The 232,114-nt window shown below is 34.0% G+C and overlaps 1 protein-coding gene and 1 non-coding gene across 2 annotated transcripts; one reads left to right on the plus strand and one right to left on the minus strand.

Annotated features, from left to right (window-relative positions):
* Positions 1–30,250: 30,250 nt before the first annotated feature.
* TRNAF-GAA (transfer RNA phenylalanine (anticodon GAA)) lies at positions 30,251–30,323 on the plus strand. The gene has a single exon. It is a non-coding gene; the product is annotated as a tRNA-Phe (tRNA).
* A 37,263-nt stretch (positions 30,324–67,586) lies between these two features.
* LOC149076263 (Kv channel-interacting protein 4-like) lies at positions 67,587–217,202 on the minus strand. Its single transcript, XM_089243831.1, has 6 exons — positions 216,635–217,202; positions 123,957–124,026; positions 98,697–98,767; positions 89,013–89,264; positions 75,830–75,892; positions 67,587–70,665 (listed from the first exon to the last, which is right to left on the minus strand). Exons 1-6 carry the CDS (start codon positions 216,776–216,778, stop codon positions 70,618–70,620), a joined length of 648 nt encoding a protein of 215 aa, XP_089099957.1. The 5' UTR covers positions 216,779–217,202; the 3' UTR covers positions 67,587–70,617.
* Positions 217,203–232,114: the final 14,912 nt, after the last annotated feature.

Raw genomic sequence — 232,114 nt, forward strand, 5'->3', positions numbered from 1 at the left:
GAAGGCTTCTTAACAGCTGGCTGATGCAAAGATATATTTAGAAAAAGAGAAAATTCAACTGCCTATGGCGAAACTTTCGTATGGATAGCGGAAAGTGACATCATCCTCGGATTAATAGGAATATACATCTCATAAAAATTTGTCATGTTCTTTATTTTTTGAGTTCTCGCTATTAATTTCTCAGGTCCCCACAGATTTATTGATCAGAAACTTTGTACAACGTTTTATAATGGGGAATCCTAAAAAACAGAGCAAAAACATTGACGAAATTTTCTCGCCTGCAAATCGACTGCTTCATTCACCCCCTCAGGCTACGGGTACCTTGGGAAAGCGTCAAAGGCACAGTTCAACTGATTCGCCTCCCGCCCATCGTGGAACTGACGCCAACACTGCTGACATGCTGATGGACCTCAAATCTATAATGCTGGCTAATTCTGAGACCCTTGCAGATCTTGCTGTCAGAATTGATGCTGTGGATGCGAAGCTATCGAAAATCACAGATGATCTCGAGAGAGCTAGCCGGGAAAGATCGGACCTCAGAGCAGCTAACGAAAAATTAAGATCTGATCTGATGACGATCCAGAGACGCCTAGACCGAGCTGAGGACTACAATAGAAGAAATAATCTAATCCTGGAGAACGTACAGATTCCACCCTCTGATGATGTCCAGGACTGGTGCTCCGTCGTACGTGATATTGTGAAAAAAAAGCTACAGATGTCTGGAGCCGACCGTCTGATGATCGACATTGCTCATCCACTCCGCCGCCGAAATGGAGATTCTGGTAATCTACAGTGTGTCACTATGATAGTGAAATTTGTTCGCCGTATTGATCGCGATGATGTGTTTAGTGCCTTTAAGAGTGTACGCCGTTCCAACTTCACCTTACTCGATGGTTTACGTGTGAGAGAAGATTTTTGTGCCACAACAAGGAGAATTAGATTTCACCTTCATTCACTCATGGATAGCAGCTTGAAGGCAAAAAAGAGGGTGAGACTGATACGGGACTGTCTATTTGTGGACGGTAAATGTTTTTCGGTTGATTTGAATGATAACTCGATCATCGAGGTCCCATCAAATACATCAAGTAATACCGATGTCTGATCCCGGTCAATCGTGCCGCAATCTGAAAATAACTCTCCTCAGGATAATCAAATTCCGGAAAACAATTGTTTGAATCATGTTAATCCCCTAGTTGATTGTCAGAATAATTATAATGCTTTAAAATGTTGTTTTTATAATATTTGTGGCTTACGGTCGAAACTTTCATCAAAACTTATCTCTGATCTTTCTGAATTCTTATTTTTCGGTTTAACAGAAACTTTTTATACAGACCAAGACCTGGAGGTGCGGGCATGGAGTGATTTCAATTTATTTATTTCACCGGCAAAAAAACCCATATTCGGCAGACCTACTGGCGGTATTATTCTTGCTATACATAAATCAATAACTATCTTGGAAATACTAATGATGTCTGAATTCGCAATATTTGTTAAGATCTCCCTATCTGATACTCTATTATTTCAAAATCTAATTATTGGAACTGTTTATATACCCCCAGAGAGCTCCAAAACGAAAAATTTTATTGAAATTTTAGATTTTTGTTACACTCTGGTCAGTAGAGGTCAATGGTTTTTGGTTGGTGGGGACTTGAACTGCCACTGCGGGGATCCCTCCGGTCGGGCACCTCCGGATCTTGCATCTGGAAATTTTAGCAGTAGGGGTTCTCTTGACCGTAAACGCGACAGAAGGGGCAATACCCTAATTGATTTCTGTGAAACTAATGCTATAGCTATCTTAAACGGTTCATACCCCGGGGATCAAGATGGAAATTATACCTATGTTTCATCATTTGGGAAATCAATTGTTGATTATATTTTTTGCCCATTACAGTTCGCAATAAATAACATAATAAACTTTGAGGTCGAGCAATTTTTTTATTCTGACCACTTTCCAATTGTTGCCTACTTCCTCTCGTCGTCATCTGCACATGTTTTCCCTAACAACAACATTGAATCTAAGCTACGGTGGCAGCCCCAATTTACCGAAATTTTCCAAAATAACTTTTCAGATTGCATAGCTGACACATCCACTCACCAAATCACCGACTCCCATGCTAATTTTGAATTTTTCAAAAATAGTGTTTTTCATGCAGCAACTCTTGCAAATATGCATCAACGGGTTAAAAAAAAACATCGTAAATATCTTAAACCTCCCTGGTTTGACTTGGAATGCCGCATTTTAAAGCGAGATGTGAGATATACTCTAAGAAAAGCCCGACAGAGAAATTGCCCCGAACTTTTCACAAAATATATTCAACTGAAAAAATCTTTCCGTGATTCATGTACCCGCAAAAAACACACATATTTCCAGGAAATCCACCATAAAATACAAAATGCAACTAATTCCTCAGAATTTTGGAAAGCTTTGAACATTTTTAGACGAAATACATATTTTAACCCCTCAATAATTTCTAAACAATGTTGGTTCGATTATTTCTCTAATCTCTTTGCTGCCCCCTCAACAGCTAACCTAACCCACTCCTTTGCCCACCCTCACTTTAATAACTCTTGCAGTTTTTTAGAAGCGTCCATCTCAGTTACCGAATATTTTTCAGTGCTTTCGTTACTGAAACGTAATAAAGCCCCAGGGAGCGATAGCATCTCCAATGAATTCTTGACGAATTTGCCTCCTGACGGACATACATTCCTCATTAATTTGTTTAATTTCATTCTGGAAAGCGGCGATATTCCTCGATCTTGGTCCGAAATAATAATCTCACCAATTATGAAAAAAGGCTCTCCGTTGGACCCGAGCAATTACAGAGCTATATCTCTCTTGAACTGCACCTCAAAATTTTTCTCCCTTATACTAACCAAAAGGCTATATCATTGGTCGGAACAGAACGGGATCCTCCCTGAATCTCAAGGCGCATTCCGTAAGAACAGGGGTTGCACTGATCACATTTTCACACTTAGCTCTATTGTTCAAATCCATCTTCGAAAACCCGCTCGCAAAGTTTTTGCGTGTTTTGTTGACCTAAGTCAAGCCTTCGATTCTGTTAATCGAAGCATTTTGTGGTGGAAGCTCTCTGACCTAGGAGTAAGCCATAAAATTATTAAAATTTACGATCTGCTTTTCAGTGATGCCCGTGCAAGAGTAAGAAGCACTAATGGGTTAACAAGTTCTTTCCCTGTAGCCAGAGGAATTTTGCAGGGCGAACCTGCCTCCCCCCTCCTCTTTTCCCTATTTTTAGCTGACATTGAAAAATCTTTTTGTCAGCCTCATGTCCATGGCATTTCAATTAATAACTCCACTGAACTCAACATCCTCCTGTACGCAGATGATATTGTAATACTGGGTGATTCAAAAATACAGTTGCAAAAAAAAAATCAATCTTCTTGACTCATACTTTACATCTAACCACCTTACTGTTAATTTAAACAAAACAAAAATTGTTGTATTTAGAAAGTCTGGCCGTCTCGCAAAAAATACTAACTTTTTTTGGGGTAACGTTAAACTCGAAATAGCCAGTAGCTATGTCTACCTTGGCCTCCCTTTTTCATCTTCAGGAAAATTTTCATTAGCAGCTAATTTCATGATTAAAAAGGCTTTCGCGGCCATGAACCAACTACTTGACTTACTGCGTAGCTCCAGAAACCCCTCGCTGTGTGTGGCATTCAAATTATTCGATAGCCTTGTACGATCTACTCTATGTTATGCTGCACCAGTTTGGGGTTTCTTCTATGCTGATATGCTGGAAAGAGTCCATACGAGTTTCCTGAAAAAGTTACTAAATCTGAGCAAATATTGTCCTGGTTATCTTGTTAGACTTGAGCTTGGTCGCCGCCCCATTGCCACTCAAATGTTTAACCAACTTATCTCGTACTGGCTTAGGCTTCAAAAAATGGACGAAAATCGTCTACCAAAAATTTGCTTTCTTGAACTCTGCCGGCACACAGATTCGGAAAACTGGGCAAATTCAGTCAAGACCCTTATGAATAACTGCGGTCGACCTGATATCTGGTGTACACCCACTCCTTACCTCACTCCAGTAGTTCTAACATCCCTTACTTATAATTTTATTGATATCTCTCTCCAAGAAGACAGATCTCGATTGTCTGCTTCTACATTATTTCATTTTGCCGATAATTTTGAATTTTCGCTATCCCTACAGTCTTACCTTCTCTTCAATCTCCCCTTGGCGGTTCGTAAGAATATGGCCAGGCTTCGCCTTTACCCTTTTATACTTTATACTAACAAAGGAATATTGCACAAATTTAACCCTGATGAACCTTGTCAGTATTGCAATCAACTAAATAGCTACAATGATCTTTTTCACCTTCTTAAGGAATGCACATTCTTTGCCCTTCAAAGACATACTCATATCTCTAAATACCTTCGCCATACCTACTCCCGATCAAACTTTTATCTAATGTTTAGCAACCCCTCTCCTTCTATGTGTCTACATTTTTTTAGATTTATCGAGGATATATCAAAAATTTTATTTTTCTTGGGGCAGTAGTTTCGACGCCCTTTCTGTTGTTGTTTGCTTCATATCTCTGCCCATGCGCTCAGGTAACATTCTATTTATTTGTTCTATTTATTTTATTTTATTTTTTTGTTTTTTTTTTATTTTTTAAATCTATCTGGATTCGAAACTATATTATGCATTTATACTTCTTGTGTTCAAACCTTATGCATTTGTTCCTGTCTTGTGTATCTCCAATAATTTAATCACTAATATTTGTACTTGCCATCCACTGGTGTACTGATAGGCACGATTGTGCAAATCATTAAAGGTTCAGTTCAGTTCATGTTCTTTATTTTTTAAGACAAGATTTTAAACGTTTTTGTTCCTCCCTTTAGATTTTTTTTGTTATCATCGTCTCGCAGTTAAAGCTAATCCACAGGATCCTGTGTTATGAGGCTTTTCGGATCACGTGATATTTCCCTCTTTCTTGAGGGACATAGAACCATACAAGGTAACCAATATGGTGACTTTCTGCTCGACTCATGAAAGAAACAAATCTAAGTTAAAGAAACGTGAAAATGAATCTTTTTTTTTTAAATTTTTGACGGGCTCTAGGTATTTCGAAAATTTTTTTGAAGTTCAAGTTATTGATTTGCCTGCTTTCGCTTCAAAAATGCTTGCATAAAGCTGCGAATTTCTTCAATGTAATTTATGAGCCCATAATTAATTTTAAATCATCCTAAACTATATATATTGATGCAGTTTATAAGACAATACGGAGACATTAATTTTCATTTTAGTGCTTGAAAAGACAAATAAACGGTTAAAATCAATGTTATTGCATGAATATCCAACTCAAAAGTAGGTCCGCTAATTATTTTATACTTAATTTTCAGGGCTCCGTATCTCTAAGCAAACTTAATATTTCGAAAATGCAGAATTCACTTCAAGTTTTAAAATTATTGATGTGGTGGAAAACTCCACTGAGTTTCCGCATTTCTACGGTAAAATCGCCAATTTTAACATTGATTTATATGGGGATCATTCTGTGCTTGTCCCTCAAAGTGATGCTGATGATGATTATGACAAGGCCTACCCATAGCTTCCACCCCCCCTCCTTTCAACTAGACCATATCTCTTAAAGTAACACTGTGTTAAACGTGATATAATTATAGAAATATATATATATAGAAAATAAATATGATATAATTATCATTATATAAATATATATAATTATTTATATAAAATAGCTTTTTTTTAGAATTTATTTTAATCCACTGCTGCGTTCCGTAAGGCAACCAGTTATTTTCAAGTTCCACAGTATAGTTGAACATATCGGGGAGAAATATTAGTTTTATCTATATTTCTCCCTAAGAGTTGAACAAGCATATGAATCTTATACAGACACGACGAAAATATTGATAAGCTTTATTGATATTCCAAAAAAACGAACAATAACGTTAGAGATACATAAACATCCAACACATTAAACCTTAAAAGTGACAGAGATTTCATCTTTCCAGCTTTTTGAACATTCACTCTGTGAGGAAATTGCCACCTCACACACACAAACTTTCGTATTTCTTGAGCAGTGGCATTTGCATCTGCTCTTGGCAGGTGCTCTAATGAAGTCATCCAAGAACCTGTAAAATTCCAACTGCCCACCGAAAAACAAAACTGGCAACGAAAACATTGCTTCTTACTTATTGCTCAGAGCCACAACAGAAAAGTTTAGATTTTATTGATTTGATTTTTCCAATGTTTGCTGTATGTTATTTTCTGGAAAACATTCTTAAACCGCGGAATAAAGAAAAGGATAACCAAAATTTAGACAGAAAATCTGAGGAAATAGAACTGTTGCTGATCAAACATCTAAATCAAACTTCGAATTATCCAAAACATGAGAAAAAAAGATCGAATTTAACAGGTAATTATAGTATTGAATAGCGAACTCATAGGGAATTCCTAAAATTCGAATTATCCATATAAATTCCAATTAATCAAATTCGCATTAGCCACAAGTTCACCTGCATATTGTGTGAAATTATTTTCAAAGAGTCCGTGGACTTCATATAATTATGATAAATAATTAATTGGGTTCGTAGACCACACACAAGGTTAAAAAGTTTAAGAACTCCTGATTTTATTCGTATTTCACTGAAAAAAAACGTTAAAAATGACAGAGATGTGTGCGATGAATATGAGTTAGTATTGGTTAGTAATAATTATCATGACATACTGAGAAATTGAATGTTCTGGATGTTATGCCGAAACGAATACTTGGAATGAAAAGGGATTTTTCTCCTCCGGGAAATGAACCCAGGTCCCGTTGCATACCGGGCGCACTTGCATTGGTACGTAAGGAGACCAGGGTTCGATTCCCGGAGGAGACAAATCACTTTTCTTTCCAAATATTAGTTTCGGCATAACATCCAGAAAATTCAATTTCCCAGTACATTTCAGGCTGAAAAAAATCTCTTAATATCATGACATAATTAATGAGTTACGAAAACTGTATACATTTATGATTTTCCTTACGATAACAATTAAATTTGTAAGCTTCGTTTGAAAAAATGGGACATTTTATTTAAATAAAAGTAGGACTGGTCCGATTAATCGGGTCGGTTAATCGATCCATTGTTAATCGCAGTTAAAAATTTTAGTTGAGTTAATCGACTCGATCAATTCGATTAAAAATTTCATTAAAAGTTTGTGAATTAATATGATTTTTTTTTTTAAAACCGATTAGATGTCTTATAAATCATGTTCTATACAGAAAATTTTTGATGTGACCATATTTAAAAATATTTGAATTAATATTTTCATCAAATTAGATTCAGCGAAAACTGATGATTTTGGTTTCGAATTGAGTATTACGCGAGTTTTAGAAGACGAACAAAATTTATTGTCTCCACTATGAACAGTAGTTTTTCATATTCTTGGAAGCACGAGCTCATCTCCTCATAAGTACCATTCGAGAGGAGTTTCTAGGAAAACAAGCAACACAGTATAATCGAAAGAAGTTTCGAAAATGAATAATAACCAAAAATAACCGATTTAAAAAAAACAACATAAAACGATAAGATCCAAGTGAAGAAATTACAAATTTTGGCAATTATGTTCAGCATATTAAATTGCGTGAAGCGAGCAGCCTTGATTTCTTAAATAAAATATATTTTTACATCATCAATTAATAGTATATGGTCACAAAAAATATATTCTATTAAAATTCGATTAATAGTTCAATTAATCGAATAAAATTTTTTGATTAACCAGTTAAAAATTTTAATCGATTCTCAGTCCTAATATTTTTATTTTAGGGCATAAAAAAATCAGAGCCCTAATATTATTACACTATTCTTCCCGTTCGAGGAACCTGTATCCGGTTATGCTTGGAACAAGGGAGAGAATATATGATCCAGATACCACAAACCGTGGGTATTTCTGATCCCAGAAATTTCTTTCGGAAGGGACCAAAAACTGATAATACAGTGAACATGAATGTAATTTTTTACACAGTATTATCAGTCGTTTTTCAACATTTCGAGGAAGGGGGGGGGGGAAATAAAGAATCTAAATCCTGGTTATGGTTGTAAGGCTAAGACTCCTTGCTAAGGAGAACGCGAGTATGTGCTAACTAGAGAAAGGGTGCCGCAGTTGTTAGAAGGTTGAGAAACACTACGTTATGTAAATGCAAAAGAAATAGAATGAATATACTCAACGAGAAATAGAATGAATTAGAATGAATATACTCAAAATGTAATAAATCTCAGAACAGAGGAACTTTGATTATGTGCATCCTGTACTTAGGGCCGCAACTAGGAGAGAGCAGGCGGGTCTGATGCCCAGGGCGCCAGACCGGAAGGGGGGTTGCAAATGTCACCCTTTAAGTTTAACCTCTCCTTCAACATTACAGGGGGACGCCAATATGGATGCTTGCCCGGCTGACCAAGCTTCTAGTTGCGGCCCTGCCTGTACTTAAAACCGATGCACAAAGAATGAGAATGTACGTGTGCCATATCTCTATCGTATCAGATTACATATTCCTTGTAGAGCACTTACATACTCCGCATAGTTGGAAAATAATCTCAAAGAAGCACTACAACTACAATGGCTGATATATGTATTCCGGTTTCTTTGACGGATGTACGTGTTCACATATATTCGGCTTTTCCTTCATTCAATGCATCCTTTTGATATTGCTTTCAAGATGACGGGCTTCAGAGAGAATTCTTATCTGTACTACGTCGAAACAGAAAGTAAAAAAAATGTGTATGTGAAGAAGAAGGAAAGCCTATTTGTGCGGAAGAAGCCACGCAGGGGGCTAAGAAAAACAGGTGGTTGATTGGGGGAAATGGAGGAAGCCGCATTAAAAGCTCCCTTGTTATCTTTTGCCGGCTTCTGGCCCCGATGGGACGACGTGTGGACTTGATAGAATGTTTTATGTTATGTAACCATCGGACTGATTAATCTGCAGAACGTGAGCTTTGGGAGAAGCAAAAGAAAATTGCCATTTGTAGCCGGAAAAAAAAAAGTGGTCCTTGGCTGTTTTCGATGGGGTTCTCGATTCATTAGTTCCTGATATCGTGTCTCTGCTGCTTGTTAGTTGTGAGCACGGTTGTAATTCTCACTGCAACAAAAATTTTTCTCATATTTGGGGGTAGAATAATATCGAAGTTAGTTTATCCTAAAGCTTTGATGTTAAATTTTTACTTCGTGGATTTTCTACTCCGATACAGTGCAAATTGGATCATTATCTTCAACGGAAAATGCTTTTCACGCATATGCTAAAAACTATTGTATACTGTTTCGGTCATTTATATCGTTTGTTGATCATTATCCTGTCTCAGCCTTTGAACCGCAGATTAATTTTTTTTTTCCATCATGAAAATGAAATTTTCTCTTTTAAGCTTATTCTACAAAATTGTTCGAACATTAGAATCGAATAATAAAATTTTTGATATTAGGGGTACCATTACAAAGCTTCTTAAACCGCGAGAGTCAGCATTTTCACAACATATTCACGAGAATAAAAAAAAAAAAAAAAAAAGAGTAAGAATAAAATAATTTATTTTTCTAGTTCAAAATGGAATCCAAGGTTTCAACCTAACTTCATCCAAAACACAGAAACGAAATTGAATTACATTACTGGGAATGAACAGATGCCACTCAAAATATGAATTTTCCCTCTCGAATAAATATATATATTTCACAATCAGAAAAATAATCACAAAAACAAAATAAATAAAATAAAGGAAAGAAATCAGTACACATACGTATATATATTTCGGATAACAAAACATGTCAAAAACAACCGAACAAAAGGATTTTATAAACAGACTTACTTATTCGCTTACTTTTTTTTTTCCTGAATTAAATTAAATTCAGCTCTGACAATGGTGGAATTTAATTCAATACGGATTATGGATTTCGGCGTCAACAGCAAAATTCAATCGGTGCCATAATTATAAGAAAATAAACGGGGGAAAAAAATAATAATCATAAAGAAGTCTGATTTATAAATATTGTAAAATCTCATCTCTATGTCATAATTAATTCATTTAATTCTTTTATTTAAACTCGCTCCAAGGCCTCGGAGGATAAGATTTAATAAAATTCGCTTTTGTTCGTGGAGTTTTGAAAACAACAACAACAAAGAAGGATTCCATTTTCGTTATTTTACTCATAAGCGCGTTGCCTTACATTCATTTCTTATTTATCCATCCAAGTTTAAAGAAGCCATATTTCGTCTGAGATTTATCGTGGTCGTAATAATTCAGAAGAGATTGCATATTAAATAGAAAATAAGCTTTTTTTATGAACAGGGTAGAAAAAAATTTTGAAGATACGGGGAAAAAAAAGATAATATTTGGGACGTTTTAAATGTAGTGTGTGGTCCATGGGATTTTTCTTTAATGCAACGAGGTAGTTTGAAATCACGTGTTTCTTGTGTCAACTAAGAAATAAGAAAATATGATAAAATACAGGGTGTTTCATAAAGATGGACTTAGCTTATCAAAACAGTGGAACAAAACAATTGAGATAACCATAATTTTTTATGAACAGTATATTTATATTTGATCATAATTATTGTTTTTTTATTGCTCTTATTGGGTTGTTGTATCTTTGGTATAGTTTAAACTAGTCATTCTCAACGTAGGCGTTCACGCCCCCTGGGGAGGGCTATGGAATGTTCCAGGGGGACGGTAGAAGCTACGGGTATAATATAGGATCCTATGGGTTAAATTGAGTTGGGGGCGATGGGAGAAAAAATTTCTGAAGAAGGGAGGTGATGATGGGACAAAGTAGGTTGGGAGAGAAACTATGGTTTAGACATATTCGATATCCATATTTTTCATGGGCATCTTTTTTCAGCCACCTCGTTGGGCATTTTGTCTATTGTGGCTTTTGTATTTGTAATAGTTTCAGAATGATGAAAATCTCCTAATTGCCCAGGAGAATTAAGACGTAGGATGCTTATGGAACAGGAATGTGTGCCTAGAATGAGCTAAAACATCTGGGTGTCCGAACATTGGCTGACTCGGACACTTGGACCATGACATGTGACGCAAACATGACATCGATTCGTCGTTGTACGGCCTACACGACTAGTGACATCCAACTAACGTTGACGGACCGCCACCAACGGAATTTGATTATCGAGTCCGGACGTGCCGAGGACGCTATAATATCAATTTAGATTTCGATTCTTAGATCACGATTTATCATAATTATTCCGTTGATTTATACTTCTGTAATTGGACTTGCTATTCTGTTATACAAATTTATATATATATATATATATACATATTTAATAAAATTCCGGATGCACCCATCTTTCGGGAACGCTTTGATATCTCCTTGAGATGGGAAGCGGGGTGCGTCCGGTCCTTCAATGTTCAATAGTTTCAGAATTTCATTTCCCCATTGTCGAAAACGAAACGTATAAATACTATAAATTATGGACAATCCCCTAGAATCTGGTTGTTGCCGCAGCCACTCGCAATATGTCCCGGACTCTGCTATGAAGCTGGGCTGTAAGAAATCTCGGCAACGGGATAAGTCCAGTGGCAAAGTTCTGGCGTTCATTCATTCAGCCGTTCGCAATATGTCTAGTGTGCTCCAGAATGTCCGCCAATCTGTCGTTGCGGTTGTGAAGCGCGTATTATGGCTGTTATTCATTTTTTCGGGACAAGTATTCAATCTAATTACTCATGGTTAAAGTAATTTTTTTTCGTGTGTCCCTCTTTTGTTTACAAACCTCTCCCTCGGTTTGTCCTTCAAGTGCTCTCTAGCTTGATTTATATATAATCAGATATTCTATAAAAAATATTTCTTCGGTGTTCACCTTTTTTCCAGCGTGACCCAGATCTTCTTCAATCATTATACTTCACTCATAATTCGAAAAATATATGGTATATGGCTGTAAAATAATAAGCATTACACACAAATGAACTTCGCGTTAGGTTCACAACACGTACACGCACAATTCCAACATGCATTAATTCGCTAGAAATACCGCAGAGGAATATGAAGAAGGTGTGTGCGTGGTTTAGTAGTAGATGATCAAAGATTTGTACCGTTGTGGGGCTTGATCTTTGATCACCTGCTTATATCTCTTCGATGAGACAGAGCGGCTAGTATATTGACTTTTTTACCCCTTTGAAACCGAGCACAACTCAGGTCTATCGCTATGGGAAATTTGCTACCTGGTGAGTTGTGCCGGAAGTGTGTGTGTATACCTAGTAGTCTGAGTGCGTATACAGTTTTGTGTCTGATTTTTCAGTGCTGCCATCTATATTTCCGAAGTGAAGTGAATGAAGTGTAATGATTGAATATTCGTACCGTTTGTAAGCCTGTTGCTCTCGGTGCTCTCTGTGGCTAGACTTTTTTAAAGGGGAGATCGGCTCTCATTCACACCTCGAAGATGGGAACCCTAGGAAACTAAGTTCAGCCGACCATTATTGTGATGACAGTGGGATTCGAATCATGACTATTCGACCACCGACCACTCGAGCAGCTGGTATGGATGCTGCATACTGGTTTTAAATCAACAAGCGATTTTACTTCCAGAATTACGACAGACAGTTTTGTTTTTACCTGATAGGTGGCAGCACGGGTCCCAGCTCAACTATGTTTCCGAATGTGTAATGATAGAATAAAAATATGAAGTGATGTATGAATGTATGATAAGTGTAATATGAATATAACTCACAAGGAAGGATTTTTAAGTATTTTCCCTCCTATTATTATAATTTTTTTCGCCGGTTCGAAAATTACTCCTCCCATTTATGCCTGGTCTACGAAACCTTCACTATATTTCCCTTAAGTATTAAAAAGTTGAAGAACACTGTACTATTGTATCTGTTGCTTAAAGCCAATTGCTAAAATCAGCTCTAGAATCTAAAGCAATAAAAGTGAATGTTGAAATGAATTCGTCACATGGAAGATCACCGAACACTTTTTTTCTTCTCTTTGTAATAAGGGTCGTTGCTGTCGGAGGATGAAGACCAAATTTTCTGAAGATAGTTGAAACAACTTTTACCAGAACTTTTCGAACATTAGTTATGCAAAACCAACGGTGGAAGATTATCTTATCCATGAAATCGACGAAGAAGCCACGCATGTGTGTCATGTCAGATACAGGAGGGGAACTTCTGGAAGTTTAGCTTATCTTTTAAGAACATTTCAGCTTTGGATAGAAAGTTTTTTATCCCTTATAAGGTATAGATTAAGAAGTTTATCGTAACAGAATTTAGAAACATATCACTTGTGAAAATATAATTGCGTGAAAGTCCGCATTAAATGAAACAATTAAAATAAATTAACGTCTGATGCTACTTTTTTTTTACTTACGGATCTGAAGCTCAAAGTTAGAAGATAGCTGATCAGAAAATAATTTTAAAAGAAAAATTAAGATAAAATTTTAATAAAACATATAGTACTTTGTGTCAAGTTATACAATTAATATCTTTATTCGTTACATAGAAAATTTTGTACACATGATTAGGCTGAACATCGAGATAAATATCAAACATCGACGTAACCAAAAAGTTTCTAACAATCGGCAAAATTGCCAATTAAGTTGAAATAGCTACTACTACAAGTATATATTACTTAACCGTACATGTACCTTCGTAAGAATTTTCCTGGGGGAATTGATAATGAAATTTGTGCATGCTGGAATATGTGTTCTGAGTGTATGCGAGGCCCTACCATATTTATGTTGTTAGAATTATTAGTGTTTCGTGTTCTGGTAGTGCTACCATTTGTCTCCCATATTTTGAAGTGGAAATGGCAGATGCCAGAATTTTAGTGTTACGTAAGTATCGTGTTGAAAGTCTGTCCATTCTCTGCGAAGAATACTTTTTTGAAAGAGAACCGGTTCACATTCTCGCGTAAAAGGTGAAAAAAACCACAGAAAACGGACTTCAGCCGACCACCACTGTGCTGTTAACTGGGTTAGAATGTGGTATTGCGGAAATAGGTGGAATTTTGAAAACGACAGGAAATAAAGGGCTACTCTAAAGCGCAATGAGTTAAAGTGTGTTTCACAAAAAAAAAAAGTTGAACACAATGAATATTTGTGAGATGAAAATTTATACATATTTAAAGTCACAGCAATTGTAATGCGATTTGTCAGTTGCAAAAATTGTCTCCACGTTTTCAGTAAATATTACAAATTGAAGTAAGCATCGTTAAAAAAAACCGGGAAATACCCCTCGCTCATTTTTGTTTAAAGAAAAAAGTCGACAGAGCCCAAAATACGAGAAACTACTGGTCATATGGCCAACCCACACATATCTATGTGATCATACGAGAATATTTTAAGAGCAGAGGTGGACGAAAAAGTGTTGTGTAATATTGGATGTGAGCGAAAAACAAAACAGCGTTGAAGGAGTGTACTTGGTGAGTAACGAAAAATTCGTCTGCAGTTGTTAGACGACTCGTAACACATTTTCTCCATGTTATGGAACATTCTTTAGCCGTAAAAACCTCTAAAGCCAAGCATCCGAAATTAAAATACTGTTTTAAATTGCTTTCGATTAGCGCGTATTTTATATCGGGTGTTATCACACTATATACATTGCACAACACGGTTTAACCACGGGCTATGGTTTAACACGCTCAAAAACAAAAAAGTACTGTCCGCAGCGAAAAGAAAAAAAACTTGTCTGATCCACATATTTCTCTGAAGTAATGAGTACAATTTTATTCTTCTCTTAACCACTGTACGAATTAAAAACAAAAAAAATTTCTTTGCTTCATAACGAGTTCACTTTAAGGCCAATTTCGTTTCGCTCGAATAAACGCCCATCTTTTCGTCTTAACACTTCTTACGAGGGGAAACATTAATGGTGGTTAGGCCCGGCTTACCTCGTCTAAACGAGCGTATTCTTTTGAAGCGGCCATATAAACACAATTCATTTAACACCACACCTCTTCACTTCTTTTTTTGTTTTTTTACTTCTCTTTAATGACATTTTCCTTCCTTTGCTTAAGTATTTCGGTAAGATTAAACGCTCTCGCTGCTCGTTATCAGGTTTCTAACGATTCTGCGGTATAGATATCGGGATAGACTGTTGTTATTTTTGTTTTAGATCCCAATGGCTCGTTTTGGTGAAGATGTTAAAATATAACAGTGGAGCAACTCTGAGAGATAGGAAGCTGCTTGCAACGCTTATTAGAAATGTACGAGATTCATCTGATTGTGCACAAATGAAGATTTGTAAAAAGAGAGAGAGAGAGAGAAAAAAAAAGAACCAAGCTTATATAATATACATTATATAAGATTGGCTAATGAGTTTATTTTAGCCCCGTTTACATGTGCAATAAAATATCCCGGGAAGGTACTCGTAACAGGGATTTTCGCGACAATCCGTTTGCATGTCGTTCAGTTTATGCCGGTATCCCCCCCCCCCCTCTTCTTTACGTTAAGTCGTCACTGGTTACGTGGGTTGAACGGAAGTGGTTGGTTCAAGATGGCTGACGAAGGAGCGTACAGTAGTTTTCGCGGTACAAAAGATTATGGGAGAGCAGGTCGAAATCACCCACCATTATTCCGCAATAAAGATGGGACTCTTTTGACGGATCTTCGGCCCTACTTTTTTCCCCCATGAGAAAAAAAGTTGCCATGCACCTGCATGGGAACTTTTAAGGTAATAATCACCGAAGCGACCCCCCAATTTTGCACATGTAAACGGGGCTATGGTGTCCGCAATGTTTGCACGCGCGTTTGTGTGAAAGGTTGAAGGCCCCTGGTATAGAGCATCTCCAGTATTTCGTAGCATGGTGTCGAGCACCACCAGAATTCATTATAAAATCTTCTGTAAAATAAGGTATCTTCTATTCAGGGTGTCCTGTAAGTGCTAATGCGGCCTTTCTCTCATCAACTGTTTGTCGTAGAGGTATGGTTTCAGTTTACAAAATGCTCAAAATGTGTTAAAAAATTGCTCTGTACTACATTCGAGAGTGAAAATACAGATAAAAAATCTCGCCACCGTGGTGATCGGCTGAAGTTTGTTTTCTGCGGTTCCCAACTTCAAGGTGCGAATGCGAGCCGATCTCCCCTTTAAAAAGTCTCGCCACAGAGAGCAACAGACCTACAAACAGTACAAATTGTAATTCAATCATAACACTTCATTCACTTCACTTCTGAAATATAGATGACAGCAATGAAAAATCGAACACGACACTACATACGCACTCAGACTAGACTGTTATGTGCACACAGGCAAAACTCACTAGGTAGTAAATCGCCAATAGATGGTCATAGACCTGAGTTGTGCTCGGTTTGAAAGAAAAGAAAAAAGAAGATAAAAGATCTTCATTTTTATACGGTCCCCCCGTGCTCTAACTTCCAGTTAAAAAGTTGCTGCGCTGTCTCTCCTGAGGCCAACAAAAAATGTTGCCAAGTTTTTAAATGCAATATTCGCTGAGATATTCGAATTCAAAAATTTGAGAAAAGTTGGGAAAGCAGCATTGTCCGTTAGGTTTGTGCTGTTCTTTCATGACTGTCTCCGATTTTTGAATTCAAATATCTTAGCAAATTTTGCACTTAGGAACATGATTGTTTTTTGTTGGCCTCAGGAAAGACAGTGCAACAACTTTTTAACGAAAAGTTAGCGGACGAGGGGACTCCTTCCTGTAGGTGGGTATGTTGTATTTGTGAGGCTTTCCCACCACTTCAATATAAAAATATAACTGTTGGAAATGCGGTCAAATTTTCAATTAAATATGGACCAAATATAAAGCATAGAGGCAAATATTAGGTCGTTCCACGATAAAAGTCGTTTCTTGGTAAATTCTAGTGCAACTTTTATCATCAGAGAAATATAATAGAGGGAAAAATATCTTTCCCAAAATATTACGCGAGCTGTTTCAAACGTTCATGATGTGATTTATTGCGTTCGTGTATCATAGCTCAAAAAGTTCAAACTAAGTTTGGATAAATTGCTGAATTATGGACACATTATCTGCATGAACATGAGGAAAATATATCACTTCGGAAATATTATACTCAGTAAAAGTGTTTTCGGAAGCAATGGGTATGAACGGAAAATAAGCTCACAAAAAACTAAATCAAATAACGAGGGAGGGGTAACAGCCGTTAAAAAGACTAGTTTCTTCGGAAATCGTTGGTAGAATGCTAGAATCTGTTCTTAGTTTCAATAACAGGAAAGAGTTCAGAGCTTCAGCCAGGAATCATAGTTAGGCTGCCGAAATCCTAAATTTCCGCGATATTATCGAAATTTCTGTATTTCTGTTTCGCCCAGGTATTTATAGAAATGAGAGATAGCGACTCGCCCGCGTTATTCCTCTTCAACAGGATGCGAAAAACTGTCCTCTACTTCAAGAGTTTCTTCTTCGATCAGTCTTCAGTGGTGCTGCTAATGATGATTTGCTTCAACATGGTAATAGTCGCCTGTCACTTTGCCCTGCTCGTCCTGGCCCTGGCGTACTTTTTGATCAGAACCGCGTGCGGTATCGGAGCGAAAGTTTTGAGCATCGTCGTCCCCAGTTATGCAGAAACCGGAGCCGCAACTGGACAGCGAACGAGTGTCTCTGTGATGATCGAAGGACAAGGCGACGCCAATGTGCCGAATAATGTCAAAGAGCCGAATATTCCGTGAAAGGAAAAACAAAAAACTTTGAGACTCTTCTAAATAGAGTGAAGAAGTTCCTTGTCTCCTCTTCTATCTATCGTCGATTGCAGAAACGGAATTTTTGGTGGATAATTTAGCTATGTTCTTCCAGACTTTCGAGTTTATATTGTGGTAAATTAAAGGCATTACAGGGAGAGAGAACTTCAGTGAATAGTTTGTGAATTTTTCGTACCATCACGTAACGCACAAATGCATATTTATGGGGAGGGAGGGCTTAGCAGGCTATAGACCAGGGCGGCAAATTTAAGGAATGAGTGCTCGAAAAAAATTGGTAAAATGGGGGAGAAGAGTGGAAATTTATTTATAGCGCACCAGGTGGTAAAACAAAAAACCAGCCTCTGCTTAGAGAGCAATGGACTAGGTCAGTGAGTGAAAACAAAAGAATGACCTAGAGAGCAATGGATCAGGTCAGTGTGACCAAAAAAAGTGACCAAGAGCAGCGGTCTTCAACGGCACGTCTGTTGGGAATTTCCTGCCGGTTCGTAAATTTCATGTGTAGACGCTACCTAATTTTATATTTAATAAATAAAATATCATATGTATTTTCATTTTTATTTGCATCATCCGTCAGCAGTTTCGCAAATTATCCATCCCATTTTTGCCGGTACGTGAAATTTTTCAACAATTTTTCTCGGTCCGCTGGTGGGGAAAAGGTTGAAGAACACCGACCTAGAGAGTATGGAAACGTGTGAGTAACCAAAACATTGTACAGGAATGTGAACGACCACAAGAGTGACTTAGAGAGTGTGTGCGCGCGTGGAAGTGACCAAAAGAATGACCTAGAGAGCGAGTGATTAGGTAAGTGAATGAACAAAAAAGTGCCTTAAAAGACATAAAAGTGCCTTAAAGACAAAAAAGTGCCTTAAAGACAAAAAAGTGCCTCAAAAGAGGCGTATTGACAGGATTAAGGGCTGCCGGCTATAGTCCAGGGTGGAACATTTGAAGAATGAATGGTCAAGAAAATTAAAGTAAAATGGGGAGAAGAGCGGAAAAATTCGTGCAACCCACAGTTGTCAAAACCGTAAATCCGCCTCTAATAGGAAATAAAAAATAATTCCTTATGTAATCTGACATCCGTATACGGAATTATTAGTTAATAAGCCAGAGTCAGGAACGCGTACCCTTTCTGACGAGTAAAAATCGGATCGATTCCAATCTCTGGGTCATTTTGATCTATCTTGGAATCTTTAATCCTATTGCGTTCCTTTGCTTGATAAGTCGGTTTTAAAGTTATGCTAATTATTCTCTCGTACGTAGCATGCAACTGCCGAATGCAAATGGTAGAAAGTTTGTTATCCCGTGGCTTTCATCCTTTGCCAGAAGAGTTCGCATGCCGACGCCGTTCTTGTATATTAGTTTCTGTGGGATGAAATCAACGGGAAAAGCACACGGGAGCGAACACGTGTTGAAATAATATGTGTTTCTACTGAAGCTTGTTTACAAGCATTTACCGACTTTGAATTCTGAAACGCTTGGGGAGAAAGAGGTTCGTTTATTTAAGGAGCAAGTTTGTCTCTCTCTTATGTCTTGTCTTATTATCGCGAAGACTTTCTTCGGCGAGAGAAAATGAAAGTTCAAGGTGAAAAGGAGGAAGAGGATGTTTGGGACTTTCTCTTTCTCTCTCTGTCTCTCCAGGGAAAAATAACATTGACAATTCCTGGGATTCAGACAAGTGTAGTTTTAGTGTTTTATTAGCCCTGACGATAAGGATGTGGGGCAAATTGTTTTAAGAAGGAATCCGTTCTTACTTTGCGTTCTTTACCAGGTTCTGTGTTACCACTTTGGTAGTTCGTTTCCGTTGTGGTTGCTGCGTAACATATAGTAGGTGGGGAGAGGGGATTTGTTTTAAAAGCTCATTTTTTGAGAAAACACTTTCCCCCCCCCCCCCCCAATTGAAGAAATAAATAGTTCCAATTACCAAATATATTAAACAATTTCTGAATTAAAAAGAAAAATGCGATATATTGATAATGCTATTGTTCTTGTAGTCAATGCTGTTGAAAGATACTTGTATCAAGGTTGTTTCGGCATCCCTAATCGTTTCATCATTTGTTAAGAGTGTGCCACACCCGCAAGGGCAAATAACCCAGTGCATCTCTATGTTTGGTGACGCTTTTGGGAAAACCGACGTGAGATTGTTCAAAAACCATTGCATTGACTATTAAAGTTTTGATAAATATTCGCTAAATGCCGGTAAATATTGACTATAAGAAAATTATTAAAATAATAATTATATACATATATAGAATTATTTTTTCAGTAATAAAATGCATGCATAAGAACATCACACATAAGAATTAAAATAACTAAAAATGCATATGCAAGCCATTGCACCCACAAGAGTGGGGCTGACGAGGTTCCAGGGCGGTAGCCCGGGACGATTCTCATCATTTCTTGATTTTTCATGCTATACATTCACAATATGGAGGGATCGGTGAAAAGTCTGAACCCTGCTGAAGGCCGATGGATGTGGGGCCATGATAAAAACGCATGCGACATATCAAGATTAATAATATATATACACGAACGACACAATTTTGAATTGTATAGGAATAAATGTATTAACAAGAAAAAATATTAATTATTATTAATTTTAAAAATTATTATTAATTAGTAAAAACTGTGTTTTTACAATGTTAAAAGCACTATATTAGAGTGATACCATATTTACTCAGACAGACACTCAATAAATTTTTCTAGTATTCTACAGACAGGAAATTCATTGGCCTTGGGTAAGATTTCTTGTCCTCTGAAGTGTATGAGTTGAGATATTTCTTAATAAACTCAGTAAATCAATTACTGAGAAATCTTGTCTAATAAAATGACTTTTATCTGTTTTTTTCATGAAATCGAACACAGATAGGTATCTTTTAAGTATATTTATTTAGGTCGACAATTTTGAAGGAGTTCTGGTAAATTTTCGTAGCACAAAGTTATGAAACTTTTGCAACTTGTTTGCTTTTTTGTGAGTATACCCAGGTTGGAACAACATACATCCTCACTGATCTAATAATTTGGATGGAGACATCAACATCTTATTTTTTAGTGATAAATGAGATTTAGGACAGCAAAATCTTAAAAGCTTTCCTACGAAAGTTTGTGCTCAAGGCTAATCTTTCATCAAAATGAATTACGAGAAACCTGGTGATATGACATCTGTATCTGTTGCTCTGTGATTGATCAATAAATATGAATTTATGGGAATTTTACGAATAGTTAACCACATAAAATAAAATGAGTCGATTGAATCTTGGGGGAAAAGATCCCTAAATTGAGATCGAAAATATACATTCTACTTACCATCAGTAGTGGATTAAAGTCGGCTGAAGCCCCGTGCGCAAAAGAAAATATTGAAGCCCCTTTTAGAAAAAAGTGTGGAGTTTTGGTTTTTCGGGGCCCCGGGCACGCGCCCGGTGCTCCCGCCGTTAAATCCGCCTCTGCTTACCATGTTGTTTTTATGAAACAAAATTGATTTTTAGTTCTATAACTTAAGAACAAAAGAATGTCACGTATGTAAATCGCGGAATTTATGCTTCAATAATGTTGAAATTATATATAAATTACAGTCGATCCCGCTTATATTAATCCCAACTAGAACGTTTTCCCGCTTAGTACGCTTTATTTTCGTGTTCCCAAATCTACTGATCCTTATTAGGATTTCGCATTTAAAACGTTTCCACGCTTACAATGATTTTTCATGACGGTTTTTGAAAAACTTTGTAAGCGGGATCCACTGTATTAGGAAGAACTTTCGGAATTAAGTTTTATAGAGGATTTTTTTAATACCTTCTTTAATTTCGCAGAAGCATCAGACATTCTGGAATTTTTTCAAAAAAAATCAAAATCTGAAATTTACATCAAATCATCATTTGCGGCTGTATACATATTTCAAATTGGAATGAACATCAACTAACCTTCTCGAGTTTTTATGATTTGGAAGCTGGCAAAAACACGTTACACTAGATTTATGCCTTATTGTTTCTGAATGCTAAATTCTATGCAAAAGGGTATACCATTCATTTCAGAGTGAATGCCCACCATAGTTTTTCAGCGAATCTTTATTTTATCGTTTTTGTTCGCGTCACGCAAGTCCTTTTGAAAATTATACCTCCCTTAAGAAAGGGTGGTGAAGTTTCGTATAAAAAAAGGATCCATTGCAAGAAATCTTTTTTTTTGGTTTTCTACCTTCCCACTAGCGCTTATTCCGCTTAGCCAAGCTGAACAACTGTTCTTTTGTAAGATATGAAGGGACAGGCTTTCCATTTTTCTCTATGGAGGAGAAAGATTCCAGCGATCTCTCTCTGACCGATTTTTTTTTTTTTGAAACGTTCGCTGGATGCTTCGCATCATGTCTGTTCTCATCCTCAAAGTCGATGAGAGACAGACAGACTGAGAGAGAGAGAGAGAGAGAGATCATACACATATGAGAAAGAAGAGAGTTTGAGAGAGAGAGAGAAGATGACTCCCTTGCAATACGTGCTCAAGGACCCATATTGGCTCTTCTCATCTTTGAAACTTTTCTGAAGCGTTATCACATTTTCCTCTTTCTTTTCAAAGTAGGTAGTAACCGTTATTAAGATAGCGGAAAACACAAAGTAGGTAAGACTCACGTCCCTTGCCGCAGGATTTGCGTGCGTACTTTTTTTTTAAACTTCAACAAAACAAGTAGTTTTCTGCATGTAGGGCTGTATATAAAAAAATGGGATTTTCCCATGGTCACGTCGAGTTTGGATTGAAAAATAATGCCATAAAGTTATAGACACTTGAAAACTTTCATTTCTGAAATTATTTTGACTACAGTAGACTCTCACCTGTCCTGTTCGCGACTGTCCGGCCTAGTTTAAAAATAATTATGATTCTCCGAAATAAAATGATGAATAATTTACTTCGCCGTGACGTTGCGAGTGTAATCAATTTGTGCAAACATATATCAATGAAATAAGTTGAACTAATTTTTGTAAGAATTAAGCTTACGTTTCACATTAGTATTTTACTTATTTTGAAACTTTTCACGGCATAATAAATGTCAATAGAGCCCTTGTAAAATTAAGCATCCTTTTTTAATGAAGTAGGCTTTCATCCGATTTTCAGCAGGTGCAGAGTAAGAGGAGTAGGGAAAAGTGGTCTTTTGAGAAATCACCCGTGTGTGTGTGTGTATGTGAGTAAATACAAAATAACTTGCCAATCTATATACTTACGAATATATATACTTGCCAATCTATATACTTACTAATCTAAATACAGGGTGCATAGCAAATGGGGGGTATGGCATTTTACTGGCGAACTGTTTATCCTAGAAGTATACTTCCAATTTGAAAAAGTTTCCAAATAACATGTAGTATTCAGAAATGTCATTCATAATGCAAGGGGTTGTACAGTTATTAAAATATAGAAATTAACTTTTTATACAGTTCCCGTGAGCTACAGAACCCAACAAGAAAGGTGTTGCCCTGTCTCTCCCGATGCCAATAAAATAAATTCCATGTTCCTAAGTACAATATTCACAGAAATATTCGAATTCGAAAAACGGAGGAAAGCTGGAAAAAAAACATCTCTGATCAACGGTTCGCCAGTAAAATGCCACACCCCCTGTTTGCTATGCACCCCGTATATAAAATAACAAGTCCTAACTGATTCACTGATTCATCATCCCAAAGTAAAAATTGCTGAAGCTATAAATATGATATTTTGATATTTGGTCAATAGTTTTATTTCGTAATGTAACTAAGGCTTACTAAGAAGGGGTTTTTTTTTTCAAAATTCGAACCCTAAGGGGTTTTAATGGAGAACGAAGAAGATAAAGGTTATATGGAGAACCGTTCAAGCTATAAATATGAAATTTGGCCAGTAGTTGTAAACTGAAGAGCCAAAAAAACTGGTACAGGCATGCATATGCAAATAGAAAGATATGGAACCAATCAGAGTACGGCGCTGCGGTCGGCAACGCCTATATAACACAACAAGTGTCTGGCATAGTTGTTAGATCGGTTACTGCTGCTACAATGGCAGGTTATCGAGATTTAAGTGAGTTTGAACGTGGTGTTATAGTCGGCGCACGAGAGATGGGACATAGCATCTCCGAGGTAGCGATGAAATTTGGATTTTCACGTACGACCATTTCACGAGTGTACCGTGAATATCGGGAATCCAGTAAAAAATTAAATCTACGACATCGCTGCGGCCGGAAAAAGATCATGCAAGAACGGGACCAACGACGACTGACGAGAATCATTAAACGTGACAGATGTGCAACCCTTCCGCAAATTGCTGCAGATTTCAATGTTGGGCCATCAACAAGTGTCAACGTGCGAACCATTCAACGAAACATCATCGATATGGGCTTTCGGAGCCGAAGGCCCACTCGTGTACCCTTGATGACTGCACGACACAAAGCTTTACGCCTCGCCTGGGCCCGACAGCACCGACATTGGACTGTTGAGGACTGGAAACACGTTGCCTGGTCTGACGAGTCTCGGTTCCAATTGCTTCGACTGATGGACGTGTATGGGTATGGAGACAACCTCATAAATCCATGGACCCTACATGTCAACAGGGGACTGTTCAAGCTGGTGGAGGCTCTGTGATGGTATGGGGCGTGTGCAGTTGGCGTGATATGGGACCCCTGATACGTCTAGATACGACTCTGACAGGTGACAGGTACGTAAGCATCCTGTTTGATCACCTGCACCCATTCATGTCCATTGTGCATTCCGACGGACTTGGACAATTTCAGCTGGACAATGTGACACCCCACACGTCCAGAATTGCTACAAAGTGGCTCCAGGAACACTCTTCTGACTTTAGACACTTCCGCTGGCCACCTAAATCCCCAGACATGAACATTATTGAACATATCTGGGATGCCTTGCAACGTGCTGTTCAGAAGAGATCTCCACCCCCTCTTATTCCTACATTATGGACAGCTCTGCAGGATTCATGGTGTCAATTACCTCCAGCACTACTTCAGACATTAGTCGAGTCCATGCCACGTTGTTGTTGCGACACTTCTGCGTGCTCGCGGGGGCCCTACACGATATTAGGCAGGTGGGCCAGTTTTTTTGGCTCTTCAGTGTAATATACTATAGAATAAAGAATTTCGTCTGCAAAATATAATATGACAAGTCCAATGTTAAAATTTTTCTTCATCTTCAACTCTTTTATGTCAGCTTCCAGGGGATCCATTTTGGATCTTATGGATAATTTCGGTAATGATCATATCAACAATATCATTCGTAATTGACGTATATACAGTCAAACCTCGTTAATAAGTCGCTCTTGGGAGACTTAAAATATGACCTCGTAAGCAGAGTGACTTGTTAAATAGAGAAAGCCATGGATAGCTTACTCCATAATGGATCATAATATACATCCATAAATGGATTAAGCTGATTAAGCGCTGATTTTCCTGTCCCCCTATTGATTATCTTCCTTATTATTCAACCGGGAAAGAAGTTGCTTCTTTGTGTACAGTCTTTTTTTGGGAATGTAATTGTTGAAAAAATATCAATTTTTTTTTTAGAAAATGCATGGCATTTAGTGAGTGTAATAAATGAGTTTCACTAGAACAATATTATTTTGTATTCAATAAACTAGCGTTACCTACATTAGTTGATATCATTTTGGTTCAGTGATGACTGTAAAATACGATCATGTATAACACGTTCTTTATACACGTACATGTAGAAGACTTATCCAGAGTGCGTGGCCTATATTTATAGCTCGAGTTTGTTCTTTATTTCTGTACAAGCTAACTAAAATCCACAATTTATTTTAATCTTAAAAAGGGTAGTAAAGCAAGAATAAAGGGAGATATAGGCAGAGATATCACTACATTTTATTTATTTATTTATTTATTTTCATCTCAGTGAACACACACACATCTTTCTCTCTCTCTCGATCCTTTGAGAGGCTGGTCAGGTGGTTGAGGACTCTGATGAGGTGCTTCAAGTCTTATGGCGACGTCTCGCAGCGAATGCTGATAATACTCAAGAGCCTTAATATATCAGCGATACCGCTTCCCTTGCGAAAACACCTCGTGAATATAATGAGGAATCGTATCGGTTTCGGCTTAAAAAGAGAAGAAAAGAAAACGTGCCTAACGCTAGATTTTGAACGTTCTTTAAAACTAGATATCATAAATTTCTTATCCCTCTCTCGCACTCACACAAATACACACTAGAAATTTTGCGTGAATTGCAGCAGGAACCATTCGTGGAATCTAGTCGCTTGTATAGAATAAGAATGGTGCTATAGTTAGACAAGCCGGAGATACACAAAATGGGTAATGGGTTCGAGGGTTCAGGATAACTTCCAAGTGCGGTACCTCCGTAAGCTTAAATGCATGATAAAATTACGAATTTCTTTCAAAAGAATAATACTGACAAGGAAACCTTTTGTGAAAGAATAAGTGTACAATCAATTACATGGTATAAGATACATATATAGAACGTTAACCCTTAAATGCACGATTTTTTTTCGAGGTGATAATTTTTTTCATAGCCACTGACACGAATAAAAAGTCGGCAAAATCATAAATTTTTTTTTTCTGAATTGTGCTGCTTATACAGGGCCTTATTGAAGGCGCGCACAGCTTCAAAAAAATTACACATTAAATAATTCTATCTAAGCAGTATTATTTTGCCAATATTTTACTACTTTCTTTGTGATTCAAATTATAGTAAGGAAAATCGAATTTTGCAAACATCTTAGTAAAAAAAAGAAAGATGTGCAAACAAAACATTCTTAGAAATCAATGAATGAATGAACGCCAGAACTTTGCCACTGGACTTATCCCGTTGCCGAGATCTCTTCCAGCCCAGCTTCGTGGCAGAGTATGGAACAATTTCACTGGAACAATTTTCTGGAACAATTCTTAGAAATCAGTGAAATCACTGCCACACATGCTGTGCAACAAAGATTTCTTGTCGTTAATGGAGACATGTACCAGCAATGGAGACATGTTGCCGCTGTGGTGGTCGAGTGGTTATAGTTACGGACTCGCGATGCGAGGATCCGGGTTCGAACCCCACAGTGGTGGTCGGCTGAAGTTGGTTTTCTGTGGTTCCCAACTTCAAGGCGCAAATGCGAGCCGATCTCCCCGTTAAAAAGTCTCGCCACAGAGAGCAACAGTCCTACAACGATAAATCATTCAATCATAACACTTCACTCATAGTTAGAAAAAAAACTGATGGCAGCACTACACATAACAAACATTACACAGAAACAAACTTTACGTCAGGTTGCACTACACGTACACGCACATTCCCGCATGTACCGATTCGTTGGGGGGTTCCGTGGGGTTGGGGGGTGCATTTGTGGGTGTAGCAGTAGTAGGTAGGGCCTCCAAAAAATGGCTCGGGGATCCATGATGTTCTCAAGTCAGCCACCTCGTTGGGCAATTTGCCTGTTGTGGCGTTGTATTTGTATTTGTATAAATATAAAATATGAAATGTAAAGAATGACAATGGTGGTTCTGAATTTTTATCTTCAAACTTTTTGTAGTAATGAACGTTTAAGGTACCCTTTGCACATATGCAAAGCTACGCATTTAAGGGTTAATTCGAAGCCCTAAGTAAATGTTAAAAAGTTCGAATTATCATTATCTATACTAGATCCGTAAAATGATTTCAAATTGCAACGTAATCACTAAAATTCAAATAGGATTAATACGTAATTTGATGTTAGCTTTCACATTATTTCCACTGTTCTGAAATCAGTATCAGTGTAGAATTTCTTGACGATGCTCAAAGTCCGATTTACAGAAGCGATCATATCATCAGTTACGAAACTATTTCCCGAATTTCACTTGTCACTCTTAAAGTATTGGGGGAAAAATGACGATAAAATTTTGCATATCTTGGTTCATAGCAAAAGCAACATAATTCATATCGAGTGGTGCACAATCTCCATATACTTCGGCTGAACAATGTTTAAATAGGCAAGCAATATAACAATGTTTAAATTACCAAACCTCAACCCCTTAAAATTAGCATTTTGAATTTTTCCCAACACTGAGGTTGAAATTATTACACATTATTTGAAATAGCTCACTCGTCATCTCTGCATTTTCGTTGAATTCAAGAAAAGTTAATTTAGGATTAGGATTATTAGGATTTCAGAAAGGTTAAGTTTTTTGCGAATTTAGAAGATAGTCGGCTATGCTGGTTATTGATCTCATCAACACAGCAAATTTTTTTCGAATCGAATTAATGAACAACAAATCCAATGCAATCAAATTTTGTCACAAGTCAATCAAATTTTTCCATACGTTTTGGAATGTGAAAGGTGCCGTTTTCAAAGAGAGAATCGCTCGTTTTTTTATTATTTTTTTTGGTCTATCACAAAACCCGATAGCAAGCAATATAACAATGACTCAAGACTATCTGAAAAACCCGACTATCTAAGTTCACAAAAAATTTAACTTTTCTGAAATCCTAATAATCCTAATCCTAAATTAACCTTTCTTGAATTCAACGAAAATGCAGAGATGACGAGTGAGCTATTTCAAATAATGAATTATCAGTTATATTATAAGTTTATCTTCACAACTGGCTTCACATTTCTTTAAGCGTTGCTCAACAAACAGAATGTTAGCATGATTTAATAAGTCAAGGTGGGGAAATACGCTTCCGTTGTAGCTGAAATCACGTCAGAATTTTCAAACTTTTATTTGTCTGACTACTTGCAGGATTTTTCCGAACTAAATTTGCTTCACAGATATCTTGATTTTTTCTTTTAGCTTCATATTATGAAAAACTTCAGAAAGAATGAATTAAACAAGCAGTTTTTTCACATCAAATCAGATAGGAAAGTCAAGGTAGAGATCAGGTATAAGTTCGAATTATTCAAAAAATGTAACTCTATCGTAGTTCCACTGAATCTGAAGAACCAAATGCACACCCAGGTTCCCATTACTTATACCAATGTTTCTCCAACTGTAAGTCACAGATCTTAGGGGCGTCGCCAACCTTTGTCAGAGGCGTCGCCGCGGTGAACTGGAGATATTGACTTGTGTGCCTATTTGTTTTGAAGTGTTTCTTTTGTAAGTGAAAATACCTACAAAACTATTCTGTGGAGCCATAGAGGAACCATGAATTGAACAAGGGATCCGCAGGTGAATAAAGTTTGAGAACCACCGACTTATACGATTTCAAACCTTCCCGAAGGATGGATGCAACTGAAAATCACAGTCTCAGAAACACTCCACTGTATATCATTATGAAACATGTTATTGTGCAAAATTGTATTGCTTTATTTTTTATTTAAAACAGTATAACAGCAGTAAGATTGTAAAAAACTGCACAGTAATAGCTGAGATAAAAAAATAAAATACCTTTCAAATACCTAAGGAAGCATTTCATGGTATATTAAAAAATGTAAGTGAATGCCGTGAAGAAAATAAGCTTCAGTAAACGTGGCATTTGCTATTTCTTTTTTTCCCCTCATAAAATATAGCCTTATATAGATACGATGCTTCTAAAAATTTATTTCTCCGGAATAAATATTTGTTGTTCAGAAGAAAATTTTTTGAGAAAAACCAATATATTCAAGAAAGATACGATGAAAGAAAAATTCTTGAAGAAGATTTTTTTATTTTTCCACTGTTAAATGTCACTCCTGTATATTTTTATCCGATTCAAATCCTCTAGAGTGGCATACCGCGTGTTTGCAGGAGACCTTGAGTAAACCGAGAATTTTGAATTTTTATTTATTTATTTTCGTGCAGGAATAATCAATTGTGAACAAATGGCGGTTTCAGCAGAAAATACTGACTGCAAAAGTGAAAAAATTGTTGACATTTGGATCGTTATCTCTCACGAAAATTTTGGGCATTACTAACCTAATTTTACAAGATATTCAAATTAGACCTTCTGGGCTTTTGAAGAATAAAAGAAATGATCGAAATATAATCACAAGCAATTATTTTCTCTTAATCATGAAACATTTCTCCAAAACATTCAATATTTTCGATGGAGATGTTAGATATAAATTTGATCCGTCAATACTTCTCTATTTTAATTTTTGAAACACATCTATTTGTTTCAAAGAAAAGCTGGAAGAAAAAACTAAACAGCTAATAAAATTAAGCTGTTTTTTATTAGGTTTCTTCGTTAATATCATCTACTACTACTACTAAATCACACATGCATCTCGTCCATATTCCTTTGCGGAACTTCTAACGAATTGGTACATGTTGGAATGTGCACTGTGCAGTATAGTGAACCTGAAGTTAGTTTGTGGATAAAAGCTTGCTACGTGTAGTGCTGCCATCTGCCATCAATTTCTCTAACTATGAGTGAAGTGTGATGATTGAATTATTGAATTTTCTTCCTAAAACCATATCTCCAAATATAACCAAAAACCCTCTTTGTTGGGGGGGGGGGGAGTACAGTATTAGTAATCGCAGCAGATTTATGAATTTTATTATTTTTACTTGTAATCTTTTAAGCGTAGATAAGAAAGACGGAAGAATGAAATTTTTTTACGTTTGAAATTTTCATTAACTCTAATAATCAACAGGCAATAGAAGGGAAGAGAGACCTAAGCACTTTAACACAAAAGTTATGAACGAATTAAAACAAATCATACCTATGCACATAACTGTTGTTGAGCGCCGAAATAGCTCAGTTGGGAGAGCGTTAGACTGAAGATCTAAAGGTCCCTGGTTCGATCCCGGGTTTCGGCAGAAGATAGCTTTTTAAGACAACCATAAGTATTCTTTATGGGCATTGTATATTTTTTATCACGTGTATATATTGTTTATAATTTTTATTAATTGCATTTTTAATTGGGTTGCTGTATTTTTGAAATTTATGACATCCATATTTTTATATGGGCATCTTTTTCTCAGCCACCTCGTTGGGCATTTTGCCTGTTGTGGCGTTGTATTTGTATTTGAAATACGAATTGATGTATGAATTAAAATATTATTACAGCATTCGAAACCATTGGTGGTTCACTTGCCCTAGACTACTGATCAAACGATCGGACCTCCGAGAAAAAAAAGTGTAGTGATCCGCGAGAGCCCAGTAGCTGAAATCCCCCCCCCCCCCGATAGATTAATCGCAGAAGAATCTCCTATAGGAAAATCGCCGATCCTCAGTCGTTTTATGTTGTCTCAGCCATTTAAATGTCGAGTGATAATAGTTTACTTGCTGTAAAAAATATTTAGAAATCTGCGTCTGCCGAAATTCATAGTTTTATAAGCGAAAATGATTTTGATATGCTGCGTGTATACACACAGTATATATACCCTCCGGTGTCTCAATCCTTTTGCATCCATTTGATGAATCAATATTTTCTCGGAATTTGCATGCTATACTAATCTCTTATGCTCCCATAAATTAAATTGAAATTTTATTGAATTTTTGCCTAAAAAAATAGCATTGAACTAGAATATAATTTTGATTTGTGAATATCAGCTGATTCTTAATCCTTTACACAATCTATTTAATTAATTTTTTGTCTTTTCCGTCTGACAAGAACGCAGGTGGTTCCTTTCACCCCTCATTCCAGAGGGTGCATAGACAGACAGCACATTCCAGAGTCCTTTTTCTGTCCGTCTCGACAGCTCTGACATCTGAAAATATATTATTCTTCGTGAATATGTTAAAAAAATGAAAATAAAGCATGTGAAATTGTGCATTTATGAAGGTATTTTGTTTTAACACTATTTCTTAATTAGTGCTGCCGTTTGAATCTTAGCAAACCATATAGTATATCATATTCTCCTTAGAAGAAAATATCTTTTGTAGAATGTTTTCTGAAAATATAATTTAAAAAAAGAATGTGCGTGTGTGTGTCTTTAAACCTCCACACGATGAAGCCACAAAATCAACAGTTGTGATATAAGTAATAAGGTGAAAATGTTTTGTATAGATTTTTGCACAGCTAAGTGATATCACTTTTTTAAATTATAATACATTTAGGGGACAAATTATCATTATTCAGAACGTATTTCGTTTATCGGACCGGTCATGATGAACCGTCTTAAACTATGAAGGTTATCATCAAGGTACATGGGTTCGAATCTGAGCATTGAACGTAAGAAGCAAGTTCTTTATCTGGGGCGATGGATGAAGCCTTCATTTCCCACCCAACTTCGCTGGTTGGAAATTGCCGTGTGACCGGCAATATATTGCGGTAAAGTAGTGGTCTAGTGACTTAATTTTTTAAATTCTAACCGCTTTATATCTATCTACACATAGTTTACACACAAAAACTTTGAATAGGACAAAAGAAATGTATATATGTTGCTTTCGTTTGAATATTTCAAATCTGAATATCTTGAACTATTTTTTAAAAAAAGCTTCGTTCAAAAGGGGCATTAAAAATATGGCAATAAAATAAAGCAAAGAAGAACCAAATCACCATTATAAAGATACACAGCAAAAAGAAAATGGAAAGTCGAAGAAAACATTATTTTTTGGTGAGAAGAAAAACACACCCAAGTGTTAACAATTTCACCTTGAAGGTAATGTAACTCGGGTCCATTCGGGTTTTTATGGTGGATATGGGATGCCATAAAAATACCTTGCTTTCTTCCTTGTTATTACGTGATGCCTCACGGCGATCGGATACCTTAATGACCATCGCAGTCCACACAGAATGAAACATCTTCAACTAGAATGTCCACAGCGAAAGAAAGAAAGAGACAGGAAAAAAAAATGAACAGAGAAACGGGCAAGAAAAGCACAGTACATTAGGAAAGAAAATTCCAGGCACTTAAAATGAAAACCTCTGAACGAATCGATATGTTGATTTGCGAAGAATTCAAAACGTGACGTTATCACCATTTCTGAATGATTCAATAGCGTTTCTAAGAGCGCAATCTGTATGTGAAACACATTCGCGTATTATAGTCACAACGATACGCAATGTGGTGAGAACTTTTCTTATGATGATTTATGTAAATTCAAAAGAAAATCTAACGGAATTATAAAACTTTAAAGTGGTAAGCATCAGCTCGTACGTCCAGAAATCTTGAATAAGAATGTTTACCATTAAAGCTACATATTTTTTGAATTTTAAGGTACAATGGAGTAAGTGAAACCCAACATGATTTGTAAAATTCAGTTACCTTCTGGAAATGGCCCCGGATGGAATTTTTCTTTCGTACTCTCACTCTATTGATTCCATTAAAAATGTGCTTGCTAGCTGCTTATAGACAGTTACAAGGAGATTTTACTTGGAGAGGTTAAGTTTGTGTGATCTCACGTTGATACCTGATGTGTTCTTTCCATTTCACCTATTCCTGCAAGTCCATCTTTCCTAGTTTTTCATGTGTATTACAATATAATTATGCTACTTGTGGAGGGAAAGTAGGAATAAATTTGGTTCTCCATTTCCCCCCACCTTTTTTCTTATAATGGGACAAGCACGGAACCGAAATGAACTTACATTTACCCCGTATCTATTTAAATTGGCTTTATCAACAGTGGTACGAAACTGAAGAAAATGATGAAGCTCCCAAGTCAGCTCTAGCTTCTTCTAGAGACATAAAAAATGAGTTTCGAGAAATAAGAAAACAATGAAATCTCATAGATTGAATGTCAAAATCCATTTCAGAAGCAGAGGTTCATGACTGAGTTCTTGCCAAGCTCATAAATAAAAAAACAGTTAAGATGTCTACTGGGCACCTAACCAAAGTTGAGATCCATTGTTTGGAAGCATTACTGCTACATATATCTTTCGATGGCCCAATATTGAAGACAAACTACCATTACAACTGATTAACAAATGAAGTTTCGTCATTTTTGTAATCTCCCAAATTCACATTTTCATATAATGTTTGGGGGGGGGGGAGAGACGTTACAGTGTGTTAGTTTTCGACATACTGTATTCAAGTTGTTAATTATATTTCGAAAATAATAAATATTTTTTACTTTTGTGATTCAAATGAGCCTTTTTTTCCCGTATTTATACTTTCATTTATGGTAGTAACTTTATGAATGATTTTAAAGTATAATCAGCCATAGGTTACATTTGCCCCACTTATAGAGGCACGCGTCCAACCGAAACAGAAAAATTAAAAGAGGACACTGAAGAAAATAAGTTTAAAACATCAGCCCTAAACAATGAATTATTAAACAAATTTGCTTACATACTTTCGCGAAATTATGTCGATTTCTCCAACGTATATATTATGATGAATTTGAGTTAATTAAATTCCACTGAGAGAGACCCCGGTGTATCTTAACGTGGAAACGTTAAGTTGAAGTTTAATTACAACGTTTTTATTGTCTATTTCAGTGATAAAATGTTTGAAAATTTTGTAAATGTTTTAAAAAAATTAAAATTAATTTTGCTTCCTTATTTTATGTATGAAAACGATTACGTTTTATAACGTTCAAAGCAAATTGCAGCGTTTCTCACCCTTTCTGAACCCAAGGACCAATAAAATGTTTGAAATAATTCGACGGACCACTTGTGTCCCGTATTTCTAGTCGTTCCGCATTGTTTTATACATCTGTCCCGTTTTTTTCAACGATGCTAATGTTTGTAATGTTTATTGAAATCGTGAATAAACGGCGTTTTCATAACTCATTATGATAATTTATAGCTGTTAAATATAAATATTCACCTCACATATTTGTCAGGTTCAACGTTTTTTCCTCAATTTTTCAGCGATTTATCTACATTAGGCGATTTTTTCGACTTACAGCAACGATTTTGATGGCAATTGGTGACGTCCTGTATATTACCGCATTTAACAAATTTAAGTTCCTCTTATTTTTTTCAATGAAATATGGTCATCTAGTCATTTGGAAGTTTTCTTTCGTCAAATAAATTTCTGTTTATTGTGATTTATAGCACCCGTTTATTACCCCTTCCTTCTCTCAACCATTTTTGCACTTACTAGCAAACTTATCGTAAATTGCATCTTTTGATTACAATTAGTGATATCCGATCCAATATATTAGTATTTAGGATCGCAATTCCCAACATTTTATTAGATGATGCATGGTGAATCTTAAAATGAAGGTACACTTTTTATTTAAACCCATATGGATATTATTAATATCAATTATAACAAATAAATAATTTTTTTTATTCGGTTAGAATCGAATTATCAATTTTAACCGCGGACAATCTATGCCATCGTCACGGACCAGAGGTTGAAAAACGCTGGTAAAATGCAAAAACAGGTGAACATTTCATATTTACACGGTTGCCGATAAATTAAAGGAAAATGCAATATAATGTCAAGAATATTCTTGAATTTCTTCCTATATTACTTTTAAACAAAACAATAGCTTCCTACTTTTTTTTTCCAATTTTGAATAGCAGTAAGAGCAGCTGTCTCCTTCGGAAAAACGACGAAGCGTTATTCTTGTATCAGATGCGCGGCTGTACAGATGTTACATGAGCTGGAGAAAGAAAATTTTCAAGGAAAAATATCCGTTTTCTTTCACGACATTCAAGTTTCCAAAGAGCAAGCTGCAAATCGAATTCCATATAAAGAATTAATTTGAATATATTTTTCCTGCTAACGTTTTTTTTCAAAGCACGAGCATCCGATTCTTCAGTTTAATTTATATTTTTTTGGTATCCAACTAATTTCTTACGATAGCACTCGAAACAATAAAATAAAATTTCTTCTCTCCATGGTTTGATTCTCATCTTAATTACAGGCAAAATTTCTTTCAAGTAATTCACTCGGGTGCAATTTGAACTCATTTAATTTAAGGAGAGATGTACTATTTTTTCCATGTTTCCGAAATCGAATTTTTTAGAAATTCCTTTCAAAACATTTGCGGATCTGCCTTGAAGTTTCATTTCATCAATGCCTTATTACTTCAACGGAAAGATTTTTTTTTAATCGCGAGCGAGTTACATGAATGCGAAAACAATAATCAATTATTAAAAAGCACGGAAAAAAATAAATAATGAAGTTACGAGATGGTGGAGATTATTGCAATGATCAAGATTTTGTGTGCAGATATTTTTGGAATTTTCACTTCAACAGTTGGAGCAACGTATCAGTTTTAAGCTGTAGTTTTAATCATTATACATAAAATTGATTTTCTGTGTGTGTGTATGTTCCCCATACAAATCTACAATTTTAGATCTATCGTCGCCAAATTTTGCATATATACCAAACAGGTCCCAACTTGAACGATAGACTACTTTAAAAATTTGTCAGAGAAGGCACCGGGTATTATAGCTAGTATATAGCTAGTATAATATGAAATATTCACAAAACTACTCAACATTTCATAGTACATTTTTTTCATTTTTATGTTAAGTAATCATTAATAGTATATATATATATATATATATATATAAAAGTGCAAAAAAATGATTATCACCTTCCCAAAAAAATATTATAGTTATACAAATAAATTTTAATACCAGAGAAGGAATTTCTAGAAATTATGATGGATTAAAAATCCCTATATCACTTTAGAGAGAGAGTCCATGGATTTTCTTCCTATAATTTAAATTTCATTGATGATTCGGCATTTGTTTTTATAATTTTAGCAATTTCAAATTAAGTATTTTCCGAAGTTTTAAAAAAAAAAAAAATTCTGTGAGATATTGGGGGCACCAGTTACTATTATAATTAAAGTGAAAGCCATTTGCAATCTATAGCACTGTCAAAAATTTTAAACAATAATATCAGTAAAATATTTTTCATGTTCTTTTTCAGAAGGAATTGTCTATAATAGTAAATTTAAATTTTCTATTGAACAAATCTCTTCCGACTCTTCCCATTAAATTTCCTCCATTTTCTTTAACGGCGAAAAAATTCAACATCGCACTCGGCTTTCTGTAAGTCTTTTCATATGAAATCCAATCAGATTCGGAGAAATAGGATTTAAAAAATATATATAATCCATTTTAACGATCATCATTTCATATTATGAATGTCTAAAATCAGGAATGAAAAAAAAACTTTTTTCCCCTGGTTCGTAGATGTTATTTATACGAAAAAAAATCGATTCGAATCATTTCTTTGAGGATATACCTAAATCCATTTGAAAATCTCGTTTGAGCAAGAGTTAAAAAAAAAATCATGTCGATATCTAGACTTGATTTGCATCACTTTTGTAAAATCGAAATTGAGCCGAAATTTCATGGATTCAAGTAAATTACAGATATTTAACGTTCTTTTTTCTTGTAATAGCCATAGCCTTCTAATATCCGAATTTTCCAGATCCGAGTTCAAAGTCATTAAATTGAGTTATTAAAAGCTTTACTTGCATTCAGTTATCTGATATCGTATATATGAAAAGTTTCACTCATTTTTTTTGAGTAAATGAAGAAACGTGAGAAAGTCCTTTTATTTAGGTTGTAATTTGGTTTTTATATATATATTAGGTTAAGTATGATTTGGTTGACAAGAAAACGGGAAGAATGAAATTTATTATCCAAAAATTAAATCTCCTCATTCAAATCAACTTTTACTTTGATGATCCTTGAGTAAACCAATTCATGATGGAATCACTCTTCTAAGAAGTAAGTAATTTTAAACAGAAACATGATTAAGAAAAAACATTCTATTCCAGAGTAAAATATTTTATGGTGGAAAAAATTTGAATTTCAAACGATTCCGTATCGATTACTATTAATACGGAAAAGAAAGAAAAAAAGAGAAATTACCTTATTTATAAAGAGAAAAAACTAGCAAAATATTTTTTGCTGCGTTATTGAATTTTAAAAACCACGAATTCATTTTATTTATAAATTTATTGTAAGACATCTACCGAAGGAATTTCCTGCTTTTCATTGAAATGAATGGAAAACTGTCATGAACTATAAAAGATTTCGTTGTGCCCGAGGAAATTCATTTTTTTTTAAATTTTTATAATTTTTTGAATAATTCATGTTTCAGGTTCCGCCTTATAAGTTTTTTAGAAAATATTTGTGAATAATAAAGAAGATCAATGAAGTTTTAAAAGATTTTTTTACCTCCCCCCCCCCCTTTTCCTTTGAAATTTTCTTTCTTCAGAATATTCACATTTAAAAATTTAAATTAAAAAAAACCGAATCTATTTATGTCTTTCATCTTTTTATAATAAAATATTTGAATCGAAATTATAGTTTGAGTACTCCATTGCCCAAGATATCTATTATTTGAATTTACTGAAAAATAATTGAATAAAGTTACGAAACAAATAGGACAGTATATAACAACGATTAAGATGATGTGTAGATATGTTAAATTATTCTGGTGAATGTTTATTTCACGTCTATGGAGTTTGTATACAAAAAATTGTTTTATATGCTGATAAACAAACCCGTAAATCAAATTAGGGAAGGGAGGAATAGTGCCGAGTGATTTTTTTCTTATATATAATGAAAATTATATATAAAAATTAACGTAATTGCTGCAAACCTCTAAAAAAATATACGGAATTAGTTATATAAGAGAAATACGGTAATACTGTTTTTTTCCACAAATTTTCGAAGCATTCATCTTCTTTGAAGTGTATTCAGCTGATAATTAATGCTATATTCTGGTTTACTATACTATATACTATATTATTAGACTCTGGTTTGAAAAAATGATACCCCCTTCACAATGATAATTTTAATCTCTACTCTAATAAAATACTACTTTATTTTACAATGTATAATCTTGAGAAATTTAGTAGAGCTCCATTTTCTTTCACAAATAACATTCTGCGTTTAGTGAATACGTTTTATGTTGCCCTAAAATTAGACTTGTATTAACAAACTATTCTAACAAACTATTAGACTATTATTTAACAAAATCAGCGTTGAGTAGTGTTATTAGCGACACCCATGACCACATTTCCTTACATTATTTTCAGGAAAACTTCCGATATTCAGTCGATCTCGTTTGTATCCGTCGGCTCATAAAGACATCCAAAGAATACGAATCACATGAAGAAAGAAAGCATATGTATGTGTTAGATGTGAAGAAACGGAGAGAAATAAGTGCAGGCGATTGGTGCCGTTAAAACGATTGATCGCACCTCATCAATCATTTCCGCACCGAAACCTATCGGAATAAAAATTTTCCTTTCCCAGATTCTTCTTTCAGTCTGTTAATTCATTTTTCTAACACGTATCAGCCCAAAAAAAAAAACTTTTTCTATTGCATTCTTTTTTACAATGTAGCCAATAAGATTAACTCCTTGCAATTTAGTTGAAGCAGAAAATGTAATTTTCGGTTATCTTATTATAAGAAGAATTCGGTAGAAAAACACGTAATTAAATATAGAATTACGGTAATTATTTTCATCTATGTACGGTTGTCTTCTCCTCTTTTTAAAATTGATCTCGAGTTTCAAGCAAATGAGCCGAATATTGACGTTAGGAACACTATTTGTATCTGTTTACTTTGCTTTACTTTAATGGAAATCCACTAATGACCACATATTATTTGAGTGACCATATATTTTGGGCATGAAAAAAATATCAAATTTACTAATAGCAAATAGAAATATTTACATTGAATCAAAAAGTAATTTTCCAAATTTATGTAAAATTAGTCTATTGCAAAACCTAGATATCAGATGATTCTTATATCGGACTAGCTGTTACTTGCAGCTTCGCTCGCGTGGATTTGGTAATCTGGAAATCGATCGGTGATGATTTTCCCCTTATAACATTTGAACCCCTCCCCTCACCGACTTCCACTCCGGAGAGGGTTGAATTTCCAAAAATCCCGTCTTAGTGAAACTCAACTTTATAATATTATTTTATAGCTTCAGCGGTTTGGGCTCACCGATGATTGTGCGAAATCACTGGTAATTATACATAATTGTCAACCACATCGGTAATTTGCTAAATTTCACTACATATGTATCACTTTTACTACTTTACCGCACTCCAACTTCAGTCATATATCGCCATATGGCAATTTCCAACTAGTGAAGTTGGGCGGGCGTCTATCGGAGGTCGGCCAGGCTCGATAGGTAAATAACTTTTACTGATGTTCTTTTGGCTCGATTTCAACCATGGACCTGGACCTTGAAGACAATCTTCATAGTGGAAGACGAGAATCTTACCACTGCGCCACTCAGGTTATCACTTTTACTGGCATTTATCACTTTTACTGGATAATTTTCAAATATATAATGTACTGGATAATATTCAAATGGTAAGTATGATTCATATAAAAAAAATCACGTGTAAGGTTCAATTCCAGTGATATTTCCATGTGATTTCTTTTAAAAATACGTGTAGTGCACCCATTTTGCGAAAAAACTAAATTATATTCAAATACCGTTTAAAGAAGCTAGCATCATAAAAAAACCCAAAAAAATCAGTCTTTTATTGTTAAATTTCTCCACATGTACCAATCAACATGCGCAAACACAAATCCGACATTAAAGATAAAGTTTATCATACTGAAGTTCGAGTCTAATATCCGGTAAATTCAAGTAATTCAATAACAGTTTATCATATTTATCAATACGAATAACTAATACATATTTACCAATACATTATAACCAGTAAGTATGATAAATTCGTAAAATTTATCAAATCTACCAAAAAATAGTCGATTATTATGCATAATAACAGGCAATTATGCATAGTTCACCGGATTTATCACATTTATCGTAACATATAGGCTATTTTCTTTTGATATGTTTCGTGTTATTTTTCATTGCGTTAAAATAACACCGACTTTATCTATTAGGTGTATATAACTTATTATGTAGCACAAACGAAATCTGTTAAACTTATATGATTGTGATTCTATGTACAGGGTGTTCTGTTAATGGACCGACAAAGTCAGAGGGTTGTTAGTAGGCATCAAGAGGAACAAAAATTGCGATGGAACAGGGTGTCGCAAACCACGTTGAGAGGGTGAAAATCGCGAAAAACGAAAGCAGGCTGAGTCCAGAGGAGACGAAAGGTAGATGTCAATTGATCGCTGAATGCGTTCGCGGATTCGCTCACCATATCTGACGTAAGCGACACGTGGTTCAAAAGTATGATTTTGCCCCTGCACATTTTTCCCGCGAGGTACATACTGACCTCGATGTTACATATCCAAGGAGGTGGATGGGGTGAACCCGTTGGCCTCCACGTTCGCAGGATCTCAATCCGTGTGACTTTTTCCTATGGGGTCACCTTAAATCACTAGTTTATGCGACGACTGTGGACACACCGGAGGGTCTAATAGCGCAAAATTGTCGTCGCTGCGGCAGACGTGAAAAGCATACCTGGTATCTGCGAGGGCGTCCAGGAATCATTTTTACGTCGTTGTAGAATATGCAATGACGTCAGCGACAGCCACTTCCAACAACTGTTGTAACAATAAATCAAATAAATCTTTTTGTAGTTATTATTGTACTTTTTGTTGTTCCGGTGGGTCGTCGAAACCTGCATGCGTTTATCGCGATTTTCACCATCCCAACGTGGTTTGCGATGCCATGTTCCATTGCAATTTCTATTCCTCTTGATATCTACTAACAATCCTCTGAGTTTGCCGGTCCATTAACAGAACACCCTGTATATAAGTTGATATACTCATACATTTTTCCATATATATATAGTCAATTACATGATACTATTATATTTCCTGTGATTTCTCGAGATTTTTTCCTATTGATATAGAATGCCAAAATAATGATCTCAGTGTAATAAAAATATTTCAAAACTCACAATCAATGAAATATGGTTGAAGGATGATGAGAGATGAGAATATTGAACGATGAAATTAGTATTTACCACAGCGTGAATAATCGTTGATTAAGGGAAATAGCAAATTTATCCACGAAATAATGACAATGATCAATGAAGTTAATTTGAAACAGTTTTGGAGATATACTTGGTTGTTCTAATTCATCAAATATAAATATTAGTGCGATATAATGAAACACGTAAGAATGATGAAAAAAATATATTTTTTTTCAAGTACAATGAAAAATCGCTATAAAAATCGCTGTGGACCAAGAAAAAAAATAGTTTTTTATACAATACAAATACAACGCCACAACAGGCAAATTGCCCAACGAGGTGGCTAGCATTATCATCAGTCGTCGCCAAATTTATGGTGTTACTGGCATCTCGTCTAAATTGGCGTTGTTATTATACCATAAAATGCCATTATAAGTATTTATTCGTAAACAAAAAAATTCCAGTTGATTAGTTGTGTATTAAAATACATTTGGTTGTTTTTCACACTATAAAGTGGTCGTCTGTACATCACTTTTGTGTACTTACACAGAAAAATACTTCGCAGCAACTTCATCAACACTTTCGGAGGGGCAGCTAGTGCAAAATGTAGTACACCAATGTTATTAGCAGCCTCGAAGGAACAAAAACTGATGAGTAATTTGAAAATATATTGAGGCTGATTTGAGTGAAATAACAAAAAAATATATCACTGTATAGCAGTTTTGAAAATTTCGCCAAAAAATATCGTTATAGAGGCATTTATCGTAGTAAAGGATATAGTTGTATCGAAAACAAGATTTGAGAAACTATTGTTGAAGAGGATCGCTATATCGAGTATCGTTGTGGTAAGATTTCACTGTTTTATGAATTTTATTAGCCACACACACACATATTTGACCCCTAACAGAATTCGTTCCCATCACAACGTTTAAATATTTAATATTTTATGAGAATTATACGAAACATTTCGGCTATTCATCAGCTAAAGCTATAAACGTAAAATTAGAATCGGATTCGAATTCTAAATTACTACGCTGTTCACATTCTTGACCGGACTCAATATAATTTTAAAATTCAGAGATATATCTGCAAATGCTTGGCAATGAAGTATGGTTTTCGGCAGTGGTCTGGGAAACTTGGCTTTCAATCGACACACTCGGTATCATGACTGCATATTTGAACAACCCTTTATTTAAACGAAGCATTGAACACAATATGCTTCTCATACGCTGTCGTAGTTCTCGTTGAAGCTGCGGCAGTGAGTGCCCACACTATCCAAAACACTGAAGGATAGTTTTCAATCCGGTCATTAAATATCGTAGTACATTTCGTAATGATTGTTTGTCATAAGCTTTGATGAACTGAGTCACCAAAGTCAAATATTTTAATCTACAGCCGAGTACCATATTTGTTTTCGATTTCAATTAGCGGAGCAATCCAAAAGCGGCATTCTGCATGGCAATTTAATTCTAAGCAGCGTTAGCATTAGAGATATACGCACGTACACACACACACACGCACGCACACTTAGCTTTAATATGTTTACTAAATTTTAGCATAACTACGTTTACATAATCCTTAATAAGCATATCATCGACTGGTATACTCTGATCTCGGATAGTTTATGCGCATAATCAAGATTCAATGGAGACAAATAAACGCCGTTAACCTCTTGATCCGTTGTAACGCTAATGGTATCGTCATCGAAAATCTACTCATGTACTTTATAGCAACAAGCAGTTTCCAAAATATGTTAATTACTGTTGACGTGTGTACACGATAGTTACTTGAATGTTTGCTTTCTAGAATTTGATACTGGAAATTCATAGTGATTAACTAATCAAAAACTATTTAGTTATTTATTATTTCATTATTATTAATTATTTAGGTCATTAAATAATCAAAATTAAATTATAGAATAGTGATAGTGTACTCTCAAAAATATTTTCCTGCATTATCCACAGACTATACGTTATAAAATTATTTTGGAATTTGTTAGTGCGATTATGCACCGCTATTTATTATATCTACTATTACTTAATCGTACATGCGTCTCTTGGGAATTTCTAATGAATTGGTGCATGCAGGAACGTGTTGTGTTTCCGGGCTATGTATAGTAAGGGCTGTTTCATCTCCTCAATGTTGCGCTTGCACCCTTGGCTCGGCTCAGTGGGCGTGGTCTCGCGGCTGCAATGTGTTGTCACGGCTCTGCTACGTTTTTCTCGCAGATGACATCAGCTTACAAAGCGTACTGTATTGACGAGTATTATTGAAAATTTGTAGTTGCTTATTTTACTGTTTTAAATGAGTGATCTCTCGTTTATGGTATTACTTTAGTGTCACTGGTATGCGTCGGTAGTAGTTTTATTATATATTTTTGTGATTCTTGTGTAAATTAGTGATAAAAAAATATGAGATCTTGTACGATTGTAACGTGCAAGAACGGTTCTCGGAAGACAAAGAAACTTGGGATTCGAATCACTTATCATGCTTTTCCAAAAGACCCACAGACTTGAAAATATGGGTGTCCAACTGTAAGAGACTCGATCGAGTAAACTGTAAGTACGCTTGTGCTTATTTCCACTGTTTTTATATTGCAGTTGCATTGGTAATAGCGTAGCCCAGGCTTTTAAAAGATAAATGTAATTCAAATGTAAACAAAGAAAGGCAATCAAAAATTAGTAGAAAGTTCAGAAGATAATTGAAATTATTTGTCTCGAGTTGGCTTTTCATCAACCCAATAAAAGTGGACGTACGTGTTTGCACTGAAATGGATTCAAGAAAAATATTCTTGAACCTCATAAGCAAATGCAAAATTTTCTCTTGTTTTGAATGTTTAAATGACCGAACGAAGCAAACCGATAAATAAACAGATACTAATGAAAATAACCGGAAAGATAATTTTGGAAAAAATTCAGTAAAATGGGCAATGCAGCGATTATGTGAACTACCGTAATGAACAGGGTAGCAAATCGACCACTCGGTTCTGCAGGGAATTACGGGCTGGTCAGTCAGAGCCTCATGTGTGTGTATATATATATATATATATAGTAGATACAAAAACTAAGCGATGATGAAGATGCAGAATGAAGAAATAGCGTACCAACTCCGGTGATATCGCCATACAGCAATTTATAACCGATAGAGTTGGTTCAGAAAAGAAGGTGCTATTTATCGGTGATCACTTCAGGTTCGTCGACAAAGAACTTGTTATCTGTGTTGTTTCTCCAGGATTGAATCCGCGGATCTGACGGAAACCTTCATGGAGGTAGACGAGCATCTTATCGCGGCACCACTCGGGCATTTTTCGAGTTATACTGATACTGTCATCTCCCTTCCATATTTTGAAGTGAAAATGGCAAATACGTGCATTTCCATGTTGTGTAAGTATCGCGTTGAAGGTCTGTCTGCTCTCTATGGAGTGACTTTTTCAAATAAGAGACCTGCTTGCATTCACGCCCTGAAGTTGGAAAATCACAGTACACCAACTTCAGCCAACTACCGTGTGCCACCAATAGCATTTGAACCTGTTTGCTTATTATATGCAAGTGTTTTTTTTCCGCGAGGATATAGATATAAATGTCTTGAAAATCAATTCGTAATTTTTTTTTATAAAGATTCATTGATGGTGAGTAGAAAAATCGAATTTTTTCCACAGAAATGTAAGAAATTACCTTTCCCATTTGCTAAGAATTCATTATTGATGAGTTATTAGAATTATAAGCAGGAAAATACGGCAATTACCTATTTCGCATGTATAAAAGCACTACTGAAAAAGTAAAAATTTAATCTATTAATAAATTTATTGGGAAAAAAAATTTCGAATTGAAAACTCCCAACCTATAAATTTCTGAGAAATCCTAGTTGAAATTGGATAAAATCTAATTTTCTTTCAATGAAAATGAATTATTAAATAGTTCAACAACATTTTAAGTGCACATATTTCTGAATAACCGGAGGGATAAGAATTAAAAAGTAATGCTCTCAGATGAATGCGTTTTAGGTTGAATGAATGAATGTTTTTAGTTGTCTCGAACTCCTCAGTCTGTTACGATTAGTATAATGGGACTGATCTACCTCCACATTTCCCATCTGCATACTTAGTTATACGCATACACACACACACACACGAGATTCAATAGTTATCATCAATTGGTAGTACAAACTACACCACTCACAGAAATATCTTGCCTAATTGAATATCCGGCTAATTGATCGAAAGTTGGATCGCTTTGACGTACCAATTTACTCGACGTCGGCTGTTCCTTTGCTTTCCACGTCCGGTGTCATTGCTATTAGAGTCCCAATTAGAAATTTTAGAGTGTAATTGTGCATTTCTGTATTCAAGTATTAGTTATTCATCGAACGACGGACGCTGCTAATTGCATGATGTTGAAAGTGATGCTCTCCGTGCAGTTTTCGTTCAAATGCATCGTAAAAGACGTTCAAAATGGCCTCGAACTATAGTAATCGGAGTATTACATGCGCGACGCGAAATAAGTTATTAAATGACGTTTCCTAGCTCAATTCTGAAGAGGAACTGCAAACTTGAGTGCCTGAAACATTCAGAATGTTTATTCAGTTAAAAAAATTCGTGATTGTTTACTTATATTTTTAAAATTCATTTTTCACTTCATTAGGCAAATTCTTTTAATATGTTTCTTTCGAAGTTTTTTTTTTACTCTTTATAATAAAATCTTTTGAAATTTGAGTTTTTGAAGCTTAACAAAAACATCCTTTAAACCGAAAGGTGGAATATTTATTTTAGGAATTGGAGCCAAATAATTAAAATCTATAATAAAAGTTGTAAATTTAATTAAACTTGAATTTACATAAAAGAAACATTGATTTTTTTAATATATTGCTGAGAGCGTCCATCTTAGTGTGAATGCACATATTTTTAAATGTCTAAATATTTTAAATGGTTATGAAAAAAATAATAAAAACTTCCTTATTAAATTAATGAAAAACATCTGAAAAAAATTGATTACAGGGCCCATCTTTCTGTAAAAAAGATTGGTTTTTATAATTAATTCTTTCTATACTCATATTGGAAGGAAATTATAGTACTTTAATGTGTAAGTAAGAAAACTATTAATTCACTTAAAGAAGACAACATTAACGATAACGAAAGCTAATAAACAAAAAAAAAAACCATTACTTGTATATGTACCTATGTAAAACTAAAATAAATAGTATACATAATAAAAACTAATTAACAACTGATATTTAAATAGCATGCTCACGTCAATAAAAAAAATAATTCCAACGTGGTATTTTCTGTTCCAGCTCGAGGCGGAGCTGTCAATTATCTCACTAAGATGGTATTAATTAGTGTATGAAATTAATTTAATTAAAATGTTTTCGAGTGTGTAAGGTGATATACCTCTAAGATAATATCATGCATTTTCTAAATCTTTTCCCAGCATTTAATTCTAGTCGTTTTTTTTTTTAAATAAAAGACAATGCGGAAAATATTTTTAAAGAAGGTAAAAGAAGGAATATTTTTGAATAAAACAAATGTGATATGAGGAAAAAAAATCCCTGGTAAAAAAATAATTTTTTCTACCCAAAATATTAATTTTCAGTAACGTTATAGCTTTCATTCAATATAGAACCAAAATGTGCCTACCTCGATCGTTTATAACTTGCTTACGTGATTTCGTTCTAATTTTTCTCTGAAAGTGCTGAATGAAATGAATACTGGATACGTTAAAAGATATGATAATATTTTTCTGGTTCAAAAGTTTTCGTTTATTCATGGCTTTTTTTTTTGAGGATGTTGGTTAAATATTTTCAACGAAAGAATATTGTTTTCAAAAAATTGTAGAAAGACAATCAAAGGATTTTTACAGAAACAGAGGCATAAAAAATTAGTACCGGTTGAGAAAGATTCACTAACATTTTTAATTTGATCAAGCAGTGGTAGAATTGAAGAATATTTTCGCATAATTCCACCAGCATATCAATTACCAAACCTCACACTACAAACAATCCCTCAAGGGATTTTTAATGAATAGATGCATGCTGAAAACTTTGCAAGCTAGTCTCCCGTTTAAAAAAATGTAGTGTGTTATGCATATGTATATGTGCAAGTCCTTGATAATCAGTTGATAAGTGTCTGACGGGGATATGTTGAAATACTGCCATCTACCTTTGAAATTGCGGTGAAAATGTTAGGTGTATCAAAATCAAGTACGGTAGAGCAGTGGTTCTTAAACTTTTTCTTACTTGCGGTTCCCTTGCCCAGTTCATGGTCGAACTGCGGCGTTCCGAAATAATTTAGCAGATATTTTCACTTATAAAAGAACCATTCCAAAGCATAAATGGACACACAAATCAATACTCCCCCCCCCCCCCCCCACCACCATTTCATAGCTATGTCCCTGAGAAAGGTTAGCGATGCGTACTTTGAGAAACACTGCTTTAGTGTATATAGAATTGAGTAACTTTTGTATTTCCGACTACGACCGCTCTCTGTGGAGCTTTTTTTGAAGGAGCTACCGACTCGCATGTGCACTTCCAAGTTGGAAAGCAACTGTAGCTGAGTATATTGTGTCGCGCGCCACTTGTTGGAATCGAAACCGGGCTCCTGATGATGCGAGTGCATCGGAAATCCTCTCCTCTCCCACCCACATGACTGCACAGCGACTCACCTATAATCTGTTATGATATTCTTGAGATAATTTTCTTATTTATCTGAATAAACACAAAATATTCTGAAATCAATAGTCTTTCTGAATATTATGTTCGAAGTGAGATGGATGATCGAGCAAATAAATCATTATCCATCTCTAATGCCACCGCCTAGAAGCCATTGGCTGAAGTTAAAAAAAAAAGATGCTTCGATATCTCTACTCAGCAAGTCACGCTACTGTGGCTGCTTAAAAAAAAAAAAGGATCGTCTATGGTATAATGCTCAATGCCCATGCTCGGTATGCAAGTGGTCCTGGGTTCGTTCCCGGTGGAAGAAAATGACACTTTTTTTTCTGTTCATCTCCGCATAATATCCAGAAAGCCTATTGATTTCATGTATCTTTTGCTGAGCAAAAAAATCATCTCTCATACATCTCTACAAAATATTCTCTTTATCAACATTAGTATAAATGATATACTGTACTCTCTGTTAGGATGAATGTGCAATTTTGACTTTTTCATGTGCAGTATTTCTTATTTTTTCCCCGTCATGTATTCATTTTTGGCAATAATTATAGAGTTTGAATTCAAAGACGTTTGTAATGAATGTTTTGCGTCTTTTGTAAATAAAAAAGTTTGTTGTAAAGCTTCAACAACAACTAAGAGTAGAAATTTGGTTTTAATTAAATTACGAGTATATATTAGGATCTCCCAAATTCAGACGGATCCATATTATGGATATTTCAGCCGAATTTTTTCCCCTCAATCAGGGACTTTGATGCTTTTTTCTTCCAGCAACTTCAGTTTCGGCTTTTTATATTACATCGGTCATTTTCTTTCTTTTTTGCACCGCTTTCGTCCTCTCCCTCCGATGTATTGCATCCACTGGATCTATCGCACCTTGTACCAGTGTATCTCAATGCGATTGTTAAAAAACCAGCTTTGATCAAACTGACCGATGATGAAATTCGCAACATGAATTTAAATTCAGAAGAGGCTGTTTCAGAAAATGATGAAAACGGGAAAGCATAAAAGAGCAAAGCGAATTCCAATAAATCAGTTACAGGCCTGGAACGTTGAATGATTGCAACCGTGGAGCAAATTCGAGCTAAGCTGAAAGGAGAAAAATCGAAATCCATGAAACAGCAGAAAACTACGGGTATGTTTATATCAATGCCTACAAAAAATGTACTACCAAAGTACGTAAAATGTTTTTTGTATGTACAGTATAACTGTTACAATAAATGCAATAAATCCGGTTATTATACATGTTAAACCGGTTAATTATGCGTAATCGCCGAGAATTTTGGTAATTATCACTTTTACCGGTGATTGTGCACAGTATCCAAACGTGGCGACGTTGGTAAACATGATAAATCGTACTACATATATTGTATATTATACATGATGATTCATACATGTATATCATTATATAGAGGTGCGATCGTAAAATTTGTTACCATTATATAGGGGTACGACCGTAAAATTAAATATCATTGTATCGGGATCCGACTACATTCATCACACATACTAGACTCACTTGAAATTTTTTTCACATTTATCAAATTTACCCTCCACCAAAAATTGGGTATGATGCAAAATCGTCGTCTGACTAAAGTGGAATAGTTTTCGCAAAAAAAAAATTTCAAATAGCATAAATTTTGCATTTGTTCACAAAAAATGGAAATTTAAAAAAAATATATATATATTTTTAAAAAAATATCATAGGCTCTCGGCTAAAATTATTTTTCTGAGGTCCCCTACCTTGCTAAAAATGCTTACTCTCGATAATTTGAACCAGATCTCATTTTCATGAGGCCCTCTGTACTTGAGGTTTCTGGGCCGTGCTCGATCGGACCTATGTACAATATTAAGACGGCACTGGTTGGATGTCATGTGTAAAATCAATGTATTTTAACTCTTTTCTGCTGCTGCGTCTGCAGCAGAATACTATGCTGTTCATCAATTCCAACATACAGTAGTCTCGTTTATCCGACGTCCCACCGCAAAAAAAAAAAAAAAAAAATCAAGCACCAACTGTTGAGCTTTCAGAATTTCACATATCGACGGGATTAAGGCTCTAGAAACTGCAATTAAATACATTGAGCAATAAGAAGAAGCTACAGGAATCGACATAATGACGCTGCGAGATTTGGCAGCGAAGAAACGGCACTCGTCAGGAAAGCAGACTACGATCAAAAAAGTTTTTAAATTATCACAGGACCGAACTGTGCAAAATTATAATATAGTTTGACCTTTAACAGGGATTTCCTTAATACTTTCGTATTATCCGACGTTCTGCCGGCCCGTTTATGTCGGATAAGCGAGAATATACTGTACTAATTTGTCAATTATTTTTCTCGTAAAAATGTCCTTGAAATTTGATTCCAAAAGATTTCAAATCTACTAACTTACTCCACAAAACATGTGCGAATGGAAAGTTTGATCCTTTCAAATTGTCGATTAGCATAATTTTCCTACAGAACTCGGAAACGAAAGTCAACTGAACCCGTATTTTAGGAGCTAGAATTTTATTGTCAAAACTTAAGAAACTTATGCTGGAGTCTTCATATTTATTGAGAAAAGCAGTAATATAAGATATTCGCTCAGATGAATGACACATTTGAACCACGAATTCTACCTGGTTACTTCAGGCGTCGGGAGAAATTTTGCTTCCAGTAATAGTCTACTTATACCGTGATACTTTTTTTAAATTTTTGGTAGCTTAGATGCGCACTGCTCATTTTTCTTGAGTGCAAAAAAGTTATCTTCATCTCAGCCCCAACAGAATTAAATTCTTCGAATTCTTTAATAAATGTGTAACCCACAAGATTCACTTTATGTGCCCACCATTGGTAGTGAAAAATGTTGTCACCAAGAAATGTTTTTAATAATTTGAAGCACGCAGTCATGTAACGTGCGAAGTCTGATACTAGATTCATTATTTTCGTATTCTTTTAAGCAGTCAATTATAGTTTGGAAGCACACGGAAGAATTAACGATAAAATTTAAATTATCGAGATTTCACAGAAAAGTAGTAAAAATTCAAATTTTTGCATTTATTCGTCAAAATTGCAAAATTTCGCATTTATCGCACTTATTTCGTGAATTTCGCATTCATCGCGGTTATTTCGTAAATACGTAGAAATATTAGTTTCAGTTTCATGTTTCTCTGTATAAATATTTTGTTGAGAACGAGATAAAATCACTTTACTTTTATAGCTCAAGAGAAAAAATATATCTTGATTGAACTTATACAACGTACTTATAAATGACAAATTTTCATGCAACAGGTTGTTTTAACGGTGGCTAATCTTCATTTTCTCGTTGATTATTACGAAGAAATTATAATTTCCAACGATATGACTCATAATGAGTCATTAACAATCACTCACATTAACAAGGAATGACGCAGGTTCGACAATCAGCTTGCAACAGTTAAATGTGCAAACATCTTGTAAGCAACATCACACAGAAACTACATAGTTTAATGCTCTTTGGAAACTGCGCCCTCAATTCGATACACATATAATCTTGTTTTCACTTCACATTTTAATAACCATATGTCGCTTCCTAACAAGCGATTAACAGCTGTTCGGAAGTGTTTCGTGTTAAAATACGTATCCATCCCTTCTATGCCCAGTAAATTAATGGATTTTACGTCACGTTTCCGAAATTTCTTTTCGGAAAAGTTTCAGAAAACAACAGTAATAACTTTTATCGAAATCCCGATGGATGAATTTCAAAGATATTTATTGAAATTTGTGAATAAAAAATTTACTCGATTGTAGGAAATGATGTTGTCATAGATTTTATGAATATAACATGCAAAATCGATTAACAGATTTTTTCTCTCAAGTTATGTTTATATCTACTAATATCAATTTTATATAAATGAAAAACCTTAAAAATAAGATTTTCGCATATTTCACTTTCCTTAAAATGGGATTCATAATTGAATTTATCATCAGTTGTATTAAATAACTTTTCACGTGTAATTGAATTATATAAGATGTTTTACTCGCTTAGGATATCATCTATTGTTCAATAATATATATATATATATATATCAATGATAAAATTCTTCGAAGACATATTCGTATTTCTTTGTATTCTAGAAAGCTTTAGATATAGGTATTTATCTAAATTATTAAACAGATTTGGAATAAATAGCATCTGTTTTGAAAGGTTATTAATTATTTTCTTCAATCAACGGATAACACATAAATCTCTCCATTTCATTTGCTTGAGCTCATTATTTTTTATATTCGAAAAAAAGAATATGCTGTAAATTATAAGAAAACCTAATAACGTCGATAAAAAATAAATGAAATGAAACAAATGTTGAAAAAAAACCCAACTCTATAGAAAAGTATCGAAAATCGAAAAAAAAGAACTCCAAACTGAAAGTTTATGAAGATGCCCTATTTTCTGATTTGATCAGATAATCAATCTTTCAAATACATGTGGTACAACCAAAATCGATGTATGGAAAGTTAAAAGAAAACAATTGTTTCCATTGATTTTTATAGTAAGGTAACCCCCCGATTCCAGCAGATATCTATTATCATATTATCATATTAACTGCGAAACTATTAATACTAGTAAATGAAAAAGAAAAACATTGCAAGGTTGACTCAATTATATTGATATTCCTTCTATTGAATGCACGATAATATAAAAGAAAAGCCGTTCTTTTCTTTTTTTTTGTCTTGAAGAATGAATGTAATATTGGTTTCCTTAGAATTACACTCCTCGTTCATTAAAAAATTAATTATATTATAAAATAATTTTATACGTCTCTGATTTTCATAGAAAATACAGTCCATTTTTTTTTTAAATTTTACAAATGAAAGCCAAATACTGCTGATTAAAACAAAATATGGAATTAGCTTAATTTTCATTAATAAAATTTTGATAAAATTCGCAGTAGCCAAGAATATTCGGAATCAGACAGAGTAATTCAGTTATTAAAAATTTTAGATAAAAAAAATGAAATCGTTATTCGTATCTTCCATTAAAGCAATAAAACATTATGAAGAAAATGAGAAGTTTATTAAATACATATTTTTAGAAATGTTGATACCTTTTCTACATGAAAAATGAAATAAAAACACTATATATCCAATATATATCTCTTTCACATGGATATATATTGCTTCTTGTAATTTCAATGATTATGAAAAAAATTCCCTGAAATACATTTAATGGCAGTAAGCAATTAGTTATTTTAGTGTGTATTAGAAAATATAGCATTATCATCAAATCCCTTAACATTTAAGATTATCGAGGATGGAAAACAAAAAGCTTTTAAATGCAAAGCGGATCAGTAACACCGAAATCATTAATCTTCCTAGATTCCCCTCCTCTCCCTATTCATTCCGTTATGCATGTGTGAAAAAAAAAAAAAGGATTGAAAAGGTGCATCGAAGCCTGTACTTAAAAAAAAAAAAACAATTTTATCGAAAGCTATATATTTTTTTTCACCGAAAGTGATCATTGAACCAAGAAGTGATGAAACGTTTTCCGAGTTGATGAGCAACATCACGGTGGATAATGTAGTTCCCTTGAATGAAAAAATAAAAGTAAAGCGGCTATTGATGAATGTTCAAGTTCATTGGACTTTAAAGGTCGTGAAATACTTCTCGTATGTCCAGTATCTAAAGTCAAAATGATACACACACGCTCTATTTCAATCCTTAAGTCTTAGTGAATAAAATTTCTCTTCTTAAGTTATTTTACGATTTTTTAGCAAAAATTTCATAGCAAATCCTTTTATCCTATTTATATTATCACAGATTATGCAAATATGCAGTTTGATTCTATAATTCCTGTTGCCGCAGTTTACTGGCGAACCGTTGATCTTAGATTCATACTTCCAATTAGAAAAAGTATCCAAATGACGTGCAGAACTTCGATAAATCATTTATGATGCAAGGGGCTGTATAGTCATTAAAATATAAAAATAACTTCTTATACGGACACACTGTCCTCAAAAGCCCAAGCGGAAAGTTCTTGCTCAGTCTCTCTTGAGGCAAACAAAAAATTCCACATTGAACATTTGAATATGCTGTTCTTTCCCAACTTTTCTCCGAGTTTTGAAATATCTCAGCAAATATTGCACTTAGAAATGTGGAATTTCTTTGTTGGCCCCAGGAGTGACAGGGCAACAACTTTGTAATTGTGTTTCTTATACGGACAGAGTATTCGTATAAGAAGTTAATTTTATATTTTAATAGACATACAACCCCCTCGCAACATAAATGATGTATCTGAGTTATACACGTTATTTGCATGCTTTTTCTGATTGGTGGTAGCCTCAAGAATGGCGGTTCACCAGTCAAATGCGGTAAGGGAAATTAAAACTACATAAATTATACATGCAGGAAATTCGGTGTTACAAACGGCTGGAATACATATAAGTTTCGAAATTCATTGAGAAAACAATAGACAATGAAAATTTAATGTCTCGGAAATATAGAGTGTAAAATAAATTCGTGAATAGTTTAAAATGCATAAAGATTGAGTAAATTGATATAGTTGAATGTTGTTTGGAAAAAAAGTAATTTTCACGAGAAGAATTTTTTTTTGGTACAGAAAAACAATTAGTTCACGTTTTTGTCGATATAGAGGGAGGAAAACCAGTCCAGCAGGAGTGACAATCTTTCTTCAATATCTTCTGTGTCCGAAACGTTCGTAAAACGTGTCGATCCATGGCTGAAGTAAAAAAACAACTCCACCAATAGTGCTTTATCCACCAATGTCAACATCAGAATGAAAACCTTACGTGAGTGCTAGTAACAGGAAAATTCAGAAATGAGCTGTTAATGGTACATCTTGCGTATTATACAATTCTTGACTTGACTAATATTATTCAGTGCTTTATGCAACCATGGCCGTTACAGATTCGCATAACTCCATTGATTCGCTTTCGTGCAACGTCCCCTGTCGACGAAAAGCAACACTAAATTTTTTTATAAACCAAAGAACACCTCCCCGGAAATATCGCATTCATTGATTTCGGCAGGAAATTTGTGGTCATAATTGTGGAATTTGTGACACTGAATCCCAAACTTGTGAATTGGATATATGACTGCATTTCTTCTCGAGCGAAATTTAGTACGCAATGATGAATGTACTAAAAAATGTTCAGCCTTTTCTAAATTTCCATTCTTTCGATGTATTTATATTTCTATTTACATTATTATTTTTTAGACTTGACAACCAAAAAATAGTCATTTATCAGAATGAAATATTGGAAAGAAGGGAAACCATCAACTTAAACGTAATATTAAGAGACACGTGGGAACAACCTTCTTTAGCACGAACGAAATATTTCGATCAACAGATTCAGAAATAATGTTTGAAACATTCATTTATTACGTGTTCCTCGGTGAAGGGTCTCATAGCGAGGGAAAAACAATCAAAAATGTGGTTTTCTTTCTCATCTGGAAGGAAGAGGTACGATTAATATTTTCATGGAACTTTATATATATATATCTATCAATATTGAGTTTAGTTGCAATAACAGAAAACTTATGGAATAAACATTTATTCGCGAGAAAATGACGTCGAGAACCGAACATATTTAACAAGAGAAATATGACTTGGGGGGGGGGGGAGACAGATTCCCTCTTCCAATAAATCTTTGCCTGGCGAAAAGAAAATTTACCCACGTTTTCATAAACATGCATATTTATTTTCAAAGAAGCACCAAGTTCCGTTGCTCGTCCATTACGGAGCTCTCTTTAAGAAGACGGATATGAGGTCATTTTCTGTTAAAGCCACTATAAAGCATTTTATTCGTAAGAGCTCAGTGAAGTCCTTTCTTTTGAAAAATATTTTGTAGAACTCTTTTCATTATAGAAACAGTTACTGTCCTTTTTGTTTACTAACAACAAATACAAATACAATGGCCGCAACAGGCAAAATGCCTAGCGAGGTGGCTGAAAAAAGATGTCCTCAAAAATATGGATGCCATATATAATTAACAGCAACCCAACTAAAAATAAAATAATTGTAATAAAATGTGATTCACTGCCCATAAAAAAATAATGAAATGTAAATCTATCTTTAGATCTTTAAATCTTTATTGAACGCTTTGAAATGTTAATAATAAACATATCACCATGAGTTCGAGTTGTGAATTTGGCTTTATCGTGGGCATAAAAACTATAACTGCAATAAGATTTTATCAGTTCAGTTGCAATTCAGTGTGCATTAATCGCCTCGATTGACATTTAGACTTATAAGGTTATTGTGGCAGTATAAAAATTTAGTTTTATAACTCGACCTATCTCGAAAACACTTATTATGTTATGAAAACACAATGTTATTTTTTGTATTCCTCATAATAGCTCATAAAAAAGTTATATTTTTTGTAATTTGCAAAATTGTAAGAAGATACGCAAGCTGACATTTTTTATATGGTACAACATTAATTTTGTATGAATGAAACTGAAACTTTATTGAGAGATGATGTTATTTTCCCGACCCGTAATACATTAGAAAAAATATATTTTTTTCTGGTTGTTATGCTGATATGAACCTCAGGAGAAAAGTTAACTGTTCTCAATGAAGCGATATAAGCAGGTGGTTGAAGAAGACCTGTGCCATCCTGGAAAATGTGCATGTATGTGTTATGAACCTAACTTGAAGTTTTCTTTCTGCGTGATGGTTATTATAGTGCTGCCATCAATTTTTCAAACTATGAGTGAAAGGTAGTGATCGAATAATTGTACCGTTGTAGACTTGTTTTGAGAAAGCATTCACACCTCGAAGTTGGGGGCTACAGAAAGCAAACTTCAGCCGACTACCACTCTGGCGATGGTGGAGTTCGAACCCGGGTCCTTGCGATATGCGCATTCGTCACTATGACTACTAGACCATAACGGCACTGCCTATACATCAGAGACTCAACCTTACTTTCTTTACAATACGCATTAATAGCGTGCGGCGCTGAATGGAGACATTGCGGCCTCCCTTTAGTACAGCAAAGATCATCCCTGGAGGCGATAATATAGCTGTAGCGAATTTGCTCAGTGTCCAAGAAGATGTGGGTTCGATTCCTGGCAGAGACGGCTAACTTTTCTCTTCCTAAGGTTCATATAGGCATAATAACCAGAAAAACATCTTTCTCAATGGAATATCATTGTTTGCACAAGGGTTCGTTACAATTGATGAAATCATGGCAACACTGATAATCTGTATAAAGAAAAGATACAAATATTTAAAAAATAAAATAATGATAAAAATAAATGAATTATATATAAAAGTTCAAACAAGTAAAAATAAAATAAAATCTGAGACTGCTTATTCACTGATCTTAGTTAATTTTTACTTGTTTGAACTTTTACATAGTTTATATATTTATTTTATCACACGCAATTTGTTTATTAATATCACAAGAGAAGATCTTTTAATAGTTATTGTCTAATTTTTGCATTAAAAGGAATGATGATTGAAGGAAAGATTGATGATTAATATTATGTTTTAATTGTGTTATTGAATGATTTTTAATCAAAATTTGCACGAAAATTGAAGTTGATTAGTAAGTAAAAGTAGATTTTTCCATGCAGAGTTACTCGGAAACCACACTTTACCCAAAATTACAATTTTTACTATTATTCGAAAATCATTGTTTTATTGCATATCTAATGATAACTTCAAATGAGATGAAACTTCTCGGAACACTTTATAAACTTCGCGACACTTAATCCATTCCGAAATTAATGACTATGCGACATGAAAAGGAAATTTGGTGCGAAAAAATGTCTGTATATGCAAAGACACAATTTGATTCCTAATCACTGGAAGTACCTAATTAAAGTTGTTTCAATTCTGCTATCAAGAGATCTAATTATACACTAATGAGATGAGAAATATTCATGTACTTTCTTCGAAATTGCAATAATTCGAAGAAATCAGATTTGTCGAAGTAATGATTATTCTTCTTCTCTGTGCGAGTAATTTGAAGGTGTTTGAAATTTAACAGTAGCTTGTTATTTTGAATTTAGTCATAAGAGCTAATTTGTTTTGAACATGTTCCGTTTATTTTATACATTTATGATAAATACAGTGAAACCTCGCTACAACGATACTGTATATAACGATAAATCTCTCTACAACGACATTTTTTCGGATTGTGTTTGGAATTGCTTATACAGTAGTCGAATGTTAAACACATCTCGAGACAACGATATTGTTCACTACGATAAATCCCTCTATAACGATATTTTTTGAAGAGATTGTAAAACTGCGCTACAACGATAATTTTTATATTTCACTAAAAATCTTCTTCAACATATTTTTAAATTCCTCACCGGTTTTTTGTTGTTTCGAGGATGGTTAATAGCATGGGCATTTTGCACTGTGTTAACCTCCAAAACTTTTAATGAAAATACCGTAAAGCCACTTTCTATGTAGTACATTAAAGTAATGTGAAATAAGCTACTTTACAGGGTAGAACGACTAACTGAATTTTATTCATCAGCTAATCAATTAGAATTTTTTGCTGCCGAATAAATGCATTTTATGGTGGTACTAACAATGCTAATTCAGAAGGGATGCCAACAATAGCATATAAATTTGATGACACCTGATAATTCTACCTTTTGATATAACGCTAATTCCTCTACGACGATATTTTTTGTTGGTCCGCAGAGTATCGTTGTATCGAGGTTTCACTCTATATTATATATAGTTCTTATACAAAATATTACCTAAAGTGACGATGAAAATATCTAACTAGTCAGTTCCTAATCTGATATACTGTCAGTACCTAATAAAAAAATTTGTTTTTGTGGTGAAACCTATAGTATTATATTCTGTTGAAATTTTACTAAATTTTGAGATTCTTTTCTGCACTGAGAACTTTGTTAATTTGAACAGCGGAAGTATTCATCGTTTTGTTTATAGTTATTTTATGTACTTGATCCCAGAAAATTCGATTCATACAAAAAACGTTTTTTTATCAATCAGATATGTTACAAAGGGTTATATGGAGCACGTGGAAGGTTTTATGAGTCTCGAATTCAATTACCATAGGAAATGGGTTTTTTTTCTTGACCTATTTTTCCAATAAAATAGCTGCGTTATTTACGCCATAATGGCTCGTTAAGCAATTGGGGCTCCGAAACGTATGCTGCAGTTCACCGAATGTTTAGAACCAACATGTGTCGAAACAGTGCGAATACAGAAAAAAAGGAAAAAAATTTACTCGGACTTTTCCTCATGCAGTTTTCCTGAAAAAATTGATATAATTGGAGCGAGATACATAGTTGATTTCCTCTGTCTAGGAAAACAATTCACTATTGAACTTAGTTAAGTTCAAAGTCACTGTAAAAAGTTCGAATTATCTAATTAACCTATCCTGGATCTGTAAAATGACTACAAATTGCAACTTTATCATCAAATAGGATAGTAATCCTAAAATAAAAATATTCAAAATAGTAAAATTTTATCATAAGTTACGAAAATGTTTCCCATACAAATTTTAATAATTTATAATTATAATATAATTGATTTTAGCTGCTACACATTATTTCACTCTGTTCTGGAATCAGCATCACAGCACAATTTCTTCACCATATTCTAAGCCTTATTTACGGAAACAGCTCATTCTAATTCGTTTGAAACTGTTTCTAAATTTTGCCTATCATTTTCTTATGCTCTCAAGAAATATACTTTCATTAACGTATTCGGCAATCTGAACTTTCCGATACTTTCCATACTCTTAAAGACGGCAAAAGTATTCAGATTTTGAATGCTACATCTTGATCTATAGGTTGAAAATCATAATCGGTATTAATGAGTACACAGTCTCAATGCATTCCAGATGAACAATGTTAAAATGGGCATTAAATAATTCAGAATTTTTAAACTTTTATATTAGTCTTTAAATATTTATTGTTTAACAACTTGATCGAGAAAAACAGTTTGACTTTGCTCATACAAAAATCATATTTTTTCCTCCAACTTCGAATCATCCAAAAAGTTCGAATTGAACAAGAAAATTTTAGCATTAAATTAAATAGAAAACACTCAAGGGAAGTTCGTAAAAGTTCAAATCATCAAAAACTTGAATTGGCCAACTTCAAATTAACCAAGATCCACTGCTTCTTGTTTGAGAAAACGCTATTTATTGTTTTGTTAAACCATATTAAAAGTATAATTTAATTACATTATTCGAATTCCTGAAAGCTTAAAACTTTATCGTAATGCACTGTATTTCTTGGTCTAGCTGTCTTTGTTCTCACGTTTCTTGAAACTTAATTTTAAAAGCTAACACTGATGAGGCAACTGCGTTAATTTTTCTCTCAAAAACACAATAAATTTTGTCCGATCCGAGATACTGACTATCTGGATGTGTAACATATCGAGATTAACTATTGCAATATCTAAGAAGCTGATTTTGAACGTCTATAAGAAGAACGTATTAATCAAGTTATTAAATGAAAAATTTTGACGATTCAAAAACTTTTTCCGAACATTCATAACACACATTGCACGTACAGGGTAGTTATAAATAAACTAACATTATACTCAGACACATGTAGCACCGATTTCGATGGAGGTATTTTGATGAACCTTGGTATATAGGATATACGGAGCATTGGAAAAAGAAAGATTCAAGGAAAAAAGTTCAGTTTTTGACCACCAAGTGAAAAAGTGACGTTTTTTTTATCCCAGGTACTGTTTTCACATTAGGGAAATTCGCGCCTCTCTTTCTGGTACTCATTTCAACCCGTGACATTTGTTTAAATATTTGTCGTGTTACCGGTGATTGAAAACCTTATTTCTGACATCTTTTGAAATGCTCTTTACTGGATATTGTAACTTTAACCCTTTATTTATCCCCCCCCTCTCAAAAGAGCAAAATGAGTTTCTTATATTTTTTAAATAAAATCATTGTATATTTGGAGCTCGTTTTGGCATGAATGCTCCTTAGCAACCCCTAAACATTTGATTTTTACTTGAAAATTGAAATTCCAATAATTATCATGAAATACCTATAGTTACCAGCAGAATGACTCAAAGAAATGCACGTCTCCTATTTCTTGACAAGCCAAAAGCAAGATATTTTAATACTTGCCATTTAAAGGGTTAACACGTAAAAATGGAATATGTTTGCTTTACAAATGTTTGGAACATCTTGGGAAGGTTGGAAAAGAAATATATTGCTCAGAACCGATTGCTTATTTACGTAGAATTTCAAGGATTTCATACAAATACGAGAGGCTGGAAGTAAGTACATATATATATAGAGAGAGAGTGAGTGGTCTCTCTCTTTATGGAAAACCCCGATGTTCGTTTCAGTTTGAACACGTACTTCGAGCACTCAAAATTTAGTAGGAAATGCATTTCCAGAGAGACTCATATACGACACCATCCATAATTGGCAAGTGAGCGTGTACAAGTACGGAGAGGAGTGCTTGTGACGCTTCGACTCTAATTACGTGAAAGCTGAAAGTCTTCCGGTTCCGGAGTTGATGAAAGATGTGTTGTTACGCCACGGGCTATCAGATGTCTCTTACGCAAACTCTCTTCCGTTTACCTTACAGTGTCGCTATCAATTTAATACTCCGAATATAGATAATGCCTCACATCTGGATGTACTTGCTTACCCCCATTAGGAAATCTGAACATCATACAGTAGTTTGTGATGATAAACGTGGATTATATGTACGTGTCTGGTGCGATCATTGAAGAAATTTAACTCGATGAATAGATTCGTTGACTCTTATGATAGAATTTTAATTATGAACAGTGGTCATACAAATTTAAATCTCTAAATGGCATTGACGAGATATCTCGCCACTTCGAGAGCCTCTTGTTTTAGCATTGGCATGCCCAGATGGTTTGTAAAGTCGATTTCTCGATGGAACAATTTTTTTATTTTCCCTCAGTTTGCATCTGCTGCAAATCGAAAGAAATCTTACTTTATTGCAAATAAATATGCCAATTCAAAGGGTGTTGTGTGATCTCTACTGTGCTGCAAAAGGGTTAAGTTTGTATCTGCTTTCATCTTGGCAATTTGAGCTAGAATTTGGTTTGAATTTTTTGTAATTTCCGTGTCGTTTCTTCTCGAGTATGTCCTTTAATATATGTTTTTCACTCATTTTTAATGATTTTTTTGAATTCAAATGTCTTTTCGAATATTCGACATAGGAACATATAATTGTTTTTGTTGAGCTCAAAAGTGACAACTTTAAATTGCAAGTTGAAAGGGAAGGGGAAAGGATAACGTAAGAAAAGTCAATTTTGTTTATCGGTATATATACGGCCGGTAAAATAAATAGCATATTTAAAATGGGAACGCGTTATTTGGGCACTTTTTCTAGTTAAAAGAATGTTTCTATAACAAACGATTGAAAAAATTAAAGGTGTATAAGGACTCTGTATATTTCATAATTCCAGAGTTTTTTGATCCATGGGTCGTACGAATCACTTTACCATTCCGTCATGAATCCATTTGTTCCGCCACTTGCTTCTGAGGTAATTTCGGTGACCTAGGCTGGGAAACGGGCATTCATGCGGGCACCTCTTAAGCCATGATTTTATATTCAGTATTTTCGAGGAGACCAACTTCGAGGTGCAAATGCGGGCCGATCTCCCCGTTAGAAAGTCTCGCTACAGAGAGCAACAGGCCTACAGCGATAAATCATTCAATCATTACAATTTACTCATAGTTAGACAACTAATGGCAGATGGCAACACTATCCAAAACAAGCATTACACAGAAACAAACTTCACTTCAGGTTCATTACACGCATACGCACATTCCAGCATGTACCAATTCGTTAGAAGTTCCGCAGAGGAATATGAACGAGGTGCATGTGTGGTTCAGTAGTATTTTTGGACAGCCACTTAAAACAGCATAAAATATAATTATAGGATGCACACACAGGAATGATGAAAAATATTCGCACAAAAAATATGGACAAACTAAATAAAAACTGTGATGAGATTATTGAGAGAAATAATTCCTGAGTTAAACAAAATTTTGAATTTATAAAAGAAATAATTTCAAAATTAAGGAATTTCTCGACTTTAGGAAGAAAATAATTTCAGAATCAATAAGACAAATAATTCCAAAATTTATGAAATATATAATTGCGGAATAATTCTCTTGAGAGATATGATTGTAGAATTTACGAACAATATAATTTCAGAATTTACGAAAGGTATAAATGCAGAATTTTGAAGAACATAATTCCATAATTTATGAAGGGTATAATTCCATAATTTATGAAGTATATAATTCCAGAATTTATGAAAGAAATAATTACATGGAAGTCATGAAAATTCATAATAAATTGGAGAAATAATTTCAGAATAGTTGAAAACTTTCAATAACTTGGGACCTCTCTTCTGTTTGGGGGGGGGGGCCCTTTCAATCAGACTGTCGGCCAACCTGCCAAGATACGGAATAATGTCATTAATATCGAAGAGTAAAACTTTTTTGTTAATCAGGTGTATCTAATGAGAATTTTCAAATTAAAAATAGACCAATGGGTCACGAAGTTCGCAGTGTTGTTGATTTTGGGCCATGGCAGAAAATGCTTAAGAACTCCTGCATCCATCCCTTTTTTTTCCAAATTTAAAATTATTTAATATTTGATTATTTTGTATATTTCACGTCTATTCATACCCAGTTATCGATTTTTTTTCACTACATCGATTAAAAAGATTAAAAACGCATCAGTTAATATCACAAGAATTACAGTTCCCTGTACTAATTCATAAACGAGTATATTGGTTAGTCTTACAGATTTCAAGGCCCTCAGAACATCTAACATCATTTCCTAACTTACTACATTGGAAATCCTATCAGAGCTGGGTAGTTGATGTAAATTTTCGGAGTACAGTAAATGCAGCTCGTAACATCAATTGAAACTATTCACTCACTTGAAAATCGCATACAATTACGTTCCAGTAATTGAAATGAACAGGATCAACTACACCCGAGGCACGAACAATGTTCAGCCTTCCTCAGAATGTATTAAAGTTATAATAATGTACTTAAATATATACATACCTACCCTGTAACTGGAATTTCAAATTCACAACGCCAAGGAAAGCATTCAAACTCATTACAGTTCAGCTTTCAGTGAAGACTCATCCATAAATAATTGCGTTATTAAACGCCAGTAAATAAATGATTATTCCAGACACTATTTGGCAACAAGTGGTTAATTTTCTTGACAGGAGTTGATGTTTTTCTTTGTTTTTTTCAAATGAAAAGGAATTGGGTGTTTGATGTCAAGTGTTTCTTTTTTAAAAATTGATAACATGAATAAACGGAATTCGTTTTATTCGTGATATCCTCTTCAGACCCGAGAACTCATTTTCTGGAATTTTAAAAGGTTCTTTTTTCATTTTTGGTATTAAAAAAATGCATTTAAAACATAAATGCCAGCGAATCTTTTAAATAATTTTTAATAATTTTTACAATATTTTTTTTTGCAAAATTATTTTAAATTAGTATTTTGTGAAGAAATAGTTCATTTCGTCCCAATTATTTCAGCCAAGATATGATACAAGGTCATCTTTATATACAATTTTTTCTACAATTTTATTTCTAAATTTTTTGTAATAAACCACAGTTTTTCCGGAGGCACCTTCGCTTCCAAGGCATCTTAAAACGCCCTGGAAGTTTAACTTTAAGTGCTGCCCTCTGATGAAAGCTCTTAAAGTTCGTATTCACCATGTTTCTAGCCCAGAACTTATACAATCCTTGAAGTCCCTGAGATCAAAAGAGAAAATTCCACATTGAGGAAAAAAAGCAACCCACACATTTGGGGCGCCAGAGTCTGAATCTTCAACTACATCTCTTTAAGATAATGAGGCAATTTGAAATTTTTTTGAGGAAATGGAAAAAACAAAATTTTTTTTTGGCAGTGAATGCAACGCACTATAAAGAGTCGCAAACGTTTTTTAACGCAGTTTTAAAAGTTCTCAAAATCTATGTTCTAGCAGAAATACCATTGAAAATATTATTTAATTCTTGATTTATCTTGAGAATTTGTCTCACACATATTTTTGATTATACATGTTGTATTATGCCAGCCCACAATGTTGTCTATACTGCCTTTACTAGTTTTTTTTTGTAAATTTTTGAATATTAAGAAAAGAAATGTTGATACCTTGTGAGAGAGAATGATAAAAAGGCATGGGATGAATGTAATCGAATAAAATTAGATTCATAATAAAAAAAATTGTTTGATCAATTGTTTGGTCCATGAGACAAAATAAACGAGATCCATGTAAGAATACATTTGACTTTTTGAATTTTTTAAAATTCAATTTTAAGTAATATTGAATCAGTGAAATTTCACTCATTTGTATATAATTTCATGAAAAAATTTCATCAATTTAAATCAATTTTTATTCATTTGCATTGATGTCATGCTGTTTTATCAAGAATGCAAGGTGTTAACAATACTTTTTTTCCTAAATATTTGGAAGTTCAAAAAAACAACAATAAAAAACAATGTGCTATCATATATACACGATACATAGGAAAGTTCCTTTATCCTTGAACAACTCACGAACCATTGATATTAGGAGCAAACTTTCAATTGGAAAATGTATCCAAATAACATGTGGACCTCAGATACGTCATTCATATTGCAAGAGTCTGTGGTTATTAAAACAAATAAATTCCATGAGCTGCACTGAGATATTTTTTAATTAAAAATCGGAGGAATTGTTGGAAAAGAACAACATGTGTGAAGGAAAAGAGCGTTGTCCGTTAGTTCTTGCTGTTCTGTCCCCTACTTTCTACTAATTTTTGAATTCTAATATTTCTGCGAATATTGCTCTTGCAAACGTGAAATTTTTTCCGTTGGGTTCACGAGAAGTATTGCAACAACTTTTTAATTGAGTTTTTTAAACTGAACAACGAAATAAAAACAAAAATTTTTAACTTTTATTTTAATACGTGTACAACCCCTTTTGCAATGTGAATGGCGTAATCTGAGGTCTATGCGTCATTTGCATATATTTTCTAATTGGAAGTATGCTTCTAGAATTAACGGTCCAAGAGTTATTCTAGGATAAAAGGACTTTTTCATGCACTCGAAAATATTTTTACTAAATTTGAAACAAATCCATGGTGAGCTTATACTTTTTTAGTTTTTGAGACTTTTAAACCATGTTTGAGGTATGAGACCCCCTCCCCCCTAAAAATATACGTAAAAGAGTTGTATAATATTCATACGAGATATATGATATTCAAATCAACTCATGCTGACTTGAATATCATAGCGAGACTATAGAATGTTACAAAAAAAAAGACAAATCAGAAAATTTTAAAAGTCGCTTGATATGGTTTTATAGGTATGTGTGTGTGTTTTTATGACAACGCGTGCATCTGTTATTTATCATCTTTTCGAAACAACGAATGCCATCTTTTGCCTCTCTTAAGGGAAGAAAATGTAACGGGATTTTGCATATTTTAATAACCAGCAAATATACCGGAATGATCGATGTTTCTATGAAATATAAACGCATTTTGCGTATGTTTTACGCATTGCGTGGACATGAACAGAGTTTTAAGATTCATTGCCGAAATGTTGTTTACATTTGTGACGCACGTGGTGTAAATAAAAGTTATTCTAGACATTCTGATTTTTTTTTTTTTTTGCACTACAATCAAAAAACTATTTCTAAAGACTTCAAGTGCATGTAAAAATGCATTTGTATCAACACCCAAATTGCGTTAACGAAGCACTTCTTAAAGATTGAAAGCGCCTCATTACGAAGCCTTATAATTTTATTCTATTCATTGGAGAATAGACGGAAACCTTTATGGCCTCACAAGCTAAGATTTAAGTGTTTTGGCTTCATCGCAGTCTGATGAATCTCTTTCACAAGGAATAACATTTTAACTAATCATCAAATAGTTGATTAGTCTTTGTATAAGATGTTTTCAATTTTCAGAGATTTTTTTTCAGAAGGTAGATAAAAAATACAAAAATGGGATAGACATGAATTGAAAAAGGTATATTTTGGATCACATAATTTCTTGTTTTTTTCATTTTTTTGGACTTAATTGATTGGATTGCCGTGGCTTTCCATGAACATGATTTTAATCACACTAATTTTATAGTTAATGAACACTATTGATAAAATATGTGACATTATTCACTATCTTCAAAGGTTTCCCCCATTAAAAATGTTTTCTTTATTTTAAGTAATTTAAATACAGTATTTGAATCAAAGGCATATGCTTTAATAGTTATTTATTTTTTTAAATAGTTATTTAATAATAGTTAGATGAAATGACGTGTAGCTAAGCAAAATGAAAAAATTAATTGAAACGTACAGAAAATAATTCCTAGCATATTTTACTTAAACTTCCAGACTACACATACAAGCATATGGCGAAGTTAAAATTTTTCTCATAAAGTGCGCAACAGCCTCACATGAGAAACATGAAAGAGTCATTTGTAAACTTCCGTGAAGTGAAGGTCCCTGTCTAATTAATCCGTGTGTACATTATTGTTGATGATTGTTTTTGCAGGACAAAAATTCTTTCTTTAATGAAAATTTTACATTTTTTGCGAATTAATCTTCCAAAATACATGGAAACGAAGTAAAATGCGGATAACTAAAAAAATTAATTGAAACTAAAAAAATTAATTGAAACTAAAAAAATTAATTGAAACTAAAAAAATTAATTGAAACTAAAAAACAGTGTTTATCAAAATATGTTTATTAGTCATTTCTCCAGCATTCACAACTCATTCAAGTTGCTATAATAGCATTGTTTTCCACCTTTATCATACAATTTATGTGAAGCTGGTTGAAATCGACGCGTTTCTTCAAAGTTCAAACTGCAGGTAAATAATCGGCATCATTTACATAGCATTCAATAGATCATGAAGCATTTACAAATATATCGTTCGACTTTGGGATACGTATATAAACATACAACGTTGTAAATAATTTGTTTTTACGATACAACTGCATTATATACTTCCATATCTTTCTTTAAAAAGGCTCTTCAATTAAATATGCGAAACACAGTCAACATACAAGAATATATAATATATTTATTTGTTTATTGATACCGTCACAATATATTTTTTTTTCTAATATCACATCACTTACATTTAAGCAAAGCATTCTTTTGCAATTGCGCGACGTAACAGGAATAAACACGACGAAAATTGAACGACATCGTTACATAGGAGAGGAGAGTCTGCTTATGAATTCACTTGTATTCACAATCTTTTGATATGGGGGTTTAATGTTTATAAAAGTACTCTAATAACTATAGAGTGTTTTCGGTAAATGTTTATTCAATTTCTCGAGTTTGGTAGGAAAACTGAGATGCATAAAAAAAAAAAATTATTTTCGACTCAAAAACCGATTTTCAATTTGAAAATAAATTGAATATAATAATGTTATTATTCTTCCACGAAAATAGTATGTAGTTATTGCAAAAATGAAAATGTTTCGTTAGGTTATGGCTAAAAAATAATCAGTTCGGAGTTAAAATTTTTCAAAATGAGAACTCAATATTTATAGATTAAAAAGGATGTCAAATATGTATTTGTAATTACTAATGAGAATAATATATAATTATTAACAAATGAAAATTTCTCTTGTCAGGTTTTATTTACATTCAAAAATTTATTGCTCAGACTTCCGTTTGTTATTTTTCATTCTTTATGATTTTTGTAAAATATTTTTATAATTAAATATTTGAGTGCATGGCAACGAATATTTTTAATCGGGAAATAGTCTATTCACTAAATATGATTTTTATAACAGTTAATCATTGTTCACCAGTCATTAACTTGTTAATGACTAAGTTTCTGAGAGAGATGATTTTAATTCTTTCCTAAAATTAAAAAAACGTTTTACATATCCGCGCACATAATTTTTCAACAAAATGTTTTCATTACGTTCTCGATGAAAAGATATGATAATCTAGGACAGGGTGGTAAGTGCTAATGCAGTCTTTATCTCATCAACCATTTGTCGTAGAGGTATTATGGTTTAGAATATGGTTTCAATTAAAAAAATATCAGGTGCTCATAAATTAACTTGTAAAAGTATTGAGAGTGAAAACAGAGTGTTGTAACAAAATAAAAAAGAGAGAGAGGGGCGTAAAACTCTTTATACGGTGCCCCTGTCCTCTAACTTCCAGTTAAAATGTTGTTTCCCTGTCTTTTTCCCGAATCCAACAAAAGAGATCTTAGGTTTTAAACTGCAATATTTATAGAGATATTCGAATTCAAAAACCAGAGAAAAGTTGGGAAAGGAACATTCTTTCATAACTTCACTCCGATTTTGAATTAAAATATCTCAGCGAATATTCCAGTCAAAACATGATAATTTTTTGGTTGGACTCAAAAGAGACAGGGCAACAACTTTCTGATTGAAAGTTAGAGCACAAGAGGACCGTATAAAAACAGATTTTTTGTTACACACTGTTAAAAATGGTACAGGGTAATTTTTGAACTCCTTTTGAGCATTTTTTGAATTGGAATCCTACCTCTACGAAAGGTGGTTGATGAGCTAAAGGCCACATTAGCACTTGCGGAACACCCTGTAATATTTAAAATTTAAAAACAAAAAAAAACATGGTTATCACAAACATTACTAATATTTTTAATAAATTGATGCAGTATATAATAAATTTAATGCAGTATAATTTTATGTTGATACTGATAATTATATTAAATGATAAAAAAAAAATTGTCTTCTTCGCAATCTTATAGAGAAACGCATTTTCACGACTGAATTACGCGAGATTTTATCATTTCATTATAATTATATTATATCATCCAATTTACAGTATTACAAGGAAGTTTGAAATAGTTATGCTGACAGGTTATTACAGTAAAAAAAAATTCTTTACAACTTCAGCTGAACTAAAAATAGAAATCACAGCGTGATTTATCAGATTATACATACTCAAATTAAATTAAAATTTTTTATTCAGTTTTTAGTAATTTGATTCGTTTAACGCTAGCGCGGCTAAAACAAGCGATTTACTACTGATGAATACTGATTTTCTTTTCAGCTGTATTTAAAAATTTACATTATTCTATGAGTAATATCAAATATTCGAATAATAGGAAGAAGGCATTTCTCTCACGATTCAAAAAAATTGTATAGAGAGCTTGAAAAATAACAAACCTGAGCTGCTTAAACCTGTTTAAAGCAAGATTTTTGATATAAGTATGCATTTGTCTGAGAAAACCTGAATGAAATATTTGAATAATAATAAATATTCATTCATGAAAATATCACACATTGTATAACGCCTTTTTTTTAGATAGAAATTATAGATAGGCGGTTTAATGAAAAATATTCATATACAATAACCAATATAGAATATGAAGGTGAAAAACCGATTTTGAATAAACTTTTTCATCAAATTTCTTACTTCTGCTTGCTTCTTATATTACTAAAATTCCAAGGAATAGAACCGCGTGTTCTTTATTATAACATTATCTATATTCACTTTACAATAATTATAAATGAAGTCATATTTAATCACAGTCGAAACAAAATAACCTTAGTATTCAGCGCAGTGAAAGCGCATAACGAAATATATATATATATATATGTATAATTTTCACCGCTATAATTACGATCACTGTTCAACTTTTCAAGGATAAAAGGTACACTATCATTATTTTAAATCTTTTATATATATCACACAAATCACATCTGCTGATACTTTCATAAATTTTTATTCTACGAATCTCTTTTATTCATAGTACCGTATCGAACAGCGTTAGAGATTGAGATATGGTTTCATCCTATAAAAAAAATATGTATATGTATATAAATGAATAATATATAATTAAGAATCGTAAAATGAATAAATAGACAATGAAACATTCGAATTATCATATGGTTATATAAACATATTTCAGGATGTCTGTGAATAAGAATTATTAATTCAAAGAAAATTCTTCTCCATTCTGCTGATACACAAAAAATTTTTAAATTCAGATATAAATAAATTCATTTTTGAAGCTGTTTGTAAAATTGAATTATATCTATTTTTTGATGCCTGAATTTTATGGATATTCGTTGTGTTGTTTAAGTATCATGAAAATTATTATTGAAACTTAACCTCAAAGATATATCATAAATAACACACAGTCACACACAAAATTAACTTTCACTACGAAATGGAACAAATGTTTAATTGGAATAATTTATTAACAAACTGAATGACTAATCAAAAAAAAATTAGTGTGTCAGTTCAGAAGCCTTAGGCATACAGTGTTTTTATTCATGTGTAAAGGATGAGATACATAAAGATAGGTACGCAGATGTGCGCATTTTGTAATTTAATCATGAAAAATATAGCAGCACAGTCTAAAAAACAGAAACTAGGCAAAACTAGAATTTATAACGAAGACGCACCAGATTAAATATTCATGAATTTTGATAATCAAATCCACAGCAGACATTCCTTAAAGAAAAATCCTCATTAAATTATTGAATTTTATAATTTCGAAATCCTTTTATAACGCTATTAGCTCACATCATGCGAGCCACAGCATTATAACAATATATATCTGAGTTGAAATCATGAAAAATTTGGGAAATAATTAACAATTCATAGAGAGATAGTGTAGAACTATAGATGATTCCTTTTTATTTCCATCTTTGACCTGAGTTGATTAAAAAGTTTCTGAAGTTTTTTTATTTTTTTTTATTAAAAATATAAATTTTTCATTGATTTCTATCGTGATTGTATCCTTTAATAGAATTTTTTAGCATTTTGAGAGAGTTTTTTTATCCATAATGTGATGATTTTATTACATAATTACTAATGCAAAGGCAAAGAGTTAGTCAAGTCAAAATATTTTGGGCTCTATTTTTTAATAAAAAGTATTATGAATTTCAAGCACAGAGAGTACTTGTGGATGATTATCAGGGCATAGACAGAAAATCCAGACTTGTACTTATGAAACTTTATCAGTCATTATAATCGAGTATCAGTCTAATTTTTTAAATAACGAATTGAGGAGAAAGGATCATCAATATAAGCTATTTATATAAAATTCGATTTTTTTTTAACTTTGAATTGATAATTTCATTGCACTTTTTCTAATAATATTTTTTTAGATCTTTCTTTAGGATAAAGTTTTTGATGAAGAAAAACTTTTCTTTTTTATTCACAGCTGTTTGAAGTATAGATTATGGTAACAAAAATAGCATCACATGCTAACGTGGGTAATTCATCTATCGATAGCCTCTAAAAGTAAAAATAAAAACTGCATTAATATAATTGCATTCTTTCGTCTAATTAGACTTTCGAAAAGAGGTGCAAATTTATGTTTTTTTTCTTTCTAACACTTTTTCTTTCTTCTTTGTCACTTAATCTTTTGAATGATGAGTTTTTGCTCTTTTATTCATGGTCATTTGAATAAGAGTTGCTTTTTTTTTTGCTTTCTCCTCTCTCGTCAAAAATTTTCTTCTTTTTTTATTTCTGCTAATTTTTTTCCCTTTCCCTGAGAAAGTTTCTTCACTGCTAATCTTATTATTTTCATTATATGTCTATTGTCGTTCTTTTCTCATGCTATGAATACCGTACGCGGCAGACCTTGGGGATCTGTTGCCCTTCTAAAAACATAGCATTTCCATTAACGATATTGAACGTTTTCAGGGGCCCCCCCATTCTCACAAAAGTTACCGCCTCCAAAAGCACTTCATCAGATGTCGTTATTCATCGAGGTTCCATAACAAAGAGCTTTTAATCATCCCACATACTGGGAACAAAGAATGGCATCTATATCTTTATATATGTGTGTGTGTGTGTATGTAGGAAAGAATAAGGCCGTGGCTCATAAACTGGCATGGTTTCAAGCTCGATTGAATCATAAAGTTCGTGGACTTATTATTCTTTTTTACCAATTTAGCTGTCTGGAATAGATTCGGTTCTTTTCCGATAGTTCATTAAACAGCTGCAATGGCTTCGTCCTATTTTTTTTCTCGAATCATTAAATTTGAATGATTCAATAAATCAAAGAAAAAAAAGTTGTGTATTTAAAATTTATTTTACCAAATGTTTGGAATATATATATTTTTTTGTTATTTTTCGTAAAGTTATTAAGATATTGGTAAAGATTGGGGAACGAAATTTACTTGGTATTATTTCCAAGAGACTCCTATTATTCCCAAGAGATTGAAGTTCTGTCCAATATTTAACTATTCAATTTATCTTACTCAGTGTATGAAATGCATTTTGTACATAGATATATGAGACTAAGAGAAAATTGGATTTTGGCTTAATGCTTGACGTTAAAGGATAAGGTTCGAATAGCATTTTGACGTATAGAAAAAACTTTGGAAATCTTCCAGACCGACGCGTCATAAAAAAAATAATATAATACATAACAAAGGTTCCTGAATTTTGAATTTAATAATGCGCTATCTGTATGATATCGTTATAGGTTGATAACCCTGAAGACTCAATTATGAGAAGCCACGTGATTCTATTGAATTCAGAGCAGAATGAAAAGACACTGTCTAGTCCGAACTCATTGCGGAAGCAGACAAATTTAGCAGTTGAATAAAATTGAAATTGATTGATTAGTTAAGCAAATAACAACGAGGGTGGAGATTGTTTGGCGTTTCCGTTACGTGACATATCTTTTCAAGACTTGAAAATCAAATATTGATTCATATCTTCCAAGACCTTTTTAAGGTTACTGACCACTTTCAAGGCGCTTTTTATTTCAATGGCGCGGGTCTTACAGAACGCAGTTATCAATTGTGATTTCCCATAAAAAGAACAACCCAGTAAAATTTTGTATGTATTTTAATATATTTTCATGATGTTAATTTTGTTATTGGAATTGAAGTATTTTCAAATAGTTCTAGCGTTAGACAATGTACACTAAAAACCAATGCACATAATACGATTGTTTTCATAGTTTTCGTTGCTCTGACACTGTCTACGCAATGCCTTTGCTATTCAAGTTTCCGGATACACCCATCCTTCGAAAACACTTTGATATCTCTCTCTCTCTCTCTCTCTCTGAGATGTGAAATGGGGTGTATCCGGTTCTTTAATGTTCAATGCCTGTGCAATGGAGTAAATGTTTAAAGACCACTCAGAACTCTTTAAAAAAAGTTGTTTCTAATTTAATTAAATATATTTAATTTTAATTTTTTCAAAATTAAAATTAAATATATTGGTTTTCCAACATATATGAAATGATAACATCTGGATATGCCAGCTTTTGGGTTATTGCTTAACGAGTGTTATATATTTTAACTATTTCAAAGTTTATGAGTCTACCCTAGACACTTTTTTAAAAGGAACCTTTGCATGAGGTATGTAACAGAAAACACGAATCTCCAGAAAACCAATTTTCAAAATTATTTATTGCGTTTAAAAGTATTGACAAATCAAGCATGACTTTGTTTTTTTAAATCTTATTCAATGTACTACAAAGTTAGACACTTCCCAAGTTTTTAAAAGAGACTTTTTCCAAATGAGTTGATAAAACAAAATTTGACATTTGAAGGTGGTAAGTAATTTTATTATTTTAATACCATATGCACCTTTTTTGACATTTTCGTTATTTGAAGGTAAAGGGTCGCTTTTGATTTTATTTAGTTTATTTTTCTCCAACTCGTGGTGCTTCATACACAGCCCTTGTTGAGTACAAGCAGTTGCACAAAAAAAAAAAAATAATTCTATGGATTTAGGTTGATTTTGAATTATTATGAGCATGCATGTCTATATTGTCGTGGTTTATAGTTACTACTCAGCAAAAATACGAAGCCTCTTTCTCTTGATGATCTTTCATTGCCCCCAAATAAATCTGAAATAAATATATTTTAAAAAAATTATCAATTATTTAAGTTTTTTTTCATATCGTTTGGGGAAGCAAAAGAAGAAGAAAAAGATTGGATTCTCCTAATTCGTTGAGAAATTTCGCATTATAATAACATGATTTCTTTTAACGTATCTCGACAAGATTTCTCTCTTCCACAAATTTGAATTCGCCATGGATACCATACACGTAATGTACATAATCAAGTGTCTGATACCCGGAATACATAAGGGGGAGGGGGAATGCGAGTTCTAACCTTGAAAAGTGCTTAATCTGAAAATTCAGTTTCATTTATGAACCAATGTAGAATGTACGCAGTTACATTATGCCCATCAAAATAATATTTTTCGATGAGTATTCATGGGAAAACAGTGTAGACGAACAGTTTTTGAATAATTGCATCGTCTCACGAAAGAGACTGGAGTAAATTAGTTATGAGAAAGTGTGAAAAGTTAGATCGAAGAAGAATAAGACGATCAAATACTGTATTCAGTTCAAGATCACGTGCCGAAGATCACAGATCTGTGTCCGCTACGTAAAGGAAATAACCTTTTATTTAACGTGCTTTTTTTTTCCTGTGTTATTGTTGAATGTCCCCGAAGGGCTGTTCCCTTCCGCTCCATTTTTGTCCGGAAATTAGTTTTCTGCAGTGAACGTTTCTAAAATTTCTCCCTCCAGACTTACAAAACAGGAAGAAAAGTTATTAGGTGAAGACTCTCTGGTATAACTTTCCGGGAAAGTTCTAATTAGAGGATTGTCTAATCAATCTATGTTAGACAAGCTGTGCGTCTACAACTTTTAACAAAGCACACAACAGTTTCCGTGGCAATGCGTGACAGTGCCTTGGCAGCTTTCGGGATAAGTTTGAAACTTGGGTTCGGGAAGTACAAAAGTCTTAATAATACACATCAGCGTTGACGAGAGACGAAATTGTTTTTCTGAAAATATATTTCTTTTCAAGTTTGAATAATGATATATCTTTGTATTATAATAGATAACTGTCATTTTCAATGGAGTTTTTCATAAATCAAATCCATATATAACTAATATGACCAATAATCGTGTAACAAATGATTACTAAAAATAGAAAACGCAGTGAATGAAATATAGATTGCCTTACTTTGGAACAAATCTCCATAAATTCGTCTATGGTGACAACGCCGTCTTTATTTACGTCCAGTTTCTACGAGAACAAAATGTTACGTTATAAATTATATTATTTGTTTTATACATTAATTATAAAGTGACCGTACGTTTTTATTCCTAGAATCTATGAGTTATAGTACTAGAAAACTCTTATCAACTCTTTATCACCAGATATTCTTAACATTACTAATTTATCACCCTTCAAAAACACACGAAGCAATGTCTATTTTCAATCAGTGACATTGAGATTTTATTTTGATTTGTTCCACGCTTTTTAATCAAGTAAAATTATTAATTAATTTGATCTTACACATTGTAAAATTATACTTATTTTCAGTATTAGTTCTAATCTTAAAATCATGCAATGTATATTTCACGTGGTTACACACTCCCTATTGTTGCCAAAAAATACTATATCACTATGAATCATGTGAAAGTATTTTATAGACCAGCGTTTCTCAACCTTTCTGACCAATGTCTGTTACAATTCGACGGACCGCTTGATCCCGTTTTACGGGAAATTCCTCTATTTTAATTTTTCATAAATCTGTCCCGTATTGCCAATTACAATTGTTCTGTATTTGCTCACTTGAATTTGTAATATTTAATAAATCATGAATAAAAACCGCTTCCATAACTTATTATGAGGATTACGGCTATAAATACAAATATTCATCTCACATATTCGTCAAGTTAAAATTTTTTCCCTCAATTTTTCACCAATGTAATATGACCATCAAGAGATTTGAATGGTTTTTTGTTTCATTTGTTTTTACTGCGGTTTGTAGCAGTCCTCTATTCCCCCTAGACATTTTAGCGGTAATTAGAAAACTGAACTATTATTTAATTACAAAAATTGAATAATTTTTCATACAGTTCAAATTATATCAAGTCTGCCTGCGGACCACTTATGCCATCGTCGAGAACCATAGGTTGAGAAACGCTGATATATATATATATATATATATATATATATATACATTTGCTTTTATTCCATATCAACAACTAAAATTGTTTTCTCTCGCAAAAATTATGCTTTTTCCCCCCCCCCATTTTGTCTTGTTATTTTGTTCACTAATATGTACTTATATTCGTTATTATTCATTATAAATTTGCAATGTATCAACAAATATGTCTCTTGATCCCTTATCTGATTTTATTTTTTTTCATCATTTTGAAGTGGTACATGCGTATTATATATGTTAGAAATGAAATCAATAAAGCGAGAGAGAGAGAAGAAATTAAATTAAAAAATTCCAATTAAATTACAAAAAAAAGAAGAAGAGTGAAATTGAATCGAGAAGGCATTTAGTAACGAAAGCAATGATATTTCTTGAACATTTTTTAAACTATATATATACATACTCTAAGCGTTACTTCATAAGGAAGAAAGAGAATTCAACTGTGAAGTATTACTATAGTGTTAGAATAGTAGGCTGAGTGGTTGGAAGATCTAACCACTCAGCTGAGTACTTTTAGATATTCAGCAAAGGATTATGGTGCATACAGATCTCATACCCAGATGACATGCGTGCGCAGTGCGTGAATGCACATTGAACTTCAAAAGAAAACTAAAAAAACTGAAATACAGAAACTTCGTTAATTTTTCTCTTGGTAAATGGTGGTTCATAAGAACAAAAAAGACAAAATCAAATTTATTTTTTCTTAAGAAAAATACAATGGTAAATGAAATGGTACATGCGTATTATTGTGAATCCATTTCTTACGATGTATCTCTCTCAGAGAAAAATCAATCTTTGAAATTATTGATGAATGTACAGCAGTAGAGGAAAAAGATCAGAAATATAGAGTAGTAGATCCAAATAGATTATACATATTAAACAACAATTGCCTTGTGCACAATATATACTCATTTAGTGTACCAAAACTCTAAAACTCTCCATATATTTCCAATACAGCCATATAAAATATGAAAGGTTCCAGTTGCAAGAATAATGAGCACACAGAGCAAATGATTAGCCAGTGGAAAGGAAAAAAAAGAACTTAATGATCTCTTTCTATCGATCATCAACTCATTATAAATTCTGGAAAAAAATATAATCACGAATTCCTTCAAAAAAACTATTTTTTTCCTTTTCCCAGTCAATAAATCATTAAGCCACCAAACTCGAAATTCAAAACAACACGGAGAAGCACATATAAGACTTTGAGATAAGAGAAAATTCATTACCCTAGAGAGAGAGAGATGGGAAAAGAGAGAGGCCATAGAATATTCTCGAAAAATACCGAACAAGAAGTCAGCATTTTTTCACATTCATAAACTTCAGAAGGTTCCACAATGAATGCTGACAATGCGGAAGAATCTGGAATTATAACTGGAGAAACGAAGCGAACGAATTCAAAATTCTGATCAGATCCACAACACAAAGGGAGCGACTTGAATTACGTTCCTGCTGGCAGAGGATCCGAAAGAACAATAGTCTATGTACGTGGCCCCTTTTTGTTATTTCCATAACTAAAGTTACGTATACACATGTGCATACCTGTTTTGTTTTTCCAACGACTACCCACCCATGAGGAAAATTTTGCACATCAAAGAAATAGTGATTACGATCAAAGAACTAACGTTTCTCTCGAGAATTTTTTCTCATTCATTTTTTCCCTGTAATAATGGCTTTTTTTAGGACCAAGTTTTTTTATTCCAAAAACTCGCCAAGTAATTAAAATATATTGGTACTGTACGGGAAAAGTCATTTGTTAGAATACGCCGTTTTGGAGAAAGAATGTTGTATTTGTCATCTGGAAAAAACGAGTAGATGTCGAAAAAAATAGAAAAAAATAATGTTTTTCGAGGAATAAGAAACTTTTCAGGTATCAGTGAATAACATACCGTATTCCCCTGGATTAGCCGCCTGCTGTAAATATTGGGGAACACAAGCTTTTTGAATGTTGGTGTCCAGTTCATCCCGGCATGCCGGGAAAAGCGAGGTTTCGATAACATTCGCATGATACATTCAGGGAAGACCGATATCAATCTGTTCAAATAGTTTTCACTATATCAAATGCGTTTTGTCCAGGATTTTGATAACCGATAATAAAAATCAAGCATTTACTTATTACTCTAACTTAATTATCACCAGCATAATACGAAATACAGATGCTGTGTTTTGCACGTTTTTTCAGCGTGTTCGTAGATTTTAGAAATATTCTGTCGTTTTAATATGCTTATCGAGGTTTGCAATGCAATTCTTTAATGCTTTGCTCTGCTTATTGCAATTTCACGCACATAATCAAAGAATGCAAAAATACTTCACAGGCTACTAATTTTTTCATTCGGCTTATCTAATCGACGAGAACGAATATGCTTAGTATCCGACATACTTGCAATAAACCAAGATTTATGGTAGCAAGAGTGAACCTGAAATTCCAGTTATCTTCAACGTAGTTCGCAAGGCCGGGATCACACTATAAAAGATCTGTTAGAAAACTTTAAAAAAATGACCCCTGTAGACATATTGGTTTACATTCGCTCGAATGTAACCAATACGCCAATTAGTTACATATTTTGTTTTATAAAAGATATTTTATCAAACTTTTATAGTGCAATGCCAGCCAAAAACTGCATATTTGTACAGAAAATACACTGACAGACATAAAATTAATCTTACATATGTAGATTATGTAGTCCAGATAAGTTTTTAAAGAATTTTTCAAAATTTTTATAATTCGTATTTCTCCCATGTTTTCGAAAATATGCTTTTTTTTTGTCATAATGGTCTCCTACGCTGTTTTCTGGCATGCTGGCTAATGCGGGGGAAATACAGTAGGCCTACTATGTTTTAGCCCCAGTGGCGGTCGGGTAGTCATAGTGACGGACTGATCGCAAGAGCCGGATTCGAACTCTACCGGCGTCAAAGTGGTGGTCGGCTGAAGTTAGTTTTCTGTGGCTCCCAACTTTGAGGTACGAATGCGAACCGATCTTCCCATCAAAAAATCTCTCCACAGAGAACAACGGACCTACAATATGGTACAGATATTTAATCATAAAACTTCACTCTCACAATTTCAAAAAAGAAAAAAAAAAAAATGGCAGCAATATAAAAATTCACCCGCAACCCTAGATACACACTCAAACTGTTTGTGACACACTTTGTTCCGGACTCTGCCACGAAGCTGGGCAGGAAGAGATCTCAGCAACGGGATAAGTCCAATCATAGAGTCCTGGTATTCATTCAGTACTATGTTTTTTTGAACTAAATTAGATATGAATGGTATTTTTATGAACTAACACCAATTAAACTGGTACCAAATTGGCGCGATCTATCCCACTGGGATTAAAACCTAGAATTGACAGCTCAAAAGCTTTTGCTAACCATACAACTACCATAAGAATTAACTTTATTGACCCATCTGGTTCAGAAATTATATTTCGATTTTGATCAGATAAATGAGAGAGAGAGAGAGAGCCTCTCTCTCTCTATATATATTTTTTGAGATGATTATGCTACGGTAAATCCGATAAATCCTACTGTCCATTTCTATAAGTGAATTTATCACATTTACCGGTGATTATGTATTATCCTTAGGTCAATTTAGGCAAATATGATAAATTTTCAATAAAATTAGTACTTAAATTTGTCGGATTTGTGCGTGAACTTCAGTCTTCGATAATGATATTTGCGTAATGCGAAATTTTACACACCTATCAATTTCACTTTGAAATACGGAACGTAGATGGCAGCACCAGTAGACCACGAAGCACTCGTAAATCTGACAACATCGTGGATGAATACGTTAGGGCCACTCATACACTCACAACACACGTTCTGGCCTATAACGTTTCGTTAGAATTTTTCCCAGAGGAATGTCCACGAGGTGCATTTGAATTTGAATTTGATTTGTAATTGCTAAGCCGTTCGGATTTGAGACCGTTCTTGAAAGTACATAAGCAAAATACCGTTCTCATTTTTACATTGCGTTGTGTTGTGTGTGTATATAAAGAATAACCCAGACAAACATTTTACACAAAGTAGTCATGCACGAGAGGCTGAAAATTATAATTAGTTCACTTACACTATATTTAACTGAACTAATGCCAATTGTATTTTCCATATTACCATCCTCATTAAAAATTAATTCATACTCCATTTAAAAATTAATCAACAAATACTTCGGTTGGCCCCCAAAACATTTAAATTCGTGAACCTGAACACTCTATATGACATGATTTCATTAACTTACGTTGGCCCCCCCCCCCCCCAGAACAATTAAATACGAGACCCTACACTATAATGTCACTTAAGGGAGAGAGAATACAATTCGTGCATCACTCACTATGTTCATTGGGAGACCTCTCTGCAAATTCTAGCGCCTTAGAAACACACCTAGCAGCCAGGAAGTCGATTCCCGAGAGATCCATACAACTCTCGTGTTCACTCGTCATTTTTTTCACACTTCTGTTCTCAAGCTTTCTTTCTCTCTGTCCAGATTTTCTCCTGCTATTTAAGATTTTATTACGGACGTCCCCAGTCCCTTGGAAAACTCCACCCATTTTATTTGATTTGATACTTTACTCATCATCTCTAAGTTTCTATTCCTTTCCTGAAGGTTTATTCATAAGATTGGCTATTGCCGATCCATCCCTAATTTCTTTGTCCATGTGACTTTCCATTCAGGACCCCCCAGAACCCCAGTGACCATTACCTAACTTTGAATCTCCCCAGTCTTTCTCTTTCATCAAAGCTTCCCATGACTAACATACTCGACATTTTAGATTCCCTGTTACACTTTAATTGCACTCCTTAAATAAAGGGATTCTACTTCTACTTAAATGGCCGTCATCTATTCTCAATCTTGAAATTTATCTTTCATTGGTTGGTCCCCTTTATTTTCGACGATTCATCGCTTTTTCTCTAAAACAAAACTCCCCGGACGATCCTTCTTGCCCAGGGCACCCCTGGAATACAACCGACCAGGTGCTTTGTGACGGTAACTAAGGGATTCCCTATTGAATGGCGACTGCCCCATCTACTTACATCGGTCTGTGATTGTATTTCTTTTAATTGGGACTATGTTCCCACCTGCTTAGACAAGGCTTCTTCCATCGACATGACGCCACTTACTTTAAACCCTCAAGAAACACGTATACCATCCATAGACAGCCATTCTTATTTACGTTCCTATTATTCATTTATTTGTTTGCTGTACCATAGTATATTGGTTACAGCGCCTGTTTAATCGGCACCTGGAGACCTACAGATCTTTACAATTAAATCCAAAACAACAAATTTAAATACTCCAAACTATCAATTTTAAATGCATCCGAAAATAATAATTTTAAATATATATATTCCCCCCATTTTCTATTTCTATTTTAAGCACAAGCTAGTTAACGTAATGATGGTTTTGTGTTTGCACATGTCGACACGTAAAGAAAGCCGAAGCCAACATTTTAAGACATAATAATTTTTATGTTTTGTTCTTTTCTACACATATTTTAATTTGGTTTCTATGGCATAATAACGTGTCTTGCACGTCTTACGTACGGGAGAAACTAATAAATTGATAAAATGAAGAGAAAAGAAAGGCGATAATGTTTCCCATATTCATTAGTAGTGAAGTGAAATTTATACAACTTACCAAGACGATCGGTGATTATGCATAATATAAAGTGATTATACATAAATATTGACTTATCACACTTACCTTAACAGTTATATTTTACAGTCACTAAAATACGCTATTGTATTCAAAACAAGGTTGTATCTACATAGTATCCCACAATCGACTGACGGTTTTCAAAGTGGGATAGTAAGTTATTCTTGTGGAATATAAATGTTCGAATTGTCAGGAATTTAAGATACGTCACTCATGTTGCCAGGGGTTATATGGTTATTAAAATAAAACAAAAAACTTTTTATATGGACACCCTGTACCTAAAAATCCAATTAGAAAGTTTTGCCCTATTTCTCCTGATTGCAATAAAAAATTGCATTATTCCAAAGAGCGGAGAAAAGTTGAGAAAGAAGCGTTGCCCGTTAGTTTTTGTTGCTCTTTCCCAACTCTCCTCCGATTTTTGAATTCAAATATTACAGCGAATATTGCACTTAGAAACGTGTAATTTTTTTTGGTACAAGGAGAGACAGGGCAATAACTTTTAATTGGTGTCCGTATAAAAAGTTAACATTTTTCTTTTAATAACTATAGTCTCTTGCAACACGAATGACGTAGCCGAAATTCCCGACTTAGCACATTTATACTGCGCAAGAATGACTAATATACTTCACCATTTTCTTGCTATCCCATTTTGAAAACCATCAATCGATTGTGAGCCACTCTATAGATAAATACTCGAAATAAGATGAATTCAATGAAAAATCTTTTTTCCAGCATTCCGAACAAAAATATCCGAAGATATGTTACAGATAAAATCTTTGTAGCAAGATTTTATTTCGATGGATTATCGAAAAAAAAGAGAAATGCACAAAGAAAACAGAAGAATGTACCTTGAAAAAATCCAACTATATATAAAATGTCAGCGTAATTTTGCTCAATTACGATCAGCGAGAATATGCGCTGATCTTTTTCTGATGCAACTAACTCTGAGGCATGTTAATGATACTCAGACCATCTCTGTGAATTCTTTCGATGGCCCGGTTCTTTCTGAATAATTTCTACCGATTTTTATGCCGAAACCGTCTTTTTCGATCGCACTTTGAAGTCAATTTGCGAAATGGGTTTTTCAATGTGAGCGTAAAGTCGACGAGAATTACTTCTTTTTTAACGTTATGTTGAAGTGAATAGCAAATGGATTAGAATGTCCCGATTTCTCTTAGCGGAAAGAACTCTGAAAATTGCGTACAACCGATTAGTCTTATTGCAGGAACTTCACGGATGTTTACGTGAGCTTGATGGGAGTTACTAATTTTTACCGAACTGTTTTTATACTGTAGTTCATTCAGTCCATATCGGAAAATTTCATACAAATTCTTTCTGTAAAAAGAAATTGTCGAGAAGATATTTGTGGCAAATGTGATATATCCATACAACTACGGTGAAATCCGGATTTCGGATCAGGAAACAGTATCGTTGTAGAGAAATTAGAGTTATATCGAGAGGAAGTATTTCATCAATTGCTAATACTATATTCATGCTGCTGTAAAAACTCTTTCAAATCGGTGTTGTCAGTCCAGAAAATGAGTGTTTGAGTAGTAAATCTCAACTTAATTCACCGTTCAATTAATTTAAACCGTTTAATAAATTGATTTTATCTACACTTAATTCACCGCAAAAATTATAATCGCTTAGTTAATTAATTGGTAAGAACCATATATTTTGCTTCTGCAAAAGTGTTTACAGTATTTTTTCATGTACGTCGCAGAAAGTAGCATCGCCGACAACTACATTAACACTTTCCATAATCTGTTTGAACAAAATATCGATGTTATTAGACGCTCTCGGAAGAACGAAAGCAAGTGAGGTGTGTGCAGGAAAATTCATCGGCAACAACTCCGCACCTTGCATTTCACAAACACGACAATTCCCCGTTAGGGAAATTTACCGACAAGCAATTTATCGACAAAGGGGGGGGGGGATAGTAGGTGAGTGGATGGGCAGGTGAATGAATCTGCGAGTAAGTTAGTCAGAATTACTGAATGAGCAGGCGAATGAGTGAGTGAGTCACACATATGTTCACTTACTCTATGACTCACTCACTAATTCAGTGATTCATGCTGCCAATCACCAACTCACTTGGTCACTCACTCGCTCTGTTACTCATTCGATCATTTATACTACCAATCATCTACTCACTATGTCACTCACACGATCACTTTTACCCACTGTGTTACTCACCCACTGAATCGGTCACTCATATGGTCACTGATTCACTCAATTGCTCTCTCACTCGCCCAATCACCGGCTCACTCGTGCGTTTACTCAATCGTTCACTTACTCACACGGTCACTCACTCAATCACTCCCTTGCTCACTCATACGGTCACTGACTTAATCACTCACTTTCTCAATCACACGGTCACTGACTTAATCACTCACTTGCTCAACCATACGGTCACTGACTAAATCACTCACTCAACTGCTAACTCACCCATTCACAGGTTCACTAATGCGATCACTGAATTGCTCATTCACTCAACCACTCCACCCATGTATCACTTTATGACTGAATGACTATTCACACATGACTATCACTGCATCATTTGCACAGTCAGTCACTCACTTGGTGACGAACTGTTACCGGTGAATTTTTCCAACGGTGATTTTTCCGTCGGTGGATTTCCCCAACTGCGAGTCGGTGGATTCTCATGCTGCGAATTTTTTTATCGATGAACTGCATGGCGGGGAATTGTTGTCCGTCCGAGCGAGCTGTTGAAATATATTCAAGGCGAGGAGAGGGAAAAAAAAAACGTCTTTACAACAATTTCAAATATTGATAAAAAAAAATATCGGTATAGAGGGAATTATCGCAGAGAAGGATAGCGTTATCCCCAGGGGACTTTAACATTAAATACAAATACAAATACAAGGTCACAACAGGCAAAATGCCAATGAGGTGGCTGAGAAAATAGGCGATCAGCTTATAGCAAATCCACCAATTTGAAGAAATTGTTGGATTGCCACCCCTCCCCCCGCCCCCCAACGTTGTAGATTTATTGGTATATCGAGTATCGTTGTAGCAAAGTTGTACTGTATAATTATTGTCATTTTAAATTGAAGAGTAAAAATAATTTTATTAAATTACAAATAACATTAGAATTACATTTTAGTTTTCTAATAGGAATATAACTGGATTATACCACAAATAAATGGATGAAAAGTAAAACAAAACCGACATTTTTTTGAAATTCATCAATGAGTGAGTACGCAACTGTGAATGGAAAACGCAGACGAATATTAAAAATGGTAATACATTACGTTGGTTTTCACGTCACATTCAGTTCCCCACGTAATTTAAAATCTAATTAAAGATGAATGGAGCTGATTAATATTAATTTTTATTAAGATAAATTATGGGTAAAATTTCTAATGAAACTGAATGAAGCTGATTTAGAGAAATATTTATGAAATTGAATGGGAATTCGTTGATATATACGAAATGAATTTACATTTAATTAATATCGAATCTAAGCGTATAATGATTGAAACGAACAGATACGAACTAAATACGTAGAACCGATATCTCAGTGGAAGGAAAATAGAAGAGGATTTTGCAAAATATGTAATTATAAATATTGTTTATTTTTGCCTGATGTTTCTCAATCAGCAAAGTTTATAGAAATAGAAATTTCGGTCATATTAATTATATAATAATTCCAGACATTGTACGAGATATGAAAATAAACCAACCAATAACTGATATTGTTAGGATTATAGTAATATTGGTTGAATATGTAATTAAAGTGAGGGGAAATTCATTATTTATGAATCTTCTTTCAGAGCTGCAAATAATTTGAAAAAATGCTATAAAGAGAAAATCCTCAAACTAAAACTCGAGGAAATATTTTAAATACGGGTTTTCCCAATTTAATTGTGAATGTTATTGGAAATAAATGTTCTATTTCTAAAACAAATACATATGGGAAAAATAGTGTTTCTTCACAAAACAATTTAAATCTTGTGTATATTTGCCATAAATACTTGCATTCGTATTCGCAATTCATCAAGGTATGGAGAAAGGAAATTTTTTTTTCAATCTATATAAAAAAATTACAATCTTGCTTTTATATCAATATTATACAGGATGCTTAGGTAACAGGGCGTATGGCATTGTACTGGTGACCCTTTGTTCCAGAAGCATACTTTCAATTAGAAAAGTATCCAAATAACATGTTGTACGTAGATATGCATTTAAGCGCTTTTTCTTCCCAATTTTTTTCCATTTCTCGAATTCGAATTTCTCAGTAAATATTGCACTTAGAAACGTGGAATGTTTTTCTTGGCATCAGGAGAGACAGTATAGCAACTTTTTAATTGCGGTTTTGAGCACACGGGGACTGTATAAAAAGTGTTATTTTTTTATAACTATACAATCAACCCCTTGCGACATGAATGACACATCTGAGTACTATACGTTATTTGGATACTTTTTCTAATTGGAAGTATGCTTCTGGGATCAACGGTTCCCAAGTAAAATGTCATACACCCTGTTACCTATATGCTCCCTGTATATTCTGTACTACTTAATTTTATGTACAGCAATAAAGCATATATTGATGAAAGTTGAAATATTTATTAAAAAGAAAGAAAGAAAAAGTATCAACCACCATATGAATAAGCTTTTTACGATGTTTCTAATGTTCTTTGCGTATTGGTATTTTATATCTATTTTTAAAATTTCGGAACGTTTTCAAGTTATGGATTATGTACTTTTAATGTTTGGCAACGTGACAACGTTGAACGAACATATTCAAAAGCACAGCCAGAAAAACAAGAAGGTGACTTGGATTATTCGAAATCGGTGCAATATAAAGAACGCAAAATCATACTCCAGCGTTTACCAGAAGAATATATTAATATTGCATTGTGAAATACAGCTTCCTACGTTCCTCACTTTTATTACCTGCACATTGTTTGTTCAGACAGTGCAGCTCTTAAAAATATACCTGAGCAATTTGCAGAATGGACTTTTATCGTTGAAAAGTAAAAAAAAAAAAGCATGAATAAGAGAGAAACCGTTCCGGATATTTCGGAAATTTACGCGTCGTTACACTTCATGGGCAATAAAGGGAGTGGAATCCCTCAGCCGCTATTTAATACTTTCATGCTCGAATCCCTCTCTTTGCTGTGCTGTGTATTTTGAAGATGAAAAGAGACTGGGTATATACGAAAGTGTATATATAGACACAAAGTATAAAGAACCAAAATCTTTCACTTTCCCCTAGATGCACAATTGCAGAATTTTTCGTGGACAATTACTTTTCAGCAAACGTTCGAATCAAAAAGAACGTTTTTATGCCCCGTCTTTGTAGGTTTGGAAGAGATCTAAGAAATCTTTCGTATTTATACACATGCATGTGTACATGCATTTTGTATACAAAGTAAAAAGCTTTCTTAGTTTGCTTTCTTCTTTCAGAAAAAAAAAAGTTTCAAGTCTTCAGCGTGTAGGATTCGTATGTGCTGAAAGAAAAAAAGTGAGAGTTTGTTTTGAGTTTCTTATGAATAAAGTTGAAAAGCGGAAAATCTATTTTTGTCTTGAAGTAAGACTGAAAACAGATTGCTTCATTTCTATCCAGTCATTCGTATATGATTGAGTATTACATATATGCCTTTTTACATTTTTTACATTTCTTCGCTGTGTATACTCCGTAGCTTACAGAGATTTTGATTGTAAAAACACTCAAAAGACAGATTTTTATCTTATCGTATGAAAAGGGGGAAAAATGACTTCAACTCCGATGAAAAATGTCATAAAATCTGGATAAATAGATTCTTATTTTATTTTAATTTTATATTTCTGAATTTAAAAAAAAAACCAGGTATCCAGTCAATTTTATTATTCTTATCCTAGTTATAGGAAAATCCATTCTCTTTACGTTTACATATCAGAGGAAGCAACAGAGTGAAAAAATTCAGAATTTGCGATTACCCGTGTTACGGTGAAAGTATAATATTGGTTGTGAATAGAACATTTCGTTTTGATAAAGTTTGCTCAATTATTGCGAAATATGAGATTTATACCGGTGATTGCGTATAATTCAGAGCTCGTATTGGGTAAATCGTGGAAGAATTACACAAATTTACCGGCCATGCATAAACTTCAATCGAGGATGGTGTTTTTCGATTTGTAATGTTCGCTTTTTTGCAAAAGTTACGATGTGTGAAAAAAGCGAACATCACAGGTATAATAATATTTTTGTTCTCTTCACACTTATTTTAATCTAATTTATTTTTCTATATCAGAATAATCGTAATGCACGTATCTCGCTTGCGCAAAATGATAAGTGGTTAAATGAAGTTGATAATTTTTTTTCATATTTATTGAACTTACCAATATCATTTGGAGAAATCATGCGTAATAATCACCGGTAAAAGTGATAAATATGATAAAATTCATCAAACTTACGATCAAACGATTTTTTTGCATAATCGCCGATTAATCATTTCTACCGTAATAAATTTTAACGCAATTTCTTAGTTTCAAAATTTTTTACCCTAAATGAAAAACAGCAAATATATCACCTGGAAGATCTTGTCGACATGTTCTCGCAAAGCTCGCTCTTCATGAGAACCCGAAGACGAAGAAGACGAGGAAGTCGACATGAATGGCGGTCTCCTCATGTACCCTGTAAGAGCGTAGATGGAACAGATTATGTCGGTAAGCTCTTTTTTGGTGACCCGACCGTCGCCATTTATATCGTATAGTCTGAAAGCCCAGTCCAATTTCTCTTGAATACTTCCTCGGCACATCATAGACAGGCACTGGACGAAATCCTGCAAATACGCATTACAATACTTGAATGGAAGAATGAATGGTAAATTCATTAAAGAACATCCGATTACTGTATATACATTTAGGGTTATTTCACATAATATGATGAGGTATGTGAGCCATATACAGGGTGCATGCATGTTGTTGTGTTCGGAATCGACAGCCATCGAACCAATTTTCATACTTTTTATATATTTTCTTTGTCGTTTATTTCTTTAGTTTATATTTAGCTTTTATTTTGTGTTTTTTTAATGAAATTCAAAGTGTCTTATATGCTTTTGTCTTTAAATGTCAATTTGTATTTTTGTGCTTTTTACGTGTATGTTTAGAAGGTTTTATTTCTAGTTCCATTTTGCTTCTAGTTTTATATGTTTAACATTTTTTTACTTTTAATTTGTAAGCCTTAATGCTTTTGTGTTTTTATTTGTCAATTTACTTCGTATTTATATCTTTATTCTTTGAAGTTTTATATGGTTTTGTTTTCAACTTCTTTTAAAACTCAGTGTTTCGCCGGGAGTGTTGTTTGTTTATATTGCTATATAACTACGATCGCTGAGTCGAACCCACCTTGTCATATGCTTCTAGAGACGGGACGGCAGAATGTATTGAATAAGACGAGGTATCATTTTAGAGATCAAAATGAAGTATATATATATAAACTAGATTTATTAATTCAACTCTCTTTATTTCGTTTATTCATACATAAATAGCATAAAACCTTCAGGCTGAGATGTCGAAAATGACGTATTGTATAGGTGGATTTCTGAGCAAATTCTGAGGCTTTGCACCCCGAATCTGACTACACTGTCAGGATCCCTTGTGTCCGGCTCAGCGCTCTTTATCAAACGGGGGGGGGGGGGGCAAAAATGTTTTGAAAACTTTCACAAATTCTGAAAAAATATGTCTTTTATAAATTCTGAATTTTTATTAATTCTGAAGTTACTTCACACACTCCTTAGTTTTCAATTATTTTCATTCATCAATTTTTCTGTTAGTCTACTCCCTGAGTGTGAAAATTTTTTTCATTAATATTGAATTTTTCATGAATGCCAAATTATAATTTTCAATCAGCCAAATTTATCATTAGTTGTGGATTGTTTATTAAATTAATTTCCATTTTAATTGATTTTTTTTAAAGTGATATTTGTTTGTTTCGATATTCGTTCGCGCATATAGGAGGATCTACGTTTTTTATAAGCAGTAAAAATTAACTAAAATCATCGTCCTACACGCGAGAAATTACGGTATTGAATATTCAGTAGAATTCATTAAAAATATGCCAATAGTTCTGATAAATCGGAAAAAATGACGAGGAAACCGTCTATGTCAGAACAAATTATGGGAACAGAACAAATCATGTTAACCCCTCTCTGCCCTGGTGATTCCAATTATCATTAGCATTTTTGGCTTTGTTAGCATTATGTTATTGGACCCATGAAGACGAAATAATTTATAAATTAGCGGGTAAAAATTTAATCTTCCTAAGAAATTGAGGTCAGAAAGTGTTAGTTAGAAATTTTTACACCATGCAAAATATTTTACTAAAGCGTATCATGAAATGCAAACCCATGTAAATGACATCAACTTCATAAGTAGAATTTTTTTGAAAAATAAAACCAATATTGATGCAATTATTCATAAAAGAGCAGATATGGCAGTTTTATTCATATCCCTTTGCCAATTTTTTCGAGCATTTCGAAGGTAAGGTTTCGCCATTTTAATTTTAACCCTGTAAGTTATCGTTATCAGCCTGCAAAACTATGTAGGAAGATAGAAAGCGCTCTCTATCAACAAGGGAGGGGAAGAGAACGCTTTCTAGCTTCCTACATAGTTTCTCAGGCTTATAACGATAACTTAGAGGGAAAAAATTAAAACAGTGAAACCTTAACTTCAAAATGCTCGAAAAAAAAATTTTCGACGAAAACAAATTCAGTATATAAAATTTCACTGTATATGTGGATCACGGTGAATACCACTGCCCAATTACATTAAATACAGAAATGTTTATCAACAAGGAAGGGGAAACATTTCTGTACTTAATGTAATTGGGCAATGCTACTCGGTATGATTCACATATACTACGAAACTGGTTTTTTTTGCAATGACCCTCCTATAGTGAAGCAAATGTTTATTGAAAAAAAATATCTTTTCCTTCAGTTCTTAGTCACTTCTTTTAGTTGTGCAGATATTCATAGTTTTCACCCGAAAGACTTTCTCAATATCAATGGAATGTACCGTTCATGATAAAAGTATGGGAATTCGTGACTCTTCTCAATAAGTAATTTCTAACTCTTCACAGTGAACGAATAAAACAAAATGCTGGATGTTTTAGCTTAAAGTGGGAAAAATACAACGGAACGATGGAATATTTTGCAACGAGTCATTTGGGAAACAAAAACGGAATTGTGCGTCCCATTTTCCGTCAAATACGATGAGACCATTCGATCAGACGGAACGTATTAGTTAGGAAGTTGTGGCCGGGATTTATTTCGGATGCAGTCATCAATCAGTTATTGTTATCAAAAATACTGAGTCCCAATGTGATTACATTAAGCGGCTTCGACTCTACTTTTAAATGTCTCTAATGCACTTTTCCATCTGTAACCGCTCGAAGGTAATGCTATAAAATTCTGTAACACATCTTTAAATATACTAGGAATTTAGAGTTAATGTGTGACCTGTCTAATGAGGTGTTTATATAAGATTATGTTATCCCTCCATGCTAGAAGCACGAATGTGCAATGTCATTTAAAAAAGAAAAACATGGGAAATGACGTTTGAATGTTTGCTCTACTCATGTTACTCTATGGTAGTTATTTTCCTAAAACGTTTTGTAACATGTGTTTCAATAGTTGATAGCAAAATAAAGCATCCACCCAGCTGATAAAAAAAGTTAAAATTTGCATATTCATGCTTCTAGCATGAGGGGGGGGGGAGACGATATGACTAGCGTAACGATGCTATAGGATGCAACAAATACATAGTGTTATATTATACAACTTTTATATTAATTGTTGAAAAATATTTTCATAAGTATTGGCTTCCAATGGACACACTCCCCCTTAAGAAAGTCATTGTATCAAGTATGAAGTTTTTTGTATTCAAGTTCTCTACTGTGCTCAAAAAAGTTTTCCTTCTCTCAAAAGGTTTTCCCGAACAATGCAATATTTTTTATTCATTTTTTTCATTTCATTTAAAAAGTAGAAAGGTTATAGAGAAAACTATTTTTTTCCTTGATTTTTCCCCCCGCCAAAAATGATTTCTTAAGCCAGTAGCCATTCCTTATCAGCTGCAAAGACTTTATCACATTCACCTGCGATTCGATTGAACAAACCTCTGAAGATTTTGACAATGCGAAAAAAAAGGAAAGCCTTTCTTTTCTTTGAAAAAAAAGAAAGAAAAATTCTTTAACCTGTGAATAAAACTTTTTCGCCATTGAATAGACCGTGTCAAGAGATATATAAGAATCCGAACTTTAAGGTGCCAAAAGCAATATCGGCAGAAGTTATCAGTGAAAAAAAAAATATTGCTGAGATCTATACAGAACTTTATTATTATTTTTTAAATCGACTGAAATGATTTTATTCTGTTGTATTGCAAATGACTATACCTTCATTCTACTAAAATAAAATAAAATAAAATGTAGCTACGGGTCTATGCTGTTATCACTTCAGGGAGAATATGGCTACCCATTGAAAACTACCTGAGCGTATGTCCCAGGTGTCATGGATGTCCGCCGTTGTACTGATGACCCCTCAAGGGTTTAGTTTGTTTTCTCCACCAGCTGCGTAACTTATCACTCTCCGGAGACCCTTAGAGTGTCTTCGATTTGTAGGGTGTAAAATAACGAGAATTGTTTTCGCAAAAGAGATCGTGGATGCGTCTGTCAAATAGTTTTTATTTCGTTGAGCGTGAGAAATGTCTGGGCTTTAGTCTGTTTGCTTTTCCTCGAACTCAATTAAGATTCCTCCATCCCATTTTTTTAAAATTAGATTCACATTAAGTTTACTAGGTTAACCATTCCAAAAAATAGATACTATGCTTCGAAATGATTCTATTTCTTAATTATCATATAGTCTAACTCGGTTATAACGAACTCGATGATTCTCCAAAATTTCTTGTTCGTAAGCGGAGTTCTCGTTACAATCAAAGTTGATTTTTGTTCAAGATTTTTCAAATCTTCCTGACCAGCATTTTGTGGACAATTAAAAAAAACATTCTATCAATTTATTTCGTTTTTAGGTCTGTTAAAACTCGAATATCGAACATTATTCTGGAATATACATTTCAGTGTTGAAATTATGAAACAATTCTGATTGTCATCATTGGGCATTTTGGAGGCAAATATTTTCAACTTATATATAATTTGAAATTCAAAAATATACAATTTACGTGTATCATTTTCTCTGATCGTATTAGAAATAAAAATAAAAATTAATACTGGTATCATTGAAATACACAATTTTCCGCAGGCGGTCAGAAATTCTGCCTCGAAGTTGGGCTGAATGAGATTTCGGCAACCAGATAAGTCAGATGACAGAGTTCTGGCGTTCATGTAGGCAGTCAGAAATCAGAATGATAATGTACATATAAACAAAGATAATGAGGTTGAGCTCCTATAATCGATCGCTCTAGAATAACATATTCACCGCTGCAATCCACCGGAAAAAATTGAACTGCAATATGCAATACTAATCGGTATCATTCCTCCACGAATAATGGGTTGTGAAAGCAAAAAACGTTAACAGTTCTAATTGGAATCACCAGGGCAGAAAGAATAGTAAAAGTATCTGTTACAGCCAAAGTTCGAAGTGCGGCCAATTTGCAAAGTGGCCGATTGTTTTGACCGAAATCAGATTTTTAGAAATGACCAATGATTTTTTGAACTTTGGCCGGCCAATTCCTAAAGTCGGTAGAGATGGATATGTTCGATATGCTGATGTAAGACGGTCCGGTAGGCTCTAAAACCATTTTTTCATCTCTAATGTGTGATACATGGCTATATATAGTAGCTGTGTCGGATTAGCTCCATGTGACGAGAGAAAAAAAAACCATATTTATATAGATATATAGGCAGTTTTTCTATGAAGCTTTGAAGAAAAAATTATTACCGCATCGTGACTGTGATATGATGGGTTGCCATAGCTAACGCGCACACAATTATCACGAAGAAATACGTCAACCTGGCGATGACCCCGAATCATGCCTTTTTTTTTCGAAATTTGAACAGGGATCTTCAACCAGTTCATGAATTGGCTGGCCAGTGCCCGAAATTCAGACATTTGCCGGGCTTATTTACATTGGACATTCAAAGACCAGACATACCCCCGCTTTACATCTCTGCAAGATATCGAAGCGTTCCCGAAGGATTTTATTAAAACCAAAGGAATATAGCCTCTTCAAACGAAGGCAACAAAAACTAAATTGATATAATCATCATGGTCATCGGCAATCGTCAATCTGAAATCGTACAACAGATAAATAATACATAAACAAACTATATACGCCGACGGACGATCAAAATTATAAATATGATTATAAGGTGATGGCGTATAGCCGTCCATCATATAAGAATCTGGTAATCGTCAATGAATAGAATGATCGTCGATAATCTTGGTATATATACAATTTCGAATCACAGTAAATCAGATAATCATAGTCAACTATATTGTCATATCACCCGGCTTCCGCATGCCAGTTCCATTGTCACCATCGGGTTGTCAGTAGTCGTGGATCCTTATCAATGGCCATTTCTAGTTGTCACTGCCGTAATTGGTTAAATTTACAACGACATTGGGTGATTTCGGGCTTTGGCCGTAACATTTCGCAAGCCTGAATCAGTAAGAATGGTTCTCGTTCTAGATGACACGTGAGTTAAACAGCACCCCCCCTCATCAACTAACTGCGCAAATGAATGAAAAAATTCACTTTTAAACCAATAAATATTTCAAGCACAAATTGAATCCTTCAACCATCTAGTAGAAACCTCGCGGTAATCTCATAGAACCTAAAAAGTGCTGCCACTCACATTTCCAGAATTCTCTACAGATAATTAATTAAATGATGAATATCCCTGATAAAATTAGTTATATCAGAAAAAATGATTTTTTTCTTTTTTTTTGGAAACTTTGAGCATTATTATCATTATTATTTTTTTTTGTGAGAGTTGCATACATCAAGGCGAATTCTGTTATTTGTTAAGAATTCATTTGATATCGTACGCAATGATAAATTTCAATCTTTTGATATTTCTTGAATTATTCCTCAAAAAAAATTCATAGACTTTATTTTAATTTATAGAAAAATTCTTTGTTCTATTTTCTATTAAAAAAAACAAAATTTCCACAAATCACAGCTGTCAAAAGTGAGATAGCATTTGATCGATTTCATTTTGGTCCTTAAACATACAGTTAAGAAAAACAACTTATTTTAGAACAAACAAAAATTACTTTTTTTTTTTTTTTTCAGAAGTACACTGACAATTTTGAAATTTTTGAAAAAAAATAGATTTGTGGTTTATCAAGAAGTCATTATTCAAATTAAGGGGTTTTTTACACAAAGAAAAGGCTTTGAAAGAGAACTTGGAAAGGAAAAACGTATTTAATTCTTTTTTTATATAAGAAGATGAAGAATTACAGTTTTTTAATCATTGAAGTAGTTTTCTTTTGGAATCAATAGAAAAATCACGTTTAAATTTTGTTTTTGTTGTTTCTCCTTTCGATTTCCTAGGACACGTGACTACGACAAAGATTGATCGCATCATCTTGATTTGTTTTTTGAATTAGAAACCGCTTTTTAGTTGGCGAGAGAGAGAGAGAGAGAGAGAAAAATACACAATTCATTATACCCGAGTTTTCCGAGTCGATGGTTTCTGAATTTGATTACTGAACAAAGCAGGGCTGTCATAATCGCGAATATTCGAGAAAGTTGAAATGATTTTGATTAATAGCGTATTGTGGGAGATTCTCTATCTTTAATTGGTTGGAAGCTCTTCAGTAGCTCATCATTCATTCCTCCGTTTTTAAATTAATATGTCATAACAACATGTATCCTTTATTAGTTAACATGTTGGAAAATTATGGGAAAATGTTATCTAACGATGTGTTGTGAAATATATCAGGACTATTGTTATTATTTTTTTAATATGTGTTTTCTTATGAATTATAGGTTATCTACTCTTATACGTAAACATATAAGTAAGCAATAAATTATACTTGCAGAAATATGGTAGGATCCATACGTTGATTTTTTCAACCCCGTATCTTGCATGTTCTTTATTATGTCTTTAATCAGTTGGAAAACTTCTCAACTTACCTCGTATATTAACCACGAAATATCATTTTGCGTAATGTCAGAAACACATTAAACGAAAAAATGTGTTTTATTTTAAACATGTAACTAGGAATCAAATTTTTTAAGCAAACGTGACTTCCAAACTTCTGGTAATGATTACTTTGAAGTGTGATAGGATGTTTTACAGTGCCTTCTCCATGCATTATTATGTTGCTGATTATCAAAATCTCTTGAATTTTATTCGCAACAGTGTATCATGTGCAGAAGTGAATTTCGCTTATTTGCGAAAACATATCATCGTATATTCCGCAGCTTCATATAATCAACATGTGAAAATTTTATTAATCAATAATGAAATGATAAGAAATGGAAGAGCATGTCTGTCACATTTTTGTGGTAAAAATATGGTAAGATATTTTGGAGTATTAGTGAATATTTTTTCAAGATATTAAATATTTTTTTCCATAACAATGTGTGTAAAAAGAAAGCGCCAAAAACTTTGCTGACAAATTTGCATTTGTCAACAAAAAATTTAAGTGCATTCATCTCATCTAAAAACACAGAAAAAAAAAAAAATAGCGGCAGAATGCAATTATTAACGCTGCAGAAAATATCAGATTGCAAAAATATCAAATTTTATTAAAATGGTCAGAGATGACTACTCATCGACTCTTGCGCTTCTTGGCGATATCTATTTTAGAACTTCCTTTACTTCCTTTTTCCTCCAGCTTCTCTGTTCTATAAAAACACTAGTCGATTTCCCTGTTATTTAACTCTTTCTTTGTGCTGTACCCCGAGGCTGTACTTTATCGCGTGTTTTTTAAATGACGTCACTCTGACAATTTACGGTAGAAGGATTTTCGTCACTCTTGGACTGTTCAAAATATTAATATTTACATTCGTTTTTTTGGCTGCCCTCTAATACTTCCACCGGATTTTTTAATATTTTTATGCATAGTTAAAATCAGCGGTAATTTTTTCAAAACTTTCTGAAGACACCACCTTGGGACTCTTTCCTTGTCAGCCGGGATTTTGAAGAAAAAAAATACAGTACCGTGATATAGTTTCTCAATCTGCATCGTCATCCGTTGATAAACTGTAACTAATTACGAAATTCTGTCTGAATTCAATTCAGGTCGTCCTGGCTGTATGTTTACACGGGTTTCTCCGAATTCTGTGTGCTGTGGACTACATCACGTTATTACTGCGATTGGTGAATGTTTTGAAACTATAGTATTTTGATTTTTTACGCAGACTGCATCACTACCTGTTGCAGAACTTTTCAACTAAATTTAAGTTTCGTTTAAAAAATTTACTGTTTCCTCGAGCACAATGCAGCAAATCGGCGCATTTCCATCCGTTTTCATTTTCTTTTATTATTTTTTTCCAATCGGCCCGTCAATTTTTGGATATCCTGTTGTAAGTATGTTTGGATATTTTTGTGGAGGAGTAGATAATTCAGCCATATGTGTGTGATTATCTTGGTGCCGTCTTCATTTCTCAGAAGTAAATAATATCCATACTTAGGAAATGACCTCTCTAAGCCACTTTCAGTCACGAAACTCTAAAACGTCTTTTCGTATATCACATGGATTTTTCATGAACCTGCATGACCGCACCCATATTATGAGAGTTATTATAATGATCTCAAAGTTATTATATTAAAAAAAAATTCTTTCATATGTATTGAAGTATTTGCTTAAAGAAAAATAGAATTCATAAATCATCACAATTTTACCTGTGTTCTAAAAAAATAAATTAAAAAGAATATGAATTGTGCAAAATAAAAATTTTTCTTCTGCTCAAAAACAGTCCGAGATTTCCTAGCCTTGAACATTTAAAAGGAAAACATTGATTGGTTTGATTTATGAAATAAAGCACGATACTCTAGAAAAGAAAATTCGTGTAACTTTTCAAACATTATTTATTGAGTAACATGGAAATACTTCCCGAAATTCCATTAAGGTTTCTTTTTTTGAACCTGAATCATAAAGCAACATTGAACTAGAAATATCGATTCAAGCTTGACGATTTCACTATCCATATTGTATATTTGGTGGCCATTAGAAATAAGTTCTTTCCACGTTTTGGCACAGCGTCGCGAACAAGAGAAAGCGCTTAAGGCGTTCGAAAATACTTACCTTAAATGAAATGGATCCATTTTTATTCCGGTCGAATGTTCTAAATACATAATGGGCATACAGACTCGCATCTAGAAGAGAGGAAAGAAACACAATTCTTACGAAACATACATTCACATAAGTTATTTTACATCATGCATAACAAATGATATCACTGAGTACTATTACATCATTGCATTTACATGCGAGAAACGCATTACCGATGAAAAATTCGGAATTTCATTAAGAAATCTCTTTTTTAACCTAACTGATTTCATTATGATTTCGTCACTTGAATATCAAGGGAAAAATGTTCTAGATTCAAATTACACTGACTGCTATGTTGCACACTACAAAAAGAATCTAAATCACTAAATACATTAGTTCAAAAACACTATAGATAAATACTCAATTTTTCCTACTTTCTTTTTTAACGATATAAAAATGCAACTTAATTTACGCTATAAATCAATAGAGAAAGTTGGAGAATACTGTAAAAAATAAAATAAAATTATTATGAGGCTATTAGGAAAAATCACAGAGAACTTCTATCGAGTAAAAGATACTAGAAATTTCATTCAGGCGTAAAGCAGCAAAAAAAAACCAAAAAAAAAACCATTTAGATGCAAGAAATTCAATATAATTATTACATTTAATCCAATTTCAGAACTTGATGGGTACTCGAAAGTTTAGTGAGTTGAACAATGAAAAAAGAAACATTCAATTATATATTTAATGTATCCTCGCACGGGTACCTTAACGATAACACAGACGAATCCTAGATGGATTTAATGTTTTCTGTGAAGCAAGCTTTATTTTTATGCACAACTCGAAAGAAAGCGACAGAAGTAAACGCGAATGTTGCTTACCTGCTATGGTGAGTGTTATATACTTGGCTAAAGGTATACAAAACTAATGGTATACAGTGAGAGAACCACCTACGATTAGTTAGAAATTTTTTTTGCATCAACTAGGGCAACTCCTCAAATTTATAATCAGCAGTTGATGAAATTCAATGTTAGCACCCTTAGTTGCTCTAACTTAGTTGTCTAAACGGTACGCGATCTCTTATAAAATGTTCAGTAGCATTTGGTGCATTATTAAATCAACTGCTGCTGAGATACACTGTTTATACAAATCATTTCTATACAAATACCACAACAGGCAAATTGCCCAACGAGGTGGCTGACTTAAGAACATCATGGATCCCCGAGCCATTTTTTGGAGGCTCTACCTACTACTGCTACACCACACACCACACATGCACCCCGCCCCCTCCCCGCGGAACCCCCAATGAATCGGTACATGCGGGAATGTGCGTGCACGTGTAGTGAAACCTGACGTGAAGTTTTTTGTGTTTCTCTGTAATGCTTGTTATGTGTAGTGCTGCCATCTGCCACCAGTTTTTCAAACTATGAGTGAAGTGTTATGATTGAATGATTTATCGTTGTAGGACTGTTGCTCTCAGTGGCGAGACTTTTTAACGGGGAGATCGGCTCGCATTTGCGCCTTGAAGTTGGGAACCACAGAAAACCAACTTCAGCCGACCACCACTGTGGGGTTCGAACCCGGATCCTCGCATCGCGAGTCCGTCACTATAACCACTCGACCACCACATACGGATGTAAGAGGCTCCAAATTCCACTCAGTTCACACATTGCGTTTAATACACATGATATGATTGATTGATATGACAAAGGCCGTAGCGGGGGGGGGGGGGGCACTTGGGGGGTTTGCCCCCCCCGAATAGTGAGAAAAGGCCTAAAAGAGGGGGTAAAGATAGCCAAATCGATTGCGATTGTTCTATCACTTTGGTCCCCCCCCCCCCCCCCCGAAATGCAAGTGGTCCCCCTCCGAACGAAATTTCTAAATACTGGCCTGGACAAGACTGATTTAAGATATCCGACTACCTTTCTTAGCACTTTTCTATAAAATGGTGCTGGTGTGAACTTTGATAACACTTTTTTGATAGCAAGTGCTCAAACTGGTGAAAACAATAATATATTTCAGACTACCTGTGCCATTTTGTTTTATGAAAAAGTCATTTTTATGTCAAATTCCAAGAAAAAATTCATGTAATGTTCGAAACACGATTGCAAAAAATTCTGTGAATGAAACGTTTTGTTATTTTCACAATACATTCAGCTAGTGATGATGCAGATTATGAACGAAAATTTAAGGAATTAGATTTTATAATATGCTCATAAGTTACATGCAAATCTGTTGTGAATATTTTAAAATTAAAACGTGTGAATTTTCTGAAATTTCATTTACAATATCGTTTATAAAACGCTGTAATTAGACAAATACATGGAATAAACATTAGTATTAGATTCATAATGATATCAATATTTGGCAAAATATCATCAAGATTTTGTAATGGTACAAACAATAGATTTTTAGCAATCGATGTGATGCAACTCTTTTGAAATTAAACATGTGTGCTCTCTCAATATAAGCCATTACTTTCGAATACCTTCAGCCCTACGCCCTGTACGTTGTGGTTCTAAAATTTGTGTAGAAAGCGCTTAAAAATGTTCTATCCGGGCCCGTCATTTGGCCTCTTTTTACGGGGAGGGGGGGGGGAAACATATACTCAATGTATGTATGTATGTATATGTGTGTGTGTGTATATATATAAAATATATTTCACTTTGTCTAATGTCTATTTCTATTGCATTTTTTAAAGCCTGATTCCGACTCCCCCCCCCCCTTCCCCCAAACCCCCCAAATGACGATCAAGTGATACAAAATATTTCAATTACAATCGAAGAAAATGGCACCGATTTGTCATTGAGGAATTATTTAAATAGTGATATTTATTTTTGCATTTGACGCACCAGTAAATATATAAAATGAAAAATGAAACAAGATCCCTCTAAATGTGTGATTCAAAATCACTCTGAAATGGAGGTTAGTCATTGCACACCAACTTCAAATGATCCTATAATTTCAACCCTCACCCTATGGAAAGAACTTACACAAGACCTTCCTTGCAAAGATAGAGCAGTGCTTTTTAATATAAAGAAAAATAATATTATCTGTTAATGTGAAAAACTCATCAAAATTCATGTTAATGTTCCACAACTTCCAAAATTCGCAAATAACTGGAAATAGTTTCAGGTATGCTGAAACTAAAAAAACTTTCTGAATAAAAAAAAAGCAAGCATTTTAAAAAATATAATTGCAATAATTACAGTTATTGTTACCTCTCTTACATTTTTTAATTCAAACTAACTTATTTGTCGTAGATAATTTAAAACCAGCTATACTTTTTCAGTTTGTTCTTGAACAATCTTAAATCCGATTTCTCAGCATACGAGTTACCTCATTTATTTTTAGTGTTTAAGGAAATATGTGAAATATAAAAAAAAAGCATCAAATAAAGTACTTTTTATAGGAAATTCTGAAAAAAAAATGCTTACGAATTTTAATAGCATTAAATTGAATTATATACGGTAGAAAAATTCTCTATAGGTCTTTAGAGATTAAAAAACTGGAACATCATCTCCGTTTTCTTCCGTTTTTCTTAACTCCATAATGAGAACATTTTGATTGCAAGGAAAATAAAAAGTATTTCTCGTTATAATTTCTCGAACAGGAAAAAAAAAAGAAGAAGAATGGAAATAACTTCATATAAGTTTGAACTAAAAATAATCTGTGTATTTCTAGTTGGTTTTAAGACTTTTAAAGTGAAAGTGAATGTTGAGTGCATCCGTGTTTGCCGTTGGGGATAATGAATAAAACCTACCATAATAATAACACGAGAGTTCTATTATTTGAAATTGAGTCGGGCATAAAAATTATTGTTTTTAAAGGGGGAAGTAATTTGTTTCTTTTTTATATAAGCAGAGTAAACACGGTACATATCTAATCTAAGGCACGCTAGTTAAAAATAAATAACCATCTCAAGGGAAAAGTCCCATACCTAAGGGCTATATTTACATAATGTGTATGCAATTTACACTTCCTCCATGTTTGTTTTATCTCATTTGACTTTATGATTTCGGAATGTCTTTTTTTCTTCCCCAAGCTAAAAAAAATTTTATTTTCTCATATTCGTTTAAAGTTTCTGGTGCATTTATATAAATTTATTGTCTGGATATTACGAGGTCTTTTGAAGACCGCACTTTTTAATACATTAAATATTGTTTTTTAGTTAGAACATTTCAGAAGATTAAAAAAAATATTTAAGGGTGAGGGAAAAAAGAGCTAAATTTTAGGAAATCAATAGCACCAAAGATATTTAGAATGAATTCGAAATTCTGGGCTTTTTTTTGAAATTGGAGGAAATCGATTCGTGAATTTGAGATCGAAAGAAAAATACAAACTGTTTGAAAATCAAAAACTGCTGTCAGTTTTTCGATTTTCCGCTGTCGCATGAAATATTCGGATTCAAAACTTTTTCTGTTTCCACGATGGAATAAAAAATCTTATTTTACGCTGAATAAACAAATAATGTGTGAAATCGTTGATCTATTCGAATCATGGAAATTAATAATTTAGTAAACATTAATTATATTTATTTCCGTTAAGAAGTGCTGAAACATTCTAATCTTTAAGACCACTTTGAGACCATTTGCCCTCTATGGCCCAATGTATATTTGAATATACATGGTAAATACATACTCCAAAAAACCGCCATTATACCAATTTCTTTGGTATTTTAGATAGTATATCTTTAAGTATCATTTCAATACATAATACGGCTATACAGGCTGTCCCAAACTGATTGTACAGCAGGTATCTCTACAACCGTTGACTCTACAAACATACTTTTAATTACAAGAAGTTTTCAATTTTGATGTGCAGTTAATTAGAATATCAAAATTCGTTTAAGGGGTCGTATATGTAAAAAAAATAAAGCAAATTAATTTGTTATGCATTCCCCGTGTGTTAAAATTTCCAATTTTTAAAATGTAGATCCCGCTCTGAGAAATGTTTTGCAAAAGTTTTATCTGCAAAAAACTTTATACAGTGAAACTTCGATTAACCGTCACCGTCCGGACCAGGGCTGTGACGGATAACCGAATAGAAGAATAACAGAAATCTCTTAATACAGTAACCAGATTTCACTGCGGGCTTGGGACGAAAATGAAAATCCTTTAAAAATTGATAATACATACGTATTGTATTCAATTTACAAAACGATCAATATAAATTTCAATTTAACGTCAGCCCAGGCAGTGGGACATTAAAAATAGCGTCCATTATGTTGTACCTCTTCCGAAATTCTTACACAGTTATGCATAGCATCATCAGATGAAATCAAGCCTTCGGTAAAAGCCTTTCTATAACGTCGCTTCATATTTTAAATTATGCCCTGGTCCATAGGCTGGAAGAATGGAATTTTATTCGCTGGGAGAAAAAGACATTTTGTTATCATCACTTTTGCGTTCACAAGAGGGATGTGTCGGGGCATTGTCGATTAACAGCAGTTCTTCCTGCGGCAATTGCTTTGGTTGGTCAACCATTGCAATGGTTTGGTCCATCCAATCACTTTTTAGGCAGAATAGGCGCACATTCAAACATATTTAAATTTTTGAAAGCAAGTGGTTTTTTGGATTTACCAATTACAAGCAGAGGTAAGTAATTTATGATTGCCGGTGGTATTTCCACAGATCATAGCAATGATCCAATCTTTTTGGACCTTAAAACATTTGGCTGTTTTCCCGTATTTTTTTAAGACGATGACAGATAACAGAAACTGACGGTTAATCAAAGTTTCACTGTATATTTAAATGCAATATTTATCGAGATATTAAATATAAAAAATCATTATGTTTTGACAACTTATCCCTATGCTGGCAAGTTCAATCATTATTAATAATTGATAAATTATTGGCTATTAGAACAGCTATTATTAATTATAAATACTGAAAACTTCAAATACCTCCGTTAACATTCCATTTAAAAATACGGAATTTTTTGCAAATGACTTCTCAGAGTCGCATTAGCATTTCACTTTTGAGAGTTTTATCACATAGGGGTCTACATAAGAAGTAAATTTTCCTATTTCTCATGTATACGACTCCTTGGGAAATTTAAGGCATTTCGAAAAACCGCACGCCATTTGAAAACTTTTTGCAGTTGAAAGTTCGTTCTTATATATAAAGTTAACGGTTGCAGAGATATCTGCTGCGCAAATAATTTGGGACAGCCTGTGTAAATACACCACTTTTCTGTGTAGAAAGAATTTATTCCTTGCCGGTGTCATTTTTTCAGAGCTGCTGAAACTTTACGTGTTCGGAGATTTATCAAATCCCACCAAAATTCAGGGAAATATCTATGCAACGTTTTTAAACAAGATTTTATCTGCTTTTAGATGACAGTAAAATGAAAGAAGACCGTATGTTTTACACGTAAGTAATAACTTTGGCTAATTAAAATTCATTCTAAATGATTAAATCGCTGTGTTGCATTGTTTTAATTGAAAATATGCTAATGGAACCACTTTACATTCGTTAACAGTAAGGCCACATGCTCATTTGAACACTTATAAAATTTTAAGAGTGATTCATATTTCTTTAATGACATATCCTAAAAAATTTCATACTTTACCTTGAATTTATTCTCAAAATGAGTAAATCGATTTCCTCAGACAATTTCAAATATTTCAAATAAATGATATCATTCCCGATATTCCAAAAAGTTCCCACAACAAAACATCAACATCTACTTTTTATATCTATCACAGGAATAAAAGTTTCATATACACGCACTTTTACTTATGTTAATCAGAATACCTTCCGATAGCCATCCATGAATATCGCGCGTCTCGACTAGAATAAATGTTTTCCTAGGATCTATTATTGTATTTGGGGAATTCATATAGCTCACACATACTGCGATTTACATAATGTTTTTACATTTTCCTTCTTTTTAGGTGAAGTAATATAAGAGGAAAATATATATTTGGTGAATAAAAGATATGCAAAGCAGTCTGGAGTATTCAACAACAGCTGCAGCCCAGTATAAGTAGTCTACTGAGAGCAACTGTATTGAAGATTCATTGCGGTCCCAGCTCTGCAGTTCTTGAAAAAAATATGACGGTGTTGAAGAGAAAAGATTTCTTCCGCAGTATGAGATGACAATTTAATTTTCTTCAAGTGTCTTTTTTTTCCTGTTTCTGAATTCTCTCTAGTTCTTCCTCACTAATAAATATTTAAACATTTTTTTTCATCTTTGCGACAAAAAAAATTAAATTAAATTAGTTTTCACTAGGTGAAAGGAAAAGATAGAACAGCAATAACTTAAGCTTATCAGAATATACCGGGATCTCTGTCTGTATTTCAACATATAGCATTCCGTTTTGCATCTGAAGATAAACATGGGAAATAGTATGATATGAAAAGCTCATGTAAGAAGAACCAAGAATTTCAATTTGTTGTTAATGACTTTAAATGGGAATATAATTGTGTAAATTCCAAGTAACAGTAAAATAAAATTCAATTAAATAGATTAACGCAAGTGAACTATGTTTTAACCAGGAAAAACATTTATCCGTAGGAGAAAAAACTATAGATACTTTAAAGAAAATTCAAATACAATATATTTTTAGTTATATAGAAGGTCAGTGAAAGGTACTATGTACAGATAGACCAATAAAAATTTCCAAAAGGGATTGAAAAATGTAATATATAACGTATGGATAAACAAACGTGAACATTAACCATACTCATAGATTACTAAATTATTAAGTTCGGAGGTGTTCAACATATTTCGACTCAAGAACACACAGTTTGTGCCCAGCGTCAACAGAAAACTCTGACTCTCATCGGAACTCTGACATGTGCTTAAACCTCCAGCCCCGGACAGTTTTTGAATTTTTATATGTATAAAATCGCACGGTATTTTTATCCGCTTTATATCTGGAACGCAATAATAACGTACCCCGCGAAATTTTATGGAAAACGTGAGACGCGATATTCGCGTTGCCCGCTGCTAGAGGGTTACCACCAATCAGAGTATACTCTCAAACGAAACTCATGCTCATACGAATTCACGAATTCCTGAATGCAACTCGAATAGGCTTCCCAATTAAAGTGTCGATTAAGATCTCATGAATAAGATTCGAACTCAATTTTGGGTGCTTCAAAAAGCATCGTGGTCATCTCGAGCACTTTGATGAAGATTTTTGATCTATATCAGTGTTCTTCATTCCCTGGCACGCGGACCTGAAAACATTAAAACCGGTCCGAGAAACATTAAAACCAATTCATAAATCCACTACATAATTCTAAATTTATTTCAAATATTATACATTCTCTCTATATTGGTTTTTATTTCTGCCTCAGCCTTCAGCAATTATTTCTCCTTCAATTAGCAAATTATTTCTCCTTATCTTTTGTAGGTGTCCTCAGATTATTTCTTCCATTTACTTATTTTTTGCGGCCAGCAAATTCATTTCCTCTCAACATTTATTTTTGTGCCCTCAAATTATTTCTTCTATTTCTTTATTTTTTAGCTGTCCTCAAATTATATTTCCCATTTATTTATTTTTTGGAGGTCCATAACATATATTTCTCCCATTTCTGCCGGTCCGCGAAATCGTTCAACTACTTTCACCGGTTCCCAGCTGTAAAATGGTTTAAGACCACCGATCTAGATAATGTGAACATAATGTGAGAGGAGACAATAAAATATTATTTAAATTTTCTCTTTCATGATACCACAATAGATAAGTTTAAGGGCCTTTCTTTCAAATTTCATCTATATTATTTTATTTCTGTATCATACATAAAATTCTTAATGAAAAAAAAAGTTTCCTATCAATATTTATTTTCAAGCATGAGTAATATGCTCTTGGTACAAAAAAAACAACACTAAAGTTCTGGATGCAATAGGAATAAACTAGTGATGAGTCTCGGAGGCTGTAAAACAAGAATATCTGTCGCTATATGAGGATAAAATATGAAATCTTTCCTGTGATTACATACACATACTTACTAGTTCTGGATTATAACAGCATTAGTTTGGCTTTTGGACCTCTAAATAAATGATGATTACTTAGTCACATTATAGTTCAAATCCCTCGTTCTGATCCTTTATGCATGCTTTTTTTTGTAAACAAACTCATAATTATTTATCATTGTAATATTTGCAAAACAAAAAACCTTTCACAAGAATCATTAGCATAAAAACATTTAAAAAAAAACAAAATGTGTATACTATTTAATAATAAATAAGTATTATTAATATCTAAAAGTATTGTTTTTCCAAGCTTTATGCAATATGTTGTGTAATTAATCATTCACGCAGACGAAAATGCGCAAATCTAATCAAATGAAATGACAAAGGATTAGTTAGAATTATATTCGTACAGCTCGAACATTAATCACGACAGCGACTGTCGCAACAACATTGGCACACGCATTATGCTGCAACACGTAAACGCAATGAACGTAAAAGATGTTTTTCGAGCGGAAAAATACTAAAAAGATACACAATTTTTTTTTTTAAAAATACACTTTTTTTTTCTATCTCTCTCACACAGATGGCAGTCAGGGTAATAATATCCTCAGATTTATACGAGTGTCACGAAGGAAAGTGTCTGGGATATTTCCTATTTCATCTCAAAATTTATGGAAAAAAATTTTATGTATATATATGAAAAATATCCAAAAGTGTCTCTCTTCTTTTTTCTTTTTTTTTGTATTTACAAGAACGCCGTTTTTTTTTCTTGAAATATACGAATTTTATGCGTAGTTTAGAATTTCCCTTGAAATGTATTTTGAACTATTTTCCGAAACATTTTTCTTATATGAAAAGATACTATTCTAATTTATCAAGCTGTTATACTGCTTGAATGTCATATGCTATAGAGTATGTTATCATCGACTTTTTTAAATTTAATTTATCTTCTGTGTTTGGCTCTTTTAAAAACATTTAGAACAATTACCGATGCATAACTCGTATGACATTTATTCAATCTAAAATAATCTTCTGTGTGTGTGGCAAATACAATCGACACTCGTCATAACGACTGTGCTATTTGCGAGCGTTCCGTTACAAGTTCCAATCGTTTTTCTGTTCGTCCCATTCAACTTTTCACCCAATATAACGACCTACAGAGACAATTTAATCCAATACACAGCTCCTCGGCCCTGCCTATTTTTTGGAAAGAAATCAACGAAATCTGGCCTTAACCTTTACAGCGGTGATGACGACATATATCTCCTGAATTGATGTTTTATATTTTGGTGATTCCGAGTTACCTCGCGTCCTCAAAAGCCTTTTATTTCGTCAATGCCGAACTCAGATACTGCGTAGTGTTTTTCTACAGTAAAACATGTTTTCCATCCTCTCCCGAACCGTGAGATCAACTGCCAGTAGACGGAGTCATCTCTTGTTCAAAGTTTGATAACAAATGGAAAACGACGATGGTTTTATTTTATTTTCCCTTCGAAGTAGTAAAGTAATATGAGTACAAAATAAATAATAGAAAAAGATAGTGTTTTTCTCCTTGCTTTTTCATAATTATTCTCGGTGTTGGGGAAGGAAGCACTTCGTTGAGGAAGAAACAAATATATGCTTCTTGAGACCATTTTTCAGGATGTCTAGTGATTCCATTTCTTACCCCCCCCCCCCCCTTCTCGGTAAAAGTCAGGGAAACTGTGACCCTTCCACATCAGCAAAATTTCGTCAGATCTGTCTTCCCCCCCATCTCCCCCGCATATTGGAATAAGAGGCATACGTAGAAATGGAAGGGGGGGGGGAGCTTGTGCCCCCCCTCCAAGACGATCAACAAAATAATATTTTCAAAAAATATGTATCGGAAGAAAACACCTTTATGTTATCATAATCAATTTATGTTAATGAAGGCTAATAACTCAAAAAATATCTCTTTAAGAAATGCATTGTGCCCCACTCCCTAAGCCTTTGCTCCCCCCCCCCCTCCCGAAAGGTCGAACTTGCATACTCCCCTGATTGGGATCGCCCTTCGAGAATATACATAGTAAGACCGACCACCACTGTCTGTCACTCCGAATTTTAAGATGAATGCACAGGGATAATTTTTTCCACGCATGATAAGAAACTAAACAGTGAGCACACTATATTTTAAGCTTGTGTTTTAAGTTTTGAACATTAATTAATGCAGTGGATTGTAGTAGATTGTAGTGGAATAATAGATTGCCGTTGCCACAGCTCTAGATTGAATTACAAAGCATTTTGAGCTCTCGTCTTCACCGTGGTTTCTCTAAATTCCACAGATTTTAATCAGTCAGTGTCAAGATGGTTACTTAAAAACAGGCATTTCAATAATTTAGGGTAATTTCTTCCTTTAATTCTATAGATTAAATTTCATGGAATTATTGCTGATGTGTCTGGTCTTGACTGTAGCTCAATATGCCCACGCGACTGGTGGTCAATTTTTTCAGAGCAGTAGCGAATAAATACACACAAATTAAAATGTCATTAAGTATGTATCATATTTTCATAAAGGGTGGTTGATAACGTAATCATCATTCAAACCTCTCAACATCACCCAAAGTCAGCAAATCCAAAACCGCACCGCCCCTTCTCGATGCTGATGTAATACTTGAATGGCCCCTAAAGCGGATCACGGAAATTTTAAAAATCGTTTAAAGGTTTAAGTATGTTTGACTTAGATATTGGAGAATTCGGTACATAAAGTGCGTGCATGTAATTTAGTATTAGTTTTTTTAATCGCCTAGCCTGATGCATTTTCGCTGTGACTACTTACATTTTAACAAAATGAAAAATATAGCTTTTTTTTCCTATAAAAATATGGAGTTCTCTCAAGGAAATAATTTCTTTTTTAAATTTTCGAAATAATAACCTCCCAATATAACGTCCGTTTCCCGTTGAATGACTGTGGTAGGTTTCATCACGTTGAGTTAAAGAAACTTCCCGATCTGTCATTACCATGACCACCCAGAATGCAAAGGATGGTGCACGTGATCAAAGTTTTGTGCAACACAGTCTCAAAACTTTCTAGTCCCCTGTCTAGCCGGTCCAGGCTGAAGAAAAGTTATAAATTTTGCAAAAGAGCATGATGTCACATCATCTCTCACTGGTCGGAGAAAGAACTTTCGACACAACCCAACTTCAGAGGATAAAATACTAGCAAATAGCCTTGTGGAGATAAGTTGGGGGATGTGTGTCGTTCAGAAAGTCCGGTAAATTTTTTTTAAGAAATTGAATTCGGCATCAATAACAATTCGAGCATACATTTACACTTTCTTAATAATTTACATCAGTTTATTAACCGATTTTCGCTTTCATGGACTCCGTCGGACCGTATTTTTTGCTCGTGGCTCCCTGTCTTCCAGGGGGGTTCCACACACACCCTCATCTTACTATCAAGTACTTACCTTATCGTGCAATCAATATTTACTGAACTTATTTTTTTAGTAAATTTATAGTGAATACAAATTTTATAACTACGAAAAATCTCTTGGACCTCCCCAAAAGAGAGATCTCACTGATTTATTTTTTTGGGGGGGGGGGAGGGGTAAGGGGCAGTCCTTACGGGCCCTCTCAAAATCTTGGTAGCTCCTCCTGTGGAAAGTAATGTTTATAAGAAGCTTACACTCCCCTGGAAATGAAAGCTTATAAAGTATTTACATATTTATTCTCGAAAATGACACAGGGCCAAATCTCATCATTTAAGTCCCCATTGATATGACGCCTCAGGCTGCACCTGAATTGGGCCATGTCAAGATGGTAGTGATTAAATGGACAGTTTTTCTTTTGATTCTGAAAGCAGTCCCACTTTCTCGCAATATATACCACACGCACGCGCGTATTTTCTCTCTTCTTTCTTTCAAACCAAGCACAACTTCAGTCTATCGCCATGGGCAATTTACTACCGAATGAGTTGCAACGGATGTGCACATATGTATCTAACGGTCTGAATGCGAATGTTACGCGTGAATGTTCAGTGCTGCCATCTATTTTTCAAACCACGAATCAAGTTTAATGATTGAATGTTTGTACCGTTGTAGGCCTGTTGCTCACTATGACGAGACTTTCCAACGGGGAGAACGGCTCGCATTAGCACAGCCTCAAAAATGAGAACCACAGAAAACCAACTTCATCGGACCATCTACTGTGCCATCAGTAGGGTTCGAATCCGTTTCTTCGCAATGCAAGTCTACCACTATTACTATGACCACATGACCACGCATCGGCAACATTTTCCACAAAATACGTAGAATATATTGAATATACAGTGAAATATATTTCACTTGAGAGCTTTATTTCTTCACTAATATTTTCTACACAGTCAGCTATCTCTGCGGGCCACCTAAGGAATCTCCTATTCTCTGCGACGACCCTTTCCGCGACATGGTAGATTTTCAATAGGTGCGACATAGTAGATTTTCAATAGGTGCGACATAGTAGATTTTCATATAGATTTTCAATAGGTGCAATGGAAGGGGTATAAGGAAAAGTGTTTAATTGAGACATTAAATTTGCTATTTATAAATATAGGATGTTCATGCTAAAATAAGAGGTTCTTATAAGGCGGGATACTCGTCAAAATCACTCAGAGAGTAATAACGTGCCATGGTTCTTACTCCCGCTTGATTTCCACCCATTTGCCCCAAAGAATATCTCAAGATCGCTAGGGAGCCTTATGGGCCCCAGGTTGAGAACTGATTTACAGCATTAACTCTCTCTCTCTGTTAGACAATATGAATTATCAGAGATAATTTTCCTGATGCATTTACTAATATATTTTCCCCACCTGGAATTAAATATTTATTATTTCCAAATTAACATTCTACCCTGTAATTATCTTCATATTAAGTTCTTTATTACAGTTAAGAGATAAAAAAGTTGACATTATTCAAACATAATTATTTTCAGCGAGAATTTAGAAATCGAAATCTTTTTCTTGCCTGTGTGTGTGAATATTTTTTCCTTTATAGTGTATATAATTTTAAATACTTGCAAGAAATTTTTTCTTCTTATTTTATCAATATATGAGTATCTTTATGCGGACATTGTTGATTATTTTTTTTAATATCTTCATGTAACACTCGTCCTCCAATGAAGTAATGTAGCACTCCGAGGCTGAAATTTTATGACTTTCATGAATATTTAAATTCCCATTGCTCATTAGAAATTTCTTAGAAAATAATAATATCTCAGCAGCCGTGTTGTAAACATATAACTTTTTTTCAGCAAGTATTTAGACAGTTCCGGAAAAGAAGTTACAGCCCAAGTGGGAATTTTTTATGATATAAAGAGTATGGAAAAAATATATATATATCTTATCTATCTTTCTCTTCAATAACTTATCACACGTGTACTGCAGGGAAGAAGTGTTTTATGTGTTGACCTATTGCAATATAGTAACTCATTTCCTAATTGAGAGAGGAGAAAGAGAGGTTCTGCCTCGCAAAGAAGCTTCATGATCAATATGAGTTTTCGTGTCAAAACGCAATAATAACCACAGTCAAGCTCATCTCGTGGAAAAACAAAGAAAAAAAACCATAACTGTACGTGGAATTTCTTCTCTTACAGGGAAGTATTGGTTTTTAATACAAGGAGATATCTTTTGTTTTCTAGTTCTTGTTCCTTGACACTTCTACATTGCTATGAAGATTGTTCTCCGGCTTCGTAATGATTGCTACAAGTCGATTTCCGAGTGGGAAATTGCGAAGTGTGAATTGGGGCAAAAATTATTATTCGAAAATTCTCTGGCTAGGGGAAGCACGCGTGCATATTCAATATCTTCGTTGACGTATCTTTAATTTCTTGGAATTATGCTGCAATGAAAATTTCTTCGAGTTTATTTGACTTGGTAACGCACAATAATCGCAGATTCATTATTTCTTAGACAATAAGTCGACGAAACAAATGTTTTGACAGTGCAAGAGTTTTGACTTTACGATATTTTCATATGTTTCAGCCCGAAATTTTCTTGTTTCATATCTGTATGACCTATAGAATTCGCGTGTTAATTAAAAACTCCAACTTGAAATTTTGGTGTGAAATATTTTTTACCAATGTGCTTGATAAAAACTGCATAACTTATGGATATGAATGACACTATTTTATAAAAAAAGCTAATTTGGCATTTCAGCCATTCATTGTGCCTCGCTGGATACATATAAATATCTTTTCGTATATATATTTACACCCTGGTGGCCGCAGCAATCAGTTTGTATTTAATTTCTTACTACATATGAAAGTTTCTTCAAGTTTATTCGACTTGGTAACGCACAATGTAAAAAACTAATTACTTCTTCAACGAAACAAATGTTTTGACTTTACGGTATCTTTATATGCTTCAACCAGGAATTCTCGTGCTTTGTATGTGCAGTTGTGATGGAATGAGTACATGAAGTATATTTCTTACGTATATGCTTGATGATATGGACTAATTTATAAATAAATTATTTTTATAAAAGCTAAATCAGCATTTTAGCTATTCATTGTGCCTCGCCTGCATTCTTCATGGACTCGTGAAATTTATGAGTATTTAATTTTTTATGATTATACACGTCCTTTTCAAAAAATTGGAACAACGCAGAAATTTACAAGAGCAGTTCATGTAATGCTCAAGCTGGAGAGCCCAAATTAAGGGTATGTTATAAATCGTATTTTCATCTTCTAAGAGGTACTTCTCTTGAGCATATTGACCACAAAACATTTGCATAAAGTAGATTGGATGTTTCTTAAAGTAACAATCTATCAATTTACTTTTTCTCCCTCGTTTTTTCAAAACTTAGAACTGACTTATAATGGGTAATTACATGAACATTTTCATGCAAATTTGCATCAACTTGATCGAATTAATGTTTTATGTCTTTCCTCGTTATGCATGTAAACCCAGAATATGCGGGTAGAAAAACGGCATATTTCTGCAACCGCAAAATTGCATGTGCATTTGGTAGGGCAGTATGAGGAAACGCGTGCTGATATCGTACTAATGCATTGTACTATGGCCATTTTTGGCCATGAATTTTATGCATCAAGACATTCACTTGATAAGTCTCCAACACAGATCTGAATTGAACTTCGATCATGAATCCCATCGTCACTATATTAGAGCTGATAGCAGCTGGTTTGCAATTGATTACTTTTTTTTAGCATGACTCCACAATGATTTTGTTGGATCAGTATTAGGTACAATCATCAGGTATCACGAAACCACTGAATTATCGATGATATTTGATGGACATTGCTGAATTCTTGATCCAATCTGCGCTTTTCATGTTCAAACGAAGTCTTCAGTTGCTGGAACCAAAAAAAATAAAGACCAAGGAATCAGAAGACTTCTCTGGATGGAGGTGTGCGTTAGGCTCTCTACCTTTTGATTCTAGAAGTCGACGACTTATATGGAGATGGAAATTCCATTCGCCATCAAGATTTTGCCTATGTGAATTGCTGTAGCATTGATATAGCTTCTTACACGTAGTCAAACATAGTGAAACATGCACTATTCTCGTAAATTTCTGGGGTGTTCTAAATTTTTGAAAAAGACGTCTTCTATTGTATATGAAAGTTTCTTCAAGTTTATTTGACTTGGTAACTCAAAATAATCGTAGATTCAGTATTCCTTAGTATTAGCATGTACTTTGTTATCAGTATAGTACGTTTAAGGTAAGTATTTCTTAGTCAATAGTTCGACGAAACAAATGTTTTGACAGCACAAAGTTTTTGACTTTACTTTAGCTCTTCATGTTTCAACCATAAAATTTCTTGATGTTATTTAGAAACTCAGACCTGAAATTTTGGTGTGAAATAGTTTTTATTCATATGCTTCACGAAAAAACGACTTTATATGAATTGATGACACTATTTTTGTAAAAGGTAATTCATATTTTAGGTATTCATTTTGAATCTCTGTCGATAGCCTATTTTGAAAAAACAGTGCACGTTTGAATCCCTACGACTAATTTATTCATTCAGATAAAAAAGGACCAACAAATAGACTGTATTGGTGAATTTCTAGTTTAAGGGGGACGTCTCTCATTCATTTTCTTTTTTTTTGCGATCTAATCTCAAAGTAGCAAAATTATGTTACAAGTATTTTACCGTAACAACAATGTATTACATAGATTTTCGAAAATGTCCTCATTCATATATATACATATAGTAACGACAATATATTCTAGAATATTTCTGTCACGTCATATTAAACTTGTTGCAATTGATTCAAGTTTCTCAAGCAATGAATAAAATATCCAAGGAAAAGGAAAAATGTCTGAAAAGTGTGCCACATAAAAAGAAGGGTGCGAAAATGTGAAATTTCTTTAAATGAATATTTATAGATTGTATGAATAAAAATTCACGCATCACCTGATATCTCGTGAAAATAAAACTATATTTCAGATGATGTGAGAATAGTGGAAAAATTATGAATATAATCATGTGTGGTTCCATTCTACGGATATATTTCAAAATTTAAATAATTTTTTTTATTTATATGTTTTATTTATGTATAAAATTTTTTTTTTTCGTTGTTCGTATCTTTCTTGAAATTTTGAATCACATGATGGATAGGGAAGTAATACATATAAAAAAGAACATCAACAACAAGTTTACGGAATACATAAAGAAAACAAAATTTCGAATCCCTGTTGCTTTATACATTCTGTTGATATGGAACAAAGACATAGGGTCTAATGCCAAAACTTTGCTGCTATCTAAGTATGGTATAGTAATTCTTCAACCCCCCCGAATTATCAGTTGCGGAACTTCCGTGCCGAAGTACTGTACATCCGGTTCCGAGAGAAATGTTATCGATCCTTCGGTAGAACGTTTACGTTTCCTGGAAACGTATCGAAAAAGGTAACAAATAAATAGAAATACTTTGATAATTCATTTTGTACTCTTCTTCATAGCGGTCCATATGAAACTAACTTTTAAGAATGTCCAAACATTTTTATTGTAGTAAGACATATTGTTTATAAAGTGAGTTGATACTTCATGAGGAAGAAATACATAAATGTCAAAATTAATGAAAGATTCATTAATTTTTTTGCATTGAAAAATTTTCACTTATAGGCTATAATGTCATTTAGTGGAGCGGGGGGTGCAACATCACACATGCATTTTTTTTTTCGTTAGAAATTTCCTAGGGGAATGTGTACGAAATTCATGTGTGGTTAAGTAGTGCGGTTACCGTATAATTTCCGGATGTAAATTCTAAAACTAGAAGGGTGAAAATTCTTCCTACAAAATGTACTAGTGGCGAAATGTCACATGGTCTCGGATCATGACCGTGTCGTCCTGGTGTTGCAGCAGTAAGATGTTCTTCTACCACCATGAAGGGTACTGCGAGGTCCGCGAATTCGATCCCGGGGTAGATTATGGATAACAAGTTCTTTCCCTTATGAACCTTAGGTGACCGATAGATGGTTCATTCATTTCCAACCCAAATCGATCTGTTGTACATTGCTGTATGGCGATATAACTGGAGTCGGTATGCGGTAAAGTAGTAGTAGGCCGGTATTATGCTATTTTAAAAGTTGTATAAAGCTTCTTATATGAAACAAACTTGACGAAGATCTTTAACGAAACTTTTATAAAGATTTCGGAGGCTCTCCTGGTTATAACCCTTGCATCAACAAACATTTTTTATCAAATATTAGACGAGGAGGCTAAGTTTGATACAAGAAACTGCCAAAGTACGTCTTTTATCAATTACATTATCATATTTCTTTGTCAAAGTTATTTTACAAAATATATTTCATGAAACAAATTTTATAGTGTAAAATCTGCCTTAGATCATGAATATAACGTGAAGAAATATGAACACTACAAAAAAGATGTGTTGTCTTTTAATTATTTTTTTACAGATTATTATTTTAAAAAAATTGATCATTTAAAAAAAATTGTCAATTATTTAAAAGTTGTTGATAATTGAAAAAAAATAATTATTAAAAATTTTCATTACCAATTCTCAGAAAAAGGAGCAGCAGATATAAAACGAACACTTACTGTTCGTGTTACCTGCTGTCTGTGTTGTCTATAATCCAAACTAACAGAATCAGACGTTTTTTTAGGTGTAATCCATAAATCAAAGGCAAGAAATTAAGTTTATCAAAAAAAAAAAATCTATAAGAGATTATGAATTTACTAGATTGCTATTTGTGATTTGAAAACCGTGTGTTGCAGTTATTCCATGTTAACATTATATGTAATATATTATTTTTCTTGAACAAGTTAATCACGCAACCATTGAAATTGATGTTTGTTCTTATTCCAACATATAAAAAAGAAATACCTTAATGGATTGCTGCTACCTTTTTTTGCAGTCAGTTTCACCAAAAAGGGAAACAGTCTTTCTCATGACTGGATACCTACGTCCTTCGAAAATGCCTACATCTAATGATGCGTGAAATCAATGAAATTCCACTTCAATCACGCGAGAAAAAGAAATCTATTCTACAGAATACTACAGTTTATCTTGTGAAGGAACCAGCTACACAGTGGAGCTATCTAGCTAGTTGAAAATAAGTAGCGAGATTAATCCTTTTTGTTTGTTTAGTGCAAATTCGAAATCTTAAGATGATTCATTTTATCACATGCGCATGTTTATGCTCGAAGAATTTCCAAAATAAAAATTTTCGATAGTTTTCTTTTCAAGTTGTAACTCATTCGTCTATTTCCTGTTCGGTTCGCGGATTCGTTTCTGTATTTCTTGGAAGTTTCTCTATTTCTCTCTTCAAGTGATGAAATCCCGTACTTATCGGGAAATCTGAATTTATTTCTCACTTATCTTTCCAATTTTCTTTCGTTCTCCAGATGTTTTGCCAGCATCGAAATTACTTAGGTTCAATGCCGCATTAATAATTCATCGGCTGCCTATCTACATTTCAGAAAACACTCTTCTATATATACATAAGAGTTTTTTTGTTTATTTTTTTTCCCACTGCATTTTTAAGAAACTGAATAGTACAGAATCGATTTCGGTATGCGGAATTGAAATCGGAGGACTTCCCTTCATCCATCTTCTGTGTGATTGACAAACAATTTTCAATTTTATTCGTATACAGTTAGTTCTTCGAGGCTCTAACCACATCTTGTTGAACTGTAATTTCGAGGGAATTTTCACATTTAACGATGCGAGGAAAGAAAAATTTCATCTTTTCCATTCTATTTCTCATGATCAAAATCATGGAGTTTCTTTTTCTTTTATAAAAACAGGAATTATATTAAAGCTTTATTGTGATAAGTGTCAAACGTTGCTACCGCCATTCAGTGTTCGGTGGCAAATTATTGAATCGCAATTGATAGAAATAAAAGAACTACTCAAAATGAAACCAAATTGGATTCCTATTTCTTTCCTTTTTTTATATAGTAGATAATGAAAAATAAAGTTTTTATACGTTTCAATTTTAATGTATGTTTAATATTTGCTTCAATAATTCATGATGTGCTAGTAATGTTTTGCCAACTAACATACAGGGTGTCCTATTAAGGCCTCCCTGATTTTAAAATGAAACAATAGTGGGAATGATGATCAATATAAGAATAAAATAAGTGGTATGTTTATTTTGAAAGCCGTAAAAATCTGACACAGAGGCTTCAAAATTAGTTACAAATGTTGCCGACTGGTGCTGCTGTAAGCTGTAGTCGCAGTACGGAGTCCGAGAAAAAGGCTATAAAATGTTCTTTGCAAGCAGTCGTTTCAATCACATCACTGTGCATCTTTCGCAGCACTAATATGGCGAAAACGATCACTACTGAACGGTACCTTGCAGTTTCAAAACAATTTGTCACCTGGGTTAGAAAATCGACGGGGCACTACGTGGTGTGTGCAAGATGGGGGCCATTGGATCAACCACACCGTACCATGACAGTTTTTGTCTTTCTTGGCGAACACTTCGGGAATTGAGTTCATTGCATTGAACTAAACATTTATTGGAGCAGGTATGGATTGGGCTCCAAACTCACCCGATCTTACCTCCTGCGTCTCCTTTCTGTTGGGGCAAATTGAAGGACACTTTTTTTCGGAACAATCCTGCAATACTGAGCGAGGTTTTAGATTTGGTCTTTAAGGCATATGCGTCCATTGCCGTTGAGACACAGATGTTCACTGAAAGTTTCATTCTTCGTTTGCGCCTTTTCTGTGCTGCGAAAGGTACATATTTTTAATCTTTTGTGATGTGATAGCAACGACTGCTTGCAAAAGGAATTTTATAGCCCGTTTCTCGGACACAGTACTGCGACTACAGTGTATAGCGCCACCCATCGGCAACATTTGTGACTAATTTTGAAACTTCCGTATCAGCTTTTTTTGGCTTCCAAAATAAATATATCGCTTGTTTCATTCCACTGTTGATCACCGTTTCTGAGTTATTTAATTTAAAATTTAGAGACTCCTTTGTGGGACACACTGTCGATACTTACAAGTTGCAACTTATAAACATCTTAATAATACTGATCTGAATCGAATACCGGTACTTTAGTAATCGATACTACTCCTACTTCGCACTTCTAAACATTCCTCTACGGTATTTATAACGGATTGGTACATGAGAAGAATGTGTGTTCTGAGTTTATATGTGATCCCTAACGCGCGTATTTATGCTGTTAGAATTGTGCTTGTTTCGTGTAGTCATCTGTCTTCCATATTTTGAAGTAAAGATGACGATTGCTTGGATTTTCATGGTATGTCAGTATCGTGTTGCAGGTCTGCCTTTTCTCTGGAGAGACTTTTTTAAATTGGAGACCAGATCGCATTCACGCCTCGAAATTGGAAAACCGCCTAACGGAAACTTCAGCCGACCATCACTGTGCGTCAACGGGATTCGAACCCGTATCCTCACGATGAGAGCGCAGAACGATACCCACATGACCGCACATCAGCAATAACAGGTGCTTCAAAATGGAAGTAAGAAGCATGTGTGCTAATAGTGAGCAACCTTATCCTAATTACAGTTACCTAAAATGAGTTCATTACTGTCACCTATTACAGCATATCTCAAGTTTCTAAATTAAGGTCCCCATTAACGATTTAATGGACACAAAAATGTATGCAAAAAGAATAATGACCCAATGAATTTTTATTGCCAAGCATCTAGTTATGATAATTTACGTGAGATTTTTATGTTAATGACTTGGAGTTCTCTATAAAATGCAGTTGTTGAAATACAAGATGTGTATAATTAAAGTTCCCCTGTTTCGAGCTGTCTACAGTATTCATGGACAGTATTTTATTACTATTCATGAGAAAACTATGAAAATTTGGCAATGTCTTAATGAAAACGATTAAAAAAAAATTCAGAGCAAAACAAAATTGGTTCGACATTGACTTCTACAGGGTGTTTCGTACACGAATCGTAGTACACGTGCTAATTTTTTTGCAAAAAAACTGTTCACTGTTCATGGCAGAGTATGCAAAAATTTCCAGAGCGCGGGATCACTTCCATTTCTATTTCTTCACTGAAAAGTACGTGAATTTACAAGAACGTGCTTTGCTGGTGAAACTCTTTTACGAATACGGAATCCACGCAAAAAAGCTACGTGGAGATTTTCAATCCGTCAAGTGGTTTCAAACATTCTCCTCTGTTCTTCGTTAAGATTCCTGAAGTTTCCTATTTTTTATGGGTAATTAAGGCTGTAAACAACTCAGATAAAGGGAATTTTAATTATGTAAACTCTGCATATCAAATGATTCATAAGAAAGTTGTTAATATCATCAGCTATTTTTTTATTTAAAATAGACATCGGATATGTTAGGTCGTGGTGATCCTATACTGTATAGTGATATTGTCAAAAACAGGGTTTAGTCCCGAGTGACAAATGTGCTGTATAATTCAGTTGATTTCTTTCCATGAGGCTCTGCTGCAGTACGCAACAGTGCTTCTTTGTTGTTCATGTAATTACCTTCATTTTTTATTTGTATCATGCCGTAAAACTGTTGAAATAAATATTTTATGAGATGTGATCTCCTAATATTTTTATTGTGAAATAAATATTATCTTATATGCTATTAAAGTCGTAATACATGTTATACATCTAAAATCAACGATCATGTTTCTCCCCCGAGAAGGTTTTTATTCATACCGTCATTGGAGAAATCTATCTGAGTAAAAATTATATTAAAGTTACTTATGAAAATTTATTTATTGCACATAATATTATTTTTATTTCATTTGATAAGGGAGATTCATGAATTTTGGGAAATTTCAAGAATTTGTCAATAACGAAATTATGCACATCTATTCTTAATGTTAAGGAAATGGGATAATTACAGTTAGATATTCATGAACAGCGTGGATTCTTTTTATTAGAAATCATTTTGAGTCACAACGATCGTAAAACTTTGAAAGCGAGCGGAACATTCTCCTATGAAACCATATTAAAAAAAATCGAAGAACTTTTGAACGAAAAATAATTTGAAAATCTTATCGAACAAGAATGTAAGAGCTTCCGATTGAGACGTATCCACAGGGTGTGCCCGTAGATTCTTCTTTTATATTTTTTTATAATCGAATTTTTTTTTTGAAGGACAAGCTTTTTCTTACAGTAACAACTTTCGATAAGTTCTGGGATCCCATACACATCTTTCATAGAATACTAAAAATAATTAAATAACATGTTTTCGTTAATGAAAGTAAAACGTGCCCTCACGTATTCGGCAGCGGCGCAGGAAACTTTTCCATGGGCCTAATGCATTCATTTCCTCGATCCAAAAAAGATTTTCGGAAACACGGGAATTTATTGCTTTCTTCTGATGGGCTGTTGAAAGTTTGCGTGCTTGTGCACGGCGGCAGAGCTCTCGAGCTCTTAAGTTCCATTGGAACCTTCTTGAGGGGAAAAACGAGGCAACGAACAGTGCGATGATTAAGCTGAACAAAATTCCATTAACTTAATTAACTTCAATTCCCGAGTAAGGAAGGCATCATCACCACCATCATCATCATCATCATGCAAACTTCAATTCAAGGGTAACACGCATTTGGAGGATACGAGAGAGAGAGAGAGAGAGAAAAAAAAAATTAGAAATGCATCGACACCCAATTAGAGACTGGACTCGGCTTGAATTAGGTTCTCCCACCTCTAATTTCGTGTGCAGCTATTTCATACATTCCGATTCTACCAAAAACTGTTAATGATGTAATAATTCAGGGAAGTTTCCAAGTTATAACAGACTCAAATGCTACATATTCCCTTATTACTAATTAGAAAACTTCTACATCGAACATGATAGTCATATAAATAATTTAATTTAGTCCACGACGGGAAAAAAATGCGAGAGTATTTTGAACTGACGAGCATATATATTCTTGTGTACAAACTACTAAGCGATATTCGTAATACGTTTCAAGAACCTAACATATGAAATCTGTATGCAGAGATAAGTCTTGCTAATTGGATAACCGAACCAGATTATCCTAGTTCCTGTTATATTTTAGAATATATGGCAATATATGGTAAGAATATATGGCAAATTCAATATAAATCATTAAATTGGATGCATAATACAAGACTTGCGTAATATTATGATGGTAATGCATGACAAAATCATGATGGTAATGCATGACAAAATCATGATGACAGTGAAATTTTTGATATAATGATGATAGCGAATGATAAAATCATGATTATAACGAATGGTAAAATCATGATGATAGTGAATGATAAAATCATAATAGTGATTGATAAAAATCATGATGATAGTGAATGATAAAATCATAATAGTGATTGATAAAAATCATGATGATAGTGAATGATAAAATCATAATAGTGATTGATAAAAATCATGATGATAGTGAATGATAAAATCATGATGGTGATGAATTTGAGAAATCATGAGGTGATGAATTTGAGAAATCATGAGATGATAAAAAATGGTAAAACCATGATGATAATGAACGATAAAATCATAATGGTGATGAATTTGAGAAATCATGAGATGATAAAAAATGGTAAAATCATGATGATAATGAATTTGAGAAATCATGAGATGATAAAAAATGGTAAAATCATGATGATAATGAACGATAAAATCATAATGGTGATGAATTTGAGAAATCATGAGATGATAAAAAATGGTAAAATCATGATGATAATGAATTTGAGAAATCATGAGATGATAAAAAATGGTAAAATCATGATGATAATGAACGATAAAATCATGATAATAATGAATAATAAAATCATGATGGTGATGAACGATAAAATCATGATGGTGATGAACGATAAAATCATGATGATAATGATCGATAAAATGATGATGATAAAGAAAGATAAAATCATGAGAATAAAGAAGGAAAATATCATCATGACGATAATGAACGAAAACATTTTATGATAATAATGAAAGTAAAATCATATACTTACTTCCATATGGGAAGAATTGTGAGAATATCAGCCTGAACGTATCTTCTTCTACAAAACCTGACGGACATACCTGTTGAAATAAAACATTATATAGAGTTATGAATGTATATAATAATCGATAATTAAATTTTTCCCCATAATGTATGTGAGGAATATATTTGATTCTGATATTTGATCTGATATATATTAATCAAAAATCCTTAATATACAGGGTGCCCTGTAAGTCCTTAAATTCGGCCTTTGTCTTATCAACCGTTCGTCGTAGACGTGTGATTCCAATTTAAAAAAATACTCAAAATGTGTTTAAGAATTAAGAATGACTCTGTATCAGTATCGAGAATGAAAATACGTGCCACAAAATAAAAAAAAAATCTAATTTTTTATACGGTCCCATTCACTGAGATATGTTAATTCAAAAAACAGAAAAAAAGGTGGAAAAGAACGGCGTAATAAGCTTGTCCGTAGCTCTTAAGCCACTCTTTCCCACCTTTTCACTGGTTTTTGGATTAAAATATCTCAGCAAATATCGCAGTTAGAAGGTGAGTGGTCGGCTGAAGTTGGTTTCCTGTGGTTCCCAACTTCGAGGCGCAAATGCGAGCCGATCTCCCCATTAAAAAGTCTCGCCACAGAGAGCAACAGGCCTACAACGATTAATTATTCAATCTTTACACTTCACTCATAGTTAGAAAAACTGGTGACAGATGGCAGCACTACACATAGCAAGCATTACACAGAAACAAACTTCACGTCAGGTTTCACTACACGTACACACACATTCCCGCATTTACCAATTCGTTAGAGGTTCCGCATAGGAATATGGACGAGGTACATGTGTGGTTTAGTAGTAGTAGCAGTAGTTAGAAGGTGACATTTTTTTGTTGGACCCAGAAAAGAAAGGGCAACAACTTTTTACTTGCACGTTAGAGAACAAGATCGTATCATAATGTAAAATTTATTATTCTATGACAAACTGTATTTTTTCGGTCTCGATAGTGATACAGCGTGATTCTTAAACACATGTTGAGTACTTATTTTTAAATTAGAACCACGCGTCTACACGACGGACGATTGATTTTGATAAAGGCAAAATTAGGACTTACAGGGAACCCTGCAAATAAGATATCCTCGTATCAGTTTCAGAATTAAAAGTTAGTACAAAGACCAATTTCATCATGTGCTCAGGCAAATTTAAAACATTTTTTGAAAGTTCAAAAGTCACTGTCGTTGTCTTTGGCAGTGTTCTCGGGACGAATGTCAAAATCTTTGAAATTTAAAATAACTATTTCAGATTACAATTGTACCGAGAAAAAAAAGTTAATAACTGAGATAAAAAGGTGTGAAAAATATGATGTTACGTAGAAGGATCGACCACATGCAAAACCGACAGTGCAAAAGGGTCCACCATAAATTTTTCTAGATTCAGTTACTGTTTGCGTGGGGGATTGATTGGACGCACGTTGCAATGCGATAATGATGTCTTGCTGACCAAGTCGTTTTAATAATATCCCGCGTTTCATCTCTGATATGCTGCTAGGAATGCCTATTTATTCGTTTCCCCACAGATTCTCGATTGGAGAGAAAGAGAGAGGGGGTTGCGGGAATCGTGCTGGTCAAGGTGTACAGCTGATCTCCTGGTATTTGTTGTGTAGGAGTGCGTACACGTATTATATTTCGTCGAAAACGGTTGTTACCATGCTCCTTACTGGTATAATTAGGTGTAGCGCGTCATCAACATAACGACAAGCTGTTTTGTACCACTCATTGCGCCCTATATCTCAGAAGTGAGTGAAGTGTAATGATTGAGTATTTGTATTGTTTGTAGGCCTGTTGCTCTCTGTGGCGAGACTTTTTAACGGGGAGATCGACTCGCATTCACGCCTCGAACTTGAGAACGACAGAAAACCAACTCCAGGCTACCACCACGTGGCGTCAAAAGGGTTCGAACCCGAGACCTCGCGATGCGGGTCCGTCACTTACCAATCGATACTAGTGTCCCCTTATAGAGCAGTCGACTGACGGTGTATAAAAAACTCGTGGTCCCTCCTATCAATCCCGTTGAAATTTTAAACATTCCAATCATATCCCCCCGACACCTAGTCTCTTGCAATGGAAACATTTAAAAAAAATCGAGTCTCTCTTCATAACTCAATTCCCGTGTACCAACAAGAGCAAACTATATTCATCACGACTCAACTAATCATCGGTGATATAATAATTAAATTTATTAAAATGCATATTTATCGCAGAAAATATCATCACAAGTCAAAAAATTCGCCCGAATCTATTTTTTTTTAATAACAAGAAAATTGTTCTTTGTTCGCTTTCTTGTTAAATAGAGATTGTGCAAACTTCAAAGAAATCTCGTATTCAAATTCCTCTAATAAGAATCTATTTTTGGAACTGGATGGGGGAATCACGGTTACTCAAGGTGGATCGATGTATCTTGTTAAGGAAACCAATACTCCATTCCCCATGATCTTATTAAATCGGTCTCTTTTCTTATTTGTTTTCGCTTGGGAAATGATAAGTTTCTCGAATTCACTCTATCCTTGTATTGCACAGTAAATAGCGACTTCTTTTTCCTAATTTAGTGCCTTATTATTATTTTTTCTTCAACCATCCCAATTCATCGTAGTTCTGACATCTCACTCACTCAGGTATTTTTTATACGGATCCGATTTAAGGATGAGCACACATTTCTCTTATATGATAAAAAAAGTATTAAAAAGATAATTCTGGGAAAGGGTAGCCAAGCATTAAGAAAATCGAATTTATTTATAGCTATAAAAATACTTGAAATGATTCGAGATTTAGTTGACAAGTGATTAAGTTTTTTGTTTTCTTTTGGAGTTCCTTGCTGAATTCTCCTTGTTATATGCAATCATCGAATAGAATAATGTGCATATATTTTAATATGAAACTCGAGATTTTGACGATCTGCTCGTTTGTTGTCTCCATAGAATCGTGACATCTCCTCCAGTTTTTCTTCAACAAGTGCTCCTCATTTCCCAATACGCAACCATTCTTACTTCATACACTACGAATGATTTATTGAAACTATCGTTGTTTTCTATCCGCTTTTTTTTTTCTTGTTATAAGACAATAATGAGGTTCTTGCTTAGTAAAATTCATGGGAATTGAAGTAAAAATCTCATATTGCATTATAATGAAAACAATCTCGGACTAGTGATATAAAATGCTACATGCGCTTCCTAGGAAAAACAATAATTTGTTTCGAAAAGAATAAAGTTTAATGTCTCTATAGCTATAAATACTCAACATTATTAACAAAAATAAATAATCCTGCGTATAATTTGTAAGTGTAAATTTCATTACTTTAATAAAAACGTCATAGTATAAATTGCAGCAGCGTATAATCAGGTTATCGTTGTTTTTTATCCACCAGTCATCGTATGCAAATATTTCATTCACAAATAAATAAAACTTAAGGAATGGAATGGGATGTTTGCCATGTTTTTGTAGACAAAAATGTTGGTTTTCATACTTATATCTATAAGCTATTCATAAATCTTTAAAAAAAAATTTTTATAAATTAATTTTGGAAATATTTTTGTCTACTCCAACCTGAAAGAAGAAAAACTTCAGCCTACAGGTAACTGTGTATAATCCCTATAATCCTTATAAAAAGTATATATAGTATATATATTATGCATATATAGTATATATATTATGCATATATAGTATATATATTATGCATATATAGTATATATATTATGCATATATAGTATATATATTATGCATATATAGTATATATATTATGCATATATAGTAAGAAATTCTGACGTTCTTCAACGCATAATCTGAGAATTATAAACGTTACATTCAAAATTACGGAAAATTACGCTGCATTCATCGTGTCGTCACGAACAATAGATACTTATACAAAATTTAACCCATTAGGCAGTTAGTCTGGTCTTTTGAATACTTATACCATATGTAGTTCTTTTCGCAATGTGTAATATGAAATTGATTGAATGTGGGCAATTGACTTTATTGATAATTTCGAACGATTCTTGCTTCGTTGCGGAGCACTACACGCTATAATAATGAGCAGCGATATGAGTGTGAGGATCTTTTCTTCAACCACAAAATACATTTCAGTCTCAGTTTTACAGTGTCCATCTCTACTGCCAGTTAAAGCAGTTAATAGACATATCAGCCAATTCATTAACTTCAGTTACGTCACGTCCCTGTAAACTTCATATTTCAATGACATTATTACCAGTCATATCATCTATGCTACTCTTCATATGGAGACCATTGTATAAACTTTACTAGCTTATTTTACATAATTTGAGCCTCTATCTCGAGACATAAAGACTAGTTTATGGGATTCACCATTCTTCATCAAATCATTAACATATGAACGTTTCCACAAACGTATCCACATGGGTCTAATTTTTTGTCTACAGATTGTCTCCAGCACTACAATTATGATGAAAAATTTGTAATACGTATGATGTAATAGGAATTATTTTTATTTTATTTTGTACCACATTTTCTTTTGTATAATACGCAACTTTATATACGGATACTTTGAGGCAAAAAAATCCCATCATATAATCCGTACATGAAAATTTCATTTACCAATAATGAATTCCCGATGAATTTAAAAGGTTTTCCTCACGCGTTTTTTTAATGTCATTTTTTTTCTATTTGTATCAATGCAACCATCCATCATCTATATGAATACAAAATCTAAATCGATGATATGCAAATTGTTCGACAAACGTTTTCGGAAGCAAACTAAATGAAAAATAAACTCTTGAAAAAGTTATTTTTGTTACTTAATTTTTAAAAATACTCATTTTTATGTCAACTTCTCAGGAAAAACATTGCAGATAATATACAGGGTGATACCATAATCCTCCACATTTTACTAGTGAACCGTTGATCCTAGAGGTATACTTCCAGTTATAAATTTATTTTTAGTATATAAAGTTGTTACCTGTCTATCAAGAGGTCAACAAAAAAAATTCCACGTTTCTAAGTGCAATATTCGCAAAGATATTAGAATTCGAAAATCAGCAGAAAGTTTGAAAACAGAAAAAATAACGGACAACTCTTCAATTCCCTTATTTCTGCTGTTCTTTCCCAAAGTTCCTCCAATGACCTAACAATGGTAACCCTGCAAACCGTTTTTTATTTTGATTATTTCCCTGGTTTCTATGAATTTTTAAAGTTTATACGGAGTTTTTTCCCCCACCCTGTATATAATAATATCCTGTGAACATAACAGCTATATATATATATATATATATATATATATATATAGTAGGAACAAAAATCAAGAGATATGATAAATAAAACTGTGTCGCAAGCAAGGACTATTACCAAAAAAAAAATAAGTTTTTGATTAAAATATTTATCTCAAGTCATATTTATATATTAATTTATTTTTCACTTATTCTTTTCATATGCTAAGCCTAATCCTTTCCAAGAACAAAACTGACGTATCAGGCTAATGGAATTTAATAATATGTTACATGCTTGTAATATTCTGAATAATTTATAGTAATTTATCTCATTTCACCGATTGCAATAATTATGACTTGCCCTTGAAGATATCATAATTATTTTTTGAACCTGCACTTTTTTTTTGCATTATTAATCTGTTGTTTTTTTTCACATGATGCGGATGAAATACCCTGGTTTTGTTTACGTCGTCGAAGGTTATGAAAATAAAAGATGATAAATGACTTGTTTACGACATTGGTTTTCATCAAACGCACGAAAGCGACGTGTTTTCTTTTTTTCCCGTATTGATTCTGTCTGAAAATCATATAGACATCATTAAGAGAGTATTCATTATGGAATTCATGAGAATATATACATGTGGAGTGCTATACTTTTTTTTTCCTTCACTATATTTCTAAATATTTTTATTAAAGATGAAAATTCTAAGAGAAATTCAAAATCCCGAGGAAAAAATTTAATTTACAGATTAGTCAAAATTTTATAAATTGCAGTATCATAATCGGTAATGACAGGAGAGTTTCTCCATAAACTCTCCTTAAACTAACTTGTAACAGATTTTCTATGCGTATAAAGTAGTTCTGAACTCTAACGTTCAGCTAACTATTTGTATGAAATTTTTGCCTTTTACATGTTCCATTCTGCCATTTACGCGTGAACTTTCGAACATTTATTTAATTATTCAAATAAGAAAATATTATTATCCATGACAAGAACTTTATTACACAAACCGTATTCTCCTACGGCAGTGTTTTAAAGCCTCTTTTACCCTGCGGCACACATAAACTTACTGCTGAACTCTCACACACTGCCAAATTTGTATAATACCGTATTTTCTTTTTTTTGGTCAGGAACACTCCTGAAGCTCCTTCCGAAGATTGCAATTATGTTCAGTTTTCAAATTTTTAGTATTGTTCATAGCAGAGAAACTGGTTTCTTACAAATACGATGTTAAGAGCAGAATTACTGTATATGTGCTTTTTTTGTAGCATTTCAAAATATGCCGTTAATCGATTCCCAAATTCAAATCTAATGTTTACCAAATCGAATCAAAAAAAGTTATATACATACATACATATATATATATATATATATATATATGTGTGTGTATATATATATATATATGTGTATATATATATTATTTTCAAAGAAACTGTTTCATTTTTTAACGATGTTGTGGAGTTTTATTAAAGAGTTATTATTTTTATCACTATTATTTTAATGGTTCAAATGCGATCCTCCGTCAATTCTCTCATAATCTGTTTGTTTTTGTCACCCCCACCATTCTCCTTTGCTATAATATTTTAATTCGCTAACACTCGACATTATAAACCAGAAGTTCCCAACTTTTGACTCAGACATTTTCAAGAATAAAACTCTATTGAAGCTTTCAGGCATCTTTTCTATTTATTCACTAAATTTACTGATTAATTTGATTTTGTGAGAGTCGCACCAAAATTTTATGAAATAAGTCGAACTTTTGAAAAATTTGTCATCGACTTTACACCTACTTACTTCAAATGTTTCTATTGTATTTTATATTTTGACTAAATTTTATTGCCTCGTCTAGGACTTGCTTTTCAGTTGTCACTTCTTTATGTAGAAAACAATGTGTATAAAAACATTCTTCAGATTTTTCATCTCCATTATTATATATGGTATACAACATATTACTCGTATAGTGTTTCAATTTTTTTTGGACATCTAACTTGGGACTTTTTTGAAAATAACAAATTAAATTTTCTCTGAAATATTTCGCGGCACACCTACGATCCTCTTACGGCACATTTGTCTGCCTCGGTTGACAAACCCTGTCCTACGCAATCGATTGATTTCATATTCATTTTGAAATGTAACGTGAATTTTTTGCCCCTCCCCCTGATGCATTTTGTATTCATTCATAATAAAAATGTTATTAATAAAATTATTTTAAGGGATTTTCATGATATTTTATAGGATTTTCATGATACTTTATGGGATTTTCATGATACTTTATGGGATTTTCATGATACTTTATGGGATTTTCATGATACTTTATGGGATTTTCATGATATTTTATGGAATTTTCAAAGCATTCAAACAGCTCCTAATCTAACACAATTTCATAATCTCAGAAACAATATCTTTAAATTTTCCATTTAAATTCTCAATTATGAATTTGAATTTTCAATTCTGTTCAAATATTCATGAAGCGTCTGAATACAAATTACCTAATTTACAGTTAGTCGTTTAATATACCTGTAAACGGACGATAAATTACCCAGTATATAGCTAGAGACAGTTTAAGGTAGTAATATAAATATAAATATATGAAGCATTTTGAGAGATATTTTCCTATATGTTATTCGAACTATTTGCAGTTACTGCACAAGTACTGTAGATTTTATGAAACATAAAATATGTTTCGGTGAGCCATTCCACTAACGCATCTGGCATTGCAACGAAATTGAACTCCGATTCAAAATAGTATTACAATTGGTGGATTTCTTCCGATATTTAAGATTATTTTGACTCACGCCGAGACGGATGAGATTCATTTGTTGTGAAATATTGTTTCAGCATGATTCTCTCGCCCGCCATGACGATGAGTTGTTCAATATATCAGACCATGTGGGGGGCCCCTGAATGATGGATCTGGCCATTTCCTAAATCGATTCATCCGCAGAGACCGTGTATGTATAACGCCCTATATGATGACCTTGGTCTAATAACCTTATTTGAACAAGATTTCATGTCATGTTGCTCAACGGACTAGGTCTTCAATATATGTGAAGCTACAGTAAATTCTCTCTAATAGAGACATCCTTTGTTCCACTGAAAACTGGTTCTTGATAGAGCTGAATGAAAAAAAAAATTGTACTACATGCTAGAAATGTACAGAAATAAATAATTTCTACTTCTGATGTTACTTGTTATGGTGGCATAAAACACAGAAAATAAATAAATCACAGGCTATACAAAATGAAATAATACGTTTGAAAACTTCTACTCAGAATCTGGCTGAATTCTTAGCAGTGAGAAGTAATTTCAAAGAACAGTGTATATATATATATATTAGAAATCATGCATACGAATCTCCCCAAAAACCTCAACTACTGTAACAAGCGTATCGGTTGCATTCAAGCGAATGTAGCCAATTAGTTGATTTTTCAAGTTTTGTAAAAGATCTTTCATCAAATTTTAAGATAATTCCGGAATTATCAAATTTTCAAAGTATTCAGCACGGGTTTTCATTCACACAAATTTCAGGGGAATAGATTTTTTAACGGACCGGATTGCAGTCACGAGGCAAATTCAATTTTATGAAGTCATAGGAAAGTACCTAGGGTATACTGTATAACCATCTCACAAAAGGAAAAAGACATATTTCCTTAATGTTTGTACAAATTAACCAATGCATTTGAAAACAAAAATCGTACCCAGAGTTGCGCGAATCCGACTTACGCGCGTGGTTATCGTCAATCCCACCTTCCGCACAAGTTCGGGTATTACTGTATTGAGTTAATGTTAAAGAAAAAATTGGTCAATCCCAAACGTCCGAAAAATCGTCTCATGTTCCGAGAGCTTTCTGAGTTCATATGGTTAGGTGCCTGCCTAAGTTGCATGGTGTGCATAGTTCAATCACTTAATAGAATGATGTAGTTGCATTCCACTCACACACAAATAGGGGAAACTTCTTCGAGCTATCCTATTAAATAATGGTGATGTGGCAGAGATTTACTTCCATGTTTCAACAAGCGTAAATTTAGGTCTAAGAGAAAATGAAACAATAACACGCTAAATGGGGAAAAAATACCTGTTTATATAAGCCATCTCGTGCACAGAGAGTTTGCAAATTCGTAGTTTAAAAAAATTCTAAATAAAAAATTAGAAAGTTAATAAGAAATCGGGGTATACACTGGAATGCTGTTTGCGAAAAAGTTATTCTCACGGGAGGGGGGGGGGGAGGGGGGTTCGTATATAAAAAGAATAGTTCAAATTTTCGTCGCAAAAATCGAAGGCGCTACTCGAAAACAAAACGCGGAATTCAATGAAATTCCATTTCTTCAAACTATTCTGTGTCCGAAATGTTCGTAAAGCTTCAGCCGGCAATTCGGCAATTCGTGGCTGAAGGGAAAACAATTTGACCGATATAGTGCTTTATCCACCAATGCCAACATCGCAATGAAAACCTTACTACGTAAGTGCCAGTAATAGAAAAATTCAGAAATCAGCTTCTTTTTTATCGTGCATCAAGCATTTTATAGGACCGTGATTAGCATATTTCCCAGTGATTTGCTTTCTTATAGCACTCTCTATCAACAAAAATTTGGATATATTTTTCCTGTGCCCAAAAAATTTCCTTCTGTGAGAATAACGTGTTCGTGAATCGCATTCAAATATACGGATTAATTCAATTTTTATGAATTTTTAACTATTTATGAACGTAAGGGACAAGTGTATAAAAAAATTTTCTCTAATGCAATATTCCAAAATTAAATTTACTATTCCCTAGAATAAAATATTTTATGAACACAATAGTTACACACATGTGTTTCAATATTTTTATTTTTCTAATAATATAATTCTATCAACAAATGAAGAAAAGAAAATAATAAGAAACCCAAACACCAAATAAGGAACCCGAAGTAGTACGCGATTTCAAACAAATCACTTATCCCTGCCTTCATACTTCAGTAGTTAATAACCTATATATGTACACAAAAATAAATTCCATAGGACGTCTTCCATGTATGGGAAGATTTATGATATAATACCTCGATGGAGTGTGTTTTACTGCGTATACGAAAGATCGATTAACGTGTGTATATAAAAAACAGAGTCCGGATAATATTCTTATATCATAACCGCATAGTTAAGAAGAGCAGATTTCGATATGAAGATGACTATTTTTAGCTAAAATAAGTAGACTAGCGATTTCTGGACTGAATTTTTTTTCTTCGTTTTTTGTGATTAATTATGCAATGACTGGGCGTGTGCTCCACTTGACAGGAAGAGTCTCTTATTCGTGCGCTGTGTATGAACCACTCAATTAAATGGAACTATTGCTAAGTATACCACGAGCACACGCTTCAATGTGAAAAAATATAAGCTATATTTTTCAACTTCTCGACCTATTTTCACAATATCTCTACATTAAAATGTACATATTCAAATTTTTGTATGATTCATCAATCAAACCTTAATTATATCTACCTATCTATCTACATAATACATATACAAAAAAAATATTTTAAGAAGATTGAATTTTATGAGAGTGAAATAGAACCTATACAGTGGGTCTTCATCAGGGGGAACCCCATGCACTTAAAAACCATGGAATTTTTTTGTTGGGTTTATAGGGGTGAAGACGACAGGGCAAAACAACAATCTTTGGATTTTTTAAGCCAGACTGTCCATATAAAATGTGTATTTTTATATTTTAGTAAACTATAAAACACCATGAAGTATGAATGAGGTATCTGAGGTTTGCACGTTATTTTCATAATTTTTCCATTTGGAACTACGCTTCTCTAGTATCAACAGTTCGTGAATTATTCCAGGTTAAAGGAACGTTTCTATGCACGATGTATGGCATAGCATATACAGTCGAAAATATTTGTACTGTATTTGAAATAAATAGGAATACTACTAGAACATAGTTTTTGAGACTTTTTGGACATGTTTAAGGTATGAGACCCTATTAAGGATATACATACAAGAGCCATACATACATATTCATACGAGGTATATGATATTCAAATCAACTCATGTTGACTTGAATTTTATAGTAAGAGTATATAAAATATTGAAATAATTACAAATCAGAAATTTTAAAATCTTTAGGAAACTTGTATGGTTTTATGTTATTTTCTCCCGAAAACGCGTGCATCTGTTATTTATTATCTGTTGAATAACGAAAGCCATCTTTTGCGTCTCTCAAGGGAAGAAGATGTAATATAGGAATTTCCATATTTTAAAAACAAGCGAATATTCCGGAATGATCTATGTGTTCCTTTGAGATATAAACGTGATTTGGGTGTGTTTTAGTCTCTGCTTGGATATCAACAGAGCCTCTAAGATTCATTACTGAAATGTTGTTTACATTTGTGATGCACGTGAAGTAAATAAAAGTTATTCTAGATTTTTTGATTTTTCACATCACAATGAAAACTTACTTCTAGTCTATGTAAAAATACATTTGTATCAACAACTTAGTTGCGTTAAGGATTATTGCGCTGATCGAATTCAAAAATCTCAGTGAATGTTGCACTTAGAAATATGGAATTGTTTTTGTTGAGGTCAGAAGAGACAGGCCAGCAACTTTCTGATTTAGTTTTTCAGGACAGGGTGAAAAACCGAATAAAAAGTTAGATTTTTAAAATTTTAATAACTATACAACCCCTTGCAGTATAAAGGAAGCACGATTCCCAACTTCGAGGTGAAAAAGCAAGCCGATCCCCCCGTTAAAAAATCTCGCAACAAAAAGAGCGACATGCTCACAACGGTACAATTATTCAATCATTATACTTCACTCATAGGCCGAAAAATAGGTGGCAGGTGGCAGCACTGCTCATAACAAGCATTAAGAAGAAACAAACGTCACGTTAGGTTCACAACAAGCACACTCACATTTCGGCATGTACTAGTTCGTTCCGTAAAATAATTTGCACGAGGTGCATGTACGGTTAAGTAGTAGTAGTAGTATGAATGACCTATCTGAAGTCTAGACGTTGTTTGGATACTTTTCCAATTGGAAGTATGCTTATAGTGTCAATGATTCGCGATAACGAGAAAGATTAACGGGACTAAAACGTGCCTGGATCATGTCATGTATAGAACTAAACAAAATACAACTCAGAAATTTAATGTATATAAAACTCACTAACTGACCATTATCCAATAATAGGATATATGAATTTTTCGGAAAGAGCAATAAGGAAAAGACATGAAACAAATCCCCAAATAACGATTATAAATTATATAAAATTTGATAACTTCATTTCTCACATGAACTTGAAAAGTATCTTCGATGAAAATTGTATTCAAAATAAATACAGACGTCTCATGGGGATTGTGACAATGAATACGGATCTATGGACCAAAAAGATAAAAAGAAATCCTAAAAAATGTGAAAAATAAAATGGATTATCAAAGAAATAATTTAAAAAGTAAACATCAAAGAAAGATTACATAGAAAACATAAAATTTACTCATACATTTTATCCTATGAGATTGAATATAAAGATTATGACAAATTAAAAAAAAATTATGAAAAAAAAACAAAGCAAAATCATGTTAAAGAAATGTTTGATACGAGTAAAAATAACAAAAGACTACAATGGAAGTGCATCAACGAACATGTATGGAATAAAGATACGAAACAAAACACCTTACCAGAATTTCAAAATCCTAGAGATATGGCTGGAAGTTTTAATAATGGTTTTATTAGAAGAAATCTGGACGATATAGAAGAAACTACAAACTGCCCTTGTACAATGCAAGAAAATGCTTTTAATAATTCCAGTAACTCTATGTTTTGTTCAAAGACCTCTAATGAAACATTAAAAGGAATAATAGCGGAATTAAAAGATAATAAAGCAAGTGGATATGACAAATTAGCCCTAAAAATGATTAAAATCATCTCCTACTATCATTCTCATATATTAAAAAATATACTTGATGCATCATTAACAAATGGATATGTTTTTACAATGAATTAAAATATTCTATTGTAAACAGTTTATAAAATAGGAAATATTAATGATTTAGTAAACTATAGAACAATATCTGTTCTTTCAGTTTTTGAAAAATAATAGAGAAATGTATTAAAAAACAACTGATCAGCTTTTTAAATAATTTTTTTTGCATCTAACCAATACGGCTTTCAAAAAAAAACAAAAACACTGAAATGGCTATTGTTGAATTAAGTAATTGTTTAAACAATGGATTTAATAACAATAAATACTCCATTACAGTTTTCTTAGATTTAAAACGTGCATTCGATTATGTTGATTTGGATATTGTAAAGAAAAACTCTTTTCAGAAGGTATAAGAGGAATACTATTTTTATACATTTGCTTAATAACTAAAACTATCAACCATGAAACATATACACATAAAGACGCACAATCACTGCTTGTACCAATTGAGCTTGCAATGCAATTGTCAAGAAATTGAAAGAGCTTATGACTATAACTATTTAGGAATTATAATGCAGGATTATCTTAAATGGAATCTCAGTGTGAAAAAATGGTTAAAAAAATTAGGACCTATGCAACAATCTTTTATATAAACTCAAAATTGACGATTGATAAATCTTTCTAAAGGACATCTCTTTTATGCATGGATTTATTCAATAATAATATTATATGGAATTTGTGCCTGGGGTGGGGCATATGATACAAATATACGAGGATTAAATAGCACTTACAATAAAATTAGATAACTAATAACAAGTACTAACTCTAACAACAATATAACAATATCACACACTAAACATAAAGCAAATCTACATATATAGAATTATAAAATTCGTAACAGCAAATAATATAACTCTAACCATAAAAAGCAACGGGACATCTACTCGATATAGGAATATTATTTATCAAGTGCCACGACTCAATAAAACATTATTTAAGAAGAATTTCTGTTACATTGCTCCTATATATATAAAATACTAAATCTTTTTCATACAATCAACCGCATGAATATGAGCTCAAATTTCAATATTTACTCATTAGCAAAAGATATAAACTATGAAAAAATCATGTAATAAATACAGATGATTGATAAAAGTAACAAAATGCCTAACAAATGATCTATAACTGTAACATTATGCAATACGGATTACACAAATAAGATGGAAAGTGGAGGTAAACATAAATTGATATTAAATAATTCATCGTGCTACTTTATATTAAAATAGAAAAGATAAAAGATTATTTTAAAAATAACAAATTGAAAAATGAAAGACGGTTGCCTTGCCATATGCCAACAGAAAATAGATTATGTTTGGGGATCTACTGGAAGAACACCTTAGTCCCTTGAGGGTTACAGAGTGAATTTTCATAATCTATGTATTTATATGTGTTTTTTTTTGTTTCTGTTTTTGTGTTCTTGTACCAGTATTTTCTGTTTCTATCTTATGTATCAGATTGTTCTTGTAGTGTCATTGCCGAATTAAAAAAAATTATGAAATAACTAATATTATAGGTATATAATAAAATTGTATATAATTTGGAAAATACATATAAGAAAAGACGAAGCAAACGAGGGATTTATTTATTTTCTTTCGCGAGAAACTTTCTTTCATTGTGGGAAAATATTATGCTTTTAATATTATCTTTCAGTCAGAATCATCTTATAAATATGATTATGAAGTAATATCAATTCGTGGTTTACGAGAAAGTGAAGCTGATCTGTATGATGTTGGTGGACATTATATTTATATATGTGTACTCATAGTTATATGGATATTACATAAAACCTACGCGTAATTTATCTCAACAGTTTAGGTTATGAATTTCAAATTTTGTTCGAACGCCCTTCAGGAGAAAAGCTATTTAGAATTTAGGCAGAAAGAGAGGACAGAGAGAATTATGTAACTAGAAACTACGCGACATGAGAAATGTTTTCATCTGCAAACTCTTAAAATGTGAATAATTTGCAATTTTAACGAGAAGACGCCGGGGCTAATAGATTCAGCAAAAGAGCTATCAGAACCCGTCTTCTCTTGAGGCGCTCTGTCCGAAAGTGTTGCCATTCCTCAACTTTTAAACAGCCTTGTCGCAGAATATATTAACGTTGTAAATAATCCTTGAATTGTCATGTTCACTTGATGTCTCCATCGCTCTTCCTTTCAAGTTCACATATTTGTCCACGCTCACTAGAGAGAAATATTCTCGGTTTTGTCACATGGCCATACATATCATTATACATAATATGTGTATGATTAGTTCAATCGTACAGTCGCTAGTGTTAGAAGTGCGATGGTATTATGGTTAGAATTAATGCGATGGTGCATCGCACATCTGCTTCAATCAACGTATGATGTTAAGTAGACGTTAAGAAGGTGACAAGAATTAGTTCCGTAATTTAAAATCGAGGAAAAGTTTTGTCGATGTATGTTAGTTACAATGAGAACTGTTGTCATTCGCAGATTAATAACGCTATGTAATCAAAATTAGCATCCGGAACGTGAGGAATTGGTCTTATACGCTGTTTCGGGTATTTTGAGACGTTAATATGATTCCGATCCACATGGAGATTGTTTATCAAGTTGGTATTGATAAAGAAATGAATGTATTCAGTGTGAATTACAAATTGCATTATTGTAAAATAATTACTGAGATCAGCTGTGCGTATTCGATGAAACTAAATAAATAATATTTCATATTTTTGGGTTTTTTTTTCATAATTATAGTTATATTTAGTTTGGTTTCAGGGTCATTCAAAATGTTTTGATGCAATGTATTGCCAGTGCAATAGAAACAAAAAATTCGTTTCTATTGCACTGTGAACGTTTCGCGAAGAAGTACGCAACGATATTTGGTTATTTTGTTGGGCTAGAACAGAAGTCTGTGTAAAATTTTCATCAATTCTGAATAAATAATTTTTTTTTTGTCAAAAAAAAAAGTTGTTGGGCATTCGGTTTTATGGAAATTTTCTTCTGTCCTGCAATGTATGAAAAATTGAAGACCCTTAAGCTACAAGCTAGATAATTGTCATCAGTAAAATGAGGTCGACTTCACCTCAGCATAATACTGACAATATTTTTATCCATCAATACACATTTTATTTTACGAAGGCGAGATGACAATTCACTGGATACATTTATTTCAAAGTGTGAAAAATTTGCTGTAAAAATTGAATTCTTTCGACTAATAATTAATATAATGCAATTTCCATCCATTCACTTCAATCCTGTTTTTGCATTCAAATGTTTAGCTTTGAAATTTCCTTAATTTGACAGAGATGTTTTATTCTAGTAGTTTCGTTTTTTTTTCATTTAAAAAACAAAGTAAACAAAGTACTGTACTCATCAATGAGGCATTTAGATTGCTCACCACTAAAGTTCGCCAAAATTCATGAGCTCTCGAAACTTGAAAGTATTTTTCATAAGCGTAATAAAATGCATTTGTATGGTTGTTCTTCTTGCAATAACAGTGTAAATGCAGCAAAGCCCACATTCAGCAAATTGACGTTTATTCCGATAAAACCACAACCGTAACCAATTATTCAGAGCAACGGACTCACAAAGCCCTTATCTCTCTCATCTTGAGGTCATTAAAGGGCATTAGAGCACAATGAAATGTGGCCACAATGCTTCTATGACGTATCAATTATTTAATTGTGGGCTTTGAATAACGATAAGGCCTCGGTTTTCTTTAGATCTTTTCTTTGAAACTAATCCTACATTGTTGGATCATAACAATGCGTTAAAATTAACTGATCTACAGAAAATAATTGCGAAAAGTATATCATTGCAGTTGAATAAAGGCGAACTTCGTTATTTCGAATATTGGGAATTCTCCTTGAGTTTCCTACTTAGTTTAATATTGAAATTACTAGTTTAATTCGATTTGTTTACCTAATGTTTTGGCTAATTTGAAGTTTGATTCAGATACGTCATTTGCAAAATGTCTGTTTTGTCAGGATTCCTAGCTAACTTTTAATTACCCTTCCTTTCCTTTATTCGTATTTTACTGATGTTTTCTGTAATATAACATGTAGCCTACATTTAAAAATTAAAAAAAAAAATGCAATTAAAAAAAATCTCAACTCTTTTGTTTTGCAAAGCAATGATTTTGTTACCAGTTTCACACACTGTCTTTTGTCTTCCCTCTGCAGCTGGAGTTTTACCGAATCTTTGATTACTTCATTATCAATGGCGGATGCAAATTCTAATACTCAAAAAGTTCATTTGAGTGATTATGTCTGTGGTAATTCTCCCTATAAATAACATATTTGAAAACTGGAATGCTGAAATCCTAGTGACGTTTCTGGTAAAACATACTAAAGATTCATATCTCTCTTGTGTTTTTGTTCCTTATATCGATTTAACATTTTTCACCCATGCCCAAACGAGGTCCATATATGCTTGTTCAACACTTAAAAAAAGAATTGTGGTTCACTCTCATCGATGTGAAAATGCGCAAAATAAGAGAGAATAAAGTCGCACTGAAGAGGACGAAAACTTTTCGAATAAAGCGACAGAGTTCCTTATTCCAACACTTGCAGAAGCTACGCACACGTTCAGTGAAATAAAGCAAGGTAAAGCTCAAAAATTACTTCTGCAATTTTGTAAATCAACTTTTCTGCGAATTAGTTTCCGTGATCCTGTATGTTCTATATAGAAACACTAGTTGCAAAAAAAAACGAAAATGAGCATAGTAAGTGGTAGCATTGAATACATTTTTCCTAATTGTTAAGAGTATATGCTTTTTTATGAAAGCCATTCTGTACTTATGAATTGTATACCAGTATTCCTCAGCATTAGCAGGCATGCCACGAAACTCAAAAGACACCATATGTTTTAATGTTGGGGTCTGGTACATTCCCGCCATGCCGGGAAAAGTGAGGTTTAATAAGGTTAAAATATGCGTTCAGCTCGGGTGAAATGGTTTATCCGCATTTGTAACGCTGTTTTTCCCAACTTTCCTCCGTTTTTCGAATTCGAATGTCACAGTGAATATTACACTCAAAAAACTGATTTTTTATTTGTTGCCATTAAAAGAGACGGGAAAATAACTTTCTAATTAAGTTTTGGCGCACACAGGAGCTGTATAAAAAGGTTTTTTTTTTTTAAATCTTAATAACTATACAACTCCTTAAATTAAAACATGAATGGCATATCTGAGTACTACACATTATTCGAAAACGTTTTGTAACTGGAAGTACACCTCTAAGATCAAGTGTTTGCTAGTAAAATTCCATATCCCCTGTTTGCTATACACCCTGTATATTATTATTAATTAGTAGAGTTTTTCTTTTCGTGTTATATGTTCTTATATCAGGTTGGTGTATTTTAGTTATATTTGGCATCCATATTTTTTTATTTATTATGGGCATCATCTTTCAGCCACCTCGTTGGGCAATTTGTCTGCGGTGGCCTATGTATTAGGTGTTCACACTATATTGTCACCATGTAACTTCAGAGTAACATGAAAACGTCAAGGACATTCACACTTGCGAAGAGAAAAATCTTCAACCAAGCTGACAAAAAAGTTAGATTCTATCTGAGCATAATTCATTGGAATTTCTGAAGAGTTAGAGATGATATTAAGCAGTTTTTCGCTAGTGCCACAGATAATGCTGCGTTATTTCCTGAGATCAAAGAAAAAATTAAGAGTCTTTATTTTCTTTGAGCAAGAAAATACATATCATTTCCATATCAGTATTTTCACCAAAAAAACCCCTCGAAATAATGTATCAAAGTAACCTTGAAAATCTTGATAAGATGTATGATAATTTTTTTGTTAAAGCCGAATAATTCCTTCATTTAAAAAAACAAAATTTCTTTTTTTATTTTACCAAGAGAGTCACCATTGCGTGCGAGCGTTGTATAGCGTGGAGTGGACTCGTATACGAGGTGTGCGATTTTGAATCAACACAAGCCAAACCCGAAAACTTACATAAAAGATGAGATTTGTCCGTTGATTTTCCAATGGCGTGATGCATATTCATTTACTGTAACGTCTCCGGAAGAGAACAAATATTGATTTATTTATTTTAGCGAGAAAATATGTGTTTCTTTTTTACTCTTTCTTTTTATCAGAATCCAAAAATTCCCATCATAAATTTAAAATTTTTCACATTTATCCAGTTAATAATGTTTCTATAAATAACCACGGATGCTTCCGTGTATTGAAGTTTATTTCGATTTCATCGAATGCAAAAAAATATACGCGTTTCATTATACGTAATCGAGCGAAGTTATGAGTTATATGTTGTGGATTGCAAATAAATTATTATATTTTATTGTGATTCTGGCTATAAATATACATCGAGGTCAAGGATCATATTCATAAAATGTGCATTAACGGTTGCGGATGATTATTTTTCCTACCAATGTAATGCCATTGTTTTACGTGGCAAACAACCTCCCACCTGCCAATAGCAGGTTTTAATTAACGGAAACCACACAGAAATCTGTTTAATCAGATGCTACCGATTACTCGGAAATTTAGTGCGGAATATTGATTAACAGCTGACTCTAGACTTGATGGTTATTTACTTAAGCTAATAATACTGCTGTGAACGTGTCCGTGAATGTGATACCCCTATGCATGAATATACTCGTACACGGACGTATTCCTTACAAGCAAGGATGTGGAATGTTTGGAGTTGGATTGCTCTTAACTCAAGTGTCTGGCCACTTATACTAAACCTCTACAATTCAACCCTATTTCCAGCATGGATTTTTCCCAAGAAATGATGAATAAATATGAAAATATGAAAAATCTATGTAAATTGTCTATAACTTAACAATTTCGGCCAAATGTCTTTCTGATTAACAGAATGTGAAACACAAATGTTGTAACTATAAAAATATGAAATCGATTGTCATAAAACTTGTGAGAATATTGTATCATAACTCACATGAACATCATAAGAGTGTGATGCCATTATTACCTAATATAAAATGTCTGAGATACAAACATGAAGATTATTAATATCATTTATTATATTACTTTGACCTAATACAAAGTGTTATGGTAAATCCTAATTCGGCCTCTATCTCATCAACCGTTCATCATAGGGGTATGGGTTTCAATTTTGAAAAATTCTCAAAATCTGTTCAGAAATTACCCTGCACGAGTTTTGAAAGTGAAAGTATGATGAGTCACAAAATTAAAAAAAAAATCTAAATTTTTATGCTATCTCCCTGTCCTCTAACTTCCAATTAAAAAGTTGCTGTCCTGTCTCTTCTGAGCCCAACAAAAAAAATCCACGTCTCCAAGTGTGCAATATTTGTTAGGATATTTGAATTCAAAAATGGGAAAAAGATGGGGGGGGGGGAAAACAGCATGAACTAACGGACAACGCTTCTTTCCGTCATTTATGCCGATATGCCCTCCTTAACTTTTCTCCGATTTTTGAATCCAAATATCTCAGCGAATATAGCACTTGTAAACGGAGAATGTTTTGGTTGGCCTTAAGAATGGGTATAAACTTTCTAACCGAAAGTTAGGAAACAGGAGAACCGTATAAAAATTTCGATTTTTTTTTTATTTTGTGAAACACTTTATTTTAACTTTCAAAACTTGTACAGGCTGAAGACATTTTAAGCATTTTTTCAAATGGAACTCTCTACAACTAACAGTTGATGGGATGAAGGCTGGATTAGGATTTACATGTATACGATATTTTCATGATATTTGAATACGTTTATTCAAAGTTATTATAACAAATTTTTAACATTTTTTTAGCTTTTGTTCCCTTTTCAACAAAATACCCTTTGTTCGAAAAAAGCGTGTTTGTACATCACACCCTCTATGGTTCACGGATAGCGTGCGGAACCTTTATCTTGAAAAGAAAAGAGCATTCAGAGAGTATAAAAGTGGACGAGGTGACCTATCATTGTTTACTGATAAAAGAAGACTGTTGAAGAAAGCGATAAGGGATAGTAAAAAGCAAGTTGAATCTAGGTTGGCAGATAACATTGGCTCTGACCCAAAATCATTTTTTCGATACGTCAATAATGGATGTAAGGGGACAGTTGGCCCCCTCTCGATAGGAGGCTCAAAAGTAGAGAGCAATGTAGGCATGTGTAGTGCTTTCAATGACTTTTTCGCGTCGGTTTTTAATGGAGATAATGATATTCGATATACGGGTGTTGCATGGGGTAATAAAACGCTCAACGATATTCAAGTGGAAGACGTGGAGGTCCTAAATCTTCTAAGGAATGTATGTGCAAGCAAAGCACCAGGACCAGATGATATCTATCCCAGGGTTCTCAGGGAAGGTGCTAATGAATTGTTGGGGCCAGTCGCACAGATATACAGGAGTAGTGTTGCTGAGGGTATCGTCCCGAGAGATTGGAAACTGGCTAACGTTGTTCCGATATTTAAGAAGGGTAGTAGAGAAGTGGTGTCTAATTATCGTCCAGTGAGTTTGACGAGCTCCCTCTCGAAAATTTTGGAAATTATCATCAAAAGGCAGTTTGTGAAGTGGATAGACGAGAATAATGTATTGTCGGATAATCAGCATGGGTTCAGGAAGGGGAAGTCATGTGTAACTAACCTCCTTTGCTTCTATGATTACGTGACTAAGGCTTTGGGTAAGAGCAAAAATGTCGACGTTGTTTACCTTGATTTCCAGAAGGCATTCGATCGGGTCCAACATGGCAAACTCTTGAAGCGTTTACACGAGATTGGAATAGGGGGCAACTTGCTGAATTGGATAGAATCGTGGTTAAGAGATAGGTCGCAACGAGTTATGGTGAACGGGGAATTCTCTGGTTGGACAGACGTCACAAGTGGAGTTCCTCAGGGAAGTGTCCTTGGCCCCATACTTTTTTCACTTTTTATCGACAAACTCGATCAGGGTATCGATGGAATTACTAGCAAATTCGCAGATGATGTGAAGCTAATGGGGGTAATCGGAAATGAAAGCGATAGGGAGTTGCTCCAGACCAACTTAAACAAGATTGCAGCATGGGCAAATGAATGGAGCATGACGTTTAGCGTAGATAAGTGCATGGTCGCTCATTTTGGTTCGAACAACCCACGGTTCTCTTACGAGTTGAATGGTGTCACTATCCCGGATGCAACTAGAGTCACCGATTTGGGAATTCTCATTGACGAGCGACTTAAGTTTTCTGAACATTGTTCAGCGGTTGTCAAAAAATCGAATAGAATGCTTGGTCTCATTTTCAAAAAGGTCTCTTCGCGTTCTCCTAAAGTCATTCTTCCGCTTTTTCGAGGCTTAGTTCGTCCTGGACTGGAGTATGCTGTAAGGTTTTGGAGACCATACCTACAGAGGGACATAGACTTGGTTGAAGGGGTGCAGAGAAGAGCTACGCGTGTCCTTATTGGCACACAGGGCTTGAGTTATGAAGAAAGACTTCATTTTTTGAATATGTTTACATTGGATGAACGCAGGTGTCGAGGAGATATGATCGAAGTGTTCAAAATTTTCAGTGGGATGGATAGGATGGACCATGAACTTTTAGTACACCGCCAATCGACTGCTTTTACAAGGGGACACCAGTATCGATTGGTGATGGACAATGCAAGGTTATGGTGTCGCAGGGAATTTTTCTCCGATAGGGTTGTTAATAAATGGAATAGCTTACCCCCGGAGGTAGTAAATTGTAACACAATTGACACGTTTAAAAAGAAATACGATAAACATGTTGGGGTAAATCGAGAAGCTATCCATTCTTAGAATAAGACAACCATAAGTATTCTTTATGGGCATTGTATAATATTTTATCATGTGTATATATTGTTTGTAATTTGTGTTAATTGCATTTTTATTTGGGTTGCTGTATTTTTGAAACATATGACAACCATATTTTTATGGGCATCTTTTTATCAGCTACCTCGTTGGGCATTTTGCCTGTTGTGGCGTTGTATTTGTATTTGTATTTGTATATTTGTTCCCTTGTAGTGAACATCTAGGGATGCTTGCATCGATATAAGTAATCAAACTTTATAACGCATCTGAAATAGCTATGCAATTATAGTAAGCTGTCCCGCCCCTGGAGACATACAGCGTTTCTGTGGTTCAAGTTACGAGACCAATCCGTCCAGTAAAAGAAAATTTTAGTAAATGGTATTATGAGGGGCAATTACTATTATTTAAGATTGAGTTATTTGATCTGAAATAGCTATGAAAAAGTTCTTTCATGCGAGTGTGTAGATCTCTATATCTTTTTAAATTTATTCTGAAAATGTCAAGAAAAATTTCAAAAACTTCGGAAATTTTTCAAATTTGTCCGTTAAATTTTTTGTCTTTTTAATGGTCTATCTTATAGTATAAATATCACAAATAGAAAGTTATTCCCTTCGTGACATGATAGAGTAACCATGGGAATAATTTTTAGAAAAACGATCACAGGTGTTGAAAATGAAGAAATCTCCGAATAGTTCTCATTCAGTTTCCACCAAATTAATGTCATCACATCTTCAAATGGCAGGAAGTGTTTTATGACCAACACTGCACATTAATAAGCTGAAGAAACTATTATAATAGTTTCTCCAGAATTCCCAAGAAAAATAATCATCTTTTTTTTGTTGAAAATTATAGGCGTCAAACACGTTTAATCAGACATTTTTGAGAAATAATGCTAGTAATTTTATAGATAGCATTGAAACCTCAATCGAAGTTTCCTTTTTTTCATTGTATTAATATTCCGGTTGTTTTTTTTTCAGTCACGCGAATCTTTCATTTTCTGTAAATCATAAATAGTATAACATTCTGAAACCACGAATATAAAATTCACTGATGTTATAATTTATGAAAAGAATATATTAGAGGCACCTTGAGACATATACTATTTCAATTTGTTTAGACGTTCATTAGAGGTCTAATGGAAAATTTAAGGTATAATTTGTACTTAACTCATGATTAGGGATAGGATTACTATGACTTTGCATGTGTGTATATATATATATATATATATATATATATATATATATATATATATATATATATATATATATATATATATATATATATTTCACTATTTTTATGAGTTAGGATACTGCCTTACATATTTTAAGGCAGTATTTTGCATACAATCGGTCTCGCTTATGACGTTTTCACTTAGAACGTTTTCCCGCTTAGTATGGCTCACTTTCGTGGTCCCAACTCATTAAGATATTTCTCGTTTAAATATTTTTCCTGCTCACAACGTTTTTTCATGATTGTGTTTTGAGAAATAATATAAGCGGGATTCATCGTATTTCTGCATTTTCTGCGAGAAGCAATTTTTTCCCCCCTTTTAATCCCATTTTCTACTAAAAACGAGATTTAGAATCAAAGTGAGGATTTAAGTGTTCAGAATATCTTTACATTGATCCTAGTGACAATACTGACAATAATAATTCCTTCTCCTCTTTCCTTGAAGGTAGAGACAGGATTTGACGAAGTAGATCTGCTGCACACTAGTCTTATCGCAAACTTCCCTGGCAATCCCTCAAGTTCTCCTTCTATTATATACTCTTCATTTTCTCCTCAAGAATAACATGGCTGTAAATTGATTTATCATTTTTGTTGATTAAATTGATTTATCATTTTTGTTGATTTTATCATTATTATCATTTTTTTTTGAGCAATAAACTTCCAGTTTAGTAAAGAAACTGAAATAGCTGGTTACTGAGAGATTTTATAAGAGAGGCCTATCCATTTGGCAGTTGGTAAATTGAAGAATTTTAGTTTAAGCAACAACTGATGGTTAAAAATTGTTTTAATTACATTAACACTCCTAATTCGTACATCATTTCACTGAAATTAATTTTACCATAAATGGGAGAAAATTTTTTGTAATTTTTTGTTTTAAAGAACGTATTTTTAGTTTTCTAGGGCATAAATATATTTTTTATAAGACATTTTTCAAACAGTTTTTAGGTCATAAAAATCTTAGCCCTACTCATGATAATTTTTCTAACATGATTTTGTCAAATGTTTAACATTTGTGTTCGAATAAAATGCCTACATCATATCACAGCATTTTAAATCTATTTCCCTCCTTTCACTAAAAAAAGCTCACCATAGAAAAATAGAGAAAATATTCATTAGAATCATGCGTTGAATATTTATTTAGGAAAAATGACATCTACTTTATCGATTTATGACAATTCTAATTTTGAATGTATGTCACCCCTCACACATCAGCATACGAATAAATAACTATCATTCTTGTACTTGCCGATTTCAGTAACAGAAATTACTGACGCGAAAATGTAATGGTATCTTTTAAATATGAATGATACTCTCTACCGGATTCTATAATGTCCCATCATTTGCATTTTATGAATTCGTGATGTTACATAGCATAGCCATTGAATAAATTGTAACATATGAAAAGATTGTAATTATGAAATATCTTTCTATCTTAAAAGGAAGAATATATTGCAATTATAATGTATTGAAGGAGTAGGCCTATGTGTAAAAAATTTGGGAATCCAAATTCTAGGACGAGAGAAACATAAATACAAAAGTATTCCAAGTCAAATAGATTTTCCATTTGATTACGTAGTATTTTCCTCAACGCAAAGCAACATTTGCCTTGGGAAAAGATAACTATTCAATAATAAGTAAAACTCAATAGTAATGAATAAAAGGTGATGAGCTTTATATAGATACAAATTATCAAATATCTTACCCGGATAGAAATTTTCGAAAGCCGTCAAACCAAGGCTTTTAAATTTAATTTTATCCCGCTTCGTCAACGGCACAGTTTTAGACAGGCAAAGCCAGTAATTCCATGAGAGATAAAGGACTATCACCTTCATCGAAATTTAGTACCTGCGACAAATAAGAACTGTCGCGTCGTATTATCATAGATAAACTTTAATTAATATCATTATTTTCAATGCCCGGATAAACTTGACACAAATGGTATTCCCGATAGAGAAAGATAAGGTGTATTAGATTATTTCTCCCTCTCTCTCTAGTTAGATGTAGGATCAAATTCAGGATTAGGAGTGGAATTCTGAAGCTTGAATGAATACTTTTTCGTTATAAGTTTTATAGCGAAGATTCTACAAGTCGTTGAGATTAGAATGACTTCCGAAAATTCACATCGTTTTTAAGAGGTTTCAACTATTTTACGAGTTTTTTTGACGTCTGGAGGATATTGAAAATTTATATCACTTGGAAAGCTTATGATAGTTATATTTTGCTGCTAGGTTAAACATTTTGATTCAAGAAAAAAGAAGGTTAACTCTGATAATCCCTTTTTAAAAACCTTTTTGAGAAAGATGCTTGTTAACACATAAATAAATGTAGAAAATTCTGACTTTTTGTTGCAGTTCAAGTAAGGATTTTTTTAATTAAATCCAATTTAAATAAATTTTGATAGAGCTCTACGGGAAAATAATTCAAAAAGAGCGCGAAGATTCTAATAATCACATAAAATAATAATCACTGACTACAAAATAATGGAAAAACCTTTTAAAATGCTTAATATGAGGAAAAAAATATAATTTGGATTGTGGACGTCACGATCGTCTTATTCTAAACCATAATCAGAATATCGGAATCGGATTCTATCACTTATGTGTTTATAACATTTCATTAATAAAAAAAATGTTTGTCAATGTAGGTTATTCAATCCCATTTTAGCGATTTTTAAAATTTCCCTGATCCGCATTATATGTATAACTGCTAGAGTGGAAATCACTAGATCCTCTGCAAAATGCTACTTGTTTTCAAGAAGAATACTTTTCCCCCCAATATAAATGTGCTTTCCTCCCAACACCGAGAACAATAATAACAAAAACAAATAAGGAAGAGAAATACTCTATTTTTATACATTCTACTATTTATACTATATGCATATTCCTACTCTATCTCGAAGTGAAAGGAGAAAAAATAACGTCTCTCTCCTTCTGTTATCAAACTTTGATTAAAAGCTAACTCTTACGATTGGCAGTTGATCTGAAAGGTTAAAAGAAAAGGAAAACCATGTGAAACTGAAAAAAACCACCTACAACGCAGTAGCTGGGCTCGGCATTGCCGAAATAAGAGGGGTTTTAAGAAAGTGAGATATTTTGTGATTGCCCCAATAAAAGGCATCAAGTTAGACGAGATGTCTCGTCATTGCCACTGTAACGATTAAAAAATTCATTTAGTTTTAAAAAAAATTAAACCTTATTCATCAATATATATACACATTTTTTTTTTCTCTTGCAGAAAATTTATATCAATATAACCACGATAGTGTTCCTCCTTAAGGATCTTTTTGGGATAACTGAGGACGTGGGTTCGATTCCCCGCAAGGGCTGTTGAATTTTCTCTCTTTCCTAAAATTCAAAACAGTTAAACACCTTTGTATGGATACGAAGAGTGACATCATCTTTGGAATACAAGTCCTTGTTGACGCATAAATATATGTTAAACGTTCTATTTCAATAGCAGGTCGAGCGAGGATTTTGTTCATAAAACCGTATTGAAATATTAGAAGTTAAGCTTTCTGAACAACTAGTTTGATCAGACTCTAAACCTCTAAATAACGGTCATTATCCGCAAAGTATTGGAAAAGATTCTCTTAATATGCTCAAAATAAGAGTAATTTACATTTTACAACACCTCTCAATCATGTTATTTCATTTCATATTCATCATATGACAGAGACGTATATCAGACTCCCTCACTTGAGCATTTATGCGATTTAGTGTTACATTATACTAAAAATATAAATTATCAATTCATATGAATTATTAGTCTTTTTCAATCGTTATTCATTATTTTTCTGTTTCGCAAAATATTTTCTTCTCGCTTGTTGAAGCCCCATGTTATTGCTGTATTTGTGTTGAATTATGAATGATATTTCTTAATGAGACACCAATGACTATAACTATAATTTATCTATACATGCACAGCAATTTTATATCTTGGCACCGATGCAAATATACGGCTAAACAAGTTTCAAAGTTTGACAAGAGTGAAATATTGTGTTGAGATGTTGTCAGTTTTCCCTTTGGAACGTCTTTGTTCAAAACTGTCATCTATGATTTTTGAAAAATCGCTTGTCTTTTCAAGTATTAACACTAAACCTGAAACAACGTTCCACTAGTAAACAACTTAAGTGCATTTTCGAATTAATTATTTTAAACGAAATACATTTCATTCAAAATAAACCATTATAATAAAAGTGAAATATATTTAGTTTCTCTCTGTAGTGGCTTAACTTTAATACTTTGTGGGGTTGATACTTTTTAAAATATATATTCCTGAATTTCATAATTTTTTTTCCATCAAAAGAAGAAAAGAAATATTATAAGATTTTTCTCTTATTAAAACTGAGATTAATTTATTTGAAAGAATTTAATAAAAATCTCCAAATTTTATTCCTGAAATGAAAATTTTGAACTGGCATTTGTTCTTTATTTGACTTTACTAAAGAACAAGATTATTCTTGCTCATGTGCTTCCACGTATAAGCAAGAATAATCGTGAAAAGTTACAGCAGCAGCAGCAATAACTATGATGGGGCTATCGTGGGGGTTACTTTGAACAATAAAAGTTCAGCTTGAAATTTCATATAAACTATGCTGTGGTCTCAATATTTAATTTACTTTACAGGAAGTGGTTGTGCTGGATAAGTTAGCAACCAAACCAACCGGCACAGCCCACTCTTGTAAGGCAGTAAGTAAACTTCCTCATGGCAATATGCCAGTTTTATGGTCGGCGTTCTACTTTTTTCCGAATGAGAACATAAATAAACTTTGACAATGATTAAACTTAAATGCGTGCATGCGAAATACCCATGATTACAAAAAATAAGATCTGATTCCGATGATCATATTTTATTCGTATCTCACTGAACATGAATTTTTGGCTGAAAGTTTACAAACACCTCTCATAGTTTAGATCGGAGGTAGCGAACAGCTGGCTCGCGAACAAGGAAGTTCCGCACCCAGACATGATGTTTTTTGTGTCAAAAACAGAGAAGCAGTCATCTTTTAATTTCGACAGAGCAAGTTAGTGGCGCCCACATGCACAGAACTGGGGAAATGAGGCAGCGGATCGACTGGCCAAAGAAACAACAAAGAGTGAAGCGATCGATGGCCTCCCCAGTTTCGTGGGCCAAAAAGCTGTTGAAGGAGGAAGTATTCAATAGATGGCAACATTACTGGGACTCTACAGTTCGTTCCGGGAGGAAAGTTCATGAAATCGTCCCAGCAGTGGTCTTCTGGAATCTCGGATGAACTAGGTAAATGGTCTACTTCTTCACAGAGCACAGAAGATTTCCCTCTTACCTTCGACTGATTTGGTAAGTGTGACCAGAGTACCTGTTAAGTGCGGAGGTGAAGGGATTGTGACTCCTCGTCAAATTCTCTTTCTTGCCAAAAAGATTTCTTGCCATAAACAATCGATACCCACACAGATACTGACATTCGGCCGATTCCCGTCTCTGCATGCTATATTGTGCGAGATTTGTCATGAATACTGGCAATTCTCTTCTTGGTCCCATACCCTTTCTTGTTCGAATATGTAATTTCTGAATCGTCAACCGAATCTCATGTACAGAGTTTTTGTCCCACATTTACGTTTTGTCTATCATTCAAAAGTTCTGTGAAATGATTTTTATTCTCAACATCTTTCGATACATTAATTTACAAAAGTTTCCGTTTTGTTCTGTAATGTATCACGACTAACCTTTGTCAAAGTTTTATTGGAAAGTGAGAGTTTTTAAGTGAAAGTGAAAGGACGTGTGTTCGATTCCCTGCAAAGGCGTTTGAATTTTCTATCTTTTCAAAAATTCATCTTCGCAACAGCCAGTTGTTAAAAACCTTTGTATAGATCATACAAGGTTAACGACTGGAATAAACATCATGTTTGGAGCCATACATTTTCTTTGAGGCTAGATGATACTCTTCAATCAATCAATTCGTAACCAAATAATTGTACCAAATTCTGGTCAAAGCTAAACTGGTATTCAGTATTTGAATGAAAAACATAAATAAAACATTGACAATGATTAAAATTTTAACAAGGTGAATATCATAAAAAAGAAAATCTGATTCTGATTACCATATTTTATTCGTACCTCACTGAATATTAATTTTTGGCTAAAATTTCACCAAAAAAAAAATGTAGCTTAGAAGGTTCTGTCAATTTCAACTTCATATTCTGAATTTACATCAAAACTAACGAATTTTCTGAACTTCAATACCTGTATATTTTTAAATAAAAACTGTCACTAATACAGCAGTAAGGATCCTTTCATGGTAGAATTACGAAAAAACATTTTGAATTATTATATACACAGCAAATATATCAGAAAAACTCCTATATAAATACGAAAATATATATTTTAAGCGCATATTTTATTCGCAAAAATAGATCTTCAAGATTTATTTCAGCTCATCAGATGGCTGTAAAAAGTACCATAAATATTCTTAATTTTTTAATTACGTAGAATAAAACTTATGTTGGGACCATTTTCAAACGCTGCTTCATGTATGCAGACATAAAACTTCACTAAAATGAAGGAATCGAAAATAAGAGGTACAATGGGTGTGTGTGTGTGTGTGAGAGAGAGAGAGAGAGAGAGAGAGAGAGAGAGAAAGAGGGAATTCAATCATGCAATCATTCACTGTCGAGATTTGTTTATATCAATCACAAATATACTGAAAAACTAATCTACAATTACATAATATTCATTAAAAAATCATTTTTAATAATTCTTCCACAGGGTAAATAATCATAATCAAGATTTTATTTGGAACTCTATATTTTCTTTGAGACTAAATGATGTCTATTCATCAATCGATGAGTTTGAAACCAAACCTCCGACAATGCCCACTCTTATAAGAGATCCACAAATTTTCCCATGGCGATACGCCAATGTTATGGTTGGTATTGTACTTGAATGAGAACCATAAATAAAACTTTGACAATGAATACGTTTTTAACGTATAGTCCAAGTACATGTCATGACAAAAAAAAATTCTGATTTTGATTATCATATGTCATCCGAATTCTTAGTTAGAATTTCAGAAAAAATGAAGTTTCTTTCAATATCAGCTCCATATTCTGAATTTCCATCAAAACTAATGAATTTTCTGGACGGGTTTTCAATATCTGAATACTTTTTGAAAAAAGCGTCACTATTGTAGTAGCACGGGTTCTCTCATATTTCGCTATAAGCTAGCAGCATTATGGGAAGAATAAATAAAAATATTTTTAAACAATTCTTTCGTGGCTTTAATATTCATCGCATCTTTTCATGCGCGTGAAAGAGCTTTTTTGAAACAACTGTCATACCATCATTCAAGAGATAATATCCTTCCCAGTTTATCCATTTATTGCTCCCGTTGTGCACATTACCAAGATCACAAAATCTGCGGAGTCCAGCCATTAAAAAGAGGACAATTCATCAGTTTGGAGGAGAGGAAAGAGTTTTCCGCGTAAATAAAACTCGCGTACTGTATAAGGAGTGACTATACTTAGTTTTAATACTAACAACAGCGTAGGTGTTCCGCCAAAGGTGTATATCAGATTTTTGTTCGCTTCTCTCCTCATAATCACTACGTGAAAACTTTCCGATTTCCAAAGAGCTTTTGTCACAGGAGCGGAAATTTCGAATGGCGTTTAACGCCTCAGGGACAAGAATAATTCGACTCTATCTTTAGACACGAGACTATTTACTGGCACTAACAAAGCTTTTATCAGAGAGAACTGAGAAAACCTTTTTGAACCTTTTCTCGGGTGAAACTTGGACCCTGGTGCATTTACCAACGTAAAGTAATCACGTGCTCGCGAAAGAGAGCCTTGAAAATAGGATTTACTTTATTCACCGCGTTTCCAGCAACGAACACCGGAAAAATAGTTTATAAATATATCTCATATATGTCGTATAAAACTTCTATTTAAGCCTTTGGGTATCATTGCTCGCTAATCTTCCGTTCTTCAATATCTAGTGCGTCTTGTTTCCGCTGCTGGGAATTTATCCCAAGATTTAATTTTTATTTTTACTTTTCCATTTTATACTGAATGTTGGTAGGGATTATAATTGTGTAAAATACAGTGAAAAGAGAAAATTTTCTCTCTCACCGTACTTTTTTTAAACTTGTCTAAGATTATCTCTAACTATTGTTCGGAGGATTGTGGACTCCCGTGAAATAAATTACTTCACCTTAAGTAATGAAATGAATAATAGAGGAGATTTTCTCGAGTTTCGATAGTGTGGTCGTCATCGATCACTTGAAAAGTTTTTTCTTGAGCCATTTCTTTCAATTCATGGATTAGCTGCTAATTCCAAAGAACTTGTAGTTTTTTTTCCTCGTTTTATTGTTCGTATTGTTTTCTGTTATATGCGTTGTATTCGTGACGGTCTTAACCAAAATTTTTTTTTGAAAACTAAGTGCGTGTAAAATAACATTTAAAAAAAATAATTCCTAGTCATTAGATTTTTCATTTTATTGCTCTACATTTTTTTAATGTTTGAGTTTAGAAAACTGTCATTAAGAATGTCAAGTGTTATCTTAATGAATGGTAATTAAGTAGACACATAGATTTGGGGCAGAAAAGAAATAGCTTTGAGTCCACAAAACGATTTACAATATACATAAGGCATGCAAACGTTCTTCAGAAAAATGTAGCTTCACCTGTATCGATGTTCAATACCCACAGCTCTGCAGAAATTGTGAAAAGTAAAATAAGAAGAAACTTATAATAAATTAAAATAAAAATATAACTGTAATGATAATAATAAATACTTATCATGTAAATTATTTGGTAGGTCATTTTAGTGTTCTATTTTAAAGACTAAAAAATGTTTTGAAGCAATTAGTTAGCTTAAAACAGATTATTTAACTTGGTACATTAAAGTACCGTCATGATGTGAAGTGTTAAGAACACTTTCCGACATGCACTGATTTGTTAGACATTCTTAGAGGAATGTTTACGAGGAGCAAGTGCAGTTTAATAGCAGTGACTTTGTGGTCATATTCTGCACCATGAATGTACAGATATTGTGTATTTTCTTCATGTGCCAGAATGTACTGTCAGCCTTAATAGGTATCTTTGCATAATATGAAATAGTTCACTTTCTTGTTGAAAAAATTTACTTTTTTTTTAATGATGATATAAATTATGTGTGTAAATTAATATGCTGATTTTTATGCGGAGGTGAAAAGTGATAAATTATTTCACTGGAAATATATATCTCTCACATGTAAATAAGATATGTTGCTTATGCATAAAAGTCAAATTTTTAAAATGATAACATAGATGATAATTACAATATTATATTTTTAAAATCCTCCCCAAGAGTATATTTACTTCAAATAATCTAAGAACAGATTGATTGCAATTTGACTGAACAACGATCGTTTAAAAAATTGTGATTATACATATTTTTTTATGGAAAACTTTGTTACTTTTTTATGCCATTCATGAATTCTCATCTTCATTTATGATAAAATGAAGAAAAAATCGAAAGGTAAAGCAGGAAGCCAAATATTGCTAAAAACCACTATTTTCATACATAATACCCATTATAGCAACCAATAGAAACCATCAATAATCGATGATTCTAAATTATGTTATCAATGAAAAATCATAACGATAATTGTAACTATTATTACTAAACCTATACATGCATCTCCTAAATATTCCTCTCAGGAGCTTCAAACTTACATATAGTTTAAAGTGATGCCTTCACGTGTATTCCTTATAACGTTGATGAATATCTGAGGTATGAGTGTTCCGCGTTAGAAGTGCCGCCACCTATCTTTCAAATCGGAATCGCAAAATCGAGATGCACAAATTATAGTGATATTACAATTTCGTAGCGGATCTGCCTGTTGTTTGTGGAATTATTATTTCAGGGTTTTTTTAAGTAAGTATGTATAGGGAGAATTTTTTTTTCCACAAACCTATTCGTATCAGACTTTTAGCTTATTGGCGACCGATTGATTTCCCCAAAAATACTGTACCTCAGGGAACTTCAAGAAAAAAATTTTCAAACTTTCAAAGACTGCCTTTAGCGGTCAATTAAATTTTTTGTTTCAAAGACTGACTTTAGCAGTGGGGACTCAATTATATTGATTGATTACCGATCGTTTCCTAAAAAATCTATCTTTATTTACTCTCTCATTCTATGTTGTAAATTCATTGAAGTTGTTCTCGCAGTGATAGGAATTTCATGATGCGGAATCGAACATTCGATTTAATCATTTCATCAAAGTATCAACATGATAAGCAGAAATTTCTGCTAGTTTTTACCCCGTATAAAAGTGCAATAATGGAGTGAATTCTGATATATGATATATATTAATACGCATATAATATATAGCTTCGAGCAATATCCGGGTGTTTCACTTTATACCAAAAAAAATGCTGCCAATCATTCTTCTTTATGTCTGGTTTCTTTTATTTCTTTCTCATTCCTTTTCCTCCCAGCCTTTGTTTCCCGGGAGTAGCATGTCAATTACGATCCTTAAACGAAGGAGCATTCCGAGTTCCTTCCGTGAATTCTTGAGATTGTTATCAAGAATTTCTGGGCTCGCTTTCCTTATCTATGTTATTATATCACTTTTTTTTTGTTTCTGGGAAAAGCATGGTATTGATATATTTATTATATCTCTCGTATGATTTTTCTCCTATGAATTCGGATTCATTCATTAAAATTTAGAAATTCCATTAACTATTAGCTTGTTTCTGAAACGAATTTATTTCGAGATTTTCCTCCTAAAAATATTTTCAATTTATATTCTTCAATATTCATGATAATTATTTTCAGAAGTCCTCTTTTCTTAATGTTTTTCCTTAGATTTTTCATGTAAAAAAGAGGAAATTGCATTATAAATATTTTTTTATGTTTCTTGTTTTTGAATATATGTTTGTATGGAATCAAGGAAAGAATTTAATAACACACATTTTTTGTGAATAACTAACCTTGTTGTGTACATACGAATATGTACATCAAATATACCGGAAAAAGCTGATCATCACGAATTTTAATGTTGTATATATTACAGTGAATGTGGTAAATACATGATTATCCATAATCACCGGTTATCATGCGCAATCATCTCAATAGTCTCGGTAAGTTTGATAACATTTCATACATTTATCACTGTGGTTATGGATAATTCTCGAATAAAATTGGTAAGTATTCTAAATGAGGGAGAAACCACGCAGCAGGGAAAACGGTTTACCCGCATTTAATGCTGCTTTTTCTGAAGTTTTTTTGTTGGCATCAGTTGAGAGACAGGACAAGTTTATAATTGGGTTCTGGAGCACAGGGTGTTGGTATAGTGTCTTTTTTTTTTATTCTAATAACTTTGCAACATGAACGACATATCTGAGTACTACACCTTATTTGGAAAATTTTTCTAATTACAAGTATGCTTCTAGTATCAACGGTTCACCAGTAAAATACTACACTCCCTGTTACCTATGCACCCTGTATATTTTATAGGGAAAAATAGATCTCTAAGTTCAGTTTTAGAGGAACAGATGGCTGCATAATACCATAGAGTTTCTTAAATAATATAGTATAAAATTTTCGTTGCCGTTATTTTCAAATGCAGACTTGTGTAAAATTATACTAAAATGAAGGAATCGGAATTAAATGCGAGGCAAAAAAAATTTTTTTTTTATTTCACTAGATTTTGTAATTTTATTTTCTTAATTTTAATTTTCCCTACCAGTTTTATTTGCCACAGCATGTTGGAGAAGTCGGATTTATTAAAGTAATAAATTCATTTAATTTTGGAGATTTTTTTCTCTCAATGAAGAATATGCTGAAAACACACGAGTATACACTCATTGCCATAAAAATTTGCGCACCCTGAAGTCGTCGTCAAAATGAAACGAAATTTTACACATGTAAGTACTACGTTGATATAAGTAAGTGATTAGAAAATCCAAGAAAAAGTATCATTTATTGCAGAAAAAAGTACAGATGAACAGAAGTTTTAGTACTCTGTTGGACCCCCTCTAGCGCGAATGCACGATGTGATACGAGCGGGCATTGAGGCATACAAGTTCCGTATGATGTCCTGAGACATCTCGTTCTACAGTTGCTGTAAATGCGCCTCTAGTTCGACCAACCTCGTAGGGTGTCCAACTTGCCGTCCCAAATGATCCCATATATGCTCGATTGGTGACAAATCTGGGGATAGAGCAGGCCAGGGAAGGGTGCTAATGTGGCGAAGGCAGTCTTGTGACATCCTTGCTGTGTGTGGCCTAGCATTGTCTTGTTGAAAAATGGCTCCTGGGAGCCCTGCCATGAGTGGCAACACATGTGGCTGAAGGATGTTATGACGTACCGCTGGGCTGTCATTGTGCCATGGATCAATATTAGGGGTGACCGTGTATCGTAAGCAATGGCATCCCATACCATGACACCAGCTGTGGGAGCGGTGTGTCGCTGTAAAGCGAAGGCAGGATTGAAGTGTTCACCACGGGGCCTCCACACACGAACACGATTGTCATCACTGCTCAAGTTGAATCTCGATTCGTCGCTGAAGACGACCTGGTTCCATTCCGTTGCAGTCCAATCCCGTCGTGGTCGACACCACTCCAAACGGAGGCGTTGGTGGGTGGGTGTCATTGGCAGCACACGTAATGGGCGCCGCGATACCAGATGTCCTTCAGCCAGGCGCCTTACGATGGTTCGGGAAGACACAGGGGCCCGTAGTGAAGCTGCTGCCTGTGTCTGGATAGCAGCCAGTGAGGCAGTTGGCTCTACGCGTGCGTTTCGGATGATGTGACGGTCTTCTCGACGACTGGTCTGTCGAGGGCGTCCTGAACCTGGTCGCCGTGTAAATGACGTCTCTTCTGTCCACTGGTCCCAACACCTCCTCACAGTAAAATCAGAACGGCCTACTTGACGAGCTACTCGCCGAGATGACCACCCAGCTTCCATCATCCCGATGATTCTTCCCCTATCGAACTCCGACAACTGCTCATATGGTCTTCGACGGCGGCGTAACGGCATGTCTACCTCAGCATTTCCTTTGCAAACGATTAAATACACTCCAGCAAGCTCTGCTTACCTGTTTTATACTCCAAGGAGAACGAAGTTCAACGCCCTCTAGTGGAATTACGCGATGCGCAATCGCGCTGCATTTCTAATCATTTGCATATCTGCCCGACATGTACCTTCAGGCCAACTTTCGTTTCAATCTCACAATTATTTCTTGGTGCGCAAATTTTTATGGCAATGAGTGTAGTATATTCATTAAAAAAAATCCTTTCTAACCCTTTAAATAGATCTCACCTCTTCAAAAAGCCTCTTATTTTAGTATTGACAAGTTCAGATATTTTGTATAGTTGATTTGTCAATGGAACACATTTTTATACACCCCCCTTATTTTTCTTCGTCTGAAAAAAGCCTACTTCACTAAAAAAGACACGACGTTTTCAAGGGGTTTTTTAGTGATTTTTGCTGTGTCACTTAATGGATTAATGAGTCATGAGGGTACACCGTACAGGGTAACAATCAGAACCAATATTGAATAATACTTTTTAATTTTCTTTTACTGCAGGAGTCTCAGGTAATCACGAATGTGGCATTAGCCATATTTCTGATGATCTTGAATTTTTCTCTCCTATAAAGACTCTTAACGGAAAACAGATACTTTAACGAAAACAGATTGGTGCGGGAGTGAAAAAAAAAACCAAACTATGTGTACATAAACAAACAAATACCGAGAAAAATCAGGTCAATTCGATAACCTCGATTCGATTAACGATTTGTGGATTTGTTCGGGAAAAGCAGCTGCCGGTATAATGTTGAAAATTCTCTATTTTTTCTTTACATCCTCTCTTCCATAACAATAACGTGACAATCTCATCTTCTGATAGTATTGCCGAAACGATTTTTCGTTATCGACCTGTTCTGTCGGAAAATCTTTGTTCCTGGGGTTTTTAGACGAAAAGAACAAAATCACACTGATTTTTATATTTTTTCAAGCAATACAACGAAATACTGTCTGCAAAAAAGAGAGAGAGAGAGAGAGAGAGAAAACTACAGACTAATCTTTTCATGTTTTTGTCATGTCATGAAGTAAAATGAAAAAAAAATACATAACTGTTGTAAAAATGTCTCTTCGGAAGGTAGTCACAATTTAAATACACTGATTACATAAAAAACGTGAATGAAAAGATGGTTTTTCGTTGCGAAACAGCAAACCATTGTTTGTTTATATACAACTGGAAAGACATTGATATTAAAATTATTGAAATTAGAAATTACTAATGACTAATGAAATTTGCAAATGACTTTTCGAAGCAGGTTCTTCATTCTAAGTTCGAAGAGAAAAATTTGAGTTTTTTGTACAATATATGTTCATAAAATAAAAAATACAGTATTATATATAATTTCTGAATATTCATATGCAGAAGGTCATATTGTATGGGGTCCTAAATGATGGGAAAATGAATTATTCATCATTACCAATTTGAGAAACTGAATCCCAATTTTCCATACACAATCTATGTATACCCGTGCAGCATCGAATTCTAATTCTAAAGAATTTGGTGTCAGATTAAATTTGTAGCTTTACATGCGAATACAAAGCGTATGCGGTGGGGAAATACCATGCGTATTATATATACCGCACGCGAAAAGTAAATTCTATCAGAGTTCGTAGAAACTAGTTTCGTAATTTAAATTTCGAATTCGAGTACTCTACCAATCATACTCAAATATTGTATCGATCCTCGGGGATCAAGTTCTCATATTTTGATAGGCTTTGTGGCATCAAGTTCTGCATGACCGATTATATAACTCATCAATTTCTACGCGTTGTAAATCCATCTCTTTCTAACTAACATTATTTCCTCTTACATTATTATCAGTTTTATGGATTGGGGAAAAATCTTTTAGGATACGTTTTCTCTTGAATTAGCTCAGATGCCAATACAAGTCTCTGATGAAAATTTTTCCTGCTTTTGAAAACAAACATCATTGCAAACACTTCGCTTTACGCATATTTTATTCACTGCACTGCTACAGCGATGAAAATCACGGCTATGGAATGCATTAATCACCGGCATCTCTATGACTATCGAGTTCAAAAACCAATTTTATCTTAAAATCAATATTCTTTCGGATAAATTAAAAAAAAACAACATTGAATTGGAAAGGCTGAATTCATAGCTAATAGCCAATATCTGTGAGCTTTTTTGTTTTTTTTTTACATCAAACAAATGCATTAATATTCAAAAATTTTCAAGCGCCAATTTTGTTCCAAAATCAAAAGTTTGCAGACTTTATTAGAAATACCTATAGAAAATAACAATATATTTTGCCTGTTGTGGCGTTGTATTTGTATTTGTATTTGTATACCGCTACCTCTCAAACGGTAAGGGGGGTTATCAGTCAGGGCTCGGAGGGGAGATTTCTGGGGATCTTTGAGCTTGATTGAGTAAACAACAATCGCATTCTTTTTGGGTTGCTATATATTGAACATTATTTAGTAAAGGGGTCCACAACGTTCATTTTATAGGCAGAGAATGGCGATTGGGGCTCATGGAATTCATCGTATTGCCAAGAATACAAAGAAAATAAGAATGCCTACACTAGACTGCAGCCACCAATCGAAATCGCAATATAGATAGTTTCTCCACTTACTTGGATCATGTGGCCACTCCAAACATAAGACTTTATTGTAAACATAACACATGGCTGAATTTTAACATAATTGAGATTAGTGAAAATAAGAGAGAGATGATAAGTTCTCAATGCATTTCAAACAGAAGCAGCTCTAGGACCATGAGAAGTGCACTTGAACGGGGCACCGAAAATTCAAACTATAAATCAGACTAATTAAATAGACTAATTTTGATAAATAGGAAGAGAATAACTTCTTGAGCATTTCGCTATGATCATTAAGTATTATATGAAGCAACGTGTATGATAGTTAGTAATTTTGAACCAAAGATCCAATGGCAACCCACTGAAATGACACACCAGCATAGAAAGTTATGTATATAGTGAGAGAGTTGAATTCTCTCTATACTGAGGTATCATCACCGCCCCTTCTCGATCAGGGTTGAGAAAATCTCCCAAAATTGACATGTTCTTATAATTTCTTAACCTGATTTAGAGTGTTTCATATTTATTCTTGGCTATGATGAATACGAGGAACAGCGTTGAACTGAGAATCCTGCTGTCATCTATTGAATAAAAACGAAATCATCTGTTATAATTCTTGCAATGTGTTTGTTGTTTGTTTTAAATAGATGTGTAAAATGAAAATGAACAATATGTGGCAGGAAACAACAATTGTTTTACTTATTCCGCATAGTGGTGTAAATTTTATGCACTAAAATACCAGTTGACATATTTGTTTTTGCGTTTACAAAGAGTAATTCAGCGACAAACATAAAAACATATTTACCGGTATTTCAGCGTGTGAAGTTTACACCAGTATGCAGAATAGAAACAAATAATATATGATATTACAGCAAAAATCGTTCATTCTTATGCCGGTTTGAAACTAACTAAATTTGATCAAAAAATTATGAGAGATAGTGTAATTTTTATTCAATAGGTGGCAGCAGCCATATTTTTGTGATATCATTTTCTCTGATATTTTTGTGTAGAATAGAAATACGTATAAATATATTTTTTTTTTCAGTTTTAGAATCAATCCCAGAATATTTTCCTTTTCGAACAATTTATATACTGTACTGTGCTATAGGGCAATATAATATACTCTATGTCTTTTCTTTTCGTCTCACTGAATACCATCAGGATTTTTTATTTCGCTAGAAGTGAGGTTTTCCATTTCCCAGAACAGTCTAGTTTTAGTATATGATTCCATTTTGAGCTCAATTGCCATTATGATTCACGTTGACTGCACATTTGCATTATGGCTGTCATAGAAAGCGGGTATATATATATATGCCCACGTCGGGCATGTGGTCGAAAAAAATTTATGCCCGGTCGAAATTTTTGCATCCTCAGGCATATGGGGCAATAGATTTGTCCAGCCCGGCTCTCAATTCGGATAATGAGGGACGGCGGTTCGATTCCGTCGCATATGTGATCCTATAGAATTTTCCGTCAAAAAACCTTATCTACACTAGAATGGTATCCCGACCAACTTTTATTTTTTTACATCAACTGTGTGTAACTAGTGAAATAATGCCGTTATCATCTCTCTCTACATTTTTTGTGCTGTATTTCGCAATACAATATTTCGTAGGCATTTACAACAAACCCGGATTTTTAAGACCAGTTTCTGGTGTGGCTCATACGAAGGAAGGGGCGTCCAAACGATATGTCGCACAAGTGGAATTTTTGCCCTGAATCCCCCTTTATTTAGAACAATGCGTTACTATGGTTCCCGGAGCACCGGGCGCATAACTAACCAAGACAACGACATTTTTTTTAGTTCAGCCTATCCAGTGCTAGCCAAAGTGTAAACGCAGTAACATGGAAATGGTACTATTAAGGTCGTTCGGAACGTTACACGTGTTGGATGAGCGGCTCGTAAAAATTCAACACATGATTTCTATTCCGATATTTAACAAATGCTGCAACGGTAGAACCACAAAACCCATACTAAACTTGACGGTACACGCGGATACCAAAGACTAATAAATGTCGAAAGGTTCGGTATCCAGGCGATCCAACACGTGTATTTCTATGGTGTCCTTTAGACGAGTATATTGGCGCGTATTGGTGACGAGAAAACCTACGCGATGTGGTCACCGGTGAATTCGCGTGTGAGCAGTCTCGCGATTGCCAAAATATTTCTTCATATTTTCTTGGTCGAGGTTGAACGATGAATGACCAGGAGATCAAATCAACTCGTACATTCTATAGAAACGTTCCCTGATGCACCCTCTTCATTCATTTCTTCCCCCCCCCCCCCGCAATACCTGTTGAATGCGTATAATGTAAATATGGGTCACACACGTGTGTACGTGAACTTCACTTACCTCAAGGTTATTTAGCAGTCGTTCATCGGGGCTGTAATGCAGGGGATGCAATCATCCCCTGTAAAGCATGGTTCTTGCACTTTTATCGAGTTGCGAGCACGGCCTATACCAATCATTAGAAGAGCACTCTATTAGCAAGTTGATGCCTATGCCTAAAATCAAGGTAATTTTAATCCTTGAATACAATTTGTACAGAGTGTTTAACACTCTTGGTGGGGGGGGGGGGAAACACGTTGATCACTGCTCGTGACCAGGAAATCAGGCACGAACTCCTGAATAATCTTGGTGCTTCAGGGAAACACCGTAGTGCTCGCGAGCAACAGGTTGAAAATGCCTGCTGTAATGTGTGGCAGCAATAAACAACCTCGTTAATTCCACAAATCTCTTTCCTCATTCTGTAGAATGCGATGAAATTTGCGATCCGATTCCCATAACTCTGTGGCCGTAACGAATAGTCTACAATGAATGTTCTTTTCCATGGATATCGGTTTTCTAGTTCTCATTTTATAGAGGAGAAATGTCGGATTTAATAATTACTTATAAATATAATAATATCATCGTCATCACTGCTAAAATCGCTTTGATATCTCTATGACATATGAAGCTGGGGTGTGCCCGGTCCTTCAATATTGAATGTTCTTCAATACTAGAATCGCTGAACATTTTATTTTTTCTATCCTATGCCCGTTCATGAGGTATAGGAAGTTAAGGAGGTGAACTAAAGACTGTGTCATTTTTTCGCAGTTGCCCGGGCTTTGAGATTTTTTTTGTAGCGACATGTGAGGGAAAACGGGAGACTCGACTCGTTTAGTCTCCTGGGCCCCTCGACTCGAGATTGATTTGAGTATCCTCGGATTAGCTGAGCCTAAGAATATCCTCAGTCCCAAAGTTGACCACACAAGGGATACTCGATAGGTGACCACAATTCATTTTTACATTAAAAAAATGTAGTTCATTTTTTCATACTGCATGAGCTATTAAAACGCTATTTTTTTGTCTTTCTTTCATATGATTTTTTCATTATTATTTCTGTATTTGACCTCATCAAAACTGAAAAATATATCTTGAATCATAAATACTTATAATAAACCTACGCACTAAATCTTTATAATATCCTTTTATAGTTACCGGAGGAAAACGTAATTATTAAAAAAATTTCTCTCCTAATAAGATGAGAGAGTGATTTGATCGAAATCAAATAAAAGAAGAGTGCTTTAAAAAACATTTTTATTCATTAAGGTACTTGAAAGAAAAATATCGCTGAAAGAACGAAAATCCCACTAATCACCGTTCTCTGATATTTCGCTTCATGTAATTTTCAGTCATTATTAGAATAATTGCTCGAGAGAAATGTTTTGCTATATACTAGTAATTATGCTGAGAAGTAAATCGGAATTACGATGCGATTAAGCGATTTCTTCAGTTAATCGCGAAATTCTTTAAATCAACATAAAATTTAATGCATTAGATCGAAGTTAATTAGTATCTGTGGTGCAAAAAAAAAAGAAATTATACAATAACACATCATCGTACAAACGAGTTTACAATTCTAATCAAAAAAGTGACTGCCTTAATTAGATTTTAATTTCTTTTGAATCATTGCGTTTTAATTGGAATTACTTTCATCCCTTTAAAAATCGATATGAAAGTTTTGTAAAACCAATTTACTTCAGAATACAATTAAAAGATTTCATTTCGAATTAAGCCTAAATTATGTCGTTTCGAGGTGTAAAAAAATATGACTTTCCAAGTTATTATAATTGTTACTATACTCCATAAAAATGTTAATAGCTAATGAAACAGAAAATTAATCTGGACGTAAGTTGAGAATGAATTCATTTCTAATGTAATTAGTTCATTCCTTGTAATTTGAAGGTTTTAATAATTACATCGTGCAGTCAGTTAGTTACACGATGAAAGTTTATAATCCATCTGTGTTTCATATTGTTTCTTCCCTTTTCTAAAATATTGTATAACAATTGTAGAGTAATTTGGGAGTGCTTTGGAATTAAGTAGTTTTTTTTTATCAGTAACGCTGCAATCGCGGTGGGGGAGGGGTTATTTTAACACTCTCAGTGGCATTGACGATATATCTCGGCACCTTAAAAACCTCTTATTTCGGCAATGATGAGCCCAGATACTGCTTTGTGGTTTTTTCCCTCGTGAGCATGTTTATCATCCCCTCTTCCCAACTTGCGGAGCCAACTTTTCTCATTTCGAACAGCACAAAGAAGGACGGCGTTTGAAGTATTTACTTTCCCTTTCTTTTGGAGCAGTATAAGAATATGCATATGATACAAATAATAATAATAAAGAAACTCCAAACAAAAAATCTCTCAGAAAACACGTATTTAATCAGAAGTCCGGTGCAACATGGAAGGTCAAACAACAAATACAGAATCAAGCCAAACTGTCATTACTAACCACCTACTCCAACTTGTTTCAGAGCCTCTCACTTATAACGATATAATAACGATAGCAAAAAAAAAAAAATAAATGGAAGATGAGAAAATCGTGTCATTTATCTTTTGTTTAATATAAAATGATCGAAATAACTTACCTTCCAGCGAAATTCTACAAAAGTATAATCATGAAATATTTATTTAGGTTTATAATGGATAAAAAACTTGAAGTTAATCAGATATTCGTCTTGCGTTATTTAGTTTAAGCGATTGAGTATTACGCGTTTCGAATACTCTAACTTAATTGTAAGCTGATTGATTACACAACTTTATTAAGAAATTTATTTATGGACTCAAAAAATTTCCTTCAGTTTTAAAATTTTCAAAGTATAACAATACATGCACGATAATGCGATTGCTCTGAATATATATAAATAACTTTTGAAATAAAATCGCGCTCGCTCTTTAAACAGAATTTAAACATTTAATTGTATTAAATAATAATTTCTTAGGATTATAATGTAATAAGATTATTGCTATTCTTAGAATCGTATTGCACACACATGTGGGGATTAGTTTATGTTACATTTCTTAAGATACTGGAGTATTTTGTTCCAGTTGAAAGAAACCTTGGAAGGAAACTTTGGAGCATTTTACTTTTATAAAAACTTCTATCTCCTTTCCTGTTTTCTTCTCAGAGATGTCTTTTCTTCCATTTATACAAACTAAAAAGTTTTTTTCCCGTTTTTAGCGTCAAAAAAGCAAGACTTTTTTTTCAATCATTATAAAATGAAAACTCTGAGCCAAAAAAACACCAAAGAAATATTTTTTCTGAAGAACTATATAGATAAAACGGTGGGAAAAAAACGATTTTTTTTCTCTTTGGTAGTTATTTTGAAATAAAAGGGAAAAAATGTTTTGTTTTCTTCATTCAAGCAACAGGCTTTATAAAATCTTTTATATACATACTTATTACTTTTTTTTTTGAATGATTGTTAAAATTATACTTGTAGGAGAAAAACATCGTTGTAGCTTTCGGCTCATTATACACTTGGGTAATCGATGCGAAAAGTATCTTGCAACGCGTCGTAATGTCGAATAAAAGAAAGTATAACGAATTCCTAGCTCTTGAAAATACGTATATAACCCGTTACTATCACAAGTTCAATGGAAAATTAATCAGCATGCAAAAACTATTCACTATATCTACCATTAATTTTTTTTGCATATTAAGGCTCAACTTTTCTTACCCATAATTAAAAAAATGGAAAACATGATAAGATTATAGTTCGGTTCGAATAAGTTATGCAATTCAAACACGAATCAGTGCAGTGCATACGATCATTAAAAAGAGCAAGAAATACTTCAAAACGTGTTAAAGAAAAAATGTGGGATGAACATACTTAGTACGAACGCTATATTTATGTTACGATAGATGCGATCAATCGGTTACTATATATAATTACTGGTTATTACACATACTTACCAATCGTCTTGATAAGTTTGATAAATTTATCACTTTTACCGGTGAATAAGCGTTATAGCCAAGCGCCGTTGATAAATGCTGAAAACATTATAACATTTACGGGCGATTAAGACAAATAACCAAGTGTCGTCGGCAAATTTGATAAATATCTTAAATTTATAGTTTGCTGTGGTTATGCATAATTTACCTATTGCAATTGGTGAGTTTGATAATATACAAGAAATTCCAAATGAGTCTAGTATGTATCAGGTCTAGTATCTGTGATGAATATAGTCGGACGCCGATAATATGATAACAAATTTTACGATCATTCACCTATACAATGATAAACTTTACGATCGTTCACCCATATAATGATAAATTTTACGATCGTACCTCCATATAATGATACAATACATTTAGGAATTACCAGGAATAGTATATCATATAGTACGATTCATAATGTTGACTACTGATGCGACGCTTGGGTATAATGCATAATCACCGGTAAAAGTGAATTTCTTTTAGCATTTTTTAAATTTATCAACTACACTTGGATGTAGTTTGCATAATCACCGGTAAATGTGATAAATTTAGGAAAATTTATAAACTTACCAAAATGCTTGGCGATTATGCATGATAACCGGATTTATTACATTTACCGTAAACATATACATGCATTATATAACTCTAATTTGAAAGTTGTCACTATATATTGTATGTTTACCAATATTTATTATGAGTACTGATAAAGTATATTCACGTCAAATATTTCTCTCGGTATTTGGCATTTGCCGGAAGAGAATGTAAAAACATTGCAGCGTAATTTTGTTTCTTTATCTTTGCGTACCCAAAGTGTTTATCCTAAATTTACAAAAGTTTGCACATTACGTTGCCATCCAGTTACAATTACGTACGATTTCATGTGGTGACTATTGTACCGAAACCGCATGTTTTTTTGGGATTTTTTTTTCCAAAAACATGTTAACATGTTACAAGTTACATGTTTCCAAAAACATGTTTATGCTGATTTAAATCAGTCATAACTTTGATTTTACTTAATGCATGCACAAGAATAAAACCGTTTTGGATTCTGCGTAAAACATTTCTTCCAGATAAATGTATAAAACTATTTTCCACAATTTTCGAAAAAATCGTCATTTGAACGAAGTCAGTTGCCTTAAAACTTGTACGAAATGCATATTGGAGTGCAATAATCACATAGGCAATTAGCAATGTAAGCAAGTATTTCAAGGAACTTATTCTTAAGAAATCAGATAATATACGGACAATGTTTGTAACAACGCCAACACAGTAGACAAATAAATTTGAAGGAGGGGAGAAAATTACGTTTTTATTCGTTTTCTTTTCTGTACTATAAATAGAAATACTTCGATATTTTATCTTTCCTTGAGCCAATATCCGGCCTTTAAATAGTAATGGTTGCAATAAATTTTCGGAACGACGAAGGCCGCGATTCAGAAGCAACATATCTGTATTGCCTATCACATGAAAAACTGATAAAACATTCAAATAAAAACGCCAGTTGAATTGCGGTTCCCGTTAGATGACAACGACCGAACATATAACACACTCACGTTCCCATATAATATTCTCTATCAAATCATGAGCGCATAAATCTCTTGGAAGAGACATGCCAGACAAATAAAACATTACTGCTACTGCATGTTTCATCATAGTCACCGGGAATTTCGGAAAAGAAAGAAAATGGTGTTTTTCTTCAACAGGAAGGCAAAAAGTACAAAAAAAAAAGGCATAAGAAGGAAACCACTTACGCTTGAAGCGCTAAGGAAAACTTTAAACCAATTTATGGTCCATTTGTGGCTAGAAATTCCATAGATAGAAAAATATCGTTGAAGCCCATATGTCCGTGAAAGTGATTTCCCTCGAGACCCTGAGAACCATTCGGGAAATATCTTATATGTTTGAATCTAGGTAAGAGTTTAAAAGGACAAGAACGGCTTTAGCATCCAAGTGAATTACTCGTGAGAACTTTCTAGTACACAGAAAATAAAGAAATAGGATATAACTTGTTTTTTTCTTTTTCTGTCATACTTCGAACTTGGAATGGTGTTTACACGTTGAAACGTTTATAGCTTGAATTAGTGTTTAAAATATTTCTGTAGTGTTGACTTCCAGAAGAAGAATAAAAAATTTATTTTCTCTTGTACATTTCTTATCAAGCTACTCAAGAAGCTGCCGAGTTTTTTTTACAATGTTCATTTTTCTTGTGCTAACTCGTTAACCATCTCATTTTATAACGTTTCTATAATGCCTTTTGTGCTTAATCATTTCTATAAATACATGAACGGGGTGTCCCATCAATTTCTCAATATTTTAAAAATTCATAAAGTGAAAGAATCGGAAAACTCTGGAATGCGGTTTGGTGAAAAAGTTATTCTCACGACAGGGGAATTTCACGGTACAGATAAAAAACTGGTTCAACATTTTGTTACCAGATATCACCAGTTTATAGATAGCACCTCAGGGAAGCAAATCACTCCTCCTCCTAACCAGATCATGGTCCTCCCCTCTGTAAAAATTTTTCTCTGCCTCTACCGGGTATCGAACCCGGCCTTGACCTTCACTATAGAGAGACTGCGCTATCAAAATGGTGTAAAAACGCTTGTCTAGACGGTGACTTGATTGTCACCAGCATTACTTCAACTATAGGAGATTATTTGTTTCCCAACTTCCAGAAATTTATTCAGACAAGTTTTGAAAAGTTTCTATTAATTATTGGAAGAGTGACTAATAATTTGAAACTAAGCACAATGCACATCACAAGAGGTGCATTTTATTATCCTGTGATCATTTTTAAGCTAGCGATTTTTTTTCGGTTAGATCTCTTCCGATCCGATTTATCTCTTCCAGACGGGGAGATATGGAAGAGGAGAAGTTTAAGAATGATATGTTTGTCATGTTCTCTGTGGGGTCACCTTGACTGTTCTTCGGCAGAAGAGGGAAGAAAATTGCATCTGAGACTATCGTAAATGACTTATTATGACACAGGTATATCTAATAAATGTGTTGATATAAGTCATCTCCTATTTCAATTACCTATTCTCTACTTCAGTGTTTCGCAACCTTTCTGTACCAAAGGACCAGCATAATGTCCGCAACTATTCGACGGACCACCAGTTTGAATGAATGTTTGGCCATATGTCGCGGGACATGCTTGTATTTTCATGTACCTTTGGTGATTTTGACTTTCTTTATCCAGACTTGTCCAGCTTTTTTCTCTCAATACTGTGTTTCTCAATACAGTAACGATTGGTGATTTAGCCATCTATGACAACGTTTTTGGGACAATTGGCGATGTTCCGTATTTTGTCGTATTTGAGAGCTCAATTTACCGCGTTTCTCTCAATCAAATATTGTGAAATATGGTCGGTTACCTGGTAATGATAACAGTTTTTTTGTGGTATACATTTTTGTTCACTGTGATTTGCAGCAGCCCTTTATTTCCCTGCACTTCAGCAATTATAGCAATAATTAGCAAATTAGTCTAAAATTGTATTTTTTGAATACAATTAGCAATGTATATCGTATTTAGAATCACAATCTTCAGTATTTTACTCGATGAGATATGGTTACCCAGAGTAATGCAAGTCTATTTTTTTATTTGAACCCTAAAGAAAATATTACTAATATGAATCACATCACTTGAACAATTTTTTAAACTCATTTTCAATTAAATTGTCACGTCTGCGTGTGGACCACCTGTGCCATCGTCGAGTACCAGAGGTGGTACGTGGACCACAGGATGAGAAACGCTGCTCTACTTTGAATAGATCTACCGCATGAAATGTACCAGTCAACGCTCGTTACTTCGTTATAACGAACTCCATAGCTCCACGGAACGTTATATTGGGTGATCGTTATATCAAAAGTTGTAAAAAGAAACAGCTTCTAAAAATATTGTATCGGACGTGAAAAAGTATGTCATTCATTTCGTATAAACGTAAAAAATAGCAATGAAAGTGTATGAAGTTAGAAAGTAATAATAAAATGTAAAGTAATTTAAGCTACAGTTATGTTGAATGGGTGATACACACTTAATAACAGATTTCGTTAATATCTATGCACAAAAAAATGAGTCGTACAGCGTGGAGTTCGGACGTTGCAACGGATAGAATGATCTTTCCAGGTCATTATATTGGATTGGAAAAAAAATGTCATGAATATTAGAAAATGTGGGAGAAATGCTGGAAATTCGCTGAAGCACACAGTCGTTATAACAAGCAGCGACTGTATACTGTTTGTTTTACTGAAATATCCTACACAAACCGGAAACGCCTTAAGCGGATTAAAGAAAAGGTGTGCGTGGATTTACAAATGTTGTATACATAAGCGGCTTTCGACGGAAACATCTATTTTTTTTCATTAGCCATACTGAATGAGAGATAGAGGGGTTGAAGGGAGAAAAGAAAGGGAGGTATGACAATAATTTGTCATCGCGGTGCACATTTTCTAAGGCCACCACACATCGATCACAAGGACGTGGTCAAAGCACGGGATCAATCGGGACGCTAACAATAGCTAACGTTTTTGCTCCTAAGAAGCACTCGATCATGGGAAATGGATGTGACGGGTCCGTTCTCTTCTCTTGCGACCATCTCTTTTTCTCTCTCGCTGTCTTTCTTGCTGCTTCCTTTTCTGGAAAATGATACAAAAGAAACGCCATCGCCAAGGCCAAGTAATATCAACGAGAAATAGACAAACAACACGGACGAAGCGGAGAGAAATCCTAGTGACCATCGCGACTTTTTCGCGGTTCCTTGATACTACTTCTACTGACCATTACTCTGCTTCGGTTGTACGTGTCATTCCTCATTACACCAGAGATCGGCCACGAGGAGAATTCTCTTCTTTTTCTTTCCTCTTTTCCTCCTCTTAGAAGTCATAAACATCTTTTAGGTAAATACTGCATCAGTAGGATTCATCTTGAATATAATTACTAAATCTCGGAAGTTCAGGCAAAATTCTATAAATGCCTATTTTAACATTGTTTTAAGTTTATTCGTAAATTTCAGAATCCATATTCTGTAGAACATGGATATCTTGAGCATTGAGAAGTTCAATTTTTTTTAACACTTTCAACTTTTAGTATCACCCCTCTCAGATCCAAACACCTATTCTTTTTTAGTTTTCAAAATGTTTTTGCATTAGCGGTACCCAAAAAACGCACCAAGTCATCAAATCTTTATTTTTTCAAGAAAAAAAATTCAATTTTTTAATTTATATTTTTTGTGATTAAAAATAATTCATTTTGTTCAATTTGTTTCAGCCAAGGTGATGCAGAGTACATTCATCTTCAGATGCAATTTTTTTCCAGAATTTTATTGCCATATTTTATGTAATAAATCGCACTTTTCCCAGAGGCACTTTCTCCTGGAAACCATCTTAAAAACGAACTGAAAGTTCAACTTTGATTGCTGCCCTCTGATGAGAGCCCCCAACGTTCATATTCGCCGTATTTATAATTCAAACGTACAAAATCATTTTAGTTAGGGCTTAACTATCTAAAAGGAAGAGGTCAAAAGAAAAAAAATAATTCTACAGTGACAAAAAACAACCAACACAATTGTTGCACCAGGGTCCGAAACGATATCGCGACCTCTATAAAGTCGATTTTTTTCAAAAATGACTTTAAAAGAACATCATTCAATTGCAAATCAAATGCAAAAATTTAGTGTCAATCGTTCAGTTTTTCCTTTCAAAAAAAAAAAAAAAAACACATTTTGACGTTATTTTCATAGATTGCAGTTTTTGTGCAGTTTTTGATTAAAAAAAATAAAACTATTGCTCTAAAAATTTTTGAGACGATACATAAATTTTTATTTGACGTGTGTTAGTAAAATGAACATCCGATTTGGTGATGAATAGGAAGTATTTTTTTTTAAATGTTGAATTCGGATTTTTTTTTAAATTTGAATTTATTTTCAACTTTGAAAATTCATAAAATTTCAAAGAATAGTCAGAAATACAAGTTCGACGTTTATTCTGCTAACACCTGTGGAATAAACGTTTCCGCAAAATTTCATAATTTCTAATGCTGCAGTTTTTTTTTGGTTTTTTTTTAATCTTACGAATGAGATCAAAAACTGCAATCTTAAAAAATCACGTTCAAAATGTTTTTTCTTACACACAAATTTACACTATAGTGTTAATTGCTTCTTCTTTTATTTTGAAAGAACAAAATTTACCGATTCACACGAAATTTTTTGTATTTGATTTGCAAGTGGAAAAAATATTTTTTAAAAAGTCATTTTTTTAAAAATTCGACTTCAAGTGCCAAGACAATTCTTTTTTATACTAGAAACCCCACCTTCCAGCACTATTCACTATTTAAACGCGAATAAGTGTAAGTGCCTGATAGCTTGATGTTGTCATGCATTAACTTTGCTTTGGCTGAATGGTGTTAGACATGAATGTTTTTATTTCCGACGAATGTATGAGAAAATTAGAAGTTGCTCATGACTCATGTCTTGCTCACGCATTGGACTGCATTGTATATGTATAGTTGACCAATGACTGCCCCAAGAGGTCATCGCTCAGCAATAACGCTGTTGTCATGGTTCACTCAGAATCGGATAAAAGATGGCAGGTCTCTGGTCCCCAACAGGCCTACAACGTTACAACTATTCATTCAATAAACTTCACTCATTATGAGTTGAGAAAAAACTCATAGTTTAAAAAATAGATTGCAGATGGCAGCACTACATATAACAAGCATTACACAGAAACAAACTTCACGGAAGTGTTCACTATACATACACACACACATTCCAACGTATACTAGTTCGTTAGAAGTTCCTCAGAGGAATATGGACGAGGTGCATGCCTGGTTTAGTAGTAGTAGTAGGTCTCTGGCCCTGGGGCTTTTTTACACTACTAGTTTAAATACGCCGAAAACAAGCATGACTATTTATTTTAGATACATATTCAATATTCGATTAAATTGATCAGAACCGCCCTTAGAAGTGTGTAACAGGTGTGGCCACACCCCGGGTCCCGCACTTGAAGGAGTCCCACGTACGTGGTAACACAAATGAAAGAAATGAGGTAAAAATTTTTTACGACGATGAAGCAAGATAGCTGTGGCTAGATGTGACGGACTAGCTGTGATCTAACTATAAACATTATTATGAATAATCCAGATAATATAACAAATAAACAAGAATTATTCGTAACTTGAAGGAGCCCCGTGATCATTATCTGCACAGGTTTCGCGTCTGATTACAGTGGCCCTGGAATAGACCTAATCTTGAGGGACCACATACGCGACATTCAATCGATTTTTGTAATAACTGCGTTATTTTCCAACTAAAAATTAAAACAGAAGGGAGTGCAACCAATTTTTCATCAGGTTTTTGGACCCTTAATATCTTATATAACACTCTTAATTATTTTTTCCTTTCTTCCATTAATTATATGAATATGCCTCTTTTTTAATTCCCTATTTGAAGCATTTTTAGTGCCTGAACTTCCGGGCTCTAATAATTACAATTCTAAAGTAATCCATGTGCAGAACCACAGTGAATTTCGCAAATATTTAAAAAGAGGACAAAAAGTTATGTTATATTTAGATTGAAGAAATAACTGTGGATCTATTTCAGTGCCAATGACTGAATGCGATCTTGACACATCCCTGACAGTAACTTCATTCATTAACGGATAAAGTGCTCGATGATTGATGTGTTCAGTAAATGTGAATTCCGTGTTCTGCGTGTCATCTATTTTCCTAAATTAGGAACGGATATCGTTATGCAACGTTGCAATGCGCGCATGTATGTTTTCACTCACTATGGTGAATCTCTTGAGTGAAGCCATTCATATCATGAAATTGAGAACTACAGATGTCACTTGTAAATACAGCACATGCATAGCTCTTAACCGATTTTAATGAGTATAACTTACCAAGTCTTTGCCAAAGTGCACTGTGCTGAATATCTCCGATCATCTGCAGCACTTTCGTTGCAATGAAAGAAGTTTTAAGCTTTGATGGTTACTGACCAGTTAAATTGCAACTATAGCATTTTTTTGCAGCACAGCGTCCATTATTCATCGGATTATAAGGGTATAAACTTGGAATTGTAATTGTACATCTACCGTACTACTACTATTTGATCATACATGTACCACATATACATTTGACTGAGGTATTTCTAACGAATTAGTTCATGCCTGAGCATGTGTTCTGAGTGTACATGGGTGACTAAATATATTTGTATTTTTAGTTATGCTTGTTCGTATTGTACTGATGCAGCCATCCGTCTTCGGTATTTTAAAGTATAAATGGCAAATGCCTGAATTTTCATATCACGTGAGTATCGTAATGAAGATCAACCTGCTGTCTGGGGGAGAAACTTTTCAAATTAGAAACCGGCTCGCATTCGTGCACATCTACCATACTGTTACCTATCATCAAAAATATATTATAATTCATCTACAGTGAAACCTCGATACAACGATACTCTGCAGACCAAGAACAAATATCGTTGTAGAGGGATTGTCGTCACATCGAAAAGTAACATTGTTATCAAGCATCGGTAAATTTATGCTGCTGTTGACATCTCTTCTGAATTGGCGTTGTTACTACACTCATAAAATGCATTATTTATTCGCAGCAAAAAATTGTTTTTCATAGATATGATGAATAAAATTTAGTAACTTATTTCACTCCCTATAAAGTCGTTTCTTTCACAATAGTATAGTGAACTGCAAAGAAAGTATCTTTACGGCATCTTGATTAGCACTTTCGGAGGGTGGATAGTGCAAAATATACCAATAGTATTAATCATCCCCGAAAGAACGAAAACTGGTGAAGAATTTAAAAATTGGTGCTGATTTTGAGCGATATATACGTGAATAAGAAAAGTCGTTGTAGAAGATTTGAAATTTCCAAAAAAATATCCTTACAAAGGGATTTATCGTAGTAAAGGATATCGTTGTATCGAGAGAAGTTTAACATCAGACCATGGGCAATTCCAAATAAGATTCGAAAATACATCGTTGTAGCGGTATTTGTCGTTATATCGAGTATCGTTGTAGCGAGGTTTCACTGTAATTGTGGAGGTGAGTTGTGTCTGTTTTTTAACGCTCATCAACTAAAGCAAACATCAGTGACATCAGAACCAGGGCCGTCTCTTCCCTTCTATGATCTTCATAGAAGTTCCCTCAGGCAAAGGGATTTTTCCAACGCCTCTTGCCTGGCTAGAAATGCCTGACCATCAATTCACATGCTTACACTAGAAGTTTCTATTCACGTCACATTTTCATGAGCCATCCTGCACTTTTAAAGCCGCCACTGCCGTAAGCAGGTGGGCCCATGCGTTGAAACGTCACTGATTCAGGAAAGGTTTCATTTTCCCATACAGTTTCAATTAAAGTATAATATCAACATCGCGCGTGATCTCAAATGTGTGATCCAAGGACAAATCTAATTTGACTCACAATAGGAATTTTTTACATCATTAGAAAAGATACTTTTAAACATTAAACAATATTGGACATGAAATTAAATTCGATATGTATATGAAATATAATTATGTGAGCTACGAATATTGATCAAAACTTATAAATATCTTTGCACTAATTAAATAATGCAAAAAAATTGATTTCATCAGAGTTTCCCCCCCCCTTTCGAAGTGGTAATGCAGGCCCCAAAAGTAATTATGGGTGAAATATTGTCCACAAGTTAAACTATTTGAGCAACAAGTAATTTTGCATCAAGTAAGGAGCGGGTATTTTTTTGACGCAGGATATAAAAGATGTTCTACTATAAAGAAGAATAATAATAATATAGTCCTAATATAATCCTAAAAGCAATAATAATATATCGTTACCCCCCCCCCCCCCCTTATAGACGCCAGAAGCACGAATGTGCAAATTTTCATTTTTTGGGTTTATCAGCTGGTTCAAAGGTCTTCAACCCTTTTCTAGTTCTAAGCACTGCCTCTATCAAAAGAAAAACGCCATTTTAGCAAGTTTGACGTTCAAATGTATGAAATTAGGATGGTTTTAATCCTTGAATGCAATTTGTACAAAGCGTTTATTCAGGACGTCGATTAAGTGCTTTCTAGCACGAAATCGAACACTAGTATCGAGCACTGTGGGTGCTTCAGGGAGCACCATGGTACTCGCGAGCAACAGGTCGAAGATGCCCGAGCTGGTTGGATCCCTTACTTTGCTAAGTTTTGTCGAAAACACGAATGTTTATTGAACACCCCTATTGAAACGCATGCTCCAAAACATTTTAAGAAAATGCCATTTATAGAGTAACATGGGTATAGTAAACATTCAAAAGTAATTTCTCACCTTTTTGGAAATTTGCACATTCGTGCTTCTTGAATTTTTGAGGAGAACGATATATCCTTAGTCTACTGTACATGTTATAATGGGAATGTGAAAGACAAAACCGATAGCAGTCTCATAACAATTTCCTCCAGTGCGATATCGTGCGCGTCTGAATTTTTCTATGAAAATCCTACAAAACAAAACCTCAAAATGAAATTGGCATTTCCATCAGTGTCTTCAGCGCATAACAATTGACAGGCAGTGATATATTGTATGTATGACGTGTCGAGAGGGAAAATGCCTCGGTCCCCTTGAATTTCACTCAGGAGTGGCAGTTATCGATAACAAAAAGTTTCGAGATACAATCACAAAAGAGGAAACGAATACTTTGGAGGTTTTCGATTTCAACCAAAAGTGCCACTTCTGTAAAGATAGAGACGGGAAAAGAGAAAGAACAAAAAAATAATAGAAATGTAGAAGGAGAAAGCGTTTGAAAGGAGACTGAATGTGTCCGTAGAAGAAAAATAGTCGGTGTAGATGATAAAATCTTGGGGAAACGTCTCCTGATGCTTCGTTTATATTTCTTTTCCTTCCGTTATTCGGACCTGACATTTACGGAACGTTTCCTGCTTATCTTGTCAAGGTCAAAATTTCCAAGGCTCACAAAGTATCACCAAATATGACAAGACATGAAAAAAAGAAATGTCAACTGCAGAGAAAGCAAAAAATTGCTGAAAATATTTTTTTCTCACGAATACAATGTTCCTCACGAAAAAAAAAATGCTAGTGGAAATTTTAAGAATAAAACCGATCGATAGTCAATCTTCTTCTTGTGTTTCTCGTATATATTTTAGTTGTTTTACATACATGAAAAACAACACGTGTTTCCATGTGGGTGAAGGAAAAGAAATGTCAAGAGTGAAATGTCCATATAAGGTTTCTCCACTGACTCTCGCCAAGTTTTAATGTTTCGGCGACCGATAACTTTGCCCTTTATCAGACATGCTCGTTGAATTCTGTCTCGGATGTTCATACAATATTCATACGAACGATATTGCTCGCAGCTATATCAATCAAGGCGATATATGGTCAGAAGATGTCGCATTCAAGTCTATATAGTGTACGGGAAGTTCGACCACAAGTATCCGAAAGGTATAGAAATTCTAAGGTTTATTTCAAAATTCAAGGAAAATATGAAAAATTATCAGCAAAAAGTTTTCGGCGTTGGTTTACCTTCCCAAAAATCCATTATTTACCCTTTAAACAGGCAAGCATTGAAATACACAGAGGAAAAAAACTTTGAAGGGGGTTATATTAACCAAATGAGGTACCCTGAATGCTATTACATGACAAAAAAATTAATGTCGATGTTTTAAAATACATGGTAGGGGAGATATTGGGGGTGCGCCTGTCCCTCCCAAACCAACCAAAAATTGAAAAAAAGTTTAATATGTCGGTAAAAATAAATAAAATATATATCGAAAGAAAATTTACTTCATTTTCTATTTTAACAGTTTTTTAATACTTTTTGGAGGGCGTTAACTCAAAATTTCTCAGGAAGACAATTTTTGTGACCCCAAGCATTTTCTATCCCCTCCAAAGGACAATTCTACGTACTCCCCGGATTAAGGGGTGATGACTAATCCTGTTCCTTTACCCAATTGGGGTTGGTAACCCCTGTCATCGATGCTGAAATGAGCTCAAAATATACAATGGCTGCATTGAAAAAATTTAAGAAATTCATGTGTGTTGCTTCAGAGCAACACTGCCAGATAAAGGGTTAAGGGTAATACAGTCGACGCTCGTTATAACGACCCCCTTCGTCCCGTCGAAAACAGACGCTATATTGGGACGGTCGTTATATCAAAAGTAAAACATATATGATAGTCGTTCTATGAAAACATTTGGGATTTATCCTACCGGTCGTTGTAATGGAATGCTTGCTATAACATGGGGTCGTTATAATGAGCGTCGACTGTATAAAAGCTATATGTTACCCTTTGAAAATGGAACCCAATCAAAAAATTGTGAATTATTAAAAAGTAATAAGAAATTTCCTCTCACTCCATCTTTCTCATGCTGCAAAAAATTAACAAAAATAAAATTAATGAAAATTTCCTGATATATCGGAAATTGAAATTCTTGGCTTGCGCTGTTTTCTCGAAGTTTAAAACTTTTTTGAGCCTTTGAAAAGGAATGAAAGTGGCAAAAATTTACAATTTGAATAACAGATATCTCAGTTAATTTTCATTTAATCGTTATTAAGATAATTTATTATGATAAAATAGGTGAGAGGTATATATTTTACCGATTTTTACAATTTGTTTTGTTAGGGCTGCAAAAATGTAAATTTTTTTTCTTTTTGGTATTTTGTGCATTATCATTCTTTTTTGGGATGTTTACATTTTTATGTCTTAGCTGATCAGTTTTTTTCATCAGGGAGTCTGAAACATAACGGGTGTAAGACATATATACAGTCAAACTCGGTTGTAACGGCAACTCAGATATAACGTCATTAATGGGCTATCCGAAATAATTCTCATAAAAAGTAATGTTAACGAACCTTGCTTATAACTTCGATGAAAATGGAACGACCTCGTATGTAACGAAACATTTTCGTCACTTTCGCTTCTGTTTTTACGGTTTTTTCCCTGAAAGAAATTATTACAATTGAAGGTCGTCACATCGGAATAATATTTGTCTCTTGAAAAAAAAAACCCCCACATATATTTGACGCTCGTGGATAAGAGATGAGATGAGAGAATACGGGACACAATAGCGTATTTTCCTCGCGATTTTTAGTTTGTTGTTTTTATAAAAATGTACCGTTTTTAACGGAGCGTATTCATAATTGTTTTTGGAATCGGAATGAAGGTAATTTGCTTAATTATTTATGAATTGTGTGTTATAATGGATATGTTTATAAACATAAATATTTCCTCCCGAGTAATTTGAATGCTCAATTTTTGTTTTCTATGGAATATATTTTAGCAGACCTGCTGCAGCTCTTTATTTCTCGCCAAAGGTTACTTGCGTAAGCGATATTTGGAAATTTTGCTGACATTTGCGACATTTTTGGCTAGAAATGGCGATGTCCCATATTTTTCTCGATCCAATAGTCTTCCTAATCACAATTGAGGAAACAACTTCCTACACAGCATTTGATTGCATCTGATCACGTTGTTTTTGTCAGAATGGTGTTGAGAATACCAACCTCGGTTACAACGACAAAATTTCGCGGAATATCCGTTGTCTTTATAACCGAGTTTGACTGTGCACTTTAGACCCTTGTTTCACTTGAGTTTTGAAATTCGCCGTTAAATTCATGTTCTTTTCGAATACGTTTGGTTTTACAGTATTATAGTATATGCTGTGTAATACTTAGCGCTGTCGCATTAATCAATTGAATTAAGTCAGAAATTTCATTAAACATTAATACCTATCCCCAACCGATAATAGAAAGGAATAAACAATAGGCACTTCAATATCAGAAATTATATTTTTTGACCAATCTTGAATAATGTGTGTGAATGGATGTAATATTTGAAAATTTTTGCAGCATATTTCGAAGACACTCAAAAAATACAAGATGTATTAGCATATCATGAAAATGATACACGAGTGGTACTTGGAATCTGGAAATGATCCGAGTCTACGAGGACCTCATGAAATGTTGCCGTGGACGAGAGTGCTTCAAATGTACGAGAGATCGAGTTTCGGATACCCTACTCCTGGAGTATTTCATTAATTAACAATACCTGTAAATAGATATTTTGATAGAGATCCTACAAAGCTCTTCATGAAAATTTGCTGATTCAGGTGCATCGATTCAATCTTTCAATGCCTTCATTATTCGGTTCGGGTCTCTGATGATTGTTTGATTCCAATTGAAGTCATTGAACAATTCGAGAGGAGATGGGGGTGGGGGGGGGGGGGAGGAACAGAATGTGCCTATGTAGATTTCGTGACCGATTCGATGTATGACAGATTTGCTTCTCACTTGGGGATGTTTAACAAATAGAATTATCGCGATATTTCAATCACAGTAATATCCCCAATTTTATATACAGGGTGATTATTAAATTCCACATTTCACTGGTAAACCGTTGATCCTAGATAGCTAGGATAGCTACACATAGCTATCCAAGATCTTAGACACTAGATCACTAGAAACATCCATTTAGAAAATGCGTCCAAATAATGTGTAAACCTCAGATACATCATTCATATTACTGCATTAGTGCTTGTGTAGCTATCGAAATGAAAACATCAACATTTTATACGGATACCCAACCCTAAAAAATTAATTAGAAAGTTCTTGTGCTGCCCTCTCTCTCCTGAAACCAGGGCAACTTTCTAATTGGGGTTTTTTAGGGCAGAGTGTGTCCGTATAAAAACCTAATTTTTTTAATTTTGATAATTATACAATCCCCAGCAATAGGAATGATGTATCAGAGTTCTACATGTTGTTTGGGTTCTTTTTCTAATTGGAAGTATGCTGCGTTTAATATTTCGCTATGTATCGACGGCCACTCTCCGTTATCGGACGAAATTTTCGGTTCCCATGGGTGTCCATTATGGAGAGATTTAACGGTATTACTGTCACACAGAGCAGGAATCCCAATTTGGTTGGTTACCAAATTAATCTTATCATCCGCTTTGCTCCATGGAAAAATTACACCTGTACAAGTCAGGCGCAGCGATCAAAATAAAGCCAAGTGCCTACGAAGTTGGGAGCAACATGGTGATTGGCTGCCTGCGAAATCGAGTGATATGATGGGTTTATGATAATTTTCTTAAAATTTCCACTTTTTAATTGAAGGGGTTTTTTTGCGTGAAATGAATACGTGATGCTTATAGATCATTCCAGCATGCACCAATTTGTTAGAAATTCCGCAAAGGAATGTGGACGAGGTGCATGTGTGCTTTAGTAAGATTCACTCGTGATCTGGCGTACTGGCTGTTCTTACGAGTGCACACCCATTATGCACCTACGCTATATATATATATACATTGTATATATGTGTATTGTATAATTTTATTTTTTCTGTGTTTACTCGGTGTCATCGCATCATGCATTAGCATGTTCTACTCGTAAGAACTAAAATAATGTTCCATACTCATATCGAGAGATGTCACCACAAGTACTATTTTTGTCAGATCATAACAATATTGCTACTGTAGTCTATCAACGTTGTAGCAGTGCTTTTAAGCTCAAATTTAATTAAAACTTTTATTTTTAAGTCATTTATTTATATATATTATATTTGTTTCAATTTTTTCTCTATTTTTTTCCCCATACCCTACAATGAACCGTAGGCTTCCAATAAAAAAGACTATAAACCCCTGGGTGGTCCAGGCACTCCCGATTGGCAACCGCTCGAATAGATCAACCAGAAAAAGTCGATTTCACAAGCAACTAATTAGAATATTTTTTCCCAATTTCAGGCACACCCTCAGCTTCATTTTTATTGTTGGTTCTTTTATATTGTGTGAAAACAAATGAATAAAACAATTTCGAAATTTAAAAAAAATAAATGCTGCTAATTTGTGTTTCTATTATTTTCCTTTCAGACATTGCAAAAATGTGGTAGTTGCTTTTTTTCTCATTGTAGATGGGGTTTTTTTTACCTCAGGGAGTTAAGCCCTGACTTTAAAGGATCGTGTAAGTTTTGAGTTAGAAATATGATGAATGCGAACATTTGGGGAGCTTTCAACAGAAGGCAGCACTTGAAGTTGAACTTGCAGGGGCATTTTTAAGATGGCTTCTATAGGAAAAAGTGCCTCCGGGAAAAGAGCGTTGTATTGCATAAAATTCTGGAAAACTTCGTATGTGAGTATGAATATACCCCCTACATCATCTTGGCTGAAAACATTTGAACGAAGTTAATTATTTTTTAATTATTATTAAAAAATTAATTAATTAATTTTATTACAAAAAAAAAAGATTTGCTGACATTTAGGTTTTAATGTATTTTTAGTATCAAAAACACAAAAACATCTTGAAAATTCCAAAGAACGAATGCTAGAGTCTGAAAGGGTTTTAACAATATTTATCATTTTTTGTTCAATACAGTATTTACCGAATAACTCATTCATTTATTCTCCTCAATCGCAAAATAAATTAATATCAACATATTTCCGGGCACGTACGTCTATCGTGTTCAGAACAAACATTGCATGGAGTGTAAATCCGTTTCGTTAATCACTTTTTTCTTTATTGAAAACTAATTGTTTTTGATAGAAGAATGGTTTGAAACACAATTTTAATTCAGGACTGGCTAACCAGAATCAGTAGACATTAAAAATAAGCATTTTAATGACATACCAAACTATATATTGAAAGTTATGCGCAACGAAATGAACGTGTAGTCTCTTGATTTCAATTGTAATAGTTTACGATTAAGCGACTTCAGACATTATTCTAAGAGCTGAGTTTTCTTCTCGGAATCCGAATGTATTTAGAATGCAATCTTAGCATCAAAACCAGTTGCATAAAACGACGTTTTCCGGGAAAAGAGAACACCTAACTATTTTTAATTGAAAAGAGAGCTCTTCGGGTACGAGAATACGTCGTTTGGCGAAAGGGCTTAATTAAAACCGAAGCCAGCGTCGTTCTAAACTTTGTTTCTGCTGCCGTTACTGGCAAGCAAGTGGATGCCTTTCGGGTTCTGCCGTAGTCTGAACTCTCTCAAGTCTGGTGGAAATATATCGAGGAGGATATATGGGGGAAGAGGATGCTGGTCCCCCTCCCCTCCCACCCGACAGAAATTGCAATCCAATGTTGTGATAAGCAATCATTAACATCAACGGATCCGTGGTAATACTGTTAAAGTATTTCATGAACGTTCGACTGAAAATTTCATGTTTGGTGCTAAGAGGATTTACCGCGGGCGATCCTCAATCGATGCTCTAAAAATGACTCATCGTAATACGCACACGTAGATTTTCATAATGAAAGTCGTCTCGTTAATACCCTTCGAGTAGTTTTGACATGGAATTGTTTCGTATTAAGGACTTTAATGAAACATCGAGAGGTCACTATTCGAGGTTCAGAACAGCAGTAAAACATAAATACCAATAACCACTCGCGTACATTTACATTCTACGTTTCTGGTATTTAATTTGATTCTTATTAGTTGTAACTGATTATCTCGGTTATGCCATCGATGATTAAATATTTTTAGCTCACATCGTGGAAATTAATAATGAAGATTTGATTGAAGCGAATGTTTTATACAGATGTATCATACGTTTTATTTAATAACTTAAGGTAAGTGTAATATGGCTATGTGCTAAGCTTCAATGATTTTTACTGAGGCCGGTCTGATAAATTCTGAAAAACAGACAACGTCAAAAAATACTATTAAATGTTGTTGAAAGAAAAAAGTAACCCAAGGCATATCTCAACTAAAAATATGAAAATCTCCTTTCCCCCCCCCCCCCCCAAATACGGTACGGTAATACGACCAATAAAATCCTCGATCATATTTGCTTCAACAAACCGACAGTATATTTATGAGAACTTGTTAATTTACAAAAGTTATTGAACTAACCAAACTTTTAATTGAAATTGAAATACCGAAGATATATTCTTGTCTACGCAATAAATTTCGTAAACTTTAAATAAATTTAAATAATTAATGAAAATTCATATTTTCTGAGAGAAACAAGAGGCACATTTCGGACAGATGAATCCATTTTCCTCCTTCTTGGGGAATATAAATTGTGGGAAAGGGGGGGTGGAGACCTAGTCACATGATATTTCAGACAAAAAAAAAAACAATTTCGGTATTCAAACATGTACAGCAAGTACAGCATACTTGGACCAAGCTGTCAAATATTTTTAACTCTCCGTGGTTCGCCCCATTACAAAAAAACGTATTGAAATTTCTTTCACAAAAGGGAATTTAAATTGGTGCTATTAGCGTATTTTTAATTGAAAAAACCCCATCAACACAGCAATTTAATTAATTAGATTAGATATTTCAATAAGCTAAAATTGATATACTTGTAAAATATACAGCTTGCATTGATTTTAATGTTTATCTGTAAAGAGATCAAACCTTGCTTGACAAAGTTGAATGGTTGGTACCATTAATTTCATTTTAAATTCCTTCAATTTGGTGCAATTTTATAAAACTCTGAACACGTAAAATTTCAGCAGCTCTTAAAACATGAAACAAACAAGGAATCAACTCTTTTTATATTAAAAAACTCGCCGTATTTTACATTGAAATTATACTAAAAAATATACTCTTTCCAAAATACCAAAAACAAGTTGGTATAATGTGTATTTTGACCATGTATTTGCCATGAGTATTCAAATATGCACTTGGCCTTGAGGGTAAGTATCTTATATTTCAGACAGAATTTTATATCTAGTGAAATTACAACGAATGGAATTTTTAAAAAAAACTGCTCATGTTACCATAAAGAAACTCAAGTTGTGGAATAGTAGAACCTTGAAGAAAAGCAAATGTACCGTAAGGAAATAAGAACGTAGCTCTACGAATGAAACTTTTTGCACAATCAAAATATAGGCAGACCATGTGTTCAAACAAATAGCTACACAGCATAAGAGCAAAAAAATGCCAAAATAAAAAAAATAACAGCAAATTGGTCATACAGACCGTGTCAAAAGTTTAGGTAATGCTATTTTCTAAATGTAACAAGAAAAACACGGCCAGTAAAATTATCACCTTTTGATGGATAATACCTGAGGCATTTCTACATTTATGGAAAAAAAGTCTATGAAAGAACATTTATAATATTTATAGTATCGAAAATGAAAAAAATGGCTGCCTCAAAAGTTTAAAGAAAATTCAGATTTACAAAAATTACAGAGGCTTTTAATAGCTAATAGACTTTTTATTTTTTTCTAATCACCTCAAACACACTACAACGGATCTGGCTAAATTCTGCATCAAAACTGTACCATGCTTCTTCGATAGAGCTCTTCAAGTCATCAACAGTCGATCATTTGTATTCAAACACATTTATCGTAAGTATGCCCCATACATTCCTAATAGGATTCAAATCCGAATTCATCGATGGCCAGTCTAAAGCAAATACATTTTCGCGATTAAAGTGCTTTATGTAGCAGTAAATCTTTGAATAGACGCATTATAATATTGAAATGTCAAGTTTGGTCCTCCTAAATCTTCTGCAATCAGTAGCGAATTGTTCTCGAGGATCTCATTTAAGAATCAGAGTTTTGACGACCGATTTCAAAATTTCCCCGACTAATTTCAAGCAAATGCTGCCCATGTCATTATCGAAGCTCTACCTTAATGGCTGCTGAAAACATCTATCTAGAACATGTGACGTCCATTTTTTTTTGCACCACAATGTATGATTTCAAGCTCCATGAAACATATGATTTCGTTCCCATTTCAGTCTCTCTTCTCCACCTCTCTTTGGTGCTTCCTTGTGGTAGGCGATTTGGACGACAATGGCTTCTACAGTGTTAAGACGTCTTTTGACGGAGCTCCGGAATTACATCATATCCCGGCGTAACCATTTGTAAGCTGACGGATTCTGGTGTGCCGTGAGTTGGGGGACATCGAAAGGACTCTTTAGAACTTCGAAGCAAGCGTCTACGGCGTCGAGATGAAAAGTTATCTTCACTTACATCGCGCCGAGTGAATTGCGGATCGGTCGGCCATTGTCTACAGCGTTAGCCCTCCCATTGGACTTCAAATTCATCAAATGTCGGCTGATTGAATAATTTTTGTGTACTTTATGTGTGACATAAATGTTCGGTTCAAATTTATCATCGAAAATCGTTTTTAATTAAAATTTGATCGATTTCAAAGTAAATTCTATGAAACCCGCCATCTTAATACAAGCCTATAGATTTATCATTATTGTAGAGGCTGTATTATTCTTCTATGGCTCCGTAACATGTGTAACAAGGCCAATCTTATTATTTGTAATATAAAGGAGTTCTTATTCTTGAATTCTATTTTCGGCTGGCCTCGAGAGCAGATTACTTTAAGGTGCACTACTGTTCCTTCAAAGGCCGAGAATAATTATTATAAGTAAAGTTGCCTAGAATAAGGTATAATAAATAAAATTAACACAAACAACAGCAAGGATAATACAAAGTCACATTACTGAACAAAATCTTTGATCAACATGAAATTTGAACAATTGCGACACCACTTGGCCATGAATAACACCACGTCATCGGACGACCATATCGATGTCACCAGTATCCGCAGCTCGCAACTTTTGAATGCTTTGGACTTATCCGGTGGACCTGGGACACCTTCCTACGCAACACGAAGCTGCCAATGTTCAATGAAGACTGCTACTCCCCTCTACGGATTAGTTCCCAAGAGGAACTTCTTGAAATCAACAGTTCGTGCTTCAGATGTCGTGACTCCGGCTTTGCATCCCCAGACCCAAAAGAACATTGTGCCAACTTCTGTGGTAAAAACGATCTTAAGTGACCACGAAACGAATGAAACTCTCGATGCTGATGACTTCTATACGTATGATGCTGCGTGGAACATCTGGACACTTTTAACTGATCCCCGAAGAGATTCGTTGGGCAGATCCCATCACCGCCTGCCTGTCAGTGATCATGAAAGTCTACAGTGCCTGCTAAAAGGCACCATAGATGCAATTAAATCGACTTGGAATCTCGTTCGAGACACCCGAAAACTCTCCTCGGGAAAGGTGCGGCGCAAGGTGTCATTAAATGATCAACACAGTGTTCGTCGTCTATTAGTCGACCTGGTCATGGAGATAGTTGAGCAGTCAGAAACTCAACCCTCGCCTACGAAGAATTCTAACGTCAAAAGTAAATCAAACAAAGTGACCTTCCCTGGATTACGGAGCAAAATGACCCAAAAAGTCAGCGATCGTGTAATGGGCCAAACTAGCACACAACGTTCTCCAATCGTATCATGTACGAATGAACTTCGGTCGGATGGTGTTCTAACGGTCGCTTCGTGTTACGAAAGTAAGCAGTCAGTAGTCAAGAGAGTGAATCAGCGAGAACATAACATATTTATTAGTAGAGACACTCAAACTGATCATCTGTCAGTGTGTCGGAGTGAAACTGGTCCACTTATTGACAAAGAAACTCAGACGATCTTGGATCATGCTCCGGACGTGGACTCACCAGATCGGGAAGATTGTCTCACCGACGAGCGGCAACAGAACTTTCAATTTGTAGTAGCTTCCCAAAGTGATACAGAATATAATGGTACGGGACCAGACGCCCCACGAGAGAGGAACGCCTGTGTTAGCCCAACGACGACAGTATCCTCTCAACTGCCAACCTCGATATTTTACGTTGAGGATAGCTGGAACAACGAAACCACTTTACCTTGGGAACCTCCCAAACCTCAGAGACAACGTAAAGTCAAAATTGACAGGTCTAGGCAAACGAACAGTCCTTCGATAGAAATTGAAAAGGTGGACGCCTGGCCACAACTGCATTCGAATAAGCAACTGAAGAATAGCACTGCGCTTCCAGCTGAAAAAGTGTTGTCACCTTCCTCCCTCGGATTAAAGAGAACGTGGGCAGAAGTTGTAAAAATGGTGGACAGTGGCCAAAAGTGGTCCAAATATCAAATATTATCGGGCAGGCGGCTTGCACCTGAAAGGACTAAGGGCGTGGACATCTCCTCGCTACACTTGTCAAACCCAGTGGAATCAGATGTACAAGCCGAGGTAATTTCATCGCATGACGTGAACGAAAAGAGACAATCCAACCCACTCTCCTGGGCTGAACGATGTGAAGACTATGACCGAACTATAAAAGGGACTGATACCGTAACAACAACACATAGCCGTAAGCAACTGAGAGAAGAACTTCAGGGCAGTAAAAATAGTCGGCATGGCAAAAACACTTACGCAACAGAAACCCCCCAGGCTCGTCACCAGCGAATGAGCTACCTAACCAACACTAGCAGCGGTGCGGCGAAATTAGACTCTTTCAAGGTATATAGACGTAGTCAGGTACAACACGCAGAAGAGCAGTTGGCTCAGCCGTCAAGTAGGAAGGCCACAAACCCTCCCAATTTTGATGCTGAAAGAAATGTCAGGAGGTCTGATTATGATCCTCATGGGCGTGACAGTTATCCACCACACCGACGGAAACACATTACGTCTGACCATTATACTTCCGACTATAGGGACAGCACACTGGGTACAGCGAGAGAACACTTTCGACAAGACCAACGACGAAGAAAATACCATCTCTCACAAGGAGTAGTACGTGAGGAAAGGCGGGTATATGTTGACACACGTGAACTCGGACGCCATCGCCATCGAAACTGGCAAAATATACGAGGCGTATCGACGAGACGAATGCAGATGACCGGGTATACTCAACCGATCAACACTCATATGGACAGAACGGGCAGATGTGTTGACTGTGTGCTCATGAACATGGCGCAAGACCTCCGCTTTAACACGGACCACAGGTCGAGGAGCAGAGAATGTCCCAGTTTTCTCCTCACAATAGGTCTGCAGTCGACTCGCCAGTTATTTAATCAGCGACGCAGAGATTGGTAAGGCGTGATGGTCGAAAAGAAAGGTGTAACAGTAAGTTACTAACTATGGGCCTGAATCTAGGCAGTGAATTAACACGAAACTGATGACGTCACATTCGGCAAAAAACAACCAAGTAAGACACGGACTTCGTCTCCTTCAATTAAATGCAGACAAAGCTAAGATCTGTATCGAACATATGGAGGCTTTCGTAAGAGCACAATCAGTAGATGTGGTTCTACTTCAAGAACCATGGCAAAATAGAGGTCTTTTACGTGGTATTCCACAATCATGGCAGTCGTGGACGGCGCAACTATGCAAAAGTGCTATATTGGTCCCATCGACTCATATTAGACCGGCCACGTACAAGATCGGCCGCCACCTGGTAGCTGTTCAGATAAGTCTGCCGGGACGTGAACTTATAATTGTTAGTGTATACATTTCTCCGTACGAAGAAGTAGACGAAGCCATAGAGGAGATGGATGATCTTTGCGAGTCAGCACCAGGTATCGACATTATCTTCTGTGCGGTCGCAAATTGTCATTCTTCGTGGTGGGGCTATCGAGAGACGGATCCAAGAGGGCGCGCGATGCAGGAATTTCTCACCGGCAGGAACTTGTTTCTGTTTAATTCTAGACGGACAAGACCTACCTACGAATTTTATGACGCAAAAGGATGGCCAGATCTTACTTTTACAACGTCAGAAAACATTTACAGGCGTTCCGATTGGTCAGTAGGTACGGAAGATTCGTATAGTGCGCACAAATATATCCATCTACAACTCAATATTACGCCTAGATATCAAAAACCTACGAAGTATAGAACTACCGCAAGACGATTAGCAAAGATCAGGCCTGCTACAGAGCAGATCTTCATGGACCTCCAAGAACAACTTCATATGGTTTTGGACGAGGATCAGGTTAATGAATGCTTTGACGCCTCAATGCAGCGGCTGAAAGAACGATGTATCCAGGTGTTGGGCTATGCACAACCGCGTCTTACCGCTTCTTTGAAATGGTGGACTGATGAGTTAGCAGCTTCACGCAGGCAACTTCGTAAACTAGAGCGTCGTTTCATTAAGGCCAAGGGTGATGATAGAGTACAGGCGAGGATGGAGTTTAGAAAATTCAGAGCAGGGCATATTAAGGCCGTAAACAAGGCAAAAACGACCAGTTGGATTGCCTTTTGCACAGAGGAAAGCCGCCCATTTGGACAAGCATACAAATCTATGTTCAAAACGAAGCGTCTACCACCACAGGTAATGATGTCCAACGGTCCACATACTGGTGCCACGATGCTGGAAGCGGCCCAAGCACAATTGGAGGAGATTTTTCCGAACCTCCCGGATACTATAAATTTGACTCCATACACGCCATCTATGATTATGACGGACCCACCATTCACTCATACGGAGATCAATCAAATAGTCAGAAGACTGAACAATAAACGAGCTCCGGGTATTGATAACATAAATATTCCTCTTTTGAAAACCCTAGTCGCAGCCCATGGTCATGTTATCTCAGATATCTTCAATAGTTTAGTCAAGTTGTCGGTGTTCCCAAAGTGTTTCAAACGTGGTAAGGTCTTGCTTTTCCTGAAGAAAGATAGGGATCCAGGGGTGCTGCAGTCGTATCGCCCCATCTGTTTACTCTCTACAATGGGTAAAGTCCTAGAAAAATTGGTGGTGCAACGGATCACCTACTATCTAGAGAAGGCAGACTGGCTTAGCCCAAGACAGTTCGGATTTCGTACAGGTGGCTCGGCAGAAAAAGCAATAGCATCACTGATGGAAGAGATCACGACTAGACATCGACGAGGTCAAGTAACGGCCATAGTATCCATAGACATTCGCGGTGCTTTTGATTCGGTCCGCCATGAGATAATAATCAATACTGTACGAAAATTACCAATTCCTTACAATCTCATTTGTATAGTGGAGAACATGCTAAAAGATCGAACGGTTGTGATGCCAACTGATGGAGGAGACGCGGAAAAGCATCAGGCCATGGGCTGTCCTCAAGGCTCATGCAGCGGTCCGCTACTATGGTCTATCGTGCTTGACTCACTGCTGAAAAAGAATTGGGGACCGGATGTCTATGTCCAAGCTTTCGCCGATGATCTGGTGTTTGTGATCTCGGCGAGAACTCCCAACGACATTGGCAGCACTGCGGATGCCGCGTTTGACGAACTGTCAAAATGGCTAGACGATAATCGTCTCAGCATGGAGGTGACTAAAACTAAATTACTATGGCCACACCCCAAGAAAAAACGTCCCTGCATAAGAATCAATGGTGTTCGACTGCAAATATCTAAATGCATGAAATATCTTGGAGTGCATATTGACCATCAGTTCAAATTCACGACGCATGTGGCGAAACAAATTGATAAGGCTCAAGACACCATGCAAAAATTGAGACGCATAGCAGGTCCAAAGTGGGGTATACGCCAAAAATTTAGGAACATTTTGTACAGGTCGGTTGTACAACGGCAGATTTCATACGCAAGCACCATCTGGTATAAAAACCCGACACAGAGACTCCGTAAATTACTAGATGTTGCCCAACGCCCGTTCTTATTGTATGTAACTGGTGCATACAGAACTACGGCCAATGATGTTCTGTATACTGCTACGGGAAACCCTCCGCTCAGCCTATATGTTGAATATGACGCTCGTCGATCTACAATCCTGCATTTGGGTAAGGAGGTCTGGATGGACGGAATTCTTATAACACCTGATGCCTACGAAGGGAACAATAGGAGTTGGCTTCATCATCCCAGTGTGGACTTGTTCCAGAATCAAGTTCCGCTGCCTGGTACGGAACAATGCTCATCGGATGAAGCTATTAGTATATTCACGGACGGCTCAAAAACAGAGACATCCACTGCCTGTGCATACGTAGTTATGAATGCAGAAGGATCTGTTGAAGAGGCTTGGAGTCGACGGTTGCGTCAAGGGAACAGTATCTTTCAGGCGGAGGTTCTGGCCATACTAGCTGCAGTAGAATGGGCGATTAAGCAAAATCAGCAGACGACGATATATACTGACAGCGCGTCTAGTATTAATGCGATTCGTGATCAGCGCACTCCACATGAAAATACTCGGCGAATACGCAAGCATTTATACGACCATCCGTCTATCAGTATCAAATGGGTCAAAGGCCATGCAGGAATAGCGGGGAATGAAATTGCGGACAGATTGGCCAAAGATGCTCTTAATCTCCCAACGGAAGAACAACTCTTGCTACCACGCAGTCACATCAAACACGTGCTAAAAAGTGACCTGTTACAAAAGTGGCAACAGCTATGGGACAAGAATGCACATAAAGATGCCTATAAGATACAGAAACACGTCCGTTGGAATAGTTCCATTTGGTCTAGAGAGAAAGTGATCATGATAACTGAGCACGGCCCATTACCGACGTATCTAGAACGTTTCAAGAAGTCGGACAACGCCATGTGTGCGTGTGGTGAGATTGGATCTTTATGGCATTACCTGACATCTTGCCCATATACAAAAAAATTTCATTTTGGTGCTATTCCCGAAAACGGTCGACTGTGTTTCAAAAAAAGAGTTTTGAAGAGCCCTATGGGCCTTGCTCGGGTGCGGTGGATTATATTGTTCCTCGATAGCAACTTACATCGCATACATACTAAGAAGACTGGAAGTGCGCGTCTGAGCGGTGGGAGCGATGACGAGTTCAAACCGGCAAGAGCCCCAGCGATTGATCTTAAGAGGAAATATGATCTTCGACCACGTCGGCGTCAACAAAAGTAACCGATAAATGGAAAACAGAAGCAAGTTCACCTGCAAGGAGACGAATCTAGTCATCGATGGCAAGGACGAATTAAGTGTTATTTACTCGGCTATATAGTGAATTGTGCTGATCTCAGTTCACCCGGTGACGATTCGGGAAACGACTGGCGGCTTAGACGATGATGATCTGCGGCTAATTCACAGTGATTCGAAATTTTATATACCAAGATTATCGGCAATCATTCGATCAATTGACGATTACTGGATTCTTATGGGATGGACGGCTATACACAAGCATCTTATAATCCCGTTTATAATTTTGATTGCCCATTGGCGTTGATTGTTTAGATTTTATTTATTTGTTATATGACTTCAGAAGTTGGCGATCAATTTTTATGTAAATTATTTTATTTTGCTGCCTTCGTCTGAGGTGGTCATGTACGTTGTTTTTAATAAAACTTTCCGGATACACCCATCCTTCGGGAACGCTTCGATATCTCTCTGAGATGGGAAGCGGGGTGTATCCGGTCTTCAAAGGTCAAAGGTAGGCGATTTCTTAACCCTATTTTATGAATCAAACGCAAGCTTCTGATCTGCCTATGAAATAAATGTATGTCTGTTGAAATTTTCACTTCGAGATCTTTCATAATCATTTTTTACGTTGAAGTTAATCCTCCAACGGTTTTTTTTCCACGTAAATTTGTATCACAGCCAGGTTTTTCGTTTTCGGGACACACTTTGGGGCAATACACGTCAGACACTTCATTTCAACCTGCTCAGCAATAGCAGTGCCTTTTAGTCTTTCTTTTTGCTTTCAAATGAAGTACTTTCATCGTACAAAATATTCAACGACTTTGGAATTTTTTTCTAATGGAAAACCAATCCGATAGCTTTCCATTTTTGTACTATTACGTCTCTGATACGTCATATGGACGCAATATTCGAAATTTTCATGTAATCGGAAGTTTGAGACAGCTATTTATACTTATTTTCCTCGACAGTGACTGAAGTTTAAAGTAGAATTTTGCATTCTGACCTCAAGCAAAAAAAAAATGAAGTCAAAATTTCAAATGGCGTCCATGGTGAAGCTAAAAATCTTTATTGTCTAAACTTTTGAGACGGACAATTACCACGAGACAAATGTGTTCAAAATTTCATTTCATACATGAAATACCATTCATGTGTTCAAAATTACCAAAAACAAGGATAACTCTCTTTTCAGAGAAACATAATTTATATTAAGGCACTTATGAAGAAAAAGAACTCAAAAAATATTTCATATCGATTGCAATAGAATAAGAATAGAACAAAAGGAATAAAATCCCCCCCCCCACCCAAAATATCACTAAATTTATTTCAAAAGCAATCTTTTAAATGCGATTTTCTTCAACTAACCAGACAGTGACACGCACACACACAGGAAAGAAAACTCATTAAAAGCTCATCGAAACTAACTGCCGCATGTCGAAGAGAACAGTCCGACGAATTCCAATCAATCTCTCGCAATCTATCCCGCTACTCTCAATGTGCATACATACAATACATGCCACATTTTAGTCTTCTTGCAGCGAAGCAAGAAGTACTTCTTGTAATTAAAGCAACGTTTCTCTGATTACCGATATTCTCCGCTAACTATAATGCCTGGATTCCGATCGTATCTCCATCAAAAGGTTGCAATAAAAATTCTTATAAAGTCGAGAAGGGGGGGGGGGAAGTCCAGCTCACTCCCCCTGAAGGAAAATAATCTTCAAAGCAAAATTTTCAGGTGAATGTGGAATGAGGTGGGAAAACGGTGAAGGGTGTGGGGGAAGAGAGAGAGAGAGAGGAATTCCCTGAGGTTAAAGGCTTGCGACCCAATTTGTTCGTTCCCAAATTAATTTTCTTGCCATCTGTGCAGCCAATCATTCCCAGGAGACACAATATAAAGTCTCTCTCTACCTTCCAACCTCCATCGCCGGTAAACGACGGTGTGCCTCTGATTTATTGCGCATCTTGGAGGTGGTGCCCCTTTCCGGAAAGTTTTTCAACTTAATCGAAAACTTGTCTCTTCTATTTTATTATTATTATTATTATTTCCCTCATATTATTTGTTTCCCCATAACATGGGAGAGAAGATTAAAGACAGAAAAAAAAAATTCTCGAAAATTACTCGAAAAGATATAATTTTATTCCCCCTGAAAATTATTATGACTTCGATCCATGAAGAAAAACGTTTCCATGTAAAATATTTTCGAGATAAAGAGTTTGAGCGTTCTGGCCTTCGATTTGTAATGGTGTGAAATATATATTCATGATAATCCTTATCATGTAGCAAATAAAACTAATTATCTTGATTTATCCCCCATTATTCCTAGTACGATTGACAAATTATATTAGATAAAACAGTTTGTTCATTAGTGTAAAAGGTCTAAAACTATTATAACTATAATGAGTATGAGTGATCGATACACATCAGTTTTGTACCGCATAATGTATGGAAAATATTCATGAATATCTTACATAAATATTTAGGAAAATCTTATAGTGTAATAATGCATTTTCATAAAAGTAAGTATTTGTTTTTTGTATTTATATGTTTTGGATTGAACTTTCTTAATAGCACATATCATAATACTCGTATATTTTTTGAACTAATCTTGCTAAAACTTTTCTAATGGATCTGTGGTATGCAAATTTCCTTCATCAAAATTCTAACGTAATAGAATTTTATAGGATTTTATTTATCGAGCGCTTCATAATATATTATTTATATCCATTTATTTTATCTTCCGATTGATTGCGTGGTAAATTCAGAACAACATGGAGATTACGAAGATTTTTTTTGAAGTAAATGAGGTTTAGAAATAATAATAAAACATTAAATACATATATCGATAAACAAAAACAGTTTGTCTTCTGATTGAGATCAGTTAAAACACTACGTTCAGATTTTTGACAAACATCCGAACATTTACCTCAATATATGCGAAGTCCCACTTTTGTTGTTCAGAAACAGGAAGCATGTTAGCATTTGTGTTTTCTTTTGGCGAAAACAGATGACATCTTCACACGAATTGATGAAATTTTATTATAAACTGAAAAACCTATTTTTTCGTTTATCTGTCACCTAGCAAAAGGTGATGAAAAAGCTGAGAACTATAATGCATTTATACGTCATCTATATACTATCGTGACAACTTAGAGACTTAGACCATAGGCCTATATATATGTTACGGTAAACGTGATAAATCGTATATTATGCATACTTATCAATCGTCTCAGCAAGTTTGATAAATTTATCACGTTTACCGGCGAGTATGCATAATACATGAACGGCGTTAGTAAATTTGAAAAATACTATAAAAACATTCACCTTTTCCGGCAAATATGTGTAATACCCAAGCGTCGTTGGTAAATATTGATTGATACTAAAAAAATATCACTTTTACCGGAGGTTATTGCTAATAAACAAGTGTCGTTGGTAAATTTAATAAATACTTGAAATTTATCGTCTTTCTGTGATTGTGCATAATACCCTAGTATAATTGGTGAATTTGATAAACATGAAAAAAATTCTAAATGAATTTAGTATGTGTGATGAATATAGTCGGATCCCCGATATAATGATAAAATAATTTGCGATCGTACCCCGATATAATGATAAAATAATTTGCGATCGTACCCCGATATAACGATACAATATATGTATGAATTATCTTATATAGTATATCATATAGTACGATTTATCGCGTTCACCAACGACGCTTGTGGGTACTATGCATAATCGCCGATAAAAGTGATCAATTTAGGATCAATTTAGGAAAATTTATAAAATTTTACCAACGACGCTTGGGTACTACGCTTGGGTAAGTTTGATAAATTTCACTAAATTAATCACTTTATTAAATTTATTGATTAATTTAGTGAAATTTATCAAACTTACCAAAACATTTGGTAAGTATGCATAATAACCGGTTATTTGCCGGTACCTTTTGCCGTAACATGTATATTAATTCAAATCATCAATAAAGAATGAGAGGAGTTTAGAGATTACAGCCACGGTCAGCAAACCTTTTCCCTGTGCCACCCTTTCCTTCAGAAAAAGATGCCATCATCCTCAAACTGAAGGCAGCTGATAGGATCGCACGCATATTTATACTCGTAGCTTCTACCACTCCCTTTGATCGTTCCATCCCTTACTTTGGGAAATGATGGATTAAACGACTATGCCAGTTGCAATCGATTGGATTTGTCAAACAATCTACAAGTTGCATATTCGCTGTAAAATTTGATTGCAATAAAAACCGTTCATCTCCAAACTTTCGAATGCTTCCTTAAACTTTAATGGCTCTCAATGGAAAGAAATCTATCAATACGTACATATACATTTATATTCTCTTCTAATATTATCGCTTGTTATCAGCCACCTCGTTGGGCATTTTGCCTGTTGTGGCGTTGTATTTGTATTTGTATTACACATCTTTGTAAACTCATGATTTTTTTTCAAATTAAAAGTAACAATTTTTTCCGAGAAATGTTTGAAATTTCCATCACACTAAATGTCAATACAAAGAAAATCAGAAAGATTGAAATAGTTTTTTAACACTTTTCAAATTTCTTTCAAATTCGAGTTTTCTTTAGAAGTTTTCATTTTTTTTGTTGAAGAAAATTTATCTTGCGAAGGAAATCGTAAAAATCAATAAACATTCCGATGTTGGACCAATATTAGAATTTTTATTTATATATATATATATGAAAAACTTTTTAATGGCTTGGTGAAAAAAAGGAAAAAAATTAGAAATTTGACTCTCGCATCGATTAGTGTTTATATGATTAGAGCAAGATCCGGTTAAACATGAGTTTGCACATCAATATTGAGGCACGAGTAAACGCGAAAGTAGTATTAGATGGTAAATGGTACGCGCGTTCAGCGCGAGAATGATTGATTACGCTTTAACGATCCTTTGTATTCCTGTTTGCGTAACCATCTCCACATCCAGCTTTCTCGTTCGATATCTGCTCCTGATCCTTTTAAGTAAACATTATTTGATTCTTTCTTTTCCAAAAGTTTCACTTTTTTTTTTACTTCAGAAGCCAAATACGTTCGTAAACTTTCCAACCATCTTGAATAAAGTTCAATTAGAGACCAAAAGTTCAATATTGATTGATTTTAAAGTAAAACTTCGAGATGGTCTTCACATCCAATTAACTTTCTTTTTATGTATTCGTTTTGGATGAACGGAATTGATTTAACCCTAATTTTTTGGATTTCTTATCAGATTTTAAGACTTTTTTTTCCTTTGTGAGCACACTCTAGCTGATTTGAAACTAAAAAAACACTCTTTAGAAAAACACATTCACCTGATATAATGTTTCCAGTATGTTTGCACTCGTTTTAAGCCAGAATATTGAGTGGAAAGTAATGACACAAGTTTTTAATTTAGAAAAATTGTTTTTTGAAAAAAAAGTTTTAATTATATATTCTATAATAATTTATCTAATTAAATGTCCATCATATCTGAACAAAACCGAGCATATCAGATCAAAGACCCGGTCTGTATGAACTTCAGTGTAATTAATGATTATTAGTTATAGTAACTAATTATTATAATCCGACGAATTCGTCAAGTATCTATGAATTCTTCTTTATCAATAATATTGTAGAGTTCAAAGTCCATTGAGAATAGGTAAAACGTTATTATTTAAAATAAAAGCTAAATCTAAAATCGATGAAACCGTTTTTTTAGGTATTATAAAAGGTGTAATTTTTTGCGGGAAAATTTGACGATAATTACTTTATCAATGTTTTTTTTCGAGAGTCAGTGCCCGTTTAAAAATGAAGGAATATCCAATCAAAACTTAGAATAAGAATGACGTAATTTTTCACAAATCCATTTACATATAATTAAAAATCTATTTGAAAAATAGGGTGTGTAATGAATTAATTATTTTCTTGTAATGAATTTTAATTCATCAAATCATTATGTTTTTCTGACCAAACTCAATCAATAAATTTTTCACATCGTACAAAAAGTTATTGTTTTTACTCTTCTACTACCTGCATAGCAAGAAATCTAAAAAAAAAATTTCAATTTCTTAATGCGCTAACAATTACTGCACTTTCAAAAAAACCCGAAAAAATTCTGTTTTGTGGTATGCGGGCTTACGAGCTAAAGATTTCCAAACGTAATGGCTATGTCTCAGATTTTTATGACTTAAAAATCTTAAAAATATGCAAGCATTTATATGACCTTAAAAAACATAGGAATATGACTTTAAAATTTCCCCATTATTTAATCTCTTCTTTTTCAGTAATTGTTTCTTATCTTGATGAAGTAAGAAATAAACACAAAATTCATCAATTTACTTTTTTTAAAATTAAACTTGATTTACCGAATTCGAATAAAACTCCTATCTTACATTTAACTGTCATATCAACTGGTATATAGCATCTATATATTATAGCTGCACTTTGGTACGTTCTAGAATCGCGCTGAATTTTATGAGACGCAGTTTCAGATGTTTAAGAAAACAACTGCTATTTTTTTCGTTTCTTTTAAGAAATATTTGAAGAAAATACTTGGCAAAGATCTTTTTGAAACTTGGGGGGAAATTACCAGATGGAGAAATATTTGAAGAAATCTTGTCATATAAAGCGGGCAGGGCCGTCAATTCAACTTTTTCCAGGGCAGGGGGCAAACTTTTTCCGCCAGGGGGGGGGGGGGCAAAACACATGTACTCAATCTATGTATAATAATGGGCGCAGGTGATCAGACAGGATGCTTACGTACCTGTCACCTGTCAGAGTCGTATCTAGATGTATCAGGGGTCCCATATCACGCCAACTGCACACGCCCTATACCATCACAGAGCCTCCACCAGCTTGAACAGTCCCCTGTTGACATGTAGGATCCATGGAGTCATGAGGTTGTCTCCATACCCGTACACGTCCATCAGCTCGAAGCAATTGGAACCGAGACTCGTCAGACCAGGCAACGTGTTTCCAGTATTCAACAGCCCAATGTTGGTGTTGTCGGGCCCAGGCGAGGCGTAAAGCTTTGTGTCGTGCAGTCATCAAGGGTACACGAGTGGGCCTTCGGCTCCGAAAGCCCATATCGATGATGTTTCGTTGAATGGTTCGCACGCTGACACTTGTTGATGGCCCAGCATTGAAATCTGCAGCAATTTGCGGGAGGGTTGCACGTCTGTCACGTTTAATGATTCTCGTCAGTCGTCGTTGGTCCCGTTCTTGCATGATATTTTTCCGGCCGCAGCGATGTCGTAGATTTAATTTTTTACCGGATTCCCGATATTCACGGTACACTCGTGAAATGGTCGTACGTGAAAATCCAAATTTCATCACTACCTCGGAGATACTATGTCCCGTCTCTCGTGCGCCGACTGTAACACCACGTTCAAACTCACTTAAATCTCGATAACCTGCCATTGTAGCAGCAGTAACCGATCTAACAACTATGCCAGACACTTTTTGTGTTATATAGGCGTTGCCGACCGCAGCGCCGTACTCTGATTGGTTCCATATCTCTTTATTTGCATACGCATGCCTGTACCAGTTTTTTTGGCTTTTCAGTTTATATATATTAATATACATACCATTTTTAGTGTATTTTCAAAAGCCAATGGAGCAACGCCCCCCCCCCCCCAGCCCTCCCCCGTAAATGACGGGCCTGAAAGCGGTTGTTTAGTTTCTGCATTCTCGTTGATTGTTTGTGCAATTGTTACTGCACATTAAATTAGTTTTGTGCTGGGACTTTTAGCATGTTTTGCAAAATATGATACACTGATACCACCGGTGTTTTTAAACCGAGCAAAATTCCGGTCTACCGTTATTGGACAATTTACTACCGTATTACCCCTTCCAGAGATAAGTGAGTTGTGCCGAAAGTATGTCTATCCCTAACTGACACCTAATATGCCTAACCGTCTGCGTGCGTATCTAGTATTGTGATTAAAGTTAGTGCCACTATCTGAATTTGGAAACGTCAGTAGAGTGTAATGCTTGAATATCTATACAGTTGTAGGTAAAATTCCGTAACTTTTTACTTTAAACCACTCAACTTTAGGCAGCAGCAGAATTACAGGAAGGAAGAAAGGGAGGTAACTACAAAACTTGAGGGTGTTCCAGTTTTAGGGGCGGAAAAAAATTAATATTCAATTATATTTATCTTATTTCTAATTCATTAATTCTAAATTTTAATTAATTCTCAGATAATTTCTTTCGTTAGTTCCTAATTTTCATTAGTTTTGGAATTAACTCTTTAGAATTAATATCAATTTAGAATTTTCTTCATCACTGAATGTTCATTCATTTAAAACTTCCATTAATTTGTTTTAATTTATATTTTATTGTATCCGTACTTTTTTACTGATATTTTTCAGCATTTCTGTGTACCTGTTATAAAGTATGAATCTCTTCGGATGCCGATTACTCTTCCCATAAACATATAGGCATATAATATCGGAGCTGAAGAGGCCGAAATTCTCAATACGCCTTTGGCTTCGTTATTATTTTTGCATCGGGCTCCTCACCTGATTAGAGCACCCTTTTCGACTCCCGAGACGCTTTTCGTCCGACTTTAAGATGAAAATGCGCGCGAGCCCATCTCCGATTTAAAAAAGTCTTTTCACAGAGCACACACACCTACAATCAGGCATGCAATTTTTAAAAATCATTCATAGAGCATAATACAGATAAAATAAACTACCGAGTTATTTGCTTCTAAATTCGGGAGACAGATGACAGCACTTCACAAACACACGACAAACATTCTTCAGGAACAAACTTGACGATTCACAGCACATTCCGACGAGCAACAATTCGTTTGAAGCTTCTCAGACGAATGTTTACGAGATAGATGCATATGTGGTTTAATAGTAGTGGCATGCGAGCGTCACAACATAAAGTTAGGTGAGTGCTTAGGCTAACTGAATTTAAAACAGCAACGTGTATTAAACACCACGTATGAACTGAGTGAAATGTGGAGCCTCCCACATGATTTGAAACAGCATCTACAGCAGTAATTAGCTACACCTCAAATGCTACTAAATACTTGGAAAGAGATTGAGTGATTAATCATGTGTGGTTCTCTCGATATACGCTGTTATTTTTGGATACCTTCAGCTCGGACACCCTGTATTTTTTTACACTTATGCATTCAAAGTATTTAGACATTTCTGTGGGCATGTAGAAAAAGATGTCCTCTCCTTTGTTAATAAAATATATACAGAAAACAGGCTGTGTGAAGAGATATTGATGTTTATTAAAGATAAAAATTCATCTCTGCTCTCAAGGGCAGTCGAACCCCACTCTCACCTAAGCTATGGAAGAAGATCGAATATCCCCTCCTTGGAGAGTATATTGAACGGCTCTGTGCGATGGACGGCAGCAACATTGCGCTAACAGCTTGCAAATGACATCAAGGTGGCGAAGTATATGTAGAGAAAGACGTTCTCTCCTTTGTTACTACAATAAATACAGAAAACTGGCTGTGTGAACTTCACACAGCCAATATATACGCTGCAATGAGTGAATATTCCATCTGCTTTCATAGCTTAGAGGTAAAGCGCTCGTCCGGCATACCACAGACCGCCGTTTGAGTCCCCGTGAGGCATTTCTGTGTACAGTGAAACCTGTGTTATAACGATATTTTCTTTGGTCTCGGCGGAATTCCTATTTACTCAATGCATTTTGAACCTGCCTACAGCGATAATCAATTTTTTTAGCACCTGTCTATAACGATAATTTCACCGCTTTAGAAAGCTGGTAGCGCATCATATCTCGATTTTTTTATATTGGAAAACGACACCTTTATGATCCAGAATGCGAAATAATGAAAGATCGCTGCACACGAGTGATAAGAAATGCATACACAAGCGCATGCTCCGAGATGCATCCGAGATCGTCTGATGGGTTCAAACATATTGGTATGCGAGTGTCATTCGCATCAACAAGTAAACAAACAAAATAAATTTTTTTCTCTATAATTTTACTATGAAATAAAGTTGCGCTTTTACATCCCCCATTTATGCATACTTTCATGTATGTTTTTAGTATAAGGTTTAATTATAAAATTGTCTCTTTGAAGTTCTTAAAAAAAAAGTTTAAATACTTTGAAGTTAATAAAATACAATTTTATATAAGCGGGTATTTGTAAGATGAATCAATAAGCGCAATAAAATTAGTAAGCTCTACAAATACGTTATATTACATGCATACAATATACACACATTTATACGCACAAAATATACACACATTTATACGCACACAATATACACACATTTATACGCACACAATATACACACATTTATACGCACATGAACATTGTATGCTCAAATACTCAAACTGTCTACAACAATAAACTGTATGTGACAATATTTTTCTTCGGGTCCCTATAGTATCGTTGTAGACAGGTTTTACTGTATACTGTATTTCTGAGGGTGTTTAGCTCAAACTAGCATACGTCTTCATGTCTTTGTGCGGACAAAATATTCTTTCATACTGACTGTTTCTGGGACTGTATACACATACTTCTTTTAACATTTATTTTTTTCCATTAATCCACGTTATTACCTGGACTCGCAACGAAAAGTATATGGTATGTCATAGACATAACTTCTTGGTCTCAAATCGTGGGAATTCACACTCTAATAAATGTTTACTACACTCCACAGGGAAAGGATTTATGCCTTGAGCGAAAATAGAAAATAATTTCCGAGACACCATTTCTAAGAAGAATAAAAAAAGAAAACGTCGACCTCCATTTCGATTTCAAGATTTCTTTTCCTTTTCTTTCTTTTTTTTTAAATCGAAGTTCACCATTTCCAAAAAAGTCTGTCTTTAATCGAACACACATGCGCACATATACACGCATTTCTTTTCATTCCAATCGAAATTCAAAGTACAATGAAAAAACCGTAAAGAATAAGAAACGTCTTTCCCGCAAAAGTACAGTCGAATAGCCTATTCTTTTTGCATAGACACAAGAAAAATCCTACTTTTTCTTTTCTTTTGCCATTCGAATGTTTTTGAGAATGTTTGAAAAAATAAAAATGCAAAACCGTTTCTTGTTATTCTCGCACTGCATACAACTACAACTACTACTACCGGGACGTACAGATTTTGCTCTTAGGAAATACGTCTTAGCTCATTTCGCATTCCAAATTCGGATTGGGTGAGCTGTTCAGATAAAAAATAAAAACCGGAGAGTGTGTTACAAAACGTCTGTAGAAAGTCGGCGAGGCGAATTTAAGGCCTGGAGAGCAGTTTCCTGTCTGCGAGCATGGTACTTGCTTTTTTCTTTACAGAAGGTGCCCCGTTTATTTTACGGGTTCGCTCTGTTTCTAGTTGTTGGGCAAGCTGTCAGCTCAAATACCTATAAATCTTGTGGTAGGCTTCTTTTTCAGACCAGTTTTTTATGTATCCCCCCCCCCCTTGTTTTTATTTTGTACGTGTTTGTATGTTTTCGAGTCCGTATTCATAAAAATGAAGCGGGTTTTTTTTTCCGGAAAAGCAAACGGTTGGAGATATACCACCAACCAGACTTATTCTATTTCTGGAATCTTCTTTCAAGTTTGTAAAGCATCCTGTTGTGTTTGGGGTCTTTTCTTAGGCCTCGATAAACACATGCTTCTTGAATGAGTGCATATGATGATTCTTTTTCATTTTCTACGAAGGAAACCACTAGCAATATAAATCATTTCTTCAATGCTGCTGTCATTTTTTCTCGTCTGTTTGTTCACGGATATAGACGATGTTGGTATCAATGGCAGGATACACTCGTTATCGAGGAAGAAAAAAATATAAATTTATCTTTTCTTCCTTTTATATATATTACGATTCTCCCTGTATATTTATTGTTAAAAATTCCGCATGAAAAGAATTTTCTCACCTAGAATGAAAAACACTTACTATACAAAAAGATATCAAACAAAAGAACCTTTCTTATAGTATTCCAAATGACTAATGACACTTTTCAGCACCTACTGTCAAAAGATTCGAATCACTTAATCTTTCTAGGAAGCTTGAAAATCTTTTTTAAACGCTATTGATACTGACGAAATAATTCTTCTAGTTCATATCCTTTAATATATAAGATCGTGATTTACTTCAAGATGGTTCTAGTTGATATTGGGAAACGTGAATAATGGTTTTTAAGTATTATGTCATGATAACAATTGCACCAAAATATATTGGTTAGGAGAAGTACATTTTTGAAAAACCAACATGAGGGTTGTGTTTACCTGCAGGAAAATTAAGATAGAAGAGCAAAAAAGACTTGTGAAAAGTTACGCATTTTTAGGACTATCCTATAAAAAATCATGAGTGAATAATGCATTTTTATCATGATTTATAGAATATATAAAATTTGAATAATTTTTATTCAAAAATATTTTGTAATTTTTTTTAATTGAAATCTTTATCAATGAAGATTCTAGATATTTAATTTACATTTTAAAAAAATGTCTGTGGAATTCAGCTTAATTATCATATTTTGATATTATTTAACTTCGTTTTGAAAGCTAAAAAATTAATAGACATCTTTCGCAAACACTTTTATTCAATTCAGCAAAGATCTATTATTTTCATTCTTGATTTTTCGAACTTACGACCTCGATATACATTGCAAAATTTTCAAGTTTACTTCTTCATAAAGTAGTAAGATCTATTTCTATTACAGTATTTTTATCACCACCATACTGTGTATAGCTGAACATTCACATTTGACTAAAAGTGTTCGAAGGAGATTGTTAACCACATGTTACTGTTAAAAATCATTCAAGACCAGGGGCGCACGCAGATCACCTTTTAGAGGCAGCACAAAAGATTTTAAGGGAGCCCAAAAAAATTCATACAGGGATATTTTGAGTCGGGAACCTTCAAAAAACATTTAAATTAAAGGAAATTTATTAAAATAGCATATATGAAGGTATTTTTTCGATATTTTGATTTTTTTACGAAAATACCTAAACATATATTAAACTTTTAGTCGTCTTGGGGGAGGGACACGAAACTGTGCACACTACTGGGAAAAAACATCTTTTCTATCTGGGGAATAAATTGGAAAAAATTTTGTCGAATGTGTAATTATAAATTATGTGAATAATTTTTAAAAAAAAATTCATATTTCAATAAAACTTAATTTAACGAAATTTTTTCTTCTATAGCAGATTTTGAATAATAATTAAATTAATAACAACTATTCAGTGATTGTCCAGACATAATGTAAACATTTACCGAAGAATTCAAGAAAGTTTTTAATATAAGAGAATAAAACAATATAATAAAAAAAATTAATATTTTAATAAAAATTTGCGAAATCAGTGAAATTAAATGTTTTTTTTTTGTCTATTGGTTTACTAAAAATTTAATCAAGACCGAAAACTAAACATTTACGAAATTTTTTGAAAAGTTTTCGATTCTTCTAAAAAAATGTCCTCTCTTTGATTAGTAAAAAGGTAAATATTCCAATTGGATGATTTTCTTTTGTACTTCAATTTTAAAAATTTGTAAGAAAAATTCTTTCAAACACACACGCACATGCAGAAAATGAAATACAACAAAATAATCACAGATATTTGTCAAATATGTACGGTATATATATTTGAGTTTCTTAATTTTTTTTAATTATTTCTTCAAGACATTTCTATAAACTTTATCATGAATTTTCTATTTCCCATCAGTTACGCATCGGATAAACTCGTACGAACAAAAAAAAGGGCTTTACGTGCATACGTTGCTTTCATTTAAATTGTAATCATTACAGTACCTGCCATCAAGTTTTATGAAATGACGGTGACGGCACCTGGTATTTTCGAAATAAACGCATAGAAAGGGATTTTATAATAAAAAAATAAAGGAAAACTTGCTTGATGCGAAATTGAAGTGGCCTATCATATCTTGTCATAATCGATCAAAATATATCTCAAAATATGACGGCATATTTTGTAAATTTTATACCAGTCGAAATATTATACGCTAACAAAAATGACAGACATAAACAGATGAATTTTTTTGGCGGAAAATTTGTTATTTGTAAGTTTTGAATAAATAAAAGCATAAATTTTTAATGAATTTTGAACCTATTTTCGATGGATTTTTTCGATTTTTTCCCACATATCAACTTGAAATTGATGACATATTTTAAATATAAATATCTTTAACCTTTTAACGGTCAATGTTCGCATCGGTTTTATTAATTTGAAAAAAGATATTTTTCTTACATGAAATCTCACTTGATTTTTTCCCCTGAATGCATGAGATTTTTGACTTAATTTCCAAAACAAAACTTTCATTCATTTTTGCACTTACGCCATAAATTTAATTTTTTAAAATCACCTATTTTTATGGAAGAATAAAATTTAATTTTTTTTGTTTTGGTTTTAATGTTATTTCTATGAACATGACCAAGTCCAGAAGACCATACAAGAAAAAACTTTTTCATGAATTTTATGGTTGATATCACTAAACTAAAAGACCAGAAGAGGAAATGACAGAAACAATAATTTAGAAAATCAATTCAAATCTTAATTAGGCCAGTAAAAAGATTTCATTCAAGGATATACAGTCAAATCCCGTTTTAACGAATACCGTTATAACGAAAATCTCGTTTTAACGAACACTTTCTTTTCTAATCCCCTAAATACGTTTACGTAGGAGAAATGCAAATACCTCGAATTCTTTTAATAACGAAATTTCGTTATAAAAGAATAACGAAGTGATTTCTCCGAAATCACATAATCGTTAAATATAAAATGAAATAAAATTGCCAAAGTACATTGCTACCAGAAAATCAACCCTCGAATGCCCAATTTTTTGTTTTCGAGCAAATAATTTTCTTTTTCATTATTAATGGCACGCATTGAAAGCCGAAAAAATCATTAAAAAAAATCTACACTGAAACTTCAATACAACGATACCCGGCGGACCAAGGAAAATATCGTTGTAAAGGTGATTATCGTTATATCGAGAGGCAGCAGTTTTACATTAGAGTACAGACATTTCCAAACAAGACATGAAATATATTTTTGTAGAGGGATTTATGGTTGTATCGAGTATCGTTGTAACGAGGTTTCACAGTATTTCGAATTATACTGCTTATACAGGGTCTTACTGAAAGCGTGCAAAGCCTCAAAAATGGCACATAAAATAAATGCATAGAGTAATATTACTTTCGAAATATATTACTATCTTCTTTGTGTGATTCAATCTGGAGTAAGAAAAATATTCGAGCTGTAAACTTCAGGGTAAAGTCAAAAAGTAATGTAATATCTGCAGTGAAACATAATTTAACATTTTAACAAATTACTGAAATCAGAGACACACATGCTCCGCAACAAACAAAGAATTTTTGTCGCTATTTGAGACATCTACTGGCAAATTCAAAATATAAAATGGAAAGAAAAGGACCTCAGCTTATGTGCAAAGGCAATCCCGGATTTTTATCTTCAAACTGGCTGCAGAGTAATGAACGTTTAAAGGACTCTTTGCATGCATGCAAAGCTACGCACACATTTAAGGGTTATATCGCAATATAAGTGAATCGTTACGAAAATTTTCACTGTTATGTCACATATTACGGTGAATCGGTCATCATACATAACAACCGGTTACTACCAATCGCCTTGGTAAGTTTGATAAATTTATCACTTCTACCGGCAAATATGCATAGTACCCAAGCATCGCGTCGTTGGTAAATGTGATAAATGCTGAAAAAATTATCACTTTTGCCAGAGAGTATGCATAATAACTACGTGACATTGGTAAATTAGTTAAACATGAAAAAATTCCAAATAAGTCTAGTGATTGAGTCTCAATGTGTGATGAATATAGTCGGGCCCGGTATAATGGTAAAATACATGTAGGCCTATGCATTATCATGTATAGTATATGTATCATATAAATATGATTTATCATGGTTTTCATCACCGACGTGGCACTTGGATATAATGCATAATCGCTGGTAAAAGTGAATATTTTAGAATAATTTATCAAATTTACCAACTACACTTGGACACTATGCATAATCGTCGGGGAAAATGATAAATTTAGAGAAATTTATCAAACTAACCAAAATGCTCGGCGATTATGCATAATAACTAGTTATGTGCAATAACCGGATTTATCACATTTACCGTAACATACACAATAGCAAATAATTTAATAATAAATACATATAGTAATAAAAATTTTCATACCAGTTATATAATCGTAATAATTTTAATAACTAATATTTTAATAAATATTATCTGCAATAATAAAATTATCAATAACACTTGAATAACCACAATTTTAGTAATAATTGCATAATCGTAAATTTTTAATTACAAATGCATCAAATATATTAATATTAAACTGAAATTCAAATTATCAGTAAATTCATTTTAAATATTTTTAAGATTTGTTGAACAGCATAACCGTGTTCATTCTTAGCATTCAAAAGTTCTGATTCTTATTAGTAAGAATTCTCATAATATAGTCCCTCAATTATTTTTGACTTATATATAAGTTCCTTATTGATTATAATGAAATACCTGCACATTTAATACAATAGTATTGTTTTGACATTTGTTTCTTTCAGTGTAAGATTCGTAAGATTTATTTTTGGAATGATAAATCATTTCTATTCATTGAACAAACTTTATTACAAATAATATCAAATAGAAAATCATAAGACAAATCATTATATTCTAAGATTTTGAATAATGGCATTCTATCTAATTCCAATCGCTGTAAAATTGTATAGTTCTCCGCAAACATCAAAGATTAATTATTTCCCCAAAATTTCAATAGAAAACTAAATTATTCGTTTCAATTCTTTTTTCAACTGACAATAAATTCAAAAAAAAATTTTTTTTTAAATTTTTTCCGAGGTTTTTAATTTTAAAACACATGCCGAAAAAAATTCAAATCAAACTAAAATCAATTATTAGAATTGAAGATGTACCTAAAAATTTTTTTGAAGTTAAATTCGACTTTCAAAATCAGAATTGTTTCCAATCAGAAACTCAAAATGGTTATTAAAATTCAGAATATTTTTTATATATTTTTACAAATGTTATTCGAATTAATTATGCATTTGTAAAAGAAAAAGAAGAAATTCGGTATTTGTAAAGATTATCTGTTCTAGTTTAGAAATACATGCAAGAATTAAAATTTTCATACGGGCCACTAAGGATATGGCTTTGAATTTAAAAAAAAAACATTTGAGGTAAAATTTGCATATCTCTCTATCGAATAGAAAGAAATTTATCCAGTAACAATTGAATGAAGATTCTTCGGGATATCGGTGGTATGAATTCTTCACTTTTGCCACTTCCAAAGTAACACAAATCGAATATTTCAGTCACCGAAATCTCCGCAAATTTTCATTTGTGTGTGTGTGTGTTACAGTGTACATTTTTTTTTTTGGAGTTGGAGAAACTTCAATCAATCTGAGTTATTCAAAAATATATCAAACGCACACACATTAAAAAAATGAGAGGATTATTCAAAATTGGAAACTAAAACGGAAAACGAGGTTGCTTATACAAATCCTTGATATTTTTGCTTTCTCCTATCAATAAGTGAATATAATTCTTAAAATGCAGTTTATTCGTCATTGCTTGATCGCAATGTATAAGTTGAAGTAGTGTCATGATCTGGCATTCCTCTGAATAGCGAATGAAATGTTTTTCTTTGTAGAATGGAATATTTAAATAAGGTTTCGGTCACTTTTCAATCGCATAATGTCAGAAATTTTCAAACTCTCTACGTTTGTAGAATCATTAGAAAGAAAGATGAACTTTTTTTGTTAGGTTAATTAAGACTTTACTCTCTGAACAACATTGCAGCACAAAGAGTTGAAGTGTATATCTCACTGTAAATGTAATAAATAAAGTTACCAATAATCGACGACCATTTTAATAAGTTTGATAATTATTTTTTCAATTTATCACTTCTTCCGGTGATTATGCATAGTACCCAAGTGTCCTTGGTGAATTTGACAAATGCTAGAAAGTATCATTTTACCGGCGATTATGCGTAACACCCAAGTGTCGTTGGTAAATATGATAAATCTAATAAATTTCATCACATTTTCCGGTTATTATTCAGAATCACCATTTCGTGTTGATAAATATAAAAATTTGTCTCATTGCCGTGATAAGATTTATTATTTAGATGAACATGTGAACAAGAAAACTAATTAAATACATTCCCGAAATAATTCAAAGTTTTATTTGACAAATTCTGAAATCGGACCTGGATTTAACGAAGTCCTATTCAACTAATTTTCGCACCCTGACATTCAACAAATTCTACGATAGTATCTCGATATTACATAGGCCAACTCTTATTTAACAAATTCTTCGATTTAATGAATTTTTAAAAGATCTTGTGCGTATAAGAGGTATTTTACATAATCATCGGTAAAAACAACGAATTTCAAGTATTTATCAAATTTACCGGGTATACGCTTGAGTATTATGTATAAACAACGGTGAAAGTGATTTTTTCACTTTTTTCAATTTTGCCAATGACACTCGTGTATTATGAATTTTTCCAGCATGGCCCAGGTCTTCAACCACCCGCTTATATCTCTCTCTTGAGACAGAGCAGTGGGCCATGATCTGGTAAGGAAGAGGAGAAATTATGCATCATCACCGGTGAAAGACTATTTTTTAGTATGTATCAAATTTACCAACGACGCTTAGGTATTATGCATAATCACCGGTAAAAATTATAAATTTATCAAACTTACCGAGACGATTGGTGATTATGCATGATAACTGATTTATCACATTTACTGTAACATATGGGTCATTCTCACAAAATCGGACGAAAAAAAGATTCTTAGTGACATTTCTTTACCAGCTAATAAATGAAATATAGTCAGCAACAAAGTTTGTTAAAAATTCATGTAAAAAAGGTTAATTTAAATTTAACCATGTTAAGAGATAGGCAAATCTGACGAAGAAATTTTGTCTGTTTCAGCACTTAATTTGTTATTTATGCTTGACAATCGCAACATGTTCCATCTATTTTGGTAGATAATTTTCAACTTGAACAAACACACATACTCTGAACGGTTCTTTTGTCAATTGCAATTTATTTGTTCTTCTCGCTGCTTTTTTCGTCAATTTTATGAGAATAAGAGATTTGTAACTTGTCTGTATTTTGCTAGAGCAAGGGTTGCATTCTCAAAGCAAAATCTTAAAGATGAAACATTACTGCATCTTTTGATGTTGCAACCAAGAAATTTAGATTTTTTTTTACTTTTTTTCCGCCTTAACTTATGGTTTCACAATCCCTCTGGTTACCCAATATCGAGAGAATAACATTTTTACATTGTTTTGCAACACTGATCAAAAACTTTGCATGTTGAAAACATGTGCTTTTCAGAAATAATAGATGCCTCTGAACTGAAACATGTGGAAGAGTGAAAATAATTTTCAATTATATATTTTTCACACAAATAAAGTAGAAAGAAAAAGTATATTTGATCCAATTAGACACTCGCCTCTTTTTTTCCTGCATAGACTTCATTTATAAATTAATTTTCAATTCTAATTGATTTAAAAGGAAGTTCAAGTGTTGGCTACATTCTTCTTAACCTTCTCAATGTGAAATTTGATAGGTGGCAACTGGTACTGCAAGATTTTAAAACAATGTTTTCCAAATGCCACGAATGGAAAAAAGCTGGGGAAAATTTACATTTCCCTATAAACTATTGATAAAAATATTTAAAATTATGAAAAGATGAAGTATGAAAGTACATTGATCCTAAAAATATATATATTATTGAAAAAAGGAATATATTTTTGTTTTAGGATAGAAGGTTATCATTTTGAAATTTGAAAAATGGGCTGGGGACAGCGTGGAGGACATTTCCTCAACAAATGAAAATTTGTTTGAGGAAATTTTAAAAGTCTATTGTTGAAAAAATTAAAAACAGTGGCGACTTTTCAGAAACTGGAATATAAATAGAGAGTGATGAAAAAAAAGTTATATTTTCAATGTAAAATGCTGGAGACAAAATTTTTCGTGAGAATGGCCCATTTATAAAATATAAGCTCTGATTGTTTTATTGTGATTACGTGATTGAATAAGTATCCTCAGCTTCCCGATGACACTGAGCAACGCAAATTCGAAATTGAGGTCGCGTTAAATTCGAGCTTACCTGTTTGAAACTTCGGTACATCAGCTGAATTTCTTTTTTAGAGAACTTTGTGTTTCTACAGAGTTCCTCCAAGCCACCAGTTCTCGACGTATTCCTTGAGAAAAGGTAGTGAGAGTGGAAATGTTGACTATGGCCGTAATCCATGCCGGAGCAACCGGCGGAATGGCCAGCTGCCTCCGACCGCTTGGCCTCTGGCGATAGTACGCCACTGTCGCCGTCGGACTTCCGCGCTCCGTTCCCGACAAGCTTGCGGAAGAGTTTGAAAGCAATTTTTTCTACTTTATGTCAATCACCTATTCTGTCATGAGAGATTATTTCATCCACTCAAAGTCTTCAGAAGAGAATTAAAAGAGAAAAATATTACGGATTGACTGACTCCTCTATTTTCTGTTCCCGGGAGTAATTTAAAATCTACATGTACGATGTAGTAGGGGATGAAAAACAAATTTTCCCTTAATATTAACAGCCCATCATGCTTTGAGCATCTGCCGAAAGTTTGAAATTACGAACTGAACCGGGTTCATATCGATCATTCACTGCCGCACTTGTTTGATGACAAGAGAATTCTAGTTTAGTTCGGAGAACTTTCTCGGATTCTATTAAGCTACGCCACCGCCAAAAAACACCATCTTTCCTCGCCAAGGTTTACGCACTTTCTACAAAGTTTTGGAAAACTCTTCCCTATATAAATTTTAGGGAAAGGAAAAAAAAATCAATTTTTCCCATATTATTAAAAAAGAACTATTATTATTTTCAATCTACTGACTAGAAACTCAAATAAGAGTCTTTTTGAAAATGTTTGTCCTGCTTCGCGTCTCACGAAAATTTTTAACCTGATTAATGAAGAAGAAAAACAGTTAAAAAATTAATGCAGTATGTCAATAAAGATTTTTTTGTTTACATTTTCCATTATCTGGAAGTTCTATTGGACTAAATATCTGAAGTCGATAATATTAACGGAATCTATCATTTGAAATTGATTTATTGAGAGGTCTATTTTATTTTTAAACCTATACAGACTTATCTTTATTATGATTTCATTAATTTGAAATGTTACTAAATCTACGTATGGTATTTGTGATAGTTTCAATACCTTCATTTCTAACTTTTCAACATATAAAATATATAAGTTGAAAAGTTAAAAATGAAGCTATTGAAATTATACGTATGCATACACGTATCTCAATCAAGTCTTGTCACCAAACTCTCGCTTACCGTAATTTAATGTGTATATAATCTGCACATATTTCAGCTAATTTCGCTACTTCGAGGGAAATATCACGTTAAAAGCTGTAATGGCGTATTATTCATTCATGCAAATTTTATGCACCAATAATGCAATAATGAAATTCTAGGAATAAAGGGATTTAGTCAAGATTTTCTAAGAAAATAATGTCGATTTCTTTACTTGCATCTGTACACCATCCTATACATCTTAAAATAATTATCATTTTTAATACCATAAACTGGGGTGACTTTGGGATGAGCATTATTTCAATATATGAAAATAGATGGCGGGCTTGAGTTTTTTCACGCTATAGTAATATTCTTGATCTAGAATTGTTCGCAAAAATTTGTAGAATGCTTTGAGGTGCTTGAATATATTCTGAATGGTGCTTTTGGTTGTTGGCGCCTTGCTTCGTCTTTACTTAGGGATGATCGTAACTTTGCGAAACTTCTTTAAGTTTGTTTCTTCTTCTAAGATTTTGATTAATCAAAATCGTACATCAAGTAAAAAAAAATTAAGCAAACTACATATAATATAATTAGAATTTTGTAGTCATTAATTTATTGTTTGAATTATTTCTGTGTGGTAATTAGGAAATTTTTTACGTAATAAAATGTAAACATATTACATTTGACATGGTAACATTATTGACGGAGCTCCCGATATTTTGGTAATTTTAGAACAATTTGTTTTCGTGTGTTCTGATCTTTTTGAATCGGAAGTTAATTTTATACAGAAGGCAAGAAAATATTGGAAGTGGCTAAACAAAGAGGACAAACTTTGGTACTCTGCTTTAAAAATTTGATAAAAGAAATTTCTGTACCCCAAAAAAATTAAAGTCGGTTTGTTTCTAATCGATATGAAGAAATATGTTTAATCTTAATTAATACTTGCACAATTTCCGTTTATTTTTATGTTTCAATAAAACAATGTAAATAAGAGAAGAATTTTTCAATATTTTACAACTTTCCTCATCAATTATATTTACAGTACCCATCATTTTCTGCCATTGACGAGTTTTCAGCAATTTTAGCGATATTTAGCACCTTCACTTGTCTTCGCGAATTTTTCGGCTGTAATTGACAACTTTATTAGCCTTTGACAATTTTTTCCTGTAATTGGCAACTTTATTTGTCATCGACTATTTATTCGGTTTTAATAGAAAACTCTTCTTACATTTAAAAAAATTTTCGGCTGTAATTGAGAAATTTATTTTCTTTGACAATTTTTTCGGCTTTAAATGGAAACTTTTGAATTTTTTTTTTTCGCTGTAACTAACAATTTTACTTGCTTTCGACAACAATATTCCGTATGTTTAATGAAAGAAATATATGGTCGGCTTAAGTATTTATCCTGCCATGCGTATATTGATGCTTTACTAACGAAACAACTTTCGCGGGCCGGATGAAACCCCCGACTCCCCAACTGGCCACATTTGGCTCGCGTGCTGGAGGTTGTGCAATCTTGCTTTAGCTAATACGCAGCGTCATATAATCCTCACTAAAAATTCCGGATACTCGGAAAATTCGGGAAAAAAATTGAGCATCTAGTATATTTTAGCCTTTATTAACAAAAATTCGACTAAATGGATCAAATCCAATGCTTGATTATCCAAAAATATTCCAACAGCAATCAATGCATCATTCTTGGCAAGGTGTGTAGATACTCTTCCCTTTCTTTTTTTAGGATAGAAATATATTATAGGCTTTGAAGGAAAAAAGCAAAAAGCTTAAAAACTCGACCTCACTCCATCTTTTCTTATCCATCGTCTACACCTTTCTTGTGTCAAAAGGGGGAAAAAATCCAAATAAAATAAACTCTTTCTTAGTCTTCTCAGCATTTGAATCCCATATACCACCATCCGTCCACATGGGTAAAATAAAGAGTTGGTGTATGGTAGACGCATAAGTATAGACCAAAATTTCTCGGTAATCTTACCTTCTTTGAGTTCAAACTTTCCTGCAAAAAAAAATAATGTGAAATATAAGGTGAAAGCTGAAAAATGTGGTTCTGTCTGACTGAGGCTTATTTTTTCTTCCTTTTTTGGAAATCTAAAGAGAAAAGAACGATGCTGAAATATATTTGAAATAGAAAAAAATGACAGGGGGTTTTAGCTCTCTTTGGAGCGAGTCATTTTCTTCTCCTTATACATAAAGATATGAATTTCGTGGATTTATATCTTCAAAGACATGGAAGATCATATTGTCACATTCCGGTGGAACATAAAAGTCAGGGTATAGAACATAACGCGTACATTGTTTTGTCATGTTTTCGTTACAATAGTTGGCCACGGCACTCGATAAATGATCTCAGCACACCAAACTTTGTGCTCAGTGCAGTCTAGCTCATGACGATAGACCAATTTTCAAAAGAATTTAAAAATTCTCTTCGGGAAGAATGTATTGCTGAATTATACATGGTGGACTAGAAGTCCTGAAATCATTTTAAAAATTAATAGCAAATACAGCAATTGACATAAAAAGGTGCGCGGTGTGTACTAAAATAATTAACATGGCCTAGAGTTTTTTTTTAAATAAATCAAAAAAAGTTCAAATCTGACTCACAGGTGGCACTATAAAACGAAAAACTTGACATAACACATAAGGTGAAACAAAACATAATTTTTATGACAATTTGCGTTACATAAAACTATCACATTTCAATATTAGAGCCCTTTTCAGCTCGTACTACATCTGAACAGGTGAAAGGGTGCTCATGTTGAAATATGGTAGTTTTTTATGCAACGCAAATTTGTCATAAACATTAATTATTCACAGTCTGTGCTGCATTTTATGTGTTATGTCGGGTTTAGTGCAAAGCACATCTTTTTATATCAATTTTCCAATTTGTTATTAATTTTTAAAATGCGTTCACGCGGGAATTCTCATGCACCCTGCATAATCCAATTATTCTGTTTCATTTCAAGCTGTATGCAGCACATTTTTTTTTTCACTTCAAGCCACAGTGTCGCTTACTTTTTTAAAAACACAATTTTACACAGGAAAACTACCGAGCGGTCAATTTGACCGCAGTTGGAAATTTCGTGTTTTATCCAGATTTTAAATACGCTATGAAGGCATTTTTTGGGATATATAAAATTATTATTTATTTTTCTCTTCAAATAGAATCACCCAGGCTTCGTTGCATTTCAGGCGCAAGCAAACATACAGGTTGTTTCAAAAGAAGGTGTGCTAATTTATAAAAGGAGGTAGAATGCACTCAAATAATTTATGTCTTTACATGAATACAGCGAATTTATTTTGACATCATTACACAATTATATGAGAAAGGATGAAATTGTTTGCCTATTGCAACAACTTGAAAACAAAAGCAACAGAATTGCGACGGCAACACCCAAAGCCTATTAGATGTAGTATCTAAGAGGCTTTGTGGCACCTCAGTATTATTAGATTCAAACGTAAAATCTCTTGCCTGCTTCAGCTGGGATGGGGGCGGAGCGGAACCCTAAGGATTCAGGCACTTGATCACCCAAGAATGTTTTGTGAAGCGTGCCCACGATGATTCATAAACATATAATGCACGTACCCTCCACCCACTCCATGTGTTTTATCGAATTCCTTACATGCGAAATAGTCTGGTATCCCTAGTAATCCTTCACTTTTTTTGCCTTATCGGAACCCTGAGTTCGACTGCGACATTTATGCCAAGAAATATTTGAACTGAAACTCAATTAAATAGTGCGGCCTCTCTCAACTTTTTCAGGCCCGAGGCCTAATCGAATGTCTGAAACAGTTCAACGGACCACTAAAGTGCAGTAAGTTGTGGATCTGATTTTCCATTTAAACCTTTTCTCATTTAATTAGCATTAAGTTTTTCAACCCCGACAACATCAACACATTTGTCCTACATATACACTCAGTACACACATTCCGGCGCGTAACAATTCAGTAGAAATTCCCCAGAGGAATGTTTGAAGGTGCGTGTATGGTTAAGTAATAGTCTACCTGTTTCATCTCAGGCCATGGTAGAAAAATGCCCCCTTCTTGAGAAATTTTGTTTTGATCGCCACACATCCCAACTTAAGCCAACCCATAGGAACCTATATTATACGCACAGCTTCTACCGCCACCTTAGATTATTACATCTTCTCCTACTCTCTTTGAGAAACACTATTGAGCTATAAAGTTTACGAAAAGACAGCAACATGAAAGTGATGTATAAAATCGGTTCATTTATTCATTTTTTGCAAAAATGAAAAATTTTAAATTTTTTTATCAAATATAACGCTAATAAATTTCTTACTGATATAATCAGTAATATGTATAAAATTCACAATCCGTTTTCTTAAAACATTTGACAAAAAAAATATATATTGCGCAAATGTTACGCTTATTTCCAAAGCATATATTTGACAAATTTCCTCGAAGAATGATCACAAGTAACGTCAAACACGCTTTAAAAAAATATATGAATAGTTTCTGCATACATCTATGTACATAACGTCGAATTCAGGATAACAAGCCAATTTATGAAAATTCTCAAATTCTCACGAACTCCTTAAGTTTCTCGTACAAGATATTCCAGTCTCCGATCTCGCAAATTTTAATAATTTGCATAACACACGAATTTCGCGAACGGGATTCCTCGCTCGATCAAGTTAAAAATAGTACTACTTTTATTCTGGTCGATTTCATCGCAGTCACATTCCGATCTCTACAAAGCTCTTGTACAGCAAAGCATTTTTTTAAAGGAGGGAGGGAGGGGGGAGGAAAGAAAACATTAATTTCTAATATATCGCATGTGTTGTGAAGGCACAGAAAGTGGGCAAGAGATAGAGAGAGAGAGAGAGCCATGAGAAAAATGAACGAATGAATAATCCAAGAACACATCCCGGATCACTGAATTTTTGCTTGCAACGAATAAATATTTCGTAGGATCTTTTACACCAAGTTTCCCAATTTCTATCCAAATGAATCATTGACTGCGAAATGCAACAAGCCCCGATCTTAAGCATGCAATAAATTCGAGCTGCTCCTAAGAATACGGGAGCTGCGGAAGTTCTTTCATAATTCCAATGCTGAGTTTTACTATAAAATATATATTTATTTCTCGGCTGTTTGCATCCATTTCTGCAGGAGTGATTGTATCGGTTGTTTTAAGAGAACAAAGCTTCTTTAACTGCACACCATTATATTCCTTCATTAATACTTATAATACCCGAGTACAGGAAATAACATGATTGGCGAACAAACTTATGGGTATTAATTTAATTGCATATCTTCAAGTATTTAGAGTACGAGATGAGTCCCCTTTTATTCAGAAAAGTGTGCTATGTGTAGTCTTAGATTTTTTCCCTTTAGTTCTTGGCTGAATAATTTTTTGATTAAATCTCAAAGCTTCAGTCGGCGATTCTTGGCTGAGGTGAAACAACTTCACCAATTGTTCTTAATCCACCAATATCTGCATCGCAATGAAAACCTTATGTAAGCGCCAGTAACGGGAAAATTCAGAAATGTAATGTTGGACTTTCAGAAGCTGTTCGTACATCCTGCATTTCGTACTACTTTGGTATGCATATTTCCAGTGATTTGTTTTCGTGCAGCTGCCTCTATCGACGAGAATTTGAACTATATTTTTTTTTCGGTACCAAAAAAAATCATCTCGTGTGAATAACTTTTCCTCAAAAACCGAATTCAAGTATACCAATTCCTTCAATTTCAATAATTTTTTAAATTATTTACTAATTTGCGGGACATCCTGTAGATTGACATTGAACTAGTAACTAGACTGATAGCAATCGATAAAAAGATGTATCAAGTGGTGCGTTAGATGTGAGCAGACCTGGTACTTTAAATACACCGGATTGAAAAATAGGTTACAATTTCAACTGACAGATGCCGTCTCGCCTATAGCCATAAGATATATTTTAAAAAAGGTAAATATGGCGCGTTCGTCGGCCTGCTATATCCAACGGCTGTAGGTGAGATGACCTTCTTCAGTGACGTCAGGCACAATAGATGGTGTTGACTATTTCCACTGTTTAAAAAAGAACTATGATTTCGCCTATTAGCTAAAGTTGTAGCTGATTTCACAAACTGGGGCGTATTCGAAATACAGCCGGCGCTCGATATAACGACTCCCCTTCGTCCCGTCGAAAACGCACGTTCTATTGGGAGGATCATTATATCGAAAGTAAAACATATATGATAGTCGTTCCATGAAAATATGAAAACATTTGTGACTTATCCTACCGGTCGTTGTAATGTAATGGTAGTTATAACGTGTGGTCGTAATAACGAGCATCGAATGTACCATTTCCGTATATTAAACGAATTACTTGTTTCATCAGTTTATATATAACTGTTTCAAAGTTAATGTCATTTCGAAGTTGAGAAGTCATTTTCGAAACGCCCTGTATGTCTCGTCGATAGTCACTGCATGTTCCATGCGTCTTTTTTTTTCATGGATTATAGGCCTAAAAATTAATTTTGCAGTAATCCTCACGTACCACAAGCTTCTCTAGACTCGGTTAATTTAGGACCCATTATGTATCCTTCTAACAGTTGTTTAGTATCTTGGTTACGATACCGTGACACATGAACTTCGGGATTATTAGTACATGATAATACCTTGTAATTCTGATATAATACGTGGCATCTTCCAGGGAGCAAAGTCTTATATGACCGGAAAGCAAACGCTTAACGTGCACAGTCAGCAGTTGGCGATGGTTGATTAATGAACAGGTTTGTGATGTGAGTGACGTATATTGTGTGTATTATAATTACATATAATGCGATGAATTATTGTTGAAGAAATTATTCTATAAACTCTATCTGTTATTTCATTAATATATTATGAATTTTTAGGTTTTTAATGTTTTTTTCGTATCTGGTTCCACACCAGTATGCCCCCCCTGCAGCAAAAAAAAAAATCATTATCTATTGTAAGAGGAGAAGCAATCATTAATTATATTCACGAAAATCAAAAGAGAGAGTAACTAACTCAGTGCTCGTTACGAGATCACCAAGAAGTACACGTACCGTCAAGACTCAATTTCTCCTGTTAACGAAGTATCATTACTTCGTAAATATCGAAGTTAATTATTATTCCAGGAAAATCGGGTCATCATATTATTAAAACGTTACCGTAGGATTTAATTTACGACAGAATTCTGGGGCTTCAAAATTGAAAGATGGAGTCGGATGATGTTGCGCATCGTCCAACCCACTTTAACCCTCGAAGCCATATCCGTGCAAAATTCTCTTTGTTTCTTACGAGCTGATATTGCGTTTCTAAAACTCCCTTCTCGTGTTTGTGCAGATGCGGATCCAACCGACCATATATTGAAACCCTTTAACTTAGCCTTATCCTTCCGTCTCGCCACATCTCTCCGCGTGAAACAGCTTGAGACAGTCTCATGTCTTTGAAAACTCCTCTGCTAGAAGGATTTTATTAAACGTTGCCGCTGCGCGTCGTTCGCATAACGAAGGAAGAGTTTCGGAAAGAGGTAAAGAGAAAGTACACACATAAACTGAATGATTCACGTGATCAGTCTTTGGATAGGCCATTCTCCGAAGAAAAGCTTGTAATATGAGTGAGGCATGCTGCGTTTTAATATCTTAGTTGACGTCATTTACCTCCTTTTATTTACCCATGCTCAATGGCCGTCTTTTACCGACAACGACCAACTTCCTTTGGCTATCGTCCTGCCTTGTCGTTGAATAACGACCGTGAACATCTATCTGGTTCTTGAAGGGGAAGCAAAATTAGTTTAGATTCTTTTCTGCTGTCTTGCATCAAGCTTTAAGAGGCAATTTTTTTTTTAAATTCCTTTCGGCCTACGTTCTTTCGATTTTCAAGCCATTACGTCATATTAGCTTTTTTTATTTTAATCACATCTAGATGCGTATATTAGCGAACACACACTGCTTCGAACCAAAAACATTCGTGCATTCTAACGCTTTGTTTGATCGCAATCATTTCTGACCGCTCTTCCAATACTTGACCAAATTACACGTAATTTTTATACAGGGTGTCCTGCAAGTCCAAAATGAGGTCAATGTAAGTCTCATCACGCAGGTATGGTTCCAATTTAACAGATGCTCATAATATGTTCTCAGGAATCACTCTGTATCGGTTCCGAGTGCAAAAATACAGTGTGTCATAAAGTAACAAATCTAAATTTTTATACGGTCTCCCATGTATTCTAACTTCTAATTAGGAAGTTGCCTGTCTCTCCTGGGGCCAACAAAAAAAAATTCATATTTCTAAGTGCAGTATTCGAAAATATTAGAATTCGTAAAATCGGAGGAAAATTGGGAAAGAGCAACATAAATGAGTTGAAAAATCCTTGTCATTAGTTTATGTTGTTCTTTCCCAATTTTTCTCCAATTTTTTAATTCAAATATCTCAAATAATATTGCACAGAAACATGAAATGTTTTTGCTTTCGGGAGGTAGGACGAGGGACCGTATAAAAATTTCGTTTTTTTATTTTATGACACACAGTATTTTCACTCTTGAAACTGGTATAGAGTGGTTTGTTGAACACATTTTGAGCATGTGAGCTCTACGACGAACGGTTTTCTCCATTAATAAGCTATTTAATTAACACAAATTAATTTATTTATTTCAATTAAAATAATTAGTATAATTATAGTTATACAGGAAACCTCGTGCATATCATATGACAAAAAAAAATTCCAGAAAAAAAGTATTTTTATTTGTAAGGAATTACTTCTGTTTGTAAATAGTCAGAAATTTATTAATTTCTAAGAAAATTTCTAGAAATTTAATTTTCGAAAAAATCATAAAAAATTAAATTTCTTGCAAACAAATTTTTTAAAAATATTATGCTACTTTATTAAATCTTTCAATTTCCAAAAATGATCGTTAATTACAAAATTTTGTATGAAAATTACTTCATCTTCGTCGTTTTATACATTTCATGATTACATGCAATATCTCAATGCATATGTGTTCTATGAGTAATATAAGCACGTTGAGTTGTCACGACTTGGATCATAGATTTTCAGTCAGTCAGCTAAACATGTTAAAATCTGGAACTTCCAGGGAAAATGCTCCACCTCGCTAAGCAGAAATTCGTGTCTATTTAATTACAGAGATTAATTTGTTGCTCTTGAATAAATAAAGTACATGTACTGCACACCAATATTGGTGTAGCAGCCAGGATCGATAAGACGTATGCCTAATTTATCAAAATATGTTCCGATTATATTTCATGTTTTATTTATGCGTTTCAATGTTTCATTTACGCGTTTCAATGTCTCATTTTCAAAGAGTCATTATCAATTTTTCTTAATATTCCTGAGTTCATCACCACTTGGCCCCCACATCCTAGATCCGGGCCCTTAGACTCGGATTTTCGGCAGGCACCGCTATAGTGAGTTTTTGGTTTAAAAAAATTATAATAATAGCAAGATTTGTCTGTACCAGCCCCATCCTTGTGGAGGTTATGCACCACTATGTTATGTTAACTCTGGCCATGTTAATGTTTTTTTGGTTTTTTTTTAACTACTTTACTTCTTGTCAAGAATTATTGTAATTTCATTAATGAAGCCGATTATTACGTAACTTTAAAACTTAAATTTTAGCGTTGTGGGTAATTCAAAGTCACAGCCTATCCCATAACATTTTTTATATCCCTGTTATTCTGACTTCGAAAGATCGTAATTAATCTATATTTCTTTTATATTTCTCTTTAAAATCCGTTAAAAAAATAATTTTTTCTCAAGAATAACATCTAATGTCTCTTAGAACTATAAAAACTTGAACGTTAATTTAAACCCCGAATATTTAATTTATTTAAATGTTAATGTTTTTTATTTCTTGAATGAAAATTATATACTACTTTTACAAAGCTGAGGCATTTCTACAAAAAAAATTCTTTCCGTTATTTTTCCCTAGTGTGGCTTATTTTCCCCGGAAATTTTGGTTTATTCATATTTTTATTGGAAAAGAATTTATAATGTGTATTACTCTTTTCCTCTCCGAAATGCATCAGATTCTGATGAGAAAAAAATTATGAGAATAATTTCAAAATAGTATAGAAAATTTATTTTTGTGATAAGAATTTTTCCTATTCAGAATTTGTTCAACGTCCTCCAAGTCCAATAATTTTCGAAACACCTCGAAGTTTTTTAACCAAATCTGTAAAATAATTTATCTATCAAAATATAGGCCTTCGGTGTAAAGTAAAAAATTACAAACGACTACAAAAACCATTAGTAATTAAATACAAACCATTTATCACTAATAGAAAACATGCATCCACTAATAAGGTAAAATCTAGGAAAAATAATAAATTGTAACTCCATAAGAAGAGTTTATTTCACAAACAGAATTATCTCCAATTATTTGATATCGACGAAAGTGTCGTATAGAACGATATTTTTTTCCCCTTTAAAAATTTTAAAACTTTAAAAATTATAAAATTTCTTTCAAATGTCAACAACTTTATTTTAATGTTTTGTGGAAGAAAACGAAAACATCCGGGTTCATCCTTATCTCCTCATCCATTTTTTTTGTTTTAAAACAAAATCTATTTTTGGAAACGTTTTTTGTCTTACGCTTGCTTCATTTACCCTTTTTCCTCCCGCACTTCAATTCACCTCAATGATTTTGAAATCTGTTGGAGAAGTAATAGTTTTACAAGAGCATAATATGGGGAGTTTAACAAAAAAAATAACGAGTAAGAAAAATTCTAATTAATTTGCATGCATAATACACATACACATGGAAGACATTACGGCGAGAATTATCAGAGCATACAGATAATCAGACAAGTTGCAGTTTTTCTATTTGTTGTTTTGAAACTTAAAATATCTATATGTTATGCTGGAGAAAAAAATTAAGAAAAAATTGATGTATACATGTATACTTTTTTTTTCCTCGGATATATTTCTCTTTTTTTAACAAAAAACGGTAGCGGGATGAAGTGAAAGTTATACGCCCTGAAAGAAACATTGCGTGGATTTTTATTCTTATATGTACTTCTAAAATGTAAATTAAAACATGAAATAAGTCAAGGATATAAATAAAGATGAATACAGAAGAAAAAATAAGAAAATAAGGAGTTTTTTTTTTTCGCTTTTCGTGAAATGTATATTCATTAATGGGAAAGGATGGTTCAAAGTGTCTGTGTTTTTTTAATTAAAAATTAATTAATGTTGAAACAAAAATCAAAAGGTTGCTAAAATGTTTTTCGTACGTTGAATGCTTGAGGTTTTTATGAATTAATGGCTGAAAAAATTGAAAAGGATAAAAAAATATATAAATATTGAGAAAGGAAAGGAAAAATGTTATAGGATATATCACTATAAAAGATAAGATGATTTTTAAGTGGGTATAACATTCAGAAACAATACAAATTTCAAACAGATAAATAAGATATGAGAGAATGATCTTTTGATGCTATTATGTTGTATTAAATCTCGTGCAATATCGAGTTACACATTTATCCAGTGAATTTTTGACCCTTCATGTTGAAGAATAATCACTATCCAGTACAGGCGTAAAGTTATTAACCATGAGGGTGACCATCTCTTTCATGAAAAAAATAGAGGTGGTATGAAGAGATGCACAAATATATGTACGGATTGCAATGAAATAATTTGCAATGGAACCCAGGACCACAATCATCACCTTTGCCTAAAATGTAGGCGATGTGGTGGACTCCTGGCTTGTCTTCTATGCTTCTAGTTCATTAATGAAATAGACACATGAAATTATTGTTGGGCACAAAAATTCAATTTCAATAAATAACTTCTGATATAATTCAGACAGCACACAAAGCAATTGCTGATATCACTAATAAAGAAATCTATCTGGTCTGGCGTAAGAATAGTTATTATTGAGAACAAGATCAACACCACTCCGGGGTGAATACTTCCTACGCCTATTACTTTCCACAATTAGCGATTTGTCAGCAATTTTAGCGATAGTTGGCAACTTTATCTGCCTTTGATATTTTTTTTTTTTGGCTTAATTGACAAATTTCTCACCTTTGACACTTTTTTTGACTGTGAGTAGCGACTTGGGAGGTGGCAATTTTTTTTTTTTTTTGGCGTTACCCGTTGTAATAAAGGAAATATATGATGGAGGCAAAAGAGCATGTTTTGTACTTTAAATGACTAAAGGCCCCTTTCCTTTTTATCTTATTATTATTATTATATTGGACAGGAAATTGGAACTCTCCCGCTTCTTAGAACGAAGCCATAGCACTACGGAGGACAGAGCGGGGGTCATGGTCTGTTTCATAGCGATATGAGTCCCTAACTAAGCCATCTCGACCACCACAGCAGCATATAGATGGTGCATAGTTAACAGCGCGCACCGCATTCTACTGGTGACCCTTTGATCTTAGAGGCATATGGCGATTTGAAAAATATCCAAATAACGTTTAGAGCATATACGTACGAATACGTCATTCACATTGCAAGGGATTGCATAGTTATTTTAATAAAAAAAAATTACTTTTCATACCTGCATCCTGCTCTGAAGAACCCAATTAGAAGATTGTCGTGCTGTCTCTCTTGGGGCCAAAAAAAAAATTCCACGTTTCTCAATGCAATATTCACTGAGATATTTGAATTCGATAAATGGAGAAAAGTTAGGGGAAAAACAGTATAAGTGAGGATAAAAGTGTTTTCCGTCGGTTATCTAGGAATGCATGCGCAAGTTTTCCGGGTAGCTTTACTAGCGCTGGTAACTGGTCCCACACGGGTGAAAATTTCGTCTCGAGTCACCCCTGTTGAAAACGGTGCTTTTTAAATAATATTTTTAATTGAAATAAGATGCACAAGAGAAATTATGAGTCCTTTACTTCGGTGTAGGATATGCAACGAAACTCTGAAGCCTCCTCTGATGTCAATGGACTCAAATGAATTATTTGAATCTATTTTTCTTCAGCGTTGAATGATCAACATAAACATGTCTTATCCTGAGACACACAGTGGAATTCTTGAGCTTATCCTGCTTTGATTTTTGATGAAAATATTGTTTGCCTTCATGTGTATATCATTATAACTCCTATTTGTTTGAATGGAAACTATTTATGATCTCTTTGTGCATCATATTTTAAAATGGGAATTTCAACTGGTGTTTCTTTTTTTCTTACTGTTTTCTAATTTAAATATTATTTCTAAGTTATTCGATACATTTCTTTGAAAAGAATATTCTATTACGATTCTAATATTTCTATCCGAATTTTTTTTTTAATTCCAGTGTTCAAAAACAGAATTATTCGTATCCGATTCGCTTTGTTTGATTTCTTTCATCAAGCATCTGTTTAACGAATTCAGATCATGTACGTGCATCAATCCAATACTTTTCTTTGAAATTTTCCTCCATTCATTGAATATTCCACCAGAAGAAAACATTTCCTTTGGATCGTGCGTGCGAGTAATTCTTCCAGAAATATAATTGGTATAGATACTGATTTTGAAAAAATAAATAAATAAATCCAAAACAGAACATTTTGGAATTCAATTACAGAACATCTCGAGAGTACAACAAACAACCAAAAATATTCATTATTTTCCTTGTACCTTAAAAATGAGTTTTTATTTTTAATTAGTTATGATAGATCAATTTTTTTCCAATTATCTCATGTTATCTGCATAAATCTATTAAAATATTTCAATTATTACTTTTTTTTGAAAAAAAATATGTTTAGGAATTTTCTGCGCATACAATTATATTTCTGCCATTTTTGTATGTGAAAAAAAAGTCAGACAAAAGAGAAAATTTTATTTCTGATAAATGCATGACAGAAAAATTTCAGGCATTTTTTTTATTCAATTAAAATATTAATGCTTATAAAAATTATTAAATTAATTATTACTAGTGCTGAGATCTCTCTATGGCTATTTTATTTTATTTTTATGCATATTTCACTATTTTCACGTGACAGCGCATATTTTAATGATTTAAAGACATTATTTTGCATATTTTTGCATTTTCAATGAGAGTAAATTTTTTTTCATTTCCATTTCATTTTATAAGTCGAGACAAGAAAAAAGAAGATCGTAGTGTTCAGAACATCTTTACATTCGTCCTAGTGACAATAACAAATCCTCCCCCCCCCCCTTTCTTCAAGCTAGAGGCAGAATTTTACGACGTAGACCTGTTGCACGCTAGTCTTATCCTCAAGATTTCCTGGTGATCCCTCAAAAATTCTCCTTCCATGTTCTTCCCACTCCCCCCCCCCCTCCAAGATTAACATAACAGCAAATCGATTCATCGTTTTTGTTGATTAAATTGATTTGTCAT

The sequence above is a fragment of the Pholcus phalangioides genome, unplaced genomic scaffold, assembly GCF_987345545.1.
Source record: "Pholcus phalangioides strain wild (caught in Gottingen) unplaced genomic scaffold, Ppha-v1.0 ptg000015l_1, whole genome shotgun sequence".
NCBI classification, from domain to species: domain Eukaryota; kingdom Metazoa; phylum Arthropoda; class Arachnida; order Araneae; family Pholcidae; genus Pholcus; species Pholcus phalangioides.

Bases quoted from the DNA above. Each gene is read 5' to 3' on its own strand.
- LOC149076263 (XM_089243831.1), bottom strand. From the start codon at position 216,778: ATGGATTACGGCCATAGTCAACATTTCCACTCTCACTACCTTTTCTCA. The intron at 75,893-89,012 runs GTGATATATTTG...TTGTTCTCGTAG, and splicing joins ATGTCGACAAGATCTTCCAG to AAACTGGACGTAAATAAAGA. The intron at 70,666-75,829 runs GTAAGGCAATCT...TTTTTTTTATAG, and splicing joins TTATGGAGATTTGTTCCAAA to GATGAAACCATATCTCAATC.